Source organism: Crocodylus siamensis, chromosome 3, assembly GCF_052110815.1.
Source record: "Crocodylus siamensis isolate JL-2025a chromosome 3, ASM5211081v1, whole genome shotgun sequence".
Classification (NCBI taxonomy): domain Eukaryota; kingdom Metazoa; phylum Chordata; order Crocodylia; family Crocodylidae; genus Crocodylus; species Crocodylus siamensis.
In genome coordinates this window covers 20,170,926-20,420,850 of record NC_143397.1, presented here as the reverse complement: position 1 = coordinate 20,420,850, position 249,925 = coordinate 20,170,926, and the positions used below count along the sequence as shown (strand labels likewise).

General features: G+C 44.8%; 2 protein-coding genes across 7 annotated transcripts; one reads left to right on the top strand and one right to left on the bottom strand.

Moving 5' to 3' along the window:
* Positions 1-68,670: 68,670 nt before the first annotated feature.
* Positions 68,671-143,044, bottom strand: MALT1 (MALT1 paracaspase). 4 transcript variants are annotated; one of them, XM_090037867.1, is made up of 18 exons: positions 142,817-143,044; positions 140,726-140,892; positions 129,733-129,854; positions 127,886-128,036; positions 115,391-115,569; positions 114,570-114,666; positions 114,155-114,187; positions 112,628-112,654; positions 111,424-111,456; positions 110,889-110,984; positions 102,798-103,001; positions 87,871-88,048; positions 85,135-85,209; positions 82,610-82,737; positions 78,317-78,466; positions 76,452-76,609; positions 76,129-76,254; positions 68,671-74,121 (listed from the first exon to the last, which is right to left on the bottom strand). In XM_090037867.1, exons 1-18 carry the CDS (start codon positions 142,975-142,977, stop codon positions 73,657-73,659), a joined length of 2,550 nt encoding a protein of 849 aa, XP_089893993.1. In that variant the 5' UTR covers positions 142,978-143,044; the 3' UTR covers positions 68,671-73,656. The 4 variants fall into 4 exon arrangements, with proteins under 4 accessions (XP_089893993.1, XP_089893991.1, XP_089893994.1 ...); XM_090037865.1 differs by having other exon boundaries at positions 68,672-74,121; positions 110,889-110,987; positions 142,817-143,043; XM_090037868.1 differs by lacking the exon at positions 110,889-110,984 and having other exon boundaries at positions 68,674-74,121; positions 142,817-143,042.
* Positions 143,045-151,991: 8,947 nt separating this feature from the next.
* ALPK2 (alpha kinase 2) lies at positions 151,992-248,986 on the top strand. Of its 3 annotated transcripts, none has more exons than XM_090037864.1 (9): positions 152,064-152,125; positions 160,884-160,949; positions 173,661-175,396; positions 204,501-206,208; positions 221,536-221,813; positions 221,910-221,998; positions 225,947-226,164; positions 230,498-230,546; positions 244,204-248,986. In XM_090037864.1, exons 3-9 carry the CDS (start codon positions 174,029-174,031, stop codon positions 244,409-244,411), a joined length of 3,918 nt encoding a protein of 1,305 aa, XP_089893990.1. In that variant the 5' UTR covers positions 152,064-152,125; positions 160,884-160,949; positions 173,661-174,028; the 3' UTR covers positions 244,412-248,986. The 3 variants fall into 3 exon arrangements, with proteins under 3 accessions (XP_089893989.1, XP_089893990.1, XP_089893988.1); XM_090037862.1 differs by having other exon boundaries at positions 204,501-207,441; XM_090037863.1 differs by lacking the exon at positions 160,884-160,949 and having other exon boundaries at positions 151,992-152,125; positions 204,501-207,441.
* The last annotated feature ends 939 nt before the right edge of the window (positions 248,987-249,925 follow it).

The window sequence follows — 249,925 nt, the reverse complement described above, 5'->3', positions numbered from 1 at the left end:
AAGCAGCAGCAGCCTCCCCTCTTCTTTTTTTAACCTTGAGCCACTGGTTTGGTTTGCTTTTTGTTGTCCCTTTTTAACACAGGGGACCTGCAGCAGGGCAGCTGTCATGTTCAGAAGCAGGGGCAAACCCACCCCCTTCCCCCACCAAGCAAGCCTGAGACCCCCTCAGTACCAGCTCTGCCTGTTTTCTGTCAGGGTCGGGAAGGGGCAGGCAGCTGTGACAGCAGACAGCCACACATCTGGGTTTTGGCCATAGCGCTTTCATACTCCTCTGCTGGGAGCGCAAATATCGGTCTTCATGCCACAGTTTCACCACCTGTAAAATGGGAACAATATTCCCTAACCTCCTGGGGATGTTGTACAAGCTTGAATCATTCAGTCTTACGATGCGCCAAGACACTCAAGGGTGCAGGGTGCTACAGAATAATAAGGAAGCAGCATGCTTTGCCGTAAGGTGTTATTTTTTTTTCAGACTCCTGTACTAGATCATTTACATCCTAATGCACTGGCTTTCTTTAGCTTTACTTGGCTTCCAATAAGGGCAAATGCAGTTGGGAATCAGATTTTTTTAAACTAAAATGGCACATCTGGGGCTTTTATTATTATTATTTCTTCATTGTAGATTTTAACATCAGCAGGAATTTAAAATATCAGAAACACCGTTTATTCCCAGTGCTGATTATCTGCATTTCACTAGGCGTAGACAAGGAATAATCAGTTTCACTTTTGTTTCTTGGCAGTTTCAGTTTCTGGCTCATGTGCAAACAATACCACTGCCTTTAGTGGTCAGGGGTGGTTTCTAGCTTCTAATACCCAAACTCTTTGCATTATATATATTTTTAAAGGCTTGCAGAAGTTTTTAACATTAATCTTAGCTCTTGAAAACCTTGGGGGAGAGGGGTGTTTTCTGGCCTCATACTGTCTGTTATCTAAAGAGATTATTCATCAAAAATGATCTGCACTCTTAAAAATTCACCTGTATCATTTGACTGTGATATCTTGAAGCATGAATACTACAGGCTCTGTGTAGGAATAGCCTTTTGTTCATTGTAAAGCAACCTGCCATTAATTTCATGGCTTGACCCTTTTTTCCTCCTATCATGGGACAGCATATTGTACAAGTGTGCTGTATCACTTCTGCTGTTTGAAACTTTACATATGAATGACTAATTATAGCACTACAATAATGGCATTGAAATAGCTAAGTTTGAGATGTTACTGTTTTTCACTTTCTATATTTTGGCATGAAATTGTGGCTTTTACTTCCCCTCCACTCCCCCTTAGAATATATAGAGCAGTCATGCAGACTGTTTAAAATAATGAATGCTACAGTAACATTTCACATAGCATGGCTGAAACCAGAAGAGATACACTATGAGCTACAAACTTGTTATTACTGTATCTGCTTAAGGAAAAAGACCTCTAAAAGCCTCATTTCTTCAGGCTGGTGTATTTGGGTCCAGAATCCACCCATACATATGAGTTTGTGGAATAAGAACTTTAAATATCTTCCGATATTAACCAAAACAGTAGATAATTATCACAATAAATTAGTTATTGGCACAATAATGGATCCGTTAGTCACAGTGCTTTTGACTCTTTTTATAGTAATTATTTTCAATGGATTTGCTGAATACTTTGCAAGAATAAACTAATATGTATTCTGCACTAGTTATAATATCTAAGCTTATCTAGGCTAAGGCTGAAGTACTGCACAGACACTGGTCTCTGCCTTGTCTAAGACATTTGTAGATTCAGGGCCTATTGTTTACTGTATCCTAGTATCTCCCTGGATAAAGAGTAAACCGTGTTTTTTATTTGTTTGTTGGGGTTTTTTTGGGGGGGGGGGGTTGCTGCTGTTGTCAGGTTAAACCAAAATTAAAATAAATTTCCTTTCTCTTATCCTGGGCTCCCATATGCTGCTTGTATCCTAAGATAAGGAAGATGGCACCGACCCAAAATGGTCCTAGAAATGCTAGATATTCCGTAATATCTTGTTAAATATAGATTCATACCCTATGCATGGCATAAAGGTATTTTGAGCATGCCATATTTCAGACTTGCTTACTGTTTTCCTTTCCCTCAAGTGTCCTTGACATCTCTGTGGAAAGAAAATGGACCCTCCCTAATATTATTTTACAGTATAAATACTGAACATTCACAGTAGTAGGGAAGTTGTTGTAGCCACAGCAGTCCAAGGAATATGCAAAAAGCTGGATTTATAAAGTGCATTAATACCTTTTATAAGTTGAGAGAGATGTTAAATAGCATACTCCACAAAATGCCCTTCCTTAGGTCTGGGGAATTAAACAGATATAATCTCAGCTAAATACTATTTAGAACATTTCCAGCAACATTTTATGAATGGTGCCAGCTGTTAAGACAAAAATCTTTCTGCTTATCCCCACACCATAGCTGTAATAGGCAATGGCAATGCCAGCTTCTCCGCAGCCTATTCCTTTCAGTTTTGCTTTGGAAGGACCTAACAGGTTGTATAGGGATTTTGACCTTGCCTTTACTAATAGCATGCAAAAGGCAGATCAGAGTGGCACATTATAAATTAATTCAGAGAGGTTATGCTTTCTTAAGCAACAACTTGTTTGTCAGATTGCTTTCAGACTAACACAGCTAACTATCACTTTCTACACTATCAATAGTTACCCCCCCATAATTAATTCCAGAACACCTTATTTCTACACATGACCTGAAGAAGAATGCACTGCATTCAAAAAAGCCTATCTAAGTCTATTCCAACCATGCAGTCAGTCCAAACAAAGGTATCACCCATAAAATCCTTGCCTCTAGCATATTTCCTGAACCACCATAGCTACTCCATCACACCAACATGACCATCCACACACAAATGTGTTTCAGTTGACTGTTGGGGACACAGCCATGGGTGTAATTTACTCCATTTACTAATTTATTATCACAGAGGGAAGAATTAGAGTAGCTTGAGTTTGTCCAGGCTCACTTGATGGCATCCAGAGACACGCAATTTGTGCAGTCAACACTTTGAGAGCTAATAACTCTGCCTACTGGTGAATGTTCTCTTCTCTGTTCCTTACTACAGGGCTGTCCAACTTCTCAGGAGCTGGGGACCGCATACTGTGTGGGCCACATCAGGAGAGCTGAATGTGGTGCAGGCTGCATTAGCATAATACATAGCCCCCCTGCTGCCCTGCACTGTCCTGGCCCCCACCCTCAGTTCCCTGGCTGCAGACTCGCCCATTGGACCATACCATACAGGTGCCCTAGGCCAGTGTTTCTCAACCTTTTAAGGAGCAAGTACCCCCTAACTTCTGAAAATTTTAATAAGTACCCCAACACTCAATTTTCCAGGGGATTGTATACTTACCAACTAATGTGTGCCATATGTCAGAAGAAGGGCTTGTATATAAGGCCGTGATATGACAGATGTCTGATCTGCTGTGGGTAGAGTTGCCACCTTTTACACCAGGGGTGCACAACTCAAGTATGTACGTGGGCTAGAGGTGATGTTGGCCAAAGGTAGGAGGGCTGAACCCAGTGCCACACAAAGCATGACACACCAAATTATCACTGGGGAATGTAAGGCGCCACACAATGCGCAGCGCACCAATTTTTTGCCAAAGTTTTGAGAGGAAAAAAGGGTGAGAGAGAGAGAGAGAGAGAGAGAGTTAGGGTACCTCTGTACCACAGGTTGAGAAGCTATGGCCTAGACCACATGCTCCTCTAGCACTGCGGGCTGTGCTCTTCCATGCTGCCCTACCCTCTAGAGTGAGGGCAGGAAGTGAAGCTGGAGGAGGGAGAGAGACTCTTTAGATACCACCTGCTGCTGCAACCAAAGCGAGGGAGCAGCAGAGGCTGAGTGGGAGCCCAGGGGCTGCATATTAACATCTTGAGGCCTGCAGGAAGCCTGCCGGCCACCAGCTGGATAACCCTGCCCTCCTATGTTGCATTCAACCTGAAATGATCTGCCATTCCCTGCCACAGACTGACCCTACAGGGCCTTGGGATTGGTGTGGAAAAATGCTATAGACCATGGAAGGGGACCCTTGTGGGAGAGCAGAAAAGGAATTCTGCCAAAAAATGCCTGTTATCGTTGACAGCAGGCAGCGATGCTAGCTCAACGCTGAGCCTAATAGGGAGCCCTAGTATTACAGAAGAGCAAACCTTACATACAGTGAGGGTACCTAGGGTGAACAAAATTGGTGGTAGAACAGTGGCTTAATTTATTTTCTCTTTCATCCATTGGCCTTTCTGCAGAGACAAGGAACAAAGGTTGGATGTGAACATCTGCTAAAACCTGGAATGAAATCACCGGAGTATTTCACTTAACGCTGTCTGAATAGCTGCAATATGGGGACGACTTTCTGTCCCTAATAGCCAGGACCATATCTGGAGTGGCAAGCCTTTCCCAAGTAGATCATGGTGTATACTTAATTCCCCATGATTAATCCTTCTGCTCCCACTTTTAAACCCATCCTAATCAAGACACCATTCTTCAGATGGCACCTGTCACAGCCTGCCATTACATCAAAACTATTGTCCAGCAAAGTGCTATCACAGCTCAAGGAATTCTTCCTTTGATGTAGCAGTAAACACCATATTAATGCCACATGACACTTTCCAGTTTTTTTTAAGATTTATCTATCGTCCAGGAGTTGAAAGCTTTGGGCAATTTTACTTCTTTTTGTATCACAGTCAGAGTTTTAATTGTATTAAATATAGCTAGGAACAAATTGCTTTTAAATACCAAAAAGAGAGAAACCAAGCTTTTTTTTCCCCTGGGGTGAGGAAATTATGTTTACACAATCAAAATTACCTTCCCCATTTAATTTTGAAATTGTAGCATAAACGATATCAAAGAGATAGTCAAGCCTTATGAGAAAGTACAGAAAGTAATTATCTATACTCTGCTGCTTTATACATCACTTGTTTCCACTGAAAATTAAAGATCCACATTTTAATCAAGGAATGAGAAATACAGTTGCTAAACCTTTTTCTTTACTACTAGTGTCTATATATTCACAGTAAAAATTTGATCAGCTCCATCAACCTTATTCACTATTTGTCTTAATCCTAAAATTTGTTGAATCATGTTATTCATAAAAACACTATTAGATTATTCAGTTCCAATCCCATAGCACTTCTAGCTCTACTTTTATTATGGTTTTCTAAGCATTCACATTTAAAATGCAAATATAATGTTTCTGGCACTTTAGTAACAATTGCAACCCACCCCTCTGCAAAAAAACCCACAAAACAACCAAACAAAAAAACCCCTTTCCCAGTGGCCCTTTAAAACCAAACTGCCAAATGTTGACATTTAAATGCCCAAAGTATTGTTCTCTAGATATTTCTTGCCAAAATAACGATCTTTCTTCTTAGGCATTAAAACATATCTTCTACTAGATTTTGTGACCATAAATTATAAAAGTTGTTCTAAAAATAAGCTTTAGATTTTATTCAAAGAAATCGATCATGTGCTAAGGGAAATCATACCATGACCTTTGAAAAAAGGTTTTCCTACATTCTTCAGATTCAGAAAAAAAATGGTACTAGAATTCAGTGCAATTTGACATTAAGAACTGCAGATGTTTAAATTTCTGAAGTATCAACTGTGTTTCATACAGAAGACAGGACAGGGTGGTACTTTATATGCTAATTCATTCAGAGGGACCTGAGCTTTCATAGGTTACATCTAGTGAAGATGTGTAAGGGATGCATGGGGGTGCACATGCACCCCCTGTGAGTGCCGGTGCACCCCCTGACCAGCCACACTCAACGTTTAGGTGATGGGCAGGGGGCCCCCCCTGTAAATGCCAGCCGATCGCTGCAGCCACTCCCAGAGGTGGTTGCAGTGATCGGCCACGACAATTGGCCATCATGGGAATCAGCTGCGGGGGCCCCCCCAGGCAGTGAGGTCAGCCATGGGGGACCCACCCCTGGGTCATCGGGACTGGTCACAGGTGGGACACGTGCCCCCCTGACTAAGGTGGCATCAGTCACCCATAGTTACATCTCACCTTGTCAGATGCTAGCTGTAGCTTATGAATGCCCAGGCCTCTCTGAATCAGAGAATCAGAGAAAGTTAGGGTTGGGAGGGAACTCAGGAGGTCATCTAGTCCAACCCCCTGCTCAAAGCAGGACCATCTCCAACTAGATCATCCCAGCCAAAGCTTTGTCTACCTGGGTCTTGAAAACCTCCAAGGATGGAGCTTTCACCACCTCTCCAGGTAACCTCTTCCAGTGTTTTACTACTCTTCCAGTGAGAAAATTCTTCCTAATATCTAACCTAAACTTCCCTTGCTGCAACTTGAGACCATTGCTCCTTGTTCTGTCATCTGCCATGAGTGAGATCAGTCTAGCTCCATTCTCTTTTGAATCCCCCTTTCAAGTAGTTGAAGGCTGTTGTTAAGTCTTCTCTCAGTCTCCTATTCTCTAGACTAAATACACCCAGTTCCCTCAGTCTTTCCTCAGAAGTCATGTCCCCCAACACTCTCATCTTTTGTGCCAACCTCTGCTAGATTCACTTCAATTTGTCCACATCCTTTCTGTAGTACAGAACACAGTACTCCAGATGTGGCCTCACCAGGGCTGAACAGAGGGTAATAACCACTTCCCTTGACCTACTTGCAACACTCCTACCAGTGCAGCCCAGGATGCCATTAGCTTTCTTGGCAACAAGGGCACACTGTTGGCTCATATATTCAGCTTATAGTCCATTGTAATGCCCAGGTCCTTTTCTGCAGAGCTGCTGCCCAACCAGTCAGCCCCAACCTGTCCTGGTGCATGGGGTTGTTCCATCCTAAGTGCAGGACTTTGCACTGGTCTTCATTGAACTTCATGAGATTCCTTTTGTCCCAATCATCCAATTTGTCTAGGTCACTCTGAATCCTAGCCCTACCCTCCAGTATATCTACTACTCCCCCCCAGCTTGGTGTCATCTGCAAACTTGCTGAGGGTTCACTCTTTGCCATGTTCCAGGTCATCGATGAAGACATTGAACAATAAGGGTTATGTCATAGTGGGAGTCTGCTATAGACCACCAGACCAAGAGGAAGTGGTGGATGAGGCTTTCTTCAAACAGCTAGCAGAAGTTTCCTGATCACAGGGGGACTTCCCCAGGACAGACTCCATCCCCAGGACAGACTCCACTTGATACCAGCTGCCAACTACACATCCAGCCATTGATTACTACTTTCTGAGCCCAATGCTCTAGCCAGTTTTCTATCCATCTTACAGTCCATTCATCTAGCCCACATTTCCTTAGCTTGCCTGCAACAATGTTGTGGGAGACCCTATCAAAAGACTTACTAAAAATTAAGGTACACCGAATCCACTGGTCTCCTCACATCCACAGAACCAGTCACATCATCATTGAAGGCAATCAGGTTGGTCAGGCATGACTTTCCCTTGGTGAATCCATGCTGACTGTTACTAATCACCTTCTTCTCCTCCAAATGCTTAGAAATCTATTCCTTGACAATCAACTCTATGAGTGTCCCAGGGACTGATGTGAGGCTGACTGGTCTGTAATTCCCTGGATCCTCCTTTTTACCTTTCTTGGTCACTATGGTAAATATAGGCACTATGTTTGGCCCTTTCCAATCATCTGGGACCTCTCCTGATCACCAAAAGTTTTCCAAGATGATGGCCAATGGCTCCGCAATCACAATAGCCAACTCCCACAACACCCTCGGGTGCATCCCGCAGTGATGTACCAAGGGTGTCTGGCACCTGGGGGCCAATGCTTGCATTTGTGCACCCCCCTCCTCCCACCATCCTTATCATAGCAATACTTCAAGTCATGTCATGCAATAAGAACTCTGAAGGGCCCAGCTGGCGCCCCACCAGGCTGGGGGCCATGGCCTCCTCCCACCCCCGCCCCTGTTGGTCTGCCACTGACATCCCATCTGACCCATGGACTTGTACACATCCAGCTTTTCTAAGTAGTCCCTTGTCTGTTCTTTCACAACTGAGGGCAGCTGCCCTCCTTCCCAAACTGTGTTACCTGGTGCAATAGTCTGGGAACTGACCTTGTCTGTGAAAACTGAGGCAAAAAAGGGATTGAGCACTTCAGCCTTTTCTGCATCCTCTGTCACTAGGTTGCCTCCCCCATTCAGTAAGGGACCCACACTTTCCCTGATCCTCCCCCTGCTACTGACATACTTGGAGAAACACTTCTTATTCCCCCTCACATCCCTTGCTACCTGCAACTCCAGTTCTGCTTTGGCCTTCCTGATTTCATCTCTGCATGACCAACCAATGGTCTTATATTCTTCCCTAGTTATTTGTTCAAGTTTCCACTTCTTATAAGCTTTCTTTTTGTGATTCAGTTTACTGAAGAGTTCCCTGCTAAGCCAAGTTGGTCTTCTGCCATATTTGCTAGTCTTCATACTCATCAGGATAGCTTGGATAGTTCCTGCACTATCAGTAAGGTTTCTTTAAAATACAGCCAGCTCCTGGGCTCCTTTCCCCCTAAGTCTGGCTTCCCAAGGGATCCTGCCCATCAGTTCCCTGAGTGAGTTGAAGTCTGCATTTCTGAAGTCCAGAGTCCTTACTCTGCTACTCTCTCCATCCCTTCTTTCCTCAAGATCCTGAACTCAGTCATCTCGTGGTCACTGATGCCCAAGTTGCCATCCACCAATATATCCCCCATCAATTCTTCTCTATTTGTGAGCAGCAGGTCAAGAGTATGCCCATAGATGACACATGGGGGGTATGTGCCCCCCCATAGCACTGTCCTTGCCACCGCCACCACTGGCGGTGTCTGCAGGAGCTTGCCAGCTCCACCAACACTGCCAGCAGCATCTGCAGGAGCTCACCAACTCTGGCCCTGCCACTGACACCAGCAGTGACATCTGTGGGAGCTTGCCAGCTCCAGGCCTGCCACTAACGCCACAGGCGGCTTCTGCAGGTGCCCCCCCAAACTCAGGAGGCACCAGTTGCCCATGAGCATGGCCCCTAGTTGGCCACTTCAGCACTTGTACCAGGAAGCTGTCCCCAACACTCTCCAAAAAACTTCCTGGATTGCCTGCACTCTGCTGTATTGCCCTCCCAGCAGATGTCAGTGACTGAAGTCCCCCTGTGATCAGGAAATTTCTGCTAGCTGTTTGAAGAAAGCCTTATCCACCACTTCCTCTTGGTCTGGTGGTCTATAACAGACTCCCACTATGACATAACCCTTGTTGCTTTCCCCTCTGACCCTAACAAGCTTCATACAGGAACTCTGAGTTATCACATAACTCTTTTACATAAAGTGCAGCTTCACCTCTTCTTCTGCCCTGCCTGTCCTTCCTGTGCAGTTTATACCCATCCATGACAGTGCTCCAGTCAGTGGCAATGCATAGGGGGTGCATAGGGGTGCTTGCTGCTGGGCAGGGGAAGAAGGCGGGAGTGCTGATGCCGCCTCTGTAAGCGCCAGCCAGGGAGCAGTGCTTCCAGAAGTGGCCGCAGCCACTTCTGGAAATGGCCACAGCGTTGGTGAATTTGGCCATGGTGGGGTACCTCCCCACCACAATCGCTGTCTGGTCCCTGGGGAGGCACATGCCTCCCCTGACTAAGGTGGCACCAGTTGCCCATGGCTCCAGTCATGCAAGCTCCCACCAAGTGTCAGTTATTCCAGTCATATCATAGTGCTGTGACTGCACAAGGACTTCCAATTCTTCCTGCTTGTTTCCCAGGCTCTGTGCATTTGTGTACCAGCACCTGAAGTAACTAGTCGATTGCCCTGATTTCTCAGGAAATATGACAGCACCTTCTCTGTTGCCCCCTCCTGCTTGCTTTTCCTCCAGGTCTCCTGCTTTCCCACTTACCTCAGGGCTTTGGTCTCCATCCCCCAGTGAACCTAATTTAAAGCCCTCCTCACTAGGTTAGCAAGCCTGTGTGCAAAGACACTCTTCCCTCTCTTCATCAGGTGGATCCCATTTTTGGGACCTTCTTCTTGGAACAACATGCCATGGCTGAAGAAGCCAAAGCCCTGCTGGTGACCACCTGTGCAGCCAGGTGTTGATCTGCAGGATGCTCCTGGTCCTGCCCAGACACTTTACCTTGAGCAGAAGGATGAACAAGAACACAACCTGAGCCCCAGACCCCCTCACCCTTGCACCCAGAGCCCTGTAGTCATTTTTGATATGCTCAGGGTCTCCCCTGGCAGTATCATTGGTGCTGACATGGATGAGCAGCATGGGGTAGTAGTCAGCGGGCCAGATGAGCCTCAGTACTCCCTCTGTGACATCTCGGATCTGGGCTCTGGGCAAGCAGCAGACCTCCCAAGACAACAGGTCAGGCCGGCAGATGGTTCCCTCCATCCTCATCATCTCTTCTTCTTGGTGGTGGTCGTCTCAATCCTTCCCACCTTGATGATGCCTGGCCTGTCTTCCTCCATCAACAGAACATGCTCTTCCTTCTCTGCTGCATATCTGTTCTCCAGACAAACCACTGCAGATTGAGGAAGAAGTCCTCACTGAAGACTTACTGCCAGAAGTCAAAAGCCTCCAGCTTTCACCCTCTCTTCTCTAGTGTTGCATCTGGCATTTCTTCCTCCACAGTCCCAGTCCCCACAGCACCAAACCTGGACCTGGATGGAAGCCTTGATGGTGAGCAGCTTGCCTAGACAGACATCTCATAGGTGCAAGAAGAGGCAGAGGCAGAGGCAGTGGTAGTGGCAGTGGCTCTGGTGTTGCAACATCCTCCAGTCACTTCCATGAGAGACTTAATGTGCCTCTTCTCTCTTACAGCTCTTCGTCCAAGCAGACCTTCCCTAGTGAACTCACCTGGAAGCTGGCTTATTTTTTGCTCATTGGCCCCAAAGGTTTCCTTTTTTTCTGCTTCTTCACACTAAGCTGAAGGGTTCTCTTCTCAAAAAGGGGAGAGGAGGTGGGGAACATGAACTAGCCTAGGAACTGGCCTGCAAACTGCTTGCAGCCCCTGTTTGCTGGCTCCCTGGTCACCTGGGGAGTCTCCTTTTATACTCTGCTGGGCCTGGACTGGCTCTGCCCCCTCATTAGGGCTTCTGTCAGGCCCAGACAGCAATCACTCAGCAGTCAGCAATCACCAAGTTAGTGTATAACAGGGGTAGGCAAAATATAGCCCTGATGGCACTGGCCATCATTCTGCAAAGTCTTATGAATGTGCCTAATTTGTCCACTGTAACTCCCCAGTCTTTTCTGCAGAACTGCTGCTTAGCTAGTTGATCCTAAGCCTTTAGTAGTGCATGGGATTCTTCCATCCTAAGTGCAGGACTTGGTATGTGTCCTTGCTGAACCTCACGAGATTTCTTTTGGTCCAGTCCTCCAATTTGTCCAGGTCACTCTGAATCTTAGCCCTACCTTCCAGCATGTCTACTATATGCCCCAGCTTGGTATCATTCGTGAACTTGCTGAGGGTGCAATCTATCCCACCTTCCAGATCGTTAATGATGATATTGAACAAAACTGGCCACAGGGGCACTCTACTTGATACTAGCTGCCAACCAGACCTTGAGCCATTGATTGCTACCCACTGAGCCCGACAATCAAGCCAGCTGTCTATCCACCTTCATTCCATTCATCCAGCCCATACTTCCTCAGCTTGTTTGTAAGACTGCTGTGGGGGACCATATCAAAAGCCTTGCTAAAGTCAAGGTATATCATATCCACTGCTTTATCTGCATCCACAGTGCCAGTTATCATCATAGAAGGCAATCTGGTAGGCAATTTTATAGGGAACACAGTAAAAAAATACAGATCCTTAAATCCCTTCTCAGCTGTTGCCTTCTCAGGAAGAAGGCAGAAGAGTTAAGGTGTCCATATTTTCAGCATTAAAGTTATTGAAGTGTCAAAAGAGCAAGCCATTACCCCTTATCAACCAAAGAAAGTCATAGAAAGCACCTGGACTCTCCAGCTGAAACTTTACAGGTTCCATGTCAAGAGAACAGAATTGGGGACTGCAAGTATAACAGTAATAACTTTAGAGGTTGACAAACCAGGTTTATGTTCACAGAAATATCTAAAGAGCTGCTCAATTCAGAAACAGAGTGAGGAGAGGGGAAACATTGTTTCTTACTTGAAAATGGGCCAGATATACATTCAACTCCAGGGTAGCTGCAGGCTGCTATGGAAGTTGCCTCTTCATTGATGCTGTCAAGCCACCAAGCATTTGGAGTCACTAATGGTCTCTTCAAGCCCAGCAAATCAGATCTGAGGCCTGTTTACAACATGGCAACTGCACTGATTATATGGGTTGATTCTCTTTTATTAACAAGCTGCCAGTTGCCTCCAGCTGAAGAACTGCTGATTCATTAGTGATCATTAGCAAAGAAAGGCAGAGTCGCTCACATTTCCTCATTCCCTTCTTTCTGAGAGAGGCAAGTTTGTTCTAATGCTTCCCATGTCAGGTCCCAGTCTACCACCTTTCCCTGTCAGTATGTGTTTTGAGCCTTAGGGCCACTGATGAGTGCAGATGCCCTTGGTTTGCAGCTTTATGCTTCCCATACCTTCCTATCACCACCACTTTAACATGGACTGTTAGGAACAGCAACAGGCTTGGGACAATTCAAAGGTTACACAGTTTAAGTGTACCTCTAAACCAGGACAAACTATGCTTAAAACCTGCACAGATCAAAATGAACCATAGTTTTCTGAGAGGAACAGCTAAATGAGGTTTGTTTGCAGTGACACAGTATATTGCAGGGACAGTGCTAAACCTTTTGAAATCCATTTGCTGCAGCAGACGTATATACATACAAACACACACACGCACATGTATGCATACACACTATTTTTTTTAATGGTGTTGATCTGCTGTTTGACAGGGTCTGTGACTATAATAGCTACTTCCTGCCTATTGAAGAGATGGAAAGGAAGGAAATAGAAAGAAGGAAAGAAGAAAGCAGAATGAATTAATATTATACCAGTCTTGCCTGGGGCAAGAGACGGTATGAGAATATTGCCAGTGGGACACATTCATTGCTTCTATAATTTGTCATCTAGTGCTTAGATACCATAGCTACTAGATCATTAAGAACTACCTTCCCTTCTCTAGACAATGCTCCCTCAAGTCACATTATTGCATCACTGGCGAGTAGCTTGGAGTGCCACAGCCAAATCACGTTTAACCACAACCTGCCACTGCCTTTGGCTATCAGACTTAAATCTGAAACATTGTCAGTCCAAGACCTTTTACAAAGAGACTCCAAAAATCTTTGTTCTCTAAAGGCTTGCAGTTAAAGAAGAAATCAATAAACCTCTCTTATTACCCAGCTGCAGGAGAGTTACTAACAACTAAATGAGAATTTATAATATCAAAAGTAACACAAAAATGGAACTGTTGAGAAACACAAATAATGATCAGGAATTCTAGAACTGGAAAAAGTCAGGACTAGGAAACGCCCCGAGCAACAAAACAGTTCTGTGGTTGTTTTAAAATCATTTGTAGAAAAGTTCAAGTATAGTACAAACAAGGGGGATTTAATAGAGCTTAATAACATTTCCATTCTAGTTGTTAACAAAAATGAGCAAAGCAGCCATTACACTAAAAGATTATGCAATGGAAAAATGGAGGACTAAACAGCTTTATAAGTGAAGGAATCATAAGCAGTAACTCTGCTTTTCACAACATACATACAGACATATTAGCATACCATACTGCTGGAAGATGGTAATGGCTGCCATTAAGCAGGTCTTTCATCTGTAGACACAGACCTGGTTAGAGTTGATGCAATGCTGATGCAAAGATTTGGGGATAATTGAAAAGAACAATTCAAACCCCTTCACATAGTGAATTTGTTGCAAGTTAGTAGGATGCATAACCTGCTGAAGCTAAATTATATGGCCTGAAGAACATCCTGGCAACACACAGGAGTGGTAGAGAACTGTTTCTGAGCTATTTGTGTGACTGAAAGAGAGAGGGAGAAAAGGAGAAAGGAGGTGGCAAGAAAAGTATTTGAATGATGCTAAAGGAATCAAGAGCTCCTTTGCCATGCTCCATACTGGAAAGGAAGGTATAGGTACAGAGTAACTGCCTGCTGTGTGCCTGAGCAGAGCAGAAAACAAACAGGCTTGTGTGTACATTATTTATAAATTAGCAGGATCACAGTGAAGAAATACCCATCTCTCTTGATTAATTTCTGCTCATTGAAACACCTGCAAGGCCTCAGATGTTGGCTAACCACATAGACTAAAGAGGCATGGGTGGATTAGTGACTTCATCTCTCAGGGAGAAGACACCACCACCAATATTAAGAAAAGGTCCTATTTCAGCCTCTCATCATGAACAGACTCATAAAGCTCCTCTGATGCATCTTTCCATCAGAGTGAAGGCAAAGCAAATGAAATAGGCAGGTTTCTTGAATTAAGCTTAATACAGCCTTCATTTCTAAGCATGCCAAGTGCTCACCATGGGGAATACACTGGGAAGTAGTCCAACTGGGCTAACTGAGGAGATGCCCACTGCAGACTCCTTGGCAAAAGTATCCTGGATGAGATTATGGTAGCCATATCCTGGCTGAGTCTCCATGGGAGGCTGCAGTTGAAAGGCTCCAGCAGAAGGTCATGTACAGAAGTCATCCTACCAGATTCACCATCACCCCAACAGAATACTCCATGTGGGATAACTCTCGACCATCCAGAAAAGTGCTTGAGTCCTCCTAACTCCCCAGAAACCTACCAGGGCTTTCTAGAGGGGGACTGCAAGCTGCCAGTCCACTAGACGTTACTACTGGGGAGATGCTGGTGGTAAAGCTGTGGCAATTGTGTTCCAAGCACTTTGGGAAGAGGACTCTCTGTTCTGTGGCTGGGATTCAGAGGCACAGCTTTTATGGTGAGCAGGCAGTTGTACTGTTCTTCCACCTATTGGAAGCAGCGAGGTTACCAACATGGCTTTCAAACAAATGCACCTGTTAGTCTGCTTGTTTTGGGGTTTCTGAGGGAAAATCTGGCCTGAAGGTGCTTAATTACAAGACCTGACCTTGCTGTTCACATCCCACTCTGTCCTCTGACCATACGAGCAATTTAGACAGTTGAGGTGATAACAAGTGCATGAAGATCAGCAGTGCGTGTCTGATACCAATACCATGCTGTTCTGCTGGAAATATTACCACAACTCAGCATACGCTGACCAGGAGGACACCACTCCACAGGCCCCAGGCATTTCTGGACAGAAGGTGAGGAAAATTAATATATTTTAAGATGCATCTAAAGTTAAAGAGGCATTTCGTCCAACCTTGAATATGATATTCAGATTATGTATTAGCAAAAGCATGAAAAACCAGCAGGATGGATGGCCTGGCCATTGGACAGGAACATCCAGTCTGTGTTCTAGCTTCTCTCCTGTAATTCTGAACACCTTCCAGTCTCAACCCTGTTTATCCTCACAGCACCCCTGTGAAACAGGGAAGCGATATTAAGCTCTCTTTACAGATGGGGAACTGAGGCACAGAGAAGGTCACGGTTTGTCTTCATTACAACATTAACTCAAGTTAATTCCTGTCAAATCCTGTCCTGGCTGCAGTGGGAATGCCACACTGCAAAGCAGCACTGCAGTTGCACAGAGCACCTGTATTAGTAACAGGGTAGATAAGGCCCTGGTAAATCATTACTGCGTGTTTCAGCTTTACCCCACCTACCACTGGGCCTGCTAGCTGAAGTTAAAAACACTGTGTAAACAGTCTTGAGGTTTTTGTGTATGGTGAGCTAGGTGGGCATAACACTCAAGTTGTACCTTCATATAATGCCATGGTGAAGACAAGTCCTAAGTGATTTGGCCAAGGTTACAGAAGAAGGCCATAGTAGTGCATGGAGTCAAAGCTGTGTCTCCTAAATCCCACACTACCGCCCTATGTACTTGATCAGTAATTCTCAACCAGGGTGTACAAGACGCTTTTAAGGGAGTTGCAGGGTACCGCACAATATTATCACTGGTAGATGTGCAATACCTACATATGATTCATAAGATAAACTTTGGGATTTCAAGTAGGAATCCATAGTGTCAAAACCATTTTGACCTGTTGTGGTCTTCTGAGTCCTTTGTAATAGAAAAATTACTCTATTATTTTTCCATGGTCAAGAAACAAGTGAAAGCTAAAAGCTGGCATTTTCTGAGGGGTGCCTTGAGTTTAATAAGAGATGCCTTCCATAGGCACTTAGCATGTGGGGGCCTGAGGGCCTTGGCTTCCCTCGGGAAGAGGATAGGATGATCACCCATCCCTAATTGAGCAGGACAGTCCCAAAATGGGAACATCAAGTCTTGGTCCTGGGCTGCATGACTCTGGGACAACATTTGTTCTGGATTTCCAGTATCTTGCAGGGGTCCGGATTTTCCATTCATTGTGGAAAAAATGCAGGAAATGGCGGGTTTCCTCTTGCAAGCTGGCAGAGTTCCAGCCTTCAAGGGCCTGCAGGGAGTGGGACACAGAGGGCTCCACATGCATGTGTGTCAGGAATACAGCCTCATGCAGTGGTGGACAGCAGCTCCCCTTGCTGACTACAGGTAGTCTTGGTGGGGGGCAGATTAAGGCCCCTGTGGTGAGGGAGGCAGTGGGGCAGGGTCTGGGCCTGGGGGCGCTGTCCAGCCAGGGCAATGCGTGGAGCCCAGGGCTGGGGCAGGGAGCAGGACAAAGCCATGGGCAGCTGGTCCCGGGGGCGGGGGGAGGGTCAACTCCCCGCTGCTGTGTGCACTCCCAGGGAGTGGGGTATGAGGAGGCACGTGCCCCTCAGATTTGCGCACAGGGCAGGGGCGGAGGTGGGCTGCCTGCTGTTGACTCAGGAAGCTCAGGCTCAGAGCTGAGTGGAGCCTGTGTTGGGGGATGGGGGTGGATGTGGGCTTCCCCCCCCGGTTGCCCTCCCCCTGGGAGCCCTGCACCAGCTGCCCGCCCAGCAGCAGGGGCAGGGGCGGGGGCGGGGGCAGTGGCATGGAGTTGTGCCTCTCGCTGCTGCTGGGTGGTTATGGGGCACCTCACCAGGGAAGTGCAGCTGGCGTGGGGCTCCCAGGGGGAGGGCAGCAAGGTGGGGAGCCCCGAGCCCAAAGTGGGCAGTATGCATCCACCCCCGCTCCCCAACAGGCTCTACTAGGCTCTGCTTCAGCCATGCCCCCATGGGGTGGGGCATCATCTTATATCCCCCTGGCAAAAAGAAAAGTTAATGCCTATGATGCCTTGAGTCTTAAAAGGGTGAGAACCTCTGTACTCGATCATCCTTCCTCCTGTTGTACCACAGGAAAATTGCAGAGCTCCAAGCCTGTGGTCATCTCATGAGTGCTTTAGTTCTTACTGCTTAATAATACCTACAAATGCTGGGTCACAAGTACCTTGCTCAAACCTCTCCAGGCACATACATGATTAATGTCTGATATAACCAGGCTTGTCAGCCTGGGAAATTGGAAAATGCCTTTTCTGCTCTGCTAATGTGCCATATGTATGTTTTTGCTTCTCTTAATATTTATTCAAAGATCATGCAATATCTGATGCAATTCTGACTCCCACTGCTTAATAAATGAGCCATTAGTATTTTGCACAGGGTGCTATCGTCCACCATTTGAATATGCAACACGTTCACCTGCATTTACACAGGAAAGTAACGAGAAGGCTGGAGTTGGAAGTTGCATGCAGGATTAACTAACTGGTTACTATTTCCTTTCATGTCTATTGATGTAATCTTCTGGTGACTGACCCTATGACCAAGCCCCTGTTATATCATAAATGTGGGGATTCAAAAACATGAAGAGAGAGCTTTATCTGAATCCTCTTCCTTGTAGTCTGAACTTTTCCTCTCACAATTTACTAGTAAAGTGAAAAATAGAGTCATGGCACATGTGTGCTGTTAGCTACAGTACTTGGTACCTGTACACTGAACTAAATTACATTATTTAGTAGAACATGTGACGTGATATTGTACAAACCAGTCAGCACTTCACCTCAAGCAACAAAATAATTAAAAAAAAAAATGCTTATGGTTACTTACATATTGGGTATGGACCTTTTCATCCCAGGACTCCCTGTTACAGTTTTCAAACACACAGCGGTATTACTGGGACAAAGGAGAAGGCCCAAACCCACGGCAGGTCCTAGCAGCATTCTGGCTGCCAGAGGTGTAGCTCTGGGTGCTTGGACACTTCGGGTGGCAGCTATGCGTGGGGCAGCACCAGTGGCAGCACTGCTGCTGGCACAGCAGTGGAAAAGTCAACAGCCAGCAGGGCACCTGCTGCTCTTTTGGGCTCCCAATCCTAGGGTGAGCACCTGGGGCTAGCGGGACCCCTTCATTCATTACTGCTGACTGCTGCAGTGCGGAGATAGGGAAACCACCTCTGGGACTGTGATGAGGAAGCAAGCTGGCCTGGTCTTTGGAACTATGGTGTCTGCTTCCCCATCCTCACAAAGATGTGCTTTATTCATAGAGTCATAGACTGTGAGGTGGGAAGGGACCTTGGAAGATCATCAGGTCCAGCCTCCTGCACCAGGCAGGAAAAACAACTGGGGTCAGGTGACCCTCACAAGGTGACTGTCCAGTCTCCTCTGGAAGATTTCCAAGGTAGGTGATTGCACCGCCTCTGGAGGGAACTTATTCCACAGTCTGGACACCCTGTCTGTGAAGAAGCTTTTCCTAATGTTGGGCCTGAAATGGTCTTTCAAGAGTTTATGGCCATTATGCCTGGTTATTCCCAAGGGCACCCCAGTGAACAGTTGTTCACTGAGCTCTTGATGTAGCCCCTGACGTAGCAGTAAGCCACTACCAAGTCCCCTCTCAGCCTTCTCTTTTTCAGGCTGAAGAGTCTCAGGTCTCTCAGCCTTTCCTTGTATGGCTTGCCATGCAAGTCTCTGATCATACAGGTGGCTCTTCTTTGGACTCTCTCAAGCTTTACTATGTCCTTGTTGAAGTGCAGCGCCCAGTACTGGATGCAGTACTCCAGCTGTGGTTTTACCAATGCCGAGTAGAGTGGAAGAATCACTTCCCTAGTTTTACTGGAGATGCATCGATTGATGCATGCCAGGGTATTATCTGCCCTGTTGGCTATAGCATCACACTGCTGGCTCATATTCATACTGTGGTTTAGTATTACCCCCAGGTTCCTTTCATTCATGGTGATGGCCCATTTGGCATTGCCAAGCCTATAGGCGTGTAGGGAGTTTTTATCCCCAGATGGAGCACTTTACATTTTTTGATGTTGAACTTCATTTGATTCCAATGTGCCCAACTTGCTAGCTTGCCTAGGTCCACCTGTATCTTCAGCCTATCTTCAAGTGTGACCATGCTTCCCCATAACGTGGTCTTATCCACAAACTTGGCCAGTGAGCTCTTCACCCCTGCATCCAAGTCATTGATAAAGATGTTGAAAAGCACTGGACCAAACACAGACCCTTGAGGGACACCACTGGCCACTTCTCACCAAGATAACACAGATCTGTTCATGAGAACTCTCTGGGTCTTACCCCGCAGCCAGCTTCGTACCCACCTGACTGTCTCATGGTTGAACCCGCAGTCCTCCAATTTACTCACCAGAACATTGTGGGATATTAGATCAAAGGCCTTTTGGAAGTCAAGGTAGACAATGTCAACCTCCTCTCCCTTATCCAGGTGGCTAGTTACCTGATCATAAAAGGAGATGAGGTTAGTAAGACAAGACCTGCCCATGACAAAGCTGTGCTAGGTGTCATTCAGAATCCTACCTTCTGCAAGCCTATCACATATAGACTTCTTGATGATTTTTTCCAGGATCTTCCCTGGGATAGAAGTTAGGATGATTGGCCTATAGTTACTCGGGTCCTCCTTCCCCGCTTTCTCGAGGATGAACCCTCTTCAGCTCATGGACCCTCTTCCAATCCTCAGGGACCTCTCTGGAACACCATGAGTTTTGGAAACATTTTGCTGGCAGTCCCGCAATGACTTGGCCAGCTCCTTCAGCACCCTCAGATGAAGTGCATCCAGTCCTGCTGATTTATATATGTCTAATTGTTTTCAAATGATCATATACCAGTTCTACAGTAATAGTAAGAAGGCAGTCATTCCTACCCTGCTCATTGTGTACCCACTCTGGCATGATTTTGCCCGTGGCCCAGTGAAAGTCTGAAGCAAAGTAATTATTCAGGAGTTCAGTTTTCTTCTGAGTGCCAGTAACCAGCTGTCCTGAGTTGTTAAGCAGTGGCCCCACACTTCCATTTGTTTTCCTCCTGTTCCCTACATACCTAAAGAAGGATTTCTCATTGTTCTTGATTCCCGTTGCTAATTTTAGTTTGGTTGCCACTTTAGCTCTTCAAATCTGTTCCTTACAAGCACGGGCCATTGTTGTATAGTACTCCTTAAGGCATGCCCCAAGTTTCCATTGTTTGTATGACTCTCTCTTCTTTCTTAAGAGGACCATGGCATCCCTGTTTAGCCAAAAGGGCTTCCCAGCCCTTTTGTTAGCTTTCCTCCACATGGTAATGGACTTCTTTTGTACTTTGAGGATCGTGTCTTTAAGGACCGACCACTCTTCATGAACTCTTTTCACCTTTGGCCTCAGGTCCTACTTTCCTACTAGTGACCCGAGTTGGTTGAAATTGGTGACTGTCACCCAGGCTACCTTTTATTTTTAAGCTGGTCACCAGGTCATCCCCTTGGCCAGGACCAACTGTAGAAGAGCATTACCTCTGGTTGGTTCCTGCACCTCCTGACTCAGGAAAAGCTCTTCAATGCAGGTCAGGAAAGAATGCAACCAATCTGACTTTTGGAAGCCAGTGACAAAAGAGAGAAACTTCCTGCAACTTCTGGGGTGTTTAATGCCACTGGCAATGCTGTTCTCTCTGTCAAGTATTAGAACTGCAAGTAGACCACTTGTTCAGGCACCTGAGAGTGGGCTCATTGTACTCTCTTTCCTGCGTGCCTGCAGAAGGCTAGTCTAGCCTACCATTTATAGCAGTTCCTTCACATCTGAAAAATATATGTTAGCCACCCCTAACACACCTGTTAGTACCCCTAAGACAGTGACTCCCAAAGGATGTGCCATGGTACACTAGTGTGCCATGGGAGTGGTAGAAGTATGCCACAAGATCCTCCTGTTTAAGGAAGTCAGTGTTCTCCACTTCGCGCTTATTCCAGCTATTCTAGCAGTGCCTGCAGCTGCTCCTCTGGGGACTGCCACTTCTGCTGCTGCCTCCCCTGTCCTTCTCTGCCCTCAGGCAGCCCCTGTGCCAGACAGATGCACAGATGGAGCTACACTTTGCAGCCTGGCTTATCCCCTCCACTCCTCCCACACTTCTAAGGACAGCAGAAGGGGTTGCAGGGATGGCTGCCAGTATGTAAGACCCTACAGGAACAGCCTGAGCAGTGGGGGCTGCCCTTGCCCCCCCTAAGATAGTGGCCAGGAGGCAGAAGTGGGCAGACAGTGTAAAGAACCTGGCACAGCAGGGTAAGGCCTTGCAGTCCCAAAGTGGCAACAGCTAGATCAGTGATTCTCTTCTGACCTCGAGGCCCCCTTCAGATCTTTTCTGAATTTAGATCTATTTGAAAAATATATATAGAAGGATATTTATAGCTACAGTTACACACTTATGCACACACCTTTTGGGGTGTAAGAGTGAAGTGTGCTACTACTTTTAAAGCAGAAAAAAAGTATTCTGCAGGTATCACAAGTCTGTGGAACACTGCTCTAACAGCACTGTACACTAGAGGAGTAACTTAATATGTACTAAAAAAAGCATTTTTACTTGAATCCAAACCAAGGCTTCGTTTCCCTAAAAATCCTTGTTTTAGATTTAAGTACCAGCTTTGGCCCCAGGCTCAGGGCTGAAGCTGGAGCTGAGCTGCTGCATTCCTAGGGCCAGGGTAGCTCATGCAGTGAGGCGGGGAGCTACAAGTGGGGCAGCATGTTGGGGAGACTAAGCTGCCTGCCCTGCCATCAGCTCTGCCCCACACCCCCAGCACTTATCTTCTGCTCCAGCTCTGGCCCCAAACATGACCTGAGGCTGCCACTGCTGCTACTCCCAGGCTGGGGCCACTGCCACTGACTGCCCCAGAGCCAGAGGAGAGCCACCCAGAAGGTAGGTGGCACAGGGTGATGTAGGTGGTGGGGGGAGTAGGGGGCAGGAGGAAGGCATAGTTATGAGGGGAAAGGAGTGGGGGGGCAGGGGGATGTGGTGGGGAGCAGGTGGCAGGGTAGGCAGGGGGCAAATGGCAGAGGAGCAAGTAGAAAGGGGCCAGGCAGCAAGGGGTTGGGGGGGCAGGGGACAGGTGTGAGGGGGACATGTAACAGGGGGCAGGAAGCATGGGGAAACAAGTGGTAGGGGGACAGGAACAGGCATGGGGGGGTAAGGGGTAGGACTCTGGCCCTTCACCCCCCGTTGCTTCTTTCCCTCCCATAGTGGTAGAGGGTGAGAATGAATCTAAGATGATTCTCTAGTAATTAGATTCTATACATGGAAAATTATAAAAAATTTATAATTTTTCTATATAGACAATCTAATTATTGGGGGTTGTCTTAAATTTGAAGTAATCTTGGATTCAAGTAAATGTAGTAACTTTAGCTTTCATGGATTTCAAGGGAGATGCAGGTGCTAAAACCTCCATACCAGTTTAAGATCAGGACCAGGGAATGCTTCTACCTGCCTTGTGTTAGCCAAAAATTCAGGATTTTGCAGTTCTCAGGCCTCCCTTCATCAACATCTCAGGACATTCACTTCTGTAGCTGCAGAACCATGAACACACATAAAGAAGGATGAGGGATGAAACAAGCTGCATAGATGACAGTGTTTGAGCTCTTGAAGCATTCTATTACCTGGCATCAAAGTACATTATACATTATTTTCCCAGTTTAAAAAATACATGTATTCATCCTATTTTTTCGTATGACAAAGAAATCCTTATGAACAGGGGCAAAGGAACAGACAAGGTAAAAACCTCAGGTTGTCAATTTCCTCAGCTAGGCAGCGATGCATTGTAGTTAATTGAAACTGCAGGGGTAATTTAGATAAAAAATTGGAATATGGTTAAAAACCTCCTGCTCCTAAATAGCCACACATGACCAAGGCATCTCATCTGAAAGGCAAGTTTTAGCAGACTGGTGCAATGGACAAAAAAGTATCAAATTAATCTATCGTATCCTGCAAGCCAGCCTGTTGTACTACTGCTTAGTGCGTAAAGGTGATGAACACCTTTCTCCAAGGCAGAGCAGGAAATGGAACATCTGAACAGCATGTCAAAGGAAAATTAATCCTAGAAATGAAGCCAAGCAAACCCAAATCCTCTGGCCATGTGGAGAACTGCTCTTAATCGAAAGGATTTTTCCTCCCCAGGATGCTCTTTCAAGCAAATATGCAGTAAACTGGGGATTCAGCTAATTCAGGGGCTGGCCTGGGAACTTTAAGCTACAGATTTACATACAGAACAGTACTGGGCTTTTAGGATGAACAGAGATTGCTTTCCCCTCTGTGGTGACCCTGTTCCATTTGCCTGCCTGTATGGGAAGGGAAAGATGAAGGCTGGGGCGATAAGTAGCCTACTTTCATACTTCCCCCTTCTTGTCTTCCTGATGAGAAGTGAGTCTTGCATAGTTTACTGTGCAGAGGGAAGTTTCTCTCATCCTCACACATCCCACAGTGGTTCACACAGTCTAATCCTCTGTGTGCACGACTGGCATTCAGTTCCTGGTAACATGAGCCAAAAGAAGGGAGTATTGTTGTATGTTCCAAGTGCTTTTATGTTTTTATGACACAAAACTGCCCAGAAATAATCCAGTGCAGTAATATGGAAAATGGCTAGCTGTTTGACCCACCTGCACTTGCTTTATCTTTTGTGTGATATCTGGTGCCAATAATTCACAACTCAAGGTTTTCCACTGTTCCTTAAAACTTGCTGATCAGCATGGAATGAGCAAATGCCAGAATCCTGTAGACATGGCCAAAGTGGGCACTGATTATGCACGGCTCATTACTTCATTAGTTTCTAACCCAAGGTGGAAGAAGAAGGAAGGAAGAAAAAGCACTGTACTAGATAACTGTCTACCACAGGATCACAGAAGACATGGGACTTATACCCAAATACAGTGATTAATCTTATCTTGGGCATGACCCCTATTCTCATGTACTGTATACGTCATACCTTCCTCTGAAGGAGTCTCTCTCTTTTCTTTCACTTTAACACCTATAATGCCAAAAAACTTAACGAATACAATACAGTCAGACCCCTTGTTAGGGTGCTTGCAAGGTGCCATAACAGTGTATTTAAGAGACTGTATTAAGGTACAGAAAGAATACCTGGCACAAAAATGATGAAGATTCAGGACAGAAAAAAAAGTGTGCATGGGAATAGGTGGCATCCAGCATTGTCAGTAAGAGAGCAACCTGTGTAGCCAAGAACAGCACATGATGCAATGAACAGGTATGAAGGTAGAGGTAGAAGGGGTTGGGCTACTGGAGGGCCTAACTTTAAGGTTCTGGTGCAAACTAGAATCCAGAGTTTGGCACCTGAACGCCACACAACACATGAGTGGGGGGAGTTGAGCATCTCAGGATAGTGATCAAGAAGTGCATACACTGAGAGGAGAGCTGCCTCCAGCTAGCCTTGCCAATACAGAATGAAGTCTTTGGGCACTTTTACATGGGCCCCGAGGGCAGGGGACAGGGGCAGTGTTTTACTCTCTCCTACCTTGGGGGTCTTCAAGAGGAGGCTGGACAGGTATTTGGCTGGGGTGATATGATCCCGGCACCCATTCCTGCCTGGGGTGGGGGGTTGGACCTGGTGATCTGTTTAAGTCCCTTCCAACCCTAAGTACTATGATACTAATTAGAGTGGCTCCAAGAGCCACCCTAATTAAAGTGCCACAGCATCTTGTGCATAAGTGTCCCCACATTTAAAAATGGCGGTGGGGACGCCTGAACTAAAGCTCATCAAATGAGATTTAGCTCAAGTCCCCCTGTGGCCATTTTTAAGCATAGGGATGCTGATACGTGAGACACAGGAGGCTGCTGGAGCATGGTAATTGTCACACGCCAGTGGACTCAATTAATTGAGTCTGCTCTGACACACTGTAATTACCACATGTCAGAGCAGCCTCTACACTCAAGTACAGGCACTCTTTAATACTAGCCCTCTGCAGAGCTTGGCCAGCTATGTGCAGCTGTGGGTTAGGTACTTCACCCTCCGGGACCCACTTAGGAGTTTAGGAGATAGTTGAGTGGAGGTTTCAATCACATTTTTGGACTTTGCTCCTCTATTCCACTTAAGTTCTGCTTTACGCATTGAAGTCTTTTACTGAGCCTAGCTCTTACATTTATCATGATGAAATAGATCCCAAGCCTGCAGGTGGGCTAGATTTCCCTATGAAAGTCTCAACAACTTTTGCAAAGAGGAACTCTCCTTAGTACTATTTTTCTTCCATGATTTCTCAGGAAACACTTTCCTTCCTGATGATGATGCCATTAGCTATCTTGACTGCCTGTGGTTGCTAATTTAGGGCTGTATAAAGTGTATATTATGTTCTTCCTATAGTCAAAGTGGATTTGGAAACAAAAAGATTTGTTGATATATAGCCAGAGCTGTCTGCAGAACTTCCAGAATAACCAGAAACTTCCTTTGAATCAGCATTTCTTCATGTCTGTTGCTAGACGAATGCCATCTGACTCATCACCACCAAAGTTTATGAAGCATGAGTCAGTATTATAGAAATTTCCCTTTGCTTGTAGAATAACATGGCTTCTAGACTTGGACTTCCTTTTCCGTTACCAAAAGTATTTGATGCCCATCCTTCTCTTTAACAAAACCCTAAAGATGGAGTTTGGCTAAATGTCATTAAAAAAGGGGCAGGGAATATGTTAATTGTTGAAGCATCTGGAGGGTTTTACTACTAAGAAAAGAGTGTAATTGTTTTCTTCAATTTACTTGTTAGTTCATTTTATTTCTTTAGGAGTTTGTGGATAGTACTGAGGAAAGGAAAAAGTAGTTTGAATGTCAGGATACACTTCAGGTGAGATCCATTATGATGAGGAAGAGTCTCACAAAGGAAGTAGCAGACATTTCTTTTCTTGAAATGTTTTAAACTAGGTGGGACATATCAGTGCAGGCAACAATCCTTTCCTGGTAGTTTGCTGAGGTAATTAGCTCTGTTGAGGAATAGTAAGCTATTCAGGTATCTCTGCCAGGTGCTGTGTTGCACTGTGTAGATATATCCAAAGAGACTGAGTCTGCTCCTACCTCTGGGCTAAGGCATCTAGGGTAGGTTCCTTGCTGCCCCATTACAAGAGAGAGCACAGAACTTGCAGCCCAAGCCAAAGCGGAGTTAAGGCTACTTTCAGTAGTCTTTGCATTATCCTGATTCGGAGGCTTTTCTTGATCCCCAGCATAATTTATGGGCTCTATCTAAGTCTGCCTCCACAAGTTCAAGTGATCTGTGAGAATTCTCCCAGGTTTGTTTTCCTGGTAGAAAAAGATGCCTGAACAGACATTAAAATACTGAGCCCCTGAAGGGCAGAGAGCTTACAGTGCTGATGTTGTAGAACTAGGGAGGCCCTGTGTACACATCTCAGCATGCTCTGCAGGCTCCCCCAGTCTGTCTGGAGGAAGATGGTAGCAGTGTACAAGGCAGCCCTGATTGGCTGACCCAGACTGCTCAGAGTTAGCCTGCATCTCCTTCCTGCACAACTTGGGGATTATGAAGGGGACATGGTCTGCCCTCTGCTCAGCTGGAGCAGTAGAGTTCAGTGAGAGACACTATCTCCCTGGGAGAAGGGGGAGAAAAATCCCCTGGGATGCTGGAGGACTGTGTTGTATCTTCTCTCAGAAGAGACTGTGTACAGACATTTTCTCTCTCAGAAGAAACTCTACCAGGAGTGGTTTAACTCTGGTGGTTTCTCTTGGAGGAGCCGTTTTTGCTTTGGAATAAAACAAAATTGGAATATCTGCACACTTGTGGTTTCTCCTGGGAAGACAGTGACTCCCCCGGGAGAAACTAAATGTTTTTATGTGGCCTAAGTTATGCCAGACTTTCCCCGGCTACTCATTGGACCACACAATTTTCCAGAATCACCTCAGATTCTCCTTATACAAGGACATGTGGTGGCTCCTTTTGAAGGGAGCCTTAGGGTGGCCTGTCTTAGCCCTTGTGGGAGGGGAAACCTTTCATCAGCAAGATCATCGGAATTTGGACTCCCCATATACAAGTCAAGCATTTTTTATCTAGCATCAGGAAGCCAGAGCAGGAGTGAGGTGTCATCCCAGGCTTTTTAGCTCAAATATAGCGATTAAACCTTTCAATTTGTAGAGGACAGATATAGCACTTGTCAAAAATTCTGGAATATTTTTCACGCAAAATTTCTCTAAGATTTGTTCCATTTTTTCAGTCAAAAATTCAGTATTTTAGTCACAGTTTCAGTCCCCCAAAAAACTCTTTTCCTGCAATGCCGTCATTAAATAAGACATTATTAGATTTACAACAAAAACTGTATAATAAGCTTATGAGTTTAAGATGAGATGGACCAGAGACACTATTAAAACTTTACCAAGTATTTTATATACGGAGTCTATCACCATGGTATCTTTGCATGTAGTCCACTCTATGAAAACATTCAAAGCTTCTGAGGCAAAGGGCATAACAGGCTTTTCCTATAATGTTCGCTGAGTCCAAAAAGATGTAGAAAGAACTTTGATAAGGTTTAGTATTAAATGCACATTTTGTGTTTTCATATATCTCAATATACATTTCTTTAAAACATACGATTAAGCTAAAATATTTGAAATACTGATATAAAATTACATTTATATAAGACAATAGAAAACACTTTACATGCCTTGGAATCAGAAATATCAAGTATTTCCTAGTGAACATTCATAAAAAAGCATGTGTAATTTTTAAAATGGGTTAAGAGACATCTAAATTGTTTCAGTAATGCTGTAATGACTACTTAGGGCTCCATTAAATCTGCCTTGTGTTGTACTGGGTGTAAAACATGATGTGTATCTCCCTCTCTAGGAAAGGTTGACACTATTATTCTGATAATCAATGTTTACATGTCATTTAAAAATCCTAAACAGTGCTATCTTCATTTGTGCGTTGTTTTTTCCACCTTTGATCTTAGTGGCATTATAACTGACATCTGAACTGCCTTCAAAGCTTGCATTCACAGGAAAAAATGGCTTAAAAAAGAATTAAGGTAGACACTGCTATTGCTGTAACATCTGATTTGGTCCTGAGAGCAAATGGCAGCACAGAGTTATTAGTAGAAATCTGTACACTAAGATCTCTATCCAGTTTCTGTTGTTGGCAATAGTGATTTTACTGTTGAAAATAATTCACCAGTATCTACAATACGTAGCAAAATTATGGTGTTCCAAATGGAGCTCCCATTTGCCAAACTGCTGACCAACTGTGCCAAACAGATAACTATGACGCACCCTATGTTGGCCAGCCCTGATGTGAATGCAAATTAAGCCCACATTTCCCAAATAATATTTAGAACAGTTAGGGTCCTTTATTTTCCCACATGGATGCATAATTATAGCACCAATCTGTTGTATGTTGCCACACCTTTCAAGCATGTGATGCAAGGCACAAGGAGCATACACAGCTGACATCCATGTCCTAGCAGGTGGGTGCAAGCCACAATTGTATGAACACCAGCAACATAATGGGCAGAAAAAGAACAGGAGCAGGACTTTCTTAGCTTAGGGCATGCATGTCGGAGGGTGGAGACTTGTGTGCCAGCCCCCACTCCTAGGACTAACCAGAAAGATCGCATTAAACTCTCAGCTACTACCACCGCTTTAAGAAAGAGCAAAGGCTACTGCTGCACTGAGTGAGGAACAGGACCTTGCCCATGTGTCGGGTGTGTTCTGAGATCACCTGCCAAACCAAGTCTTTCAGAGGGCATAGGTGGATGAGAGCCTGGTTTCTGGATTTGCTTGGGCTGTGGTGTGAGTTATTTCCCAGGCTGCTCAGCCGTGTCAAGACAGAGGTACTTTTGCGTGTACATGGGAATAGACCCCTCAGGCACCTCAAGAACGTTAAGGTCACAATATGCAGCACCTGGAGAGTTTAGGCACTTCCAGGGTTAGGCAGCAGCTGAGCATTTTTTTTCCCAGATTACAATTTAGGTCCTGCATTCCTAGTCTCATTACTGTCAGTTTGAGAAAAGTCTGCTGCTGCACTTGGATATTAGACAGCTGTAACTTTCCACAACATTTGCTGCACTCCAACAGCTGTGCTCAACGTCCTGGAGTTAAAATTGTTAATGCTTAAAAAAAACCAGCTTTGGAGGGCTATAATACCTCATGGTTTAGAATTGAACTCTCACGGGTTGGGATTATTGCAAATCTGCATGTTTTTATATCTTCTGCTGAGCCACCTGGTGCTAGTCACTGAGACAAAATCCTGGACTATATGGACCACGGGGTTGATTCCAGAAGATAACTTCCATGTTCCCTCCAAAGCACTTTAAGGATGGGATTTAAATGTGCTTGAAGGTTAGGTGCCCAAATGCCTTTGAAAATGAGGAGGAGTTAGGCAGTTAATGCCATCAGGCAGCCACCAGGAGGATGCCAGATTGATCTGATGCATCATTTACCCACTAGCAGGCACACAAAGTCTCACGTGTCTGCTGTAAATGGCTCATTGAGACCGAGTCATCTACCCTCCATTGCACAAGGACCAGGTAGCCCATCTCATCATGGCGTGCCGATTGCTAACTCCATCTTCTCTCGTCTTTATTTTAATAAAAGTCCAGCTCTGTTAGGAATTTGAGGAGAGATGAGCTGGGAGTGTTAACAAAATGGTGCGTGCACTCAGGCCTACGGGAGACTTAAGCCCAAAACAGTTTGAAATTGCCAGAGGCATCACACATTTCTTCCTGTTCTTTTCCTCCCAAACCAGACAATGGTAGAACTGTTGGGGCTTTCCCACCACCTTCAAAAAAAGGCTTGTGAACAATGATGAGATTGTTCTCTCACTATAAAATCCAACAAGGACACAAAGGGCTTGTAACAGTCACTGTGAGGTAGCTCAGGGAGGTCAGCTTTGTATCTCCCTACCCAAGCGTGACGGGACCTGCTTTAATTCACAGTGCCGTGGCTCCATATGGTGAGCTAGCGACCAAACAGTAATTATTCCCTGGGAGAAAAACAAACAAACAAACAAAACCCCCAAAACCCTTTTAGTCATCGAAAACAAACCTTGTATCTGATTAGGCTGGTCAGTATAATTCAGGAAATTACAAGCATATTGAAGTCACTGGTCCTTTTACTCTACATTAGTAACTACTCTCATGTTCTCCACAGCTCAGATCTGGGGTTCTTGCTCCTTCCTACTGCTAGAACCTCTCTGTCAGAAGCTCCTTTCCTTTCCCTAAGTACCACCTGGTGGTAGGTTGCTTTCTTCACTTACTTTGTCTCTTTGATTGCCCTGCATGGCCCATTTTGATCTGATTAGCCAGCAGCAGTGACAAGTGAACAGACAGGCAAATGCCACCATCTCTCTCTCTACACCCCTACACAATGAAGCAGAAATACTCCTCCAAGGATTTTGTTCCATTGATTGATGCAGAATCGATATCTTTTGAGTGGAGCTGAAATCCACACAAGCACTTACTTATATAGTTCTTACTGTCTAAATATCCAAGAACGTGCATTTCTACCCAAGCAGCAGAAGGAAAGAAAATGAGTTCAGTTAATCCAAACAATCTTAAACAAGCTGTGCAGCTGTATCTTCAGAGAAGAATAGTTCCATCTAGTGGCTTGTAATACCTTGTACCTGTGATGATTTTGGATTTCTCTAAATCAGTGATTCTCAACCAGTTACCCTGGGGTGCTATGAGACCCTTTTCAGGGTGCCCCACAATATTAGGTGTGCAAACACATGAATCACAAGAAAAAAACCCAGAAATTTCAAATAGGAATCCACAGTGTCAGGAGCATTTTGCCTTGTTGAGGTCTTTCCGAGTACTTTGCACCAGAAAAAAATTGCTCAATTATTTTTCCATAGTCAAGAAACAAGTAAAAGCTAATAGTTGTCATTTTCCTATGGTATCCTGAGTCTAAAAAAAGGTTGAGAACCACCGCTTTAAATACTACTGGATACTACTTCAATGAGCACTGCAGGATTTGACCTATGAAGAACTTTAATTTCTGAACACAATAATTACAATTAAAGAGTTAAAAATAAACTGTGTGCATGTGCACATGTGCATTTCCCTGCATGGTGATGAATGCCATCAAAGAACATAAGACTAAATACAATGTAATAAGATCAGGTTCATAAATACTGCTCATGTACTATTACAGCCATGTGACAAATGGATGTTTTCATTTGAGGAAAAGGAGAAAATCATAATCAGTTTGGATTAGCCTAAACCATTTCATTTCCATTTTGGGTTATGTACACTTTTTTTAAAAAAAAACAAACAAAAAGTAGGTTAATTTCACCACAAAAAAGTTATTTCTAGATGAAAAATTGAAATGTTTTGCCTTTTCCAAGATTCCTTTTCCCGTTTTTTCCACTAAAACAATTCATTGAACTCAGGTCTTAATTTTGGCTCTTTAAAACTGGGGATTTTGGAAGCTTTTCTATTTTTCAGAAATTTTTCACCCTGCAATGGTTATAATAGTACCTACAGACCCAGAAGAAGACTGAGACCTTGATGTACTAGAGATTGTACAAATACATGTTAAGAGACAGCAAGATGGATAAAGGAGAAGAATATACTTAAGGGTACAGAGGTGAATTGACTTTGCAAAACTACACAGCTGGATGGGTCGGTGTCAACCTGGAAAGATGTGGGCAGTTGAGTCCCTCAGGGCTCAGTTCTAGGGCCAGTGCTGTTCAATATCTTCATCAGTGATCTGGATGAGGGGCTGGAAAGGACCCTGTCCAAATTCGCAGATGACACAAAATTATGGGGTGCAGCTAACACGCTGGAGAGGAGGAACCAGATCCAGGCCGACCTAGACAGGCTGGGGAAGCAGGCAGAGAGCAACAGGATGCACTTCAATAAGGACAAGTGCAAGGTGCTGCATCTAGGGAGGAAGAACTGCCATCATACCTACAGACTACGTACCTACCTCAGCTCCACTGAGGCAGAAAAAGATCTTGGAGTCACTGTTGACTCCAGGATGAACATGAGTCGCCAATATGATGAAGCAGTTGGCAGAGCCAACTGCACCTTGTCATGACTCTGTAGGCACTTCACAAACAGGTCCAGGGAAGCGATTCTCCCCCTCTATGCGGCACTGGTCAGACCATAGCTGTGGTCGCAGCCCGAGTACTGTGTCCAGTTCTGGATGCTGTAGTTAATGCGGGATGCGGACAACCTGGAGAGGGTCCAAAGACCTCTCACCTGATTAGAGGCCTGCAGAAAAGGCCCTACGAAGAAAGGCTAAGGGACCTTAACTTCGTCAGCCTCTCCAAGGGAAGGCTAAGAGGGGAACTTATGGCAGTGTACAAATTCATAGGGGAGAGCAACATGAAGTAGGTGACGATCTGTTCACCAGGGCACCCCCTAGAATGACAAGGAATGATGGCCATAAGCTACTAGAGAGAAGGTTCAGGCTGGACATAAGGAGAAAGCTCTTCACAGTCAGGGTTGCCAGAATCTGGAATGGGCTCCCAAGGGAGGTGGTGCTCGCCTCATCCTTGCGGGTCTTCAAGAAGAGACTGGACAGGCACCTGGTTGGGATCACATGACCCCAGGGTTGGCATTTCTTTTCTTGCCTGCCAGGGGTGGGAGGTCAGACTAGATGGCCCACTGAGGTCCCTTCCGACTCTAGGAAACTACGAGTCTACAGGCACTGGCAGAGCCAAGAACAGAGCCCACGTCTCACAGATTCTAATCCCATTAAAACACCCTTTGAAGAGATGTTGAGCTCTTGCAGTCTATCACTTTCCTGTATATCTTTTGCCAGCCAAGATACAAACAGTTAACCTGTGGATACAGAGCAGCACTAAAAGGTCCCCTCCTATCATTCACTTCAATTACTTTTAAAAATTCTGTTGATTTTAGTAATGTTAGATTTCCTTTTCTTGAGTTAAAAATAAAGCCAAAAATACCATATTAAACTTGTTAAAGTAACCAGCTTGTTCTTTGAACAAAAAATATATGTAACATAAGACATTTAAGAATTTGTCATGAATCGGTATAAAGCAGCGTAAAGAAAAATCTCAAAGAAGTTGGCAGAATGGGTCCCAAGTAACAACAGTATTAACGTCTTGTTTGGTAAGGAACAGCGTCTACAAAAAGTTAATTAAATTTATAAAGCACGAGTCTAAGTTTAGAAAACTTTAATGTCTTTTTTAAAAAACATTTTTGGCATTTGCCTATTAAAGATAGGTAAATTAGGAAGATATTCAATTGCCATAACAATACAATGGTGAAATGCAGAGAACTAACCCAAATCTTGTTTAACTGTCAACCCTACATAGCAGGTTCAAATACCATAATATAACCTTTGCTGACAGAAAAATTGGATTGACCCTTATATAAAATCAGCTCTTCCTTACAAAACAAGCAATAAAATTCATCGCAAAGAAACAGAATACAAGAAATAACTTGCTTTCAGATAGGGGGAACTTTTACAACCATTCTTATCTCACTTGCAGGCAAATAGTAATGTATGTACAAAAGTAATTGTGCATCCTCATAGTTATTCTGCATCATATTTCCACTCACCACATTCATAGTCAGCTGCCTAAAAAGTATGTTGCCTTGAGTAATTAAAACAAAAAACCATATGTGTCGCCTTCAAATTCCAATTATATTTTTTCTTATATAAGCTATAACAGAGTTTAGATATTTTCAAATGTAGCAGGCAGATGGGGTTTGATAAGAAATATTGTATCAACAGATGCTATTCCATAGCTCACTTTGTTCAATCTGAGAACAAATGGAGGGATAGGGCATGAAAACATAGTCTTATTAAGCCACCACCTGCTAATGTGAAGAGTAACTGTAATCGATGCCTCAGTATCTTTTATACACTAATAAATGTCACCGTCAATAAAACCATTATGTTGTATAGTGACATCAAGAAGGTAATATAAAATTGCTCCTAAGTTTTGAAAAAGAAAGTAATTGTAATTAGAACTGTTTGAATAGTAGCAATACTTTTTTCATTAAACATTTTGAAGTTTTTAAAAAAAATTCCTACCAAACTTTTTTTGTGGAAATCAAAAATATTTGGGGTTTAGTAAAGATTTTTTTCAGTGTTTGGAAACAATTTTTTAAATGAAAATCTGAAGTTTCTCACCAAAATATATGGCTTCTGGCTTCTTGTCTTTTTTCCCTTCAAAAAATGGACCTTCTTGAAAATGTATTATTTTATTCAAAAGTAATTTGTCATCAAGAAAAATGTTTAAGTGGAAAAATTGCACTTAATTCCACTTAGCACTAATTACCACCTATATTTAGCACAATTACCAGTGCACTAAAATTGTAGGTGATTCTACCTGTGTAATAACATAAAATGCACTGAAATCCACTTAAAATATAATACTGGGTACTAAAACAGAAAGACTGAGAGAACTAAGGTAAAAGCCTTTCAATCATTGACTTCAATGGGGCCAGGATTGTGTCCCTTTAGACAGGACGGAAGCTCAGGAAATGATAATTTTACTTTAGGTGGCCATGCTTACAAGGAAAGACAAATGGCTGTAGCAGGAGCAACACATGCAGTGGGCCAAACCAAGGAAGACCTACAATAGGACCAGGTCTAAACAAGGAGCTACTGCAGATTATAACTAGAGCAGTCAGAAATCCAGGCCTTTTGGTTCCTGCGTTATTTTCCTTTTAGTCCAAATGGGATCAAACCCAATATCTTTCAAAATTTCTGGTGAATTAGAAGCTTCCCAGGCTCTGGAGCTGTTAAGTGACATTGATGCTCTTGCTAAAGTCATACAAATAGCAGAGGGGGAACTGACAAGCACGTCAGCTTCAGTCATCAAAAATATGCAGTCGCACATTCTCAGGTCCCACGCCCTACTGAGTGCATCTACATGAGACATTTACTGCACTGTTGACTACTTAACTCTGTAGTAAAATTCTTGGCATCTATACGTGCACCCCTATTAGGGCACACAAAATTAATTAACTCCACAGCAGGGTAGTCTTGTAAAATACAAGTACTACTCTGCTTCAGAGGTTTTTCTTGTGCAGCAGTGCATGTGTAGATGCTGCCTCAGCTGGCTGGGGCACAGGGTGCCTCAGTGTTGGTTTAGCCAGCAGGCAGCCCTGACACAGGGTTTGTTCCTTATCTATACATATGTTGAAATACATATACAGTGTCTATACAAGTGCTGTTGCACATGGAAAGACTCTGGAGCAATAAGCTCCAGAGTTTATTCATGTGCATTAATTGCACATGTAGACGTGCCCACTCAGACCCATCAGGCATGCCTGTCTGGTGAGACATTGGGTTAGAGACTCAGCCTATAATAGCGAACAAGATTGTAACTATGTGCTGTATAGGATACAGATGAAACTGTAGCTCCTGTGCTCCAACCCACACCTGTCTGATCCTTCTTACATTCTTCTAAGGATCAAGTCATCATCAGCATGCAGGTGAACACGGAGGATTTGTCTGTCCTCAACCATTCATAACCCATCCTTGCTTGTGCAGCTAAACTACTGATTTCAGTGGAACTGGTTTTGTGACTTGCTTGTGGATGAGGGTGTGCAGGTTTGTGGCCGCATCACAGCATTCTCATGCATGTCGGATGACTCCATTGTTGGAAGGATACTCACTTCATGAGCTGCAGTTTCATTTGCTGTTCAGTGCTGCACCTGACAGCATCTTTTGCCATTCCCTGAACTTTGTTAAGTTAAATTTTAGAAATCTGTTGGGGAACTGCTGCAGTCTATGGATGTGAAGGTTGAACTCCACAGGCAAGCAGACGGCCTCCTCCTATCCTAGTCAGATCAAGGCCTGAACATTCTCCACCCTGCTCTCAGTTTCTGGGACTGATCTGTCCACAAACTAGAAACTGAGGGTAATCCAACTTGAATACTTAGCACCCCTCTTGTGAATGCCTTCCTAATTTCACCTTTTTATGAATGCTCCTGAATAATTCAGATTCACCCTTGGTGAGTACACCCTCCAAATAGTCATTGCATGAACCGCCCATACTCCTCTCTCTTATCTCGCACTCAGAGGGTGGTGGTGGATGGGTCATATTTGACCTGGGGAGAAGTGGGCAGCGGAGTCCCCCAAGGCTCGGTCCTTGGGCCCGCGCTGTTCAATCTCTTTATAAGCGATTTGGATGACGGGGTGAAAAGCAACCTGTTTAAATTCACTGATGATACCAAAATTTGGGGTGAGGTGAGCACTCTAGTAGGGAGGGAAAGACTGCAGCAAGACTTGGATAGGTTACAGCGGTGGGCTAGCAAAAACACGATGCACTTCAATACTGACAAGTGCAGGTGCTGCATTTGGGCAGTAGTAACTAGCAGCACACTTATAAGATGGGAAGCTCCCTTCTTGAGAGCATGGAGGCAGAAAGGGATCTTGGATGAACATGGGCCGACAATGCGAGGTCACGGTTGGCAGGGCTAACCGGACCTTGTCGTGCATCCACAGGTGCATCTCTAGCAGGGACAAGGAGGTGATCCTCCCCCTCTATGCGACGCTGGTCAGGCCACAGCTGGAGTACTGTGTCCAGTTCTGGGCACCCCACTTCAGGAGGGATGTGGACAACATTGAGAGGGTCCAGAGGAGGGCCACCCTCATGGTCTGGGGACTACAGGGCAGACCCTACAATGAAAGACTGCGGTACCTGAACTTGTTCAGCCTTCACAAGAGAAGGCTGAGGGGGGACCTGGTGACCGTCTATAAACTCACTAGGGGGGACCAGAAGGGTTTGGGAGAGACCTTGTTTCCCCTAGTGCCCCCGGCATAACAAGGAATAATGGCCACAAGTTGTTGGAGAGGAGGTTTAGATTAGACATCTGTAAGAACTACTTCACGGTCAGGGCGGCTAGGCTCTGGAACCAACTTCCAAGGGAAGTGGTGCTGGCTCCTACCCTGGGGGTCTTTAAGAGGAGGCTGGATGCCTACCTAGCTGGGATCATTTGAGCCCAGCTTTTTCTCCTGCCCTGGCAGGGGGTTGGACTTGAAGGTCCCTTCCAACCCTACTTCTATGATCCTATGATCTATACATGTGTTGAAATATAGATGCAAAGCATTTTAAAAAACACAGGTAAGATAAGCCATTCATTGAAAAAAACAAGATAAGAAGTGTACATTGTGTCCACTAATGTCAATATGTTTTCTGGCCCTGATAAAGATGCCTTGTAATTATTGAAAGTTGTAGACAGATTCATAAATCCTGATATAACAGGCTCTTGTATTCTCCTGTTTTTCTAGACATAAAGAAAAGTATCATACTTCTGATTGGAACAGTGGGGTTTAAAAATAATGGTTTAATCTCTCAGTTTAGAGGTCACGTCCCTGCACAAGTGGTCAAGCTCATTGAAAAGTGTTTGCCTGTCATTTGTTTCCTGCAAAGAAACAAACAATATGAGAAGTAATAGGGTTGGATTAAAAAGTAACAAAAATGAATCAGCAACCAGAGACTAGCTCCAAGTTGCATATTGCATAGCTATTGTGGAGCAATGGTACATACAGCAAATGAAGAGGGCTGTCACTCAACAGAAGTAATGGCTGCTTATTTCCTGCAAACATTGGCAGATAAATCACTAGCACTGGGAAAAATAATCAAGTGAGTGCCACAGTCCATGCAAGAGAGAGCTGTCATGGAGGTAGGGCAGGATGGAGGTTAAACGAACACAAAGACATTTCCCGTGCCTTAGCTGGATGGTATTTACCAGCGCTGCAGGGCACTCACCTGCCATTCTGATTAGAAAGGTATTTTTTCCTCTCAAAACTAGCCTTGTTGCTTTCTACACAAGCTACTACCTCAGTGGGAGAATGCACCCATTTCCAGAAGAGAAATGATGGCAAGAAAAAGTTATGGAGTACATCACATATAACAACTCAATGGAGGACACTTTGTAGGAGGATTATCCAAGGCAGTGGTTACTGCAATGCTAGAAAGAGCATTAGGAAAATTACTGTTGGTTATTTATAACCTGAAAGCAGGGAGGAGGCCTGAGTGACAAGCAAGTGAAGAATACCATGTATATCCATTGAGGTAGGCATTTATCCTCCGTAGGTTTACAGCTTCCATCATGATAATATTGGGATGTCTGACAAGCTTACAATGCATTTCTCTTCATAACCCTTCTACATGTATTAGGGGACTCCTGTTATCCCTATTTTGGAAATGGAGAAATGAAGAATAGAAAGAAAAGGCCATATCCAAAAAAGGCTTAGGTGCTGAGCATGAAACTTAGATGGAAATTAGACACAAAAGTCCAGGTGTGCTATCCTTAAATACTTCACGTCACTGCCTAGATGCCTGACAGGCCATGGCTGCCTAAATTTTTGCCAGTAGGGTAACTTAGGCCACATCCACACTTACTGACTGGAGTTTCTGGTGACAGTAGCTGCTAATGTGCACACATATCCATTTGGCTCTAGTGGCTGCATGAAGCTCTATTATTTAGCAACTGTGCCTCCAGGGCTTGAAAAGTACCCTGGAAAGGCATCACCTTCTGAAGGGATTATCACATTGTCAGAAAGCAAAGGAGCGTGTGCATGCATGCCTGTTACTAGATGACAAAATATGGACCTCCTAAAGACAACAGAACTGCCAGGCAGTGCAAAGAATTAGACACTGTAAATGTATACAGGATCATTAATATATACATTTTGTCACTGGGAACCCCAACAAGTGGCCATGCCTATCCATTGCAGAAGCACTACGTTCACCACAGAGCACCAAACCCAGGGCCATTTCTTCTAAGAAGCACAGAAAGTGATAGTGCCAAGTGATTTGTATAATATCCCAGGGGTTAAATCACTTGCCCAAGAAGTGGGAGCCCCAGATTCTAAGCCCTCTTCTACCTGGAAAGGTCATGCTCAAATTTCCTACCTCCAAGGTGAGCGCACTTAGGATCAAGGTGCGGGCTAGGCTGGGATGAGGCCAGGCCATCCATCCTCCTGAAATTGGGCAGCTGTGTAGAAAGGAAGAAAAGATAGAGAACTTTCATGGGAGTCTGCTTTAGACCACCAGACCAGGAAGAAGTGATGCATAAGGCTTTCCTCAAACAGCCCACAGAAAGGTCCTGGTTCCCATGGGGGACTTCAATCACCCAGCAGTCATATGCCCCAGCTCCCTCACCATTTTTGTTGCCCTCTGCTGGACTCTGTACAATTTGGTGATATCCTTTGTGTGTGTGTGGCGGGCGCAAAACTGAACACTGTACCTCCAGATGTACCTTCACTAGTGCTGAATGGAGGAGAATAAGCACTTCTGTTGACCTGCTGGCAACGCTCCTACCAATGGAGCTCAGTATGTCATTAACCTTCTTGACAGCAAGGACACACTGCTGGCTTATATTAGGCTTATTGTGCACTGTAACCCCAGGTCCTTTTCTGCAGAGCTGCTGCCCAGCCAGTCAGCCCCAGCCTGTACTGGGGCATGGGATTGTTCTGTCCTAAGTGCAGGACTTTGCACTTGTCCTTGCTGAACCTCATGAAATTCTCATGGACTCCTTACACGTTTTGGATTAAAGTGCAGAGCAGGCAGCAGGTACCAAAATCAAGGAAAGTAGGACTGGGTGAAGACTGGGGTCTGGTTTGACACAAGCCCCTCTCTGGCACACTCAGTTTTATCAGCTTTGGGGTGCACTTTGCAGGGGAGAAACAAGCCAGTTTTTTATTAATGGGACAATTATGAACCATCTAGATGCAGCTCGTGCAGGTTCTGTGGCATTGGGGATGCTCATACTAAGATGCCTTTCTCTAAGTCAGAGGAGGAGGGGGGATGTAATAGTTTTGTCAGTAGCAGAAGCAACAAGACATCTTCCACTAATTTCAGGTGCCTGAAAACTAGGGAGCTGCAACTGGCTCTCTGGGGTCACCATTCTCCAAGAAAAATCCTCTGGCTTTTGAAAGCAGGAGGGGAAGTTGCTACTTCGGGCACTCCTCAGCTGCTACAATGCAACTGTGACACCTACAGACTTCTGCAGATACAAGTGAGTTAAAATGCAGAAACTTTAACACGAGGAAGCAGAGGATGAACGCTCATACCAGTATTGTTTTATTCTGGTATAATTTTACAGCTGTCTCCACTTTCAAATGATAGTTGAGAAGTGAGGTGTTTTTAATAGAAACCAATCTCTTTCCTCAGAAATATGTTAATGATAGTCATCTTCATCATGGCTAGATAGTCATTATGTACAGATATTCAAAAAGCCCGAGGCTGAATTGGTAGTAATCAGAACACATGTTGGGGGGGGGGTGAGGAGTGGGTGCAAATCGTACACTGGGTTCTGCCATTTTTAAACCAGTCTATGCGTGCTGAACTTCCATCTTATTTGGGGCATAGAGTGGTTTTGTGTGCCAAACTTCTGTCCTGTTAGGGGTATAGACTGGTTTCTGATCTCTTATACCGGTAAAAGTGTATGTCTGTACCCGGCCCATGTTTCAAGGAAAGCTGAACAACATGTAACACTAGCTGCAACAGAGGTGGATTAAGACTTACAGGGGCCCTGGGCAAACAGAAAATTGGAGGCAAAGGCAGGTACCCTCTGTGCCTTCCAGGGGGCTGCGGCTGGGATCGCCCAGCCTCCTCAGTGCATCTGGGGTGGGGAGCCAGGGGACACAGCGCTGCTGGGGTGAAGGCAGCCCCGGCCCCAGCCTGGTGGGTGTCGGGCCCCTGGTGCCACAGGATGGTCCGGAGTTGGGGCCAAGGCTGGCTTGGGGGTGGGCACGAGCTCTGCCCCCAGCTGCCCACCTGCCCCTCTGCCAGCCCAGGTGGGGCGGGGCGGGGCTGTCCTGTCCCAGTGGTGCCGGTGCCAGCAGCCGTCTGCAGATGGCAGTGAGTGGGGAGCAGGAGCAGGGCTGTCTCTGGGGCCTCCTGGCAGCAGACAGCCCTAGGAAGCCATTATCACCTGCAGGGAGCCCCGCGCCTGCCTCTAGCCCCTGGCCCAGCCAGAGGGGAGGAGTCTGCTGTCTGCCCAGATGCCCCTGGCCAGGATGTTCACCTGGGGTGTGCTGCCCTTGGCACCCCAGGGGGCCCCTGATTAGTAGGGGCCCTTGGGCCCATGCATTAATTTGCTCCTGCTTAAACTGCATAGAGAAATTCAGCAAATCTTGTAGGATAGCTACAGTTAGGGTACTGATATGTATGTAAAGATGTGCTCAGCCCAACTATACAAAGTATGTGAACGCACTGCACTCTAGTGAAACAATTAGGAAATACAACATCAACATTTTACTCTGAGGAACATCCTTCGTCTGCACTTTATCTACACAATTATCCACAGACTGGACTGTGTTAGCCATTGTCTTGACAGAGACTATGGATTTGTGTCCCATTACCTGGACTAGCTATTAACTTTAATGTCCCTGTTAGCTGCTTTGTCCATCTCAGCTGATTTATTCAGCCTACGCCTAGTTGCTCTCAGAAGCATGCCTTCCCTGACCCTTTCTCTTTTATATAAAACCCTTCCTTTCAGTTCATTCATAGCATCTGAAAAAAATAGGTTGTCTATGAAAGCTCATACTTCTCTGAACCAGTCTCCAACGTGCCACCCTGCCCAGCCTTCTGCCTATCATCTACACTGTAACCTACAGAACGCTTCAGAGAGAAACTAGGTGCACAGTATGAGAAACAATATTCAAAGAGTTAGACCTTATCTACACTGGGAGATTTGTCACTGCTAGCATAGACCTGGCTTTTATGCCTGCAAGACTGTGGCTTTTGCCAGCATGTCCTTTTCTTAAACAACATGGACTTTTCAAAATCAGTGGTACAACTGCACCTATTCTACACCAGAGATTTCACTTGCATTAAAATGTCAGTAAAATCCCAAGTGACTGTATTATCACTGCAAAGGTTTCTTCTACAGACCAGGAACCCATAAAGGTTTTATGTTTTAAAATCCCAAGTTTCAGAAAAAAGGGTTGGAAAGAATCAAATTGCCTTTGATGCTTCACATGGTTTTCAGTGGGCCTGTGCCAACTGGCAGGGATCACATATTACTTGAGATACATGCAGCAAGTTAATGTCATGGCCAAGAACAGATCCCAGTTCTTCTCTACCCAATCCTGTATTCCTGAAGAGCTGCAGCAATGGGCCATTACATTGATTTTTTTGTTTTCATGGTTCTAGCCACTTAAACAGGGTGGGTATCTAAAGTTAGGTTTCCAAGTCCATATTTAGACATTTAAAATAACTAGCTGGACTTTTAAAAAGTTCTTTGAACTCAGTGGGAGGTACTGAGAGCTCACCTCTTCTGGATATCAGACCCTGTGTTGAAGCGGTTCACATAAGGTATCCAGTTAATTTAAAATCATAGCTCAGCCCCTTCTCCTCCCCCCTGCCCAACCCTGTGAGTGTGTCACATAAAAAACCTCGCTAGATACTCATCTGGCTGCTATGACTGGGCATCAAGCACTAGATCTGTATACTCAACCCTCGAGGCTGACAAGGCTGCTGGACAGGCTATGTTGTTTGTTACTCCTCCACAGCAGGGAAACCACGCAGCCTAACTGCCCCACACCCTAGACTGGTCCTGATCTCTGTATCTTCTTAGTAACATTAGCACACCCTATCTCCGAGCTCCAGCTTTGTTATTCTGGCCTTGTAATTCTACTGTCCAGGAGCATGCAACGTGTGGCAAGCAAGCTGGTGGACAGGCTTTATCAGGGTTGCTAAACACAATTACTCTTGCCTTGGAAACAAGAGGTACACAGCTCAAGACATAAAGCAACACACACCTACACATTCCTCTGTGCCATTCCCTTCACCACTCTGACACTGTCTTAGTTTATGTCAACCAGCTGAGGTCTTCAGGACGCTTGCAGTGTAGCTTCTGGTTCTCCTCTGAATCAAGGCCTCTCTTTGACTAAGTACTGACATTCAAAAAACCTGAAGTGGAAGCTGTCCCAGCCACCTGTGGAGGGTTCGGGATTGAGAGTGTGGTCGGGGGTAGAAAGATAGGAAAGGTTCATTGACTAACAAAAACATGACTATACAGCGGCCCTAGATTTTAGGAGGGCAAACTTCAACGAGCTAAGGAGGATAGCTGGAGAAGCGCTGAGGTCCCGGAGGGGAGGGAAGCCAGGTGTCCAAGAACAGTGGTCGCTCCTTAAGGAGACGATCCTCCAAGCCCAAAGGAAGGTAATCCCAACGAGGATCAAAGGGAGCAGGAGAGCACACAAGCCTCCATGGCTCACCAAAAGCATCCGGGAATGTCTCCTTGCTAAAATGGAGGCTTATACCCAATGGAAAGAAGGGGTCATCACCAGGGAGGACTATTCTGTAGTTGCTCGGGAATGTAGGGGGGTAGTTAGGAAGGCCAAGGCAGAGATGGAACTGGGACTAGCTTCTAGTCCTTTTTTAAATACATAGGGGGTAAAAAGAAGGTCCCGGGTAATGTGGGGCCCTTGCAGGACACGTTGGGAAATTTGGTCGTCACACCAGACAACAAAGCTAACACGTTTAACGATTTCTTTGCCTCCGTCTTCCTAAGTAGGGACCAGAACAGCCACCTCCCTGCTGGGCCCCACTCGGGCCCTGGGGGAGGCATACCTGGGCCACAGGTTAGTGAGGATTTAGTTAGGGAGCTTCTGGAGGGGTTGGACGTATTCAAGTCAGCCAGTCCGGATGGTCTCCACCCTAGAGTTCTAAAGGAACCGGCCAAGGTCATTGCAAGTCCCGTGGCACGGCTTTACGAGCACTCGTGGTGCTCTGGTGAGGTACCGGAGGACTGGAAGAGGGCCAACATGGTTCCCATCTTCAAAAAAGGCAGGAAGGAGGACCCGGGAAACTATAGGCCGGTTAGTCTTACCTCGATCCTAGGCAAGCTGTTTGAGAAAATTATGCTGGCACACATCCAGGAGAGGCCAGCAGGGGACTGCATGCTTAGGGGAAACCAACACGGGTTCATCAGTGGCAGGTCCTGTCAAACCAATCTGGTGGCCTTTTACGATCAGATCACCAGATCATTAGATGCAGGGGTAGCAGTGGATATAATCTTCCTGAACTTCCAGAAGGCTTTTCACACTGTCTCTCACCCCGTTCTCATTAAGAAACTGGGGGTTGTGGTGTAGACACCCACACAGTCAAATGGGTCGCCAACTGGCTGGAGGGCCGCACCCAGAGGGTGGTAGTGGATGGGTCCTTCTCAACCTTGAAGGACGTGGGCAGTGGGGTTCCGCAGGGCTCGGTCCTCGGGCCCACACTGTTCAACATCTTCATCAGTGATTTAGACGAGGGGGTAAAAAGCACCTTGTTCAAAGATGTGGGGGGACGTGGGCACACTGGAAGGATGCAACAGGCTACAATCAGACCTAGACAGGTTACAAGGGTGGGCGGATGAGAATAGGATGGGATTCAACACAGACAAGTGCAAGGTGATGCACCTCGGGAGGAACAACCGGCACCATGCCTACAGGTTAGGGAACTCCCCTCTTGTCAGCACGGAGGCGGAAAGGGATCTGGGGGTCATCATTGACTCCAAGATGAACATGGGCCGGCAGTGTGGAGAGGCAGTTAGGAAGGCCAGCTGCACCTTGTCATGCATCCACAGATGCATCTCGAGCAGGTCCAAGGAGGTGATCCTCCCCCTCTATGCGGCACTGGTCAGGCCGCAGCTGGAGTATTGCGTCCAGTTCCGAGCACCACACTTCAAGAGGGATGTCGACTGCATGGAGAGGGTCCAGAGGAGGGCCACTCGCATGATCAGGGGGCAGCAGGGCAGGCCCTATGAGGAGAGGCTATGGGACCTGAACCTGTTCAGCCTCCAAAAGAGAAGGCTGAAGGGGGATCTTGTGGCCTGTTATAAACTAGTCAGGGGGGATCAGCAGGCATTGGGGGAGTCACTGTTCCCCTGAGCACCGCCAGGAGTGACCAGGAATAACGGTCACAAGCTGGCAGAGGGTAGGTTTAGGTTAGATATCAGGAGGCGCTACTTCACGGTCAGGGTGGCTAGGGTCTGGAACCAACTTCCAAGAGAAGTGGTGCTGGCTCCTACCCTGGGGGTGTTTAAGAGGAGGTTAGATGAACATCTTGCTGGGGTCGTTTGACCCCAGTATTCTTTCCTGCCATGGCAGGGGGTCGGACTAGATGATCTGCTCAGGTCCCTTCCAACCCTAGAAACTATGAAACTATAATATACAGATAACGACACACCATAATAATTCACGTCAGCAGCTTATTGGCAGTCCCCTCTGATGCCTGATATATGACAAGTTTCTCCTTCCACAAAGCTCAGCGAAGTCAAGCATCCCCAATCAGCACTGTCCGAGAGGACCCTGGTATTCAGTCCTTGGGCTCCTCGAGATCCACGGGCCCCCGATCCAGGTCAACAGCTAATTAGTAGTTCCTTTCACAGAGCTGTATCTTCCTTCCGAATGATTTCCAGATGTGCTAGCCATTTATAACATTTTAGCTATGCTGATAACTTACAGCCATTCAGATTCTTTTTACTCCAACTGTCCTTAGACTGACCAATAGCAGTACATGCCTTGCATTCTTCTGATAAGGTTAATTTTAACTATGCCACAGGGCCCAACATCACTACTTCTATAAGACTTTGCTAAATTTACTAGGCCTCATACTACATACAAGGCCTCACTACATCTTAGACTTTAATTAGGCTCTTAGCAGCAACATATAGCTTAATAGCTGAACAAATAACAGAAAAACACTTGGTCTAATCTTCACAGAGCCTTCAGCAAGCACCTTTATCACCAGACATAATTTTCAGATGCCACAGAAGCGGTCTCAGCTGGGCTAGACAGCAGGGGGAAGCTGGTCAGGGCTCCCTTTCCCCACCACCCAGCCACTGCTGGTAGCTGGCACAGCCCCCAACGCTGCCTACGGCTGGCTCTGTGAGAGCCAGAGCAGACAAGCACGACCAAAGCTAGTGTGATGCCCTGCAAGCAGTTTACATGCAATATCTGTACCTGGTCCTGCAGTTCAGTAGAGCCTTTTAGACATAATCCTTCAAAAACCTGAGCTTTTTTTTTTGTCTTGTGAGTCTTTTTTTTAACTTGAGCTTGGTCACCTCATGTTTCTTTGTCCTGTTTAAGATTTTCTACTCTACAGTCTCCCACTGCCCTACAGAGAAGTTGAAGGAGCAGCAGACATGGTTCACATGATGACTCATTGTATGAAGTAAAAGTCATGCCTTTAGGGATTAATATAAATTTTGCTAAGATGGGAACTCATAGACTGGAAGCAACAGAAGAAAGTGGGAGACCTGGGTGTACTGGTCATGAGCTTCTAGGGTAATGAGGCCAGAAGGGCTGCCATAAAGGAGAGAGAAAACACCTTTTTTTCCCCTGTTGCTGCAGAGTACGACAGAGACCAGTTGCTTGACACTGCAGCAAAGCAGGTTTAGCTTGAGAAAAAACTTCTTCGCTATTAAAGCAGTGAGGCAGAGGAATGGACTGCCTAGGGAAGTTGTTGGATCTTCATTGTTGGATGTGTCCAAGAGTTTGGTTAGGGATGATATAGAAGCAGCTACGCCTATGTTCTACTATGGGTATTTTCTATGCTTTTAAACTTTGCTGGTTGCCACATGGGGACAGGCAGGAATTTTTCCCCATCTTGATGCTGTGTGTCAGGGTCTTTTTAAAGCCTTCCTCAGAGGCACTGGGTGATGGCTACAGCCAGGGCTGGGGATTGATGGGTATGCCAATGCTCCAGATAGGACTAAAGCCCAGAGGTTCCTGGCTAGACAGTCTGCCCCTCCATCTGGGGACAAACCAATCACCATATTTGGGGTCAAGAAGGAAGTTTACCCCATGGTTAGATTGGTAAGGACTCCGAGGGCATGTAGCAAGAGGCATGGCCCTCTTCCTTGGATCGCTTGAGCATTTTTTAACAACTTTTACAGCAGCAGGATCTATGCTGTTGTGATCCTTTTGCTTTACCTGTGGCAGATTAGGGCATTATATCTTGTGGTTGGGTTAGGGTTGACTGTAGGTAATAAGTTAGACAATGGATTTATACAGGAGGGATTGGAGAGGGATGATCTGCCTTAAAAAGGCGGGGGGTGGTGGTTAGACTAGATGACCTCTGGAGGTCCCTTCCAGACCTACTTCTCTATGATTCTGTGCTTTTTGCTCCCACTTTTTCTTTTTCTCTATCATTTCTTTTCCACCCCAATCACCCCTACTTTTGAAATTCTCCTCAGCAGTAGCTTGCCTGTCAACAGCCTAGTCTGAGTTATAGCCCAATCATACAAAGTGCCAAAAAAGTCATGCAACATGCTGAGTGTGCTCAGCTCCTGCTGATGATGACAGTGGGAGTTGAGGAATGAATGCTCAGGAACTTACTGGCCTGCATGACTAGGCCTTTCGTTAGTAAAAAGTTTGGCCACTAGAGGGACCACTAATGCACCAAAAGATGGCTTTAGCGTTTGTTCTACAGTCACAAAGTTAAAGCAGCTATTATTTTTCAGAAATCCACTGATTTGTCCTAGACTACATGTGATAGTTGTCAGACACAGGAACAGAGTAGAGGTGTACTAACTCCTAGCTCTGCGCCTTACTTACATGATTATTCTATGCTAATTCTGATTTGGGTGAATTAAATTCTCATTTTTAAATTCTGTTCATTTGGACATGAGAAAATTTCTCACTGAAGCGATACTTATAATGAAGCCAAAATATTCTGGCCTTTACCATACACTTTTGGTATTAGAAAAACTGTTGCAATGACAATGAAAGGTAAGCATTGAGTCAAAATTATGCAAAGGTAGTTTGCAATGCACTGAGCTGGAATATTGGAATGGACAGTTAATATGGAGCTAAATTTGCTGTGCATCATATCTACTTTATTTGCATCTAATCTCCTTGTAATTTGCACATATGCATACCAAATGGAAGCATTTCCCTGATATTAAAAGGAACAGCAGTATGTGAAAATTAGGCTTTTCAGGTGACAAATGACAATAAAGAATATGGGCTGTTAAATTGTACATTAGAAGATATGGTAGAAGATAAATCCTTTCCAGGAAGATTTTAGTGCTTGTGAAATAAACTGGATTAGCAAAGGGAAGAGTCAGTGCTTGGTTTACATTCCATATAGATCAAACAGGGCAGCACAATTATTTCCTGCCAATGGCCCTGACCTCTATCCATGATGGAATAAGCCCCCCTTTCCATTTGATATGCATTCTCTCCCCTGAACACTACCAAAGGAAGATTTCTGGAGGTAGAAACTGAAGAGAAGTTGATGACATTTTTTTTAAGCCATGAAAACTTGTGCTACAGATAGAATGATTGGTAGATTTATATCTACTTTGGTTAGTCCATAAGGTGCATATCTACCCAGCCTTCCTTTTTCAAAACACCTACCATTTGGACAATTAACACTTATCTCTGGCCCCCAGCAACATGAACTAGTGATAGCAGGGGTGAAAAGCTTTCTGTATACACACCATGTCTAGTCAGTTGACCCCTTTAACCTTTCCAGTGTGGAAATTCTCGTGCGCTTCATGTAGCTTACACTTCAGAGCCCCATTACGCCAGGGGTTCCCAAATGGTGGTACCCATACCCCCAGGGGTATGCAAGACATCTCCGCGGGTATGTGGGAGAAATTGTGTAATAGAAGATTTAATTTTCATTATTATAATAATTGGCATTTAAGGGGTTAAAATATAAAATCTATGTTGGTAGGGGTACATGGGCAGCTGGGAAATCTGGAAGGGGGTACGCAATTAAAAAAGTTTGGGAACCTCTGCATAATGCTATCAATTGGGCAGGTATGGGGAACATTTTTTTCATTCATGTCATGCCTCCTGCGGTGTCTCAAACTGGTTTGAGGTGTCGCAACATCGGGAATCTATACACATGCTTTGGAGGGGATGGGGCATTTTCATAGATTTTATAGACATCAGAGCTGGAAGGGACCTCGGGAAATCATCGAGTCCAGCCCCCTGCCCAAAGGGCAGGAAGTCAGCTAGGGTCATAGGATCCCAGCAAGATAAGCATCCAATTTACTCTTGAAGGTGTTCGGTGTAGGTGCTTGAACCACCTCCGCTGGCAGACTGTTCCAGACCTTGGGGGCTCGGACAGTAAAGAAATTCTTCCTTATGTCCAGCCTGAAATGGTCTTGCAGGAGTTTATGACCGTTCGACCTCGTCATCCCTTGGGGCGCTCTGGTGAGCAAACGTTCCCCCAGATCCTGGTGGTCACCCCTGATAAACTTATAGGTGGCCATCAGATCACCCCTGAGCCTGCACTTTTCCAGGCTAAAGACTCCCATGTCTCTCAGCCTGTCATCGTAAGATCTGTTTTCCTGACCTCTGATCATGCGCGTGGCTCTCCTCTGGACTCTCTCAAGCTTCTCCACATCCTTTTTGAATTGTGGAGCCCAAAACTGGACGCAGTACTCCAGCTGCGGCCTCACCAGGGCCGAGTACAAGGGGAGACTGACGTCCCGGGATTTGCTCGAGAAGCATCTATGGATGCAAGCCAGCGTTTTGGTCGCTTTACTAGCCGCAGCATCGCATTGGAGGCTCATGTTCATCTTGTGGTCAATGATGACCCCCAAGTCTCTTTCTTCTGTAGTGCTATCCAACGTAGCACTGCCGAGCCTATAAGGGTGCTGCAGGTTTTTCCTCCCGAGGTGGAGAACCTTGCATTTTTCAGTGTTAAACACCATCAGGTTCTCGTCCGCCCATTTGCTGAGCTTGTCCAGGTCAGCCTGGATCACCCGCCTATCTTCTGGTGTGGATGCTTTGCCCCAAAGTTTGGTGTCATCGGTGAACTTGGCCAGTCCACTCCTGACTCCAATGTCCACATTATTAATGAAGATATTGAACAGTATGGGTCCAAGGACAGAGCCTTGCGGGACCCCACTGGTCACAGGGCACCACGATGAGTGACTGCCATTGATTACAACCCTCTGGGTCCGACCACGGAGCCAATTTCCCAGCCAGCGGATTGTGGTGGAGCCAAGGCCACAACTGGGCAGTTTGGCCAAGAGGTGATCATGGGATACCAGATCAAAAGCTTTAATTAGAAAGGCTCCTAGGCAGTCGCTCTAATTAAAATACTGCAGCATCGCATGTATTAAACCTGTTTAAAAATGGCCTTGTTCAACAAGCTTTAGATTAAGTGCCCTACAGCCATTTTAAAAGCACAGGGGCTTTATACAGATGATGCTGCAGCAATACTGCAGCATTCTAATTGCAATGCAGAGCACTCAATTAATCAAATCTGCTCCGCCACGTTCTCAGCTAGACCTGCCCATAGAGTTTCCTATATAAGGAGACTTCTTTGTTGGCCATTGTTGGCCAAAATCCAACCTGTACTAGACAAGCCCCCAAGCCGGACTGCAAAACTCAATGCCAAGTTTTTAGCCATAGTCTTGCAAACTATATAATTTTAAACCCTGAGCATGCACCCCATGCTATGATGCATATAAGAGTTTAACAGCCACATCTTAGTAAGCCTGTGACATCCTCAAAACTATACTCCTGAGGGATTTCAACAGACCCCACCCATCTACCTGAGACCACAGTGCTAAGTTAGACACCAGCATTGTTTCAGTTCTGACTGAAGTACAAGGGACCCAAGGAGGGATCATATTATGAAAATCTGCACAACTTCCCCAGAGTAAGATCTCATTTCAGTGCCTGATATGAGCAGAGCTTGGGAGAGCACCGCTTTTTTTTTTTTTTTTTCCAATTTAACTGTGGAAACCAACAAACTAGAAAAAAGATAGATGCAAACCCTGGGTTTTAATTCAGGGAGGCAGTCAAGCTCAAAGCCCAGTACAACTAGGGGGCATCTGCTGTCTACCAAAAGGGAAACAAATCCAAGATGCCGAGATGTAAACAGCTCCGGCAGAGTGGGAGACAGCGCTTGGAGCCCCGCAGTGAGACATCTTCTGAGAGGCTACTCCTCTTTGAATTTCAGAGGAAAGCTTTAAGAGGATCACTGTTTTTTTCTTCAGTCCAGTGTATTGGAATCAGCTTAACACTTTCTTAAATTGTGTTTTTAGGAAATCACTTATCCAGGAAACCACCAAAATCATCACTGTAAATCCTTACAGAGGCACAAGCCCAGAATAACACCATGCACAAATACAGACTGGGGAATGACTGGCTAGGCTACAGCACCGCAGAGAAGGACATGGGTGTTCTGGTAAACCATAAGCTGAATATGAGTCAACAGTGTTGCAAAAAAAAGCCAAGAGCATCCTGGGTTGTAGTAACAGGAGTGCCACTTGCAAATTAGGGGAAGTGACTCTTCTGCTCTGCTCTGCTCTGCTCAGCACTGGTGAGACCTAACTTGGTGTGGTGTGTCCAGTTTTGGGCTTCTTGCTCTAAGCAGGATGTGGGCAGTTTGGAAAGAGTCCAGCGCAGGGCAACAGAAGTGATCAGGGGCCTGGGAGACAAGGCTTACAAGGAAAGGGTGAAAGAACTAGGGCTATTAACATAGAGAAGACTGAGTGGGGATTTGATAACAGTCTTCAAACACCTGAAGGGTGATCATCAGGGATCCAGGTTTTCCATTTCCCATGGGAAAACAGAAAAAAAAAAAGTGGTTTTCCCCATTTGCCTGAAGAAAACATGGATTTCTCATTTTAACAGAGAAACCTGCAGATTTTGCAGCGTTCCAGCCTGCAGGGAGTTGCGGGGGAGTGGGAGGATCAGGCAGGGGATGCCATGTGCATATATATGCACATGGCCACCAGGCAGCCTGGAGAGCAGCTCCCACAGGTAACTCAGTGGGGGAGAGGGGACTGAGGCCCGCATAGGGAGGGAGGGAGGGAGTTGGGCAGGACTGGGGCTGCAGCTGCTGGGCGGTGTGTGGGGCTTGGGACCCAGGGCTACAATATGCAGCTGCAGGGCCTTGGCAGGGAGCAGGACAGGGGCACAGTGGCTTGTTCCTGGCCCCATAGCTCTGGCAACCTGAGGACCCCTTCTGGCAGGGCTGGGGGGCAGAGGGCTGTGGGTGGGGGGCAAGGGGCCTGGACCTATGTTCTGCTGAGCGAAAGGGGCAAGTGGATCTTTGATTTTTCATGATAAAAAAAACCCAAATCAAATACCAAAATTTGTAGGTATTTAGAATTTATTTTATTATCATGATCGAGGCACTGGTAGACTTCCAAATTGCTTTAAAATGGTAAATACATCAAGAAAACATTGTGTTAAAATGACACCTATATATATAGTGACCTTTCATTTTAATCACAGATTTTGGGGTTTTTATCAGAGAATTTGCGATTTTCTGTCAGGGAAAACCAGGATCCCTGGTGATCATAGAGAGGATAGAGGTATAGGCTCTGTTGCTATAGCACCCAGAACTAGGAGCAATGGCCTCAAGCTACAGCAAGGGACACTTAGGTGGGAGATTAGTAGGAACTTTCTGACTATGGAGGTGGTCAAATATTTGAACCGGCTACCTAGAGAAATTGCGGACTCTCCATGCTTGGAAACTATCAAAAGCAGTTTAGACAGACGCTTGCGTTGGACGGTTTAGTCAGGACTGATCCTGCCTTTCACAGGGGGCTAGACTAAATGACTTTGTGAGGTCCCTTCCAGCCCTACTTCCCTATGATCCTATGAATCCAGCGGTACTAAGACCATTCTAGGTCAGGAGTGGTCAACCTATGGCATGTGAGCCACAAGTGGCATGGGCAGCCTCTGTGTAGCACAAAGCAATTTGGAGAGAGGGCAGGGAGCTGAGCTGCAGATTGGGTAGGGGAAGGGGATCAGAGTGACGTGGCATTTCGTTTGTGACATGCCTGCCAAGAAGGTTGCCCCCTCAGTCTTAGATCATGTCACAGGTAGAAGGCAGGGGAGATGAGGGCACACCCTGCTGCTGCAATGGCAAAGAAGTAATTGGTTAACATATGGTCAGAGGATGCTTGGAAAAAGACCACATCTCATGCTACAGAGGAAGGCAACCTCACATCAGAGGGCCCACATTTCTTCATCTAAAATGGATTATTAATTTTATATATATAAAATAATAAAATTAAATTATAGACAATTTAAATATTTCAATTGAATTTGAAACCTACACTCACAGGAGCAAACAGCACTCATCACCTAAAAGAGCCAAGCAGAATATATTGCTCTATGAATTAGCTGACATGCTTACTAGTGCCAAAGGAAGAAATACAGCTACCTCTTGTCAAATAAGATCTCTTCTATATCATCCACTGAGGAATGAAAATAGCCTGCCAGAATCTTTGTTACTTAGGGAACAAAGGCACCTGATGAATTTAGTTTTAAGCAGACCCCTTGGAGAGAGAAATGATTTCTTCCTTTCTGAACTGTGAGGAGGGCATGCTGAGAGAAACACAGAAATGATGGATGCTAAAAAATTTACTCCTTGAAAACATGATGACAAGAACACTGCCATGATATATAAGGTTAAAATGTCCTTCCCTGAGTAATCAAATACCACATTCTTGACTCTGGCAGCTGTGATCACAGATCAAAATGAGTTATCTGGCAGTTATTCCTGTTGAGCCTGAGATATAATTTTAAACACTTAGCCTGCACCTCATGCTATGATACATCATTTAAAAGAAAGTTGCCAGGCTCACATACCCTGCACATTACCACTGCAAGACATTTATGAGATGAGGAACATTTATCCACTCTCTTAAATGAAAACTCACGGGCAGCCAAAGCCCCTAAGCAATATCAGTGCTGTACTGCAATAAATCTTGAGAATGAGACTTGTTGTCCTCTGGCCCACCTGGTAATTCACAGCAGCAGTAGGGAAGGAGCTCCAGGTCTCCTTTTCCAAAAGTAGAGAGTCCTAGCATTTGAACTAAACACAAATCTGCTCTTAGTTGTGTATAGACTTTGGCATATAGGTTAGCAGGTTTGATTCCATTCACACAGGCCAGTTCACTTCAATACAGAAAGCTAAGCATCACATTTTTGAAGGTTTCAAAAGGGAACGGTTTTAAATCTATCACTTCAATGTAAGTGTGATAGTTTTAGCCTGCCAGGTCAGGGCAAGCCACAGCTCAGAAGGGAGCAGTGAGTGGCTTCCAAATTCTAGTTTGTTTTAGGTTTGTCCTCATGGAAATTTCCATGTTTTAATCTCTGAGAGGTCACTGAAAAAACCAAAAAACCACACTCATTACAGCAGCACAGCACCGTTGGAAATAAAAAAACAATCCAACATTACTATATCTTTACCTGTCTTGTAAAGCAGAGGAAGGATGGATTCATCTTCTGCCAAGCAAGTGAGCATTTCATATACTGTTAGACAAACTTCCCCTGACAGGGACAGGGGTAGGATAACACAACTTGACTTATAAGATTTCTCACTCCAGAGAATGTACAAGGACCAGAGATGACAGTGTGTCAGTGGGTGGGTGTCCTATGAGAGGTTTAGATTTCTATTTGCCCCGTAACTTGAATAACTAACATCCGATCTATACATATAGTGAAATTTTGCCCCATCAGTCAATGGGCATTTTGCCATGGTCTCCAAAGGGGACCCAAATTTCACACTTAATAACCAAACATTCCATAAGTCGTCACAGTAGCATGCATGCACGCAACCACCCTGTACCGGATACCGTCATGACAGCTAGCCCACAGCCGTGGTACACTACATTACATCTAATTCAATCTTGTGGTAAAGAAAGGCTTCAGTAATGTTTGAATCACATTCTCAAGTCATACTTCTGTCCTGCTAGCAACCGGCGTTAATGGTTCAGAAACAGGACTAACTCGGTTTGCTTTCACTTGTATCATCAGAGCAAAGGCTGTTCTAATGCATCAGAGAGCTGCCAGGTTGTAACTAGGGTATTGTTGTAGTTAAGACTAAATCTTAGGGTGCAGACACACAACACAGTGATGAGAGAAAACTGTATCCTGGATCTTATTCTGTAGTCAGCCTATTCTGTAATAAAGGAGCAGACACATGACCACTGCCAGCTCTCCTAAATCAGCAGTCTACATTAGGTGCTAGTACAGTGTTAGACCACTAGGCAGCAGGGGAACCAGTTTGCCTTGAGCAATGGGTCATCCATGGATGACACTGTCAGTGCTTTCTATGTAATATCTTCTTTGGGTAGTACGATTACAGCACATTGTTTCAAGGAGTAACTTTGCCCTGGATTTCAGGTGATTCACTAATACAGCAGAGCTGTGCATTTTGTGTCTGCTCTCCTTTACTTCAGTGTTAATTTACTATGCAGTAAATTACTACACTTCCCTCTTCTATACAAAGGAGCCCTAGAACTGATTTGTATGGCAAAACTCTCTCTATCCTTAACCAGCGAGGCATTGTTATGATTCCAGTTCAGTCCGCTGCTGATCTGCGTCTTCTATTTACTATTGACTCTCTATCTACTACATGTAAATGGTTTGGCATGAACTACAGCTCTTTTCTGGCTAAACCAATACCATTATTTCTGTTCAGACAAAGTCTAATAATCTAAGGGGTATTCCAAACAAACTGCTTTTTGCAAGACAGTGCGAAAACAGAGCAAATCCAAGTTGCCATGCATATAGATATGAAACAACCCACAAGCTACTGAGGATCAGGAAGTCCACTTTTTATAAATTATATTAAAAGTTGTTAATTGTCCTTTTAAAAAAGTATAACACTTGCTGCTGATCTCAAAGAACTTCCCAAGTATTACCAGCCTAAGCTTCAACGTAGACCTGTGAGGTAGATACTGTGGGTATCACTGGCATTTGAAAAATGGGTAAATCAAGACAGGAGAAGCTACAATCAACATCTTCAGACACGGCCACTGATTTGGGGTGCCTAAGTTTTGATGCCGAACTCAAGACAGTTGCAACCTGGTTTTTTTTAGTGGTATTGGATACACACAGCTTTAAAGAAAAGACAGACTTCTATATTTTTTAATCTGAGATTGCAAACCAAATAAGGACTAAAATGAATCAAGGTTATTAAATAGTCCAATAATGAATATGAGTGTTTCTTAACTGACAGCAGGGTTTATGGACTAGATGCATCATACTGGATTTTTATTCAGATCTGTTGTTAAAGTAACTAGATATACTTGGTGGACTCCAGTAGCATGTCAGGAGGAATTCATTACATGTCTTCCTTCTGCTGTAACTGTTGTGGGTAGGTGACTGTAACAGGTTGCCCTACCGAGTGCCATCTTCCCTGTTAATCTGTGCCCCTTGGAGTCCCCTTTAAGGTTCTGTCCCGCTCTCTACTCATCTGCCACGCCTTGATGGAAATTATTATGCTGATGTTCTTGTAAGCGGGAGGCTGCCTATTGTAGTTCATATGTTGGGGTCTTTCACCTCCACAGGCCTTGACCCCGGTCTTTCTTTAGCTAGGCCTCCCCATCTAAACCCACCAGACAGGGCTGGACTCTGAGGTACTATCCTTTTGTTGTCTTGAGGCTCATGGCCCTCTTTTCTGCTCCAATCTGGAGTCTGGCCTCCCTGGCCTAGAGGCCACTAGCCCCACAGCCAGGGGGGTGCAAGTTCAAAGCTAGGGCATGGCCTAGAGCTCTCAGTCCAAAAACCCCCACTAAGATTTGGACCTCAGGTACATCAGACCACCCTGGCCTTTTAAGATTGTGCCCTCAGGTGCTGGGGTCAATGTACGCCAAATCCGGCACCCACACTGGTGCCAGGTCCCTATGCTGTCATGGGGTCCCAATGAGGCCTCACCCAAACCACTGGTCTTACTCAATAACAAAAAGAAATATGAACAGTCCTGTCCATGGGCAATAACTGCCACCAAAAAAAAATTTTGAAGCTGCCACTGAAGTGAATTAACAATGGAAGGTGATAGGCAGCTGACTAATTTCTGGCAGAGATTAAAAAGGTGCAGTACAGTACAAAACAGCTACATCATAGCAACCTACTAACAGACACCACACGTGCACGCACACGCGAACTGAGGTTCAGAAAGGTAACTGGACAAAAAATGAGCATCACCACGAGGTAGCTGGGCCTTATTTATTCACCACTCTGTCATATCATTTTACAGTGTTGTAGCTGTAATGCAGTTCATCAGCCTTTTGAACCCTTTGTTGCATTAGATTGTGTCCATGGATGAGGCTGCCCAGACAGAAGGAATAGCAGGGGCAGCTCCAGAGGTCACCCCCCTCTTTTCAGATCATGCTGTGGAAGCAGCAGCTGGGGACTAAGTTCCTGAAGCAGGTAACAACTCCCTTTCCAGCTCTCGGCAGCCCCTTCCTTTCTCTCTGCTCAGTGGCACCTCCTCTCTACTACTGTTCTACCCCTCCCTGACCCACCACTGTCAGTGCCTGAGGCTGACCTGAGAGCAGGAAGAGTCCAGAGTTGCTATCACCCCACTCCAGCCAGGCTGTATTGGGAGCTGGTCTCAGCTTGCAACAGTGGCAGCAGCTGCTGAGTGCCTCCTCCCTTCCTGGACCCCCTGGATGTTCCCATAAGCCCAGGAATAGGTGCAGAGAAGTGGAACGCATCTGCCACTGCCACTGTCCCCAGCCAAGCCTGACTCCCTGCACAGCTGCCCCCCACAGCCCTGGCTGGAGCTGCCAGGAGAGCAGCAGCAGCAGATGGGTCTTTTCTTCTTGCACCCAGAGGCATAAGTAGAGAGGTTGAGAAGGAGAATGGAGGGGAAGGGACAGAAGGCTGAGCATAAAGGGGAAGGGAAACAGCACTCCCACACCCCTCTTCTTAAAACTCTGAATCCACCTATGAGGATCAGAAAGAGGAAAGAAGGGAAATAATGACTGTGCCTTGTAGAACTGACTGCCAAGAGTCAGGGGATGGGAGGGATGAGGAAGAGCCTCTAAAAGGATGCATTAAATTATTGACTAGATAAGTAAGCAGGGAGCCAAGAGAGGAGCCAAGGGAAGTCAAGATTTCAAGAAGACCACAGGTGACTCTGTTGAAGGTGGCCAGCAGGGACGAGGAAGGTTCTGAGCCTTGTGTAGGAAGAGGCCATATGAGGCTTCATGAGACCAAATTCAGTGAAGAAGGATCAGAAGGCAGACTGAAAGGGGTCTAGACTGGAACCTGAGAATAGGAACTTCAGACAGTGATGCTAGATAATGAATTGAATGAAAGAGAGAAAAAGGATGGGTGGCAGCTGGAGAAAAAAAATGAGAGAGTGTTTTTGTTTGTTTTTTTTACATGGGAGAAATGAAATCATGCTTCTATTGTGAGGGAAGAGCTAGAGGAAAATGAGATATTAAGGACAAAAGTAAGGAAAGGGATGATAGTAAGCATGAGAGAGATCAGGAGATGGGATAGGATGGAGTCACTGGGCAATAGGACTGCATGAAGCTTCGGGTGGTGATTTGGTTTGGAGGAGATTTGGCCCGATTCAGTGACCAATTCTCCGAATCTGAATCAAATCAGGGGACCAATTTAAAGGTCCAAATTGATTCAAAGCTCTCTGAATATTTGGCAAAGATTCAGAGAGCTTTGATGATTCGGGCAGTCCCCAATGGCTGCAGCAGGGAGGTGCAGCCACTCTGAGCTGGTAAGTACTAGGGGTGGGGAAAGGGACCATGGGGGGACCCCTAGCAGCCCCCCTCACTCCCCTTCCCTGGGGCTCTGGCCCTTTAAGGAAAAAAATAGCCGAGAAAAGCCCTGCTCCTCGTGCAGCTTTGGGGCTTTCTGCAGAGCCTCCCATGTGGCGCAGGGCAGTGGGGATTGCCCCCTGCTGGCAGCAGCAGTGAGTGCTGGGGGGGGTTTCTTAAAGGGCCAGAGCTTGCCCATGCGGGGCACCCATGAGGGTGCTGGAGGAGCAGGGGTGTGTGGCTCAGGGGCTCGTGTAGAGCTCAGCATGCAGCAGGGGGCACAGAGCAACACCAAGTGCTGGGAGCTGGGACGGGCAGGGCAGCCATTGCTGGGCTGGGAGAGGGGTGGGGGATGGGCCTGGCCTGGGTGATTTGGCCAAATTGAATCAGGACAGTGATTTGAATCACCAAATCAAATCACTGTCCCCCAAATCAGCTGAATCTGAATTGGAAGTGAATGCTAGCCATTTTGCATGGGCCTACTGGGCAGTTGAAGGAGTTAGAGGAGGAGAACAGATAGGGATTCAGCATCTCCGATGGGAAGGAAAGTATTGTGGGAGAGAGGGAAAAGATAGGCAAGTCAAGGAAGGGGGAAAGGCTCCTGTACCTCCTTCATTTTCCCTTGGAAGAAGTTTCATGGTTTCATAGTTAGTAGGGTCAGAAGGGACCTGAGCAGATCATCAAGTCCAACCCCCTGCCATGGCAGGAAAGAGTACTGGGGTCAAACGACCCCAGCAAGGTGTACATCCAACCTCCTCTTAAAGACCCCCAGGGTAGGAGCCAGCACCACTTCTCTTGGAAGTTGGTTCCAGATCCTAGCCGCCCTGACCGTGAAGTAGCGCCTCCTGATGTCTAATCCAAATCTACCCTCTGCCAGCTTGTGACCATTATTTCTAGTCACTCCCAGTAGTGCTCGGGGGAACAGGGACGCCCTCAATGTTTGCTGGTCCCCTCTGACTAGTTTGTAACAGGCCACCAGATCCCCCCTCAGCCTTCTCTTGTGGAGGCTGAACAGGTTCAGGTCCTGTAGCCTCTCCTCATAGGGCCTGCCCTGCTGCCCCCTGATCATGCAAGTGGCCCTCCTCTGGACCCTCTCCATGCTGTCCACATCCCTCCTGAAGTGCGGCGCCCAGAACTGGACGCAGTACTCCAACTGCGGCCTGACCAGTGCTGCATAGAAGGGGAGGATCACCTCCCTGGACCTGCTTGAGATGCATCTGTGGATGCATGACAAGGTGCGGCTGGCCTTCCTGACTGTGTCCCCACACTGCCGGCCCATGTTCATCTTGGAGTCAATGATGACTTCAAGATCCTTTTCTGCCTCTGCACTGACCAGAAGGGAGTTCCCCAACCTGTAGGTATGCTGCTGGTTCTTCCTCCCCAGGTGCAGCACCTTGCAATTGTCAGTGTTGAATCCCATCCTGTTCTCATCCTCCCACCCCTGTAACCTGTCTAGGTCTGATTGCAGCCTATTCCTTCCTTCTAATGTGCCCACATCCCCCCACATCTTAGTGTCATCAGCAAACTTGAACAAGGTGCTTTTTACCCCCTCGTCCAGGATGCTGATGAGGATGTTGAACAGTGCAGGCCCAAGGACCAAGCCCTGGGGGACCCCACTGCCCACATCCCTCCAGGTCGAATAAGACCAGTTCACCACCACTCTCTGGGTGCAGCCCTCCAGCCAGTTGGCAACCCAATTGACTGTGTAGGTGTCGATGCCACAGTCCCCTAGTTTTTTAATAAGAATGGGGTGAGAAACAGTGTCGAAGGCTTTCCAAAATTCCAGAAATACTACGTCCACTGCTACCCCTGCATCTAAGGATTTGGTGACCTGGTCATAGAAGGCCATGAGGTTGGTCTGACAGGACCTGCCATTAATGAACCCGTGTTGGTCCCCCCTAAGTACAACCTCCCCTGCTGGCCTCTTGTGGACATGCGCCAGGATAATTCTCTCAAAAAGCTTACCCAGGATTGAGGTAAGACTAACTGGCCTATAGTTTCCTGGGTCCTCCTTCCACACAGTTGGTGATATCTGTGTCAATATAAAATATCCCCTTTCATTTTGAACTTTCTTGCATATTTTTATTATAACTCTCTAAACAAGAAAAGTCAATTCATTCTTAAAAAACAGAACATTTCATTTAAAAATATTATAGCAGTTTGCAAAGCATCCAAGTTCCCACCATACAGAAAGGTAGCCTAGGAAAGGTACTTGAGGCTCGCAAGTTCGGTCGCATGTTTGGCTTAGTATCCATAGGAAATATTCTGGGATGCAAAAGTATCCCGAGCCTTTGACAAAGTGCAGAGGGTAAAGCAGGCAGTCACTGTGCTCACCTCATCTCAGAGAAAGAAGCTGCAGGCCTCCCCGATCTGATCTAGGATGGAGTTTTACTTCAGTACTCCAGAATCTCAACACTAAATCTTCACATGGTGTCCATATTCCCCTGACTTCAATTTGAAGAACATCAGTTTGCATGGTTTATTCAGCTTCCACATTTTATTTGAACAAGCGTTGCATACACAACAGATCGGACAAAAATTATTGCTTGTTTTAAGAGAGATAAACAACTTCCATTGTTTTCCTGATATTTTTTCCCACCTGTTCGTTCCAACAGGCAGGCTTTCTTCCCACAGGCACAAAATGGAGATATACATACATGCTTGCATGAGGAAAAAAACCCCAGGAAAATAATGGATGTTTATATCTTTTAAGTCCAACAATTGTTTTTGTCTAATTTTGTCAAGAAAGTAGGTTTCCTATGTATCCCTAAGACATTCAGCATGTCAAAGTATAGCTGTCTTTAAAGAAAGCCAAAAATACAAGACCTTAATGATTTCACGAGAGCATTTCATTTTCCAAATTGAAAACCTAGAATTATGTGAGGTGCACAAGACCAAATTTCTTTCATTGGGTAGATGGGTATAAAAAAAGATCTGGGCCCAAAGCATGAAGCTGCTGAAAGATTTTAAACAAATACACAGAACATGCATAAAATAACAGATGCAAGGCATGCAGACAATCTTGTGAGGAAAATCCCAAGGTTGCAATCCTTGCTTAGCACTTTCTAACTCACCCAACTCTGTATGCATCTTAAGTTACTGCTTAGTGATATGTGTAGAAGGCACAGCAGCGCCTACTAACCACAGGACTTAACTAATCAGACCCAGCACCAGCTCGTGTCCTAGACAAGCCATAGAGACCCTGACATCCACTGTCCATTGTCTAGTCACTGAATTTCCTTTGAGGCAGTGGGAGCACAGATCAAGCACATAGCAGCAGGAACCAACAATGCTTCTTGTCACCTTGGATCAGCCCTTCTGGCTAAGTTGACTACAAGCAGACTTCACATTTGTCCCAAGGAAAACCATTTTTTCCTAGGGCAAAGTGCGACTGTGCATATGTTCACATCTGTTGTCCCAGGACAAACCCTAAAAAGGATCCCAGATAAGAATTGCTAACAGTTTATCTCAGGACATTGCAAAGTGCATCTGAATGCTTGCCCTAGGATTGCATCATTGAATCAATGGCAGAAAAACAGCATTCAGCTATCCACTAAATCCTGACTGGAAGGGCTGTGCATGCTCACCAATCCCAGAACTTTTCTGTTGCAGGATAAACACAGGCACAACTGACCCTGGCACAAATGCAACGTCTAAGAAAAATACAGATGGGATCCTAAGGACTCGCTTATGCTAGAAAAGTTTTGTCAAGTATAACTATTGCCAAACATACCACAGCATACCAGCAAAGTGCTCCTAGTACAGATGCAGCTTATATTGTGAAAGAAGAGCTTTACTCAGAATAGTTTATGCTGACTCTAAGAAAAATAAGCTTTCTGCTTTCACTAGTTCAGAAATATCTCAGAAAAAAATAACACCCCACCCATACACGTCTTTCCCACCAAAGTTTCCATTTTGACCCATTGTCAACACCGAGAACAGAGGTACAAAATCAGTCATAGCGTTCCTCATCTGAGGTGTGAGCACAACAGGCACTTTTACACATGCTCTGGATCAGAACAAATCTGTTCTTTGGTGCCAAGGGCTTAGGGTTACTGCAGCATTACTAAGCACAATGAAGATTTGCACTGTGACAGCATCTTTTAGCTGAGCAGCTCAAAGCATTTCACAAGCTTCATGCAATTGCAAGGCAAGGTAGAAAACTATTTACTTGGGAACAGTCATGGTCAGAGCTGGGGAGGCAACCCAAGAATTTTGGTACCTTGTGATACCTTATGAGTACTGGACTTGCTCCCTCTTCTTTCACAAACCCAGTGCTATTCCAAGTGATTTTTATTAATTATAATTTTATGAATTTATAATTATTATTCCATCAATCCTATTGCCTCTCTCACATCAAAGCCTAAAGGGATTTTAACACTGGACCTCAAAACAATCTCTCACTTACACTATTCTTCATCCATGTAAGATACTCTAAATCAACTACTACTAGTTCATATGTATATGTACTTAGGTTTAGAGCATGTTCCACCTAGAAGAGGTCTAAGGGTATGCAGCTTCTCTCCCTCCACAACTGAGCATCTCACCTTAGTAGAGCGATCTTGTTGCTCTCAGGGAGGCACTCATTCTTCCAATGGGCAGCCGTACATGCCTGCAGAGCATCTAAAGCAGTGAAAGGCAGCCAATAGGAAATATGAGGCACAGGCATAACTTTACAAACTTGCCTTTCAAGGGTCTGCAAGTTACTTGCCCCATTACCTCAGGATTCAAATTGCCACAAGGCAGCAAAGTAAGACGAGGAACTATCTGTCTCCTCTCCTCCACTCCCACACCGTTTGCACAAGAGCTTGGTTGTTAGACATTTAAGTGGGGAGCCTGGGTGGTAGGCATGCTCATGGGGTTTGAACTCACTGCCCAGGAAAGTGTCCTAGTCTGGAAGTCATAGGCTAAAAAACCCAGGCTGTCCAGTTTAAGAGGTTAGAAGCCACATGCCCCACAGGCTGCACCGGCAGGAACGGCAGAGCCCCAGGCCATGTGCTACGCAGGCATTGCCCACCGCTGCACCATGCATGTGGACAGCTGCTCCTGCCCCCTGCACTTCATGTACACTAGCACCCGGCCTGACCCATAGCTGCCCAGCCACAACCATGCCACAAGAGCGCTTGAGGCCGCACTGCAGCCTGTACTGCACCGCCTTGCTCCTGGGGTGAGGGCAGGAAGTGGAAGCCAAAGCAGGGAGGCTGATCAGAGACCCCAGCGAGCGCTGCCACTGTAGCAGTGGGGAGGTGGTGTCCAGGTGAGAGCCCAGGGCCACAAGCTAACCCATCACAGGCCACGTGCGACCTGCAAGCCACCACCTGGACAGGTAAACAGAGCCGAGGCCACCCTCAAACCCTGCCTGAAGCTGGGCCATGGGGCAAAAAGGAAGCTGGGCTTTTGCCACAGGACAAAAATGAAAACCAGAGTCAGAAAAATGCGGAAGAGCAAGAGGGATGAAACTTTACACAGGAGTCCCATGAGAGCACTTCCCTGGGAAGGAGGGAGCCCTGGGTTGTGCCCCCAATCCTGTTTATGCATAAGATATTAAGTCATCAGTGGATGAAATGCGTAAACAGCATTATGGCAAGGGCCAAAACCTAGGGCTCCCTCTCACCCAGGGGTGCACCTCCACGGGACAGGAGGTATAGACTCTTCTTTGCTCACTCACCCTCCTGGGTCCTCAGCCACATTGCACAAAGTAGCAAAGTCATTGCATGCTGAATTGGCAGCTTTTCATATGTTTCAACCTCTGTCCAAAAGAAAAGAAGAGCTGCTTAATGATGAATAAAGTACTTCTACCTCAGAACAGCAGAGGAAGTCATAGTCATTTCCTTCTGCAGGCATTGCAGCTCTTCTGAGTGACAAAAGTATGTGTGAAGACTGGTTGCTGTGGTAACACAAACCCCACGCTAATTGTGGTCTCCGGTTTTGGCTGTGCATGATGATGGGAAAGTTTTGTTTTCTTTTTTTAATAAACTGTGAATTAAACCTGGTAAGGGTAAACTGTAGCAGTGACACATTATAAAAGTTGTTTAAGCAATTACTGTGGAGACATGCTGACTTCAACCATTGCACTACACTATAAATAAACTAAAATAGCTGGTGAATCCAATTAAAAACCAAGCACCATAGTTACAGAAGGATTATAATTAGGATTATATTATACATTCATAATAAATGTAGATATTTATATTGTGATTCATACTTACATCATTATATTCAAATCCATACTGCTATATTTATACTACGACATATTCATTGTGTATCCCATATTATGTCATTTAATTTCACATATATGAGCCAACCTAGTGCCTTATCTTTCAGAGAAAAACCAACACATCTCAAAACACTGTGTTTTAGGTACTGCATAGACTTTATGGAGTATTATTTAAAACCGGGAATTTATTGATATTGAAAGAAATTATGCACAGAGCATTTGAGTATTTCTGAAAAACAGAAGTAGTTCTAAGGCCCTGTGTGCAGGAAAGGAGATGGCTACTAAGTGACTGACACAAGATGAATACCAATAACATCAGCAGCATAAAATCCAGTGACCCCGTTGTCATGCCTGAATTTTATGTCAGGTTAGAGTGCTGATTCCAGCAAAGCAGAAGCCCATAATAACTTAGTAAGGACACAGGCCATAAAGACCCCTCAGCACTAGTAGCCTTTATTTCTTTGCTAAAAGAAGCATTACAACTGGAGTTTGTTAAAAGTTGTTCTCCACACTTAGAAGCTTGTTGTCTGCAATGATAAGTATTGCAGGTGCCACTCACAAGGTTGACCTTTTGAACCCACTGAGGGCAGCCAGATGAATAATGTATCTGGGTCAAATGAATCTAGGTCGCTTGAATATGTATCTAGGTCACTGGTGTAAAAATGTAATTGGCGGTCAATAATTATGCACAATTGGCATGAGGTGATTGGTCATTGCTGACTATAAATAAGAGCAGATTCCCACCATTAAGTGGAGAACTCCACGCGCACACCTTGGAGCTATTGTCAGCAGATTGACCACCTGCAGATACCTTCTGCCTGCCAGCCGTTCTTCATTTGGTGCATCTTGTTCACCGGTTCGTCTGATCGTTTCGTCAAAGAGCTCTCGGAAGGTTGTCGGTCGATCGAAAGTGCATTTCCTTACATGAGGTGTTGACCAGTTCTGGGGCTGTTGAGTCGGGCAGCCGCACCTATCCCGGGCTTTGGCACCAGAGGTAGGAAGCAAGGGCTCAGCTCAAGAACCCCGTGAACCAACAGACCCCCTTTAGTTTGTTTTAAGTTCATGCACTGTAACTGAACAAAGCCAACTATCCTACCTATGCTATGACCATCGGTAGCGTAAGTACAATAAATATTTTTGTAACTAATACGCTTAAGTAGCCTGACTCCTGCTCACCGTTAATCCCCACCTGTCCAGTTATCGATCCCTTCTGTGCCAAGCCAGTCGTGCGGACCCAGGCTCGCAGGTCAAGGGTATACCGGTTATGTGGTGCAACACCTGTTTTAAGCCAGTGTTCAGTGATTGCTTAAATGGAAATGCCTGCTACTTAAAAGCAAGAGAGCATTGTACTCCTGTCCGATAATCAACTCCTGTCTTGAATATTAACAGCATGCCAAAAGCAGAGAACTGTATAGAGTAAATATGAAGTGTGCATGCAGCCGTACCAGTTTCTGCAGAGATCCAGAGGCCTCAAGTTAAGCAGAAACTGCACTTTAGAGAACTTCATAGTAACACATAGGTGCTGTAGGGAAGGGCATCAGTGATTTGGAAAATGGATCTATTTTATCTGCTCCAGTGCTGCTGGAAGCGTCAGCTTTTGAAGGAGGCATAATGGCCTCTATGGATCAAGATGTCAAATCCAAGGCATCCTTCCCCAAATAGACAAAAGATTATATTAGTTAAATAGAGGGATGATGATGGGAAATAGAGGATAAAAATTGGACCAATGGCCTGTGCTACTTTCTCTCCATAACTTCAACCTGTTTTTCATCATCTCTGATGTAAACCAATGGCTAGTGCCTCTGTATCCATGTTCTACACTCCAGTGACCGGACTCCAGAATCCTCCATGTCTCTGTGGTGGCAAAGTTGAAGTTAGAGAATTACATTAGTCAGTGCCGGTTACGGGAGTCAACTCAAAAAAGCAGTCGTCAAGTTCCATTAAAACATTCTGTACATTTGATTGATTTGCTATATGACAAATGTTTTGAATTCTGAACAGTGAATGATAAATGCTTAAAAACAGTTTGAGACAGACTTGTGCAGGACAGGAAGATCTCTCCCTAGCTATATAGGCTACTCCAGAAAGGTTTTTCAAAAGAAACACATCCCTAGAGTACTTGCCTAAATTAGAAAAACAAAACAAGAACTTGAGTGCCAGACAGAGGCACACGTCAGACTGTGTGAATTCCTTAAAATACTTGCAATGTGCAAATGACTAATTCATTTTTTGTATGGTAAATTGCTATGAAACTCCATTGGCTGCTTTGTTGCTGCAGAGAGAAGTGGAGGAAGAGAAAACTTACCCCAAAAATAAATCTGCAGCAGAGGAAGCACTAAATCCAGCTACTTCAGCCAATGGATCAGACCTGCATTCTGAGCAAAGCTAAGGGAGCAGTGAGTGCTTAAAAGCCCAAATCCCATACATCACCAGCCATCCATTTAAGAGAAGCCTCTTTATGACCTCCTCAAGCTATCCATTCCCTATCCCTGCCAGAAAAGGGAGCATGAACTCAGAAGTTTCATGGTACATTAACCTAAGCTTTCTGCATTCTGATTTCCGTGGCTTATCCTACAGTTAAAGGAGGAAAAAAACAAAACAAAGCAGAAAAAAACATTTTGAGGTATTGGGTTACAGAGTTTTTGAACTTTGCTGGCATTGCCCAAGAAGCCTGGACTTATATGGATTTTCTCACAGAACTTCTTGCAAATGGGCCTTCACGTATATATATAGAATATACACAGAGGGTAGGTGAAGCAGTGAGGGTGGGGGAAGACAAAAAGGTATCTAAAGTGGCCAGACAAATCAACTTCCACTAAGGATTCACACCAAAACTTAATGTTCTCTCAAGCGCATGCAACCTTAAGCCAACAATGAAAATCAGGAGTCTCTGGTAAGGGAAGACATCCCTAGTCAAGAAGGCTGTTCAAGCCTGTACAGCTACTTCTCACTTAACATCGTAGTTACATTCTTGAAAAATGCAACTTTAAGTGAAACTATGTTAAGCAAATCCAGTTACATCACAGTAGTCACCTAATGGCAAGCAGCGGCCAAACGATGTTATGACCGAACATTGCGTGGCTTTAAATGAGTATGTTCTCTAATAGATCAGCGATGTAATAATGAAATTATGTTAACCAGGATGATGTTAAGTTAGGAGAACCTGTAGTTAGTTTGTAGTGTATGTTTTAATCCCAGTGAAGTCAACAGGATGTAATTATAGCCTTAACTTAACCAAGTATTTAAAAGCCTTTCCTCTGGCCCTATTTCAGATGATTTGTGCCCTTCATAACATATCCTAATGGAAGAAGAGTCTGTTTCCTTTGGTCAGGGAAGGAGTTGACATCGTAGGGCCTTTCTGTGAGTCCTCTGCCTTTTAATCAAGGCTGAGTGTGATAGGATCAATGGGGGTGTTCCAACAACAGTAAATTGCCTAGTGGTGGTCATTTAGGGTCACAGTAATGTCCACCGAAGTCTAATGGAAGGTTCCTCTAGACTTCGACAAGTTGCATTAAGACCATAAACTGTGGGTGCCCGTCTACACTGCCTTTGGACTACACCAGGGAGTACTGCAGTGAAACACAATATACCACATTTACCCAAATCTAAGATGACCCTGAATTTAAGATGAACTAATGATTAGATCCTAAACATGGAAAATCTATAAATGTGTTGTTTCCATGTATGAAATTTAATTACTGGAGGGTCATCTTTAATTCATTTCCTCCACTGCTGCAGGGATCAGGCAGTGGGGTGACAGGTGTTATGAGGAGGTCAAGTAGCTTGCCTGTAAGCTTGTGCCTACCCCCTGCCTGTTCCCTACTCCCTGCAGCCTTGGGCTCCCTTTCCCCCTCTCTGCCTCTGGCTCCCCCTCCTGCTTGTCCTCCCAGCCTCTGCTCCCTCCACCCCCACAGTCTCTTCTCCCTCCTTCCCTGCCTTACTCTTACTCTGCTCTGGCAGGCTCTATCCTTATCCTACCCAGGGGCACGAAGCACGGCCCCAGCCCAGCCCCCATAGCAGCTTGCGGGCTGTGTGCCACTGCTATGAGGCCAGGTTGGGGTTGTGCTCAGTTTCCGAGGTTAGAATGGACACAGAGCTTTGCTGGCATGGAGCAACAGTACGGGGGGAAAGACAAGGGGCAGGTGCAAGAGAAGAGGCTGCATGGTGGGGATAAGGAGGGGGAAGAGGTTGCAAGGCAATGGTGGGATACAGAGGTGGGGGGGAGGGGGGAAGTAGGCAGCAGCTGCAGTTATGGCTCCAACCCTGGTAGTTGCCTGCTTTCCTCACCCCACTACCCTCATACTCAATTCTAAGACCAGGGCCTTCCCCACCATGTTAAATGGGGAATCAGGAAAGTGCAGTACTTGTTCCAAGTGCACCACCCCCAAAATGGATGCCAAGTCATTGCTTTGGTGCACGTTCAATACAGTTCCACCTCCTTACCCCTGGAGCCATTCCTTCCATGGTGAATGGTCTTCCTTTTCACAACTTCTACCTGTGGCTACTTGTCCACAGTCAGTTCCAGCTTCCTTTAAGAGACTGCCCTGCCCGCCTTGCTTCTGGAAACCCTTCCCATTCCATTAGTTAGCATGCTCTACAAATGGGTACACATACCATCAGGGAATACCATGCCATCCTTTGACCAATTTCCTAAGCATTATGGTAATTAAAGAAAACATAACATTTTGAGATTCTCTTACACATTTTATCTGAATATTTCAAATACTTATGAATTAATGAAATAACCTTGGACATGCTCAGTCAAAAAAATGCAACTCATTTCAGTGAGAGGAAAATCCAGGTACAAAGCAGGTAAATGTGACAGCTGAAAATTATGCTTGTGTAACAAAGGTACTTGCTGAAGGCTCTATGAAGATTAGACCAAGTGTTTTTTTTGTCATTTGTTCAGATATTAAGCTATATGTTGTTGCTAAGAGCCTAATTAAAGTCAAAGATATAGAAAGGCCTTGTATGAAGTAAGGCCTAGTAAATTTAGCAAAGCCTTATAGAAGTAATGGTAGGCCCTGTGGCATAGTTAAAATTAACCTCATCAGAAGAATGCAAGGCTTGTACTGCTATTGGTCAGTCCTAAGAATAATTATAATGGGAGAATCTGGATGGCTGTAAGTTATCAGCCTAGCTCAGAAATTGTAAGTTGGCCAGCACATCTGAAAATCATTTAGAAGGAAGATGCAGCTCTGTAAAAAAGCTCCTAATTTAAGATAGCTGCTGGCCTGGATTCAGTGGGCCCATGGATCTCAAGGATCCCAAGGGACTGAATACCAGGGTTCTTCCCGGTACCCCTCGGACAGCACTGATCGGGCACGCCTGACTTCACTGAGCTTCGTGGAAAGAGAAACTTGTTGTATGTCAGGCATCAGAGGAGATGGCTGATAAGTTCCCGACGCAAATTATTATCATCTGTCCTGGTTTTGTTATTTACGTGTAGTTGCGTGTTTGTTAAGTCAACAAACCTTTCTTACCTTTCTACCACCGACCACACTTATGGTCCCAAGCTACACACTGAGCTACGACATGGAGAAGAGACCTTTCTCTGTATTTCAGTGGTACCCAATAGACTGCCTAGCTAGTATTTCTAAGTTTAGTTAGCAACCTATTTCTTTTGTCATTTCCATCATGTACTTTTCCTTTAACTGGAACTTAAAGTGAAAGAAAAGGGACAGAGCTACTTTATCTATCTATTTATTAATTAGATTTTTTATTGCAACAGTAGAAAATAGATTATTTTAAAACAAAATATGGCAAATGTTAAGGTAAATATTACTGCCTTGAACTACACCTCAAGCTACACATTATTTTATAAACCATATTTATCTGTTTACACACACACAAATCAATATACAGATACATTCAATCATATCAATAAATATTTCACTATTAGAGAAGCAGATTGAAAACTCCAGAGAAGCAGATTGAAAACTCAGCCTCATTTTCAAATATGTTAATCTTGATTTTCACTCAGTAAATAAATAACACTTGCATCTCTGCCACTGTGGAATGTCCAACTTTGAGCACAAGTAGATAAACACATTTCCATGAATTATCTCCACTTAATAATGCTTATTAACCACATTCAAGTGGGATTATAAGCATTCCTTTTACCATCACTACACAGAAAGACCACAAACAAAAGTCCACCCAATATTTTGGCTAAGATATTAGAAAATGTGAAACCTCTTGCCAGAAAATGTTTCATTATAAGGCTTTAGAATTATAGGACCCTATAACTCATCCCTTTTACATTCTTCTTCAATATACTTAATCATAAGAACTGCCATTTACTGGGTCAGGCCATAGGCCCATCTTGCCCAGCATCCTGTCACAGTGGCAGAGTGACTGCTGAAAGGGAGCGTGAATTGGGAATGACCAGGGTTCCCCCCCCCCCCCCCCCACACTGTTCTTCTCTCCTTTGCAGCCTCCAGCATTATAGGTATATACATAATCCATGCAGCATTTTAAAAACAGAAACAGCTTTCATTTATAGCATCTCCCACAGACCAGTGAGAAACATAGGAGTAGAGACCAATTATCCAGCCTTCACTTTTCCTTGCCTTGCCATCTAATGTAAAAAGTCTTTAATGAAAATAATTTTAGCACAAGAAAATTAATTGCTTAGTTGTACATATGCCCTCTGTGGCAAAAAACTAGGCGCACAGCTATTCAACCTGATAGTTGTCCCTGGGGAGAGAAAAGGTTCATATGTAACTTGTACAATGTTAAACTGTAAGATGTATTGTTATACTTCCACTTCCAAAGCATCGAGATTACCTTAAAACCATCAACAAATATTTCCAGTTGCGCTAACGCAAATTTCTAGCAACAGCTATGTGAACAACTGATGTTTCCATTTTAATAGCAGAAACAAAACAAACCAACCTCCACCCCAAAATAAAAATAAAAAATAATAATTTTATAGCTCAATTTCAGGAGAAAATGTTGGCCTGGAACAAAAATAAATTTGAAATTTGAAATATTTCATTAAAAAAATGCAAACAAAATGGTTTCAATTTTTCAAAGTTTTCTTTCCCCCATTTTTCCAGATCAAAACTATTCATTGAATTTATACAGAATCTGCAAAACAGATCAGCTGAGCCCAACTTGCATTTTTCAGGAAATAAACCATTTGTCTAAATATTTTGCCTAGCTCTGTTTCCAGCCACACATCCTCCAAAGAGAGGGTCACAGCAGTTTTCATTGCAGCAGCGCATATGAAACTGAGGGCCCAGATCTTGCATAGATGAGCCTTCTCCAGGTGGTCTTCTCCTGGAACATTACCACATGCATGCCAACAAAGTGAATGGAGATAGATAGACGCATAGCTCATTTTTGTACCAGGAGCTAACCTAAGATGTTCCAAAGAGCATCGCTAGAAATAGCAACGGTAATTGCCAAGTGCAGCTTGAGTTAATCTACTTGTTTTGGGGGTCAGGCAATTTCACAGTTAAGGGTACAAAATGAACTCAGTCTGGCCTGGGGGGAATCTAGGAGGCAAGTTTTTTAACCAAGAACACATTTGCATCCCAAAGCAGGACCCTGGTGTCAAGGAGAATCCTCCATACATGTTAGCTCAAAGTTCCTCAAGCAGCCATCATCCAACTTGTATAATTTACTGGGCTGGTTGAGGTGTGAGATTCAATAGGGGCCATTGTGGTGCTGTCACATTCAGGACAAAATAGGCCCTAAGATTTTGCCCCATCTCATCTTCAAAGCAATAAAGGAGGGTGATGATCATTTTGAAAACTCAACTCTAGTGCTCCTTCTGGACAGAAGATTGTCTCTACAGTTTAGCAACACAAATTTAACACTTCAGGAAAGCTTCAAAAGATCAGACCCAAAGGGGAAAGAAGAGTTTCTCACCATTCTTATGGCGTGTTGCGAGGCACCAGCAGGATCTTCCGGCTTCATACCGTCTCACAGACTTTGTGGCCCATTGCTCTTAATAATTAGTGATTCCTTTCCCCCTACAAGCATGCCTTCTACCTTTCCTAGGCTGACTGCTCTTCAACCCTCTGCTAATTTCTACCAGGCACTGGGCATGTATCTTGCCAACATGGCAGGCTGATTCAACAGAAAAGAACATGTGCACTTGAGGTAACATCTACTTATTAGCGGCACCCAAGTGCGTGGGAGCCTCACGCATTCACATTGACTGGATTTACGTAGATGAGAAAGGATACTGAAATGCAGACTTCCTTGTGAATTTTTAGAACAAGAATACAAAGTCATTTACTGTTCTCGCATTGCCATGGAAACATCCTTCTCCCTCAGCTCATTTATGTTAGGTATCAATTACTCCAAAGATCCTAGGTCCTACAAGATGATGCATACCTATACGCCCTGCTCGTATTTACTTTATGAAATTAAATATCCCATTTTTCAGATAAGGAGGAAATTGGAATGTCAAACTCACCTGATGCTGCAGGACGGAAACATCCACTATCACTTTGTGACTAACAGACCATTTTAATTTTATAAAGTATACATACAGAGCTTAGTTTTATTAAAAAGGACAATCCTTGTAGATTGGATTGAACAGCTAGGGAAAGCCAGGCCTGCAGCATTCAAAAGAGAACCTTTGGTATCAGAAGCACGCAGCATCCTCCAACCACAGCACACTTGCTGCTCTGTTCTTTTGCTCACTGGCAAGTTTTGGCCAGTTGCAGTAGGCCTACCAGTTAGTGCCTATGGGTCCTCCCCCTCAGCTTCCCAGGATTCATCCACACCGGGCTTTCATGCTGATGAAATATTCAGAAATGAACAAGGGAATTTATGTTTCAGACTTGACTCTCTGGATCTTAAATGTTTTCTGGGAGAGAATAAAATAAACCACACCCAACTTTCAATCTCTTGTACCACCTATGCAAAGGCATATACAAGTAGTACTGGCACTCCCAAGCCAGGAATACTGCTGCTGTATGTTCTACCAAAACCTTAGCTAGTGCTGCTGAGCAAACCCAAGGCTGTTGGAGAAATGGAATCCCAGTTCGACTGTGTCATCAGTTGTCTCTACCGGCACGTTACCATTTGTTAAGTGGGATAAGTAATTCCTCATTTCTTTTCTCGGCTTTTGCATATTCAAAGATACATTGCAAGCACATGCCTCCAAGTGAGTAGCACTGTCCAGATGAGCAGGGTTTGCCTGGTAAACAGCTGGGTAGGAATTTGGATGATGGCGACTGGGAGAGAGGTAGAATTCAGGTGCAACTGTGCTGGTTGCTTGGTTATGGAAAGGATCATTTGCCTTGCAACATGTCTGCAGGCAGCTATTTTTCTTGAATCCATGATGAATGCCTAATTTAGCAATGAGAGGTTTTCCAACATTAACCTCCTTCCTTTCATCCATTGTCTCTTCTATTCCTGGATACTCGTAGTGCAGACAAACTGTGAAGATCAAGTGTTCCTGTGAATAGGGAAAATAAGGTTATTTCTCCCCAAAAGAAATGGTCATATAAGACCACAAGTATTCATATGATGTGAAAACTAAAACATTTTTAGGTGGTGTAAGAGGAGATCTATAACCAGCACCATTGTTGACCACTGCTGTTAAATGAACACTACCCACACAGGACCATATCCTGCACGCATCTAAGATTCAGGGCACATTCACCAAAACTCCCTAGCAAGCAGCCATATTGTTGTATTTTGTTGCAAATCACATTTTTTGTGAAAATCACTTAATTTTGTGATTTTCATAAAAAAGTCAAAACTGCAATTTAAACCAGGCGCTAAATAGATATGCCCAACTAGCTCAGAGAACTGGATTTATACACCTGTGGGTAGTAGTGTAAGAAGGCATTCTTAAGCTGAGCACTCCCCCACCCACGCTCCCACTGCGACATTTGAAAATTCTGGAAGCATCTGAGTTCTCTTGTGGCACCGAGCCCTGGAAGAAAGATACGACAGATCACATATAGCACAGAAGGTCCAAGGTTTTCTTCTGATCATAGAAAATTAGGGTTGGACAGGACCTCAGGAGGTCATTTAGTTCTACCTCCTGCTCAAAGCAGGACCAGCCCCAACTAGATCATCCCACCCAAGGCTTTGTCTAGTTGCGTTTTAAAAACCTCCAAGGATGGAGAATCCACAACCTCTCTGGATAACTTGTTCCAGTGCTTCACTACCTTCCTGGTAAGAAAGTTTTTCCTAATATCTAACCTAAACTTCCCTTACTGCAGCTTGAGACCATTGCTCCTTGTTCTGTCATCTGAGAACAGCCCAGCTCCATCCTCTTTGGAACCCTCCTTCAGGGAGTCAGGGGTTGCGATTAAATCCCCTCTTGGTCTTCTCTTCTGCAGACTAAATAAGCCTAGTTCCTCATATTCCCAATTCCTCAGCCTCTCCTCATATAACATGTTCGTTAGCTGCCTAACCAATTTGTCCACATAATTTCTGTACTGGGGGGCCCAAAACCGGACACTACTCCAAGATGTGGCCTCACCAGTGCCAGATAGAGGGGAATAATTACTTCCTTCAATCTGCTTGTAATTCTCCTACTAATGCAGCCCAGGATGCCATTAGCCTTCTGTGCAACAAGGGCATGCTGTTGGCTCATATTCAGCTTATTGTCCAATGTAACCCCCCAGGTCTTTTTCTGCAGAGCTGCTGCCCAGCCAGTCAGCCCCCCGCCTGCAGCAGTACATGGGATTGTTTCATCATAAGAGCAGGGCTTTGCACTTCTCCTTATTGAACCTCATGAGATTTCTTTTGGTCCAATCCTACAATTTGCTGAGGTCTCTGAATCCTAGCCCTACCCTTCAGCATATCTACTACTGCTCCCAGCTTGGTGTCATCTGCAATCTTGCTGGGGGTGTACTCCATCCTATATTCCAGGTCACTGATTAAGATATTGAACAAAACCAGCCCCAGAACCAACCACATTGTGAAATGGCAATGATTCTGCACTGTCATTTCACAATGCGAGAGCACCTGAGAAATCTAGAGACTCCAGGGTGCAAGCCGACTAGGAAATGATTTCTAATATTTTCACTTCCTGCCAGTGACTTCATAACATACAGCTCTGCTTAAGGCAATACTGTTAGTAAACCAGAAAACATGACAACACATCCACTGATATGTACAGATGCTGCCAACTTCTCCAAAAAAATACAAGCCTCAATCTGCAAAGAACATTCCCTAGAGTTGTGATGAACAATGACTTGTGTAATGACATTATGACTTCATGACCATCAGCTCTGTCTTGACCACATTTTCAGTTTTCAGCCTCAGAACCAAATCACCAAAAGGTGCTCTTAGCTATTTTTGTTCTTTAAGCAGCTAGAATACATGTTAATGCAATCGTCTTCCAAGTAGCCACAGCACTTATGGTTTATGCATAATGTAAGTTGATCTCTTTGTGGTTGTGAAGCAAATGGTGTAAATGTGTGAGAAATAAGAAAATTATCGAAACCTTTAGTTTCTGCAGTGAACTTAGTCTAGTGTAAAGGCAGTGTTTAGGCAGGTCTTTGGATACTAAATAGCTGCCAGTTTCTTCAGGCGTTCCCTTATTTGCCTCTTTGGGATCCACATCCAAGTCCTGTGGAAATAAACAAGTGAGAATCAAACTGTGAGCATAATATTATGTTAGGCTGGAGGAGGAAGGGTAAGAGGATGTAAAGGAGCAGGGATTCACCAATATGATCACTGGATGCAATTTTTATATGCATTAGCAGCAGCAGCCAGATGGCTAAGTTGCATACAGACAAATCATTGAAATAGGCAGGAAACACTTACAAGTGGGAAGTCTGTAACGTAGGCTTTGCAAACAATTATTTCAGGGGGTTTCTTTACTATCCTTGTGTAGATTATCATGACATTGGAAAATTCTGCTGCAAACCCCAGCTGAATTTGAACGCCACATTTAAATTCAAGGTACATGCTTTCTGGAAGTTCTGCAAATACATATTTTGGATAAATTCATTAAAAAGAAAAGCTCACTCTAACCAACCTTCAGGAAAGTTTAGCAAGTCCTCACCCTAAACTCACAGCATCTTCTTCCATGCTTATTATTAGCAGTTAACGTTTATATTCTACTTTGGCCTTACTTGCTGGTGCTGTAGCAGACACAGTGGGAGCCCTTGTCAACCATCCTTGCCTTCATTCCAAACTGAGCATTACTAGAGTAACAACATCTATGGCAACTGGAACAACTTTTTTCCTTCAACCCTCCAATGGCTTGAGCCAGCCAATTAGCTTAAGTCTTTGTCTACACACAAAAATTGCGCTGCCTTAGTTCTGTTGATACCAATCAACAGGTATCAGTACAAAGCTGCCCCCAGGCCAGATGCAAATCTTTGACAGTTGTTTTCCTATGAATGAAGGAGGCCTACAATAATAGGAAAACTATGACTATAGGAGTCTGCATAGTGACTATGAACCTAAAAACCCTGAGTCTATGATCAGGCCACATGTCAATTTTTTTAGTCACTGCATGAAACTGAGATTTAATTCTTGGGATTAAATTCTTAAACTACTGAAATACAGGAGGGAAACGCATGAAGACAAACATACAAGTTAGGTGCTCAATACTTATACTTATATGGACCAGGCACCTAATAAGCCTTTGTGATAGCAAAAAAAAGTAGGCAGTAGTTTGAAACGCTTCTGTTTCTTTTCTAGTCATCTGCTCACAAGTGTCACAACTACTCTCTAACCCAGAGGCCAGCAACATATGGCCTTTGGGCAGCCTATAGAGCCAATGGATCCAGTGCAGAGAGCCTAAGGGCTTTCCCTATGCCAGCATCCATACCATGCCCATGCTGTGGCTAAGCAGCAAGGAATTGCATCAGGACCAGGCACCCTTGCTGCTGCTGCTTCTTCCCCCCATCCCCTAGCCTTCCCCTGGCTGCAGCATGAGTGCAGCTTCCAGCTGGTGGGGGGCTGTGTTGGGGCCATGCAGCTGGAAGCTTTGTCCACACTGCTGCTACTTACCCTTCCCTCCCCCACTCCCTTCCCCTCTCCCCCTTCCCTCTCCCACCCTCTGCCTCCCAGATGCAGCACAGCTTTCTCTGGCCCTGGTGCAGCTCCCTACTGGCTGAAAGCTGCACTCACACCACAGCTGGGAAGCTGGGAGAAGTGGTAGTGGAGCAGACACAGATCCCAGCTGCCTGCCCCCGCCCCCCATTAATATGCCATGGAAGCCACCTGGCCTGGATCAGACTGGTGCTGGGTTGTTCTGGCCCATGGCTTGTAAAGGTTGCCAGCCATTGCCTTATCCTATTAGAAAGAAATAAGTGAATGCTGTTTCATTAAAAAAAGAGAGTCAGCTATTGTGTCTGGTATGCTCATGAAGTTACCATACAGGAGAAAAAGTCAGAATCTCACACATTTCTTTACCATCTTATCTGAGGTAAATACAAGCAAAAACTTCCAAGACCTGAACACTTGTGACAATTTAGAGGTAGATCTGAACTGTGAACTGCAGGCCCATTTCTATTCAGTTAATCACAACCTGTGAAGAAGGGAAGAGCACTGAGCGCAGCTAGCAAACTGGCATGTCCCCAAGTATTTTTAATCAAACTGTTTAACCAGTTTCAAGCAAGAAGAAATACTGAAATTCCATCCGGATGGAGAGAGCTAGAAAACACTCTTTACTGTACCATGTGCTTTGGCCCACTGGAGGTTGCGTGCCAGGGACTCTGCAGAAGACACCGTTTGCTGAATGGGATCAGTTAACGCTCTCTTCTCGGATAAACTGCTGCGAATCTCCAAAGCCTGCTTGCCTTTGGTAAGGTGACACTTGCCCATATCTAAAGAGAAGATGTAAATAGTTTTCTAGGAATCAAAGCTGATGAAATTCTAATTAAAGCAGTTACATCACTGTAACGACATCAGGTTACTATGGTTATGATTGTGTCAGCATTTCCATGATAAACCTGCATTTTCAGAAGGTGCGTATTGCTTGATTACTCAAATTCACTCCAGGCCAATGCACAGCACAAAAGATGTCCTGTGAGAACATTTTCTTAGCTATTTTTCAGCCTGATCCCACATTTAATTAAAAATATTTTCCATTTGTCTCAAGGACCTGGTTCTACATGGTACTGTAGCAGGTGACCAACATTAAGCATGCTAGTAGTGCCATTGAAGCATAGATTCCATAGACATTAGGGCTGGAAGGGACCTCGGAAGATCATTGAGTCCAGCCCCGCACCCGAATAGCAGGAAGTCAGCAGGAGTCATAGGATCCCAGCAAGATAAGTATCCAGTTTACTCCTGAAGGTGTTCAATATAGTTGCTTGAACCACCTCCGCTGGCAGGCTGTTCCAGACCTTGGGGGCTCAGACAGTAAAGAAATTCTTCCTTATGTCCAGCCTGAAACGATCTTGTAGTAGTTTATAACCATTTGACCTCGTCATCCCTTGGGGTGCTCTGGTGAACAAACGTTCCCCCAGATGCTGGTGGTCACCCCTGATAAACTTATAGGGGGCCACCAGATTACCCCTGAGCCTGCGCCTTTCCAGGCTAAAGAGCCCCATGGCTCTCAGTCTGTCATATGGTCTGTTCTCTTGACCTCTGATCATGCGTGTGGCTCTCCTCTGGACTCTCTCAAGCTTCTCCACATCCTTTTTGAATTGTGGAGCCCAAAACTGGGTACAGCACTCCAGCTGCGGCCTCACCGAAGTACAAGGGGAAAATGACATCCTGGGATTTGCTCGAAAAGCATCTATGGATGCAAGCCAGTGTTTTGGTCGCTTTACTAGCCGCAGCATCGCATTGCAGGCTCATGTTCATCTTGTGGTCAATGATGACCCCCTAGTCTCTTTCTTCCATAGTGCTAGCCAGCGTAGCACTGCCAAGCCTATAAGGATGCTGCAGGTTTTTCCTCCCAAGGTGGAGAACCTTGTATTTTTAAAGCACCTTGAAGTAAGCTATGTTCTTCAGTACCTGGATGACTGGAGGCCTTTAAGTTCATCTGAAATAACCATGAGTTATAAGCTGAACCCAACAGCCTATAGCTTCATTTGAATTAAAATCAAGGGGTGTTTATAAACTTGCTCTGGAAGACTGGGGGGGGCGGGGGCAGGGGGGAGCTTTAATTAAATAAAGTAGCTGTGAGAGCTGCTCTAATTAAAGTGCCCGGAGCAATTAAATCGAGTCTGCCCCACCGCAATGTAACTACAATGCATTGCTGTAGCCTCTACGCACGTGTATAGGTAGTGAAAGTTTCTTAAATCATGAATTCATAAACCGTTGACTAATCAAGTTTGGGATTTAACATTGCATATAATATTGAATGTTTCTTTGGAACACAGCTCTTGCCAAAGTGATTAATACATCCAATTTGGAAACTAGCCTCTCATAAAAGTTAACAACTAATGGTTCTCTATCATACTGCATAATGTCACATTTCGGTTCCGATAACACATGAGTTGCATCACGATTCAGCGAAACATCTTTCAACAGAAATTACAAGCTTCATACTTTTATCCTCAGGGCTGGAAAGATTTGGGCAGCTTATGAATTCTGCTTGTATTGGGAACTCCCTCCATGAGTCTGTGTGAGACTCCAAACTCTGTATCAAATGTGTACTTTTTTGCCTTCTCTAAAGTTTTTTTTTTTTACCACTTTGTGAGCCCTTGGAGCTGACAAGGGCAGTTGTTGGAAACATAGTATTGGAAAGGGGTGTTCCCCCACCAAAAAAAAAGCACCTTCTGACATATCTGTATCTGTACATTCATTTTAAATCCTGGATTTTAAGACCATTATTTTTCATAGTTTCATAGTTTCTAGGGTCGGAAGGGACCTGAACAGATCATCTAGTCCGACTCCCTGCCATGGCAGGAAAGAGTACTGGGGTCAAATGACCCCAGCAAGGTGTTCATCTAACCTCCTGTTAAACACCCCCAGGGTAGGAACCTGCACCACTTCTCTTGGAAGTTGGTTCCAGACCCTAGCCAGCCTGACCGTGAAGTAGCACCTCCTGATATCTGCCCTAAACCTACCCTCTGCCAGCTTGTGACTGTTATTCCTGGTCACTCCTGGTGGTGCTCGGGGGAACAGGGACTCCCCCGATGCCTGCTGATCCTCCCTGACTAGTTTATAACAGGCCACTAGATCCCCCCTCAGCCTTCTCTTGTGGAGGCTGAACAGGTTCAGGTCCCACAGCCTGTCCTCATAGGGCCTGCCCTGCTGCCCCCTGATCATGCGAGTGGCCTCCTCTGGACCCTCTCCATGCTGTCGACATCCCTCTTGAAGTGTGGTGCCCAGAACTGGATGCAGTACTCCAGCTGCGGCCTGACCAGTGCAGCATAGAGGGGGAGGATCACCCCTCTGGACCTGCTCGAGATGCATCTGTGGATGCATGCCAAGGTGTGGGTAGCCTTCCTGACTGCCTCCCCACACTGCCGGCCCATGTTCATCTTGGAGTCAATGATGACCTCCAGATCCTTTTCCGCCTCCGTGCTGACAAGAGGGGAGTTCCCTAACCTGTAGGCATGGTGCCGGTTGTTCCTCCCGAGGTGCATCACCTTGCACTTGTCTGTGTTGAAACCCATCCTATTCTCGTCTGCCCACCCTTGTAACCTGTCTAGGTCTGATTGTAGCCTGTTGCATCCTTCCAGTGTGCCCACGTCCCCCCACATCTTAGTGTCATCAGCAAATTTGAACAGGGTGCTTTTTACCCCCTCGTCCAAATCACTGATGAAGATGTTGAACAGTGCGGGCCCGAGGACCGAGCCCTGCGGAGCCCCACTGCCCATGTCCTTCCAGGCTGAGAAGGACCCATCCACTACCACCCTCTGGGTACGGCCCTCCAGCCAGTTGGTGACCCATTTGACTGTGTGGGTGTCTACACCACAGCCCCCCAGTTTCTTAATGAGAACAGGGTGAGAGACGGTGTCAAAAGCCTTCCGGAAGTCCAGGAAGACTATATCCGCTGCTACCCCTGCATCTAATGATCTGGTGAGCTGATCGTAGAAGGCCACCAGGTTGGTCTGACAGGACCTGCCACTGATGAACCCATGTTGGTTTCCCCTAAGCATGCAGTCCCCTGCTGGCCCCTCCTAGATGTGTGCCAGCATAATTTTCTCAAACAGCTTGCCTAGGATCGAGGTAAGACTAACCGGCCTATAGTTTCCCGGGTCCTCCTTCCTGCCTTTTTTGAAGATGGGGACCACGTTGGCCCTCTTCCAGTCCTCCGGTACCTCACCAGAGCACCACGAGTGCTCGTAAAGCCCTGCCAGGGGACTTGCAATGACCTCGGCCAGTTCCTTTAGAACTCTAGGGTGGAGACCATCCAGACTGGCTGACTTGAATGTGTCCAACCCCTCCAGAAGCTCCCTAACTAAATCCTCGCTAACCCGTGGCCCAGGTGTGCCTCCCCCGGGGCCCGAGGGGAGGCACACCTTAAAAGGCACACCTTTTACCTTAATAGCTATCTATTGAGCTTGTTTGGGTTAAGATTTTCCTTTGAAAATGGCCTGAAAATTCACAAACCTTTTTGTGAAGTTTAATAACATGCTAAAACAGTTACCTACTGTTACATATTTTCCAGATATCTAGTTAAAGAAAGGTAAGCCAGGTGGAAGAATGCAATAGAAGCAAAGAAGCACTTACTGAAAAGTAACTAACAATTATTTTGGTGGCCCATATAACTCATACCTCCACTGACTGTAGATGATTGCTAACTACGCATCAAACATGCAACATGCCTACTCATACCTTGCCTACTTACACAATTATTGCTCCTTTCCCCCGCTACATCAAACCACAAATACGAGCTTTGTTCCTGAATTGTTTTAAGCTTAGAAACACATTTTCATCAGTCTGCCTTAACAGCATGCAGTTAGGAAAACCACTCGCTATGAAAGAGAAGTTTGACAGGCAAGCAGAAAGCAAGCTTTTGTAAACTGGAAGTTAGGAGTATGGTTAAAATATAGGTTTGCATTCACCTTCAGCAACCTCATCAAGTAGAACAGTAATCTTCTTGTCTTCTAACAAACGCTCCTTCAAGAACTTCATGAAAATCCCATTAGCCAAGCCAGAATGCTGAATTTCAAATGCTTCTGCTCCTTGGCATCTTTAAAACATGAGAAATATCAGAGCAAAGACAAAGCAAAATAACAATGAGTGGTAAGTAACAAGGCCTTCCTGCAGGTGTAAAGAATGCTATATAAAATAGGAACCTGAAGTATATGAAGGCTAGGTAGTATGTACAGCCACTATGGTCTTTGTGGGAAGGAAAGACATTAATAAAACCACTTCTATGAAGATCTTGGTCCACATCCTTCTCTGTCACTGTCTCCAAAAGGGTGCTAACTAAATGCAAGCCTATTCTATGCTGCGCAACAGTCCAAATTCCTTCTACATTTGGCCTGAACAGGTCCCTAGGTGACTAGATTTGGCTCATTGTGCATGCGCAGAATAAAACAATTACAGCAACACAGACCTCTAACTCCATCTATGTTCTGTTATAACCCAAATCTGTGATCAGAGAAAAAAAACCCATGTGGGATGGCTCTAACAGTGGTGCCCACCTTCTTCCATCCTTGATCACCTAGTGGCCTACCTACTTGCCCAGGACATAGGAGACTTGGGTTCAGTTTGCAGCCTAAGGGCAGTAGAATCCATATCTCTTGCTTTTCTGGACAGTACCCTAGCCCCCAGACCAGGGCCTAGGCAGGACTGACAGCATCCTCCACCCCTCCTGTTGAAGTTGGGGCCAAAAGTGAAAGATTCTTAGGGTGAGGATAACTCCAAGGAAGAGGGAACCACTCCTGTGAGGTGGGTACTGCCCCGAGATAGAGCAAGCCCTAGGTTCTGACCCCTGTTCCCTCTCAGCTGTGCGATGTACACGGCCACACAGGCACGCCCAGCAGTGCAGCATGAGTACACCTGTGCAGCTTAGCGGGAATGCTGGTTCTGACCTCTCCACCTGCCTCCAATGCTGCACTTTATCGAAAGACTATTTCATGGAGAATGGAAAAATGATTCTGCAGAGTGGAACAGGATCTGCACCTGGAAGTTTACTATGCTGCCCAATGAAAGACTGGGAGAACTATATGCCTCCCTGGGGATTATGCTCTTTAAGCAGACATGTATTTGGGACACACACACTGGGGGGGGGGGAGAAATTTTAATTAGAGCAGCTCTCAGAAGCCGCTCTAATTAAATCGCTTGCATCATCTCATGTATTCAGTGTCCCTCACTTAAAAATGGTGGCAGGGGTACTTTATCTAAAGCTTGTTCAATAAGCTGTAGTTAAGACACCCCTACTGCTAATAAGACTTGGTTTGACTTCACCTCAGGCCTGTGATTCAGCGTGTCTCACTCCACCTATTAGACATTTAGGGCACCTATACTTGCCGATGCTTACTCCAGTGCATGCTAATTAGCATGCATCGGAGCAGACTTGATTAAATGAGTCTGCTGGAGCATGCTAATTAGCACACTATAGCAGACTTGGCATCTTCAGTTACCTGTTGACAGCTTCTTATTTAATGCATGAAAAACACCATAGCTAGGTGTACCACCATGAAACTGCTAATCATGTAAACTTTAAATAACCTCTTAAGGTTTTTGAAAATACAGGAATGACTTTGTTCTTTGTGGTTGGTGAAGTAATAGATTGTGGCCACTCAAGATGCCAGACCTCATTTTATTTATTTAAATAATACACACACATACAAAACTGGTTTGATATATATTTCATTGTTAAGCATGTATAGAGTTTATTTGCAAATTAAGTTTCTTTTGCCATTGCCATTCAGTAAGAATGTGCAACAGGGCAGTTGGCATTTTTTCCTGTCCCCTCAGACATTGGGATCTTAGTTTTGCATGCTGGTGGCAGAGGTCTGATTAGAGTCAATGGATTCCTCTGGATCTCAATTGTTCAGTTCCCCTGTAATAGGCATCGTGAGTGGCCAATCTATAGCACACATGCCACAGGTGGCATGGGCAGCCTCTTTGTGGCACACAGCAGATCAGGAAGGGGATTGGCAGCAGAGTGGCAGATAAGACAAGGAGCGGAAAGCAGAGCAGCAAGTCAGGCAGAGGAAGGGGAGAAGAGTGGCACTAGGGGAGAGATACCTTGGAATTATTAGAAACAAAATACAGGTAGTCCTGGAGTTAGTTATTAAAACAGCTTCAGGCAAGTGCTTCAACAAGTTAGGGAAATGGGCTGGACAGTTCACTGCTATTAAGGGCAATAGCTTGAATCTGGATGGCAGACATCAACTCATGCAATATGCATACGATAAACATTATGCTTCTAAATTTCCAAGCAATAATCAAGGACAATTTGAATACGGCAAGTAAAGCGTAACCACCATGCCTTTCCTCCCACCCCACTGCTCTGCTATTCTTATACTACAGGAAATAAGTTACAGGTGCTGTTAGTGTAAGAACATTTAAAAGGACCTCAGTAATTTCTTCTGGCTTTAAAAATTTATGGGGGGAAGAGGGGAAGTTTCCTTACGTTGCATATCCAAAAACAATATTAGCTGTAACCTTCAGGGCATCCAAGATCAGAATGGTATCATCATATTCATTTCTACAATGAGAAACAGACAAATGAGAAGGTGAAGCTGACAAAAAATAATAGCAACATAACTTCACAGTCATACAAGCTGATAACAGCGTACATTAGACACGCAGGGGTAATCATTTTACAACCTCTCATTGACAGATACAGAATTAACTACATCAGCACCTTTATATAAACGATACCTTTAAATGAACAGTACTTAAAAGAGACCAGAGCCAAATGTTACACATCATCTCCTCACAGGCACGTAATGTTAGCTGCTACTGAATTTGACTAAAAGCCTACCAAAAAGAGAGTCTTCGATTCCCAGTAAAACTGTCGGTCATTTCACCTAATGAAATATTCGTGGGTTCTCTTCAGAAACATAGTTCCAGCCAGGTTGAGATGTGAAAAATCAATCAAATATTTTGATGAATACTTTACACTTGGCCAGAGGAACGTGGAGTTTAACTGAGCCACTGGTATTTCATTTGCAAGGAAGGTTGATGAGCCATGTTCATTGCTTTAATGCTCACATGTGTTTCTAGCCTCCTCCCCATTCCAAAAGCAGAGCTGGTTCCTAGGTGGACCCACTTCTTTTTCCACCGGTGAACTTGTGGCTATAAAACAGCTAAGCTTAGAGCAGGGGGCGACAACCCCTGGCCCGTGTGCAGAGTGTGGCATGTGAGGCCATTTTGCTTGGCATGCCGCGGCCAGCCCCGGCTCCGGGAAGCTGCTGCCAGGGATGGAGCCCGGGCTACTCTGAGCAGGGCTTGTAGTGTCCCAGCTGCCTACTGGGGGCAGCCTGGGGTCCCAGCTGGCAGCAGCTCCCCAGAGCCGGGGCGGCTGCAGCCGGGAGGCTCCAAACAGCTGTGCTGGGCTCTGGCACCGGGTCCGCATCAGCGCGAGCAGGCGGTGGGGGTGGGACCTGAGGCAGCGCAGCCCTGGTCTCTCCCCCGCTCCCGGCTTGGAAGTGATGCGCCTGGCACAGCTGTTTCGAGCCTCCCAGCTGCAGCTGCCCTGGGGAGCTGCTGCCAGCTGGGATCCCAGGCTGCTCCCAGCAGGCAGCAGCAAGCCCTGCTCAGAGCAGCTCGGGCTCCAGCAGCTACCCAGAGCCAGGGTAGCTGCTGGCAGCCACAGAGCCCAGGCTGGGGGGCAGGGGCTTTGGGTGGGGGGCAATGTCAGACCAACCTGGTGGCCTTCTGTGATCAGATCACCAAATCCTTAGATGCAGGGGTAGCACTGGACATAGTTTTCCTGGACTTTCGGAAGGCCTTCAACACTGTCTCTCACCCTGTTCTCATTAAGAAACTGGGGGACTGTGGTGTCAACACCCACACAGTCAATTGGGTCACTAACTGGCTGGAGGGCGGCACCCAGAGAGTGGTGGTGGACGGGTCATTTTCTACCTGGAGGGATGTGGGCAGTGGGGTCCCTTAGGGCTCGGTCCTAGGGCCTGCACTGTTCAACATCTTCATCAGTGACTTGGACGAGGGGATAAAAAGCACCTTGTTCAAATTTGCTGATGACACTAAGATGTGGGGAGAAGTGGGTACACTAGAAGGCTGCAATCAGACCTAGACAGGTTACAGGGGTGGGCGGATGAGAACAGGACGGGATTCAACACCGACAAGTGCAAAGTGATTTACCTGGGGAGGAACAACCAGCACCATACCTACAGGCTGGGGAACTCCCTTCTTGTCAGTGCAGAGGTGGAAAAGGACCTTGGAGTCACCACTGACTCCAAGATGAACATGGGCCGGCAGTGTGGGGGACGCAGTCAGGAAGGCCAACCGCACCTTGGCATGCATCCACAGATGCATCACGAGTAGGTCTAAGGGGGCGATCCTCCCCCTCTATGCGGCACTGGTCAGGCCGCAGCTGGAGTACTGCGTCCAGTTCTGGGCGCCACACTTCAGGAGGGATGTGGACAGCATGGAGAGGGTCCAGAGGAGGGCCACTCGCATGATCAGGGGGCAGCAGGGCAGGCCCTACGAGGAGAGGCGACGGGACCTGAACCTGTCCAGCCTCCACAAGAGAAGGCTGAGGGGGATCTAGTGGCCTGTTACAAACTAGTCAGGGGGGATCAGCAGGCACTGGGGGAGTCCCTGTTCCCCTGAGGAGTGACCAGGAAAAACGGTCACAAGCTGGCAAAAGGTGGATTCAGACTAGATATCAGGAGGCGCTACTTCACAGTCAGGGCGGCTAGGATCTGGAACCAACTTCCAAGGGAAGTGGTGCTGGCTCCTACCCTGGGGGTGTTTAAGAGGAGGCTGGATGTACACCTTGCTGGGGTCGTTTGACCCCAGTACTCTTTCCTGCCATGGCAGGGGGTCGGACTAGATAATCTACTCAGGTCCCTTCCGACCTTAGAAACTATGAAACTATAATGGGCAGCAGGGCTGGGGGGCAGAGACCTTGGGTGGGGGGCAAGGGGCACAAGCAGGGCATCCTGCCATGTACCCCATGCCTTCACTTTGTTTTTCTGCTGTGCCAGTACTCCGGCACCTTCCTAGGTAGACATTGTGGTGTTTTTTGGCACGCTGGCCAAAAAACGTTGCCTACCCCTGGCTTAGAGCAATGAGTTCTGTAGTCTTTTCCCTCTCCCTATCCCAATCACGGCAGAAAGAAAACTCATGAAATGTTTATTGGAAGTTGTGGCTATGCATTAAGAAGTACAAATCCTACCTTTTTCGACACATATCCAGTAAAAACACATTGAGGCCAGTCTCTTTTTCTTGCATCAGTTTGAGGATATTCTGTACACACAAACAGTTGGCAGACCGGTAGGGATTTGGAGCATCAATAGGGACCATGAAACTGTTCCCATAGTTTTCATAGCCATGGCCAGCATAATATAATAAACCTGAAAGATGAAAATCAACATGACGGAGAACATACTGGAAGACCACTTTGTACTTTCATCAGGTTAGGACTTCATCCAGTACATTTACAGCATGCGTTTGGAGAAACTGAGACATTTTTGCTGACACGGACATAATTCTGATTCATAAATCACCAGTGACTGGGGAGAAAGCCAGAACAGGAGCAGGCAATTGTCAGCTCTATTATAAGTAAATATCACATCAAGAGTTTGGTTGAATAAAATAGCGTTTAAAAGGACACTTGGTCCACACGAAATATCACTTAATATTTACAAGGTACTCACTAACATACTGAGCAGCGAATATGAAACTTAAACATAAATACTTTCAAAAATCCTTTTAACAACTGCAGCGTGCTGTAGAAGAGTTAAACTTGGCATATGCAGACAAGCAGCTGTACTAATGTGCAAAATCCGTTCCTGTATATATGCACCTGCAGAACTTCAAGTAACTAGTTGGTCCAGATTTAATCTTGGACTGTAAAGAAAAACACTGAATTACGTGTTACACTTACAACTACAAACAGTTTAGCAGGAAAGAGATAGTCAGCTTAAAAACGATATTTGTCTGAAAATATTTCCATATTAATGCCCAATGTAATCCTAAGATTGTACTAACAGAACAAAAACACCAGAACAAATTATTGTTCCAGTTTCTTCAATTCCTGAATTTGACAGTTATTTGCATATTTTCAGTTTCATGGTTTCTGATGTATTAGTCAGTTGTTCCATTTGTTTTTGTTGGCATTTCTTATAAAAACAGGGGAAAGAACTATTCTAAGATACAGAAAGATACTATCATATATCACAAGGACTGGCAGGAATAAGGGACAGGTTGCTATTTTTAGAGTCCTTATAAATGTTTGGTTTTTTTCAGTTGATCATATCTCAAGGCTTGAGTTTTGTTTTGTTTTTTATAGTTCAGGATCCATCACTGCTATATGGTTCTGCTGAATAAACAATTTGTTTCAAATTGAATACTTGCATAGACATGTCAGAATATTATCTTAAAACAGGATTAGAATAAAAAATTTAGTGAACAATTATTTGCAAAGCTTTCATGCTCACAAAATTCTACAAACAGCTGGCAGTTTTGTATAGTAAAATAAGTTTTATCTATATGATTTAGAAAATGATTGCTGATCATTAAATAGCAATTACTGCATAAGCCTTTGAGTTCGTCTATTATGAATAAAATACTGTGCGTCTAATACTAACAAGACAGTGAAGTCAATTTGCAATAAAGTGGTATGATCTCAGCATTAAAAGAGGAATGTTGACAGTCACTTCAGTTTCCACTTATTGTAAAATCCTTGTGGTACATTGAATTAGTTCTTGTGCATGTTTGCATCACAGGGTTATATAACCAAGTAACTTTCCCACTTCTTTTTCCTGTAACTGCCTTAACTTTACTATTGTAGGATTCAGTTTTAAGAGGAACTTTAGTCATAAATTCCTCATAGTCTATGAATCAGAGATGTAAATCGGTGCAACTGAACTGAAGTCAAAAGATGTATGACTTATGCTAGCCAGAGATCTGGTCCTGCCCTAGTAAAGGCAATTCTAAAACATCTCTCACCCTAAGATTTGATCATTGCCTTACAATAGATGGCATTTAAAACACTGAAATATCCTATTTTAAAGGCAGCTGTGATGCACCAAAACCTTCATTTTATCTACTTGCAGCAAAAAGAAACAAAACAACACTTCAACTTAATTACAGTCTTGTGCATTTTATCAAGAGACTGGACATGATACTTTTAACCCACCATTTCAGTTATTCATAACATCTCCTTAAAATCTCTACTGAGACCTTGAAAATCTCTCCATTCAATAAGCATGGCTTACAACTCTTACTGGAAGACTGCAAACCTACAGTTCAGAGTAAAGATAAGCACATGAAAAGCAAGTATAAAGCAACTTGGAGCCAATAAATTGTTTACACAACGCTTGATGCTATTAAAAGCTGTCTAATCTCCAAGAGTCTGACAGTAGCCTCACTCAATTAAGTTAAGATTTGAAAGGGCATACAATTTGTACAACATCTAATTAAAACAATTTAAGCAACAAACTAATATTAGTAAATTAAATACAAGATTCCAGTTCTTACATATGACTGGCATGTGTGGGCCAAGCACCTATCAACAGGCCCCTTGCACCTGATACACAGCCTGCTGAAATTAAAGGAAACTTTTCAGTGGACTTTAGATGTAATGCTAAATTAGCAGGTGCACATACTTGAGATTATACGACTCCAAGTCTCAGTGCCCGTGAGTAAAGATTTAATATGGTTAATTAGTCTCTTGGAAGGCAATTCTAATTGACATTAATGTCATTAGAGGAAATTTTAAAACTATTAAAGTTTTAATAATGGATATGGTTTAGCTGACATATAACAAGGACCATTATTAAATGATAAAAACTAATTTGCTAGAGTAACACAATAAAGTTAGTCAGGATGAACACTTTTCTGTATTAAAAGGCACTTATTGCTTTAATTTAGATTTGATACAATTTAACTTTCAAAATTAAATGTTTAACCTTGCTTAAAATTTATAAAAATAAAAATAGATACATCTTAAGTTTTATTAATGAAAACAATCTTATAGATTTACTAATGAATTTCACAGTAATAGAAGTAAATCGAAGCTATTGTGAAAAAGCTACATGCTGTTATTTTATAATACTATAGAAAGAGGACATTTCCAAAAGCTCATCACATGGCTTCAGTAACAAGCTTCATGTGTCACCTTCATTAAGAACACATCAGATCTAACTGAAGATGGGAGAGGTTACAGTATTTAATTTCTCCAAACACAAACAACCTGATATGCTGCATGCATATTACTTCAATATTGAGAATGCTACTAATGCTTTATACATATACATGGCAGGCCTGGGCTTCACTAGAGAGTTTCACTAGCACAGTTAAGTTGGTTAAGAGAGAGATGGGGAGAAGCTGCAACAGATCTCTCACTCCTAACCAAAATAACCAAGCCAACAAAAGATGCAGCTATACCAGCTGGTATGCCTTAATCCATTAAAGCAGCAAAAGAAATATTTGCAAACATAAGCTGCATCTCTGGTAAAGATCCTCTTGTATATCTATAAAAAATACCTTTTAAATGGAGCTTATTAATGCTCCAATACATGCTTTAGGGCAAACAAATCAAGAAAGACTTTACCTTCATTTGAAAGCCTAGTATTGACTCTGATAGGACTGAAGCACAGGTTTGCAGTTAAGTACATGCTTAAGTGCTTTCCTGAAACCTAGCCTGAAGCTGATTGAGCACCTGAAGCATCCACACCCTTTTCTGGCCCACTAGGTTTTAAGTACATTCTTACATTCACTTCCATCCTAGCCAGGACTAAATGAAAAGCTGAAAAATATTCCTTGGGAGAATGGTGTTCCTAGATATCACAGCACAGTGTATAAACATGTCTTTGTTATCTCATCTAGGACTGTGGACAGGCATAATGCTAACTGTTCTGAAAGCTGTGGGAGCAGGGACACTTACTGCACAAGAGCTGAACCAATGCAAGCTTTTTATATATGCCTGCTCTTCACTGAGCAAAGGTTGTTTTTTTTATGATATATTTTACTGGACCAATTGGAACAGGTTTAAAGGTTACAGTGTAAACTGTAAAGCAGTTTTCAAAGTGTTTCACTTATTCACTTGTCTACCCTCTATGTCCAATTTGAAGTAAAAATCTTTCATAGATTTTTTTGTAACTTCTGGTGTCCAATGAAGAACATGCATGAGGACTTAGGCTGCTCATTCTTTGGTTATTCAACAGTTATCCTCACACCCACAGGCTCAGGAAAAGGAGAAACGTTATGTGATTAATGACATTCAGGGTCTAACACTGAACAAAATGCAGGAAAGAAGACAAGACATAAGAGGTCTCAGCCATAAGCTTGCAGGGTGATAGACCACATCAATTGCAGGGAGGGTGAGACCACATCTAAAGTGGCACAGCATCAGAGTGGTTAAGGGGTTTCATTATAGCTCCGGGTGAGCAAGTTCAAACCCCGCTCTGGATCTGCACTGAAACGTGCACCTGTGATGCCACGTGACCCAGAAGTAAATGGATCCTGTTCACTGGGCTTGGGGAATCAAAGGCAGCCAGACGTGACATCAGGCATGTTTTTCCTCAATGCGTCTCAATATCACCTGTATCAGGCCACCTGCAAATGTTCTCCCTGCACATAGCTGAATGTAGTATGGTCATGAGGCCATCACCACAATATTCAGTACAGTGAGTTATTGCCAATAATGCATTTACAATTAGCTTCACGACCAACAATCATGTGTACTTGCACCACAGACTGATCAATTTCTTTTGGACCAGACTGGCCTGTTTTTAGCAGATACTACCATATTTATTTGAATCTAAGACAAGGTATTTTCCCCCATTCAGCGTAGGGGGAAAACCCTCATCTTAGATTCAAGTACAGGCCAGGCAAGCAGCTTCTGGGGCTCTGAACAGGGCCAGGGTGGTTCATGCAGCAAGTACAGGGTACATGGAGTGGGGTACACAGTGAAGAAGGGACCACAGGGAAAGGACACATGGTGCTGGGAGGAGCACAAGTAAAGGGGCATGTGGTGCTTGAGGGAGCACAGAGGAAGGGACACACAGAGCAAGATGAGTATAGGGAAAGGACATGGGGGAAGGGGTACATGTAGAAGGCGGAGCATGAGGAAGGGGTACACAGTGTAGCAGAAGCCTGGGGAAAAGCACACAGAGCAGGGAGGAGAATGGGGAGCTGTTGCTGGTGCCATCACTACTGCCCAGTGCTCCATGCTCCTGGCAGAGACAGAGCCAGAGTAGCTGCAAAGGTAAAGTGGGTGGTGGAGCGGGGGTGAGAGCAGGGAAATAGGGCATGGACAGGATGGGGACAAGAGGCAAAAGGAAGAAGGCATGAGGTGGGGAAGGGGACAGGAAACAGTGGCAAGGGGCCACTGCTTTCCCTGCAGCAGTGGTGGAGGAGGATGAATTTAAGAGGACCCTCCAATAACTAGTTTCTATACATAGAAAATTAAGACAAATTTATAAATTTCCATGTCCAGAATGTGACAATTGGGGGTGTTGTCTTAAATTCAAAGTAGTTTTGGATTTGGGTAAATATGGTAGTAGGCATATAGTAGCTGACACACTAGAATTTGAACTTTTGACACATTTTTAAGTGAAGCAGAACACCTGGATGTGCACACATGTGCATGTGTGATAACACACTTGCTTGAAATATCACAAAAATATCAAATGTAACTGTAAAATATCAAAGGAATCTGCTGTCATTTACAGCAGAACAAGTCACTATTAACTCCCTAGAAGCTGATAGAAGAACTATACCAAGATGTGAATGAGAACAACCCTTACATTTAGCAAATCTTTTCTGTTTCTGGCATTAGATGTGAGGGAGTCACCCAATTCACTAGACGGGTTCTACAAAGCAGACGAGTTCAACATTTCATGTCTACTGATTAGCCCTGGCCTTGCTTCAAGCATGGTATTTATAATCACATACAACTTTCATCATGCTAACAGCTCCAGCAAAGTCAGTCCTCTGATTCTGCTTGTTAACATCTTAGGCTTTGGTATTTCTGGGCCAAATTTAGGCCTTGTTCAGTTTAGAATGAAGTCCAGACTAAATAACCATTTGCACAGGTCTTGTACAGTGTCAGTGTTTTAATGTTAATCAGTGTTTCCAAAAGAAAAAGTGATCAATACATAACAGGTGCTAGAGGGACAGCAGTGTCTGCACTAAGCTATGTCATCTACGTTTCTTAAGCTCTTCTCCTCAATTTCTCTTCTGGGACTGACTAATCTCTGGTTTCTTGGGTTAGTTCCTAGTGCTCCCAGTTTACCTTTAATTACATTACTTTCATAAAACAGGCAGGAATTGGAAACCAGGAAGCAAGGACAGACCATTATCTTTCAACTCGCTCCAAAGCAATGAAAAAAGAATCACCAATTAGAATGAAGATCATAGTTTCATAGTTTCTAGGGTCCGAAAGGACCTGAGTAGATCACCTAGTCCGACCCCCTGCCATGGCAAGAAAGATTATTGGGGTCAAACGACCCCAGCAAGGTGTACATCTAGCCTCCTCTTAAAGACCCCCAGGTAGGAGCCAGCCCCGCTTCCCTTGGAAGTTGGTTCCAGACCCTAGCCGCCCTGACCATGAAGTAGCGCCTCCTGATGTCTAGCTTAAATCTACCCTCTGCCAGCTTGTGACCGTTATTCCTGGTCACTCCTGGTCGTGCTCAGGGGAACAGTGACTCCCCCAGTGCCTGCTGGTCCCCTCTGACTAGTTTGTAACAGGTCACTAGATCCCCCCTCAGCTTTCTCTGTGGAGGTCAAGGGCACCAGAATACTTCAAGCAGTGGGCTCTCTCAGCTTTCTATGTCTGAAGTTCCTTTCTGACTGATCTAGACTTGGGCTATGTGACCCTAGTACACTTTTTGCACCTTACCTGCTTTTGCCCATCATTTCCCTCTCTGCATGGAATAGCCGTCACTGCTGTGTAAGGGTATGGGATCAAGCCGCAGAGCAAAGTTCATTCTCCATTTTGGAAGCTTGAGCTCTGGACTATAGAGGGAGAGGGCAAGACCAGACCAGGCAGTTCAGGCCACTACTTAATAGAGCAACGAGAAGACTGCAGTGTGTATAAATCCAAACATTTATTTACTAAATACTGAACTCTGTTCCCTCAATGTACATGCTTTCCCCCTCCTTAACAATTTTATCACCTGCCCTTTTTGAGTCTTTTTCTTTTCTAGTTTTTTTAAGCTTATTTTCTTTATTTAATCTTGTCTTTCTGCCCTCCCCTCAACTGCTCTTCCTTGCCCTTGGTTTTCAGAATCAAAGAAGCCTCTCTGACTGCCTGTCGAGTCTTTCTCTAGTTTCTCACACTCACATTCCCTCCCATTCTCTTTACTGCCCTTCTTTCCTCTGCCTTGTTCATTCCCTTGTTTTTTCACTCTCTTCTTCTTCTTCTCCTCATCTACTCTTTCTATTTTTCCTCTTCTACTCTTCTTCCCACTGCAATCTTTATAAGACATGAAAAATTTGCCAATAACTTAAAATAAAAACCAACCCAACAATCAGGATCACTAGAGCAATCTGCCAGTAATCTGATAAACTTGAAATTATTTTCTACTACTGGAAAAGATCAGGCTTAATAACTGAATGGGCAGGCAGGGATTCACTAAAATCACATAAAAACCTTCTTATGACTACAGGCTACCAGCAGATTTGGAAAAAGATCTTTCCTTGAAAATCAAGTTGATTTCTGCCACCATAGTTCTTCTTTCCTCCACAGCCTCCCTTTTCCACATGCAGAAAATGCTTAATAGGTTCAGACATAAATGTCCATCCACTTGAGTACCCTGTGTCTGAAAGTGGCCATTACCTAAGCAGTGCTGTAGCAAGGGGGGTGGGGAAGTGTGGTGACCACCCCAAGCACCGAAACAAACGGGGCACCAGCAGGCACTGCCCAGCCAGGGTTGGGGGTGGGATGGGGACGGAGCCGTGAGCAGCTCATTGCGAGGGAAGAGGTACGGGGACAGGGGAAAGGCAGCTCCTGCTGCTTCATTCACTCCTAGACAAGCATTGGGGGCGGGGGGTGCCCCAAGGATCTGTGCACAGGGCGAGGGCAGGCTGCCACTGCAGGCTTTTCCTCTGGTGCCAAACTTTGTTGCTACAGCACTTTCTCTAAGGCCCCAAAAGGTGTCATAACTCTGTAGGCATATGTGCGGTAATCTGCCATCTTCATTAGCCTCAGCGTGGTTTCTAATAATTAAAGATTGGCTTTATATTCCTTCCAAAACTGTCACCATCAACTAGGACAGTACTAGATATTATATACTTATTGTTATAATTATCCAGTCTCTCTTTTCACTGCAATGGTGCCACAGGAAGCCTGTAGTTCAAGAACTGACAACAGTTTCAGTCTCACTGGGCTGTCTGTTAGGAATACCAGGCATCACGCCCAAAGCTGTTCCAGCAGCTCTACAGTAAAAGTTAGATGGAGAAAACTTGCCAGCCTGATGAACTATGGACATGCAGCCTTGGCTTCAGGAGCTTACAGGGACTTTCCTCTATGATAAATATATAGGAGAGGCAGTTAGCCATGTTGGTCTGAAGCGAGACAGAAGGCAGGGTAGATTTGCACCTTTATGGGCTAAGTCATATATATATATATAATTTATATAACACATGCACACACACACACTTCCCCACCTAACATCTAATATACAGAAGCAATACTTAAGGTACTTGTCCTGAAAGCCTCATTCCTTATAAGCTTCTTATGAGCAATAAGCCACTATGCAATTTGGAATGTACAACACTGCCATGCAGACAACAGAAAACTTATGAGCCAGGAGGAACAAACTCTATACAATGTATCCAATACCCATCTTAGTATACCTTAGTAGTATGGAAACATGGGCTCATAGTCCCTGAGAGTTTGATTTATTTGAAGGCACTGTTGTAAAAATAATTGCACACAAAGATTCAATGTATAAAGACTGTTAAAACTTTAAAGTCAAGCACTCAAAAGTTACAAAATGCCCATGCAACTTTATCATCCTCTAATTACATGACTACAGGATATGATTTCCACTGACAAAAACATAATCAAAAGAGTCAGAATATCAAAGTAGGACAATTTATAATGGCAACCAGATTTAATATTTGTCACAGGGCAAGCAATTGAATTAGATAGGTGATGAGCGCCCAGCATCGAGTATTAAAAATGCAATAGCCAGTGAATGCACTAAGCTCCAAGTTAGAAGTGAACTATATGGATGCAATGTCTGATAACAAGATATCCAGGATGCCTTATTAGAAGTACCATCACAAGTACTTTTGAGAAGATTAAAGTCCTTCATAGAAATTGTTTTAAATGACCTGCTGAGTTATTACAAAAACAGACAGATTATCTTTCAGTGTTTAAAAGATAGGCTGCTACATCTCTTATCTCACTTGCAAATGGTGAATGCAGTAATTCTGCGCTGCACTGAACAGTCTACATTAAAGGAAGTAAAGTATAAAGACAGTCTTCAATTTGTTTATCAGTTCTTCTCTTAAGGAACGGTATCTGAAATGCCACTTTCCTGGCAGTAAGTAGTAATTACGCAATGTCACGGTAAGTATCATGCGTGTGTGTAAAAGGACAAAATGGAGTAGCAGCTGTGCCTCTTGTGTTTGGAGCTGTGCCTACTAAAAAGCAATAAATCACTAGCAATTTACAGACTGACAGCATCCTTTATACGTTTCTGAGATGTTAATAGCCTCTATCTAAAGTAAATAAAATGACCATTTAAATGACAAATTAGTTTATGAAGGTTTAATGCTAAATGTGACTGGGGAAATGGCACGCTGGTCTTTCATACAGATAAACACCTGGAAACACAAAAGCTAAACTGTAAAATGCACTTCGCAAGAGCTCTCACACTGACTCTGCGTGAATGACAAAGCTTCATCACTATTTTTTTTAAATTTCTGTCAAAAACAAAGTAAACAGGAAGCCTTAAAAAAGGAATAAAAGTCTTTAGCATACTCAAATGCATAACACCCAACACAAGGTAAATCTACTTCACATGCAAAGAAAATGAAAATGCTGCCATCAGAAAAATCTAGTGAACTTTAATGTTGTAATAAATCACATCAATGTGAGTCTTGGTGCTGATGCATCAATGGTGAAAGACATGCTGAATATCAGATCAGGCAGCCCTACATGTAGCAAGCATCAGGTGTCACACTAATATAAAAACCACATTAAGAAATACATTTCACCTTTAAACCTGTTCATGTAGACATCAGCTAAAGCTTTTTCTTGGACAGATTTACCTTAGGGTATATTCTGATTGCTTTATATAGACAGGCAGACTATTCTAGTCTATGCCCTAGGGGTTTTTTTGGGGGGGGGAGGGAGGAGGAGAAAGGGATGTAGTGAGGGGGAAGGTGGGGTGGAAGGGAAGAAGAAAAAAATCATTTTATACAGAGATAGTATTTAACAGCAAAAAAAATCTAGCCAGCCACAGTTATAGATCCTTTAGACAATTCAGAATGCCCTGTACTCTACACAAACACACACACACACACACACACACACACACACACACACACAGAGTAAAGATTTTGGTTGAATTGTTTGATTTCATTCATTCAACCCTAGCCAGCCCTTCAAGATGAGGCTTAGGAGGGGCAGATCCATTTTCCATGTCCCAGAATCCTCTGAAAGAAAAATGCCATGCAACAGTCTGCAAATACTTTTAAGCACTCCACTTCTGGATCTCTGTGAGTGAGAACCCACACTTAAGACCATTGCTTTAATGACAACAGTTCAGCAAAAACTAGCATATAACTAGGAACCTACTGAAATAGCGATTTGAAACTTTTTGTGGAAAACACTAAATTGGGTGTCTTCCATGAAAAATGGCAGGTCTCTGAGATTTTTGTGGGATCACCTGGAAAAACAACCAACCAACCAGCTTACTAGCAAGCAAAGAAAAAAGCGGGGAGCCCCGCAGCCTTGGAGCACATGGGGCAAGAGGGGGTTAATGAAAGGCTGACCCTGCGACTCGGGCTCAGTACAGGTGCCAGTCCAGGGCCAGCTGGGGAAGCGAAAGGGCTGCAGCACCACCTCTGAGGCAACCAGAGTCACGCTGCAGCTTGAGGAGGATGAAGAGCAAGAAGAAATCCTTCAAGGAAGCAAAATGCATTTCAGCTCTGGATCATGTAAGGCAGTATCCCCTTCAGGGACCTTGCAAGCAGATGGAGGAAAATTGCTCTGTACTACTTGCAACGTGACTCTGGACGTGACAAGGAAAAACAGTATAGGTCAATTGACGCTTAAGAGTCTGAGGTGCACATGAAGTAAAAGGCTCCTGCAGAGGCTGAAGGTCAGAGGAAGAATCAAGCAAGCACGTCCTTGCTCTTTAAAAGGACCATGGAAAACAGTTTGGCAAGGCAAGCAGCAACATTTTCCCCTCATGGAGGCTTTCACAGCAGCAAACATCCCACTGGAGAAAACTGATCACCCTACGTTAAGAGACTACCTTATACAAACGTGCCAAATGCTGGATGTTTCTCATGTGCAAGGCTATCTCCAAGCAGTGATTACTTTGCATGTCCAGTCCATAAAGTCTGCATTGGCAGTGTAGCAATCCATCTCCACCGTGGCTGATGGGAGTCCCCGACCCTCAAGATAACTATGTGCAGCACATTTTATTTGGGGAGCTGGACAGACTGGGACCTGCCTGTTTTTCAAACAGAGCTGGTCCACCTCATGTCTGTCAAGTTTTCTACTGTGGCTCAGGCCGTAGTGGAGGCTGTTGTCAACTACAGCTTAGAATTTAACAAGGTCTCAGCATTTCTGTCCGACAATGCCACGTATATGTGGAGGGGCCTGGGTTATAGCCGTGCCGGTCTAAGGACGTAGGCAGACAAGGTTCTTTGGGTGAATCTGACATCTTTTATTAGACCAACTTGAATAGTTAGAAAACAATTATAAGCGAGCTTTCGGGTTTAAAAACCCTTTGTCAGGCTGACAAGAAAACGACTCTCTCTCCAATCTCTCCGTCCTGATGCTCAAAGGAAACTTACAAAACACTTCCCTGAGACGAGCCTATGAACTGCACTTCATCAGCCTCCTGGATACAAAAAATCATAGACTAAATATAGATATTGGATTTATGACACATTATAACCTGCCTGACATCCGACTCCCCAGGTACCTCTCCACTATCTAACTGCTACATTCATCCCCTTTTCCCCCCACACCCAGCCTGTCTCTCACCCACGACTCCTCAAGTTACATCTTCACTGACTGCCTGTCTTGCATGCAGCCCAGCCTCTGGCTCCTTTACTTTCCACTCCATCCAGGAAGAGCACACACCAACCACAGAGACGTCCTCAGCCTGACAAAGGGCTTTTAAACCCAAAAGCTTGCTTAAATTTTTTTCCCAACTATTTAAGTTGGTCTAACAAAAGATATCAGATTCACCCAAAGAACATTGTCTGCCTATGTATATGTGGGAGATTTTTTCTGATGTGTCCCATGGAATGAAGCCCAATGCAGTTCATGTCACTTGCAATGTGGACACTCTGTCTTTAGTAAATGACATCTGATGCAAGCAGTTCCCCAATGTGGATAGTCTGGTTTCCTCCTTCAAGACAGCCTTCAAGCACTTTCCAGGTACAGGGAGTCCCTTTCCAGTCAAAATGGGGACCCACATGTGATGGTCCCTGCTACCAGAGCCTGTGCTCACAAGGTGGAATTGGTAGTTCAGTGCGGTCTGTTACCACAAGCCTATGCGGCATTAACAGCAATGTGTGTCCAAGAAGCTAGAAAACCCACTTGGCACACAGTGCACGCTTAAGTTACATGATCTCCTGGAACCGCAGAAATTCAAGATCAAGTGAATTTTGTGGCAGATGGCAGAAATGCCAACTGGTTCATGGTAACATGGTTTGAAGGCCAACAAGCTGTGATTCACCATGCACACAACAAGCTGATGGATTTGATGAGTCAGGTCAAAGAAACGGCATCATAAGGACTATCAAGCTGTCATCATTAAAACCAGCAGAGAAGAGACCTGTTCTAGGCAACAGCTGTGAAGTTTAACCAGTACTACAAGTACAGCCTGTCACTAACACAGCAGTTCAAACGACCAGTTGTCTCCTTCTTTAGTGCTGCTCACATTTTTGACCCCAAATCAGGTGCCTTTTCTGAGTTTTGACCCTCAGCTACCAAAATCGATCCCTGAATGGCAGAAAGAACAGGACAAGGAACATACTACTTGCACAAACTTTGTCAAGCAACACAGTGGACACTGAGCATGCAATCTCAGTTTATGGACACGTGTTTACCCCACAGAGACAGAGGATGTCAGTGGCAACTGCCAGTGGATGCTGCATCCTAGTGTTTAACAGCTAACATGAATTGCTTGTCTCAAGGTTAGCACTGAGCATTGCTAAAATCCTTTTTTTACAACTTTAATAATAAATTATGGTGATGACATTAGTTACAATTCATGGTATGTATAACTTTAATTTCATAAGACATTTCAGTTTAGAGTTTAATTGAATGCGTAGATTACTTAATGTGTCAATTAATGGCTTCAATAGGCTTATCAGGGTAATTATGATGCAGTGCCTGCCCCTCAGCCAATCAGCAGTGAGGGGCAGCACATCCAGGGCCCCTTGGCCAATCGACAGTGTTGGGGGGCCCTGCACCACAAAAAGACTGAAAAAATGGCAGGCGGTGCTGCGATCTGGCCACAAATTTTGGACTTATCAGCCACAATATGAGCAGACTCCTACATATAATTAGTCTGCCCAGAGGGAAAGAGGAAGTTTAATCTCACTATATCATTCAATACTTGTATTGTAAGTTAACCTGTCAATACTCATGAAATATCAAATTAATTATGTTAGTCTGGAAATAAATTATAATTACTGTTTTCTAAAATGGCATAACCACATATTGGGCACCCTACCCCACATATGAAGGGTTAAAGCCTGAAGAGTTCACTAAAAGAAATTTCTCACAGAGGTGTTCAGTAACAGTTTTATTTCACTTCGATTTCACTAGCTACAGACTGTATTCACCAAAGCCTTTGCCACCCACACTTGTAGAAAAGCAACAGCGTCAGAAGCCAATGGCAGGTCTTTTACTTGAGTTCCTAGCTTCTGCCTCTATAGAATTACACTGAATTCCACAAAGAAGCAAACTGGGTTTGCACTGGTTTTGTTTCTTTGCAATATATAGATGGAACTAAAAATCCTGGCAAGAGTTTGTTTATTTAAGATTTTTTCTGCTTGTTTTTCGAAGCGGTAATTCAGACATATAGTGCCCTATTACAGACATTATGAATAGCATCACATGTACTGCAGAAGTGAAATCCAGCAATCAAGAGGAGGAATTTTGTTTCTTTGTTACCAGCTACTGAATTCGGAAGTCTAATACATTTGGGAGCAGTAGCAGATCTAGGAAAAGGAAAAAAATCCTCCCCATTTTATATGATCTTTATAAACTCCAGGAGTACCAGTTTAAAAATATGGTGTGCATTTGTAGCATCTGCATGTCAAAGGGCTTATGTTCACTATAACTATGATATTGTAACCAACTCATTGCCAGACATCCAGCCAGTTTCAAGGAAAGTTTTATTTCCTCATAACAGCATTTATGCCCTGGAAACTAGGTCTGTGTATTTACCTCTACCTATCTCAGTGTGCTTGCATGAGTGTATTCTGGGAGACAAGACAAAAAAAAGACAATTCTGACTCTTGCTTACATGTTTGTTCCAGATCTCCAAATGTACGCACATTGTGCTGCTTAAACATGCTACCCCAGTGCAGAAGATTTTAGGAAGTAACACCCCACTATTAACTAATATGAAAGTATCTAGCAGTATGCAGAAAAGTACTGTACTTTTTCTTAGGTGTGGTTACAGAAACGAGGCTCTAAGATCTTATCTGTTCACATAATTAAAGCGACAATAACTTTTTAGTCAAAACCACGGAATGCGTTGGTGGGTGTTACTAACTTACTTTTCTCCATTCTTCATGCACACTACTAAAGCTAGCATCACTGTAGATACCACGTGGGATTACGACTGATCTGGGAGGGAACTGTAAAAATTACAGATACACCCCACCACAAACCACCCTGCCCCAAAGCTGACCAACTCAGCTGGACGTATTATGATCTCTTACCATACACTCCTTTGTCCAACAGAAGTAAAAATTCATTCACTGCATTCCGCATCTCAGATTCAGTAAGATCTAGCAGAGAAACAACTTTGAAATCCAGCTGTCTTAGTAAGTTGGTCAATTCGTATACATCTACCATTGGAGCCTTCAGCTGGGGGTGATTCCAGTAGCTCATATTTCCAATCAACAGTGCTACCTTGTCTATTGCTGAAAAGACAAAGAAATAAATTATATATCCCTGGGTCAGATGCATACATATCTTCTTTTTTTAGCCTTAAATATTTGTACTAAGAGTTGAAACACACTCTCTTCAACTGAAAAAAACAACAACTCATTTTTCATCACTTGGGAAAACAAACAGAACTGGCAGCATGTCTCAAACAATCTTTTATCTCTGTGAACCCATGGAATATTTCCTTTCTATACAGTGGGTGAATCCACACATGCTATTAAGGTGACATAATAAACTCTGGCACACTGAATGCAGCGTCTACACATGTGCCAGGACCACAGCAGTTGAGCAGGGATGGAACAACTTTGGGATGCCAGGGGGCCCCCAAGGGTTAGCTCCAGGCTGTGGGTGGTGGCATAGGGGCTGGCTGGAGCACAAGGGGGCTAAAGTGCAGGGCTAGGCAGCAGGCAGTCCCAGAATTTAGCATCCTTGTGCCCCAACCAGCCCCTATTACCATGTGCACATAGTTAAGCAGTTGAGTACTCTGCTGTAAGATAGTACTGTCAGGGACTGTCCCCAACAGTACTATCTTGTGACAGTTAATTAATTTACAGCACCCTAATACAAGCGCATGTGTAGATGGTGACACCAAAATGGAGCGTATTCTGTAACTTGTGTCTGTGAAGCTCCCAGGCTGTTGCCGTTTTCAGAATGGAAGTGGGGAAAGGGAACAGAGGAAGTTTGGTCTGGGGGGAGTTTAGCCAGCAGTGGAAGGTGGGGTGGGTGGATTGGAGCCCCCCTATCTTGGCTGGGGAACCCCAAGAACAAGCTTCCTGGCTGGGAGCGGGGCATGGCGTTGTTATAAAGACTGGGCTGCAGGCTCAAGCAAGCAACTGGAATCCCCAACTCCCAGACACAACAGCAAACTTTTCTTAGGTCTGGGGGATGGTTGCAATTCATAGCACTTCCTGCAGCACAAGAAAGCATGTAGGACCATTGACTGGAAGGCACCTCGAAGTCTTGCACCAAAGTCTTGTTCTATCCAGCCTCTGCTTATGAGTTGCACCCTTTTGCTTCCCCCAAAGGTCCTCTGCTTATTTTCTTTTAAATGTTTTTTTGCAGCTTAACCCCACTCCCCCAAGGTTTTGAAGATATAGATTGGTAGAGAGCAGTCACCATTAATCTACCAGCAGAACACCCTGCACATTTTTGCAGGCTCCAAAGCAGAAGAGGAAGGGTTCCTTTGGGACTAAATTTCACAGAACCTGTTGAGCATATTTCTAAAACATAAATATCAAATTTTTAGATGCTAGAATAAGACAATCAAAGTGACATGCTCTGTGGGCATCTGCTCTAGAGGTACAATATAACAATCATTTTCCCCAAAAGACAATATATTGTTTGTTACCTATAAATGGATCATTCCTTAGAGGAAATGTAATGAGTCAAGTTAAGGTATGACAAAAGGCATTGTAAAAACAAAAGTACATCAAGATTTAAATTTCAGAGAAAGATACTTTTCAATTATGTTAGTCAGATAGAACAATATGACCAAGCTTTTGAAAGATCTGCAAAGCAATATCTGTATGTGACAAAAAATGGATTTTTCTTGAACACAGCCAAGTAACAAAGAACTCCTGCATCACAGAGCTGATTTCTCTCTTGCTTATGAGGATGGATAAAGAGAGAAATTCTGCATTGCTACCACACACAGGGCTGTTGTTTCCTCTTGTTTTTATTTAAGAATTAATCCTGCATTGTGCAGGGGGTTGAGCTATATGACTCGAGGTCCCTCTCAACCCTATGACTCAACTTTCAAGTTTTCAACAGCATCCTGTTTAGATGTTTTTGTACCATATTATATCCTTAAATAATACATATTTATAAACAGTATAATAATAATATAAAAACAGGAGGAACTTGTTCTCCAGCTAAATGCAAATAACTATGATGTCATAGGGATAACGGAGACCTGGTAGGACTCCACCCATGACTGAACCACAGGTTTAGACAGCTATATACTGTACAGGAGGGATCAAGTGGACAAAAGGGTTTGGGGTGTAGCTCTCTATGTCAATGAAAGCTACGCATCTCTACAAGCTAACAATGGCACCCAGGGTGGACAACTAGAGACCCTCTGGGTTAAAATCCATGAGGAACACAGCACAGGGGATACAGACCCCCTACCCAGAGTCAAGACTTTGACGAGGAGTTCACCAGGGAATTGGCTGAGGCCGCATGCTCCCAGTGTATGGTTGTCATAGGAGACTTTAACTACCCAGACATCTCGTGGGAGAAGCACTTGGCCAAATCCAAGTGGTCGCAGAGCTTTCTTTCATTCCTGGATTACCTCTATCTGATGCACGAAGTCTATGGGCCAGCAAGAGGTAAAGCACTGCTTGACCTAATACTGCCAACCAGGGATGACCTAATCAGCGACATAATGATCGAAGGGAAGCTGGGTAACAGTGACCATGAGTTGATCACCTTACCATCTGCCGCAAAGCTGGCAAGCCAGTCAGTAATACAGAAGTCCTCGACTTCAGGAAAGCTGACTTTGAGAAGCTAAGGAGGCTTGTCAGAGAGGCCCTAAAAGGCCACAACCCAATGGAGAGGGAAGTTCAGAACGAGTGGTTGCTCCTCAAGGGAGCAATCCTGGATGCACAAGCAAAGTCCATCACATCTCGGAGGAAAGGCGGCAAAAGGGCACAGCAGCCACCTTGGCTCTCCAGGGAACTGCGGACCTCCTACGTCTTAAAAAGGCAGACCTACAAAGGATGGAGGACTGGAACCGCCACTAAGGAGGAGTACTCTGCTCTGGTCCGGACCTACAGAGACCAAATCAGGAAAGCCAAGGCTGTGATGAAACTCCAGCTAGCTACAAATATCAAGGACAATAAAAAGTCCTTTTTTAGATATGTGGGGAGCCGAAGGAAAAGCAAGGGCAACATTGGACCCCTGCTAAACCAGATGGGGCAACTGGCAACTGATGCCCAGGAAAAAGAAGTTTGCCACTGGAAAAAAATATGTTCTATTATTCTAGGACAGTTTAGGAAAATTTTAGACATGTTCTCAATATTTTTTCTACAAGAATATTTGAGCAAATCTACATAAACTGCATGATAATTAAAGGTCAAGAAGGCTGTTGTGATTTCTACAAAAGACTTTGTAGCAAGAGTGACTGAATTAATTGCTAGCAAATTGGTCACCTGAATTAGAACCTGTAAATACAATTTAAATTCCAAGGATACAGACACATGAACACTTGGAGCCCTTTCAAGATCGCAACATTTCAAAAAGGCTGGTATGTTCCAATTGTTGTGTGTGAACAAACTCAAATGGAACAAAGCTGCTCTGATGCACTGTAATTGCACGATTAGCCAAGTCTACCGAAGCGTGGAAATTACCGCACTCCAGACTCCAGCGTCACATGTATCAGCATCCTTGTGCTGAAAAATGGAGGAAGGGCACCCCTGCCACCATTTTTCAGTGCAGGGACACTGATATATGTGATGCTCCAACTGCTTTAATTAAAGCGCCCAGCCCCCTGCACTCCTCGAGTTCATCTATAAATGTCACGAGTATTTGTTTGTCCATAGCCTCAACAAAATAAATAAATAAATCACACTACAGTGAACTGTAGCTGCAAGGCTGACACACTTGGCCAGAAATCATTCAATCCCACATGATATGAAAGAATTTGTGCCCACTATGACTACTATGTTTCTAAGATTTTCTTAACAGGAAAAAGCATACCCCTTATGAGGTAATACATTTAATCTTATTCTGGAAGTCAGACTGCCAGACACATTCCACTTTCAGTATGTGGTCTCTTTTGTATAAAATAACTAGCTCAAGGTAGAGCAGCAACAGACCTCTCTCTGTAATGACCTTTCCCAAGACAGAGAAACTTGTCATTGTGCAAAACCTTGCACTTTGTTGTGTTACAAACACGTTTTGACCTTTGATTGTTGAGGTCAATGGTTATTCACTTCACAAAAGGAGATTAATAGCTAAAGAAAGAATCAGTCCTAGTGGAATTCTTTCAGTACAGGTTCAGATCGTCTCAAACAAAGGTCAACTCTTAGGAGTTAAGCAACAGAATAAGAAATTCCTTTTGGGCGATAAAAAACAAAATGAAACTCAGCTTCAAAAGGCACTGCTCAATACACTTTAGGAATTCAGGGCGCTTCTACACGTGCACTAATGCACCTTTTCTAAAGTGCATTAAATTTAGTACCTTCAACGTGAGGGTGCCTGTACATGAGCACAGAGACTGCTCTGACACACTGTAATTACTAGGGGTGTGCGAAGCAGGCAGTATTCAATTCAGATTTGGCCTGATTCGGGGGACAGTGATTTGATTTGCTGATTCAGATCACTGTCCTGATTTGATTTGGCTGAATCTAAAGATTTGATTCTGATTCAGAGAATCAGTGATTCAGCCATAGAAACAGCTTTATATGTTTTTTCCACATACCTCAAAGGACCAGGCGTGGCTTATGAACACTGAGATGGTGGGGCAGATGGAGTATCCCACAGGAGTGCGGGGCGGGGGGGGCCCTGTGTGCTGCAGCAGACCCAGAAGTGGACTGGAAGTACTTCTGGTTCACTTCTGGGCCCGCCACTGAGCACATGGGGGCCCTCCCGTGCCTCCCTGGCTCAGCAATCAGCTGAAGGGGACCCTGGGTGCCCTTCCCCCCCCCCAGACCCAGGAGGCACCAGTCGCTAAGCTGGGGGGGCCAGTGCTTCTTGTCCACTTTCAGGTCTGCCGCCAAGCATGCTGGGGACCCTGCCACGCTCCCGTGGGTCGCTTCATCTGCCCCACCATCTCAGCATTCATTAGCCACCTGGTACCTTGAGGTATGTAGAAAAAAAAAAAAGCATATAAAGCTGTGTCTATGTCCGAATTGTCAAATTTCTCCAAATCGAACTGGAGGTTTCCGATTCGATTTGGAGAAATTAATGGGTCTCCTGATTCAATTCGGATTCAGAGATTCGGCTGCCGAATCAGGCCAAATCTCCTCTAAATTGAATCAGCAACCGAAGCTTTGCACAGACTTAGTAATTACAGGCTGTATTTTACCCTCCCCTGAACTAGTATGTGACTTGGAATACTTGCAGGGGAAGAAATGGCTTCTTCCTTGTTGCCCAGAGATTTTCAGCCCAAATTAAAGAGCCCTCAAACAAAGCCCAAAAAGCACTATTACAAAACAAATATTCCCCAGAAATGGATGTACAGATGAGTTATGGGGATGGTTTCAATTTAGAGAAGACATGCCAGCCAAATAGCTCTGTAAATATTATAAAGAATCCTGTTATAGATTCTCTCTCCTCACTCCCTTTATTTTTCCTGTTAGGCTATATCTATATGGCTTCTGGAGCGAGCCCAGGAGTGCTACTTAGGGCCCTTGCCACATGTTACATAAATCACACAATTAATTGGTTAATTGCACAATGAATTCAGACCGCCCATGCATGTAAATTAAGACCAGCCACACTTGCAAAGTAATTACCATGCATTTAATTGTCATGCATTTACTCGCACTGTCACAGGGCAGGGCACAGGAGCGGCCGTGATCTCCCCTGGCGCCCCTACCATGCCAAGTTGGGTCTCAAACGCACCCTCCTTCTCGCCCGCCACGTCTTGGTTTTATATACAGTTTTATATGGGAGGCTGCCTTCTTGGCCATCCTTGGACACAGTGCTTTCATACTGGCCCTACTCTATGCAGTGCTCTGGTGCACCCCAGCCTTATGGGCTACACGTGCCTCTGACCTCCCCTTTAGCATGCCTCAAGCCTCGCAGGTGTACCGGACGTTTCTTATGTCTCTATCTGCGTTCTATGTACGCACCCCTTCACAGGGACCTCTTCGATGAGGACCCTCTCCAAGCTCCCTAATATGTATGCGCCCTCTCCGGACTCTGTCCCGCGCGCCCTGCCCTCTCCGGGCTCCTATTCGTACGATCACCCTACTTCAGGCTTAGTCGCATGCTCGCCCTACCTCGGGCCCCCAATCGTGCGCTCTGCCCTACTTCAGGCTTCTACTTGTCCAATTGCCCTTCTTCAGGCTTAATCGTGCGCTCGCCCTGCCTCGGGCCTCCAACCGCTCTCCTCGCCCTCTCTGGGGCCTGTCCCACGCTTCTCGCGCTCCTCGCCCTCTCTGGGGCCTGTCCCACGCTTCTCGTGCTCCCCTTGCCCGCTTTTGGGCCTGTCCCGCGCTTCACGTGCTCCCCTTGCCCGCTCTCGGGCCTGTCCCGCGCTTCACGTGCTCCCCTTGCCCGCTCTCGGGCCTGTCCCGCACTTCACGTGCTCCCCTTGCCCGCTCTCGGGCCTGTCCCGCGCTTCACGTGCTCCCCTTGCCCGCTCTCGGGCCTGTCCCGCGCTTCACGTGCTCCCCTTGCCCGCTCTCGGGCCTGTCCCGCGCTTCACGTGCTCCCCTTGCCCGCTCTCGGGCCTGTCCCGCGCTTCTCGCGCTCCTCACCCGCTCTGGGTTAAATACCGCCCCACACGGGGCTGGGGTCACACCCCCCAAACGCCGCGCCTCTCTCTGGCGCTCACCTGTCCTGTGCACCCTGCCCTCTCCGGGCTCCCACTCGTGTGACCGCCCTTCTTCAGGCTCTTAATTGCGCGCTCGCCTTGCCTTGGGCCTCTAACCATGCGCTCACCCTACTACGGGCCTTTACGCTGACCCTTGCCCCTCTCTGGGCTAAATACTGCCCCACACAGGGCTGGGGTCACAACACCCCAAAACGCAGTGCTCTCTACCGTGCTGGGAGCACCCCACTGTACTGGGGAGCTCCTAATGAGGCCTCCTCCATCCCCTTATAGCCTCACCCAGTCCTCCAGTTTAACCATATGAACATAAACCATAAGCCAACAACCGGTTATAACACCAACACAACTCCTGGCTCTAACGCAGCTCTAAGCCAACCCGGCTGTAACCCCAGAATGAACCTTGTGGCTACAACATAAATCCAGAGCCACCCTGGCCCTCTTGCAATACCTCCTTGCCAGGGGTTCTCTCTACTCGCATCAGGCAGATGGTCTGGCTGTTCTACTTGGCTCAACTCGGCAGCAAAGCTCTTGCTCCTCAGGCTGCTAGATGGTAACTGCCCTGCTCTGCTCTGCCCTGCAGCAGAGCTGCCACTTCTTAGGAGGGAACTGGCTCGGGCCTCAGCCTTTTCTGTTTATATGGGCCAGGCCCCCACCCCCGATGGTCAGCTAACCCAATCTGTTGCCTCAGCAACTGCCGGCTGCGCTGCCCTGATGACTGACAGCTAAGCCCTATTATCAACGCCAGTAGCAGGCACCCCAGTGCCCTGCTACACGCATAATACATTTAGACTGTTCATGCATGCAAAGTAATTATCATGTCATAAAAATGATTATCCCATTTTAAGAGCCAACCTGCTAAAAAGTTAGTGCTTGAAAATGTGTAACAACTTTATAACTGGTTTCTATCCAGCTTTAATTTAAAATGTGTGGCAGGGCCCTGTAAGTCCCAGCTGTACAAGTTGCAGAACCAACAGCACCTTGCACTCAGGAGCCTCCATACACAACCATGAATGTGTGGGTCTCATTTCTTGGCAGTTTATTGGACTTACTCTAGAGAGCACGTAGAACAATTTCTATTTAAGGACAGTAAATCACACAACAAAGTTAGGAAACATCCTGAACCTTTATCAGTATGAGGGGGAAAAAACCCTCATTTAATAATGCATCAAAATACTATGACACTCCAAATATGTTCAGATGTTACATAACTACATTTTAAGTATAAGTAAGCATTACTTATAGCAGTGTTGAGTGAGGAACACCTGTTCTTATTACTTCGTGGCTTATCCAAAAAGCTTATTTTGACTTATGATCTTGAAACACAAATGCTGATTTTTATGCATTGGCACACAAACAAACTTACCTAAGGGAACTAAGATGTCAGCTTGCAAATGTCCACTACTGTTGAATACGTGCATGCTCTTATCTGCACTGAATGTCTCAGGGCCAGTGGGGCAAGCTACTGTTGGGCAAGAATGGACATATGGGCTCTCATTACAAGGTAGCTGATATGCTGATTATTCATTCATTCATTCATAAAGAATCGCACCTTAATTTGCCTCTCCACAACTTGATTGTATAATGCCAAATTGCAGCAATAGGAGAGATAGTGAGGTACCTGGTGCTTGCAACCAGATTTATAACTCAATGTCCCATGCAAAAGAAAAGCAACCAAAGGTTTTATTTACTATAGTCACTATCTCAGATAGGCTGAGATTGCAAATACTCTACCAATGTACATACTGAGACCATAGACAGAAGGATGACTATGAACAAGAATTGCCTGACATTATACCCAGTCACAGAAATACTGTTGCTTTTCCCGAAATTCATTAACCAAAAGACAAGTGAGCTGCAGATGAGAAATAGGTACTCATCATGAATATGAAACTACTCACCAGAAGGCCTGCCACATGATGGTTCTTGAACAACTAATGAGAAAGAGAGAGAGAGAGAGGGAGAGAGATCAGGTACCAATCAATCATCAACACTTTAAAATATAATTGTGAACATTAAACAAGTTGTGTACGATCTTTTAAATTTAAAGCAGTGCCCTATTTCAGTTCTCTCTCTGTGATTTCTTGGTGTGTTATTTATAACCTAACTTTGAGGGATTTTCCCCCATTTTTAATATCCAGGAATAGGAACTACTGCTGTTACCTTAACTCTCTGCCCTCCTGTACACTGGCAGGATTTGCACTGTAATTTAAATGCCCATAGAAAGTCATAGCAGTTTTGGATCTTACATTTTAGTACCACGCTTTCCAAACATGACCTTTTTAATAGCTCTATTTGCAAGGAATCAACCAGAGACATGAGTGGGGAATATATACTATATTCAAAGAACTTGTCATGTAAGGAATTGTTTTATTCTTTTTCCATTGCTAGCAGTAGCAGGGCAGAGCTAGCAGAGACATTCAGTGCTAAACAACAGGTGGATGAAACCCCCACAACTTCCATTAACATCCATCAATTAAGACAATTCTGCTGATTGATTCTTTTGGAGCCTAGAGCAACCTTTGGCAAAAATAAGCACGGCCTTTGACACCTGGCACAGAAATTGTATGACCCATGTGATGTGGCATTTTAGAAAACAGTGTCTGCAATAATTCCTAGTGGGGATTCCAGACGTGGCCTTCCAACACAAGCATCACACAACTTTGAGATCATGATAGCTTGTAGAAATTAATGATTATGGCAATCTCTTGGCAGCCTTACTGTAATTTGATAAGATGTCATTCCAGCTGCAGAGAACCAGCTGAAATTAGCATCATGACAAAACTTCAAATATGAAAACCAGTACAGGAAGCCAAAAAAGGTTTTTAAGTAGCACCAGGCTATTTGGCAACAATATAAACGGTAGTTTCTCAAATTACCTTCACATGAATGCAACTGAAACTCTGTATTTCAAATACCCGTTGCGCAGCAGTTAACATTTACTATAACAAGGTGTCAAACTCAAAACCCCAACCCTAAGCAGGCCCAGATAACGCAGACACATAAGTTTAAATTTTACAACTCAGGCCTATTTAGTTTTAAATGGTTTCTCCTATAAAAAAAACTGAAAAGAAAGCCGTTAATTTTTTAAAGCAAACTACTTACCAGGCTTTCCAAGACCACTTAGCTCTTCTGTAAAAAATGCACAAAAATAGTAGTTACAAAATTTGACAAACAACCAGCAAAAATAAGAAAAGTTCAAAACAAAGAGCTCTGCTGTGTATAACAGAAGCTGGAGTCTAAAATAGCAAGTCCTCAAACCCAAGCAAGTTATTAAAAAAAAAAGAAGAAAGTATTTCAGTAAATATATCCCCTCCCATTTCCCTCAACACACACCGTTACAAAAAGAATAAAATAAAAATCAGACTAGTGTCTAACCCTAGTAATTTTCACATCAAAATACAGAAACAGAAACACCAAAAGGAAAGAACAGTCTATATTTCAGCCATCTAGTCCCAGAGTCATGCAAGCAGCTTTGAACAAAGAAAAATATGAGAACCGCATGCTGTAATAAGTGATTTGTTTTTAAGAACGTTAAAAAATGGCAAGATCCACAAAAGAAAACCAATATACGTACATATGTACGAAGGAAGGAAAGTCCTTCTATCCTAATTTTCAAAAGATGCTAAAGAGCCAGATATCTCACTCATTTATTTCAGGAATACAAAACTCTAAAACTCTTGGTTCAGAGGTGATACCTTTTATTACACCAACTAGAAAACAGCAAAAAAAAATCATCTTTCTTTGCAAGCTTTTGGACACGTGCCCTTCTGCAGGTATTTATTTCAAGTAGTGCACTGGGAAGAACATTACAGGAACATTAGAGGTCTTTTACTTTGGGTGCTGTAAGACATATTGTATTGCATTATGTTGTATTATACTGTACTGTATACACGGGAATTTACCACAAATATATGTATTTTTTAAAATTGCTAAGGCTGGTGACTCAAATGGTAAGGTTCAAGCAAAATCATGCTTACATTTTTATTTAAGTGTTCTTTTATACAGAGCATCTCCTAAAGAACATATAACTGGATAGTCAAGGTCTGGCTCACGTACAATGTCATGGAGTAGTGATGCCTCCCTAGTAGGCCAGCTGGAAATATACCTTACACAGGCTTAAAACCAGTACTGTCAATTCCATGCCATCACCACCATGGACGGTTCACTTGTGTACCAAAGGTCTCTGTCTGCTCAAGCCATTATCAGCTGGGGCAAGTTAAAAGGCCTGCAGCAATGCTAATGTAAACTGGGATCTGAATCAGCAGCCAGTGGCATGTATAGAGCTTGGCTTCTTACAAGGCTATTACTTTTGATCCTAGCTGGGGTGCCTAAATCACCCTCATGCTTCACAGAAATCTGTAGAAATTTCTTCCTCCGTAAATTTTCATGCACGTAGGAATGGTGCAGAACCCAAATATCTTTTCAATCTGATGCAAAGAAAAATAAAGTAGCTCTAGGTTTTGTTTATTTGGATAGCACTAGACCCAAGAAAGCAAAAGGGCATGCAAAGCACTAAACTAAAGCCCTACATTGAACATGCTCTTTTAATAATAGATCCTTCAGCCACTGAATCCCAGCATGCCAATGCATTTATTTTTCAATTGTCCCACAACCAAAGTTTTCCTTTACCTTCAGTGCACTCCACAGGCATAGCTTTTCTTTCTTGTGTTTTAAGAGCAGGGAAAAAAATGGAGGATAATTTATGTTCTCAGTTATGAGTGTTATTACTTACAGGGGAAGACAAAGGTTACTGCTAAATAGAAAGTGAAGTACTCGCCCTGCCTTCTGCTGACACCACACCCAACACCACAGTTAGAAACTTGGTAAAGTGTGAAGAAATGTTATGAGGAAATCTCAAAGACTTTACAAATATTAAGGTTCTAAAAATCCCTGAAAGGGTAGCAAGTGCAATATTTTACCAGTGGGTAAAAGCAAAGTACAGAGAGGTTCAGTGGCTCACCGAAGTTTGAAACTTCCAGTAGGGATTCTAATAAGTCACCTGGTTTTAACTAAGTGGCCTACAAGAAGTTGACAGATTTCTTACCTACTATAACGTCTATCTTCTTGCTTTCTTGATTGTCTTGGTCATTAAATACACGACACCAATAGGTCCCTCGATGATCTACGTCCACACAAGAGACCTATTATGCAGCAACCCACGCCCAACAAAAATACTTGTGAACCACTTAAACAAAGAACAAGTGAGAAAAAAAAAATGCATACATCCATCACAAGGTTTTAGATGCAAAAGACTGTGATGCCACAATGACTTCCTGTAAGTAGACCCCTGGGACAGAGCAAAGCTCGCTGCTGGATTGAAGCCAAAGAATCTTACTAGAAATCTAGCTTTCTGGTTGGAGCTGCATTAAATGTTGAACACTAAGGACCCATAGGCACCTGGAAAAATATTTGCTGTGGGCAAACACGATCAGGCATGGGATAGAGAGGACAGCTTCTGTAGAAATCCATGAGTAATGTAATTAATAAATGCATCATGTACATCATTATATTCATAGCTCCCTATCTTTCTGTACTATTATCATATTGCTCTATTCTAGGATATGCACAACATTGAAAATCTCTGCCACAGCTTCACCTTGCTCTATTCTAGGATATGCACAACATTGAAAATCTCTGCCACAGCTTCACCTAGTTAATACCAGACATGTCCTAGCAATTCAGCTCACTGTAGCAGTCTGCACCCTACACAGTAATGAAACATTAAGTAAAGGGACACCAGAAAACTGAAGGACACAAACACCCTTGATATTTCAAGATGACAATGATTCTTATTTCCCTTAAATAAATCTGACATTATGAAATTGGTAGCACTAGCTTCAAAGGACAGCGCTCAAAATAACTTACCATGTACACTTTTTTGTTCCCATTTGTCAGTGGATCGCCATTTCTGAACCACTGGTAACGAGGAATTGGTTTTCCAATAGCACCACACTCTAAAACCAATGTGTCCCCCACTGTCAGGCTTTGTGACTGAGGATGAATGCAGATGTGGATCTTGTTTTCAGGCAAACCAGCCCAGCTTCCTTAAATTAGAGGGAGAAAGAGAATTTAGCCAAGATTGTTTGAGGCAAATCTGAGCTTTCCATTGCTTCCTTGTATATCATCTTTCTCTGACCCTGCGTTCTACCAATGAAGTTAAGACAAGGAAATCAATTTCAACATAAGACTCTAATCCTACACTGCCAAAATATTAAACACACACTCAACCTGTGCAGTCAGACCCCTGCCAGCCCCCCCGATCCCCATCTCCACCAGCCCCCGCAACCCCCACCCACTCCCCTAGGCACCCCATGGCTGTCCCATCCACCCCAGCTCCTGGTACTTTAAAAAAAAGCCCTGACTCAGTGGCTGATGCTGGTAGGGGGGGCGATCCCCACTGCCCCCCACTGCATGGGGGGCTCTGTATGAGCCCCCTGACCCCACTTGCTCTCCCAGGACCCACCATGGCTGCCCCGCCTGGGCCAGCTCCAGCCTTTTAAGAAAAAAACCAAAAAAATCCCTGGGACTCACCAGCTCCTGCAGTAGCCTCAGGGCTTTGAGGGGCTCGTGGAAGAGCTGCCCCACATGGTGCAGGGCACCGGGGATTGCCCCGCCACTGGGCAGGAACTGGTGAGCCCAGGGAGGGAGTTGTTTTTCTTTTCCTTAAAGGGCCACAGGTGGGGCACATGGGGCAGTCATGGGGGGGAGGGGGCTGGGGGGACAGGCTAGGACAGCTGGCGGGGGATGGGCCTGTATGAGTCAGAGATTTGGCCAAATAGATTTGGGACAGTGATTCGAATTACCGAATCAAATCGCTGCCCCCCAAAATCGGCCAAATCTGAAGCCGGTCCAGATGATCTCCACCCTAGAGTTCTAAAGAAACTGGCTGGGGTCATTGCAAGACCCCTGGCACAACTTTACGACCACTCGTGGTGCTCTGGTGAGGTACCGGAGGACTGGAAGAGGGCCAACGTGGTCCCCATCTTCAAAAAAGGCAGGAAGGAGGACCCGGAAGACCATAGGCCGGTTAGTCTTACCTTGATCCTAGGCAAGCTGTTCGAGAAAATTATGCTGGCACATATCCAGGAGAGGCCAGCTGGGGACTGCATGCTTAGGGGAAACCAACATGGGTTCATCAGTGGCAGGTCCTGTCAGACCAAACTGGTGGCCTTTTACGATCAGATCACCAGATCATTAGATGCAGGGGTAGCAGTGGATATAGTCTTCCTGGACTTCCGGAAGGCTTTTGACACTGTCTCTCACCCCGTTTTCATTAAGAAACTGGGGGGCTGTGGTGTAGACACCCACACAGTCAAATGGGTCGCCAACTGGCTAGAGGCCCGCACCCAGAGGGTGGTAGTGGATGGGTCCTTCTCAACCTGGAAGGACGTGGGCAGTGGGGCTCCGCAGGGCTCGGTCCTCAGGACCGCACTGTTCAACATCTTCATCAGTGATTTGGACGAGGGGCTAAAAAGCACCCTATTCAAATTTGCTGATGACACTAAGATGTAGGGGGACATGGGCACACTGGAAGGATGCAACAGGCTACAATCAGACCTAGACAGGTTACAAGGGTGGGCGGATGAGAATAGGATGGGTTTCAACACAGACAAGTGCGAGGTGATGCACCTCGGAAGGAACAACCGGCACCATGCCTACAGGTTAGGGAACTCCCCTCTTGTCAGCACGGAGGCGGAAAAGGATCTGGGGGTCATCACTGACTCCAAGATGAACATGGGCCGGCAGTGTGGAGAGGCAGTCAGGAAGGCCAACTGCACCTTGTCATGCATCCACAGATGCATCTCAAGCAGGTCCAAAGAGGCGATCCTCCCCCTCTATGTGGCACTGGTCAGGCCGCAGTTGGAGTACCGCGTCCAGTTGTGGGCGCCACACTTCAAGAGGTTTGTCGACAGCATGGAGAGGGTCCAGAGGAGGGCCACTCGTATGATCAGGGGACAACAGGGCAGGCCCTATGAGGAGAGGCTACAGGACCTGAACCTGTTTAGCCTTCAGAAGAGAAGGCTGAGGGGGGATCTAGTGGCCTGTTACAAACTAGTCAGGGGGGATCAGCAGGCATCGGGGGAGTCACTGTTCCTCCGAGCACTGCCAGGAGTGACCAGGAATAATGGTCACAGGCTGGCAGAGGGTAGGTTTAGGTTAGATATCAGGAGGCGCTACTTCACGGTCAGCTAGGATCTGGAACCAGCTTCCAAGAGAAGTGGTGCAGGCTCCTACCCTGGGGGTGTTTAAGAGGAGGTTAGATGAACACCTTGCTGGGGTCGTTTGACCCCCGTATTCTTTCCTGTCACGGCAGGGGATCGGACTAGATGATCTGCTCAGGTCCCTTCCGACCCTAGAAACTATGAAACTAACTATGAATCCTAGCCGCTTCGCACAGGCCAAGTATTAAGATATTTATGGGGTTGAGTCCAAGCCGAAATTGTGACCTACAACTGAAACTTAAAAAGGTAGTCAATGAGGATTCTGGGTAACATGCTCACTGCCAGATGCATAATCATTGTGTGCCATTACACTAAGAGTAAATCTTCGGTTTCCAAAATGATTTAGAGAGGGATAGCTCCATGGAGTGTATGGCACTCAATCTCAGTTATTCCTACTCTTGTCACTCTAAGAGGAGGATTTAAGAGAAAGAAGTGCAACCTCTGGACCAGGCAGTGAAGAGTCATCCTGTTCACTACTACTGCCTAACAACAATCAAGGATTTAGTGAGGCTTAAGCCTTTCAGCCCTTCAGATCATTTGAAAAGATTTCTGGCTAATTATATAACACACTGTATATATTACTCCATCCACAGCTGAAATGAGATGCCTCATTTTTAAATGAGTGTACATAGATGACACATTTTAATGTTCTTTTCTGGGAAGACATATAAAAAATGAATTCCTACTCACATTCTTACTGTACATTCCTAAAATTAGTCATCATAAGTTTAATTGAAGTGGTACATGTGTACGCACATGCATGTGCAGACACGCACAAAGTGGTTTCAATGAATATTACATTTCCCACTTTTGCGTAAGCAGGTTTTTTCCCCTCCTTCTTTCACGTGTACGGATGGAAGTTAACCCAGAAGAGAGTACACAAGTCTGTTTTGTACCACTTACACCTGTCGGCTGGACTACAGGGTGGGACAGACATCGCCTACACCAGCTTCAAAATACTAATTCCTGCAATGGGACCAACTAGATAGCAACAGCTACTAAGAATCATGGCGGTAGAAGACTGCACTGTAGCCCCATGACCTGTCTTCAGGAGTGTGAATGCATTAACTGTCCCATCACTACTCTCCTTACTCCCCTACAGAAAGTCACTGCTTCTCTAATTCTAAAAACGAAGTGTGATGCCTAATATATGTAAAGAGTGAAAAGATTTTCTATACAACCAAACGTGCTTTATGGTAACCAAGTCACTGCCTCTTTATCTAACTGCTAGACATGACAGCATTTCTGAAAGATAACTAATGTATATCCCCAAGTGGATTAAGCTACAATAATGCAAAAACTACAATATTTAGGCTAAAATATTCCTACTATACACACAGTAGTTACTTCATTGAAAAAATTTAAAACGTGCATAGGATCTGTGGTACCATTACTATAAAGTGCAGACTTTCCTGGAAAGTATACATTGCACAAAGCTTTCAGCTTGGCTATTAGTCACTCATGTATGTACTAAAGGTCCAGAATATGTAGTTGTGTATGTTGGCCTTGGGCCTGTCAATGATGTCAGTGATATGAGGATTAAGGGCTGACAACAATATGTTGGTCTCCCTTTGTTCCTGACTCCCCCCTTTCCCCAGCATCCGAGCATCACAGCATGTACAGCAGGTTGTAATGCGCACAAGTACATGAGCACTGTCACAGTCCCACAGAGATAGGGTGAGAGAAAAAAATAAATGTGGAAGCTCTGACTAAGCTGCATGTTTGAGGTATTAAGTCAGGCCCTCCAACCTCAGTCTTTAAAGGTGATCGTCAGAGGAAAGCAAAATTTGTCCCCTCTGGGTGCCCTCTCGCATGTTCCGCAGCCATTTTTCTCACCGTCGAAGTCAGTGTTTCACACTGCTGCTCAGAACGGGAATTGTAGTGGCTGCAGTAGGAGGGTGAGAAAGGGTTCAGTTACCCAACGATACTGTGTTAATGCACAGCTGTTGGCCATGCTAACACCTTCCCTCGCAGCAGCAACTACTCCTTGCTGCCCTAAAACAGAAACCAGTTACACCTCTGAATAATTACAGAGCACATAGAATCATGATTTCAAATGGTACAAAAACAACAACGCTGCCTTAAAAATTTCCCAACAAAGCAGTGCCCCATTAGATATAATTGACTGGACAAAACAGAAATGTTTTACAAGAATGCAGCACTTACATTTTTTTATATGGAATTAATGAAACATTTCATTTTACTCAAGGTCAAAGTGTTTCATTTCAGCCTTTTTTATAGTGTCACTTGATTTTTTCCCAAATCTAGGATGAAACAACACATTGTAGTCTTTGAATATCCCACAGGGTAGAAATTCTGTTTTTTGACAAGAGGTGAATCCTGCACAATTGTCAGGGAAGATATTTCTAGTTAGATTGCTTTTATGATTTTGTTAGTTTCTCAGATGCTTGACATGCATATTAGGGCTGTGTGAAGCTTCAGTCCCTGATTCGATTCAGCAGATATTCAGCCCGATTCGGTGCCTGAATCTCCAAATCTGAATCAAATAAAAGGACTCTTTAATTTCTCCAAATTGATTCAGAACCTTCCATAGTTTCATAGTTTCTAGGGTCGGAAGGGACCTGAACAGATCATCAAGTCCGAACCCCTGCCATGGCAGGAAAGAATACCGGGGTCAAATGACCCCAGCAAGATGTTCATCTAACCTCCTCTTAAAGACCCCCAGGGTAGGGGCCTGCACCACCTCTCTTGGAAGCTGGTTCCAGATCCTAGCCGCCCTGACTGTGAAATAGCGGCTCCTGATATCTAACCTAAACCTACCCTCTGCCAGCTTGTGACCGTTATTCCTGGTCACTCCTGGCGGTGCTCGGGGGAACAGGGACTCCCCCAGTGCCTGCTGATCCCCCGTGACTAGTTTATAACAGGCCACTAGATCCCCCCTCAGTCTTCTCTTCTGGAGGCTGAACAGGTTCAGGTCCTGTAGCCTCTCTTCATAGGGCCTGCCCTGTTGTCCCCTGATCATGCGAGTGGCCCTCCTCTGGACCCTCTCCATGCCGCCAGCATCCCTCTTGAAGTGCGGTACCCAGAACTGGACGCAGTACACCAACTGCGGCCTGACCAGTGCCACATAGAGGGGGAGGGGATCACCTCTTTGGACCTGCTTGAAATGCATCTGTGGATGCATGACAAGGTGCGGTTAGCCTTCCCGACTGCCTCCCCACATTGCCGGCCCATGTTCATCTTGGAGTCAGTGATGACTCCAAGATCCTTTTCCGCCTCCGTGCTGACAAGAGGGGAGTTCCCTAACCTGTAGGTATGGTGCCGGTTGTTCCTCCCGAGGTGCATCACCTCGCACTTGTCTGTGTTGAATCCTATCCTATTCTCATCCGCCCACCCTTGTAACCTGTCTAGGTCTGATTGTAGCCTGTTGCATCCTTCCAGTGTGCCCACGCCCCCCCCACATCTTAGTGTTATCAGCAAATTTGAACAGGGTGCTTTTTACCCCCTCATCCAAATCACTCATGAAGATGTTGAACAGTGCGGGCCTGAGGACCGAGCCCTGAGGAACCCCACTGCCCACATCCTTCCAGGTTGAGAAGGACCCATCCACCACCACCCTCTGGGTGCGGCCCTCCAGCCAGTTGGCGACCCATTTGACTGTGGGTCAAATCGATTCGGAGACATTCGGTGGTTCGGACGTAGATACAGCTTTATATGTTTTTTCTACATACCTCTAGGTAGCAGGGGCTCTGAATGCTGCAGTGCTGGGGCAGATGCAGTGTCCCACAGGAGCGCAGGCGACTCCGCAGCATGCTCAGCAGCAGACCCGAAAGTGGACCAGAAGCACTTCCAGGTCCACTGGGAAATGTGCCGCGGGACCCCCCCCGCATCATCCCCCGGCTTGGCAACTGGTGCCTTCCGGCTCTGGGGAGGCACCCGGGGTCCCCCTGCAGCTGACTGCAAGTCCAGGAGGGCACGGGGGAGCCCACCCGTGTGCTCCTCAGCAGACCCAGACATGGACTGGAAGTACTTCCAGGCCACTTCCAGGTTTGCTGCCGAGCATGCTGCAGGGCCTCCTGTGCTGCTGTGGGACGCTCCATGTGCCCCAGCACCGCTGCGTTCATGGACCACACATGCTACCTCAAGGTACACAGAAAAATCTTTTAAAGCTGTGGCTGTGTCTATCAAATCATCAGATTTGGATTCAGCAGTATCTAATTGGAGACAGTGATCCGAATCAACGGATCAAATCACTGTCCCTGAATGCGAATCCGAATTGAATACGGCGTGTTTCGCACACCCTTAATACATGTTCAAGGGGGCTGAGAAAAACTTCCAGATCCACTTAGAACTCCAGTAAAACAGGGGATGGAGGAACAGATATTTCTGAAATGCAATACAAAAGTTCTTAATCTATACATACATCTTCAAGCCATTTTTGCTTGCTAAAAGCAAAAAGGAGGTAAGGAGACCTAAATTATAGCTTCTTTCCAGGTCACTTATGAAACTCAGAGCTATTGTCTCAATCTATTGGGTGGGTACAACTGCTGGAGAAACCCTTGCTCATATCCAATTCCTTGCTTGGTGATAAGTTATCTATGAGGTCTTTCACTCTATAACTCTTAAATCGCAGTGGAGGAAGACTGATTTTCCCCTTATTCTGCACATCTTACAGTAATTTAGCAGATTTCCATGCAAGGCTCATTGAAGCTTCATAAGGAAAGAAATTGAGCCATTGAAAACAAATCAGGAGCTCTAAACACATCCAGATTTCAACCTGGGGCCAAGATTAGTAATAAACTGCCTGGCTACACTCCCATTCATGAGGAAACCGAACCAAAAATGCCAAAAAACAAAGAACAGTATTCTTTGATACCAGTTTCTAGCTTTTGGTTTTTGGGTTTTTTTGTTGGTAAAAAGACCTTTGGCCTCACAGAAGTTTATACTTTAGCAAATTCTTCAGCTTGATACAGATTGTAAATCCTCTTTCTTTTTGGGTAGATAACGCAGAGTAAAACAATCTTATCGTGCTCATGTCACACCACATTACTGCAGCTGCAGAAATGCTATAAGAATCCTATTCTCAGTCAAACAACCTGTCAAACCAGTCAAAGAATTAACTGTCAGCGGGGTTAGTGTCACTTGTGTCCTGCCTGATGGGTCAACAGAAGAAGCAGGTGAACACTAAATCCCACCACCCTCCCCCAGGCTCTCTCAAAGTTGCTACTTTCTTCTTTGGTTGCATTATTTGCATTTAATTAGTTTCCCATGCTTACAACAGCAGCAGTACCAGACTTGCACTTTCTAGCCTTCAGTGGAATAGGGTTAGGGATAAGTAGAAGGCCGTTTTTATCTAATGTTGGCAGCTGTTTTTTTTAAACAGACCTAAGGAAGTTTGACGTCCAGCTGCAACTGACTTTAAAAAAAAATTGCAGCTTGCAAGTTTAAGTTCAGCAGTTTATATTCTGAGTAACGCACTATGTACACACATAGCATTAGATAAAGAAGCTGAAAGAAGATCCCTTGAATTCTGCAATGTTGCTCTTCTAATTAGCTAGAAAGGATCCCTAGATACATTTCTCCCCATCTCCAAGTGCTCAGTTTACTGACTCTTAAGCCTTACAACCAGAAGTGTAACAAGGCACCTGGGTGCCTGCTGCCCCCATGAGAGGGACTCATGGGAGCAGCAGAAACTTCCAGCTGCTGCCATGCTGCAGGTGTGGTCACACATGCCAGTGCCTCAGGCTGTTGCCCCAGACACCCCACCCTAGTTACACTACTGCTTACATGTGACAAAAAACATACCTCCTCCCATCTCACCTTAGCTTTATCCTTCCGTCTTATTAGACACACTTTCCATCTTCACTACAGTTTTAATTGGGAAGGAGCTGTGAAGCATGGTGGGTAGGTTTCAATGGAATGAGACAGCTGAGAAAGTCACACACTGTCTATGCTGGTATCTTAGCCAGTGCTCCCTGGCAAGAATATGGTGTTCAACCTCTTGTCCATGCCACCATCTACACATACAATATTTTCAAATACATGCTTATTTGCACTTTGATCCTGACCTTGCTTGTCCAGCTGCAGTATGAATTAAAGCCAGAGTTCGACTTTAGCTAGCACAGAACTTGACCTCTCTGCAGCGAGGATGCACGCAAGGTCACTCCTAATGGCTCTCTTGTGCCCTTCTCACAGCCAAGTGCCATACATGTTCTCTCACAACTGTATGGGAAAAATAAACCTAGAGCATCTCAGCACAAAGAACCATCAGATATTCCACCAGAAACACATGGACAAATGCAGAAACAGTAATACTACAATAAGGTATGCCAGCAGGGCTTCCTGTGAGGCTTTGCTAACATGAATGCTCAGAACCACGGGCTGGTTACCACATCATGTAGATGGTTTATCAAGGACTCCAAAAAAAGGGAGGAATAATTCATGGCATAGCCCCATCTCAAAATTTTGTCCAGCTCAGCCTAATTGTCAACATACTAATTTATTTCCTGTTTTATTTTCCTCTTGTTTACCTATTATAATATAAACACAGAACTTAAGACATTTTTATGTAGATGTATTCAGTCTTGTCATCTGCCTTCCATTAAACATAATTGTTATAAGTTAATGTGAGTGAGTTCACAATTGGGAAAGACCCATTAGTCCACAGGTGGGCAAATACGGCCTGTGGGCTGGATCCGGCCCACGCAGCCATTCTATCCGGTCCAGGGGCCCCTAAAAAATGTAGAATATTAATATTAATCTGTCTTTGGTTCCTGTAAATAAATGACAGGAACCAGGGGCAGCAGGACCCCAGGGAAGCCCAGTGGGCTCCCACAACAGCAAGGCCCACCCAGCCCTGCCCCCCCCCAGCAGATGCCCCAGCAGGGGCTTCTGGCTGGGACCGTGTGGCTGCCTCAGCACAGGAATCTCAGGTAAGGGGGCGGGGGGAGGGAAGGGCAGGGGAGGACTCCAGGCAGGGATAATGCCAGGGAAAAAGTGACCCCTCCCCCTGCCCTGTGGCTGGCGCTCCCTGCTGCAGCCACTTGCAGCCCATGCAGGGCTGTCCTGAGCAGACACAGGCAGCCCCATGTGGGCTGTGAGTGGCTGCAGTGCGGGGCACTGGCCACAGGGCAGGAGGGGAGTTGCTTTTCCCCCCGCACTCAGTACCAGCTTGTAACCCATCCCACTGCCAGCCTGGGCCCAGCGCCTGCCCCTGGCTCAGCTGTTGGGGCTGCACCACAGTGGCAGCAGCTGTGGCCCCCCCACTTGCTACACTGGGCAGTGTTTGCTGCCCACCCGGAGCTCCCGTGCTGGGCAGCCCAGAGGCAATGGTGGCAAACACTGCCTGGCATGGCAAGCAGGGCGGGCTGCAGCTGCTGCTGTTGCAGCACAGCCCCAACGGGCGACCCCAGATCTGGCACAGGGGCGGGTTACAAGCTGGTGCTGAGCGCAAAGAAAAGCGGCCCCTCCCCCGCCCCATGGCCGGCGCCCCACGCCGCAGCCCCTTGCAGCCCGCCTGGGGCTGCCTGTGCCTGCTCAGGACAGCCCTGTGCAGGCTATGAGTGGCTGCAGCAGGGAGCACCGGCCACGAGGCAGGGGAGGGGCCGCTTTTCCCCACACTCAGCACCAGCTCCTTCCTTGCCGGCAAGCAGGGGGTTGGGGATGCAAGCTGCCCCCCACCTGTTCCACAGGGCTGGGGGGTACTGGGCGTGAGCGGGTGCACAGGGCCCACACCGGTGTCCCAGGGCCAGCGCCAGCAGGGCCCAGAGCAGGGCAGCAGGGACGCAGAGTCCCGGCCAGCAGGGGCTCCATAGAGCCAGGCCAGCTCCCTCCTCTCCCTGCTGGTGCAGCCCAGCCCGGCTCCACAGACCCCTGCCAGCCTGTGCCCCACTCTGGGCCCCATCGGTGCTGGCCCTAAGACATTGGTCCCGAGACATTGAGACATTGGTCCCAAGACGGTAACCAGGGGGCGGGGCACCTGTCAAAGAGTGGGGCTACCCATGAGGCCCTCAACAGCTTGCCAAAACTGGGTAAATGGCCCTCCGCCCGAAATAATTGCCCACCATTGCATTAGACAGTTGTTATTACGGGCAGTGCAGAGATGCTTTGTTGTCAGTGATAAGGTGTGGTGCTTTACATCTAGATACATCCCAAATGCCCTTCAATCGTGAGATCAGATTAAACATTCTTTATACTTTCTCTGTGTGGTCTTAAAACATTCATGATTCAGTCAGCCCAGGGAACACGATGACAAGATCAGGATGATTTAAGACTTCAATTGCTCTAGAAGTGCTACTATTCACTAAATAAAATTTGATTGGGGAAGATAGAATTATTGTTCTGATAATATCAAACCGAGTAATTTTTTAAATTTCTGATGCAAAAGATTTCAAACTGCTACAGCAGTTGTCCTCGCAATTTTGGCAAAAGGTTAGTATCCTTATACTCTTCTCTTGCCTGAAGCAAAATGCTACTGTAACAGCTTATAAACCTATGTTGGATGAGCTACAAAGTACAGGAAAATAAACTCTTTTTTTTTTTTTTTGACTAAAGGTCATTTTGCTGCTTTTTGACTTCTTGCATTCCATCTCATCTGTCAGTAGAGCAGCAAAAAAAGTTCATAAACTTGCAAGTCACTTAAGAGAAATTAAACTGTTGCTTGTAACCTTAGAAACCAGAAGTAATACATGGTGTTGGCAGAAGTAAAGTACAAATAGCAGATTTACTGTCCACTACTAATTCTTCTAAGCAGCTGTGTCAATGCTAGTGAGGCTACTGAAATTCTCTTTTAAAATATTAATTTTCTCCTTCCCTTTATTTAATTCTTTCTTTCTGCACTCACAAAAGCTTATTCAATACAGGTCACTACTCCAGTCATTTATATATAAACACAAAAATTCTATCTACTCATAAAAGATTTTTCTGATGTGCTGCTGCTTTTTCTTGGCTTAAAAGAATGGATGTGGAAAAAGTTGATCTACATGAACTCCTTATTAGCTGAAATAGCACTTCCTTATTATACATTAGGGCTAGCTGATGAGTTAACAATTTAACCACAGCAAAGGGGCAGTACTGCCTTTGGAGCAATAGAGAGGGAGGCTTGCAACTCAATGGGTACGCCTACACCCACAAAAAAAGACAAGGTGTGACTGGAGTCTGTACCATGCTGCCTTAATCCTTTATTTTTCACATCCTTGTGACAAGGTATTTAGCAGAATTTGCAGATTCACTGGAATCTGACAGGGCTGTGATGTGAGTGCTCCTGCTGTGGCCTGCTGCCTTAATCAAACCATGCGGCAGTGGAAATGTTGCAGCATGGACTTTGCTAGCACACACTAACCATAGTACAAACCCTCCAGGAACCTTGGGCATATTTATTTTCCAGTACCTATTAAATCACTGTTTCTTCTGAAAGATACATTAAGCTTCCATGGGATCCCTGCACAGGCTCCAGGCACAGCTACCCTCATCTCCCAGACCCAAGTGGAACAAGAGCCTTTTTACTCCCTCTAGGCTGAGAAGAGGAAAAGAAAGGACAGAAAGAAGAAAGGAAAGCTCCAGAGATTCTTCACACCCTTCTCCCTCCTCTGAATGAACATTGCTTGGATAGGATGGGGAGGAGCAGAGAAGCTGTATCTATTGCTCACAAAAGGGGCAAAGACTTGACTCTGGGACCAGTCCCGATTGGCTCCTCCTCCCTTGGAGGTCAGACAGTGGAGTAGGCAGCCAGAGGGGATTATGTCCCCAGGAAGTGCACACACACCTCAAAAACCCTCCTGTTGTTTAGAAACTTCATTTTCTTAATCAGAGGCCCTCTTTAAAGCACTGCATGGGGTCAAAGCTATGCCCATTCTCCATTCATTTCCACCTAATGCAGATTATAAATGGAAAACGTTGCTTATAAGAGCTCTGCAGAGCCAACTTTCCTTCCTAATTTCCCAATTTAGCCAGCACAAAACACTAAAGCGCAAGGTGTCCCTTTACTACTTTACAGTGTTATGGCCCCATATGGACTGTAGTTAATTAAGTTATATGATAAGCCAAAGAGGGACACTCACAAAAGATGTGCATTTGTTAGAGATGTATTTACTCTAAGCCGCTCAAACCAATCTCACTCACCTTTCCCAGCCCCAGACCTGCACAGAAGGGCATATAGTGGAAAACATTTGCAACTCACCATAAGATGCTCCTTGGAGATCACAGACATCCAGCTGTGCCCACCGACTAAATACAAAAGAAGCATCGCTGTTCACTCGACAGATGTAAAACCCAGAATCACTTGCATTCACGGGATTAAAAACCAGCTCAGGGGAATTCCCACGTGGAACCTGTGTCACGAGAGCCACAGAAAAAAACTTAACTTTGATTGATTGATTCTAGTTTACAATAAACATTCGTGGATTTATTACTCGCAGGCAGGAATATTGAATCTTGCTCTCAGTTCTTTAGACCAGTGTTTCTCAACCCATGGGTCGCGACCCAAAAGTAGGTCACAAGAATACACGAAAGGGTTGTGAACAAACTTTAAAAATGGATCAACAAACTTAAAAAATGGATTTTCCTTTAAAGGAGAAAAATGTGGGAAACCATAGGTTTTCCCTTGCAGGCTCGCAGAGTGCCAGCCTGCAAGGGGCTGCTTGGGGCCACACTGGGGGTCTAGAGTCTGGGAGTGGGCAGCAGCAGGTCGGAAATGAGAGGCACTGGGTCAGGACTGCACATCAATGTTTACAAATGGGTCCTGGTACAAAAAAGGTTGAGAACCACTGCTTTAGACCATCTGAAACTGTCAAAAGAAAAAAGCCTGAAAAAGCATTTAATGGCTTAAATGCAATTTTTTATTCAAGTGCAAATTGGAATTGCTCTGTGCAGCAATTTCTAAAGCCACTTTTCTTGAGTATGGGTTGTTTCAGGAATTCAGTTTAGAGTCTTTATCCTTCCCACAAATAACTGGAAACAATTCCCAAAGAATTATTCCAGCCAGCACTCATGTTATCACCATAAGCAGATTTACTCAGCTATGTACAGGAAACTGTTAGAATTAATTCTGAGTGGCAGGAAAAGGCTACACATGAAAATAATTTATATTTTTTGGATCCACAACCGAGAGGAGATTTAGAAATAATACATGGGTTGATCAAATAGAGATTACTACATTCAGTTTAGAAACATGGAGACAAATTAATTCAATGCATCCCCCCAAGGACTAACAACGATCTAAAATGACTTTTTAATATGGCCTTTTATACCACTGTTAAACCATATATGGGTGTATTAAAAACCAAAACCAAACAAAACAGAAATATGCCCCAGGATAACTAAGGATAGAAGGGCAAAATTATTTTCCTGGGGAATGCCACTCAGAGTCCACTGGAATACATTCTTATCTGCTTTCAGTCTAGGATAGGGGTAAGAAAACTTACAGCTGCTGGCCAAAAGGACCCACCCCTGTGGCAACATGGGGACAAGTACCTGCAGCCAGACACACATCTGCAAGCCAAAATCCATGGTTCTGCATACCACAAGTTGCCAGCCCCTCACCTAGGTCATTGCTGATATTTGTGACACAGCTGTGCCAATGTAATAATTACAGTTATAGCAAACTGTAGCTGGTCCTAGTGCCACAGCAACGGGCACATTCTGACCTTTGCTTCCATGCAAAATGGAATTACTCTAATTCTTAATAAAAAATATCCTCAGGCGCTCGTGGCTGACACCATTCTCGCAGGATGAGAGTCCTCATATTTTATGGCCACATAAAATGAATTACCCCCCGACAACTGAACTACTTTGATGAGACATAAGAGAACTTTAATATAACTTCTTTTCTATTATTTCTATGACTAGATTAAAGAGTAGGACATTTAAGATTACCAATATGGAAACTTCTAGAACAAATAAAAGAGTCTTAAGCATATCTTCAAGCCATTGGAAAACAGAAGGTGAACTCCACTGCTTTAATGTTACAAATACTGATATGCTGCCGGCCGACTTATTTCTTCTACCCACTTTTTGGCACTTCTTTACCTCTTTTTCCTGTTTGAACCACTGATAATGCACAAATGGGTGCCCAGTTGCCCAACAGCACAGCTTAACTATCTGGCCAGATAATACTGCCATAGGGTCTGGTTGTACAACAATCTTTATACCTAAAGGAAAAAAAAAAAAAAGAAAGGTTACCACTCACCATAGAAAAATCAATTTGTGTTAAACTATCTTTTTTTGTTTGTTTGTTTGTTTGTTTTTACACTCATGTATCTCACTATAGTTTTGCAGTGAACAGACTGCCCTCCACAATCGTTCAAATACTTTATTTTCCATAGAGCTATTATCGTCAGGTATAAATGGTATGTTGTGAGGATTAAATAAGGGTTCTGGATATCAAATATCATAAAGTTACCCTATTTGTTACCCACAAGTTTAACAGAATCTTGAAGTGAAGACTCTCTTGCCAAGGGCAGGACTTTCTTAGTGTACAAAAAGTTAAAGTCCTAGTTTATTATTTAAATGTTACGATCAACTTGGGTGCTTTGGGTGAAACAACATACACCCCTGTAAGTTCAACTTACTCCTTTATTTCTCCCTGCTCTCTATTTACACAGCACATTTTAAGAGGCATCAGAAGACTCCTTTTGGAAAGAAGTCAATGGTAAGAGACTGCTCTTGGTTTCTGGATTGTTTTTATACTGATGCTGTTTCTTCTTCCAACAGAAAACAGATAGGCAGGTAATAAGGCAAAGAGGAAAATGCCACTTGTGTCTCAGTGTTGTAAACTGGATGTACAAAACCCCTTCCAGGTCCCCAGCTGTCGTCTTTTGGCTATCACTTTCTTTTGCCAACTTGTGCAAGGCAGTTTCACTCTGGGTAGAGACTGCTAAGAAACAGTTATGTGAGCTTGCCACACAAGTCACAATAAAATATTTAAGAGTAAACTTTACGAGTAAACTCCCCACCAGGATGAGAGGTATCCTGAAGTGCCCCAAGATCATTGGAAGGGTGCAGCGGAAAGTGTGAGGAGATAAGCAAAGTGAGAGATAATCAGATAAAGGAAGGCTCAGGCTTCAGGTATGAGGAAATAGGCAGTTAAGGACAGGCTTAGGCTCTCCCTGGCTAGCTGCTCCCCTACCCCCACTTGTCTGCCCCCTCCACAAGGAAATAAGAGCTGTAATAAAAAAAAAAAGTTTTAAAATGAGACGCTCCATAAAGTTATGGAGAGGTGCTTTGAGTCTGACAAGGATTTCGCTGACAGAAGTGACACTTGTCGCACAGTCAGCCTTCTGAAAGCAATCTATAGCCATGCCATGACACATGCACATGGCTGCAGAGCACTTTAAAAGAGGCAGATCTCGTAATGAATTAACCCTCATCTAACGAACAATCAGCTGAAGGTGCTCCAAAGTGGAGCACCTTAAGGGACTTGGCTTCCCTCGGGTCAGCCCTTGGTGCTGTCTGCAGGAAGGGGAGGGGGAGAAGGGAGGGGGAGATGCAGGCTGGGGTTCGCCCAATTCACACTGGGAGGGGAGTGGATTGGAGGCCCCCCATCTCACTGTCGACACTGGATTTTAGGAACCCAGCCCCTATACCTTTGTTGCAGGCGAGCACAACCCTCAGACTGCCCACAATACCTGCCAGCTGACAACAGACACATTTATTGATACAGAGTAATAACAAAAAAGTAACAATACAAACAGCCAAACAATTCTATATCTACCAATCTGAGGGCTGTCATCAGAGTCAAAGTACATCTGGTCAGGATGCACGCTCCACTCTGAGGCTCTTTCTTAAGTGTCAGATGTCAGTATGTCATGTCAGCAGTCTAGAGGTGGGATGCCAAGGCCCACAGCCAGGTGGGAGTGCCTAGGCCCACTCCAGTAGGGTGAACGAGACGGGCTGCTGGTATGCCCTCCGTCCATGGTGGCCTTGGGGACCCTTCCCAAAGGATGGGGATAGGGATGGGGACCCCTCTCAGGGAACAAAATGGGGAGGAACAGGGAGGGATGGGACAAAGGGAGGGACCAGGAGGAAGAGGAGGGACGGGTAGGACTCTTTGTTAATCTCAAGTCTCTACTTTTGTATTTTCCTTCACCCTTGATGACTCCTGATGACTGTTCAGTTGTGACCCACTCGTGGCTATTTGTGGTTGGTTGTCTCTCTGTGGTCACATGTCCATGTAGCCTTCCAGGCCTTCTCCTAATTTGGTCTGTTCCCCCAAAACTGGGACTTAGACCCCCCTGATCTGAGGCCTTGTTGCTGGTGTCATTTATCTTGTGTTATGGGACAGTATGGTACATACTTAGTTGGTTCCCAGGCTATGTTTCCTTGTTGCGTTAGACAACCTATCTGCTTCGAAGGCTGTGATCTCGTGTTATGCCATGCCCCTCAAAATTCTCAGGTTGTGTGTCCACCCGTTGGTCTCGTGTGCTAGACAACCCATCTGCTTTCAGGACCATGAGAAGCTGTGTGTGCATCTCCAAGCTCTTTAGAAATCTATTTAACCCCTATTGCCCATCTTGACCCCTCATAATGCACATATCTATACCTATAAGCCGATTCCCAAAAAACAGGCCTTTAAATACCGTTTCTAAGCCAACACTTGCCACATCCCTCCCCTAGCACCTTCCTCTTCCAGCTCTAGTCAGGCAACCACCGTGCCTGCAGCTCCCTCTCTCTCCCTCTTCCTGCAGATAGCATGGGAATTCGGGTGGGGGAGAGGGGGCGGCGAGGCTAGAGGAGAGATGATGCAGGCAGGCTCCTCTACTGGACTGGCTTCAAAGTGAAGCTCATTTCCACCTCTCTTCCCCTACTGACCCAACAACAAATTCTACTGGGTTTGGGGGAGGAGGGTCTTTCTAACTCATAGCACTTTATGTGAAGTGCCAAGAGCTACAGTGGGGACCTACATGTCTATCAGTATCCCCAGAGTTTAAAAAATTGTTGAGAACCACTGCTCTAGACCTTACAGGAAAGCCAGGCATGCTCACTTTGCATGTGCCAACTCAAAGATGGATGCAGCATAGTTGTTTTGAAGAGCCAGTGGGTGCACAAAAATAAGCACCATCATGGATGCGCTAATTAATAGGGCTATCAATCACCTTTAATGTGTGTGATTAATGCAACAACCAATTAACGCATTAATATTTTTTAATGAATTAATCACACATTTTGGGCTCCGCTGCAATCACCGCCACCGCTGGGCCACCCTGAGGGGCAGCAGTGACAGTGCAGAGAAGCCTCAGGGCAGACCCAGGCATGGGCTCCAGGCTACTATAGCAGGAAGGCAGAGGGGTAGGGGGTAACACACACAGACACACACTCTCTCTAGAGGGGCACCAATATATTGGTGCCAGATTGGGATGCCAAATGCACACAGCCACATTATGCATGTGGCCAGGAATGTAGTATAGAGCAATGGCCAGTAGGTAAGTCTGTGGAAAGGAAGGGGAAGTGATGAGGAAAGAGGGACTGGGGGGGGCAGACTGAGGCCCCCACATTGATGGAGGGAGTGAGGCAGGGGTGAACGGGACCTTGGGGCTGGGGCAGATCATGGGACAGAGCTGCAGAAGGCTTATCCAGGGGTGCGGAGGGGGGAAGGGGAGTAATCCTATTGTGGGGTGAACAATGATTTCATAGACATTAGGGCTGGAAGGGACCTCGGGAGATCATCGAGTCCAGCCCCCTGCCCAAAGGGCAGGAAGTCAGCTGGGGTCATAGGATCCCAGCAAGATAAGCATCCATATACTCATGTCCTGTCCCTGCCCCTCACTCCCATGCCACAGCCCTCCCAGCCCTGCTGCTTCCACTCACTCCCAATCCATAGTACCCCACATCCTGCCAGGGCATATAGGGGTCTCCCTACCCTGAGCTCCAGACCCCACTGTGGGGACTGCCCCCTTCCCCAGGCTCCAAATCCCACACACCCCCACCCCCACAGACCTTCACAAATCCTCCCCACACCCACACAAATTCCCCCCCCCCACATCCACTCCCTAATCATACAAAGTACATGCATAATTTTAAGTTTTTCTGTGCATAATTTTGATTTTTTTAGCTGTGCAATTAAAAATCACGATTAACTGTGACTAATTTTTGTAATCGTGCAAATAATCGTGATCAAATTTCTTAATTGTCTACTTATTAGGATGGTTGTTCTCATGCTCACATTATACAAGTTATAGAACTTCGGTTCTATTTTCAGGTTGGCTTAAAAAGCTGCGTTTCTGTGACCTTTTCTGAAAGAAGAAATGCAGAAGTCTTATTAAAGAGTGATTTTTACTCTGAAGACTGACAAAAACTGCTATTTTACAATTTCTGTGTTTGTCTGCTCATAATGACTCCTACACGCTTGGGTTACGCGTTAAAATAGGACCTTCCCTCAATCATTTCTGCAGTCAACTTTGAAATTGTTCAAACTCAGCTGATGGGGAACTACCTCTTTGCTGCTTCAAAAATATGACTTACTGAGGTGACTGGGAGGGCTGGACTGCATCTTATCACTGTCCGCAAGTTCCTCCCCAGCCAGATGGGGCAATGGTTCAACTGCCAGGGCAGACATGGGAGAGAGTCTTTTGGGATGTTTCATTTACTTCTATTGATTTTACAACTGGACAAGACAGAATGGAGAATGACCGACCCTGGAAGACTGCAGAGGAAAATACTATTTGGATTTTTGTTACCCTAAGAAGAGAAAGGGGTTTGGTTTAGCTGTGAAAGGAAACTGAAGCAGCAGTCCTACCTACCTGAAGAGGACAGACAAACCTGGACCCTATAAATCAAGGAGGCTCTTTTCTCCTTGGGTATTACCACCAGGTATTACCAACAGTAAGAAACATGCCATCAAAATCCTGCCCTCAATTGCTACTATGCTAGTTGTTATCTTCATTATACAGCACCCTCATTTTCAAAGAAACTTGTGAACAATGTTCATTATTAACTTAATTATTCATTAAAACTAGTTATCCAAACTGTTTGAGAGCTCACGATTTGGCCAGAGCTGCTGTTTGCTAAAACTCAAGCTAGAACATCCCTCAGTGATGCTCCCCCACAACCACTCTGCAGTCCGGATCCTGGCTACCACCACTAAAGAGTAACTGCTAGTCCTCTACTACCTTCCCACCTTTCCCTACTCATGTGCTTAGTAAAGGCAGACAAGTTTTTCTATAACACACCAGAAAAAGAGTTAATATAACTTGATTCACTGGAGCTCTGCGAACCAGAAGTGAGACATGAGCAAGTATGGCCCTGAACTGGACGCAGCAATCCAAGTGCTACTCACAAGCTGGCTCCTCTCACTCAAACTGGGAAAAAAAGATTTAAATCAAGCATAAATGATAGTAGTTAGCGCTACAGTGAAGACACCCCTGCCTGAGATGATTGGCAGGACTGGCTGAGGACAGCATACCAGCATCATCTAGATGAGGTAGCTGTTAACGCGATTGACTTTTAACAATCCTCAAGGCTGCGTCTAACAGCCATTCTTGTTCCTTAGCTCCTCTGTCACAACGTCTAAAGAGAGAAAGAAAAGAATCCTCTTCTTCATTTACTTACCAGCTATCAAAAAGCATCAGGATCAATCACATATTTTTTGTTGCTTCCTAGCTCCAATACCAGAAGTGCACTCTCGATATGGTGCATTTCAAACAGAATCTCTTAGAAATGACAACTGGGCCCTGCTCCACTGTTTCTTGTGCAAAAGAAATAGGAGAACAAACAAGAGGCTGAGACCATACCGCTAGGAAACCCCAGGCAATGTGGTAAGCTACTGATTTATGATTCTTACCTACGTGCACATTCCTAAGAAACCTAAGTTTATTCAGAGTTCATGTCTACTCATGACCAAACATCTCATGGCCTTGCAGCAGTAATCCTGAGAAATAAATGCAGCAAAGCATTTACATGCCTACTTTTGTCTAGTAAGTACAGGCAAAATCATCCCAAATGATTAATTTGTTCCTAATATAACTGTTTTAGTTTATAGAAGTAAGGGCCTGCTCAATTTGCAATTCAGCAAAAAACGCAAAAAAACGTGATTTCCACAAAAATCAATTTAAAAAATAAAAACTTAATAAAAATAAAATGCTTGTGCCCCAGTGGGAACCAGAGGACGGCTTCACAGCCTGCCCGGGGATGGGGGGAGCATAAATTTGGAGGACAGGACCACTAATCAATATTTCTAAACTTTTCATACAACTCTACATAACATTTACTTTGTTGTATATCCTTTATGAGCACATCCAGGAAATATCCATGGAATTTACTATTTATATCACGACCAACCTGCAAAAATTGTTTCGTTTCTCTGTGATTTAAGCAGACCCCTGAGTATAAGCAAATCACAATTTATTGTCTGTTCCCACAATCACAGAAGTGATATTCCTTCTCCTTTAAAAAATAAACCACCCATTTTGTTCTCTACTCACTACTTCACAGTGTCCTTCGCTCAGTCCAGAGGTTAAGCAGAAAAGATTTGCAGGTATAAATACACTCTTCAAGTGTGAAAGTAGCTTATACCATCCAAAAAGTGCATTTGGTAAGAAGACATTTACCAGTTTGATAAGCAAAATTATTAATACTAAAAGGCACTTTTGTGCCACTACAATTGCACTTGCATTAAGGTGTCTTACCAGCACAGAAAAGTTTCAGGAATCTACACTATTACTAGAAAGCAGTGTCCACTGACAATTTCTGGCATAGACCAAACTTTGGTGTGTTCATTCAGCACCCCAATTTCCTTTAAACTCTTATGGAAACTCAATTATCTCCTTACACACTTCACCTTACCTTTCTTTTGGATACAGTAAGTAGTTCTGCTTTAAAGTAGATATGTTCATAGAATCATAGAAGTCGGGTCGAAGGGACCTGGTAGATCTTCAAGTCCGACCCCCTGCCTGGGCAGGAGAAAAACTGGACTCAAATGAGTCCAGCCAGGTAGGCATCAAGCCTCTTCTTAAAGATCCCCAGGGTAGGAGCCAGCACCACCTCCCTTGGAAGTTGGTTCCAGCTCCTAGCTGCCCTAACTCTGAACTAGTTCTTGTGGATGTCTAATCTACTCTCCAATAATTTGTGTCCATTATTCCTTGTTATGCCGGGGGCACTAGGGGAAACAGTGTCTCCCCCAAACCCTTCTGGTCCCCTCTAGTGAGTTTATAGACAGTCACCAGGTCCCCCCTCAGCCTTCTCTTGTGAAGGCTGAACAGGTTCAGGTCCTGCAGTCTTTCATTGTAGGGTCTACCCTGTTGTCCCCAGATCATGCAGGTGGCCCGCCTCTGGACCCTTTCAATGTTGTCCACATCCCTCCTGAAATGGGGCGCACAGAACTGGACACAGTACTCCAGCTGTGGCCTGACCAGTGTTTCAGAAGGGGAGGATCGCCTCCCTGGCTCTACTTGAGATGCACCTGTGGATGCAAGACAAGGTCCGGTTAGCCCTGCCAACCGTGACCTCGCATTGTCGGCCCATGTTCATCTTGGAGTCAATAATGACTCCAAGATCCTTTTCTGCCTCCGTGCTCTCAAGAAGGGAGTTTCCCATTCTATAAGTGTGCTGCCGGTTTCTACTGCCTAAGTGCAGCACCCTGCACTTGTCAGTATTGAAACGCATCCTGTTTATGTTAGCCCACTCCTGTAACCTATCCAGATGTTGCTGCAATCTTTCCCTCCCTACTAGCGTGCTCACCTCACCCCAAATTTTGGCATCATCAGTGAATTTAAACAGGGTGCTTTTCACCCCGTCGCCCAAATCGCTGATGAAGAAATTGAACAGCGCAGGCACAAGGACCGAAAATTGAATCAGCTGTTAGATAAAAGTGCCACAAAGGCCCCGTTGAAGTGCCTGATCTATACAGATGTTGGGTGAGCCAGGTCCAACTAACGTGATGCCTCTTCTGGGCATGTGCTGGGCTCAGGGAGGGGGCACACTGAGTTAAGAGTAAAGGGCCATTTTGTTTTGGTTTTTTTTCACATATGTAAGCAGCCAGTAAGTCTACTATGTCACAATTATTCCATTGCAGCCCATTTAAGCAGCAGCGCAGGGTAACTAAATTAGATTCGTTTTTATTTAGATAGCATTATTATTCTTTGTGCAAGTGTTTCTCTTATGTTTAAGGACTTGAGATATTAAGGCAACACACAACTGATCAATTTACATAAGAAAACAGAACTGGGCCCAGTATTTTTCAAAAGCATTATAGAAAACCCATTGCACCTTACAAGTTAGAAGGTAAAAGTTCACCTCTGATTTTCCCCACTATTGCTATTATATTATTTTTCCCAGTGGCTAAGTAGCTAATTCTATGATTTTGTACCTGATAACCATAAAATATGGTTGGGTTCAATAGACTCAGTTTAAGCCCCCATTAGTTCTATAGCACCTAGGAATACAAATGGAGTCCCAGTAAGTAGCCCATTGTTACCTGCGGTACAAGATCTACAATACAATGAAGATCATGAGTTCTCTGGGGCAAGATTATCTGCAGGTCGCACAGAAAACAACAGGCATAACATATGTACTGGGCAGAGATATACTAGTAAAATGAGGTAACAAAAGAATATAGTTTATCAGGAAAGCAGAAGTCCTGGTTGGACATGAGTGGTTTGCTGACATCAGAGAAGGTTCCAAAGATGAATTTAAAACAGGAAACGGTGGCAAAGCTTTATAAATGGTGACACTGAGAATTTCCCATGCATCACAAGAATAGAGGTGCCAGAGTCCATTTAATTTAATTTAATGAGGATTAAACCATGTCATGTGTACAAGTGCCCCAGTAGACCAACAGGCAGTCTAAATTGCTGTGATGGGTAGAGGGTTCTTGCTAGATTACAAAATGATGAAATACTGGACAGTGCTAATAGCAGCCATCAGAGGAATCTCAGAACCCAAAACAATCACAGACCTCAGTGAAACCAACAGCTCTTCTTCATTTTCAAGATGGAAGGAACAGTCAAGTCCCTTTACATGGTAAAGACAGCTGTGCTCAAAGCAGTAGTCTCTCAGCTGCCACCCAGCAAACCACCAGTGTGTCACTAAGTCAGAAAAACCACCAGGATCACAAAGATTCTTCACAAACGCTGAATTCAGTTTCACATGTGCGAGGACAACGCCCTCCAACCGTCCTCAGCTTAACCCAGGGGTTGGTAGCCTATGGCCCATGGGATGCAGTTCACAAAGTCATTTAATCCCTGGACATAAGGGCTTCAGCAGCAGTTGTTCACCACTTGTTGCCACAGGGAAAAGCATCAGCAGCCTCTTTTGGTCCAAACTGTGTCAAAATCAATCCAGCACATAGCCTTAAAAGGTTGCTGACTGCTGGCGTAAGCCTGTTTCACTGCTGATTTAAATGCATAATTGAGCGAATAACTGGTAAAAGCTAGGGCAGGGCAGGGCTGCACCTTAGAGGAAATGGACAACTCCTAGCGTCTCACAAGGTAGCTGTTCCCCAGGAAAACTCATGCCTCTCAGAACCAGTTAGTCTCAGGTGCCACCCTGCTCAATTTCAGACTAACATGACTAATCAACTACCTATTTTTAGTCACTTATTTGAAAACATCACTGGCCATCTACATGCAACTCAGGGTCTAACTGCAGACTTCACCTGAGTCCAGACACCTCACTTAGCTAAGCAGGGCATGGGCAGCCACACTGCTAAGGTATTCCCAGGTCATATCCACTTAGGCATGTTCACACTGGTACTGCCCTAACATGGGGTAGACACTAAGATTGCTAGAAGGCTGCCCCTTTGTTCTTAGCATTGCACCAACTTGTGCTGCTCTACTAACCGTTTTACAGCAAAATTTTGGCCAACTTGTCTGCTTTTCCATGGGTCTACGTGAAAAGACCCTCAGCCTAAAAACTCAGTTGACACAAGTAATTCTGCATGCTTCTCATGTTTTTCAACAGTTACTGTTCCAGCTGTTGCCAAAGCATGGATACAGCACAGAATCACAACCTGTTCCAGCCACCTGCATTAAAGCAACATCCATTTCTGTACCTGAAAGCAGGCAGAAGGCATGACACATTTCAGTAGTAGCTTCTCACCCTGAGAAGGCAAAGGTATGCCTCAATGAGGAGGTCATGCCAGCAGCATAGACAGAAAACCAGATTAAATACCACTTAGTAAGTGGTAAGTGACTGAGCACAGGCAGATGAAACATTTATGGCAGTGTAATCAGTGTTACACAAGCGTGAAAAAAAATTACAACAGACAGATGACAAGCTCCTAAAACAGAAGAGCCATCCAACCCAGTGAGTGTTTACCTAAGAATCAATGTAAATATCACCACGTTGGGTTTCATCTACCCAAGTGCCTTACAGGATAGCCATTTACCACAAGCCAGCAGGCCTGTGCTTGCTCCCCCGTACAGGGCCAAGGCACAGCTACAGCCACCTACTCTGTAAACTATTCCAAAACAGCTGCCCCCCTGGTCATTCCCATTTCCAGTGTAATTTATGATCAGCATTCAGAGCTAATGAAATTACATCAGGGTATATATTCTTCTCTGTCCTTGCTTTTGCAGTACTCAAAAAGGGAGGCCTGGGTTCAAAACTCATATGCACCCCAGGAAAAACAATGTGCACAGGGGCAGGAAGTTACAACCTAGGCTGGATCTCCTTGATATAAGATGTGAAGAAACCAGGTTCCCAAAGCTGTGTGGCTCTAACTGCAGTAGTAAAAGCCAACTTTTAAGAGAAATAAGTAACCAAATTGCCCATCTCTGCTCTCAAAGGACACGCACACTTCACAACAGATTTTTTCCAACCCCGTTTTGCTTCCTCTGTTCCAAGCAAGTTAATCACTCTGGATATTCTATTTAAAAAAATAACTTCAAAAGACACTTAATGAATGAAACACACTGATTATGGAAGCTGATTTGATTTCCAAAGCAGAAATGTTTGCAACGTTTAACTAGAAACTCGCCTGTAGTTTTTGCTATGTTTAGCGAGAAATTCTTCTACTCCCCAAGGAACACACACATCTCAAGATGATTTCCAGCAAAGGCAAGTGATGCATTAAAAAACCAGAACTGACCTGGGGGATTAAGGCACTGGAGAGCCTCTGTGTGTTCCAGGGCCTGCAAGAATTCCACCAGCTCCAGCACAGTGCAGCCCCTTTCACCCATTAGTCTCAGAAGACTCCAGCTCGGGCTTCCTTCTGGCTCCAGGACTTTGAGAGAGCATTGTTCCAAATCCAGAGAACTGCAAGCATGAAAAAGAAACCAATTATGTAAAGGGTCTTCTCAATGTACATTTCTAATCCTCTTTAAGAACTGGATTATAACCCATTGGGAAATCCTTTATGTCTTCTGGAAGCATGCTGAACAGGGGTGTTAAACTCATTTAGACCCCAGGGCTCCTTTCAAGGTGAATCATAGAAAAGTAGGACTGGAAGGGACCTCCAGATGTCACCTAGTTCACACTCTGCATGAAGCAAGATCATCCCCATCCAAGCCATTTTATACAAATTCATTCTCTATTAGCAAAACTACAGTCAGCCCTGACCCAACTATGAGACATAACACCCTAACCTACCCACAGGGAAAGCAGGAAGTCCATGGACTCATCTCTAGTGACTGGACGAGCAATAGAAGCATTGTGCAAGCAGGACTGTGTCAGTTCAGGAAGGTACGGGGATTAATTTAGCTGTCGCTCACTCCACCACCACTGACGTGAGTCCCCAACAGACCTCCACATCCTGAAATTCAGCAGTGGGCCCTATGCGCCTGGATTCCCAGGAGCCCTGCAGGCCAGATGATATGGCTCTGCAGACCAGATTCAAGATGCCAGCCATCTCTCTGATGCCCCCAATTTATCTCAATCCCAATCCCAATCAGATTCCAAAGCAGTTGTAATCTGTGTATAAGTCACATACTGTGGCTTAAATGAAACCGCTTGAAGTAGAAGGTGAAAACTAAATGAATCAGTTAACACAGCACAACAAGGGATCCGTGTATCTTTTCTACCCAAATACATAAGGTAGGCTCCTAAACATGTAGGCAGGACTTCACTTTTCAGTCTCACCCGAAAAGCTGGTCACAGGCTACCTTTCCACTTACGGCACACCTACTTCAGAAACAAGTAAAGAATGAGTCACCCACTCAGGATTTCACCTATGGTTCCAGGAAGACTTTGCATTTCTGTGCTGATGGTAAGATCTTTAAGATATTCAATAGTTTAAGAGTAAATTCAGGCAAGGTTTGCCACTTGCCAATACACAACTCCGTCCTACTGTAAATCTGTAGTGCCGGATGTAAAGAGACTCATACATTTAACCTTCATTTTTAGGCCCTCAGAGCTCTCTCTAATCAGAGAAGACTGTAACAACAATTTTCAAAACACAAAGAACTAGAGGAGGAACATATTGATGGAAAGATTATATCAAGTCACATGTCACCACAAGAAAGTTTCACTGAAAGTTCTTTTACCCAAGAACAATTCATTTCCATTAACTGGTAAGGTGCTTTCTTCAGTACAACCACACTACTGTGGCTGGAGACTTGAGAACAATAATTATAGTTCAAAGCTGTGGCTCTTTAACATATGTGCACATGCTTCAAATAAGGAAACATGTTCACTCTACTTCGTGCTGACCCTGGTGTAATACATCCTGTTTTGGACCGCACCACCAGACAAGATATAAAGAAACTAGCTGGAGGAGAGTAACAAGAAGGACACAGCAGGCTCCATGGGGGGAGGCTGGAGGAACTGGGGTGGAGGCTAGAAAAGGGCAGAGGTGGGAGGCATGATAGCAACCATCCCCCCATGACTGGAGTGTGAGGAGCGAGGACAACCTTCCCCCACGCCCCCCTGAGTCCCCTTTCGGGCCGGCAATGACCCAACAGGTAAAGGATCAGCTGCTCTCCACACCTGCTACCAGAAAGGAGGGGAAGAAACGGACTGAATCGGCAGCAAGGAGGAGTTAGGTCAGATGTTATGAAAACAACCTGTGAGGAGGCAGCCCTGGAAAGGGGCCACGGCTGGAAGGCTGCCAGCCCCCAGCCCCCGGAGGGTTTCTAAGCGCAAGCCACACAACCCTCCCTGGGGGCCGGAAGCACCTGGGGCTCGCTGGCCCACGAGAAAAGAGGACGAGGCGAGGTGGCCCCTCGCTCCGCCCGCGCCTCACCTGAGCCGGACCCTGCCGTGGGTCCCCGCCCGCTGCGCCAGGTCCCTCCAGCCCTTGCCCGGCGCGGCGCGGTCCAGCAGGGCGCTGAGCCGCCGCAGCAGCGGCTCCCCGAGGCGGCCGAGGGGCAGGGACCCCGCCGGGGCGCCCGGCGGCAGCGACATCGCGGCGCACCCGGCCGGAGCCCTGGGACTCCTGTGACGTCACGGGCGAGGGGCGGGGCCCGACCCGGAAGGAACGTGGGGGGTTGCCCAAGGTGGCCCCGAGGTGTGTCCGCTCGTCCCCGCCCCGCCGTGTCCCAGCCGCCGGGGGAGCCCTGGCAGGCGGCTCCTAGGGCCTAGAGCAGTGGTCTCCGAAGTGGGGGGCGGAAAGAAAATATTAGATCTTCTATGTATATGTATTTTGTATCTAAAAAAATAAGAAATTAAGCTTTACTAATATTTAATATACGGATTGACACTGGCGCCCTCACTTGGTCCGTATGTCAGACGGTCACGTTCACGTATGGTGCGCGAGGTACCCTGAGGGAAAAGTGGGAGTTGCACAACCGAGGGGTTGACAGTGGCGCCCCCAGTAAACATAGCTATACTGGGGGTGCATGCTCAAAAATTTTTAACTGATAGGGCTGCACGACCAGAAACGTTTGGAGCCCACTGGCCTAGAGCACTGGGACTCGACCGGGGGCTCCTGCGCTGCCTTGCGATCCTTTCAAGGGTGTTCAGCCTGTTAGCAGGGGGAGGTGGGCAAATTTGATTCACTAGAGAAACCCAGAGAGATTTCAGTGCCAAAAACATTCTGCTTTTTCTTAGTGCTTTGCAGCAGAATGGCACCATTACAGCGGTTCCCCATCTGTGGTACCAGTGGTCCGCGTTAACAGCTTTATTATAATTACTTTATATGACAAACATTTGCTGGTGGTACTTCAGACTGAACTGAAAAAATTGCTGGTGGTACTTAAAGTTGTAGCCTTTTAAATCGGTGGTGAGTTTGAGAACTGCTGCTCTGTTACTTTTCTGTAGTGGATGAAGAGCTGGCATCTTCTGAGAGCTGTCTCCAGTCTAGCCTTGACTGGCCCAGACTGGTATTTAGGGGAGGAAGAGCTATAAAACCCCAGCCAGGCTCCAGAGCTGTAAAATTCCCCTAGGTTACCAACAAGGAGCAGCACCTACATGGAGATGAAGCATACAGACAGGCACAGAGGCCAGGATTTTTGTGGGTGATATGTTTTACTGGACCAACTGCATGGTTGGGATAGACAAGCTTTCAAATGCAGGAGACCTGAAGAAGAATGCACTGCATTCAAAAAGAAATGCAAAACTCTAGAACTGCAGCTTCGCTCCAAAACTACTACAGACATGCAAATATATTTGAAAGGCTTTTGCTGTTAGGCAGATCAGAAGTTTAATCTGTCAAGGAACTGTTAATAATTAATAAAATTAAAAGAAATTGATGACTCATGGGGCTTGTGGTATCCCCACAGTAAAACAAGAAAGGGAGTTTAGAAGCATATATGGAAGTGAAACAACAACAGCCACTCTTGCTTTGCATAAGCCTGGAGCAAATAATAGCAATTCTTGTGCATTTTGTGATGATAGAGATATCTAAAATGTGGGACAAGAATTTGGCCTGTAAAAAAGAAGAGAAAGGCAGAGTCATCTCGGGTACATATAAACGAGGGAAAATTAACTTTATGGTTTAGACCTGTGGTTCTCAACCTTTCTTGTATCAAGTCCCATTTGTAAATATTGATGGTCAGTCCTGACATAGAAAACAACTGCCTGGCCCTGCCAGTGTCCATCACTCCCAACTCAAAGCCCCCCCCTTCCTCCAGCCCTCACTCCTGACCCACTGCTCCCAGGCTCCAGCTCCCCAGTGTGTGGGAAGGGGTGGGGGGGTGCATATTTCTCCTCAGATTTGTGCACCCACAGTAGACACAAGGCTATAGCCTGGCCGGACTGGCACTGGCAGGAGCTGCCCTGGTGGGACTCGATGTGGGAGAACAGAGTGGGATTGTGAAACTCATTGAAGCCTCCTCTGCCACCCGGACTCCTGCAACAGCTATGCCACAAGCAATGCAAGGTGTAATGGATGACACACACTCACGCACACACACACACACACACACACTCACACCCCTCTCCTCCCACCACCACCCAATCTCAGTCCAGGCCTCTGCTTTACCCAGCTGCCAGCCCCCGACCACCGCTCCTGCAGCTTCCCTCAGGCCACCCATGCTGCCCACCACCCCACTTCTCCTCCGGGGTGGCTCCGGGGTGGCCCGAGGAGAGCCACAGTGGCAGTGGCCAGATCATGATGGTGAGATAGAGCCAGGATCCGGCGCCCAAGCGGCTGGCAGTGAGAGGAGGTGAGGGCAGTGCATCCCCCAAGTCTGTTAGTCCATATGCTGCTGGCAGCATGGCTGGCATGGGGGGCCCAGCAGTGGTGGCAGCAATAATGAGTCTCGCTACCCCACTCTGCTTCACTGTCCCACGCTAGGTCCTGTCCACTGGGCCAGAGGTGTCTCTGCCTGTGCCAGTCCAGCAAGGCTGCAGCCCCATGCCTGCTGTGGGTGTACAAATCTGGGGGAGAGGGGGGAGCATGTGCCCCCCCATGCCTCTCCAATGTGTGACCTCTGCTCCCCCTGTCTCCCCGGTGTGCCATCTATGTCCCATCCCCTGCCCCCTAGACTTACCTGTGGGAGGCTGCAGGAGCTGCTGTCTATGCTGCCTGGCTCCCATGTGCATGTCTGTGCACACATATGCACATAATGCCCGTCTGATCACCCTCCTTTCACTCCCCCCAGCTCAAAGCAGTCCCTTGCAGGCTGGAACTCTGCCAGCCTGCAAGGGGAAACACGGTTGCCCATGTTTTTCTCCTTCAAAAGAGAATCCATTTTTAAAGCTTGTTTGTGACTCTTTCATATATTCTTCCAATCCACTTTTATGTTGTGACCCACAGGTTGAGAAACTCTGGCTTAGACCACTAGTAAGCATTTATACCTCTGGCCCCTACTGTTAGGAGAAATGACAACCTCTGTTCTCTATCCTGTGAGTGACTCGGTCAGTGGGGCATGATTCTATGACACTAATTGTAATCTCAACCTACTCTTCAATGGCTTCGAGAGGCTTTGCCTGTGAATCCCATTAGAGGGTGATATTTTTGTGCCAAGTTGTGTCTGAGTGACCTCTCTTCCTTTCCTCTTCAGTTGTTCCCTGAAGAATTGTGTTTGCTAGGGCTGTTATTCTGGTCATGTGGCCAAAGCAGTCCTGTCTTCCTACTGTTGCAACTAGGAGCTGAAATAATTCAATTATTGAGTTGCTGCTTCTCTAATAGAGTTCTAAGTCCATAGATATGCTATATGGTATCTACAGAACTCTCTGGAGACAACAGAATTCAAAACCTTGGATTTATTATCCTGTTGCTGCTGTAAGAATCCATGTTTTCAATCCTTTTGAGAACTCAGTCATTCTAAGAAGTTCTGTCTTAGATGCATTTCATGTTTTTGTCTCTCCAGCTTCCTTTCAGTTTTGTTAGTTATGTTACAGTCATAACAGCAATTCTGCTTTCCATTTTCTATCTTTTGTTATAGAAGTTCTGAGGTACTTGAATATATCCACTGGTTTGATTTTCTTACCTTTGGTGTAAATTTCTGATTGGATATAGAATTTCCCACAAACATTAAGATACTTGCATTTGTGCTAACTTTCATGCAGGATTATTTAGGCTTCCTGTTGGCTTTACTAGTTGCAGTTCTGTTCTTATCAAATAAATATCATTTTCAAAATCAAAGTTACAGATCTTCTTCCGACTGCTAGCTGTCCCTTTCAAATTCTTTGATGACTTCTGACACAATACATTCTGGGCAAAGAGTTGAACAAACATAGCAATAAGCAAAATCCCTGTCTGATTCCAACTGTTTCATGGAATCAGTCACTTGGTGTGCTAATCTGCAATGACTGGATTATTGCAGTGGGCTGTCACTATTCATTTGCTAATGTTTTGCTTCTTACCCATAATACACCTTGCCATGGATGGACTCCATGCTTCTTGGAGTCTGTGGTGTTCTACGTATGTTTCACTCTGTGCTCTTAAGGAGATGATCTTTCCTGTTGTTCAGCTCTGAAGCATGCTCGTTGTTCTCCAGGTAAGATTTCTACTTGAAACCTAGCTTGTTTGGAAGGATGCATGGTAATACTTGGCATCTATGTTTGTAGTATATTTTTTCACATTTGAAGGTTCCCTGGGGAACATGGAATGATTTCCATAGGTGGCCCACTGGTCACCTCTCTGACTGCCTGATCACACTGCATATATTGTAACAATTTGTAACAATTTTACAACAATGACACCTTTCCCATTTTTCGCACTTCAGCAGATATACTGTCTATTCATCCTGATTTACCGTTTTAAGATTTCAGACTTCTTTGGCTTTTCTGAATATAGACAAATCCTCTTCTCTGCATTATTCACTTGCTAGACTGTTGCAGATGTTAGGATCAATATGTAGATTGTGTCTGTAAAGGTCCTCGCTGTGCTCCTGCCGTCTGTGTGCAACTACTTTTGCCTCTGTCTGAAGATGCCTATTTTTGACTTTAGTCACAGATGCTTTTTCCTGTTTCATAGTCTATTTGTTTATTATACCATGTATCCTGTTAATGTTGTTTTTAATCAGTTGTATTCAGTGTTTTGACTGTTTGTTTATTCAGTTTTTGCTCTGCAAAATTTTTGTATGATATTGCTAGTTGACCTCTAATTCTCCGTTTCCTTTCTTCAACAGTAGCATTTAGGTTTTAGTTCCCTTCTCTAATATCATAGATCTAGAGGATACCCTATGGCTGCCTTGTCTTCTCCAGTCGTCTTAGAACTTGCACAATTTTGTTTAGCTATTATGCGAAGCCACCTGTTTTTTCCTTGAACTCTTCCACCATTGAGGGAGGCAGCTCTTATCCTAATTTGTCTAAAAACTCTGCTCAGGTCAGACCGGGGTAGCCAATTATTTCAGGCAGAGGGCTGCTTACTGAGTTTTGGCAAGCCATCGAGGGCCACATGACAGGCAGCCAGGGGCAGATAAATATTAATTTTCTAAATTTTTTAGGGGCCCCACAGGCTGGAGAGAATGGCCTGTTGGACTGCATCTGGCCAGCGGGCCACATCTTGCCCACCCCTGGGTCAGACCATCCTGTAGTTTGCCCAGATCATGCTTTTAACCTGGGATTTCTTGCTGGGGTTTCCTTTTGAGTTCAATCATTATTGGCAACATGGCAAGATCATAGATTTCATAGACATCAGAGCTGGAAGGGACCTCGGGAGATCATCGAGTCCAGCCCCCAAAGGGCAGGAAGTCAGCTGGGGTCATAGGATCCCAGCAAGATAAGCATCCAATTTACTCCTGAAGGTGTTCAATGTAGGCGCTTGAACCACCCCCGATAGCAGGCTGTTCCAGACCTTGGGGGCTCGGACAGTAAAGAAATTCTTCCTTATGTCCAGCCTGAAACGGTCTTGCAGGAGTTTGTAACCGTTCGACCTTGTCATCCCTTGGGGCGCTCTGGTGAACAAACGTTCCCCCAGATCCTGGTGGTCACCCCTGATAAACTTATAGGTGGCCATCAGATCACCCCGAGCCTGCGCTTTTCCAGGCTAAAGAGTCCCATGGCTCTCAGCCTGTCATCGTAAGATCTGTTTTCCTGACCTCTGATCATGCGCATGGCTCTCCTCTGGACTCTGTCAAGCTTCTCCACATCCTTTTTGAATTGTGGAGCCCAAAACTGGACGCAGTACTCCAGCTGCGGCCTCACTAAGGCCGAGTACAAGGGGAGAATGACGTCCCGGGATTTGCTTGAGAAGCATCTATGGATGCACGCCAGCAATTTGGTTGCTTTACTAGCCACAGCATCGCATTGCAGGTTCATGTTCATCTTGTGGTCAATGATGACCCCCAAGTCTCTTTCTTCTGTAGTGCTATCCAACGTAGCACTGCCGAGCCTATAAGGGTGCTGCAGGTTTTTCCTCCCAAGGTGGAGAACCTTGCATTTATCGGTGTTAAACACCATGAGGTTCTCGTCTGCCCATTTGCTGAGCTTGTCCAGGTCAGCCTGGATCACCCGCCTATCTTCTAGCGTGGATGCTTTACCCCAAAGTTTGGTGTCATCGGCGAACTTGGCCAGTCCACTCCTGACTCCAATGTCCACATCGTTAATGAAGATGTTGAACAGTACGGGTCCAAGGACAGAGCCTTGAGGGACCCCACTGTTTCACAGGGCACCATGATGAGTGACTGCCATCAATCACAACCCTCTGGGTCCGACCTCGAAGCCAATTTCCCAGCCAGCGGATCGTGGTGGAGCCAAGGCCACAACTGGCCAGTTTGGCCAAGAGGTGATCATGGGATACCAGATCAAAAGCTTTTTTGAAGTCAAGATATATGACATCAATCTCTTCTCCCTTGTCCAGGTGATAGGTCACCTGGTCATAGAAGGAAATGAGATTGGTCAAACAAGACCTACCCACAACAAACCCATGCTGACTATCCGTTAGGATGTTAGCCTGGGCCAGTCCCTCAAGGATGGCCTCCTTAATAAACTTTTCTAAGATCACTCATGTCAGCTCCTGTGAAAATGTGCACCTTATGTGTTTTGATACTGGACTGAAAGCACTTCAGTGTTGGAGTAGAGTCCATTTAGTTACTGTATTCTCCCCTGGGGGGTTATCACATTGTTTTGGTTGGTTTATTACCTCTAAAATACTGGTAAGGATGAGTTTTTTGGACGTGGCAAACTCTGCAAGTCAGAAGCAGAGATGTGCCCCAAGGCAGAATCGCCGGGTGTACCTCTGCATGTGGGAAAACCTGGGGTTTCCTCATTTGCAGATATGCCACAAGTCAGAATCCCTGGGCAAGCCTCTGCAAATAGAGACATAGGGCAAACACTCCTAAGACTTCAGGAACCCAATCCTGAACACCCCAGTAGTTCCTATTCAGGAGGAATCAGGGCCCTAAAGCCCCAGGAGAACCTGCCCAGGGGTGCTAGGAATGCGGGCAGCTGCAGGTTGTCCATGGGCTCCCATGATAAAGTAGAATCATAGAAAATTAGGGTTGAAAGGGACTTCTGGAAGTCATCTAGTCCAATTCCCTGCTCAAAACAGGACCATCCCCAACTAGATCATTCCAGCCAAAGTTTTGTCTAGCTAGGTCTTGAAAACCTCCAAGGATGGAGAGTCCACCACCTCTCCGGGTAACCTGTTGCAGTGTTTTACTACCCTCCTAATGAGAAAATTCTTCCTAATATCTATCCTAAACTTCCCTTGCTTCAACTTGACAGAACAAGGAGCAATACTCTCATCTGCCACCACTAAGAACAGTCCAGCTCCATCCTCTTTCAAACTTTCCTTCTGGTAGTTGAAAGCTGCTATTAAATCCCCTCTCAGTCTTCTCTTCTCCAAACTAAATAAGCTCAGTTTCCTCAGTCTTTCCTCATAAGTCATGTGCCCTAGCCCTCTCACCATTATTGGTGCCCTCCACTGTACTTTCTCCAATTTGTCCACATCCTTTCTGTAGTGGGGGGCCCAAAACTGAATACAGTATTCCAGCTGTGGCCTCACCAGTAATGAATTGAGGGGATTAATCACTTCCTTTGACATGCTGGCAACACACCTACTAATGCAGCCCAGGATGCCTTAAGCCTCTTGGCAAACTGTTGGCTCATATTCAGCTTATTGTCCACTGTAACCCCCAAGTACTTTTCTGCAGAGCTGCTTCCCAGCCAGTAAGCCCCCAGTCTGTATTAATGCATGGGATTTTCCATTCTAAGTGCAGGATCCTGAACTTTCATAGATTGTAAGGGGCTGGAAGGGACCTCACAAGACCATCAGGTCCAGCCCCCCTGCACTAGGCAGGAAAGACACCTGGGGGTCAGGTGACCCCAGCAAGGTGACTGTCTAGTCTCCTCTTGATCTTGTGGTCACTAGTCAACATCTACCATAAAAAAGCAGCACAAATTTATGCCATTTATGTCACAGCCACAAATTGTGGGCATTTGTGGAGCAACAATGGGCATGGATGTCCATTTGCTTGGTCTTTGTGCTGCCATAACAATTTTTATGTTGGCACAAAGGTGACACCTGTCCCCAGCCTCTGTAATTAACAGGTACTTACATATCAATGACACACCTTAGGGGAGTAGGATCACAACAGAGCATTTAAGTAGCCAGAGTGGATCCCTTCCCATGCTCAGAAGGGAGAGGTGAATTGCACAGGAGTAGAAGGATCTAAAATCTATACATGGGCCAAAATGCCATTTATGCAGCTAAAGTTAGCTCTCTAACTCTGTTAAAGGAGGAGCTGGATTTGAGCCTACGTGTAGAACATACTGAAACAGTACTAATTAAGCAGCTACATATCTCTGACTGAGTTAAAGCTCACTGTAATCAGAGATGCAACTGTAGTCTCAGCGGAAAAGTCAAGAATAAAATGGACACAGAAATTAACCGGTCAAGCCCTTGTGCCCCTTTTGGCTAGGAGGAGCACCATCAAACACAACCAGCCTCTTTGCAAGTACAGCTATCTGTCTATGTGGAACTCTTTCCAAAAATTGAGATCAGATTCACAAAATGATGGATTTGTTAATCGTTTCCCTTGAAGAAAATGCAGTGTTAAACATCGCTTATTACAACTCACTAGATACATTTAGATTCTTACCTGTAAGGGAGAACTATAAGGATTCTCAGTTTTATACGAACACGCACATGTGATCCATCCACTGGTCATAACGGAAACCAGAGTTTTTGCATTTACTGTTTCCATTTTGTCTGCCCCATTTGCCTAGTTTGCTCATTGATATCACATCAAAATCCCTATAGGTTCTTTATGGATCAGTGCCTTTGTTCAGCAAAACATTTCTATTGAGCTATATTCTAGGACCTCCACACATACTTTGCAAAGCATTTAAGCATGTTTAAAGGGCTTTAATAGCAATCCAGTGCCTTAGTATGAAAATCTAAGTGCAACCCTAGTTCCCTCTGAGCTCCATGGGAAAATTCCTATGGATTTTTATGTGGGTAAAATCTGGCTTCTTATCACAAAAACATACCAACAGTGTCTTACCATGGGTTTCCTGGGAAGAGGCATCAGCTGCTTGTAATGAAATAGTCTCTCTTAAAAGGCATGCAGTAGTATGATCAGGCCTGAGACATGACATTGAAACTTTCAACTAGCATTGGAGCACTGGGAATCACACTCTATTTGTCAGTCTGCCTGGTAGCATAAGCTCATGCCACCTGCCTGGTCCTGCTCTAAAAAACCTTAAAGAACGCTCAAGTGTAAGTACCCACCTTTAAGACCCTGGGTTATTTCCACTTTTAGGTTACCTTAGCTGCTTGTTTCTTTTCTGTGAGAACAGGGTGCATGGGCATAAAAGAGAAAACAGATGGTGAAATGGAGCTTGCTTTTTTCTTTACATTAGTATTTATACTGTGGTACATATTCCTACATACAAGAATGTATAGGTACTGTTTGTTATTTGCTTGTGTTGATATTTAATTATTTTTGTTTGGCTTGCTACATTGCTACACTTTGCATTTATTGGACTATTTTGGGCCAGCTGCTGAAATCTTAACTCAAGTAGCACTTCTATTGGTGTCACTGGGATAAAGAAACTTTACAAATTTCATGAAAGGACAAATTTCCTGCCCCATGATGTGAAGAGCTATGAGATACCCTTTTTCTAAATAAATATTGTATTTTTTGTTCATAGCCTTATTCCTACTTATTACATCATAATTCCAAGAAAATAATATAGTCCTTTTGTTAGCATATAAATATCTATAAAATTATACTCAAGAAATTGCACGTTTACAGTGTCAGATACTATTACTTGACAAAGATATAAAAATAGATTAAGACAGTATCAGCATTAAGTGCTGCTGCTGTTATGCCTTACTTCAGTTACTTTACATGAGCTCTTTAATTAAAGGTATGCATGGCCAATCATTTATTCTTGTTGGGGTCAAACAATTAATCTGAGTCCTAGTGATTTCTTTGTACAAGTATTTTGCTTAATGTATGTACAGCATAAGGGTCTGTTGAAAATGATTTATCTGTCTAAAACATTAATTAAACTATAGGAATAATAATCTATTGGAAACACAATTATATACATATAGAATTACAAAATGGAGGATAAAAATGTTAGTGACAGCATAAAGCCATTTAAAAGCAGATGTCTGGAATGCATTTTATTGACCTGGTAGCCTGTTAATACTGTATAGTTTTATTAAGCATCCTCAAAATAAACTGCCGTAGATTTTTAGTTCGGTCATAGTCCCCTTAAATGTTTATGATATTATTAGTTTATTATTTGTATAAATAATATTATAAATTTATTATTTGTATTACTTCAGTGCCTAGAGACTAGGACCAATTACACTAGGCATGGAATAAAGTAAAAACAAAAGGATTGTAAACATTTCCAGATAAGAATGATCTACACTAAGAACACGTTATATTGGACAGTTCACTAAACAAAACGCCAAATTATCTATGCTTTAATAAAAATATTTTTTGTAAAGTATTCTATTGGTGTCTGGCACAATCAGTTTTTTAATGCTCCTGCATTCTGAAGACAAAAATTGTTCCTTTACAATTGAGGGATTGGAAATGATCTGATAAAAAGATTATTTCACTGGAAAATGCCAATTCATTGAAAGCTAAATGTGACAGAAATGTATTGATTTTGGTTAAATTTGCTTCAAAAGAAAAAATAAAAAGAACCCAATTCAGGAAGTTCAAAAATATTTCCTAGAGCACTTTCTGAAATGGAAAGTTTGAATTTTCCATTTTTATGTTATTTTGCGCTTGCTATTTTATTCCATATAACTCCATTAGTTCATTTATTCCACGTAAAACAGTAAATGAATGTTCAAAAATGTAAATTGGAATAAAATATTTATATTTTATCTCAATGAAATGTTTCAGTTGACTATAACATTTTTCCCTGGGCAGTTTCAAATATCTGTTTTTGTCCCATTTCAGCATAAGAAAAGTTTTGAAAATGTAGAATTTGTCACAAAGTGAGAAATCAGATTTCTGCTCAGCTCTTTTGTTCAGAACTGTGTAGAAGGGAAAGAATAATACAATGCTTGTATTCCAAGAACCTGTCTGCTAGCACTTGGCAAAATGCCTGTAGACAAGTTGGTGACAAGAAATCTTTGATGGAGGAAAGTTTATATTTAATATGCAAATGTGGATCATTGTGCTGGCCACCTGCTGTTTGCAAGGATATTAGAACATAGTTTCCAAAAGAATTCCTAGAAAAAAAAAATGCAACAACAGCCTTAAAGCATCTTTTTCTTATTTTTTTTTTTAAAAAAAGCAATATTGCAAGTCATGTAATTTGGTTATTTTTGGAATTTTTTTTTAACCTAAAATGATTGTTAGTATTCCTGTTGATGTATATGCTTTAAATCTATTCCAGTTGTCTGTTATACATGGTAGACATACATACAACTAGGAAAAAAAATATTTTCTGTAACTATGTTTATTTTCCATCTGTTACTCCCACAGCTTTGCAGACTGATTTTACTACCTGTGGAACTAGACTAAAGGGTACAAGCAGGATAAAATGCCTGCCCTCAATGAACTAACTGATATACAGTGAGATACCTAATGAAATACAGGTACTCCTCACTTAACATCATCCAGGTTAATGTTGTTTCATTATTATGTCTCTGATCTGTTAGATAACATACTTGTTTAAAGTCGTGCAATGTTTGGTTATGACGTTGTCTGGCTGCCGCCTACTAGTACCTAACTACTGTGATGTAACTGCATTCGCTTAACATCATTTTGCTAAAAGCCACATTTTTCAACAACGTAACTATGATGTTAAGCAAGGAGTAGCTGTACTTTAACCATAGACAGTCAAAATTATGAAAAGGAGGAACAACTTTATGGCAACAAAAAATCATTATATGCCCTCTGTGACCCTTTATGATCTGGATAATTAGCCAAAATGCAAAGTAGGAGGAGAATGTGGACAGAGTGTGGTACAATCTGTTTTATTGGGAAAAAGTTACATAAAATGGTGTTCCTCAGGATTGTGCCACTAGTATTTCTCTAGGTGTATCTGGGCTCCCTTGCTGTTTCTCAGTTTGTTTCTGTGGTACTTCTGCTGTTCTGTTTCACACACCATCTTTCCCCCTCAAAAAAATACTTAGAAATCCCTCTGCCCACATAGCACAGATTTCTAGTCATCCTGGTCTGTACTTTGGGTGGTGACTGCTAGTGTTTCTAATACCTCTTCCACAATAGGAGCTTTTCTCTTTCTTGCATTCCTCCTGAGTGTGAAGGGTGATGGTTACATCTCCCAACTTCAGTGTGATGTAACTCTAGCCATGGTCAAGTAAATGTAACACAAAGGTTCGCTAAAAGGTATTGCATGACCAGCTGATTGGTGAAAGCTTGGTTATTACAGGCATGGGTTTCATAGCAAGTGCTAGAGCAGGAGTGGGCAAAATCTGACCCGTGGGCCAGATCTGGCTGCAGTGGACTCCATTTCCCAGTAGCCCCTGGCTGCACGGCTGAGGCCGGTCTCCATGGAGCCTGTGATAGTACAAGGCTGGGGTTGTCACGCAGACCAGCCCCAGCTGCGTTGGAAGGGCAAACAGCAGGGCAGGGCAGGGGGCAGCTCCAGAGCCTTTGGGATCTTGTGACAGAGGCAGCTTGGTTGGGACCAGGGCAGAGCTGCGATCTGCAGCCTGCATGTTGCTGCTGTCCTGGGGCTGACAGGCATGTGGGGAGCCCCAGAGCCATTCCTATTCTGCTCCAGCTGAAGGAAGTAGCTGTGTGGGGAGTTGGGCTTGACCAGGCACATAGGCTGTGTGGAAAGCCAATCTTGCCAGGCACAGTGGTAGTGTCAGGCTCCTCCTTCCAGAGTCTGCTCCCTACTGGCTCCTCTCCCCTTTGTTTCCCCCACTGGCCAGGAACAGGCACTGGTCTAATAAAAAAAATAAAATATTGTTTCTACCCCAAGAGCTTGTACCCTCCTTCCAGCACCTGCTCCCAGCCAGTGGGGGACATGGGGAAGGCAGCAGGGAGCATGTGCAGGAAGAAGCAACCTGCCTACTGGTGCCACTATCCCCTGCTGAGCCCAGCACCTCACCAAACTGCAGTCTGTGGCTGGAGTGGGACAAGAACAGCTCTGGGGCTCCCCCCGCACCCAGGTCAGCCAGGGATGGCAGTGGTGGTGGTGGAAGGGGAGGGTGTGACCGCTGTAGCCTCTCAACTCAGGGCAAACAATGAAATCTCTGTGCAAATGCTATATGGCTGTGTGGCAGGACCGACCTAGGGCATCGTAACCTCCCCTAGCGTCCCTGCCTACCGTGCCAACCTGGGCTTTGAATGCACCCTCTATCTCGCCCGCCACGTCTTTGATCTTTGTATTATCAATGGGAGGCTGCCTTCCTGCCCTTCTTGGCACGGGGCCGGTCTTACTATACCAGGACTTTGGTTCTAGTCCTTGTGCTGGTCCTCTCTCAGGGCCTACTCAATATACGCGCCCCCTCCTGGGGCATCTCTCTGACTGCGCCCCTTTTCACCCAGCCCGGACTTCCCAATGGTCTTATTCCCCTCTCGGGGTTTCGTATCTCATGGGTAGTGCCCCACTCGGGCCTGCTTCCCTTATGTTCTGTGGCCACTCGCATCCTGGCCTGCGCCCCACACTCCCCACAGTGTCTATGCCCGCACTCGGGCCTGTTGTCGCACCTCTCGCGCGCCCCACCCACACTCGGGCCTGTCTATGCCCAACTCAGGCCTATGCCCCACTGGGGTTCTTCCCAATTGGGGTTTCCAATTGGGGCCTGTCCCAGTAATACCCACACTGGGCTGGGTTCAGGACCCCCCACTGCTTAGACCCACCTTCCTGGGCCCATGCCCTACTGGGCTTCCACCTCTACTGGACTCTTCCCAAAGTTGCCCTAATGGGCTGGGGTCAGGACAACCCCACAACACGGCACCCTCCGTGATGCCAGAAACTCCCCCACTTTACTGGGGAGATCCCTTGAGGCCTCTTCCACCCCTACAGCCTCACCCAGTCCTCCAGTGTAATAATCACAACACCCCAAACAGAAACACAAGGCCCCTAGGCCATAACACAAATCTTTAAGCCAACTTGGCTATCCTTCTCTCATCTGTCAGGGTCCTCGCCACCCTGCATCCGCATGCTGCTACACAACACCGCCCTGCTCACTCTAGCAGAGCTCTCACTCCTTGAGCTGCCAGAAGGAAACCACCTCTGGCCTCAGCCTTGCCTGCTTATGAAGGCCAACCCTCACCCCCTGGCGGTCAGCTGATCCAATTAGTTCCCATGTCAACTGCCACCTGCTGCCCTAATGAGTGGCAGCTGAATCCATTTCCTATTATCAGTAGCAGGCACCCTAGTGCCCTGCTACAGGCTGCATACATTGGGTTTTAGCCAGCTGAGGGGGTTTGCACACTATGAAGAACAAGCTGCATTATTCATACACATACAATGCACACATGGGGAAGATGTTGCAGCTGGCTGTGACAAAATATTTCCCAAAGTTCCAGGTAGGTCAATATGCTCCTGTTCAGCTAGGTATTTAAGGCAAAATCTTCCTTTTCACCAAAAAGAACCAAAGGCTTTCCACCCCAGAACAGCACACAACATTAACATTCTTTTCTCTCCCTAAGTCATGACCAAACATAAAAAAGTAAATCATTAATAATAAATATGAAACCCTATCTTTAAAATAATTTTGACCCTAAAATGAGGGAAAGTGCTAGTTACTCTACATCGTCCATTAGGAACTTTGTTATTGCTATGAATTTTTCATTCAAGTCTCTCAGATATATGGTAAGAGTAGTGTCCTGGGGTGAGAAGCAATATAAAACCTGAAGGTACTCTGTAGTTTTCAGGTATTTATGATGCTAGAAGTAAGTTGATTTTTAAAGGGTTAGATAATTTAAAAGTTTCTAAGAGGAGTAATGAAGGCATCTTAAACAGTACTGACTGCCTTTTGTACCCAGGCATAGAGAGGAGAAAAATATATCAGAGGATTTTTTGGCAATTGTGTAAAACTGTTTCTGTGGCTATTAATAATAAGGTTTTCTTTTAGCCAATTTTGCTATTTACTTACATAATATTATTATAATAATAAATGTGATAGAAAGAATTAGTGTGATAGAACTAATCCACATCTCTGTTATACTGGGTATATCTATATGAGCATTAGATCTGGGAGCAGTTTACTCATGAGTAAATGTTCCCAGGCAGGTGTCTACACATGCAGGGAAGCAAGATCAGATTTGCTGCGCAGGAGAAGATTTGCTGCTAATGGCAGAAAACTGTTCCTGCTTCTTAGGGCCTGGCAATGGGCCCCTGCTCCCACTGGGGGAGCTTTAAGCTCCCCCTGGGTACTAGTCCAGGAGCTGGCAGGGAGCACAGGGCCAGGAGACAACTGTCTCTTGGCCTGAGCTGGGACATTTGCTCCCTGCCCCTGGGAGGCTGCCTGCTGCTAGGGCAGGGACAATGTTCCCCTGCCCCTAACTGGGACAGTTTCCAGCCCATTCCACAATTGCAGGGCAGGGGCTCAAGAGTTTGTTCCCCACCCAGCTCCGTGATCATAGATATGGGCAGGGAACAGGCTCCCCAGCCTCTGCCAATGGAGAGATCCCAGCCTCAACTCCATGATTGGGGAGTGGGGGCTGGGAGATCCTTAGCTCAGCTCAGCCCAAGCCCCATGACTGTGCAGCTGGCGCTGGGACATAAGGATCTCCCAGCCCCTACTCCCTGATCATGATCTTGGAGAGGGAGACTGAAAGCTCCCTGCTTCCAGAGCAGCGGGGCATCGTCCCTGCCCAGACTCCATTGGCAAAACCCACCCCAGCAGCAGGCAGCTCCTGGGGGCAGGGAGTAATCTCCCACCTCCTGCTGCCTGGATGACCAGGAGCACATTTACTCCCGGTCAGGTGTCTATACAAGCGCTACTGTGCAGTAACTATCGCAAGTACATTTTCTATTTGCATTTGCTGGTAGCAAATTTACTCATGATTAGAGCAGTTTACTGAGCAGTAAGCATGTTCATGTGTAGATGTGCTCGCTTACTGCACAGTAAACTGCTCTACTGTGCAGTAAAGCATCTTGTGTAGATGCAGCCACAGGTAGAACTAGGAGGTAAAACTCTTCCTTGCTTTTAAGACTGTCATCAGTGCCGTGGCATAAAAAATATTTAAATAAAAGTTCTGTTTTTAAATGTAATACTTAAAATGTTATATCATTTTCAAAGAAGCATTCATACAATATACATGGAAATGCATCAATGTTATTTAGTTGTTCTGTCACTGAGACCCGAAGGATAGATAATTAATTAATTGAGGACCTGATACATGGAAGTCAATGGAAACACTCCCATTCACTTCAATAGAGCCTGGAGCTGGCTCTGACAGATACCAATGTGTACCCTCAGTTGTGTGCAAAAATAACAGTGCTTTGTCAACTAAAACAGCATACTAGATATTTTTTCAACTGATATAAAAGTCACCTTCTTCCATTCTGTTTCATGTAACTGAAACAGCTTTCCAGATACTGTAAATCTAGTGACCACTTTTTATTAAAAAATCTTAAAATTCACCTCTTTTATCAGGCCTCTAAATTCTAACTTTTTACCGTAGCGTTAACCATGAAGTAATAAGAAAATTCAAGGCTCCAAGTCTGCACCATGCTCATAGATTCCGTTAGGGTGCTGGTATCCTCTTTTCCCATTGCACCACATGATAAGTCCTAATCAGAAATCAACAATGCAGCAATTTTATCATGAAAAATGGTAATCTTCACTCTCTTTTCTCATTATTTAAACTTGTGCTGTGATTCAGTGAAATACATATATACAAGCAGTCACTTTGAAGTCAGTAAGATTACTCATATGCATAAATTTAAAGAACATATTTAGGATTGTAAGCTCCTGGAACGAGTTACTGTGGACCCAAAGTGAGTGGTACAAAACTTTGCTTATTTTGCCCGTAACTGTCAATACACTATTTCAGTGCGGCACAAATAACAAGTTCATCAAATGCAAACAAACTTATAAGAAGAAGGATTCATCCTGTGAGCCCTTCTTGACATGTAATAGAATGAGTATATAGAGAAATTCCCTAAATACCTTGAAAGTTTTATTTATGATGTTTGCTACATGCCAAGAATAGTTCACTTGATAGTTTATTTGTATTTTGTATAGCTACAATTATAATAACCCAGTAAGTGAATGGCTAATAGTAAATGACTCGTGTAACATTCAGTTCATAGGCATAGTTATATTGGTAATGAAAGAATGGTAGCCAGGAGTTACTGGGTATGACTCCAGAGTTAAGACTGCATTCTGCAATGGTGTTATAAGGTAGTGTCAATTACTGTTTTTGCAGATATCTGAAATAAAAGCACATTGCCTGTAAATTTTTCTATAATGTTCCTGTACCTTTGAATTTTTCATTAAAAGTTGTTTTTTTCATAAATGTTTCATAGGAAGTGTATGAAATAGAGTCCTTGCTGAAATTCATTGTGACAGTCCCATCAATTTCTTCTCACTTCCCTGCCCTCAAGAGGTGGGCTGCAGTTAAAATGCTGAACTGGGACTCAGGAGACCTGATTTTATTTTCCAGCCCTGCCACAGACTTCCTGTACAAACCATAAAAAAGTCAGATTGGACACTTCAGCACCTGCACTTGAGACTGCAACGTCTAAAAAACAGTTACTTAATCCAAGGGCGGTGATCTAAATAGATAGTTAGGGCACTTATACATGTGACATCGGGTGCTTGTACACGTGATGAAAATTAAGCCACCCTTTTGTGTTTTATTGAGTTGTGTCATCATAAACTAATCCCCACCCCGATATAGTTTAGTTTGCAAAGGTGCAGCCATTAATCTGTCATATGTACACAGTAATTCACTGAATGGTCTGTAGTGAGCTCCTTTGTCCACCATGTCATTACAATTTCCAGGTAATTATAATATATAATTAATGTGTAATTATAATATATAATTAGTGTGTAATTAATGTTTTAGGACACAAGGGGGGAGCCCTGGTGAATGCGGCTGACCAGCCCACATGAACAGTAAGCGTGCCCGCGGGTGAGTTCTGTCAGTATTCATTCCCTCACCGGCTATCTCCGAACTGCTCAACAGTTCAGAGATAGTCAGAGCCATGGCATACACAGGGCTAAAGGACCTAGCAGGGCTAAAACATGTCCAAAACAAGCATGCCCATAAGACACAAAAAGTTGCCACTGGTGCAGACAGAGCCTCTCCTTCCTGCCTTCCTGCCTTGACCCTGCCTGGTGCCAGCATGTGCCAGGTGAATACCACTGACTGGCACCAAAACTTGCAAGAGAAACAAAGGCTAGGTCTTGCACACACAGCAAAAATCCCCAGACTTTGTCCAGCAACAGCTGTGAGGAACCCCTGCACCTCTCTACCATGCACCTCTAAAACATCCCTTTTCAGCTGGCTGGGGTGTAATTGTCCCCGTAATGCTATTAATTCACTCACCGGTTTTATGTAAATCCGATAAGTGGAGCTTTGTGAGCCCGATCACGAGTGATAAGTGCACCCGCTTTATGAATAGCGGGTGAGTTCTGTCAGCGTTCATTCCCTCACCGGCTATGTCTAAACTAATCAGCATGCCACCAGGGTGCAGAAGTACACCCAGGTATACCTCTGGTATGGAGTGAAAAGCACCTGAACTGCTTTCCAGAGGCATTCGGGTCTATTCATTCACACTGAACGACCTGATCTGGTCAAGCTGAAGTTCTCGGCTGAGCCATGATACTAGTTGGCATTGCATTGCTTAAGTGTAGGCACCTACAGAACCAACTGAAATCTTTACAGTACAAAATTACAGTACTAAATGAATGTAATGAGTTTTGCACTTATTAGAACAGAGCCAATCTGGATCACTTTCTTGAATTTAGGCACTTAAAATCTCATTCTGTCCCATTTAGGTGTCTACAAGATTTTAATGTTTTTTTTCCCCTTAGTGTCATATATATATATATGGTACTACTATATTATTACTATGATACTACTATATTACTATACTATAGTAAAATCTCTGTTATCCGGAGTTATATATCCTGTTATTTGGCAAGTTATTTAACTTACCAAAATACTTAATTAACCGGAATTTCAGTGGTGGGATGCACACGGCGCTGTGCCGCTTTGCGGCCTGCTGCACCGCTCTGAGGGTACCTGTGCAAGGCACCTCAGTGTGCGTGACCCTCCCCCCCACTGCAGCAGCCTGGCTGCCCTGGCATTTGGGGCAGCAGACTATCATGGCATTTTCATCTGTATACTATTTTATCCTTTATACAGTATGTTATACTGTAATGTATTGTACACTAATTCTTTGAAAATTTGCACTATGAGTATGGCACTATCTTCCTTGAGTAAAACTTTCAGGTAACTGGAATTTTTAGATAACCAGCACCTCCCATGCCCCACCCATGCTGGATAACAGAGATTTTACTGTATATATTAACTATATTTGTTTGATATTTATATATTACTATGTATTATACTAAATATAATATTATGATAACTTAAGTGATATACAATATCATAATGATATATAATACTAAATTATAAGTAGTATAATATGCTATTATTATAATATATAATTGTATATATGTATAATTATACAAACGTATGACATGTATAAATGGGATAATCATACTTTCTCCGAAACTTCTCTTTGTAGTTTGTACCGTGTTTGAGACAGAGACTGTCTCTTATTATGCATGTCTACAGTGCCTAGCCCTAATCTCAACCAGGTTTCCATCACCTTCTCCTACACCTACAACCACAACAGCACCATATTAGTGGACTGAAGGAAATTTCAAAATATGAAATATTGGTGGTTAGCTCTCCCTTGCCCACTCTCTCTCCCCCAATCTGCCCTTGGTTGTCTTTGTCAGAAATGGAAGGTGACATTTTTCTGACAAGTTAGACAAATTAAAATTATTTTTAATTAGACAAATTAAATTTAGTTAGACAAATTAAATTTATCTTTAAATTGTCATCTCAATACCATCTTGTCAGCCTGAATGAACATTTCAACACCAAAGGTTATTTCAACACTTGTTTTAAATGAAATTTTCCATTTCATGATGGCAATTTTTTTTCCTGAAATGAATATTGTTCCATAAATTTTCTGTAAAAAAATTAGTCATTTGAAGTGGCCCTGGTGACAGTTTTCATGAAGAGTTTAGATCAGTGGTTTCCAATTTTTTAAAGTACGAAATCACTTTTTAAATTAAAGTGCAACCTAGGATCTACCGCGCACCACTCTCCCCTCCCCCCCCACCCAGCAGGTCAATCTGTGGGGGAGGAAAGTGGTAGCGGGGTGGCACACACTAGATCCTGGGTTGCACTTTAATTTAAAAAGTAATCTCAATGCCCCTGTGGTGAGGGTGGGAGAGGGGTAGAGGCAGTGGTGAGTGGGGCCCTGGCCAGGCTGAGTGATGGGAGGACTGGAGCCCAGGTAGTTCATCCAGGTGTGCAGGGAGGCTTCCACTGCTGTGCCCCCCCCGCCCCCCCGCCCCAGCCTCCACTGAGATGTGCATAGTGGCAGGAATCCCCCATGCCCCTGGAGGAGCAGCCCAGGCTCTGATCCTCCCACTGCCTGGCCCAGCTGGGACCCCATTCATCCCAGCTCCTACCCCTGTCTGTGCAGCACTCCCTCCCTCACCTTGATCTGACCCCTGCCCCTTTCCTCCTCCACAGACTGATCTTCTGGGCTGGGGGCGAGGGGGGGGGGGGGGGGGGCACATGCACTCGTGCGTGTGCGCGCTCAGCACCCTCAGCCTCAGATCTACTGGCAGAGGCTCCGCAATCGATCACTGGTTTAGATATATTGAAATGTTGATGTGGTAGTAATAAACCACCACTGGGGAGAGAGAGAGCAAACAACAAACAGAGACAGAGTCAAATTTCAACAACAAAAGCTTCCTTTGTCATTTGAGTAGATGGACCAAATCAGTTTTCCATTCCAAAATTATGGGATAACTGAAACTCTTTGGCTACATTTCTATGCTGATAGAGTTACGTGATATTATTGTTCAGCTGTTCCTTGACAGTTTAAAATCACTGTCAAATACTGAACTTCTTACTGTAGTGATTGCCTTTTAGAGTTGGTCAGGAAATGCTTTTCTCTTAAGGTAGGAGTTTGAACTTTTGATCTTTTATCACCATTTGAAATTAAGAAGCAAAATACAAAACCTACATGAAAAATTTTCACAAACTGAAAATTTGAAAAACATTCTGTGTCACGCAAATATTCTGTATAAATATGCTGAATAGTTTTATGCGTATAATTCAAATAATTTCATTTTGATTTCAACCTTTTTATGTGTTAAACCTCTTAATTTTTTATTTATTTATTTTTACTATATAGTCTCTAACATTTGAAAACCAATGTCATTTCAAACTCGAAAACATTGTTTTCATTCAGAAAATATCAACATGGGATGTTTAAACAATTTTAAAAAACACTTTTTTAAAGGTTTCAGATTAGAAGATCTGTTGAAACTTGCCGTTGCCAAAAATGTTTTCCACAAATCAACCTTTTCTACTGAGAATATTTTTATTGGAGGATTCCTAAGAAGCCTGATTGCATATTGCTGTTCTATTCTTTCAGTTATTCCAGCTCTGTCCATCATAGCTATACTAAATGTCTATCCCAAATCATTTCTAATTATTTTTCTCAGTTTGTCATTTTTATTTTACCACCAGTCTCTGTCTTTTCTTATCCTCAGTTCCATGAAATTCAGCTTTGGCACTTAATGCCAAAAGCATGAGACTTAAAATACAGCAGTCATGTCAGGTGCAAAGTTGGCAATGAGAGGTAATGCATTAATCAGAATTATGAGTTGTTCCAACTATAGCAACCGAAGCAATCAACCACCACAAGTCTTCTTGCTTGAGCCCTGACTGCATATTGGATTTTTATGGAGGATTGAGTCTGATTATCATTTTTGGAGTAGTAAACTACTTGTGAGTAATTGCTCCCAGACAGGCATCCACATGTGCAGGGATGCAGAAGCAGATTTGCTGCTAATGGCAGCAAACAGCTCTTGCTTCCTGGAGTGCTGTAATGGGTCCCTGCTGCTACCAGGGGGAGCTCTATGCTCCCCCTGGGTGCCAGTCCAGGAACTGGCAGGGAGCACTCTCCCTGCCCCCAAGGTGCTGCCTGCTGCTGGGGTGAGGAGAATGTCCCCCTCCTCTGGCAGCAGGGAGATCCTGGCCCTGACTCCCTGACTGGGAGGGGGAGAGGGGGGGACTTGGAAAGAACTGCAGAGGAGGGGCAGGTCCCAGCCCCCTGCCTCAATCTGCCGGTGGGACAACTAGCAGCAGTGGTGATGCATAGTGGGTGCATGGAGGTGGTGGTACATCCCCTGACAGGCAGCGCTCCCCACTTAGATGATGAGCAGGGGGACAGGTGGGAGTGCCAGTGCCCCCACTGTGAGCACTGGCCAGGGAGTGGGTGCACCAGGTGAACTCTTGGCACTTCCAAGAGCACTGCTTGCGCTTCCCAGTCAGCATGATTGGCCACACGGGGACCCCCTCCCAGTCACTCCCAGGTCAGTGAGATTGGCCACTGGAGAGGCATGTGCCCCTCTGACTCAGGTGGCACCAGTCACCCATGACTAGCAGCTAGCTCACTGCTAGCTGCCCCAGCGGCAGATCGGGGAAGGTGGCTGGGACCTACCCCGCCCCTGCAGCTCTTTTCAAGCCCCGTGTCTTGATCACCCAATCAGGGCATGGGGCTGGGACCTGCCTCTGACTGGGATAGTTCCCACCCCTGCTCCACGATTATGGGCCAGAGGCTGGGGAGCCTGTGCTCTGCTGGGCAACAGGCTCCCCAGCCCCTACCAGCAGAGAGCTCCCAGCACCAACTCCATGACAACAGGGCCAGCGCTGCATGATCCTTATCTCCTAGCTCCGCAACTGCAGGGCTGCAGGGCCAGTGTTGGGAGATCCTTATCTTCTAGCCTGAGTTCCGCAGTCATGGAGCTGGCACTGGGAGATAAGGATCTCCCAACCCTACTCCCCGATTGCGACCTGGGAGCTGGGGGGGGAAGGGTGGCAGTTGGTGTTCCCTGCTGCCAGGGCAGGGGGACATAGTCTCTGCCTGGGCTCTGGTGGCAGAGCCCTCCCTGGAAGAAGGCAGCTCGTGAGGGCAAGGAGCGATCTTCTGTCCTCCTTGTGGCCGGATGACCAGGGACAGATTTGCTCCTGGTCACTCACCTATACGAGCACTACTGCACAGTAAGTAATTGCAAGTAAATTTTCTACTTGCATTTGCAGGTAGCAAATATACTCATGATTAGTGAGGTCTACTGTGCAGTAAGTGTGTGCACGTATAGACACACATATTTACTGCATAGTAAACTATGCTACTGGGCAGTAGTCTCATGTGTAGACACACGCAAAGAGTAGTTATCTACACCCTGAATAACCTTGTTGCTTTTCAGAGTCAACATTAATGTCTTCACATGTGTTCTGGAGAGGAGAGGGGTGCTTTAATTAGAGCAGCTCTAAGAGCCATTCTAATTAAAGCACCCACAGGATCATGTATATTCACACTTCCTGTGGTTCAATATGGTGGCAGGGACACTTTAACTAAAGCTTGTTCAATAACCTTTAGGTAAAGTGCCCCCACCCCCATTTTGAAGTGCAGGGTGGCTGAATACATGTGACACAGAGGTTGCTGGAGCCTGCTAATTAATTGAATCTGCTCTGATCCATGCTAACTAGCATGGGGCGGAGCAGACATCCAGCATGTATATAGGTGTCCTTAGACTGCAGTAGCCAAGACACCTCAATTGACAAAACCCTTAGTGGAGTTAGTATTTTTCTCCCCTGTTTCACATTAAAGTCAATTAATAATTCTTGTCAACTTGGACATTAGTATTTATTAATGGTCAGTGGTGACTAAATTATCATGATTTCGGTGGCCTTGATTCATGTATTAATGCCCACCCTGTTCCACATATTTCTTAAAGAAGCTAAGACTGCAGACATTTTTTTACTATTTTTTTCCAATCTATACCTAGATATAATAATTTCAGTTATGATCATACCTAATGTATTCCATTTTACCCCCTAAAAGAGAGCTGTGTTTTTTCAGCTTGAAAAATAGAGTTTATAACAGTTTTCTGAGTGAAAAGTATTTTTCTCTAACTTCCATTGTGGTATCTGCCAAAATGTACAGCAAACTAATCTCATTTTCATATCAAGAAATCTGACAACTCTTCCCCACTTGATAGCAAGATGCAGCTGAACTATTATAATAACAACTGTATGGTAAGGCTGCTTTCAGTAATGGGTATTCATGAGTTTATTCTGCATCAAAAATAGTTACCAGAGCTCAGTTTTTCATCTGGGAAAATTACCGTTTTTTGTTTTTTTTAAATAACTTAAATCTCTTCAAAGAGATCCAATGCAGATGATTTTTTTAAAGAAAAGATAAAGACAGATTCCTATAGAAAAAACATCATATGGGGGAATTTAAGAAGAATCAGCACAGAATGGGAATGGATGAGTGGGTGGGATATCTTCATGCTCAGGCTATTGTAATTAATATAGGAAGACATGATTCAACTTTCCATCTCCATTTTTACCTGCTGAGTTTTTACTCTTCCTAAAGCTGAAATGGAAAGAAATATGTGGCTCCAGGATTGACTGATTTCAGGTAATAGGATATGAAGTATTTTCCCCCTTCGTTATCAATTCAAAGATGGCCCAAGTAGCTGGTGTCTAAAACTCATTACTGCTCAGTGGCCTATGTGAAGTGACTGTACAGTGTTGGCCTGATTCCTGGGAGACAAGTGCCTACATCATTAAAAAAAATACCACTTGCAATGTGCACTACTTGATGCCTTGCTGTTATTTTCAGCAGAGTCCAGCAATTGAATGGGCTCTGACCCTTTCAAGCGGTTACTTCAGGGCAAAGGGAGGCAGGCTGAGAAAGATTGCGCCCCAGATGTCTATTTCAGATTTATTGCGTGGGACAGATCCAAGTTGTCCATTAGCAACCTGACATCTCCCCAAAATGCCTTTTACTCAAAATGCCTGTTTCCTTGGCTCCTGCTCTCACACCATAGAGTGTCTCTGGCAGAACTGCTGTATCCGGGCTGATGTCCTCTGCTATACATTTGTCCCTCTCCTCCTCTACTTCTGATATATTCCAGACTAAATGATTTAACTTTTCTGGCTACTGAATCCCAGAAATACTTTCACATGCACTTTTCTGCAACATTTGTCTATATCCTCAACACGCCCGCATAAATCTTCTGCCTCATTGTCTCACTGTGCACAGACACATGGACTTCCCACTCCCTATAGCTCATCTTCCCTTTTCCCTTTCTCCCCTATCCCAGATATGACACATTCTTGTCTCCTCTTCTCCTCCAAGCCCTCCACTTGCCCCTTGTGACAGACGCAGATAATCTGCTTCCCCAGAGCCCGGCACCTCTACTGGCCTGTCTATGTTCCCTGACCTTCGCCTCCTCTCTCTAAGCTGCAATGACTTGCCACTAAATATGTATAAAAGGGGAAGCTATCTATGGGTATCCAGGGTGGCCTGCTCCTTTGTGCCTGTTACCTCTCTCTCCACAGGAGTACTCGGTGTTAAGAGGACCTTGGTTGCCCTAGGGGTTATAGTCGTAACCTTCAGCTGACTCATAACTCTGATTAATGCATTACCTCTCATTGCCAACTTTGTACCTGACATGACTGCTGTATTTGCAGCGTCCTGCTGTCACACACCCATGCCTTGCAGATATCAATCTCAATATTTTAGAGGGGGGAGCCTGGCCCTGAGTCCACAGTTGGCCCTTCAAGCCTTGAACCTTTGTTGGGGTGTCCACCTTCTTGTCTTCAATCCCTTTCCTCTAGCTGGGGCCTCCAACCCATGTCTGTTTATCTTGGACCTCAGCTTCTGGGCTCTAGCCCTGTCTTGTGCTCTTGGGCTCTGGGCCTCTGGCCTGGTATCTTGTGGCAGCACCTGAGGTTCCTGACCCTCTCTAGGCAGCTTGCACTGAGAGGGTTTAACCTAGACTTGCAGATAGGCTCCTGAAGTGCGAACAAGAGGTCAGCTGGATGGGGGTGCAGGTTACCAAGGCATCAGGGCAGGGGCAGGGTCAGTGAAGTGGAGATCCAAGACCCCTGCATAGTCAGGGGTGCAAGCAAAGGTCAAAAGCCAGGAGAATCAGAGAGCTGGGCACCAAGTGCCAGGGAGGATCCAAGAGCTGGTTCAGGAAAGCTGAAGCCAAATTGGGAGTCAGAGAACCAGTACAGAGTTCCAGGGAAGATCCAGTAACAGGGCCAGGGAAAGCCAAAGCTGAGTCAAGAGCCAGGGGAACCAGAGACAGCAGTGAATACAAGGCTTGCCAGAGCAGACCGAGTCTGTTGTCAAGGCATGCCTACACCCTGAGGCTGCAGGTGTACTTTAAAAGGCTGAATGGTGTTCTGAACAATCAGTCTAGTTACAGAGAACTGGGGCAGCCACATTGGCAAGGGATCAACTCAGGTGTGCAAGATCAAGAGCTCAGCCCAGCCACGCCTGACTGGCCAGAAGCCCTGACAATACCACCCCGCTCCCTACAACCCCATGGGGCTGTCTTACAGGTGGCCTGGGACTGGGTTTTTTTGGATACCTCTGGTGGAAGTCTTACACTAATTTGGGGATATGAACATAGTCAGCCAGTTTTCAGGATCATTCTTTGGGACCATAGCCCTCTCAATTAACCAAATAGCGAAGCTTGCCTCAGACATGTTTGACATCTAAGACCTGCTTAACAATACACTCTTTGTGATCCTCCGCTATCATAGGTTGGGGAGAAAGGGAGGGGAAGGGGGAGCGGGGTTCAGACAGTCAGGAAAAGGGTTTTTGATTAAAGGTTTGAGTAAGGATACATGAAAAATGGGGTATATCTTCAATGTCTTTAGTAGCTGAAGCTTGAAAGCCACCGGGTTAATTTGTTTCATTACCTTAAATGGGCTAAGGTACTGATGATCCGGTTTGGCCAACAGTTTTTGGGTCTTAATATTCTTTGACAAAAGCCAGACTTTGTTGCCAACCAAAGTAGTGGGGCCGGGCTGCAGTGTTGGTTTGCCTGGTCTTTATATGCATTCTTGATAGTGTCTAGATTAGCTTTTAGTTCCTGCTGGCCTTGTTGGAGGTGCAATGTGAGGTCATTCACTGCAGGAACCGGTGGGAAGGTAAGTGGTGCTGGCTGGAACTAGGGATGGAATCCATAGTTGGAGAAAAAGGAGGTCTGGCCTGTGGATGTATGGATAGCACTGTTATATGTGAACTCTGCTAGTGGAAGCAGGGGCACCCACTTATCCTGGTGGAAGTTTAAAAAAACACCTGAAATATTTTTAAAGTGTCTAATTTCTATGCTCCATACTACAATGCTACAATTCACATCCATATTCCAAAATTCACATCTGGTGTCACAATTATTGCAATATGTTTTTGTCCAGCCTACACAAATGCAATCTTGCCAAATGTTTACCCATTCAGAATGCTGCTGCCATGATTGTTTGCCTTGCCTATCGCTTTGATTGCCCCTTCTATTTCTATCATAAGCCTTTTTTTCTCTCACACCAGGAATAAGTTATTTTTGCTCAAAGCTCATCCCCTTCTTACATCTCACTTCTCAATCATTACTGAGATGTCAGCTTATACCACCTCCAGTCATCCCACAATGCCAGCCTTCATTACCCACCTGTAAAATTTCTAAATGAGCACCTTGTGCTTTCTCCAATGCTTCCCTCCCACCTAAAGAAGCTTCCTTATTGACAAAACAAATGTACTATCAAACCTCTGACTCCACCTTAAAACATCCTTGTCCTGACACCTAAAATATTGTCAATGGTTAAGGTGTGGTGGATATATTGAATTAACTGCCTATGTTACGTGATACAGTTCCACCGTTTCCTTCTACTTACTTATCTGGCTGTATCCATGTATTGTCCTTTTTTAAGAATGCAAGTCTTTGGGGCAGGGAGTATCTCTTTGTTCTGTGTTTACATAGCACCTAGCACAATGAAGTCCTGTCTCATGCTCTCAGATGCTAACTTAAAACAAAGAATAAGAATAAAGCAGGAGAAAGAACATAGCTGCAGTGCTAGGATAACATGAGAACTGGATAATTACACTTTATGATACTATACAGGGAAGCTAGGGTTTAGGGAGACTAAAAGTTTTTGATTTGGGCCAGCTGAGAACTGTCCTCAGTTAGAGGGAACAAAATTCAAAGTAGGGTATATCTGTTCTATTCAGATTCCTATTCCAAGTTTCACCCTAATTTCTTAGCATCTGATAAGCATTTAATAATGCCTTAAGGCACTCGACCTCTGCATGAATCTATGGAAAACTCAGAGAGACTATGTCTCTTTTGAGGTTATTGATAATGTTAGGAAAGTTGCTTGAAAATTTGATAGGATTAGGGTTATCATATTTCCAGGTCCAAAAAAGAAAACACCTGTTGTGGGGGGGAGGTATATGATTGTAGGGGGCAGTGATATGCCAGTGCCTTGCCCCTTCTCATTTTGGTGCCACTCACTCCCAAGCCACAGCCCACCCCAGAACTGCCAGTGCTCCCCCCTCAGCCCTGCAGCGGCTCCTGGCTGCACTGCCCTTGCAGGCAAATGCACTGGACTCAATGCTGCTGTCTGGGCCATGCAACTCCCTGCTGCCCCTGAAGGGCTTCCCTGTCCCCTTCCCCCTCTCCTTTCCCTTGCTGGAGGGGCAGGCACATCCCTTCCACCCCCTGTGCCCTGCCATAGCCCTGGCACCTGGACAGCTTCCCCCAGCGCCAGCAGGCACCTGCACCCCTCACACACCCATCCCCTCCACACACCCCTTTCACACATACACACATGTAAACATCCCCCACCCCCAGCTCCATGGATAGTCCCAAAGCCCTGGCCCTCCAACCCCCATCCCCCACAGACTTACTTTCATGCAGCTGCTGGGGCTGCATCCCAGCCCTGTGTGTGTGTGCCCTGCCTCCAGTCGCCCTCCCCATGCTCCCCCTAGCCCCAAGCTGCTCCGTGCTAGGACAAGCTGGGAAAAACTTCAAAGCTGATCTGACCAAAATCCTGGACATTTGATCATATTTAAAACCCCCCCACCTAGATAGAGATGAGAGGATCCAAAAAAAAGGACATGTCTGGGAAACCTGGACGTATGGTAACCCTAGACAGAATTCCCTAGAGAATGAGATTCTCTGCTATATTCTACCATACAAATTCTACATCAGTGACGTAATACTCCATTATATTATCAAAAGTCCTATAGTAAACTTATCAATATAGTAAATTCTAGCAGGCTTTGGCTTATAAGGGATGCAATGGGATCTTAGGATTTCTTCTGCTGAAGGCACCTCTGAGGAAGACGTGGCAGGATCTCCCCCGAGAAAAGGAAACTAACAGAGATGCGGCAGGTTGTTTACGAGACAGATTCAAATTGAGCAAGCCAAATACATGCTCATAAAGTGCTAATCTAGCTCTCCATGTCTTGTCATGCTGGCTGACTTGGATCAGTTCCTAAAGTAGGTTGTGACAAACCGAGTGCTGCTGAGAGTGCAAGTAACTGCTCTGCTTGAGTTCTGACGGCAGCAAGGTAAATGCAGCTGAACAAGCCAGCTGGGCAGGGCAGGGGGGGAGCCTGGCATGCAAGGACAGGAACAGGCTTGAGAAACAGCACCAAGGGGCTAGCAAGAGGAAGAATGATAATTTAAAAGAGAAGGTTCACAGAGAGCCCACCACTTTAGAGTGGTTCATCCCATCAAGTTGACGTTAGCAAGCTCGTGCAAGAAAGATGTTACTGTTGTTCCCCACACCTGTGCTAGGAATAAATATAGGACTTTATACTTCCAGGGCTGTTCATTTGTCATCTTTCATGACCACTGCATTCACCTGAAGCTCTTCCACTTTATTGTAAGCTGAGTAGGGAGTACTTTGATTGAAGAATAGCTCTCTTGTTATCAACAGAGCCATAAATACAGTGCTCTTCTACAGGGCCACTGTCAAGATGCTCCAGAAGGCTAGACTTTGCTTTATGAATCTGAAAAAGACAGGCACATTTAGCTATAAGAACTACAGGACTAATGATGTAATATCTTTTGAGTTTTTTACCAATTTGTTGTGGTTTTTTAACTTTGTATATACTCTAGCAAAGTAGTGCATGTTTCAATAGTTGTATCTGTTTTAGCTTTGATTTTAAATGGACATATTACTAGAGCTTCCAGTTTCACTGTAACTGGAGAAAAAATGTGTTGTGCTTTGTGAGAAAAAGTGCCACAGCACCTGCGCCCCACTTTTCAAAATCCTAGATCAATGCAAGGGCATGGGATTTCTACCCTGGCACTGCCACATCAATGAACAACTATAATTAGAAAGTCAACAGAGCAGATGATTTATTTCCCCGAGGAAATGTTTACACATACAAATCCTGATCCCTGTTAGCAAGTGGATGTAGCCAAATCACATACAGGCATGCACAATATTGTGCTGCTAAAACCATGTGCACTTCTGCAATTAAATGTGTGATCAAAAGTCATTGATCAGCTGTTTATAGAGGTTTTTAGCCATTGTAGTTAGCAGTTGCTGTCTTTCCAGATCCTGTAAGAATCCTTGCTTCCCTAAACAGTACAAAACAGTGACATCTACATAAAATTCTATAATTGTGAGAACTCCCAGCATTTATGGATTAAATAAAACCTTTAACCTTTTAAAAATCTGTTCTAACTACAAATGTTTTGTTCACAGGTGCATAGAGCAAGATGCCACACTTCATCAGACGGTTGCTATAAGTTGCTTTGGGGTGATTCAGTGTTCAGCTTTTGCTGAAGTGAGATCAGAACCAAAACCCCAAACTCACCAAAAGTTACTTTCTGACCTGACTAACAATATAGGAGCTAGCAAAAACAACAAAGACACATCATCTCAGTGGGAAAGTTCAGAACAGGCTGGGCAGAATGAGAAGTCTTTAGCATAGAACAATTAATCCTATAAGGACATTTCCACTTTAATTTCAACAGATTCTGCCTCTAAAGAAAGCAGCAGTTTGTCTATTGAGTAACCTGGAAAAGCAGAGGCATCATCCTTACAGAAACATACATAGTCTGGAAGACAATATGGATGTCACAAGCACACTTAAACCTCAAGGCAACCACTGCTGCACAAAGTACATGTTCGAAAATACAAGAGACTCAGTTTATGTTAACACTGTAGCTAGTGAGACTGCTGAAAAAGCAGGCAAATGCTACAGTAATGTAAATCCCAAAGCAACCGATCTGATGACTAATCACACAGAAAACCGTTGTTTTTATGCTGATGTCTTAACTTCTAGTCAGACCCCTGAAGACGCCAAGGCACATGAACCAAGTATCCTCAGTAAGCCCCTTACCAAAAATACACTGTCTGATGATCAAGCAAATATTCCTATAGGAAAACATAACTGCTTTGTAGAAGATGCCTCTAACAACTGTGACACTAACACTAAGCTTCATCCAGACAAAAATCTGATCGCAGTTGATGAACTTTCTGACGATAAACTTGAGTACCTGGAATGTTCTGATGTGATGACAGCTCATGAAAATGAAATCTGGGAAAAGAAACTGCAATTTTTATTAGAAAGTGATAATGAAGAAGATATAAAACGGGGTGAGGATTGTTATGGGTGTAATTATTTCCTCAGTGAAATGCCTCATCTGTTTCAAGTGTCAGATAACACTGTGCCTATGGATACCACCATTGGCTTCTGTGGTCATCAGTCAAAATCCAAAGAAGTAGATGTAAGGAGAGATCTCTCTGCATACAGTCAGTCAACCTGGCAAGCAGGGATGACCCTTACTGTTGGACACCACCAAGATAAAACTACCACAATGAAAGACAAAATCAAGTATACGCTTCCCATTGCTTCTTCAGCAATTGAAAATGATTACCCTAGAATTGAAGAAGAAAATACCACAGGTAACTATTCAGCTGCAAATTTCCCCACTGACAGGTCACAGGACATGGATCATGTACTTGCAGATATGGAGCCGGCCTCTTCTGGCTTAGGTGGCTCTTTGACAAATCAGGCTGCTAAGACAATGACAGCAAATACCATGGATGGAGGCGTGCTAAATAAAAGCTCACAGGAGTTAGATGAAGTGAGGAGAAAACGAGCAGAGGAAAAATCTAAGTATGTTGTATTGAATCTGATAGAAAGACTCAGAAGAGACCTTTTGAAGCTGCTAAACCCCAAAGAGCTCTGCAAATATCTAACTGTCACAGGAGAATCTGCTCAAACTAAAATTGGGGTTATGGATTCCAGTGTACTCTTTCCTGGTCAAGAAGGTGTTACTTCAACACAGAGACCTCAAGAGATAGACAGACTGCAAATCCAGACTGGTTTATGTCCTACAGAGACGGCAGATAATAACTGCCCTGGGGATGGGGAGTGGAGCAGGACCCTGTCTGAGAAAAATCAGGTGCCGAATGAAAGCATCTCATCCAGCGTAAGTAAAGCAATTTATCATTTACTATCAAGGGTTTTTTCACTGACTTGAATGCTCTCTTTTCTTATTTGTGGCAAAATAATGTAAAATGTAAATTACTTCAAAAGATACTACTCAAGCACTTGTGAATGACAGCTACTGCTGTGAAGGAAATCTGGTTTTGAAAAAAGGCCCAGATAAACCAGAAGCTTTCCTAATTATAGAGGGAGACTGATAATAGTAAGAGGCACTAATGGGACTGTGGACAGCTGGGTAGGGAAATCTGATATTTAAACTACTGCATGTGTCTTATCCAAGCAGTCTCTCCCTCTCTAGCTCTCTCTTTCTCAAGAAAGTTTCTCTAACCACTCTTGTGAGCAGAGAATATTTTACATTATTTTCTTTTCCAGCTATGATTAAAGTGATCTCAGTTACCTTACTGCAACTTGTGATCTCAGCTGTCTTTCTGCAAATTTGAAATAAATCAACTGAAAGCAGTTAAGACTTACCTGGATTTCCTCCATGTAACTAAGATGAGAGCTTGAGACACTTTACATTCTTCCTAATAAAAGCATAAAAGATGTAAATGTTCTAGCAAAAAATAGTTTTTTTCCCTTTGTGAAGATAGTGAAACCCCAAATCCTTTCTTCATGCCTCTGCATTATATATTCTTGGCTAGATAACCAGCTGATACACAGATTCATTAAAATGGAATTAAATGGAGTTACATCAGTTTTCATCAGAGGGCAAATGGGGCCATATTTTTTTTATTTCATGTAGTAAAAAGCAAAGAAAAAACAAAAGCCTAAACAATGAGGCAGATCCTGTTCCTTTCTCATTCACTTACCAAAGGATTTTAAAGCATGTGACAATGAACAAGAAAATCTATTTGAGAAAACTAGTAAGAGTGTATCCTGAATGAGGATGTACACATATGCCTCCTATTAACCTGGAAGGGATCTGAATAACTTTACTGCAGATCATGGCTGGCTGATAATAGGCTTTTGAAATATAAATATCTTCATGCAAGGAGTAATTTATGAATTCAATACCACATTTTGTGTGGTCAATGCAGAAACACTGGAAACCTCTCTGAAAAATTAACCTTAATCTTTAGGGTTACAGTGGGGCATGAAAGCAAGCCATTACATGGGCGTTAACCAAACAGCCCATCATTTGAATGCAGATAGCATTCAAGAATCATGGCATTTATGCAATATTTTGACCCAGAATACAGTTTTTGACTAACTAGGCTTCCCCTCTCCCTCTCTTTTCCTCTGTCCCTATGACAACTCTGCTGTTGCTCTGAGAGTTCCTTTGCTTTCACCAGCAGAGCCCTGATATCTCATTCTGATCTCCCCGACTGCTTGAATTAGCTGCTTCCATTTATCAATGTTAGCTGCATTTGGGCATGGGTGGGCTCACATTAAGTGGGCACGCACACATACACATACCCATCTTGTACTTTCAGGTCCACATGCTTTCTTCTGTTATGTTTTTCCAGCTTAAAAAATCTCCCATTTCAAACTGATCCTTTAACTTTGAATTAAGTCATTGGAACATTTTAAACAATTAAAACCAACCAAAGTACCTCATATGGAAAAGTGCCCAAAGCACCTGCATTCCAGTTTTCTTTCCTTACGTATCCATTAAAAGAGCTGCAATATTTTAAGTGTGTCTCCCACGCTTACGTTGTAAAATATCTCTTGGTGAGGTTAATCTACTAAGAATATCATGATATTATGCACTGTCATGATTTGGATTGGGCATTAAACCCCAGCCCATTCAGGGTGAAGCCATTAAAATATCATGGATGTTTTTGCAAGAGCAGGTATGGTATGTTAATCAGATTAGCTAGATATATTCTACTACACTGATCCCATGCATCCCTTGCATGTATATACATGTATGTGTGCACATATATGTATACTGTATGTGTGTTTCAAAGCTTCATTGCATATATATCTGAAACAAACACATAAAGAAAGAGAGTAGGGATGAGCATGATCCAAACCCTTGATTTAAATGCTCTTGTATGAATTACTTGGATCTGGGTTGTACCCAAATTCATAATTTCAGCTCAGTGCTGTCTTAATGCTGAGTCAAATTCAAGCCTCAGCCCCAAAGACTGCAACCTGGGGAAATTTAGGCTGGAATGCATTCTCCCTTAGATTGCCCTTTATGAGATCTCTAATGATACCATGGTATCTTCTGTATTTTTCCAGTGCAAAGTCAGGATGGAGATCAAGAACCAGCCTGATGCACTATGAACAACCTGATCTGCTTAGGGCTAACTTGGGCATAGCCTTGCATTTGGGCCACCGCAAAGTTTCTGAGCCCCAGCAGGAGCATCATAAGGCACTTCCCCCCTTCACATAGTTCTTCTTAATCTCCGTGGGTAGGGACAGACATTCAAAAAGCTGGGGCCTGGCTTGATTCAACCTTTGCAGGTTAGTCTACCCTGCCTAGGCTGAAACTGGTTTGTAACAGGACAAACATTCGCTCTGGACTGAGACAATACAGGCACACGCCTGCAGTTGCTCAGGGCAGGTGCTGGGGGGTGCTAGAGCAGGCCCTCAACTGCAGGGAAGCTGTGGGGGGAGGCATGGGTAGTCTGGGCTGAACTGGCCAGGGAGGGGTTTAATTCCCTGTCTCCATCTACTGGCAGGGACCCAAGCCAGATCTGCCCATCCTTCCCCCTCGCAGGGACCCCGCCTGGCTGTGCCCCTACCCTGTCACTGCAGGGGGGAGGGCAGGGCCCTTGTTGGGGGCAACAGCGCCTGTCATAATGTGAGGGAGTGAGCCCCTTCCTGGTGGGGGTGCTGCACTGCGTGGCTGGCAGCGCTGCAGCAGCACTGGGGTCTGGAGTGGGCCTCTCTGTGCTTGAGGCAAGCCCACTCTGGGCAGGAAGAGACTTATTCAGACGCTAGCCCCTGCATCGCATTGGGGTCTTCCCAGCACAGCTGTAGCTTGGCATGTGCTTGGGGTCAGTGGCTGAGTAAGTCTCCTCCTGCCAGGATGGGGCTGGCCAGTGTCCAAATAAGCTTCCTCCTTCCCAGATGGGGCTTGCCTCAAGCACAGAGTGGCCACCTGCATTGCAGTGGGGTCTGCCTGGCACGGCTGCAGCCACCACTTTGTTCTCCAGGCCAGCATCTGAATAAGCGTCCTCCTGCTGGGAGGGGGCTGGCCTGAGCACAGAGTGGCAGCTGGGCCAGGCAGACCTTGCTGTGGTGCCAGTGGCCACTCTGTGCTTGGGGCAAGCCCCCTTCAGGCAGCAGGAGGCTTATTCAGATGCTGGCCACTGGCACTGTATTGGGGTCTGCCTGGCCTGGCCTGCCTGCTGCTGGGCCTGGGCCAGTGGCTGAATAAGTCCTCTTGCCTTGAGCACAGACCAAGCGGCAGGGACTGGAGCCCACCCTGCCCAGCAGCTGGAGTGGCGAGTGAGTGACGGTGATGGGCAGCAGCCCGTGACCACTACGCAAAGTGTGAGCCCCTTCCTGGCGCGGACCACTCTGCCGGGTGGGCAGAGCTGCTGGGGAGCACGGCAGTGCTGCAGGGGGCTTGCAGGGTTCTGCTGGCTACACAGCGCAGCACTCCCACCAGGAAGGGGCTCACTCCCCCACATTATGACAGGGGCTGCTTCCCCCCAACAAGGGCCCTGCCCCCTCCTTATGCACTAGCAGGGCGGGGGCACAGCTAGGCAGGGCCCCTGCAAGAGGGGAGAGCTGCAGTGAGGGTGGGCAGACCTCGCTTAGTCCCTGCCAGTAGAATAGAGAGGGGGACTTAAACCCCCCCCGGCCAAACCCCTGCCCCTGCCTGTCCCTGCTCTGGCTGGGGAGCAGAGGGGAGGAGCCAGCCTGCCTCGGCTGGAGCACAGAACCCAGCCCAGAGAGCATGCCGGGATGCTGGGGGTCTCTGGTTTATCTTAAACCAGCAAGGGGTCTGGGACAGACATTGCATAAACTGGTTTGAACCAAATCAGTTAAATCTGGTATTACATTCAACCAGGTTTATCTCAGACCAGTTTCAGCCATTCTCAAACTGGTTTATGTGCACTGAACATCTGTTCTGTTGCATGTTTAAACCAGTTTCTGAGACTTTAAACCAGTTTATGTGTAATGTCTGTCCCTAGCCTGTGAGTGGTTGGCCAGCTCTGTTAGCAAGTAGTAGAAACAGACCCAATTACCCCTGTGTCTTGTCCTTCCCAATCCCCTTTTGGCAAGTTGACCCTAAACTGGAACAGCTCTGAAGCAGTCTCCCTGTCTTCTCTCTGGTGCAGTAGCTGCTTTTCTGGATTGGCTTTACTTCCATTAGCCAGTCACGGTGGGAATCTCCTTATCCACTCTCATAAAAGGTTTTACCTCAAATGTAGCTTGCAGTGAAATGTTTTATTAAATATTTCAGCACAGCTTAATTTGTAACAGATAATAAAAGCCAATTGTGCCAGTGGCAAGATGTTGCATATACTACTGAAAACTAGGAGGCTTCAAGTTCATAACATACTTGCATTCAAGAGCAAGTGCTTGTCAAATGTTCAGTCAGCATGACAAGCCTGGAGTAAACCTGGCGTCATTCCTAAATTGCAGCCCCCATTTCTGGAGGCTGCCAAATGCCAGCAGTGTCACTGAAGCACTGCTGCAAATGTTCAGTTCAAAGACTTTCTGGGACAGGAACACAACACTTAACCTTGTGCCTTAGGCACTCCATGGAAAAATGACATAGGTTGTAAGCGTATCTGAAGGGTACTTTTCCTACTGACCGGGGCCACAGCTCATAATACCAGAAGAACCTCCATCTCACTACTTTGCTCTAGCTAAGGCTGGAATAACCCCAGTGATATTTGCCTCAACTAGCCTCACTCAAATTCCCCAAATTTCTATATTTTACAATAAAGTGAGACTTTGAGATGAGCCAGGTAATGAACATAATTGGGAAACACTGACTGATGAACATTAATCTGCTTAAGACATGGCTTGATTCCTGCCTCAGCTGCCATAAAATTTGGCAGATGTCCATGTTGGAGGGATTATGTCAGTGCTATCTAAAGTCCCGTGGTGCTACCCCCATGTGTGTTGCTTTTCTTAGGATCATCAGCCTGCTCCCTGATGTGCAGTGAAGGTAGGAGTATTTGAACCAAAGCTGACAGAAGTGGCCAAGCACATGAGCTGTTCTCCAGACCTGGGGAAGGAAGAGCAGAGGGAGACAGCACTGCACTAGGGAGAAACAAGCAAAAGAAAGGTGTGGGGAAAAGGTGGAAAAGAAAGAAGAGAGGAATGATTTGAGTTACACAGAAAGGGATAGTGAGGGAGGAATCTGATTATAGGGGTGTTATTATTAGCCTTCATGGAGACACCTGTCCGCTAAAAATTAGACCAAGCCCAACAGTTCCTTTCACATCGGTCAACAACCAGCTGTCAGATGGAAATTTCTTAATTACTGTTTCTGAAAACAAAATGAGTATAGACTTCTGTTCAAAAGCAATAATAAGCCAGAATTACTGTGCACAGTCAATATGCCATTTTCAATCAGTCTGTAATTTTACTTTTAATTGAAAATGTATTGAAACATGTCTATTTCTCTTGTCCTCATATGAGCACAGAGTTGCTGGCAAGAATGAAGATTTGGGGTAATTCAAGGACAAAAAAATCCTTTCCTGTCGTTTGGTTGTTTTTGTGGTTATTGTTTTCAAAATGACACTCAAATTCACTGCCTGTTCCTGCCTCAACTTTCTTTCATTCCAAACTGGTTCTTGTTGTGACCTTTCTATTGTAAGAAATACCACTGGTGGCCTGAATTAAAGCCTGTGAAGTGTTAAAATTTGGAATCAGTTTTGAAGGAGGAAAACAGAGGAGTAGAACAAAATGCATTCTCCACTAGAGTTCTGCAGAGATCAGTGGATGGCGGCAATATAATCTTTTCTTTGGCTTCAAACCAGGGAGGACTGACACCTGGTCTTTTCCCACCCACTTTGAGGTAGGAGCTTGAACAATTCAAAGCAAAACTCTGTTAAAGCATTAAATGTCACTTTGAGAAACATGCTACTAATCTCATCTGGTTCCAAAGTAAAATTATGGGTCTGATCTCCGTCTGGAATAAATTAGTATTTCTTCTGTATATGTCCTGATTCTTAACAAAATCCAAAATTGGGTTTTGGATTTTGTTAAGAATCAAGGCAGTTTTTAGTTTCGTCATCAACATTTGGAAAAACACATTAGGTTCCTGTACATGAGACAGGAGGCTACTCTAACAAACTATAATTGCAGTGTGTCGGAGCAGACTAAATTAATCGAGTCTGCAGGAGCACAGTAGCTTCAGCCAGGCTCCATGTCCTGTGTATCAGCGTCTCCACGCTTCAAAATGGTAGTGGGGAGCTTTAACTAAAGCTAGTTTGTTAAAATTTTGATAAAGTGCCCCTACTGCCATTTTGAAGCACAGGAACGCTGATACATGAGACCCTTCCTTAGAATAGTTCTTGGAGCTGCTCTAATTAAAAGTCCCCCCACCCACCTCTGGAGCCCGTGTGAAAACACCCCTTATCTCTGCTTTCGACTCATGACTTTGACCACACTAATTTAGAAGGAAGAAACAAGAAGGCCTCTGCTCAATTCCTATGAACTGAAGAAATAGATCATTGTTTCAGCTCTTTTAGGCTTTTTTTTCCCCCAGGGTGCTCTCTCCTTTTGTGTGTTCAAAATTCATACCTGCAAATGATTGTGCTGCTTTTTTGTGCCATTAATACACTAGAAGACTTATGCCTGTTAATAGGTAGCTAAATATCTACTGGTAATTATCTGTGCATTTGTGCAGGCAGTCTGCAGTTCACTGAGATTGCAAAAGAGCAAGTGCAGTAACTTAGAAGTACAACACTACTCTGCAAAAATGTAGGCTAGACTGAGGCCTAGGTGGAAATCAAGCCCGTGAGTTCTTAAACCACCCTTATAGAACTGATTTTTTCTTTTGCGATCCTAAAAAGAAGTTTCTAATAGTGATGGGGTCAAATCAAAACTAGGGTTGAGTATTATTTCAGTGAATACTCTGTTCACTGTTGAATGTGGTTTGGGTTGACCCAACACTATGCACAAATTCACTTTTGGTAGGGAATGAAAAAAGCAAAGAAAAAAAATTGGAAATAACAAAATGTTTTCTTCAGCATTTCTGAAATTATTCTAAGTCAAAGCAGAGATTTGATTACAGGTTTTCCACCTCAAGAGAGTGCCCTCATCACTGAACTATAGCACATTCTGTTGAAGCTGTTCCTTTTTGTATAAAATACTTAAATATTTATTGGAGTAGATAATAAGAGTAACTGTTGCATCAAGGAGCCAGGGCACTCACCTAGGAGGTAAGAAATGTTGGTTATAGCCCCTCTACGAATCATAAAAGGGTCATAAAAATTATAATACTCAACAGAGAAGAGTTCACCCTACAACAATCTATAATATAACGGTCAGGACATTATCCTCAGAAGTAGGAGGCATGGGTTCAGGCTTAGGTCCAGGATCTCCTCCCTAATTTTGTGAATCCATTCCTTCACTTTCATTCAGAAATATACATATATGAAAGAAAACATTTATTTAATGTGCAATGAAACATTTCATTTGACTCAGAAATGAACATTTTTGAATAGTTGAAAATTCTGGAAAATGTTGCTTTCGAGTCAAATGGAAATGAACATCTTTTTTTGTTTCGGCCACAAGAGCAAAATATCAATGATTTTCTCAGTGCTAATCAAAACCACAAATCCAAACATTTCCCACCAGAAACTGATATTTTCCTTCAACCGTTTCCCATCAAAATAGACTTTTTTCATTAAATGGACATATCTATAATTAAATTTTTTCTTGAAAGGATTAAATCATTCCATTTTCATAAGAAAATTATGGGAGAAAATATTTTCCAAGCCAACTCTGCTCTTGATCTTTAAAAGGTTTGTGTCTGGAATCACAATAGCCCAGGAAGATGTGGTCCTGACCCCAGACATTTGACAGCCTATAACCTTTGGCAATGCATGTCATATGGCTAGAGATAGGAAAGATAATCCAGGGCCTAACCATTCTGTTTTTCACACCAGAGTTACAGCCAGCTCCAGTCTGTACTGAACCTGAAACACATTGTTTGGAAAGTTTAGATCATGTACTATATACAGTACTTCACAGCTCAGACTCACCCTTGGCAATCTCTGTGAGTCATTCTTTAAGGTGAAAAAGCTGTGCTTTCTCCTATTTGAAGTGCTATAGCTCTTCTCTGCAGCCTCTTTTTCTCATTCCTCAGCCTGCATTTTAGCAAGCTCTTGCAAGATAAAATATAGCTGCTGTCATCGTCTTCACCTGTCTAGGCAGCTGAAATAAATAGAGATACTCGGTTATTGTAACTAATCCAAGACAGGTGTGCCATTTAAACCAGGGTTTTATTTTAAGAAACAGGAATTTGGGTGGCACTGAACAAGAATGGGAATGAGGCAAGGATGCCAAGATATGGCAGTAGGTGGACATTTTCTATTTACACAGATCTCTATTGCTAGAGAACAGGCTGAACCCAAACCTGGCTCCAAAGAGCTGTGAACTTTGAGGAGGAAGGGACACAGATGCAGACGCAAAGCCAAATGATTCTGTGCTCATTATTCCTATGCGTTTAGGCCTGTCCATGAAAAGAGGGAGATTCAAAAGAGCAAACAGTCATCCACAGTAGAGAAGTTACACCGATTACTTCCTCTGCATCCCGGTGATGACTGAATACGTTCCCCAGACAAAAGTGCTTCATTTGGCTGGGGGACAAGCAGCATTCAGTGTAAATTAGGCCAGAACCTCAGCAGGATAAGAATGAGCAGAGCTAGAGCCGATGAATGCTGACTGTATTGTGTGCCAATGTGGCTGCAGCATGGTGGTGCAGTAATGGTGCACTGCCCACTCCTTCAGCCAGTAAATGGCTTTGATTGGGACTGTGTCTCTAGTGCCTTCTGAAGTAACTCCCTCCTCCCCTTCCACTCCAACCATTGTCTGCTAGGAGGAACCCATTTAGGAGAGACTCATCAAGTTAGTATTACTATCTCAGCCTCCTGCAACTCTGTAGTATCAAGAAATCCCTAATTCGCACAGCTGTGTTCCTCTGCCCGGTAGAAAGCCAGGACATCTCTCAGGCCTGATGTCAGCAGCAGCACACTACAGCTCAGCAGCATCCTTGTGTTGTCCCTCTGTGAGGTCCCTAAAAGTTTTGCTGTTGGCACTCCGTGGGACCTGGCTTCTAGATTACGTGGGAGGGGGAGGGGGTAGGAGTGGACGCCAGCTGTTCCATGCTGTATCATCCCCTACTGATCTTGTGAATCTCCATGTCGTAATCTCATGAAGAGTATATTCTGCTCACTTCCCTTTGCTTTTTTTCTTCTCCTTACTGCCCTTCCAAGCCCTTGATCTGTACATTACACTAGTTCACAGAGATTTTCCATCATGTAATGCACACCATAATTTACATCACTTTGGAAGTTAAGCCAAGCCATAACATGATAGTTTGTATTTAGATTATAGATGTGATATTTAAAGATATGGAGGAAAATAGTATGGTGAATGACATGCAGGGAATTCAGGTAGCAGTGAACAGGTGTACCAGGCCACTTCTGAGTACTGCAGACCATTTGTAGCCACTAACCTTTCTGATGGCAAAGGCTTGATTTAAAATGTTCTTGAATCTACCAGTTACAGACACTTTGGGAGAGCAACAAAGTTTGAAGAATCAGAGTTTAAAGGAAACTCTTTACATTTCACCTGATTCAACCAGAACCAGACTAGGCAGCTCCACTCAGAATGAATTAAAAATGAGGAGAGAAAAATGATTCTGCTGGATATAACTTTCTATTTGTACAACACCTTCTATCTGTGGGTATCAAAGTATTTTACCAATAGTAATTAATCCTGAAAAAAAAAAAGAGGTAGGATCGTATTATTACATACATTTAACAAATGGAAATACTAAAGCATGACAAAATTAAATTACTTATTCATGTTGTGAGTGTTAGAGTTGCCACTGGAAATCATGAGTCCTGGATACAACCACCGTTTGATCACTCTCAGTCCCAGAAAACTACAAGTGCCTTTCATAGTCCACTAGAATATATAAATCCATATATGAACACATCCCATCTGCATGATAAATCTCCTCATAGATTTATGGGAAGTAGTTAAGTACAATATTTTTTAAACAGTTGTAGTTATTGACATCCGTAGATTTTTCCACACTATAACAGACTACATGCCTTTTATCTGGAGGAAATCCGTTAGCATCACTTTCACAGAGCAGTCGCTAAGATCAGCCCTGGCCTGCACTGTGTTTTCCACCGGTTTTTCAACACAGTGGAAAAATTCATTCTGCAGACATGTGAGGTCAAGTGGCAAGCACAGCACAGTCTGTAAGGGGAGAGGCTGTTTTCCATTGATGTTCTGATTGACTGAAGATGAAAAACATTGCTTATTTCTCTGCAGCTTTGATAATTCACTATAACTGCTAGGTATAAGCCACCTAGAAACAATAGGGACAAAGAGAGATTCTACATCACATAACAAAATGTGCCATTGAACACAATGGCCTACATCAGAACTATCTAACTTTGGAGTGGCCACAAGTCATACATGACATGGGACTCAAGCCATGCAGGTGCCAGGCACTGCAGGGCCTCCTCTGCCATACAAGCCTCCACCATACAGGCTCCAGGATCCTACTGCTGCATGGGCCATAGGCCCTCCAACCCCATGGGCTGCGCAGCCCCAGAGGGATATAGCAGGAAGCAGAAGCTGGAAGAGGGAGGAGATCCCAGCTGCAGTAGTAGCAAGGTGAAAGGGCAAGGACTAGCACTGCCAAAGGAAGCCACAGGCTGTGAATTAATTGTTAATAGATGACATGCAGCCTGGAGGCTGTCAGCTGGACAGCCCTGGCCTACATTTTCCAAAGGCAGGCACCTAAGTCCGCATTTTGACTTCTAACTAGAACCAGGCTGATTTGCACAATGTTGAGCTCCCTCCATTCTCCTTTGGCTTTAGCTTAATCCTCACATGTTCAACACCTCTGAAACTCAGAAAATCGCTTGGGTATCTTCATCTAACTTCAGACCCCCATTTGAAAGTTTGGGCCTATATTTTGTAGGCAAAAGAAACAGATGACCTTTTGTGGTACAGCAGTTTGAGTCTTTTGCTACCTCTCTGAAGGTGTTCATCTTAGCCCAGTGCCTGACTTATGCGAAAAGCTGTTCCCAGCTGACCCAACTGTAAATGAATAAATGTTTGTTTGAGTGAGGGAGCAAAAGGTGGCCAGATGTGATGCTAAACACATTGCTTCTACAGAACCTGGTGTGCTTTCGCCACATTAGCTAAATGGATCATTAGGTTTAAGGGGACCTGTGGGCTGACTCTTGAGAGAAACATATCACCTGAAATTCTGGCCCCACTGAATTCAGTGGCAAAACTCCCGGTTGCTATAATGAGATAACACCTTGACGAACACACCTTGTTTTATTCATTATCTACAATAGCATGAGTTGATTGCTATTTTATAGTATCCCCCAAACTGACATTGGAAATAAGCCTGCACATTTCCAAACTTTGTTAAAATTGTTATCCTGGTACAAACCTATCTGTTGACAACATAATTTATAATTCAGCTGGACCAGCATCTTAATGCTAACTCCTTTAAAGCTGGGGGAAAGTTGACTTTGATTCTGATTTTTGTGCTCATACCCCTTTCTGATTAAAATATGAAACAGCTGTGCAACATGAAATACTTGACACATTTTAAAAATCTATTGTATTCATCAGTTCTCTGCCATGGCATAAATATCAGCACCTAACAGTTTACAAAAGGTCCATTAAATAAATAATAAATCAATACTCAAAAACTATGGTGCTCTTTAAAGAAAAAAATCCACAAAGCCAAGAGGTTAAGGGATCCAAACAACCTCACCTGCCATAAAGAGACCCCATGAAGGGGGAAAATCTAGTGTATTTTAAGCTATCAGTTTGATCTAAACCACAAGCACAAAAAATACATAATTCAAAACTCTATGTTTGTCATTATTGGGGAGATTTGTGGTTTTTGGTTTCCTTAATTAACTGTGTCTTCCCATACAATACACTTAGATTTTTTGTAAGTTTCATCTTAATTCTGAATAATAGCTTTATAATGCCTATTTGGGGGATAACTTCAGTACCTTTGCAACCAGAATTACTGATAGGTACAGCTAGCCAAAAATGTGGATTGTGTTTAGCAGAAAAGTTTGGGATGTTTAAAGTTGGTTTCAATCGAAATCAGAGCAGTAACGTTGATGTGTACTTTCAATTTTCATGCCATCTTAATGTAGTTATGTCTGTGTAGTGATTTTCTGTGGGAGTGTCTACACATGTGCTTTACTGCATAGTAGACTAATTTACTGTGCAGTGGCTGTTTCTACACAAGATGTTGACTGTGTAGTCATTACTGCGCAATCATGTAATACTTGACAGTGCAGTAACCAGAGTTACTGTGTAGTAGCATTGAAAAGACCTTTTTTATGACACTGACTGCATAATAGCTGTGGGTGACCGGTGCAGCCTTAGTTGGGGGGGGGGGGGCACATGCCCCCCCTGTGACAGCCGATTGCTACGGCCGATCGCTGCGATCACTGCAGCCACTTCCAGGAGTGGCTGCAGCCACTTCTGGGAGCAAGTGGCAGCCGATTGCTGCAGCCAGTCCCAAAAGTGGCCACAGCCACTCCCGGAAGTGGCTGCAGTGATCGCTATGATCGGATGGCTCTTGTAGGAGGGGTATCAGTGCTTCCACCTGCCCCCTCTGCCCATCACCTAAGCAGTGAGTGCAGCCAGTCAGGGGGTGCACCAACACTTTCAGGGGGTGTATGTGCACCTCTATGCACACTGTACACATTGCCACTGACTGTAGCCCAAGACTACTGCTCAGTAGTGTCGTGCTACACTTTCTGCCATGCAACACTATTGCACAGTAGTCATGGGCTACTGTGCAGTCAGCATCTCATGTAGATGTGGCCAGTAAAACATCACTGTCTACACGTATGTGGCAACTGGGGTGGTGTAGACTAATTTACAGTGCTTTCAGACAGTACCTGTGTCTAATGGGATTATCTGACAATGGAGTAAATTACTGTGCTTAAACACACATGTAGACAGTGATGCCAGGATTAGCTTACTCTGGCTCAAGTTGTACCAGAGTTTATCAGTTACATTACTTGCATGTGTAGGCATTCCCAGTGACACCAGGAAGTCCTGTCTCTCCCTCCTGTTTCTGACGCTGCCCTTAGGTTGTACTGGTCTCCCTTGCTATCTTGTATACTTGGGTTTAGGTTGTTCTCCACTGATACCTTCAGGACCATATCAGCATTGTAACTTTCTCAGGTATATTCTCCTCTTATTTATAGGGGTTCAAGATCATTTTTCTCCCAAAGTATTAGCCTGTATTTTTCCAGGTTCAGTCTCATACTATTTCTTGTTCATATTTCTTGTTTCTGTGGGTCCCTTTATACAAGTAATCTGGCTTCACTAATGGTCCCAAAATAGTATCACATCTTATATTCACAAATGTGCTACCTGTGCCTTTTTCCAGACTAGTAATGAAGTTAAATAAAATCAGGCCCTTACAGCAGCCCCAATGTCAGCTAACCCACTTGATAAATTGAAGGAAGCTCTTAATAGTCAGATATTTACATAATAACCAACAACAACTTTCTGTCTAATTCCATCCAATTCTATTCATGTTCTCATACGATCTTTATTACCGTCATCTGTTAGCTATTCTAAGCAGCCTTGTGTGGACTTTCATTAGAGAGACCATACACTGGTGGCTGTAGGCAAATAATAAACAGATTCTCTGATCCTCCTAGAAGTAATTCCTTCAAAGGCTTTTCTTGGGGCCAGTAACTAAGGGCAGAGGGTGACCAGGGCAGTGGCCACAGGGACCACCTCCGGGAGGTGGGGAGGCACAAAAATAGCCACTTCTGTAGCCTAGGTCATGTCACTGCCCTGTGCAGAACCATTACCTGGGGCCTTGTTATGCATCTCCTTGCTGCCACCCTTGGCTTGTCACAGAGAATTTCAGAATGCAAAGATGTTAATTCAACACTTTTCATAAGCAACGGCATTTGCTGTTTAAAATTTAAAAACCTAGTACACGCTGCAACAGACTGATGTTTACTTATATAAACCATGTAACTGAAGTCTCCTCTGGGGCAACTGTAACATATGCAGAAATCTGGAACTTGAGTACCTGTCAGCATTATTCTTAATATACCATTAATCATGCCATCTGCTTTTCATATTGCATTCATTCTGTGTGTACTCAGAAATAACTGCTGAAGCATAGCCCACATACACAATATTTCCTTGACATCAGTGCCCACAAATGTTTTCTTAAATATGCATTTGCCATTGCATATTGATTTAATACTAGCAAGTGAAAGGTAGTATTGCCCTTTTCAAGAAACTCAGCAAACTGCAAAGCAATCAAGATGAAAATACAACCAGCCCACTTGTGCAGCCAGTCAGAACTCAGAAAAAGGGTCTGGCACAAAAGGAAATGCCATAGGCCTGAGGCAAGCCAAATATCAAAGCAGAAAGGCATCCAATTGAACTTAATAAAAAAAAAACAAACCAAAACAAAACAAAAAAATCCCACCCCTATGGATGAAAAAGGCCCTTCTAAAACAGAAGAGGCACCCCAAAACTACCTGCCAACATGAATACTGTACTGTATTGTATCATGAGGAAGTAAGGGATTCCTTTATTAAAGATCTTTGATTAATAAAGTTATATCCTGACTTAAACATAGGCAATAAAAAAAGACACGGCATTCAGCGTGATGGTATAACACAGTAAAAAAACCTGTATTAATAGGAGTGCCACCATTTTGGCTGACATACTGGGGGTGTGAATGACAGACTCCCAGAGACTGAACTGAGGTACTAAAGCAGGAGCTAAAGAGCCACGTCTGGGCTGGAATATAGACTCAGAGGTTCTGTGGACTGGGTACAAAATGGGAACATGTAAAAGTCACCAATGAGTTACACACACTCAGGTACCTAGTTAGACTCTGAAGGCCACTGTATACTTAGCCAAATATCTAATTTTTACTATGGGATGAAGTGTGGTATTGAGGAGTGTACAATTAAAGCTTCTTAAAAAAATTTTGGTGAGGAGCAAATGTTACTCCCTGACCCCTGTGAAAGTTCACTTTCAATCTTCAGTCCTTTCATAGAATCATAGAACCATAGGACTGGAAGGGACCTGTAAGATCATCAAGTCCGGTCCCCTGCCATGGGCAGGAAGTTGTTGGACTCAGACAAGTTTGTGAAAGTGCCTGTTCAGCCTCATCTTGAGGCTCCAAGGAGGGTAACTGCACTACCTCAGCTGGGAGTATGTTCCCGATTCTGGCAACTCTTATAGAGAAAAAGTTTTTTCTTATGTCTAGCTTGAATTTACCCTGTTAGTTTATGCCCATTGGTGCCTTCCTGAAGAGTTGCTCCCCTAGTTCTTGCTACTCACCCTTGATGTACTTGTAGGCGGCTATCAAGTTGCCTCTCAGCCTTCTCTTACTCAGACTGAACAGGCCCAGTTCCTGGAGTCTCTCCTCATAGGGCCTATCCTCCATGCCCTGGACCATACATGTAGCCCTTCTTTGTATCCTCTCAAGCTTATCCATGTCCTTCTTGAAGTGTGGTGCCCAGAACTGGACACAGTACTCCAGCTGTGGTCTTACCAGCGCCAAATAGAGGGGAGGAGCATCTCCCTGGATCTATTGGCCACATATTGGCTGATGCACACCTGAGTTCAATTTGTCTTTTTGGCATCCTCATCACACTGTTTGCTCATATTCATCTTCCAGTCGATTGTGACTTCCAGGTCTCATTCAGATGCTGTTCCACCTAGTGGACTACCACCCATCATGTAGTTATGGAGAGGGTTCTTCCTACCCAGGTGAAGGACTTTTCACTTCTCATTGTTAAACCTCATCTGATTTAATTCTGTCCGTGAATCCAGTCTGTCAAGGTCATCCTGAATCTTTGCCCCATCCTCTGGTGTGCCCGCATTTCCCCACAGCTCATAAAAAAGGGTTTGCCATCATGGAATCTGACATGTCCTCCTCCTCTGACTTAGGCGGGCAAGACATCAGGGAGAATGGGGTCATGGTCAAGATAACTTCATCTCAGCTGTCCCCATCCTCCACCTGCTGTGAGCACTCAGACTGGTTGCCTGAAGGCTGCACAGTGTATATTGCACTGCCCACTGCAGTGGCAGGACAGTCTGCAGACAGACTCCTGCGGGTAGGTGATGCTGTGGCCTCCTGCACCCCCATCGTCCCGAGGATTGGATGCAAGCATCACGTGCGTCCTTTGTGCGCATGCAGGACAGCTGCTCATAGAATGGGGCTATGGTGCATCCTGCCCCCGAATGAGAATTCTGGTCCTTGGTCCAATAGAAAGCACATTTCAGGACCTTCATCTTGCTGCAGCACTGTGCCCGGTCCCAGTTGTGGCCACACATCTTCATTTCCCTCTTCAACAACCCTTAATTCAGGGTTCGGCCATTTCAGTGTTCTGCTCAGCACCTGCCTTTTTTCCGCTAAGTGTATCTCATTGAAAACAAGGTGTAGGGAGATTTCAGACATTTGTAACTGCAATATTACGTGGTGATTCTGGTGCTTTGATATCTGGCATAGCTCATGTGCTAATGGAACCTATTCAAATAGAGTATGGGGACCTCACACCCACGTTTCTTCCCCAACTTGTCAGGTTGGGGGTGTTTGCTGGGGTGATGCTTCATGGCAGGTCTATTCATTGTTCTGCTAAGCACTATTATCTGCAGCCCTGGGTGGATCACAAGTTTCTGGGGTCATTGGACACCCCAAGTTTTTAGAGGAGGGGCAGTTACAGGAGCCTAAGATGTGTAGGAATTGACATGAAAAGAACAGGGCTGTTATAATGCTAATGACCCTATTCAGTGGCGATGCGTAGGGGGTGCACGGGGTGCATGTGCATCCGCTGAGAGTGCCAGTGCACCCCCTGACCAGCTGCATTTGCCGCTTGGGTGATGGGCAGGTGGGAGTGCTGGTGCCCCCCGTGCAAGCACTGGCTAGGGAGTGGAGCACTGTAGTGCTCCCAGAAGTGGCTACAGCCACTCCCAGAAGCAGCTGCAGTGAGCAGCAATTGGCCAGAGCAATCGGTTGCCTCAGGCTCAGCCTTGGGGGACACCTCCCCTGGTCAGTGGGATCAGCCATAGGGTGGACCCCCCATCTACTTGCTGACTGGTTACTTGTGGGGCACGTACCCCCCTGACTAAGAATGCACCAGTCGCCCATGACCCTATTCAACAGCCCTACTTATTTAATCCTCTTAGTGCAGTGGTGTCCAACCTTTTTAAGTAGGAGATCACCTTTGGTATTTAAAAACATCCCAAGATCTGTGCCACCACTACCCACCTTGGCCCCCCACCCAGCACGTAAGTCTGTGGGGAAGGAAGTGGGGGCCAGATCAAAGCAAAGGGAGAAAAAATTATTTGGGGGCATGCCTCCCCAGCAGGTAAGTCCCACGCAGCTAGGGCCCCACTCAGCTTACCCCTGCTCCTGCCTCTGCAGCACTGTCCCTCACCACAGGGGCCTTGATCTAGCCCCTGCGCCTTCCCTCCCCCATGGACTGACCTGCTGGGCTGGGGTGCATGCATGCATGCACGCAAGCACTCAGCACCCTACCCCAGCCTTGATTCAACTCCAAGAGGCTCCAAGATCTACCTCAAGAGGCTCTGAGATCTACCGGTGGATTGAGATGTACTGGTTGGTGGCCATTGCCTTAGTGAAATCAGGAAAACATAACAGCATTCACTGTGGCAGCCTGTGTGCTCCACAATATTTGCAAGACCGGGAGGATGTATTCAGCAAGTCCTGGCCTGAGGAAGTGCAGCAGGCAGTGGCTAGACAGAGACATGGGCAGGCAGGGCATGGTGCCCCCTACGAGGAGCATGAACACACTGGTTGAGGAGCCACTGTGTGGAATTGCCTGGCTGCACACATTCTGGCTGCTGCAGATGGAGAGGGTGCTCTGCGGCCACCAATCAATCACCACTGAAAGCTAAACCATTCAGGAGTTACCGCAGAGTGTTTTCATAAATACAATAAAAAAAATTGTTGCAATGCTTCTGCCTGTCTCATACGTTCATTGTCTGTAGTTGGGGGGCAGGCTGTGGTGACGATAGACGATAGACTAAGGGGAGCCAGAGAAGGTTGAAGTCTACAGGTTTTTCTTTGCTTTGTGTGCACAGGGGTGAAATGCAGCAAGGATATTAAAATGCATTACCTACTGCTGGTTCCAGTAGAACTGGACGCCCAATATGCACACAAAGAAATAAGAAATCCACATAAGTGCATGGAGAATTTCAGCATCTTGTTGAGAGAGGGGGGCAGTAATTATGAAGCAGCAATCTGTTCCTGTCTCTTTTATATCCAGTCAGAAGGCCAGAGTCTCTTGTTAGCATGCCAGGGGGAGCTTGGATGGTTGGTATGTGGATTTGAATATGGTGGGTAGAGCGGAGCATGGGGGACAGCCCAAAGAAACTGGGATTTGGGGGAAGGGGGGTTATGGAAACAGAAACTTGAAGAGAGGTGTGGTGAGCAGTGTCTGGGGATGGAAGGGAAACGTTGAACAAAACAATGCCCCCAACAGTGCAGGAATGTGGATGCAGAATGGGGGGTTCCAGGCATCTTCTGGGATTGGGACACCCTGGGAGATAATACAGGGAGTGCGTTATCGGGAGTTCCAATTAGCGCCCCACAATACTCCAGTAAGCATGCAAAGATATAGATAATAAATTAATGGGGTGCAGATTTGTGCTCATATTATAAGTGCTCAGAGAATTTCGGTGCCCTGTTCATAGAGTGGGTTGTTTGAGTGAAATTTTTAAAAAAAAGCAGATTTAACACACAAAATAAAGTTTACTTGATGACATAGAAATGGAAAAATAAAAAATAAGATAAGAATAAAAATAAAGATAGGAATGAAAGGAATAAGAATAAAATAAGAATAATTAAAAATATTGGTGTAAAAATTTCAAAAAATTAAATGTATAAATGTGTCAATTAATTAATTACATTAATGTAGTGACAATTGAATTAATTCAATTAATGAAATCACACCACTTTCAGTCATCTGTACATATTAGTGAGCTCCAACTATGTGCTATAGATATCACTGGTCTGTAATGGGGATTAGCAGTGTGCAGCACCCCCTGCTGTAATTTAGTATGAAGAGATCAGTGGGGTGGAGTGTTATGCTGTGCCTCCAACAGTAATTTACTGTGAATAATGCACTGACCATTTTATGAGATTTAGTGACAGAAAATTAAAACCCACCATTTCAATTTAGGGGGCACAGAATGCAACCATAAAGGACTAAACCCTGTCATGTGTACAAGGGTTCATGACTGACAATGCAGCAGCACTCCATTGGTCAAACTCCAGAAAGTCTCCGGTACTAGTTCAGAAACAACATGCTGTCTCAGCCTTTGCACTGCCTACTGGGTTGCAGAAGCACTTTGTCTCAAAGACATGTTCAGAACAAGGCAAACAAGCATGCACATGCCACTGTAGAAAACAGGATTGTTAGCATTCTCATTCCATCCAATCCAGATTTTGTCTGACCAGTGAGTGCCACAGGCTGCAAGCTATTCAGGATACATCTTTAAACTTCCTTTTATGAACTTTTTTTAGTAAACACCTGACTGTGTTCCTTCCTGTTTATTTTCTTTAGGACAAATTTAGCATTTTATTCTAGCAGATGACAGTAAGCTATTCTGCCCTCTTGTAACATCACAGATTCTCTCTGAGAAGACCACATTCTCTCTTTCCATGACTTTTCCCCCTGGGTGATTATGATCTGGGTTGTCTTACTCCTTAGGATTCCTTCTACTGTGCATTAGCACAGCAGGCAACACCCACGCTAATGTGCCGTAGAATGAGTTTACTGTGCATTAGCATCACAAAAAAGCAAGTGCTGGTGCTAATGCACAGTAGTGCCAATTATGGTGCATTAAGTCAGTACTTGTAATTACAGTGCATTAATAAACATGTAGATGTTTGCACTGAGTGCAGTAATGCCCACGTTTTAGGTGCTTTGGTCATTCAAGGGGAAGGCAGAGCCCTGGAATAACAGTGCAGTCTCCCTGTGAAAGGGCATGATGAAAGTTAAGATACCTCAGAGCACGCCTCCTAGAACAAGCACTGCAGGGGAAGTAGGTGGAGGATAGCCTAATCTACAGAGCCCAACAGATGTGAACTAGGAGCAAGGTGCTCTGCCCTGTCAAGACTGGGCCTGTGCAGAAGCAGACCTTTAGCATCCTAGGGTCCATATTGTGAAAAATGGAGGTGCCAACAATGTTTAGAGAGCTTCAAAGTGAGGCAACATCTTGGGAGTTAACTGTCAAGGAAAAATCTTAAGTTTGGTGCTGCCATCACAGGAGTTGAAACTACAGACAGGCGCCCAGAATGTGCCCTCTGGGTGACCTGGAGGCTTGTCAATCACAGAGCATGAGGTAATCTGATCTAACGCACATGCTCAGTTCACTGACTGCATGATGTAACTTGACTAGAAATTTCTCTGTGAAGAGCGTTCTGATTGGCCACTAAATTCTTATAAAAGGTTTGTGAGCCGCCACCCGGGTGTGGTGAGGTAGCGTATGTGTGTTGTGGAGGAGAGACTGTGCGCGATCCTGTGAGCAGAGGCTGCCTTTGCAGGGACTGTCTCACAGGGAGAGAACGATCCTGTGAGCAGAGGCTGCGGACGGCGGGGACTGTGAGGCGCAAGCAGAGGCTGCGGACGGCGGGTGGAGCGACTCGTCTTTTCGATCTCGGTTACGGGACTGTTTGGCTTCGATTTTGACTTCGGCTTACTTCGTTCTGGCTTCTCATCTCCGACCTCTGTTTACGGACTTACATGCTGAACTTAAAGTCAGCTTCTTGGAAGTAGTTCTAGGGTGGTTGAATCCATATTTTTTTTGTTCAATTATTATTTCATTGACTTGTCTATTTTTCAGGATTTTTTATCACTCCATGTATTTAAATGAAACCACAATGACTCTATATAGGAGTCTGAATACAGAACTGTCATATTTCTTTTATCCACCATCAAACACCAGGCAGTATAACGCTCACACAAAAAATAACTTGTGCTACAGAGTTCACATAATTAAAATTTGCTGTTTGGTAGCACTCCTTTGTATCTCTAGAGCCAAGCAGACAGTGCAGTAATTGAAGCAATTATTAGAATGTATTGTAGGCAATAGGCTGTAGAAATCTCCCTCTGCTAAAAAAAAAAAATCAAGAATAAGAATTCTAAGACTTTGCTAAGTGAAACAAGCATTATCCAAGAAAATACTGAAGGTAAAAACTTAAATGTTTTCCCAAATTGCTTACAAGCTATGAGACTTTTTAAATGGATTAAAAAATATATGGTCTCTAAAAATATACGGTTGCTAATCAGATACCCTTTGAAACAGTACATTAGAAATCAATTAAAATTGTAATCAGTATTTTACTTCCAAGTCTTCTACTTTTATTAAAAGCAACACAAAAGTTTTAGTTACAAGGTCTCTTTTGATGATAATACTAGCTGGCAATTAAAAGTCTTATGTAAAGTTGGTGTGTAGAAACCACAATCCTGGATGTCTTTAAATTCTCCAGACAGGCAGATACCCACATAGACGCAAGGAAAAGACAGGGGGATAGCAAGATTCTCCAAATAATCTGTAATTTTTTTATAGGCTTCTAGTGGCCAGGAGACAGCTGTCTCTACAATTTCACATCAAAAGCAAGTTTGGGTTGCCTGATTATATGATGTCAGACTTATTTGACAAGAACTCCACAGGTAGTAGTAAAAGGTGAGCTGTGGTTTAGGCTGCAGTGGCTGTACGTGACAGGAAAACAAATTTCATGTTCACATGAAGGCTGGAAGTAAAACTGAAATGGCAGAGAAAACTCTAAAGGAATTTACTGGAGTAATTGGTTGAGGTAATTTAACAGCCATTGGTTATCTTTTCTGAGGACTCATGAAGGTCAGGTGAGGTCCCAGATGATAGGAAAAGGGCAAATATAGTGGTCATCTTTAAGAAAGGAAATAAGAAGGATCTGGGAAGCTATCCAGTCAGCCTGACTTTGATACCTGGAAAGATATGGAGCAGGCCCTCAAGGAATACATTGTGAAACTAGAGGAGAACAAGGAGATCAAGAACAACCAGCATGGATTCACTGAAAGCAAGTCATGCCTGACCAATCTGATTTCCTTCTATAAGATGACAGGCTCTGAGGATGGGGATAGAGTAGTAAATATACCTTGACTTTTGCAAGGCTCTTGACATGACATGCAAGGCTCTCCACAACATTCTCCATAAGGTAGACACATAATTGATTGGATCACCATACTCAGGAAGTAGTCTTCAATGGCTCAATGTCTAGTTGGGAGGAGGTATCAAGTGGAGTTCCACAGGGGTCTGTCCTGAGTCCAATATTGTTTAGTAACTTTATTAATTATTTGGATGATGGGATTGCATGTGCACTCAGAAAACTTGCAAATGACACCAAGTTGTGTCGAGTTGCAGATACTCCAGAGGGTAGGACTAGGATCCAGAATGACCTGGAGAAATGGCCTGTCATCAAACAGTTGAGATTCAACACAGGCAAGTGTAAAGTCCTATATTTGGGATGGGATAACCACATGCACACATACAGACTGGGGAATGACTGGATAGGCTGAAAAGAAGGACTGGGGGGTTACAGTAGATTAGGAGCTGGATATGAGCCAATAGTGGGCTCTTGTTGCAAAAAAAGTCAACAGCATCTTGGGCTGTTTTAACAGGAGTGTCACATGCAGATCAAAGGAAGTGATTCTTCTGCTGTATTCATCACTGGTGAGACCTTACCTGGAGTACTGTGTCCAGTTTTGGGCCCTCACACTTCAGGAAAGATGTGGACAGTTTGGATAGTCCAGCACAAAGCAACAAAAATGATTAGGGGTCTGGGAAGCAAGATTTATGAGGCTGGAAGAATTAGGGTTTGTTAGTCTGGAGAAGAGAAGACTGAGGGGGGATTTTATAGTCTTCAAACACCTGAAGGATGATTATAGAGAGGATGGAGGTGTGCTTCCTTTGTGGCTGTAGGGGACAAAAGTAGGAGCAATGGCCTCAAAGTTAAGCAAAGGAAATTTAGATTGGAGATTAGGATGAACTTTCTGACTATAAGAGTGGTCAAGCATTGGAATAGGCTACCTAGAGAAACTGAGAAACATTCATTCTTAGAAGTTTTCAAGAGCAGGTTAGACAGACACTTGGTAGGGATGGCTTAGTCAGGGATGATCCTGGTTTAAGGACTATGGGTGTTTTTATACGTGCTTGGAGGGGAGGAGGGTGGCGCTTTAATTAAAGTGCTGAGAGCTGCTATAATTTAAGTGCTCAGAGTGTCTTGTGTATCATCAAACAAGTTTTAGTTAAAGTGCCCCCCACTGCCATTTTGAAGAGCAGGACATTGATACATGAGCTGCAGAGGCTGGCTGGAGTGTGATGATTACCATGCTCCAGCAGACTTGATTAATCATGTCTGCACCAATGTGCCATAATTACAGTGTGTTAGAGTAGCCTCCTGGTTCATGTATACACATCTTTATGATCTCATGAGGTCCCTTTCAGCCTTATTTTCCCGGGATTCTGTAATCCTATGAACTGTTGCTGTCTGAGGACTAGGAATGGGTTGGGGAAGGGGTCTTGGGAAAACTCTGCATTCAAAGGCTCTGAACTTTAAGAAGGGCTTGGAATATGAACACAAAGACAAAAACTGAGACTGGTAACTTTCTCTATAAAGCAGATAGGAGAGAAAGGAGGGGCACTTTACAATAAGTTGTTAAGGTTTCAAGGCATTTTGAAGGTGAAAGATGTGGAGATTGCAGATAGAAACAAGATCAAGGCCACAGTGTCAAAATCTCTTTCTTTCTCCTCCCCTCATTAAAAATATTCAGGCAGATTAGAAGCAAGTGAAGGGGAAAGATGAAAACCCCTCCTTTCCCTGCAACTCAATGTACCTAGTGTAAACTTTATAGTCTATATATGCAGAGTTTCTCTCCAGTTGAGTTACTATCCAGTACCCATTTATCTCTTAGCATTAACACCCAAATCTCTCCCCACTATAAACCTATAGTTCCCAAGTCTACTCAAGTATTCATCACAAGTTTACTAATAACCAGTTGGATTGTGGGATGGACTGGGCCATCAGAAGGAACTATGACTTCCTTTTGGTTCATGGCTGGAGTAAAGCTAAAAAGCCCAAATTCACTCATGTCAGAATACTGGTGAATCTTAAATTCCAGTCTGAAAGTTTTACTTCTAACCTGTCTCCTATAATAACCAGAAAATTATCTCAGTAATATTAATAAAAAGCCCTCAAAGGGACAGAGTCTTACAAAATCATGGGTGAAAATGTTACCTTCTCTTGTTAAAGGAGGCAGTAGGCATGGATGTGCATAAGCTGCAGCTCATTCTTGGGAAATATAATAAGCAATATCTTGCAAGGTAGTATGCACTATTTCAAAAGAAAAACAAAATGTTCAGAGTAGATCATGTTGTTGGACTTCAAATTTGCTCCTTAATTTTATCCAGGTTATAATCTCCTTTGACACAGGCAAAAATTAAGTTTCTTAATTCATAAGTTAAACCAGCTGGCGAGAATGACAAACCATGGAATTCCAATACACAGTTGGTAACCCAATCTAATCCATGACCAGGGATCCTAGTTTTCCGTGGGAAAAAGCAAAAAATCTCCACTTAAAAACATAAATATCCATGATTTTCTGTGGCAAACAGAACTAAGATCCCAGCTCGTGACCATAACCTACCAAAATCACATGTGCCATTAATATCAGCTATATAATTAATATTTTTAGTAGTAATAAAGGAACAAATCTGTTAGCTGGGAGTTGGTATAAATCATGGATGGCCAAACATCCACACCCTACTGGCTGCAAACCAAAATCCTGACATGGCTAAGAGTATCAGGACACACATTTTCTGAGCTACACATTTCAAAGTCAGTTATTGGAGCATAGCACCCAAGTTCAAATAATAATAAATAAACAGGCAGAGAGAAAAAGAATAGGTTTATTAGCTACTTCTATGTCTTCAGACACCAAGTTTAAACCAACTGGGCATATCTACATGTGAATTTAAACAGGTTTAAATTTAATCCACACTATCTTAATGCACATTAAGCATTTTTTGCAAGGTGTCTACACGTGGTGGGACTTGGAACTAACTTTAGTCCCAAGTCAGTCCAGTCCTGCCACTGGGGGGAGTTCTGTGGCCACTGGGGGGAGCTACAGCACTTGGGGCAGCCATGCTAAAGCCAGAGCCAACTGTCAGCACTTGGCAGCCGTTTGAAAAGCACACCCTCTGCACTGTGACCTCTGGGCTGATGCTTCTGGTGTCAGAGCAGTAGCATGTCAGAGACACAGGCAGCACGTGCTTGCTCTGCTCCTGCTGCAGCTGCATTTCCCAGCCCTGGCTGCCCCAGGTCCTGGTCCTGGTGCTCAAGGACAGGGTCCTCCACACCTCAGGGCAGCCAGAGCTGTCCTGCTTACCCACGGCTATTCTGTGCACCTGGTACTCGGCCACCTAGCACCTCCTAATCCTGCTCCAACCACCTTCTGGGTGACTGGTACATGGCCTTCCAGGGCCCCCACTGCTGCACAGCTACTCCTGCTAGCCCCAGGGACCATGGACTCCAGGATGCCACTGCTGGGACTGCCATCACCCTGTTGCACCAGCCCCATTACCTCTGGACCCACTGTGCCAGCTAGCACTGGTGGTAGTGTATTGTGCTGCAGGATTGGGACAATGACCAGTGGGTTGACACATTCTGGATGACCCAGGCCACCTTTGAAGACCTGCTGTGCCAGCTTCCGTCCCACTTGGAGCACCAGGACACAGAGAAGCTCCCAGCTGTTCCTGCCAGCACCTGTCTACCCCACCACTTACACACCCCCTATCCCTGCCTGCCCTTCAGCACCATTTCAGAATACATACATGTTTGTAATGAAAACCTTTATTCCCCTCAGAAGCCCCACCTCCATCCCAAGAGACAGAAACCTTTTGTGTGAATTTGCAACATTGCAGAGAGACTATGCTCTGCACCAGGGGCCCTGCACTACCTGGCCTCAGATTGGAAGTGTCCAGGGACCATGATAAGCTGTCCATGAAGGGCTGGGCCCAGGTGATAGCTGGACAAGACCCCCCAGTCCTGCTTGTTCCCTTGCGATGAGCATGGTCTTACAGGCACAACCAGACAGACGTTTGATGTTGGTCACGACCACCCACTGTGCCTGCAAGACCTTGACCTTCATGGAGCACTTCTAGGCCATCTGGGAGTGGCCTTGCACATGTATCCCAGCTTAAATGGCCTCATAAATGCATGTATTCAAGTGCCCACCCTGAGCAAACTGCCTTTGGATGTCATCTGTGCCCCAAAGTGGCACAAGGTCATGTATCTCTTTCCAGGTCCAGTTTGGGGCCTGGGCACTCAGGATGAATATGAGCATGTGGGCAGAGCCAGGGATCAACAGGGATGATGTGCTGGACATGCTCCCCATGCCAGCTTTCTGACCCCCTGTACAGCTGTCCCTGCAATACCAGCTCTGGATGTCTGCCAGCAGCACCCTGGACAGGGTCATGGCCAGTATTGGGGAGCCACATGGCAGAGCTACTTCACCACAGTGCCTGCAAAGAGAAAGCTGGGGGGTGAGGGGCAGCAGGGAACAGGTGCCGGCTCTGCTGCCATAGAGAGCAGGGCCAACAGCCCTGGGGGAGGAATCTCAGGGCTGGGCAAGGCATGCAGCAGGCTGCAGCCCTTTGCAATATTCACCTGTGGGCAAGGAGCAGCTCCAGCTAGGAGATAGGATGGGCAGAGGCTGCCTGGGTCCTGTCCCGTGGTGTGCATAGGGCCTGGTGGGCTCCTGCAGACAGCACTGGCTCCTTCAGGTTCCCTGTGCTGTGTGCCCCAGGGCACAAAATGGCTGAAGGCTTTTATAGCCTGCAGCTAGGGGCTGCCAGACAGCAACTCAGTCCTGGAGGAGAAGAGGCAACCAGCCAGGAGACCCAGCACTGAATTCCCATTGTTAATGTGCATTAACGCATCAACATGTGTGTCAATGTGCTTTACTTAGTCACACTTAAATTTGATACTTGCTTTATACAGGTATCAAGTTTAGGCAGAAATAGCCCAAATTTACCATTTTTAAGGTGCATAAAGAGCACAGACATGTAGATGTGCACCCTTAATGTGACTTAAATAGGGGTAATGTGCATTAAATGCCCATGTGAAGCACACTGACAGCTACATGTAGGTCATGGGCAATGGGTTGATTCCTTCTGGTGTAGTTGCTAAAATAAAGTTGCTAAAATAATCCACTAGAAGAACATGATTAAATTCACTAACAGAGAAACACCATCCACCTTCATTAATACTGCAGCTATTTATTTGAAAGTAAATATTTTACATAAAGGATAATGTCTAAATTGCAAGAGGGAGCGGGGCTTTACAGTGTCACATATTAGAATATATGGTATTGGCCTGGCAAACCAACAGTAACTGAAAGCATGAAAGAAAATTCATTAAAAGAGAACAATCCATTTTCATCTGGGGAAAAACTAAATGTCTTCTCTTATGCTGTGGCTGAGATGTGCTCAGCCTCTATGGAATTGATTTAATGTTGAATAGGAGCAGAAAAATATGAAGAACAATAGCCTGGCAGGGATTCCTGAACAATGATTAGGAGTGAAAATCCAGCTCTGATGGGAATGGCTGATGAGTTTAACAAATTCTTTATTCGAGGCAGATGCCTACAATTTTTTTACATTTCATGTGGGCGAGAATGTCGACTGACTCCTTAATAATTCATGCCCCTACTACATGCAGTAAACTGAATTTAGTTGTTTAACACAGTGCCACATTTATTTTTAGGTATATTGAAAGTGACACACTGTGTTAACTTTGGTACAGATAGAAAAACAAAAATTTCATGGGGAATTGCTTGTTCCTTTTCTGCCCCAACTTTCTCCAGTAGTTTTCTTCTCAATGGAAAAGGGCTGGAAGTGCCCCAGTTGAGAGCCCCTCTAATGTGTGATATGTGGGCTTGGGTGCTATGTGAAGCTGCTCTAAGTTAGAACATGCTACTTCCACAGTGCTCCTTGCCTAGAGTACCAGGCCTACGAGCAGGCCCCGTTCTCCAGGTTCCAGGGTGGGTAAATGTTGGGCCAGAGATGTGTATTTACTGTTAATAAAGCTGTTCTAAATGCACTCAGCACTTGTGTGGCATGTTAGGTCTGCTTCTGAAGCTTTTCAGTATTGACAAATATATGAGGAAACACCCTATTATTATACATGAGAATAGGATACAGAACCCACAACATGAAGGAAAAAGATGTCAGACCTCAGAAAAACCAGCCTAGGTTGGCTCAGAGCCTAATGGTGGTTGAGACAATATAACATTTCCTAGTTTATTCGCTAAGCTGGTCTTGATCACTCTCACAAAGAAAAAACCTGTCTGCCTGATTTATACTGTTGCCCATCATTATAGTATGCAAATGCCTTAATAGAAAAATATATTGGAAACCACAATGTTCCTAATGGATTTCCTGGAGTATCTGGCACTTCTTCCTTTATGTAGTAGAAAAACTCAGCTTGGGATAAAATTGCAGTATAATTCATTTGTTAGGTCAATTTGTGTGTAAGAATCAGTGATAAGGTTAGGTTCAATTACTTGTTATTTATTTGTTATTAAACTGAACTACATCAAACAAAAGTTTCACTACCAGATTAGACTGATGTTTTACAAATTTTGGATCCAGATCTGAAATTTACTCAACTTCAAGACTGGTTAGGGCCAGGGTTTTGATTCAGCCAGTTAGAGAGATGTGTATTAGCCATGCAGTTCTGATGTTGACCAAAATTTCTTCAAGGTTGTTTGGATCCAAGGTTCTAGTTTAGACCCCTTGCAGGCATTATTCCATTTTTAAAATACTTAATACAATTATATCTCTTTCCCTTCCTTTCCTTGGTGCAGAAGCAAGAAACAAACCTCAAAAGCTTGACACAAGGATATAAGGAACAGTCTACAAAACCCAAAATAGACAAAAGATTCACTTTCATGACTTCTCCAGTAAGTGACAGTGTACCAGCCAGCCTTCCAGCTTTGGAAACAATTAGCAGTGAAAACGTATTACAAACAGAACGTACCACATTACAGATCTGCACTGATCTAAATGCTCCCCATGATATGGGGCACAGCAAACAGCAACTGCCATGCTGGGACCAAAGAATTAATATTACAAGTAACAATACTGCATCAAGCAGTGACATCTCACCCTGTTTTTTACAGGACACTGGCTCTGTTACGAATAAGCAAGCAAGTGCTTGTGCTGTCCTTGCTCCTACAGATATATGTGACGAGCAAAGGAACAGAAGGAAAACATCTACTGCTAATTTTCATGACAGCAGCAATGCAAATACCTTCTATGATGAACTGTGTGATCAATATGTGTTTGAAGCAGACTGCCAAGCCATCCTGGAATCTGTGAAACCTGAGTGTGGAGGCAGTGATTTATCTGCAGTACATGATGAGCTTCTGACACTTCTCTGTGAAGAAGATTCAGACTATCCCTTCCCATATGAAAACAAAGGGGTCACAAGCCTAGAAATTAGACCTGCAGTTGTTGAAGCCTCAGAATTACACTTTACAGAAGCAGCCTGTACTGAACATCTTGTGCTAGTAAATATGACAGAAGATCATGAACCTGTCATAGATCTGGGAAGTGAATTAGGAACAGAAAAGGAGGGCTGTAGTGATTCCAATGGCCTGCTAAAAACAGATGAAGCATGTAGCAGCACATCCATAGGAAAGATTTCTCTTTCACAAATTGTGGAAACAGATGGTATAGGTCTGTGTTCCAGCTTTGGAAATAAAACAGAAGCACCAGCCATTCATTCTGTAACAAATGATATCTTAAATGCAGAGGAGGGCTCAGAGCTGGAGGCAAACCAAACATTAACTAATGTTAATGGCTGCATTCAAATATCTGCTGCACAGAAAGGGAAGCCTGCTGATGATAATTCTTTCCAATCTTGTGATACAGAATCTCCTCAAAGATTAATGACTGCTCAGAGTCCTCACTTAGAGCGGGACCAAGAAAACCCAATGCATATAATGGATGATTCTGTCAGTCAATTACTTTGCATTGAACAGAACATACATTTCATAAATGATTCTATAACTAAGTGTAGAAATGAACTGTCCACTGAAGACGCTCGTGATACACGTTGTCACCCAGCAAGAAACGAGAACACTAATCTTGACTGCGAACAAAAAGACAAGTTTTTCAGAAATGCCTCCTGTGAAAATACCAGTCAATTTACACACGAAAAGCCCCTGTTAGTTACAGCAGTCAGTAAAAGTTGTGAAGAGAATTTTCGTGGGAAAGAAAATGAGTCAGACCTGAACACTGCAAGTGACAGTAACTCTGATCCTTCAAGAGATAGTGACAGGAAAGCTTTTCAAGCTGCGTCAGATGCACAGGACTGCAGTCACCTAATGCATCTGCATAGTTCAGTCATGAGTCCTGAATCTGCAACGTCTAGAGATGCACCAAAAAACATAGCTGAGGTCCACAAGACAGCAGAGATAAGTGTGGAAGAAAAGGCCTCAGCAGAGGATCAGTTTTTAAGTGAAATGTTCCTGGAAAAATCCAAAGATGAAGAAAATAAAATGGACAAAGGTAAGAGGGATCTTGGATTAGATAATAAGAAAAAGACTATGATTTTAGCTGTTCCTAGACTGAACCATATTTCAGAATGTCAGCCTTCAGAGTCTTATTGCAGTGCATCAGAAGGAAATGCCACCTCTTTTGGCCATGGTTTTGAGACTTGGGGAGAGTTAACAGTGGCTTCTCCAGTAAGTAACACTTGTAAATCTAGAAATGTAGCAATACTTAGTATCATTCAACCAGCTAATATAAGAAATGAATACAACAGTACAGCAATCCAAGATTGCAAAGATACCAGTGATATGGCAGATAGTTCCATCCCTGGTACCCAACAAGCAAATCTAAGAGAAACTTTAACTGTAAAACCCAGGAACCAAACTGAAGGGCCATCTGTCAACATATGGGCAATGGTATGCGCTAGTGTAGAAAATCTAGTGCAGCCAGAACCCACCCAAATGGAAATAAAGATTGAGGAAAATTTCAACAAGTTGGAAACCATGTCAGAGGCACTGCAGGACCAGTGCCATGAAAACAAGGATGAGGCAATTTTGTGTAAAAAGAAAACTGAACAAATCCAAAACGTCACTGACGATAGTTCAGATGAAGCTGAAGTGGAGCCTTATATGCGTGCTTTAATTAATGCAGATGAAGATGAGCATATTAGGAATTACAGCCCTGGACAGTCCCATTCAGACAGGACACCTTCCAGTCAGCAGTTTGGAGCATCCGTTAACATGACTGGGATTGAATATGCAATTGAGGCTACTAAGCATAATAAAACTGAGGAATTCACAGCTGGAGAGAGTCAAAACTTGATTCTATCAACATGCTTAACAGGGGGGTTTGTAAACCCCCCAACATGCGTCTCAGAGATCACCCATCATTTGCAGGAACAGCTACTCCAAAATGAAACTCAGCAGCTCGCATTACCAGTGACCACAGATGGTTCACTCACGTCCAGAGAAAAGAGGACAAAGACTCAAGAGAGATCAAAACCCTGCAAAGTATCACAAGCTCTTGCTGGGCCAGAGGATATGAAGAGTAAGCAAAAAGTAATATGTAATGGGCCACTAGCTGAGGGGGCTAAGAAGAAAATGCCATCAAAGAAACCCCGACAAGAAGAAAAAGAAAACATCAGTAAGAACTCCAGCTGCGTTAAAAGAGTCTTGAAAGCTGAAGCAGGTGCAGTTCATAGAGAAGACAGGATGGAGACAATAAAATTACCATCCAGAAAGGACAGTAAAGGTAGGAGGACACTTTCTCTCCATTTCACACTTATCTCAGAATATAGTATGAAATCCAGATAAATGCATCTGCTAAGTCTCCTTCAGCTAAATGTAGTCAGACAGAGTGCATTCATCTATGTGAATTTCCTTTTGCTGAGCTAGTAAGTACAGCTATTGTATACTGCAAATCCGATCAGGCCCCAGCTGGCTTCCCCTAGTTGGCAAATGCATTATGTTTTATGAATTTTTAATACAGTTTATAAAGTAGTTTCTGCTGCTGTTTTTTGCTACTGAAGTCAAACCTGGGAGATGGAATCTATGTTGCAATGATTTTGCCAGTAGAATTCATGCATTATAACCAGAGCAAACACAGTAATATCATGGCAAACTATACCTGCCTAGTGTTACTTTCACCGTTTTGTTACACCCTGCGTTTCCCTAAAGAAATTACATTCTGTTGGGTATACAATGTTTTTAATGCTGATAAACTGTTGTTGTTATTTAACTAGTAGCATTGATATGAACAGTGCTATACAGCAGTCGTCTCAAAACTTTTTTGATTGCGCACCCTTATCAGTAAAAAAATTTTGAGCATGCACCCCCAATATATGTATATTTATATAAATATAAATAAAAATAGAAGTTCTAATATTTTCTTTCCACGCCTCAATGGATCGTCTTGCGCACTCCCTGGGGTGTGTGCAGCCCACTTTGGAGACCACCGCTATACAGACACGAAACTATGAAAGACCTGGTTCTGTTCACCCTTTACCAGTATAAAACCTGCTCAACTCTTTGAAATCAATGGCCTGCAAATGGCATTAAAAACCACCTAATTTAAAGGTGAATCAGATCAATGGTCTGTATCCCAAGATGCTCAAATTTGCCTGCTAGAGATGACCATAAGAGGACATTAAGGGAGATGTGCTGCAGCAGGCAAGAAAAATGATTGGCACTGGTCGGGAATTTGCTGCCAAGAGGTCTGTTTTACAGCTGCTGTCATGACAATGTCTGGAATTGGCAATGTAGAACAAAACCAGAAATTACAAAAGGACATAACAGGCATGAGAAGAGGGAATACCAAACACATTCTTCCAAGGCAGCAGATCACGTAGTACACAAATACTTAGAAGCACCTGATCAGGGTTTGTGTACTTCAGTATAAGATTCAAGAGAAAGTTTTTTTCAAAATTGTTCTGGCAAAGTGCAGGCTTATTGTATGTGGCTCTTACATACCTGTTTCTCATCTGCTTTGAACATGAATGGATATTTCTAATTTGTGGTGGTTGTGCGAGCCTAACATCTCAGGCAACCTATAGACATGCAGCGAGGCTGCTCCGATCCACTGTAATTAATTGAGCTGCTGGAGCATGGTAATTACTTGTGTACTAGCATCTCCACACTGAAAAATGGTGGTGGGGAAGCTTTAACTAAAGTTTGTTCGACAAAATGCTCTGGAGCCACTCTAATTAAAGTGTCCCCCCTCCCCCATCCCAGAGCATGTGTATAAACACCCTCAATGTTTAGATCAGTGAGGTGGGGAATCAGTCCTATGGTATTAATCACAGTATTTTCAGTCTCTGACTTGATGGTTAAGGTTGGGTATAAGCAGGTCTTCATACTATTTCCAGCTCTAACACATACCTTTTGAATGATCTTAAGCAAGTCGTTTTTGGCCCTGATTCAGCAAGGTTCGTGTAGTTCCAATAAAGGAGTGAGGCCTGCCTCAAAATTAGATGCCGCAACACTTTCCCTTTAGACCTCTGGCCCCTTGAGTGGCGTCAGAATTCTTAGTGAGGCACCCAGGCTCCTCGTAGCACGCGGAGAGAGTTCGGTACCTCAGACAGGAATCCAAACCAGCTAGAAAATTGGGCAGGGGGCCATCTGGAGGTCAGCACACTCGGGACCACATTCCAGTCTATGGATTCTGTTTCAACTATTAGGTGTGTAAGTGGACTTAGGCATTTAAGTGCAAATCATTCCACTTTGCTCAGTCCCTGAGAAGCAGTTAATAAGGTATGTGGGTCCTCCTCGTCCTCACTACTACTTTTTTGTGACTCAGTCATAAAGATTAGGTGATGGTGTGTTACAAAAGTAGATTCACTAAGGGATTTTCAGAATTGAACAGGATGAAATAGAATTGCACTTATTATGGGCAGAGGGTGGATTAATGCATGGGCTCCTGCCAATCAGGGGTCCCCTGGGGCACCAGGGGCAGCATGGGTCAGGTGGGCATCCTTGCCACTGGCTTCCGGGGTGGGCAGCAGGTGCCTCCTCCCCTCCAGCCAGACCAGGGCCCGGGCCCAGCAATACAGGAGATCACAGGGCTCCCTGTGGGCAGCAGCAACTTCCTGGGCCAGTCTGCTGCCAGGAGACCCCCATGGGTGGTCCCGCTTCTGCACCCAACCATCTGCAGACAGCCTCTGGCACCAGCACCACTGGGACAGGACAGGACGGCTCTATCCCCCCCACCCGGGCCAGCAGAGAGGGTAGGCTGATCTCATAGCCCCCACAAACCAGCCCCAATCCTGGCCCCAGCCCATCCCACAGACCTAGAGGATCACAGCCCCAGCTGAATGACACCTGCCAGGTGGAGGGCCTGGGCTGGGGCTGCCTTAATCTCAGTGTTGCTTGCACCCCTGGCTCACTCCAGACGTGCTAAGGAGGCCAGGTGGGCCCAGCTGCAGCCCCCTGGCAGGTGCAGAGGGAACCTGCCCTCACCTGGTGCAGGGGAGGGGGCTCCAATTTTCTGGGGCCTAGGGCCCCAGTAAATGTTAATTTGCCACTGCTTAGGGGCCTGTGTTCACCTACAGGGCAAATAGAATCTGGCTCTTGGTATATATCAGCTTGGTGCTTGCCAAAAGAAGTTAGGGATAGGAGGTATGTCTTTAATCCCAGGTCCCACTTTGGGCTGTAAGGAGGTGTCCTGTCCATTTGGAATCTGTAGAGTTGAAGCCTTTCCTGGAAGTAGTTGACTGGCACAAAATAAGCAGAGCTCAATGTTTTAAAGAACTGGTGCTGGTGTTCCCTATTATATAATAGCATAGGCTGATTGCAGACATTAAAAAAAATCCCCCAAACCATGATTTACTAGAAGCAGGTGCTTCTTGGCACTTTTAGCTAATATCTGATTCAATCAGCTATTAGATAAAAGTGTCAAAAATCCCCACTAAAGCACCCAATCTATACAGATGTTGGGCAAGCCAGGTCCAACTGAGGCACTGTCTTTTTTGGGCATGTGTGGGGCTCAGTGCAGGAATGTGCTGAGTTAAAACAAAGCACCATTTTGTTTGTTTTTTTAGTATTTGCAAGCAGCCTTACAGTGCTCACCCAGAAAAGAGGAGTCATGAGCTCAAGTCCCTCTTTTGCCTTCATGACTCATCGCCCTGAAGAATGTCCTATCAACAAACTATGGCTAGGTACAGACATTCAAAAAGCTGGAGGCAGAATAGATCCAAGTTACGCAGCTTTTTGTAAGCGGCATAGACTAGATCAGCAGTGAACAGAATGCACGTTCACCCTTTGGTGATGGGAGCACTCAAGCTGCCTGCACAGGATGAGGCCAGCAGTTTGGGGGTGGTCCAGCTGCCTCATGGGATCCCTAGGCTGCCAAAGGCTGCCGAGTGCAGGCGAGTGCCCGGGCCACCCTGACTGGATGCTGGGCATAGATGAGCATACCTCCAACCCCCTGCTGCATCATCTGTCAGCCACAGGAATCTGTCAGCTACAAGCCTGCAGAAGGAGGAGGTAAGGATGCCATCTTTTTTCCTGTGCATGTGCTGGACACCTGTGTCCTTAGTCTGTGCCCCACACCCTGTCATGAAGTACCCCACCACACCCTGTCATGAAGTACCCCACAATGTGTACACAGCCCTGATACAGAGCCTAGGAGAATCCCTGTGCTCAGGTGCAGCCCCACAGAGCCCAACTGGGCTACCAGAAACAGGTGAGCATGCCTCCTCCCACCACCTGCCTGTGGCTGACAAATTCCTATAGTTGAAAGATGACATAGCAGGGGTTGGGGGCATTCTCATCCATGCCCAACAGCCTGGATGGGCTCCATGGGGCTGTGCCTAAGCACAAGGGTTCTCTTGGGCTCTGTGTGTGCATCATGGGGTGCTTCATGACGGGGTGTGGGGGCCTGTAACAGGGGGCTTCCTCAGGCCGATTTAACCATGGCCTGCCCACCTGTTTCTGGGCTAACCACCTGCATTCTCGCCCACCACTCCAAGTGGGAATTAATTAGTTAATGATGTAATTAAGCAGGAGGTTGCCCATTTCCTGCCCTGATGCCAGGGGGCACTATCTTAATGTCATAGTTTCATAGTTTCTAGGGTCAGAAGGTGTTCATCTAACCTCCTCTTAAACACCCCCAGGGTAGGAGTCTGCACCACCTCTCTTGGAAGTTGGTTCCAGATCCTAGCCGCCCTGACTGTGAAGTAGCGCCTCCTGATTTCTAACCTAAACCTACCCTCTGCCAGCTTGTGACCGTTATTCCTGGTCACTCCTGGCGGTGCTCGGGGGAACAGGGACTCCCCGATGGCTGCTGATCCCCCCTGACTAGTTTATAACAGGCCACAAGATCCCCCCTCAGCCTTCTCTTTTGGAGGCTGAACAGGTTCAGGTCCCGCAGCCTGTATTCATAGGGCCTTCCCTGCTGCCCCCTGATCATGCGAGTGGCCCTTCTCTGGACCCTCTCCATGCAGTCGACATCCCTCTTGAAGTGCGGCACCCAGAACTGGACGCAATACTCCAGCTGTGGCCTGACCAGTGCCGCATAGAGGGGGAGGATCACCTCTTTGGACCTGCTCGAGATGCATCTGTGGATGCATGACAAGGTGCGGTTGGCCTTCCTGACTGCCTCCCCACACTGCCGGCCCATGTTCATCTTGGAGTCAATGATGACCCCCAGATCCTTTTCCGCCTCCGTGCTGACAAGAGGGGAGTTCCCTAATCTGTAGGTATGGTGCCGGTTGTTCCTCCCGAAGTGCATCACCTTGCATTTGTCTGTGTTGAAACCCATCCTGTTCTCGTCCAGCCACCCTTGTAACCTGTCTAGGTCTGATTGTAGCCTGTTGCATCCTTCCAGTGTGCCCATGTCCCCCCACAGCTTAGTGTCATCAGCAAATTTGAATAGGGTGCTTTTTAGCCCCTCGTCCAAATCACTGATGAAGATGTTGAACAGTGCGGGCCCGAGGACCAAGCCCTGAGGAACCCCACTGCCCACGTCCTTCCAGGTTGAGAAGGACCCATCCACTACCACCCTCTGGGCGCGGCCCTCCAGCCAGTTGGTGACCCATTTGACTGTGTGGGTGTCTACACCACAACCCCCAGTTTCTTAATGAGAACGGGGTCAGAGACAGTGTGAAAAGCCTTCCGGAAGTCCAGGAAGACTATATCCACTGCTACCCCTGCATCTAATGATCTGGTGAGCTGATCGTAGAAGGCCACCAGGTTGGTCTGACAGGACCTGCCACTGATGAACCCATGTTGGTTGCCCCTAAGCATGCAGTCCCCTGCTGGCCCCTCCTGGATGTGTGCTAGCATAATTTTCTCAAACAGCTTGCCTAGGATCGAGGTAAGACTAACCGGCCTATAGTTTCCCGGGTCCTCCTTCCTGCCTTTTTTGAAGATGGGGACCACGTTGGCCCTCTTCCAGTCCTCCGGTACCTCACCAGAGCACCACGAGTGCTCGTAAAGCTGTGCCAGGGGACTTGCAATGACCTCGGCCAGTTCCTTTAGAACTCTAGGGTGGAGATCATCCGGACCGGCTGACTTGAATACGTCCAACCCCTCCAGAAGCTCCCTAACTAAATCCTCGCTAACCCGTGGCCCAGGTGTGCCTCCCCCGGGGCCCGAGGGGGGCCCAGCAGGGAGGTGGCTGTTCTGGTCCCTACTTAGGAAGACAGAGGCAAAGAAATCGTTAAACATGTTAGCTTTGCCGTCTGGTGTGACGACCAAGTTTCCCAACACGTCCTGCAAGGGCCCCACATTACCCGGGACCTTCTTTTTACCCCCTATGTATTTAAAAAAGGACTTCTTATTGTCCTTAATCTGGGAAGCTAGTCCCAGTTCCATCTCTGCCTTGGCCTTCCTAACTACCCCCCTACATCCCCGAGCAACTACAGAATAGTCCTCCCTGGTGATGACCCCTTCTTTCCATTGGGTGTAAGCCTCCTTTTTAGCAAGGAGACATTCCCGGATGCTTTTGGTGAGCCACGGAGGCTTGTGTGCTCTCCTGCTCCCTTTGATCCTCGTTGGGATTACCTTCCTTTGGGCTTGGAGGATCGTCTCCTTAAGGAGCGACCACTCTCCTTGGACACCTGGCTCCCCTCCCCTCCGGGACCTCAGCGCTTCTCCAACTATCCTCCTTAGCTTGTTGAAGTTTGCCCTCCTAAAATCTAGGGCCGCTGCCTTACTGCATGCCTTTGCCACCTTGCGCTGGATGGTGAATTCCAGCAGGCGATGATCGCTGTCGCCCAGGTGGTCGAGCACCCGCAGCCCCCTCACCAGGTCATCACCCGTGGCCAGCACTAGGTCCAACAAGGCATCTCCCCTGGTGGGGCTGTGCACCTCCTGGGTTAGATGGAGGTCCTGCACTCTGGCCAAGAACCTACGTGAGCATTCAGACCTGGCTGACTGTTCTTCCCAGCAGATGTCTGGGAAGTTCAGGTCCCCCATGACTACCACATCCTTAGCCTTCACTACCTCTGTGAGCTGACCCAAGAATTCCTGGTCAAGCTCTTCTCCCTGGTTGGGAGGTCTGTAGTAGACTCCCACCATTAAGTCTCTTTCCCCTCGACTGCCTTGTACTCTAACCCAAAGCACTTCAGAGTGCCCCTCCCCTGACTCCTTGCTAATTGACAAGGATGTGTATTCCTCCTTAATATAGAGTGCCACGCCCCCACCTCTCTTTCCTATCCTGTCCCTCCTGTACAGCCTATAGCCCTTGACATTCACCGCCCAATCATGCGTTGCGTCCCACCATGTTTCCGTAATCCCCACTATGTCCGGGCTGGTGTCAGCCAGCAGGAGGGTGAGTTCCTCCTGCTTGTTACCCATACTACGAGCATTTGTGTAGAGGCATTTGAGGCCTCCTGTGGATGTGTGTACTGACCCCCTAGTCCCAGCGTTACCCTGGCCCCTATCTCTTACCTGTTTATTCGCTTCGCTCATTGGTCTGGGCTGGGCTGTAGTTGTGGGTGCTGTTTGGTCTGGCAGTCTGATGTTTCCTCCGCCCTCATCTTCCCCTTCCCCCGACGAGCCTAGTTTAAAGCCCACTGGAGGAGGTCTGCCAACCTAGAAGAGAACACACGCTTACCTTTAGGGGAAAGGTGGAGCCCGTCCCATCCCAGCATGTCTCTCATCGTGATGTGCCGGTCATGGCTGAGGAAGCCAAAGCCCTCCTTGAAGCACCATTCCTGCAGCCGCCAGTTGGTCTCGCGATGCACATTTCATGCCGTCTGCCTCGTCCACTCACTGGCAGGATAGAAGAGAAAACCACCTGTGCGCCCATCTCCTTCAGCACGCACCCCAGAGCGTGGTAGTCCTCCATCAGGCGATCAGGGCTCCTCCTGGCCGCATCGTTAGTGCCCACATGGACTAGGACCATGGGGTAATAATCGGTGGGCTGGATTACGGTTTGGAGCATCCCTTTCACGTCCTGAATCCTCGCTCCAGGTAGGCAGTATACCTCGCATGCCGAGGGGTCCCGGCGACAGATGGGGCCCTCCGTACCTCTCAGGATGGAGTCACCAATGACGATCACGTGACACTTCTTCCTCCTGGCCTTCTTGCCTCCTTCAGCTTGCACGGGACGTGGTGAGCGTGGAGTTGCCTCCTCCCCGGTTTCGTCCTCTCCTTCCTCCTCCTCCAGGGCTGCCAGGGCTTCGTACCTGTTCTCCAGCCGGACTGGAGGAACTGGTGCTGCTGTGTCTCGAGCAGCCCTGGCATGGGAGGTGACCGTCTGCCACTTAGCAGTGGAGGGCTCATCTTGAGGTGCATCCTCCTTGGTCGTACAACCCTGCAGGGAAAGAAAATATCTGTCAATTTCCTCCTCTGCCTCCCTGATTCCCCTCAGCCTGCTAACCTCCTCCTGGAGCTCCCTCACCTGCGCCTCCAGGGCCCTAAGGCGGGCGCCTGCAGGACAGGTGTGGGGGTCTCCAGTCCCTGCCCCCCCAGGCCTTGCTGGGCAGCTCCCGCAGGCCAGGGGGTTGGGGGACGCCAGCCCCCCCGCGGGCTCCGTCTGGGTGGAGGCCTCAGACAAGCCCCGGGAAGGCCGCGCCCCCCGGGCAGGGGCCCTGGCAGCACTCCATGTCGACACCATTGTAGGAGTCGCTGAGTTTCTAGCTGAGTTCGGGTCCTCTGCCCCACGCTAACATGAGTCAGCCTCTGGGCCCCTCCTGCTCCCCCTCCGGCATGAACGCTGGCACAAACGCCGGCGCGCTCTTACAGACCGCGCCTGTTTGCGTGCTCTGTTCGCGTGGCTCGGGAGCGCGGCTCCCTACCGGCTCAGCTAAGAGGGATCCGGGGGGCTTCCCCTCCAGATCTGGCTCAGCTGCGTCGGTCCCTCTGCCCCACTTACCTTAGAGGGATCAGCTGCTGCTGCCCCCGCTGCTGCTCCGTTGCTTCTGCTGCTCTCGCCTCCGCTCCAGGTCAGGTAAGGGGGCACACGTGTGTGTAAGACACATGTGTGCCTGTGTCCTTCCTCTCCCCGCTGCTCCTAGCTCCCGAGTGCCGGAAGCTACGTCAAACCGCGGCTTTTAAAGGCTGTGGTTTGAATTTCCCGCCGCCGCTCTATCCGCCAATCAGGCGCTTCGGACTTACCAGAAGTGCCTGCTGGCGATCCCACCCCTCTGCACTCCCCCGCTGGGGAGACCCGGCACCTCCGGAGCCCGCTCCCTGAAGGATAACCCCAGGGGTGCTCCATTCTGCGGCTCCATTCCTCCCCTACACCGCAGCCCAAGCCTTGCAGATGGCATCTAGATGGTAGCATAATCACCGCCCCCCTTCGGCCCAGAATCCTTCTTATTGAGCATGGACCAGTCAGGGGAAGTCCGGACAGGTGCAAGTCTATGGCCTTTTTGCTCTCTCCGGGGTCCACCCTCTAGATCCTACAAGCAAGGGGTAACGCACCCCATTGTGGGAGCTAGAGGTTAAGGCACCCTGACCTCTGAACTTTCACTGGGGTGGTAACTCACCTGGCATTTCCTGGGGGTTCCTATGCCACTGGGAGCCCCACCAGGCTACCCACTCCCGGCAGGGTGCAGTTTCAGGTCATGCCCAGGAGAGGAGCCTCCTTATCCTCCCCTACAGCTCCTCCCTTACCTCCAGATGATACCAGCAGCCCTCCAGCCAGGCAATGTTGTTGCCTGGCCTCCAGCAACAGAACTTCCCTGTTTATATGGGCAGCCCCAGGTTCAAAATGGCTGCCCTCAGGCACCTGGTAGCTGCCATCTCCAGGACCTTAAAGTGGCAGGCACACACAGTGCCCTGCCACAGGGCCCATCCCAGGGACATGGGTACCCAGGTGCCAGGACTTGTACACAGGAAAACAGATGCCTCCCTTCGCTCACCCACCTTGCTGCCTGCCTGCTGCTGACAGCTGGGCAGAGGCAGGAGATGAGGGAGCAGAAAGGATCTGGGCTGACATGGCTGTGGGCAAGCTCGGGAGCGGGGCTCACTGGATGTTCAGCCAGAGCAGTCCGCGCATATGCCGAGTGTTAACATACCTCCCTGTGGGGGGGCAGGAGGGGTTTGCAGGGGGCTGCAAAGGAGGCTGGGAAGCCGGACGACAGCGACCTAACTTGGATTGATAGGGAAACTGTCACTGAAGTTTGATGCACTGGTCTAATCTAAATCAATTATATTTGAGAGCACATTGATGCAGGCCTTAGACCAGGTTCTGCCATTTTTAAATGTGCATTGAAATTCTGTTCTCTTATGGGTTTAGACCAGTTTTCAGTCACTTAGACTGGTAAAAGTGGAATGTCTGTACCTGGTCTATAAGCTAGTTTGACAGGGTGGGTACTCTACCTTTCCTATTGAAACTGCACCACCATGTAGAAAAGAGGTCAAGGACTAGAGAGAGCACACAAGCACAGGCATGACTTTGTAGCCTAGTGCTTAGGGCACAGGGAGTCCTTGAGTGTTGTCCTACTTTCAGGACTACTTCTGTATTTTATATTAAGCAGTCATTGGATAGAATACAGAAACCACTGTTGGTAACTCCTCTCCCAGGTGAAGACCCCAACACTAAGCTAGAGAGTCTTACTCTCTTTCTGACCCATTGAATTTGGAATTCTCTTCTGTACAGGGGCACAACTTTAACAGGCAAAAATGTTCCACTAGGAATAACCTGTAACCTGGATATATAAACACCCCAAAGGCCTGGAATGTCTTGGATCCAAGATTCAGCCTATTTGGCTTACTTTAAAGCTAGGGCTAGTTACAAAATTTGGATCTGGGGTTGAATTTTGAACTTCACATTTTAGACACGTTGGGCATTTATACACATACTTTTCTGTCTAAAGAATCAAGAGTCATGATGTGCCAGAGATCGCCGCTTAATTGAGTCTGCTCCGCATGCGAGCTGAGGCAAACTGCGCTGCACCATGTGCAGCTGTATAAGCAGTGAAATGCACATCAGCACGCAGAAAATGGTGGCAGTGTGCTTTTGAACTAAAGCACATCCAATGTGTTTTAGTTCAAAAGCATGCTGCTGCCATTTTCTCAGCCTTGATGTGCATTTTGCTGCTTATACAACTGCGTGAGTCGCAGGACTGGGCGCCTTCCATGAGTAAAAATGCCCATTCTGCTCTGAGGTTGCAGCATGGGTTCTAGAAATGGTGCTTCCATAGTTCTTAAGATATATTTGGTAACATAACTAAGGGTGGGCAAGCAGGGCACCGGCCCCAAGCATCAACTTACATGAGGTATAAAATGGGTGGCTGTCACTGGTAGCCACTCCATCTGCCACTGCCATCAAGGGGGCAAAAACTGCTTGTTAATGCTTATGACTGTGTGTTACTGTCCAGCTGGTACCCGGATTACAGGTAACCTAGTAGACAGGCTACTACTAAAAGAGGCAACCTTTTATTTGCTTGCACCTTAAAATATGAAAACAAACATTTATCTTAACCCATGACAGCACAGCATAGATTCTTACCTATACCAGCTTGGGAGACTCAGGAAGTGGGAGGAGGGTGGAACAGAGATTGGCAGCAGGTCTTCTTGATTTTGGTGAGTTCTCCAAATTTCCCTCCAGCCTATGCCCAATATTTATAGATGGCTGGTTCTGATATTCTAATAAATGATCTCGGATTGATTTTATTTAAATTTCTTTGTTACACTGAAACTTTTGGAACTGGACTGAACCAGATCTCTTATGAACTTGGAAGGTGTCAATTATTTGGGATTTATAGCCTTGGTAAACAGGGAGGGTTTCTTATCTCCTTTCCTTCCCCATTGTGGAATGTTGTTCCTGTTTCTTTTTTACCTTATTTTATAGTCTGCTCTGACAAGGCCGTTTTTGCTTTTACAAATGTTTGGAACTGAGCATTTTAACAAAAATATATCTACTCTAGTAAAATAGCATCTAATACATTTGGTTACATCAATCACTACTACTGTTTTAAAGATAAACCTAAGATACCGTTTATATGGATTATTTAATGTGTGGTCCACCCGTATCTCTTTCAGGCCTTGTGCTTTCTTTAATTGAGTTTGATGGTTTCCTTTACTCGCTGACCAAATTAGTTGTCACTTGTGCAAAGGGTCACACTATGGTCACTCAGAAACAGGCTTTGGGCCTCCTGTTTAGCAACACTTCTGCACCTTAACCTGGGCCCCTTGAAAATGGCCAAGGCTGGCAACACAGCCCAATATGCAAGTCAGCTGAGGTTAGAGTGACCTAGAGTGGCCTTAGTTCTGATATGATTAATGCTCCAAAAACCATCTTTTGCTCTTGGACAAGGAATTTATTCTACCCTTATAGCTCAATCATCAGTGTAATATTCCTTACCAGATGTCTTTTCATTCCTCCTTCAAACCTTGTTATCCCATTAAAAGCAGGAAGCCCCTAAGATAGTTTTGCTGAGAAATGACTGCAGAATGCAGGCTTTTATGGGCTTCCTGCAATATAGAACTGTGCCGGTTAATGGGCAGAAAACACTCTGTGAGGGACTATTGATTTGAACTTTGCATGCTGTGCAACTTGCCACTCACTTGGCGTACTGTCCCTCCATGCATGGCAAGCAGCAAAATAACATTATGTCATGTCACAGTAACAAAAAAGGAGCATGAAGCTATTTTGGCAGAAAAGCTTCCAGTGGTGTTTGAACACGTGGTCTTTGCAAGTTGTCTGATGTGTAACTTTACCTCAGGAGAAAGGCAAGCACCAAGATCTGGTATACATTCCCCATGTGTTATCTTGTCTTTAATCACAGCCAGCATACGTCTTGCTGTGCTGGTACTAAAGATAGACAACATGTTGCAAATTAGTTTATCGTTTCTGAACATACTGTACTAGTCAACTGCTTCATTCAGCTGGTTGGTAGTTCATTTTTTCCTTTCTCTTTGAGGAACAGAATTAAACATTTGGTTCCACTTTAAAACAAACACAGGGCTTTTCATCTACCAATGCTGGGTGACTTCTTATAAACAAAGGACTGTGTGTCGAGATAAGGAGTCCTCTAATTATAGCATTGTATGTACACATCCATAGGTCACTTTGTGCTTCAAAGAGAGTCAAAGGTTTACATAGTCTGAATCAGAAATAACCACACATTGGAAATGATAGGCTTTGTATTGCAGTGCTTAGGATTTTGCAATATCTTTTTTCCCTTTTCATTTCCACAGAAATTATATGCCCAGAGAGTCTAGAGTAGCTCTTATTCCATAACTGTGCACATATGAATTTTTTAGGTTTTTTTTCTTTCCACATTTGCCTTTTTCCCTACTCAATTTCCCCTTTTATTGTATTTTTTTGAATTTCTGTCTGGATTTTCATGGTAACATTATTCTAGGTATTCAGACACTGGTCAGCAGTTTTAACAAACATAAGCAGATCCTTGTCTTTTCAGTGCTCTGTCTAAAGTCCACAAGTGAGTGAACAGATGAATGTCTAGGTCTCCAATCCTGATCACATGACTATGACACAAATATTTAAATATTTATCATAACCTCCATAATACCAAATATCAACTTTACCCCTAGGGTAATACCCCATAGATCGAGTACAGTATTGTATGGCAAACCCACATCTACATAAAATCACACATGTAATAAAAAACTTCCTATGACTTTCCCAAATTTCTTATCTGTCAAGTTTAACTTGGCGCTTACCAGCTCTAAGCACACATCTATCAGAGAAATTATTTAGCACAGAAGTTTGTAGCTCTGGGACTGATCTGAAAAATATTACAGCAACTATTTAAAGGTTGTATTAGATCAGTACTTGATCAAGATTGGGACCTATCACTGAATGAAGTGCTATACAAGCAAAGAGGTAGACAAGGCCTTCCTCCCAAACAGCTTAGAAACTGAAACCTTAAATATTAAAACAAGCAAAAGCTGGAACAATAACATCCTGATTTCTCCGGGTCTTTCTAAAAAGCATGGGCCAGTTGAAGAGACAGTTTAGGTACATACCTGCACCTGGAAATCAAGCGCACAGTTGTGTTTTGCATAATTAACTGCCTACCCATTATGCTCCCAGCTGTCTCACAAGCACAGGAGCATGGAAGGACATCACCCACCTACTCCCAAACAGCTTCCCTGGCTTTATGTACAAGTAAGAATCCACTTCAAAGTTGCCCTGCTAGTTTTTAAATCGTTACATAGTTTTGCTCTAGCATACCCCATGGACATGGTACCTACTTTTCTTCTTGACCGTACACAAGACTAATGCCAGTCTCTGTCCTTTCAGTCTTAGCACTGTTGATGCAGGAGATTTCTCCTACCCCAGGTCCTACCTCATCAGAAAAGCTTTGTTTCTACCTCATTCAGTCATTCCTTTTCTCTAATCTGTCCTCAAGTTGTGTGTTTGCTCTTCTTTTGTATATGTATGTGCATCAGACGATGTTGCGCAGAACAATGTTTCATTGTGTTTTAGGTTCGGAAGAGATCGAATTTGTACAGCTCATGTTCAAAGACAACTTAATCAATGATGGCTATCTGGGTGGCAACTTGCATGGGAAAATGGCAACAGAAGAGTTACACTTTGGTGAAGGCATGCACCGGAAAGCATTTCGAAGTAAAGTAATGCAAGGCCTAGTGCCTGTATTCAGCCCAGGTCATCCCTGTGTTCTTAAAGTGCACAATACTGTTATAGCATATGGGGCCAAAAGCAAGGATGAAATTGTTCAAAGGAACTACAAGCTAGCCATGCAGGTAAACTCTTTTTCTTCTGTAAACGAAGTGTGGGAGGAGATGACGTGGGTAACTATTTTCAGTAATACTCCATTGGCATATCTGTTTGTAATATAGGAATGTGATGTTCAAAACACTGCGAGAGAGTATGCCAAGATATATGCAGCAGAAGCAGAACCTTTAGAAGGCTTTGGAGAAGTGCCTGAGTAAGTGTGTATACATATATAATTATTAATATAACATGCTACACAGGATATGTAATTCCTGGGAGATACTGCTGGGGAAATAGCAAACAGGGCCTTGAGAACATTAGAGGTATGTCTATGTCTCCTCCTATGCAAGCCTCAGTGGCCTTCCTAGTTTAGACAAACCCTAAAGTCATCTTAGGTGGACACTGATGTGTCAAAGGCACTCAAGCCAGGGAGTTCAGCTCTGGCTCTAGATCCTTCCTAGGTTTAGCTGTTTAGACTGTGGTTGGTCCCTCTTTACAGATAAGGTCAGCGTGTGGAGCTCAGACTAGCAGCTGTAGCCTGGTTTCATCTCTGCCCTTGAGGCTGGAAAGTGACACCTAGTTCACTGACAGATGTGAGGCTTCCTGCTGTAAATTATGGTGCTTCACAGGAAGTGCCATAAGTTACAGTGACCCTGCAACCGAAAAGATGCTTTCTGTTGGGTGGGGAGGGGGCAGGTGGGTGGTAATCAGACTCCACTTTGAAGCTCTCTGTATGCCTGCAGCCCCTCTCCCCTAGCCCACTCCCCACCAGCTCCAGTGCTATCTTCAGGATAGGAGAAGGGAAAAAAGAGGGGAGGGAGTTCAGTCTGGGGTTTTCCCAGCCTGTGCTGGGGGAGAGTGGACTGGAGCCCCCACCCCTGGAGGGGGGGGAATCCAATCCAACCCCCCCCCCAAACTCTGGCACAGGCTGGGCAAACCCCAAGCCGAGTTCCCTCCCCTCCCGTCCTAAAGACAGCACCGGGGATGAGGTTGTGCTGTTTCAGCCCAACCCTGCTGCTAGCACACACAACAGAAGTTAATGAAGGTTGGAGTACAATCATCTGAATCCTCATGTAATAGGGTTTCATTTGTCATGTGATCGAGTACTTTTTGAAGAGGTTTCCAGCCCTGCACTTGTCAGGGCACTGGTGTAAAGCACTTTCAGGTGGCTGATCACATGACAAAATGTCACTTCTCTCAGCATCCCTAGATGATTTTGTACTAGGTAACTCATGTTTTCCACAGGATTTGCTGTTCCAGTACAGGGTGACCATATATAGCCATGTGTTCAAAGGATAGCTGAAATTCGACTTGCCTGTGACTTGTCTCAAGGATAATCTCTGCATGCTTGTGAGCAAACTAAATCTCCATCCCCTTCTACATGGCATAAGATACCTACTTCAGCAGCATCTGAGTCACTGGCAAAGATCCTATTGGATGAGTTATCTGTTTTCTCAGCAGCCTCCATATAAAGTGCAAGATGATTCCAGTTGGGTCCCCATTCACAAACTGTTAAATAAAGCATATCTATGCACTGCGCTCAACTGAGCTGAATGTTAAGTCCCAGCTTTATCCCATATGGCAGGTGGTTTTGGTATACACCCCACGTCTTACCATCTTTACTAATTAGGATAATTTATATACATGCTATTCACAGTGGCAGCCATTTCATGTAGCACCAGAAGGAAAGAGGAAAGCTGGACGGGATCCATTTGGTTACTTTGTGTGCAATGTGCATGCTCAGCATGTCTTTATTTTCTTTGTAGCTTTGAGATAGAACAGGCAGCTTTGCAACACTGGGTCAAATAGAGAGAAAAGTGCACAGCAAAGAAAGGAGTTCTCACACAGAGAATATAAAGGTGCCTATGTGCTTGGAACTGCCTTTAACAGGATTTTTCAGTGGGACTTTTTGAACTGTATAGCAAAGAAAGGGTATAAGTCTCTTGGCTTTTACTGCACTCTGCTTTTATGTTCGTTCCTACAAAGGTTTTAATTCCAAATAAGCTCTTCCAGTGCCTCATACTGAAATTTCTGAAACGGTTTCCAGTAGCAAACCTGCTCAGAACCAAACCTGGTTAGGAGAATTTGTGTTGGAATTCCTTTTTTTCCCTTTTAAATAGAAATTTGTTGAAACTCAAAAGTCTTTGGCTTTAACAAAGTTCTCGTTGGAAGTGTGTGTCAGGTCAAGATGAACTCGCAGAAGATAACAAGAAAAGGGTAAAGAATAATGTATTTGGGACACTCACTTGAGATGTAGAAGATGCGGGTTAATTCAGGGTTCTTGCCTCTTTGTCGTTGGGTGCATTTCTTTCTCACTCTCTTTTTTTTTTACTGTGAATTCCAAAACTTCACTTTTTTTTTCAATGTAGAGTTCTTGTTTTCTCACTGAACCTAATCAGACCCAAACGCTTTCCTTCAAAGGGGAGCCCTTTTCTGGTATCATCTTTTGAAAGGAGAATAGAGGATTTACTGAGCTAGTAAAAGACATGCCTGCTTCTCTAACAGTTTGCAGCATTAAAAGCGCAACCTTAGGGTGTGAGACTGGAGGAAGGAGAGAGAGATGGCTGGCACCTTGCTAGAACAGGCAGCGTGGCCTGGCGATTGAAGTACTCACATGGGATCTAAGAGAAAGGACCTAACGAGGTTGCCAGGAACCCCATGAAATACAATTGTATTTCTGCACTGGATTTCTACTGACGTTGAAAATACCCGAAGAGCCCATGTCTTTTCCTGCCAATCTTAGGCCTTGCAGAGCTAGGTAAAGCTTTATCTATAAATAAATGCAACTTTCATGAATGGCTTTAAAATACAAGCACAGTAGAAAGTGACATAAACCCTCTACTGTGTAGTGAGTTGTAGAAGTAAAAAAGGGCCTCCTCTGAGAGAGCTTATTCCTGCATGGGAACGTGATTAACTATTACTGCATCCACACTAGGGTTTTTTTACCGATGTAGCCGTAGTGTTAAAGAACAAAAGTCACACAACAGTTTTACTCGTAAAACTGAGTGTATACCTGGCATAAGAATTCAGTACATCAAATATTTGGTTATGTACCATCTCTAAAACATTCCTTGCCTATTTAGCCAATCTGTTACATGGGGATGCTCACCTGTATCCCAGTAGGAATTGCTAATGTTGTAGTTAGTTGTACTGAGATTCAGGCCTTCTGAATGTTGCCATTTCCTGAAGACACTGACTTCTGAAACTGCTCACAGACCTTTTAGTAATCCTGCTTTAATGATTAATGCTACTTGTAAGAAGGCAAGTAACTGGAGAAGACAGCACTTCTCCAATGTTTGGCACATCTTCCTGTAAACGGGTGACAATTATTCCATACATTTGTTAGAGACGCCACCAAGATATCTTGTGAGCTACTGAGTCAAATATAGTGATGCCTTGTAATAAATTTGAGTCAGTGGATTTTAAAATGGCATTATCATAAGATACTAGTTCTAATTCTGGTCTTATGCACAACACCATCATTCAGCTATCTTTGGGGGAGTTATGGGTTTTATCATAGCGTTTTATACTGCTGTCTTTCACCACAGTATCAGGATGTTCTTGCTGAGTTATTAAAGCCCAAGTGAAGACAAGGTCACCTCACAAGTGCGAGATGTCAGTGCACATCTCAGCAGCTATAGGCTGTGCTAAGTGAGGGTTTTATGCTGGCAGTGACTCAGGTACTTCTATAAATTTATCACCATCTTCAGCAGAGTGAAGCCTGTGCTAGCTGGAACTATGTGAAGCTCACCTCTTCATATTCAGCACATAATATCAGTGTTTGAGAGGATCCTAAAACTCATATCAAAATTACCACAATTTACCTGTTTTTTGACCAGGACCAATAAGTATCATGTAGATTCAATCCCTAACTATAAATGGGCCCCACATTCTGCAAAACCCAGTCCATATTTCCATATAGCTTTGTAAAACTTTTGACAAAACTGGTCCAAGTTCTGAGTTTGGGAGACCAGGTGAGTTTTGCCCAGGACTGAGTTGTTTTGTGAAAACTTCACATGGAGGCAAATGAATATAGGAACTAATAAACTCCTAGAATCTGACTTTACCCAGCTTTGAGATTTTTATCTATTGACCCAGATTGTAAGAGCTGGACTTTTTGTCTAGCATTTTCTCTGACTGAGATCATTGGTTTCGATTTCAGGATCATTCCTATTTTCCTTGTTCATCGCCCTGAGAATAACATCCCTTATGCAACAGTGGAGGAAGAACTGACTGGAGATTTTGTTAAGTACTCGATCAAAGATGGCAAGGAAATAAACTTTAAGAGAAAAGACTCAGAAGCTGGTCAGAAGTGTTGCACCTTTCAACACTGGCTGTATGAGAAAACCAACGGAAACTTGCTTGTTACAGATCTGCAAGGTGAGAGGCTTTGATTTAAATGTTGATACATGATAGTTTTGCCAGACTATAATACTGCAACCCAATCACTGCATGCCCTAATAAAAGAAAGATGCTCAGGGGTTTCAGCCAGCACAGCCTTATCTTTTGTTGTCTGTAACAAGCTGACCTGGTTAGGTATAATCACTCCTAACTCTGTCTCAGAAAACTACTCCCCTGTCCTGAGAACCCAATGCTGATTGAATCAATCATTTCCAGCCTCTTAGTCACACACTGGCTAACAGACTTACTGTCACTCATGAGTATTTCTTTTATCCCTTTTTAAGTGCTAGTATTTAATCCTTGATCTTTTTTCCCTGTTCTCTTTATTATTTGAATACAACTCCTTGCTTTGCACTGGTTCTTTCTGAGGAGCAGTTGTTTGCTTTTGACTTAACACTTAACATGGAAGACCAACCGACCATTTTTTGTCTGAACCTTCCCATTGTCTTGTATGGTTTGGGAGGCCCTGGCCCGTGTTGAAAGTCTCAACACCATACCTCTGCAGGTTATGGGAATTCATAAGCTTTTCAACCTCACCATGATGCAATCCCAAGACAGGAATTGTTTTGTTATTATATATTGTAACCCAAAATGGGAGCTGCAGGTCTCTACACTCCTGAATAACAGGTTATACTCTGTTACTTCTTTATATGACTGCATATGGATTTAAGTTCCTGTCTTTAGGAACCAAGATTGGAATAGTTGTCCTAAAGCCTTTACTTCAGAAACAGTGACACATCAGAAACAACTCAGCAGTGGAGTTTTCTTAGGATATGCAATCCTGTGTCAACACTACCCTCAGTAAGACTATGCCATATGCAATGTCTCCTTCCATCTCTACCTTACCTTGAAGCCTGCAATAAAGCTGGTTGCATTGTGCCTCTTGTTCCTTGAATGAGACCTTTAAAAGGATAAGTTCCTCTATGCCTGGCTCTGATCATGGTCAGTAGAGATGCAAAAGGTCCAGAAGTCAGGAGGAGGGAGCTGTGGAATTACTGGTGGCAGACTCCCCCCCCGATTGCAGCCTGTAAGTTTCAAACACCACATCGAGGGGCCAGGTAAGGATGAGATTTGACCTCAGACCTTGAAGTTCAGCAGTTTCCAGGAATAGGCTGGACTACCACTGGACTTAAAACACTTAAGTTTAAGTGTTTTCAGTGTTGATGTATGGTGGTTTGGACTTGAAGGCAACCATAAACTTGACATGAATTAGCAAGGCAGATAGTTTTTGAGATTGAGCCATCCACATTAAAATCAAAAAGAACTTTGCTACTAATTTCAATGGCCCTATGAAACCTTGGGTTTTATAGAATCCATGCTTCCATGTGGCAGTTACTAACAGCACAAGCAACAGATAGACAAGCTATCTTACACAGACATTAAGGACAATATAGGTAACCACAACACAAGGCCCCATGCACTACTTAACATATCAAAATAGTGCTCAAGTTGGGCCTAAACAAGGTAGTGGCCGTGTGCTGATTTGTTTCAATGGTTTGTTCTACAGACAGAAGGCCATGTGCAATAACAGGTTCACTGATGTCAGTAGGATTGAAAGGTTTTCCCACAAGATTTAGGCCCCAAAACAGCCATCTTATTTTTGCAGTGCAGAATGGCCCATGAGGAATTTCAGCTATTCTATTCTTAACAAGCTACTTTGTTTGGAACTTCAATAGTTTTACAAGGTCTTTTTTGGAAGGCCACTTATTCTCTGAAACTCCCTGGAGAGCTGCTTCTAAACCCACCAACCCTTCTGCCTTCTTTCATACACCCACCGTCCCCGAGTCCAGCAATGCTGTTCTTTATGGCTGACGGGAGAAACTCTGTTCCCTGCCAGGCTCCTGAAACCAGGACTTAAATCTGAACCTCTTATGAAAATCAAGAGATCCATGACAAGACAAACAACAAAAACAAGTAACAGTCAAAGGAGATTATCTACCTAGAAGCCATCCTTCAGCATTAAAAAAAAAAAAATCTACAAATTATTACTATCCAAAAGTCACTGTAGTAGGGCTTCCCCCCTGGAATTACCTTGCAAGATAATATGATGCAAGAGGAACTGCAGTTAAATTATTAAATAGGGATATAAAATGCTTTTTAATTGCATTATTTTTAGTCTAATTTAAGCACTGAGACCTACCTACCCATTAGAAAAAGATCAATACTAATTACAAGTGCCTTTGGCAAAGTGATTGGAGAAATAATGAAAATATGGATTTTGGAATAATTAAAATAATGCATGGCTTTTGATACTATGGCATCTCATGTGGGTCAGAATAAAAGATGGGCAGAAATGCTTTAGATGTTTTCTGTTCTCAGCCCTCTGAGCTGTTTCTGTCACGCTGTATGTGTTACCCACAATCAGAAGAAGAAACTGAATTAGCCTCCTGCTGTGGCAAAAGCTTTCAAAACATTTATTGGATTGCTCAGCAAAGCAGCACACAGCTGAAATAGCGGGAAGAAGAGAGTTTTTGCATAGCTTGTGTGTCTGCAAGAAACGAGTTTGAAAAGAGAGTTTTAAAAAGAGATTTATTCTGCTAAAGAATTTACCTTAGTAAATCCAAACACTTAATACAAAGCTAACTATCAACTGCTTGTCACCTCACTACCCATAGATTAGCAAACAGCTCTGTGAATTAAATACTCCAATACCAGCATCCTAGTCCCTCACAATTCTGTATAACCGTCTAATAGCCACCTTCATAACCGATAGTATGCCACAGTCAGGCTCCTGGGCTTGTTTGAAGAAATGCTCTCCTTCGGCTCCCAAAAAGCTGCTTTTAAGCAGTTCCTTCTTGCTGTACAAATTTTTAGGCTTTACCCAAGAACACTGCGCTCAATGATTTAAAAAAAAAACAGTGAACACACCAAGCATCCTACTCAGGGCACTGCAAAGAAAGCTGCATTTGTTGAAACAACACCATTCCTTACACTTTAAAATGAGAACCCCAACCATGAAGAACAAACTGAAATGAATTCACAGGGAAAACATGTAGAGCAGAAGCCTAGCTTTTTGAGGATGCGGCACATTGGAGCTGGGAAGGACAACAACAGCTGAGCTGAGCCTGGGAGCAATCTTCTCTGTATTGATTCTTACCACCTTGAAAGAGAAGCATGGTGTATCTGCTGCTGACAGTAGCATCCTCATGAGACCCTGGCCATCCTCCAGCCTTGTTGACCACTTCCCCTTGGGATGCCTTGGCTGTGAATTGCTGCATAGTTCACTAGCAAGGCTTCTTGTGAAGCACTGGAGGACGTGCTAGAAGTGGATCTGCCTGGTACATGCACGGGTGTCCTAGAGATGGAAAGAGGCTTCCTGCATTGTCATCTCACTGCAGAACCACTGTACAGCTGTGGAACCAGAAGGCAAACTCCCAAACTGGCATCTTGGCACCTAAATCTACCAAGCAATGTGCAAGGGTTACTTACTTCAACCCATAACATGAAATAAATGCAAGGAGATGCTCAAGGAAGAGGCATTATGAGCTGTTCAGAAACACCAAGTTTAGTACCTGTTAGCCACCAAAAAAATCACTAACCATAGACCAGAAAGTGTGTTTCCAGATGGATGGGCAAAGCAAACATGCAGCTTCCCCATTGAAATCCATGGTGGTCTCAACATGGTCAGCAACCTAGAGTATGTCTGCACTGCTTCCTCAGCGCTTTCAGGGTCTGGGGCTTTCAGACAGGCCCTGCCCTCTCAATCCCATGATGAAGCAAATCCAGAGGCTTCCCCCACTGCTGCCATCAAGCTCTCCAGAGATATGAGTCTTGAGTTGCCAAAACCCTGGAGTGGTTTCACCATTGAGCTTCCAAGGTTGGTGTGTGTCAGCTGGGGTGGGTGGCTGTGCCTTACAGAATCCCTCCCCAAGAGCACGATTTAATAGGATACTCTGGGTTCCCTGAACCCCCATATGTAGGAACCATAAGTAACCTTACAGACAATTTGATTTGAAAAATGCCAGTTTGGGACTCTACCTTATGGTCCTACAGCCTATGTGAACCCCCAATTACTCTCCAGCATAGGAAACATACTGTGCCTTAGTAATCCACTCACCACCCTGCTATCTCAGACCCTCTGGAATAATGCTGACAGCTACTAGTGCAGTTAATGGTACAAAATGCATCCTGTGTTTGAAGTGCAAATGTTAACATATTTTGACAGTTTAACAACATATAGAGAGAATACTAAAAAATATAGCAATTGATAAATAATAGTTCTTTGCACTATTATATAAAGTTCTCCAAATTTGACAACCTGCCTGAAAAGCCCCAGGTAATGCAAGCTCCTTGTGTTCTTGATGTCTTTTAGGTGTAGGCATGAAGTTAACGGATGTTGGCATAGCAACACTGGCCAAAGGGTGAGTGAAAAACATTTCTTAAGGTATGTCTTTGCATTGTGCTTGAAACTCCTGACAGTGTAAATATGATGGGGGTTGAGAATAGGAAGTCTATATCTCACTGTAATTTGAAAAGAAAATGATCCCAGCATAAGTTCTGTTAGCCTCTTTTTGTTCATAGAATTATTAATAGAAATCTTCTGATCACAAAATCAGATTTGTTCTCCTCTTTGAAGGAAAGCGAGCATAGTGTAGGTTTTACTTTGCAGAATCAGTTCATAACCAATTTATCTTGGAGCAGGTAAGATGTCAGTTGTGTTCCTCTCCACTAAAAATCAAGATTATTTTTGGCATCTTATGCAAGGTAAATCCAAAATAAATATCCATCATGAATGCATTGCTTTATATTCTATTCAGAATGCAAAAGTGTTTAAAAAATGAGGGAGGTGTGATGATTCAGTAGTAATTTTGGGTATGCACCTTGAAATTCTTTGTAAGTGCCTGACTTGCATAACTGCCCAGGACCCCACGCTGAAAATCAGGATCCTTCCAAAACCTAAAAACACTGACACTGTTAGTCCTTCTGCAATGCACTCAAACACCTTTTCATTTCTTTGCTTACAACTGTGCTTTTGGGAAAGTTGCTGGTTGGGGAGACTGCCTGAGTGATGTAGTTACGTCTAAGCTAGTTACTTGATAAAAAAACCAAACAACTGTTGATGAACCTGATGACATCACGGGCGCTTGTACACATGACAAAATTGGCCTTTAAAGCAGCTTAATTGCCCTTTTGCACCGCTTTAATGGGGACACCATTTACACCTACAGGAGCATATTTTGCATTACACGACTTTGTTACATAGCAAAGTAAAACACATCTGATGTATTTGAGTTCGCTACATAACAAATTGCAATGGTGCACAAGGTGCTGGAAGCCCAGGCATGCTCAGGGCAGCTCAGGTTTGCCAGGCCCATGCACCATCCCTGCCGCTTTCTCTGGCTGCCAGCACACCCAGCCACCCTCCTGCCACCTTTCCGCACTGCTCCAGGGGCAAGCCAGCCCATTCCCTGGTGGTCCCAGGTGGCAGGAAGGCAGTGGGGACAGTGCATGGGGTGCTGGAAGCCCACCAAGCCTGAGCTTCCCGAGCACACCCGAGCTTCCAGCACCCCATACACTGTTGGATCTGGAGGGTGCTGCCTGCAGCCTGGGGTGGCATCCACCCATTAGCACCTTGCCAGCACGGAGGGAAGTACCAAGCCTCCCCACAGCTCAGGGACTGCACGACCCAGCAGCAGCTTGCATGGGCAGACTCCGCTGAGAAAAAAAGAAAAAAAAAAGCAATGAGGGACCTGTTATTTTCCCCTCCCAATGGAGCATGCCTGCATGCCTCTCTCTCAGCCAGGGGGAGAGCTGCTGGTGGGCCCAGTGGCCCCTGAGCTGTGGGGGAGCCTGGTCCTTCCCTCCATGGTGGCAGTGCTCACCCCTCAGCCAGGGAGAGGTAGGCAGGCTCCAGGAAAAAAAACAAAGGATCAGGCCCTAGCTGCTTTTTTCTTTTTGCTCAGCAGAGCCTGCCCATACAAGCTGCTTCTGGGTTGCTCAGCCTCTGAGTTGCGGGGGTGCCCCATGCTTCCCTCTGCGACGGTAGCGTGCCCCTGGGACCACCCAGATGTGGTGCTAGCAGGCAGGTGCAGCCTGGGGGGATGTCATCACTGTGAGGGGAAGATCCAGGGCCCCTGCAGCTCAGGGCCTACCAGCAGCTTGCCCCCCCACAACTGCAGGAGAGGTAGGCAGGCTTGGGGAGCGGGGCAGCCTGCAGGAGAGGTAGGCAGGCTTGGGGAGCGGGGCAGCAGGGAGAGAGAAAGGGTTGGGCCCCTCGCTGATTTTTTTTTTTTCTGGCAGAAGCAGCAATGGGGGGAAGGAGCGAGGTGAGCTAACAGGGGGTCACTATTTTGTCATGGTAATGAAAGTCCCTAAATTGAAACTGGTTTTTAATCAACACAATTACAAACCCACCAATTAAAAACCCAGCATTTCAATTTAGGGAGAACTAAACCCCCCGTCACATGTACAAGCGGCTCTATTGATTGCCAAGCAGTCTCTCCTCCTCTGAGTCAGCAGGCTCTCAGAGATGTGAAGAACTGTACATGACCATTGAAAGCAGCCCCTCAGCACATGGTTCTGCAATTGTTTCAGAAATCTTTAAGAGACTCATGGCATATATAATCCCACAATACACGCACAAACCAGTCCCTTTTGTGTACTAATTCTTTCCCACTTCTCTCAAAATACTAGTAATCTTCAGGATCTCATTCCCGAAACCTCCTAGGCATGCTACAGAGTAGACAACAGTTAAAGAGAGAGGCCTTTTTTTTTCTGATAATAAGCTATGATTGGGGAATGGAATCCATGGGAAATCTTGGCCTCCTTGAAGTCATTTGACGTTTTGGCAGGAGTTCAGCACTGATTTGTAATGTGATTTTTTTTTAATTGCTTATGAATTCTTCTAAAGGGCTTGAGGCAGGTATGCTCCCATTTTTCTGGGACCTCTGCCTGTAGAAGGCTATTACAAAGTTGGAGGGCCCTGTTGTCTGTCCTCTCTAGATTATATACTTCCAGTCTGGGAACCTATTTTAGACATTGATAAGGAACAGATGCATCAAAGGAAAGTGTACAAGCCATATAGCATACAATGTAGGCAATAGTCTTTGTAGGGGAAGTTATTAGCTCCACACTGGGTGTGTCTACACAAGGTACTTTACTGCATAGTAGAGCAAATTACTGCATAGTAAGCATCACCATCTACACGGGGAGACCCTCACTACACAGTAACTTGCTCTACTTGGCAGTTAATTTGCTACCTGCAAATACAAATTAACTGCCAAGTAGCAAATTTGCTGCCAGTCAGCCAGGCAGCTGGGGGCAGGAAACTGCTTATTGCCCCCCCAGAAGCTGTTTGCTGCTGGGGCAGGCTCTACCACCACAGCCTGGGTGAGGACAATGTCCCCCTGCGCTAGCAGCAGGGAGCTCCCACTCCCCAATTGTGGAGCAGGGCCCAGGAGCTCCTTGCATGGGGAGAGCTGGCTGGGACTTGGCTCAGATTGGGACAGTTCCCAGACAGCCCTGGGCTGCAAGGGGAAGGGCTGCACATGCACACTTCCATATGCAGCCCAGGGCTGGTCGGGAACTGTCCCAGCCTGGGCCAGATCTCAGCCCTGCCAATGGGGAATCCTGGCCCCAGCCCAAGGAATCCCTGCCCAGCCAGGGGCACACTGTTAGCTGCCCCACCAGTGGAGAAGGGCAGGGAGTTCAGACCTGCCCCTCCCCCACACCCTTTTCCAAGCCCCCTACCCCTGGATCAGGGAGCTGGGGGCAGGATCTCCCTGCTGCTGGGGCAAGGCACATTGTCTGCACCCAGGCTCCACCACTAGAGCCCGTCCTGACAGCAGACAGGTCCTGGAGACAGCTGTCTCCTGGCCCTGTACACCTTGCCAGCCCCTGGGCTAGCACCCAGGGGGAGCCTAAAGCTCCTCCTGTCTGCTGCAGGGGGACAGACCAGGGTGGGAGCAGCCTTCTCCTAGCTACTCGCATTGGAAGCAAATCTGCTCCCAAATACACGTACATGTAGACCCCTGCCCAGGGTGGGTTTACTCCAGAGTAAATAACTCTGGAGTAAGCCCATTCAGCAGCATTTCCATGTGTAGATATACCCACTGTTAATCATTGGCTTATTACCTGAAACAGAAGGGGTGATAACTTTTAAAATCATTTATAACAAGAAATACAACTATGAGTGATATTCTCTTTATACATGCAAATATCTAACCCTTATTTGGAACCTGCTACGTCCTTTGCCTCAACAATAACTTGCTGCAGGGATTTCCAGAGTGACAGGTTGCACCTGAGAGAGAGAAGATGCTCCGTCTGAGCACATTCATCCCAAGTAATGTGCACTTCTTTCTAGATCTGTTGTATATGTTGTCAAAATTCTGTTTCCTGGCCTCCTACACAGCCCCTTGGGAAGTGTCTGTGACAACCAGCTTAAAGTTATATTCTCCCTTGAGAAATCTGTACAAAGAATAGAGCTGATCACGTGTACAAAAACAGATATCTTTATTGAATATGTGCTCGTCTTCACACCAGAGGTATAGAAAGCAAAACTGTTTTTTTAACTAAACATTTTCACTCCGTTTTATTGTTTTATTGTTCAATGCTGGAATATTCTAAAAACCTTGATATTTCCACTTGCCACCCTTACAATGTTTAAATTGATTTACTTTTTAGCTTTGGTTCCAAAATGAAATCATTTGAATTGTTGAAATTGTCTCTCATCATCCTGTTAAAAAACAGCGAAGTTATATAAGTTTTAATTAAACAAACTATGCTGAGGAACCTAGTGATTTTTAAGGTTTTAATTAATGTTATTACTCAAACACCCTAGAAAAGACTATCCTGATAAAGTAACACAGACCAAGGGACAGGAAAACAAAGTACAAAAATGAGGGTTCAGTAAAACCTACAATAAGAATCACTGTAACAAATACCTTCTGTTTTAATTAACCACTTTAACAAATCCTAGCATCTTTTTTTAATAACTTTTAGCTAGTGTGATTTCTTCAGTACAAGAGACTTTTTGGTGGTCTTATCTTTTTCCCATGTTATTCATAACTCACCCAGATGCCTCTAATTTAATTTCTACCAGTTTCTGCCAGAACCTGGAAAGCAGGGAGAAACAGGCAGTATCCATTCATAACAGTTAACTTCTACCCTGCCAGAGAAACAAGTGTGAGAGGGCAAATCTCTATATTAAAGGATGCATGTTCATTTGTATTAGGTGTTAAGCCTGATAACTGTCCCAATACTTTTCACTCTATTTGATAGAAAGTACATTAAGCTAATGCATCAGTGTTACAACCAATAGAAATTTTATTTTGGGGTTCGGCTTGCCTTTGCAGGGAAGGGAAACTCATTGATCGCGTAAGTGACTGTTATCTCTAATGTTTTGAGCCCATATAAACCACACGTAAGCAAAATATTGATGGGAAATGTTACCAGGATCCTGGCTGAACGAAGACTGTTTAGAATCATTTCTGTTTGATACATCAATTCAGTAAACTGCTACATTCAGCCTGAGAACTCTGTATCTGCGATTGGCAAAAATAAAATACATTAAAATAAAATAGAATAAAATCTGCATTTTGCTCCTACTATAATTAAGTTGAAAAATAATATATCACCATGTAAATTGTTATTGATGAACTTACAAAAGCCAAAAATACAACTGCCATGAATTATTCATGTTAATTTATTTTCTCCATTGGCATTATTTTTAAAACAAGCAGCCAATACATCTTGCAACAGCACAGATTAATATTCTGCATTACAATTTTAGTATTATCCAGTGCCATTAATCTTTTTATGAGCCAGAATGAGAGCCTGAACCAAAATGAATTGCACAAGCCAGCATTTATTTACTTGCCTGCTTTATTTCTCTCTCCATGGGTTATGAATAAACAAGATACTTACACTGTCTAATACTTTTCTGAGTGGTAAGTGCTTTGTTTCGCATGCCTGTTTATCGGTGGAGGGGGGAAAAGCATGAAGCCGACGTTAATTGAATTATAATAGAAATGGTTGCAATACAAATGCTACCACTAGAGGGCAAAGTTTAACTGTAGAACAAAAGCACAAAGAAATCTACCACTGGAGAGCACCAAACTTGACATATTTTCCTTTTATAAATAAGATATGTAATCAATATTTTGGTGGATTAAAAAAAGAACAGGAGTCTGCTTTCTAGCTGCTTTGTAAGTATCAAGGCAAATTAGAAAGGTAAAATACTGTACTTTAGTATATGAAGCACCTAGGAGCTGCCATGAGTGATGAAAAATATGAAGGAAATGAGACTACAATATGCTTCTTCATCCCCCCCAGTCATTATGATCAAAAAGAGTTAGAGCTGCCAAATATGGATCTGAAAATTCCTCCAAGTCTCCAAGTGTTGACAGCTTTAGTTTCGCCCCTTGTGGAGATGGAAAGCACTACAATGCTTAAATCTGAATCCAAATTCAAACTCCCCCAGGTACCAGCGAAAATGGTTTGGGTTCATCTCTAATTATTCTGGAGACAGGATTTGATCTTTAGCTGTTTTTGTTGGCAATCCAGCCATGAATCAATACCATGTGGTACGTTAGACAACAGAGGAAATATTTGGGGGGAGGGGGCAGGAGGAGGGGGTTTATCACTTAATGCTATTGAACACAAGGTAGATAAAAGCAACATAAGGACATGTCCACTTTAGGAAGCATGCACTGATGCAGGCCGTGTCCCTGATTACATGTGCCACAAGCAGCAGAATGGTTTGAATTAGACTCATGCATCCTGCCAAGCTGGCTATAGTCATTAAAGGCGGTGTAGAACAAATGATGCATTCTGGATGCATAAGTGAAGGAAGGCTGTAAAGAAACTATGAGCTACAGTCTTCAAAAACTGGATCTGGACTTGAAACACCCCAGTGGCTCTGAGGCTCACATGCAGGGATTAGTTTTCACAGCCTACGGTGATGTAAAGACATAGAAGGAAATGGTCCTATGCAAAAATCAGAGCTACTTGCACAATTCAGATCCAGACCAGGGTTTTGAAACTTCCCAGCCTTCAAAGTCTGGTGGTGTTTGGATCTAAGGTATTGATTCGGCCGCATCTCTAGTTACAAAAGCGAACAAAAGGCAGCTATGAAGGAAGGAGGGAAATGGAGGCTGGGGAGGGGGGGATTTGATTTGTGAATACAATTGGACCCGTGGTGTTAGTAGATGATATTAATCAATTTTTCTACATATAAAATACGTTGATTTCATTTTTCATACATCATCCATTAATCCCTTTTGCTGAAAACATTCACCATTTGCTGAATATATCCAAAGAATATTTGCTATTCATGGTGTGCAATTGATCCCACGATATTATCACTGCTTCCTGACTGAACAACAGGGCTCTTCAGTAGGAATGCAGTGAATGGCAAGGACAACGTTGCTAAAAGGAAAATAGTTTACATTTTGTAAACAGTTTTTTTTAACTAATTTCCCTGAAATTCTAATGAACTAAAATGAACATATCAAAACTGACTCCTAATTTTCAGTACCACAGTACCTGTTTGGAGACATCTTAGCTGAGCACCTGAAACTCCTGCTGAAGTCACTGGAAGCTCTGAAGTGCTCGGTACCAGTGAAAATCCGAATGATGGGGTCATCTCACATTTAGTCCTCAAAGCTGGAGGAACCCAGGATCAAAGAAACACTTTTGAAAATTTGGGTTTACCCTAGTATTCAAGATGCAAGTTTTCACTGTGATTTTTTTCCAGTGTGCCCTGTGAAATCAACAGCGAACAGAAGTCCATTCTAATCCTACAGGGATGTTAGCTGATGTGAGAGTTAATTATTTATTATCACACACAGGGTATTTTTACTAATTTGATGAAGAAGGAGTGTTGGTTTTTGAAGTGAGCCTTTTCAAGCCAAAATTATCTCCAGCAGATAAGGTGTTACTCTCCATATTTTGCACTACACAAACCTCTCGTAAGGAAAGAAGGGCACATAAAAAAAATCCTAACAGCAGCAACGCAGTGTTCATATATGTTGCTCCCTGGAACAAAAGAAACTGTTTTCCCCTCTCACCTTGAAAAACTATCAGAGACTGCATGGAGGAAATGCCACATTCATGAGTCTGAAATCAGTCTTTTCACACAGACTGGCAAGAACAGTCATAAATTAAAGCCACCATCACTCACTGCCATGCCGGCTGTCGCTTCACTAATGGCTTTAGAGATTCCAGGCATTAGCATTTCAACTCCAGCCATACACACAAAGAAGGAGAAAAGCAGCCTCTCCCTCAGTCCAGTGCCAGAAACAGGAATTTCAGATATAAAAGGAAACAGATGCTATCCAAAAGCTCTCTGTATCATGGAGACTCATTATCCACTTACACACCAGCACCTGATGCACAGTGCTACAGCGCACAGAATCGTGACACACCGTGATGGGCAGAAGGGGCTTTAAACTACAGCTACTGGAAGTATTTGTTGTGACTAGTATTGACAGTGAATTTGGCCTTTATTTCCATGATTGTGCAGTGATTGGTTGAGCACCTATGATTAACTAAGGAGAAGACCCCTGTAGGAACAAGTTATAAACTAAAGATGCATACTACAGCTATGCATATAGTGCCTGCCTGCTGAGTTTGGGCTCACTGCAATAAACTAGCTGTACCCACCCACTCAAGCTCTGCCCATACTCAAGCCCAACAAAGGGATGGATGAATTAGAGGTAGGGTTGCCCACCCTCCCAGATTGGCTGGGAGTCTACCAGAATCAGCATCGATCTCCCAGTAACTATTGAAAGCAATCCAGGAGATTGATATCGTGAATGGGTTGAACAGTACAATTAATGAGATTACATCATGTTGGGAAAAAAAAATCTCCCAGAATAGTTTCAGTTAGAGTTGGCATCCCTAATTAGAGGCATCTTCAGAATATGTCCCAGTGCTGGATCAGAAAGCCTGGGAGCTGGACTGGGGGTCTGGGACATGTCTCAGGATCCCTCTATGCTGTCCACCAATACCTGACTGCTGGGCCTGCATGGAGCCGAAGTGACTGTGCATGTATTTGGCAGGTGGCTCCTAGCAGCAGCCTCAGGCTCAGCAAGGAGGCAGGATTGACATGACCTAACAACATTAGAAAAAGAGCAAAAAAAAGAAAAGAAGGTGCATAATAGGGCTGTGCAAAGCTTTGGTTACCGATTTGATTCAGAGGAAATTTGGCCTGATTTGGGGGCTGAATCTCTGAATCCAAATCAAATCAGGAGACCCACTAAAAGCTCTGAATTGATTTGAAGCATCGATTTGGAAAAGATTCAGAGATTCGACTTGGCCACGGGAGAAGCCCCCATGGCTGTCCTGCCCAGCCCCAGCCTCCTGGGACTTTAAAAAAAAAAGAAAAAGGCCTGCACCCACTGGCTGCAGCAGTCACCTGGAGCCCAGCAGTGCTCAGCCCCAGTGGCCCCAGCTCCCAGACAGCATGCAGTGTCCTGCCAGGTTCTGGGCACACGTGGCGATGCCCTGCAGGGCAGCTGCCTCATGGCGCAGATGCAGTGTAGCTTGGCAGGGCACTGTGTGCTGTCTGGGAGCTGGGGCCGCTGGGGCTGAGCTCCAGGTGACTGCTGCAGCCGGTGATTGTGGAGCATTTTTTTTTTTTTAAGTGCCGAGGCTGAGGCTGGGCAGGGCAGCCATGGGGGCTTCTCCTGCAGCTCCCCCCGCCTGAGGAGAGGCAGGTACAATTGGAGGAGCCACGAGAGAACCTGCAGCCACCCGGCTGTGCCTGCCTCTCCCCGGCCGATCCAAATCACAGAATCTCGCCAAATCAGCGCCAAATCTTTCAAAGCCGATTTGGCCGTATCAAATGGGGACAGTGATTTGAATCACTGAATCAAATCACTGTCAGCCAAATTGGCCGAATCCAAATCAGATACTTCCCTATTCACACAGGCCTAGTGCGTATGTCTGTCACATGCCTTCTAGGGAGGAGTGGCTCTGGAGTTAAGGTCATGCTTTCCTGAGTTTGATGCAAAGGAGAATCTCTTGTCAAGCACAGGCACATTCACCTGTGAGAAAAAACAATGCTTCAATATGACAGTGGTCTTTTTCCCTCTACCTAGGGCTTTAGTTTGGGAATCTCAAGGCTCTATTATCTCCCTTTCCTCACAGATCCCCCAAATAATTTCCCTGCATTTTGAGTGCAAGGTACGACGTGCCAATCAAAGTGCTAAACTAATGATTCTCAACCAGGTTTCTGGGGCAAGTAAGGTGTGAGGAGATAAGCAAATAAAGTCAAGCTCAAGTTTCAGGTGTAAGGAGATCAGCAGGTAAGAGCAAGCTCAGGCTTTCTGTAGCTGCTCCTTCTCCCACCCCCAACAGCCTGCCCCCTCTGCAAGAAGGTATGCCCTGTAATTCAAAAAAATAGGTTTTGAAGTGGGGAACTGCTCAATTCACAAAAATTATGGAGGGGTGCCTTAAGTCTGATGAGGGGGTGCCTTGAGCATAAAAAGATTGAGAAACACTGCCCCAAACAAATTAAGTCAGAGTGTTAGAGGAAACCACAGACTGTACAACTGATAGCCACCTGGTAACCATGGGTCCACTTCTGCCTCCTACATCTTCCATAGACCCGAACCAGCTGGCTGGAGTGGGGACAGGCTTGTTTGACACCAGGAATGAACTGGAGCTCTTCATAAGCTATATCATGGCTCTTTCCAGCTTGAGCTGAAGTCAGCTCTAGCTGACACCTAAAACTCACTCATACCTTTTGCCAGTTGGGCTCAAAGAAGGTGTGTAATATGCTAATCAGTGAATTACAGGCACCAATTCAGTTAATGAGTCAGGGCACTAGGCTGCTAAAGTGCAAAGAGTGCAGTATAGGGAAACTCTAACTCAGGGGTTGCCACTGAGCAGCATTTGTCTCAGGGACGCACAACTACACACCATCCCCTAATCAGGCATGGGAATCAACTCTCATTCTGTGGCCCCAGTGGGCACATCTACATGTTCATTAATACGCTTTTGCTAATTTGTATTAAATTTATACTTCCATTGTGAAGTACTAGAAGAAGGTTCATTAGCCTATTTTAATGCGCATTAGCAGAAGCTCATTTTTTTGGGACGCTTCATTGCACATTAAAGTGGGCTAATGTGCATTAAAGCACATGTGTAGTTGCTCCCACTGACTCCATTCTGAGACCTCCTCAGTTTACAGCAGGGGGATCCAACACCCGATTTACTTACAAGGCAGCTGAGACTTGGCAGAACCTGGCTAGGCTTAAATGAATCTTAGTTCAAAAATAGTAGCAAAGGGAACTTAGAGAAGGGGCTGAAACTAAGAGATTGCTGTGAGAAGACAAAAAATCAGCACAAAGATCTATAATGAATAGCCTGGATTTTTTTAAGCCCTTTTCCATTGAACTTCATCTCTGTAAGGGTCACCAATGAGATGATGAGGGTATATAATTTCTTTATTCGTATGTGCAAGGTGTTCACTTATGATAGCTGCAGTGATTTGTTTAAACTTATTTAAGACCTGTGCTGTCTGGGCAAGATAGTCTGCATGTGTTTAAGTGCAGGAGGGATGATATTTTGGGGGGCTGTAAGAAAGTAATGAATTCTGCAAACCCATTACCATTTCTGTGTTGTGCGCGAGCAGGCAGGAAGGCAGCAGAGCCTACAGTATGTATTACATTTTGGGTATGTTTGAGAAACCGTGGGGTTGGTATGATTCATCAAAGAGCTTTTTCCAGCCTACTGTGGAATTATGCGTTCCATCATGATCTGACACACAGGAGTTCCTGGGTGGCCTTTTCATCTCCGATGGGCTTGCGGACGCTAGGAGAGCAGCTAGCCTGACATTTCAACCTTCCTTGTCTGTCTCCTTAAAGGAACAATAGAGATGCAAAATAAAGCTGTAAGAGGTAGATGGAGGTAGATACTGTCACCCTCCCTTAAGAGAGATTTTTCGATTCCCGTGCCACTAAGCTTGCTTCCTTCAGTGAATTTATTTTGCGAAGTGTGTTAGAACAGACAGCCCCATCTGTCATATGGAGATTGGATGCATCTTCTCAGAGCAGCAGTATCTTCATTAGTACTAACCCAGCTGCCTGGTTGAGAAATGAGTTTTCCGGGATGCATTAGGACTGCATAATGAGTGTGGTGTTTTACTTTGGAGGCTACCAGGTGAATTTTTTCAAGGGCAGCTCTTCCTGAAGATTGCCTGCAGGTTTGGTTAAAAGCCCAGGTTTCCTATGCCAGGTCTGTGTATGCAGTCAAGCCAATCTTCCTCATAACCACAGCTACAGCTTACCCACATCTGCAGCTTTTTCTGTGGTGCCCCACAAGCGCTTTGTAAAGGTGTTGTAATTGGTTGTTGTTTCTATACTTCTGTAACAAGGAATTAGTTGACAGTTATATTATCCACAGATGGAAATTGCAAGTGGAAGAAGAATTGTTAGGACACAGAGCACAAGAATATACCCAGCCTAGGACTTCTAGGCTGCATCCAGATGAGCACAGCTGTGCAGTAGGAGGTGTGGCAGACACTTGCTCTCCATGCTTCAAGGGAGTAGCGCAGAGGGCTTTTTTGACCCCTGGATATCCAGAGTCAAATAAACCTGTGGAGAAAAAAACAAAAGTATGGCAGAATTGCCGCTGGTGCAGCCCTGGGAGGCCCCCAGGTAAGGCTGCCTCCCCTACTGCCCCTGGGGTAACTTGCTGCACACCAGAGGGCACATGGCATAAGCATTGTCCAGGGACAACCGCTAGTTGTCTCTGGAGTACCAAATGTTCAAACCACATGTGGACATGGCCCTAAAGCCTATTTCTTGCCCTACTGTGGAATCACTGACTGGTCTTGTGCACTCCTTTATGCTCTCTGTGCCTCAGTTTACCCATCTATAAAATGGTCATGAGATGCCTCTGAGATACACAAGAAGTTTTTAATATTTCAGAGTTCTTTATGACTTAGTACAGATAGTCAAAAAGACTGAGGCTGAAATGATACAGTCTTTGAAGGTTAGTCTAAACTGCAAAGATTGGTACCAGAAAACAAATGAACAGACATTTACTTTTGATTCAGGAAATGCAGCTACATGTCTGCAGTGGCTCAAGCCAGAAGCCAGGGAGCACTAGAGCGTGGTTCTCTGGCACATAGCTTGCATGGGCTGTGTGTTCACTTCCTCTTCCTGCTGCCCCCGAGGTCTCTGGGATTTGCAATCCACAATCACAGCAGCAGGACTCTGCAGAGTTGTTTATCACTTCCTCTTCCTGCTTTCAGGTGCCTCTGGGATTTGTAGTCTATAGTTGCAGCCAGCATGAAGTAAGCAGGGCAGGGCAGCTCCCTAGTCAGGGGATGGGAAGTTTAATCCTCCCTGCAGTGCTGGATTATGACATGCTGAGACCCTAACCATGTCCATTTTAAGAGGACCCATATGATAAAAATAATCCAACATATGTATATTTTTGTCATGTTAGAATAAAAATGTCCATATTTAGAGAGTCATTTCCCCATATCCCCTTCATCTCCTTTATTTACTAACTGATTATTATAAAACTTGATATGGAGCCAGGTTTTGTTTTTTTTATTTAGAGGCCTGTCATATTGTGAGGCCCGAAAATGTAGCTTAAGTAGCTCCAGCCTAAACCTCGCACTGCCTCCCTGGCCAGCTGTTCCAGCTAGGGAGCAGAGGGGCAGGGCCAGCCCTGCTCTTTGGAGCAGACAGCACAGGGTTACACAATGCTGGGATGCTGACTCTGATTAACTTGAACCAGGATGGGATCCGAGTCAGAAGTTTCATAAACCAGTTTGACCTAAATCAGCTAAGTCTGATACTACATTCAACCAGGTTTATCTTAAGCCAGTTTCAGCCATTTTGAAACTGGTTTATTCTCACTGAACTTCTATTCTGTTACAGATTTAAACCAGTTTCTGATCACTTAAACTGGTTTATGTGTAACTTCTGTCCCTAGCCTATGAGACAACAGTCACTCTGTAGAACCCCTGAAAAGAAAACCAAATCTTGTTTATTTGCATTTTCTCTTATTGTTTGCATTATTTATTCATTCTCTTATTGTTTACATTTATGTCTACAGATACAAAGGCTTTAAAGGAAACTGCTCCATTTCCTTCATTGATCAGTTCAAAGCCCTCCACCAGTGCAATAAGTACTGTGAGATGCTGGGGTTGAAATCTCTTCGGGCCAAACAGAGGAAGCCAACAGTGATGAAAAGCAAAATTCAGCCAGCCTTACCTAACGTAAAGAAAACGGTGTCCAGCATACATACAACAAAGAAAACATAGAGACTTCATTTCCTTAGAGCATCTGGTAAAAACTGAACCACTTCGTAAGAACTCCCTAGAAGCATGCACAGATACTGAAGGGCATGAGTGCGGAGCGTGAGCTTTCAGAGTTTTGAAGCCATTCTTTGATAACAGCAACAAAGAACAGCTGAGTCCATGGCTTACCCAGCTAAACTTCAAAGCCAGTGAAAGCCATGTTTCAAACACAAACTCAGCTTTGTTTGGATTAATTTTCAAGCATTTTTATATACGTCAATGCCTGGCTAGATCAGTGCACTTGCACATTTTGTTTCTTGGAATCTGCGTACAAGGAGAGCACTCCTCCTCTCCTGGCAACAACTACAGGTTTAGCTCAGTGATACCATGGCATTCTGCTGTTACATCAGCATAAAACTCTGATGACCATGGGGTAAAGGTTTTGCACTAGTGCTCAATACTGGCACTGGCATCAAAATTGTATTAGAATATTTGTTTTATTTCCTAATTCTTTGTGAACAGTTGCAATCTTTATGATACTCATATTCGTTGATGTATTTTTTCCACTTAAACTCCTTGTAAAAGAAGATTAAGCCATGTGAGGATTTTGATGTACATTTGCTCTCCAGACATCTCAAAGACTGAGCTACCAACTCTGTAGCTTTTGTTAAAATGTGAACTCACCCAGTTGGAAAAAATCCTATGAATGGATAGTGTCTCTGCCTTTCTTATCCACAAAATAATCTTAATCTAAACTACTACAAGAAAAGACCGGTGAAGCAGGAAAGTACAGAGAACTTAAAATCAGATTTTTAAAAAAGTATGTGTGTGGGGGCGGTGAAGGCAGGGGCAGGAAAATCACGGCACAAAATCAATTAACTTATTGCCACCTGAAAACTGTTGTGCTGGTGTCCTGCAAGAGGATTTCAGATCTATGTAACAGCGCTAACCCTAAAAACTTAACTGAACATTGGTGGTAGGTTGTTTGTGTGCGTATTTGAAGTATTGTCGATATTGATTGTTTATCATTCTCATTGTTATGTTTGGTTGGGAAAGGAAAATGGCATTAGAATTTGAGGTCATGTGCTAGACTTAGGGCATTGTCAACCACGGGTATGTGGCAGCAGTGCAGAGACGTGGGAGGCGCTTCAAGTTTTGCTGCCAGTGCTTCTGGTTTTGCCACCGCACACTGGGGACTACCCTTCCCACTCATCGATTGGCCACCAGGGGACTTCCTGAGCTTGTCGATTGGCCAGGGGACTCCCTGCTTCTCGACCAGCCACTGGGGGTACACCAACCAATAAAGGCTGAAAATCCCTGTGCTAGAGCCTTTAAAGGGCTCTAGCAGATGCCATTGAGTCTGGTTATGATGTTATGCAGTGGTGCCTCAACACCTTGGAGGGTTCACATGCTGGAACTGGTTATCACTTTCCTGAGTGAGATAAAGAGGTAGAGAGATGGCACACTCTAAAAATTGGAGCTATTTGCACAATTCAGATCCCAACCAGGATTTTGAAACCTATGAGCCTTCAATGTCTGCTGGTATGTGGATCTGGTCAGACATTTTTTGCTACATCATAAATGTCTGTCATGTATGAGCTGCAGAGTGACTTTCCAGAGCAGGAAAGTTCTAGACATTCAACATCTGCTAGGCATGACTGGGAGCGGTTGGAATTTGCCACTTCCATGTGTTTTAAGATGCTTAATTTTACATCATTCTCCTTTTCCCTCTTTCTTTACAGGTTTCCCTCGATTTATGCTAGTTCTTTATATACAAATTTGCTCTTATGCAATGAACCCATAATTCATTATATGCAAGGTAAATTCACTCTTATGCGATCAGCATAGATGTCCCCCCACCCAAGCAGGTAAGTCTGTGGGGGAAGGCAGAAGGGCTGTGGTCCCACTCACCCAGCCCCAGCTGCAGCAGCCCTGGGAGTGGCCAGCACCAGCTGCCTGCAGCCATTGGTCTGCACCATGCTCCGCCTGTCCCCCCGTGTCTGGGCTGACCCCAGCTCCTGGGCTGCGCCATGCCCTGGTGCAGGCAGCTGGTGTCGGCTGCTCTCAGGGCCACTCCAGCACAGGCTGGGGTGAGTGCAGACAAGCCAAGCCCTGGGTGACGCAGGGCACAGCACTCACCTCAGCCCCAGCTGCAGCGGCCCTGGGAGCAGCCAACACCAGCTGCTGGCACCAGGGCATGGTGCAGCCCAGGAGCAGAGGTGAGTGGGGACAGGCAGAGCATGGTACAGCCCAGCAGCTGCAGGCAGCTGGCGCCGGCCACTCCCAGGGCCACTGCAACTGGGGCTGAGGTGAGTGCCACTCTGTTCCTTTTGCTTTGCTGCCTTGTGCAGCCCCGAGGGCGGCACCCCTCCCCCCGCCCCTTCCTTAGTCCCAGCCTTACTCCCTTCCTCCCTCACCACCATGGGAACCTATCCCTATTTGTTACATGGTAAAGTGGGTTCACTTTATGTGAATTAAATTTATGCGCCATTCTCTGGGAATGCATGTACAGCATAAATCAAGGGAAACCTGTATTTGCTGCCTACTTCTGTTATCTTAGACCTTTGGGAAGCAGAGAACTATAAGCTAACACAGAACAAAACCAAACCAAGAGATTCATCTGGGATGACATTTGATGCACTAAAAAATTCAGCTCTCCATTGTGCTCACCTGATGAGTTCACTACTGATGAGAGAACATAGTAGGAAATGTGGTCCTCACCTGTAAAGGAAAAGGCCTTAATCCTGCAAATGATTCCAGAAATGGGGGGACTCTTGCAGCACCATGGGGAAACCTGGTTGCACCCATGCAGCATTCATTCATCCAAAAATTAGAAAACAGTCATAGTCCAAACTTTGTTAGTTAATGAATGGCATTGGGCAGGAACCATGTCCACAGGGAGATTACTTTGTGTTGTGTATTCATGGAATGGCATGCTTTGAAGGTCTCTGTGAAGAAGATGATTCTTCCTACGGAAGAGGACCACTTTCCCTTTCACCATAACTAGTATAAATGAGTCTTATAAAATGTCTTCCCTTGTGGGGGATTGCTCTCAAAGGCCACTGACCCAGGGTTAATGAATGACTCTAAATAAAGAGTTGGCGCTTGTTCTGGTTATGAATGGCACTCTGATGGATGATACTTTGATGGATAGAAAGTTCAATTAAGTGCTGACATCACTACTCAACAGCTGATTGTGATTTCTTATTATTGATCTTGAAGAATAAATGTGCATGTGGAGCCCTGTATAATAACAGGTCTACATCTGAAGGTTAACAATGTGCACATCTTTCACAACTACTGAAACTATTTGCTTTCCCACTGCCCAAGAGATTATCGATTTTACATTGTTTCCTAATTAATAAGAATAGTAAAGAGATAACCTACTGAAAATATATTACTGATACAATTCAAGTAATAAATCTTAAATACTTATCCGTAGCATATCCATTACAAAGTGATTCTGATGGGAAAACTTAGCAATCAGCTGCCTGTAACAGACAAAATCTGCACTCAAAATCATTTCATGCTTCCTAAAAACAATCTTTTTATTCTCAGATGTTGTGCCTGAGTTCAGCTTTCAGTGGAATTACATTGAAATACATAAATACTGACATGCCCACAGAAAAACTGACTTATCAACTCTTTTTAGCTTAAAAACATCCCAACTGCTTTTCAGTTGAACTCTTCCATGATATTCCCCAGTCATTACTATCTGGTATTATTTAGGGCAGTGAAGAACTAGGGTATCTGTTTCTCTGCTAAACTCAACCTTATTGGTTTTATTATTCTATTAGATTCCCTTCCTGCACTCCGATCTGAGTGCCATTTTCACCCTCTGCTGTGTGTCATGCAGACTGCATGCTCTCAGACACAGAGACTGTCTCTCTTGTTACTCCTCCAAACTGTGCCTACCAAATGGCACCCTGATTCTGGACTGCAGCTTTAAATAATCATATTAAAACTAGTGCACTTTTCATCCACAGGAGTTCCAAAACTACTCAGTGATATCAGTGAACGGCTAACACTGGTACACACACACACACGACTTAATATACAAAATATGTAATATAAGCGTAAAATATTTTGTAAACTTATGCACAAGAAGATTTGCAATAATAGCTATGTATTCTGCTCCCATCTTTCACACACCTAAAGCAGTGTGAAACCTCTATACATTGACCAGCAGTTACTCGGCATACCATATTTCGGCCATTTTTAGACCAAGAAATATAATCCAGCTTTTCACAAAAGATGATATTGCAGTGCATTTAATCTCACTTTTGTATAGTAGTCAGCCTAAGGCAGTGATTCTCAAGTAGGGTGCCATGGGACCTGTTAGACATGCAAACACCTATACATGACTCACAACATGAATGACGGGTGCCTCCTGAATCTGGGGGGCACCTGCAGAAGCTGCCAACAGCAGTTGCCCTGTCAGGGGGGGCACCAGCACTACCGACAGCGTCAGTGTCAGCCATCGGGGGGGGCACCGGCCCCATCGGGGGGGCAAGTGCAACCCCGTGCACCTCCTACCAGTCACCTATGACTCACAAGATTAACCCAGAGATTTCAAATAAAAATCTGCATGATCAAAAATATTCTGGCTTGTTGTGGTCTTTCTGAGTTCTTTGCAACAGAAGCATTGCTTTAGTATTTTTACACAGTCAAAAAATGAGTAAAAGGTAAGAGCTGGCATTTGCCAAGGGGTTTCTTGAGTCTAAAAAGGTTAAGAACTGCTGTCCTAAAGAGTAAGACTGGGAGAAAAAAAACACAGCTAACTTGACCTTATCAATGTCATAGGAAACATCACTATTGACTTCAGAGAGGCCATATTTTATCCATAACATAATCCAGGTTTTCACAAAAGATGAAATTGCAGATAAATATTTTTTGTTCCAAAGCTATCTATATTTTAAATGTAAACCAGCTAGATATTGCTATTAAAATGGTCATAAGTTCGTCTGAATTGGCACACTACTGAGATCCCTTTTTTAGAGCTATGGCTTTAGTCTGCATCTAGATTCTTTGAAGCCAGCACCACCACAGTTCCCATTTGAAAAGCTCACATGTCCCACTATAAGTGCTAGCTACTTTATTATTATTATTATTCCAATAAAGATTTGAATTTGCTGAAGAATACCAATGGAATCCATCCTGGGAATAGTCTAGTTTTCATAAGAATCAGATAATGGTGCAAAAGTGGTGACACAATTTAAATTCCATTCTCGATTCCAGGGCAAGTAAAATATTTAGCAGTTAAACTATTAAGTGCTAAGTGTCAGCATTTTGATTGTCAACATTATGCTTAAAGTAAACACCCCCTTTAGGCATATCATTTTAAAATGAAAGTTTAAATCTGCAGAAACTAAAAGACCCAAGTTCTGACATGAGCATCATCACCTACTGGCTCAAATTCAACCCAATCTGTCACATAACAGAAGAAAAACTCAAATGTCCATTTACAGATCTGGACTTTAATCCCAGCAAATGCATTGCAAAGGGGAAAAGATGGAATCCTTTTTTTCAAAATGGTTT

Coding starts and splice junctions, on each gene's coding strand:
- MALT1 (XM_090037865.1), bottom strand. CDS start 142,977: ATGTCGCTGCCGCCGGGCGCCCCGGCGGGGTCCCTGCCCCTCGGCCGC. Junction 128,037..129,732: donor GGTTCAAACAGGAAAAAGAG/GTAAAGAAGTGC, acceptor CTCGTGACACAG/GTTCCACGTGGGAATTCCCC. Junction 82,738..85,134: donor ATTGTTTTTGGATATGCAAC/GTAAGGAAACTT, acceptor CATGTTTTAAAG/ATGCCAAGGAGCAGAAGCAT.
- ALPK2 (XM_090037863.1), top strand. CDS start 174,029: ATGGATGTCACAAGCACACTTAAACCTCAAGGCAACCACTGCTGCACA. Junction 226,165..230,497: donor GCTTGTTACAGATCTGCAAG/GTGAGAGGCTTT, acceptor GATGTCTTTTAG/GTGTAGGCATGAAGTTAACG. Junction 230,547..244,203: donor ATAGCAACACTGGCCAAAGG/GTGAGTGAAAAA, acceptor TTATGTCTACAG/ATACAAAGGCTTTAAAGGAA.